Here is a 288358-nt window from a genome sequence, read left to right on the forward strand (position 1 = left end):
TGTGTGTATGTGTGTGTGAGTAAATGTGTGTGTGTATATCGCCTTTTGGGATGCGTTCCTGCCTTGCGTCTTGCGGCTCTGGACCCACCGCAACCCTGAACTTGATAAGCAATTGCAGATAATGAATAAATGATGAATGAATAATTCAATAATTAAGTCAATACTGGCTCCATTTCCTAAAAAAAGTTGAGGAAAATCTGGGATGGTGGCAGGTTTACCAGTGTGTTTCCTTAGTTGTAGTGGACATTTCCTCAGTGTGAGTAAGTGTGAGTGTGTCCGTAGGTGTGAGTGTGTGAGTGAATGTGTGTGTGTCTGTGTTGCCCTGTGAAGGACTGGCGCCCCCTCCAGGGTGAATTCCCACCTTGCGCCCAATGATTCCAGGTAGGCTCTGGACCCACCGTGACCCTGAACTGGATAAGCGGTTACAGATAATGAATGAATGAATATATATATATATAAAGCTGGAATAGGTAATTTTATAGAAACCAGTTAGTATAAGCCAGATTTTGAAAGACGAATAAAGACAAAGAAACAAACAACCAAACAATCAATGAAGTCCCATCTTTACTGACTGCAATCAGAACACAGAGTAGTTTATTAAATATAACAAAAACTGTTTTTAAGTCAGTTCACTCACTTCAGCTTTAAGTAAAGAATACAACACTGCCAGTAAAAAAAAAAAAAAAATAAAAAAAAGCAAACAGGAGCAACAACTGTAATGCACAGACTGGAAAATTAAACACAAGTCCCAAGCTTCCTCACTAATTAAGACAAATGATATCATTGCACCAAGTGTTGCTATGCTTTTTAGTTGCTGAAGACATCTCATGTTATCTGGCTTTTCCTGTCAGTGCTAAGAGAGATGGATGGCTGAAGGGTTAAACAGAATATAGTGCTCTGCTCATTCTGCCATAATTACTATGTAATCAATAACTAAAATTGCATCAATTAAAAGTTTAGTGTGGGTTGAAACATATTATTGCCCATGATTTTTCATTCTGTGTAAAAAATTCAGAATCATGTATTCATAACACATTGTTTAAACTTGCATTTATAAGGCAGTATATATCATCATAACTAGTATAGTGTAGTATGTACTTTGCTTTTGGTTGTTAGAATTACATGCCTGATACGTTTTCAAACTTGACTGGTCAGGTTTAAAAACATTATAGGTTACAGACAGAGAATAAAATCTCTTGCGTAACTACTTAAAGGCGACATTCATGATTTTAATCAAAACACTTTTTATAAAATTCAGAGAATGAATTTTTTTTTTTTGCTGCTCTCTGTGTTTTATCTTTGCGTGTTTAAGAAGCCAAATTCAGGAGTGTGGTAACTGCATGAATGTAAACAGAACAAAAACTAAACAACTCAAGTTACAAATGATATTCTATAGTAATTTAAATAGCAAATATAAAGTTACAGACAAGTTAAACTTCAACCACGTACAAACAAACACGTCGTTTCCTTCCTCAAACACACCACTCCAGCTTAAAAGATATGGAGGTTCTGAACGTAAAGTAACCAGAATGAACAACACTTCCCCACAAGTGTAGACATTCATTTTAAGAGCAGTTATACCAAGCATTATCTGGTATCCAATGTGATATATGCATCATACATTAATTTATATAAATGTATAATTGCATGATCTATGGAAAGAATTTTAAAACTACTATGTACCAATAAATACTTGATTAAATAAATAACTGCTTGATTCTATTATTACAGATCTTATTTGCTAGCAACAATCAATGGGTGTTCAGCATCATTTTACCACAAACCCTTTGGAATCTTCAAGCATGAGTGATCCACATTAAACAAGAGAGAGTGCATGTAGTTATTTAGCCTTCTAGTATCTTTCTGTGGAAGTAAATGTGATCATTTTCTCTAGTCACTCGTTACCCTGCCTGTTCCACTCATGTCCTTAGGAAAATAACCACATCTAAATAAACAAAAAGACAAAGTGAAAGACTCCCCTTTCCAATTTTGCTATTCATTGGCTTGGGAAAATCTGATATGTGAAGAAACGTATGTATGTGTGTGTGTGTGTAAGCATGCTCCTTTCATGCTGAGGTTGTGGAGTGTTGAGCTGAATGGGCGATGGAGTGGTGTCAGAGAGTTACTTGTTCCATATCTGAGCGATGTGAGCGATTATGACACATTTTTGTGTGACACTCCTGTTCTCCATCACAGAATACAACCTGCTGATTCACACCTTCATTATGGTGTTGAATCCTCTGCAGTCAGCCCTATTGTTCTGTCCTGAATCTTATTGTCCATGCCTCTGTAGAGCACGTCTTTGAAGACAAATCCCAAATGAAATGCAAATTGCAAAAAAAAAGCATGTAAATAAATCTAGATTTTAAGAGGGTCCCCAGAAGCATGTCATTTTTGTCCTCTTTTCAGAAACTGTTGAACTGATATTCAATAACAGTGGTTTGAGTTTGAAGAGGAAATTCTGAAACCAAACACAAGTCCTTAGAGACAAAAACTGCAAAAGGTTATCAGCTGATAAAGCAATATTACAGCATTGTGTTCACACTCTTAAAAATACATGTAGAAAAGAAGTCTCTTTAAAATAATGTAATTGAGAAATGACTGTTAAGGCACATCTATTTTATTATGTAAAGAAACTCACATAATTTAAAGGTATACCAGGGATTTGCAACCATTTCAAGTCCAAAAATGACAACAATATACAAACAAACAAATTACAAGTCCAGTGTCTAGTTTAAAATTTGTTTTAATAAAGAACACAATGTATTTCAGAAATATATATTTAAAAGAAAAGCAAAAAAAAAAAAAAAAAAAAAAAAAAAACAATACTTTGTGCACATCTACATTAACTTTCTTGAGAGCTAAATAAAAAATTCTGACCTGTGGATGTGTGTGTGTGTTCATTTAATAATACAGCTATTTAATTACAGTGACTACAATTTAGTGGATTAATTTTTGTTAGTGGGAGCAATTTATATGTAGGATTTCACTAATTTAACACCATTATTTAGTGCACATATTGATTTCTGGGCGTTGGCAGCTAATTAAACTAACATGTAGTTTGCTCACATTTAAAAATACTTGATTAGTGACTGAGAAATATAATTAGAAAATGTCTCTACCAGTTCTTTTGTTAAATGCAGGAATACTGAAATGCCTGGCCTTAAAAACTTCATGCATCATTGTAACCTATTGAGTCCCTGAAGAAGAATGAGTATTTTCTTTAAGGTTTAGATACTCATTAGGATCCTGATCATTACTCTGAGATCGATCCAAGAACCATCATTTCCATCTGAGTGCTAAGAGAAGCACACAGGTTACTCAAATACACACGTTAAATCCTTGCTTCAATGGGCATATTATACTTTTAAAAATCGATTGGTGGGTATTCAGCCGCAAAATGAAGCCAATAGTCTTTCCATTACATGTAGGTAACCTGGGATAGCCTCTGTATCAGCAGCTGAAAAAGTGTCTTGTTGCAGCGACGGAGTTCATTAAGATGAAATGTTTCATTGTCATAGTGCTCTTTGAGCTCAGCTCACTTTTAAATGTCTAGTAGGCTCTGGGGTAGCAGCATGCAGATTAAATGAGGATGATGGCCTTCATTAGGCATTAATGCCAGGCCAGAAGTAAAGCTGAAATTCATCATTGTACAGGTGATGAAATATTGTGACTGCAGAGAACTCTCTCAGAGTTTCCAATGTCTGTTGTTCTAGTTTCTCTTTATTACCAGGTAAAAGAAAAAAAAAGCCCACCCACTCTACCAACACAGATTAAAGAAATACAAAAGAAATTTTTTTTAGAGGAATCTCTCACAGATACTGGGAGAAGCCATCTAACTCTACACAGAGGGGACTGAACCCAGGTTCCCAAGACTTTTGGGCTTCTTAAAAGTGACACAATCTGTTGTTCAACTCTGTTGTGGTTATCTGGTGAGATCTTTCATTTTAAATTTTTTATTATTCTGTATGAACAGCTACAGTAAAAATAGTCTGGATAAACTACAAAAGAATGTTATATTTTTTGTTGAACTGTACATGTGGGTGGATGACCTTTCAGTCTGGGATATCTGGGACCAGTGCAGCCAAATCAATTATAAATAAATACATATATAATAAATGATCTTGTTTGAGCCAGTCAACTTTACAAGTTTCAGAGCAGAAGCTCCTCTAATGAAAATAATCCAGACTGAAAAGTAATTTAGTCCACAATCATTGGAAGAGTGCCTCTCCTGATACTGTTAAGTTCTCTAGTTTCATAGTTCCATGATTTGTGACCCTAGTGTTATACATGCTCAGTAAAACTGAGCCACCACTGGTTGGTACCACTTTAAGGGGACATTTATTCTTGTACCTGCCACTTTTTTTTGAAAAATGCTGTTATGCAGAATTCATGGCAGTAAGCTTAAAATTTTAGGCTATCAGCTATATTTTTGCTGTGCCTGATGGGTGATCATGTGATCTACCGCAGTACTGGGAAATAGATATGGAAAATAATTCAGTGCATGGCATTTCAATACACAAAGCACCACAGATTGGGGAATTCTACTTAATGTATAGTTGTTCAGTGCTGAAGAGGAGGAGGGACTTAAGGGATGGGTTTTTAATTTGTTCAGGCCCCAGGGTGTGTTTGATGCGTACATTATGGGAATCATTCATAGCATGGCCCTGGTGACCAAAATAAAACTGACTGCAGGAAGAGGAGGATTCACACCCCGCTGGCTGGGCTCAAACGCCATCTCACTGTGGAGGGAGATGATCACTCCATTGAGCTCAAAGGACAGCCAACAAGGCATTGAGAAATGTGCCCTGAAGCCCTGAACACTGTGGAAGTTGAATGGGCTGAGGGAAAGTCATCACATTTCACACCGAGTCAAACACACTCACTGTTTTAGACACAGGTTTGCTCTCTGAGCTCCATAAGAGCTTTACTTGTCTGCCATTTTCAATATCATGCCCTAAGGCTATCCTGATACTGTGAAATGTGCTGTGAAAGAGATGGAGAATCCCCCTGCTCCTTTATTCAGTGCAACTCCCCTGTAGATATCTAAACTGAGCTAAATCTTCGGAGTAAGAATGAGCTCTGACAAATATGCAAGTGCATAATTATGAAAATGCAGTGGAGACATTAGAGATGGCATTTCTAATTAATCTTTTATAGTTTCCTGCACACTGCTATACTCAACTGATGGAAATCGTTCCTCTTAAAATTCCCCTTATGTCTGAAACCCGTTTTTAGATTAAGTCGACACATCTTCCAATGAGGGATGCACTTCATTGACTGCGGTATTATCCAATAGAAACACTGTAGTAGATAACTAGAGGGGAATATTCGTAATCCGTACAAATCCTTACTGTTGCAGAGATCATATTCATACTATGAATTTAACTCTCTTACAAATGTATAAGCCAATAAATAAGATGATTGTAAAAATAGCCACAAAGGAAAACAACCCCATTTTCATTTTTGTGTAAGAGACAACACAAATGCTTTCAAAAGAGATTAAATAAACTCCCACAGTTTAAACGAGCCTGTTCTGGCACAAGTGGACTCAAATGAACCCTGCGGGAATCCATTTAACACTGCTGGGGTTTATTTAACACTGGGGACTTAATGTTCACCGAGTCATTTGTGCTGAAATTGAGCTGCTTTACAGTGGTATCCCTGTGTTGACCAAAACAATCAAGACTGAATACTCAAGAGAAAAGACTTAGATCAGATCTATAGTCCTTTCCAGGTCTATCACTTTGGACTGTGACACAGACATTTTGGTCAGAAGCCTTCAACAATGTGCAGCCAAGTGGAACTGAACAAACCCAGGCTATGGACTGTCCATGTCCCTAAGAGCTGACCTTTTCCATGCTTTGACCACAAATCCTATCCTACTGTAGTGACCACTGCAAGGTTTATAGAATATTTGGACAGTCCCTAACATATCTAATGAGATTCTGTTGTAATCTTTGTTTAGAGCAGATGTATATGATGTATATAACATTAACTGGCACTACCAAGCATAATGCCAGTTCGATACAAGTATTGTTACTATATATAACAAATAATAAGCACAACTGAATGAGCCCTCTGACAAAAAATTTATATTATCACATCTGTAGATTCCAAAACGTAGTATATTTATCACATATTCCTACTCTCTTTCGCGGTGTGTACGTTGTGTCTTGCTTGGTGAAGATCTGATATTCACAAAATTTGTGATTACAATTTAATATTAGTCGGCAATGACAACAAGAGCATTTTCCACATCATTTTGACTTGTACATTTGCATGATAACCTAAATATATGGGCTAAATTTATCTGATATGAATCTACCAATCACAACTTTATAACATTTACTGCCAATCTCGAACCCAAAACTGGAAGAGCCCCTCTCCTGTCATTGTACATTTGGAGTTTTGCCTAGTCCCATGTGTTGTGACCTTAGTGTTATAAAATCTGTGTGGAGTAGGGGTGGAGGGTGGCACTTCTTTCTCATGAGGTTGGTACCCCTTAAAGGTGACATCTGTACTGCTTGTACCTTTGGTTAAGAGAAAAACATCTGCACAGCATTTCAACATTCCCCCCCAAAAAATGCAGTTATGAAAAATTCATGGCAGTCAGCTTAAATTTTTAGGACATCAGCTATTTTTAGCTATGCTTGATGAGTAGTGTGATCATGTGAGGGATCTACTGAACCACTGGGAGATAGACACAGAAAACATTCATAGTGTGCCGTTCCAATACACAAAGCATCATAGATTGGGGAATTCTACTTAATGTATAGTTGTTCAGTGCCGAAGAGGAGACTTAAGGGATGGGTTTTCAATTTGTTCAGGCCCCAGGGTGTGTTTGATGCGTACATTATGGGATCCTTTCATTGCATGATTCTGGTGACCAAAATAAAACTGACTGCAGGAAGAAGAGGATTCACACCCTGCTGGCTGGGCTCAAACGCCATCTCACTGTGGAGGCAGATGATCACTCCATTGAGCTCTGAGGACAGCCAACAAGGCACTGAGAAATGTGCCCTGAAGCCCTGTCATCACATTTCACACAGAGTCAAACACAATCAACACTGAATACTCAAGAGAAAGGTTTGAGATCAGATCTATAGTCTTTCCCAGGTCTGTTACTGTGGACTGTGGCAAAGACATATTGGTCAGAAGACTTCAGCAGTGTGCAGCCAAGTGGAACTGAAGTTCTTAGGGACTGTCCCTGTCCCCAGGAACTGACCTCTCCATGCTTTGACCACAAATGCAGTACGTTTTATCAACCATTGCCAGGTTCAGCAAGACTTACAGGATCTTGTATTGTTGGTCAAAGCCACTTACAATCGGAAAGCATTCTGATGTGATATTTGATTGGAGTAGCTATTATATTATATAACATTTGCTACATAATGCTTAAATACTTCACATATTAAAATACATACAAATCTGCAGCCCGAGACTTAGTACGCAGAGTTAAATCTGCCCATATTATCCCATCCTTCAGCAGCTACATTGGCTTCCAAGCTCTGAACATGTCTGTAACAAAATGTATGGCCTCTCACCTACTTACCTCTCTGACTTATTACTCCCCCAGGCTCCATTGCACCAGATAAGGTCCTCAGATTCTGGTCTTCTAGTTGTTCTTACTGATTGATTGACCAATGTTTATTATAGAAAATGCAAAGAAAACTTTCAAAGAGGTTAAGCTATTTATGTGCACTTTCGAGCTTAAAAACACCTATACTACCATGTGCTCAGCAGACCAACCAAAGAATAAAAAATACATATTTAATTGCCTTTTGAAAGCAAATATAACTAAGTTAATTACAACACTTATACTTTTCTCTTGAAAGCACCCATAATGTATCCTATTTTTCTGTGTTCAAAATGGCAATTAGAGAGAGAGAGAGAGAGAGAGAGAAAATAGTTTCTAGCCAGAGACATTTATTAACCTAGTGGAAAGTACCAAGACTGTCCAGTCCAAATGATGATGAATCTGGGACAGTTAAATTATTTGAACCTTGCAACAGTTTAAATGACACATTTTTGAGCAGATTCTGGAAATATCTATGCTCTGTGCAACACTGATCTATGATTTATGTTGAAGATAAATGCTAATGGCACCTAAATTGTCTTGCTTTGGATCATAAAATTTTAATTTTTCTTTACTCAAAATCAAAACATAATTTCAAATGAATATGAACACTTCATGCAGTTAAATATTTGAGACTAATTAAAGACCATAGATCATTCAATGTGCATCAGTAGCTTGGATCAAGTCTCCTAAAAAGACAAAATATCTTGTTTTTCATCTTACAGTTTTCATTCACACCTTCTGCCAAATCCAGAAACTCATCACTTACAGAAGAGCAGTCTCTGGCTTATGCATTGTAATGGAATGGGCTGCATGAGATCATAGAGGTCCGATTGGCATTCATAAAATCTGTTGTAGTTTGTGCTTCCTTACAGAAACTGTAAAAGTTATTTATTACTCTGATCTCTTTTGCATTGTGACTGTTGAGACCTTTAGCAAATAAAGTATAAATAAGGAAAGCTGCATGATTCTGAATATTATTTGAATAGAAGCAGGAAACAATTGCATTTCAATCCATAGCTTTGCATCTCATGCTTAAATAAACAGATTCAAACTCAGCAGCTGAGACTGTGCTTCACTGTAAAAGTGAGGAGGTAATTGGTTTGTTTACTAACTCTATTGTCAGTGTAGTGTACTGTAAAAAGCCAGTGAGATGATGGCTGGGGGGGTCAAAGAAAATAAGTCAAGGAAACGACCAGCGTCCAGTTTCCACTGACTAAGCTGCTCAGAGGGCACTATTTTCAAATGAAATATATGTGGCCAGTGTTGCTTGTTTCAATCTTTAGTGAAGCTCCTTGTGTTGTGAATTTCTACTTCATCCCCTCAGAGGACACAAATGAAGAGAAGGACAGTACAATTACAGCACTATCCAATACGAATCTGTACATGAGTGGAAAGATAATGAAAAATTTCATCCTCAGATAACGAGAAGGCATTTCTATCACTTTGACCCTCAGTAAATGTGCCAAAACCCTTGAGGAGATTGATTTGTAGCCTCATACCCAATACAAGAGACAAACAGACAAATATGTGAAAGAGGTCATTGTGGACCACTTTTATATCCTGAGTCAAAAAACTATTACACACAGCATGTTTTTGAACTGCTAGAATGTGGACACTGACTTTGTAGGGGTGTGCCCCTAGTTGCGTTAGTTAGTTAGCTAGTGTTGGAATAATGCTAATTAGGTTATAAGATCAAATATGTCAATTTCACCAATGTTTACACTGACGTTCTGTTCATTTTTGCATTGGCTAAGCCATGACTGAGAAATAGAGAGATAGATATATACTTTATTGATTCCGATTGAAATTTATCAGCAAATAGCAATAAACAAATAGAACACAGCACACTTCATAGTTGAGAATGTATTACCATTTATAGGACATGATGAGGCAGATCAAGCTATAAAAGCATACAAATGTAAAATAAAATAAAATTTAAGGGAACATATAAATGAAAGGGCAAAAAGTAAAATATGAATATATGGGAAACTATAGAAGCAAGTGCAAAGAACAGTGCAACTGTTACTGGAACTGTGCAAGAAGGTGCATACTTAAGGAGGATACTTAAAGTGTGAAAAATGTGCAGTGTAAACAATATTAAGAAGTTAAGGTAAAAAGTCTGACTGATTCCTTAGGGAAAGGGTGTTAGAAGTGTTCACAAAAGTTGCATTTGCAATAACTGAACAGACATATGCATAGTGTATGTGACTCAGTCAGTCCTCCTGCCTCTTCCAAACCCCCTTGGGCAATGTTGATGAGCCTGATGGCTCTGGGGACAAAGGATCTCCTGAGTCTGTCTGTAGAGCAGGTTTGTGACAGCAACGTACCACTGGAATTGCTCGTTCTTTCCAGTGATGATGGTGCATGGTGAATTACCATCATCCTCCATGACGGAGAGCAGTCTGTACAATAGAAACTGTAATTTGTTGCTCTTCCCTGTTTCTAAGACACATGTATGCAGCAACAAAAAGTGTCTGTAATTTATAAAACATTAAAATATAATTTACCATGACTGAACTTAGACTGAACTACCATGACTGAACATAGGGTGGCACAGTGGTGCAGCAGGTAGTGTCGTAGTCACACAGCTGCAGGGACCTGGAGGTTGTGGGTTCGATTCCTGCTCCGGGTGACTGTCTGTGAGGAGTTTGGCGTGTTCTCCTTGTGTCCACGTGGGTTTCCTCTGGGTGCTCCGGTTTACTCCCAAAGTCCAAAAACACACGTTGGTAGGTGGATTGGCGACTCAAAAGTGTCTGCAGGTGTGAGTGAATGTGCGAATGTGTGTGTTGCTCTGTGAAGGACTGGCGCCCCCTCCAGGGTGTATTCCTGCCTTTCGCCCAATGATTCTAGGTAGGCTCTGGACCCACCGCGACCCTAAACTGGATAAGTGGTTACAGATAATGAATGAACTTAACATTATACTCTAAAGAAGAGGATTGCTCCTTTGTGTTTTAACATCCTTTAAAATAATTACAAATATTGAATGTTTGGAATTACTTTATTTCTCTGTTTATTATTATTATTATTATTATTTATAATTATTATTTTAAATTATTATTCGTTTAATGTATATAGCACAATGAGTCATGATACTTGGACAGTATATGACACTTTGTGTGAGATGTCATCCTCTGAATTACCTGCTAGATAAAGATGAAAAATACTTTATACAACATTTGTTCACTTCTCAGAAAACCTGTTACTGTAGTGGTACCCTCAAGGGTACATATTAAGTTAGGGAGCATAATTGTACCACCTTCTGGAACAAATGAAGATTTTTCAGTTGCGTTGATTTTCTACACTCAATTTTCTCTTCAGGACTTACATTTTATTACTTTATTTTACACAGCTCTTAATTGAAAGCTTACACATTTTCATCTCTCCTTATGTAGAAGAAAACGTAATGTAACTTTAGAGAACACGACTTTACTTTTAAAACCCTTAAAGGTACATTTAAATTGTTTGTACCTTTAGTGACAATAATTTAGTTGTACAGTACCTATTTTCTGACAGTCTAAAGGCCTTTTCAGGTGTTTTTGTAAGACACTAACATTTTTCATCAGCTCTTTCTACTGAGCTTCCTCCATGGTATATGCAAGGGTTAGGAAATTCAATATGAGATCAAAGAAAAAGGAAGGTTATTTGTGGTGGGACTAAATCCTGTGACAATATTGGCTTTAAAGGAGGAGGATTGCCTGGATTTTCCAATATCATACCATGGAGTGATTTAATACCCATTTGGGTAATTGTCTTGAAATAAATATATTTGTTTACACAATTTGCAACAGGCACATTAGTGTTTGTAGGGAATAAATGTTTAGCAGTGTTCCACATTTACACATTTTGTTTACATAATTTTCAGACTTTTAATTAGTATGCATTAACATTTCCTCAGAAGACACGCTGAAATTAAATGTCCTAAATATCTATTTTTATCCGTCTAAAAATTTCAGCCTACCCTAAAAATATATCTCTTCAGAAGACACCAATGCATTCCAAGGTATTCATTTGAAATTTAGCAATCCTGTGTGAGATCTTTAATACACTAAGGAGCATTATTAATCACAGACTAGATCCTGCAAGAATATTGGCTTTACAGGAGGAGGTGCATGGATTTTCCTGTATCTTACCTAGAAACTTTCAAGTCCAATGTCTATTTAGAAGGGTTTTCTGCATTCAAATGAAATTATCTTTTGGGTTGAAGCTGCATCAAACCCTCACACAAAACATTCTTAGAATGAACAACATTCTAATGGTTTCTTTGACACTAACAGAGGTCTTATGTGGCATGGGAGCAGTATGCTTAAACAATATTCATTGTAGCAAAGCAGGTCACACAGTCAAGAAAAATCCATCACACATCATCACAATGAACATCTGACAAAGCCGCTTTGGGTAGGCCACAACAAACGTTTGCTCACTAAGAAGAAGCACATCCAGCTGAGGCTGTAAACACACTCAACCCCAGTTCACAATAGAAGTCCCAAATTGACTCAGAACAGCAATTCCCCCGATGCTGGCTACATAACAAGGGGAGGGAGAGCCATCATTAATTCATGAGAGAGGCTAGCTCACAGGAGCAATGCCAGCCCTTTGAGGACTGTAATTAAATGGATGGAGCTGTATTTCCCCCAGTAGAAATGTCTGGGAAAGAGAGTTTGTGGATATTTGCTGAGGTGAAGGCCTAATGCACCTCACAAGCCGTGGGCTAAAGCATTGTTATCAGTGTGACTTTCAGGGGAACAGTCTAGGTCAAAAAAGCAGTCGGAGCTGCCTAGAGTGAATGAAGTGAGAACAGGTCTTTTCCTCCTATGTCTATTGCTCTGGGCCAAACTGAATTTCATCCCAAAACCTGTGCATCTGTTTTGCATTTGTTGACTTCATGTGCACTGAAGAGTGGGTTGTCAAAAGCATGTGGAATAGCTTGCAAACTTGTACATAATCAAGTCTCTTTTTCTTCTTTTTGCCTTACTCTCTCTCTCTCTCTCTCTCTCTCTCTCTCTCCTCATAAATGATTGCTTTATTCTGTAGTGGGTGGTAACACTGAATGTTGGTGACTAAGAGCCTACTGTATGAAACTGTCAAAGCAAATTTCAATATCCAACATTGAGAATATTTTCTAGTAAAAGACACACAGAAACTTGTGAAAGCAGAAACTTGTGAAAGTTTCTGAAAGTTATCTCTGAACATGTGATGTGGCAAAGTTCAAGCACTTCAGCTAGACAGAATCTTCAGTGTATTTTCAGCAGACAGTACACAGCAGGTGGTATCCGAATTTTTATCCCTGTTGTTTCCATCCAGCATTACTGCATGCCCATAAAAATAAAAGTGCTAAAAATGGTTCCTTATGCAATATCATAGTGTAACTATTTTTTAATGGCAGCTAAAGGTAGTCATTGTAAGACTGCAACAAATAATTAAAATATATGCTATTGTCTTTAATAAATGTTGTGGTGTGTATAAATAAAAAATGCTTAAATGGATCACTGTTAGTTTAGCATTACTAGATTCATACAGGAGTAAGCACAATATCACATATTTATTATTAGTTTCTGTTTAAACATTTATACCACAAACAGGCAGACTAGCTCCCCAGCAAAATATATTTACTCACATCACATACTGTTTAATTTTTATTTGTTTAATTTCGTTTTAAACTGGCAATAATGTATGATAAATATAAAACAAAAAAAGTGAAATGAAAACAACATATTAAAAAATATATACATTAGTATTAAACATAATTTTAAAATCCCGTCTCATCAATTTAGAAATGTTGAAATTACTGCAATATTATATACTTCATAGACTGAGATTTGAATTCCTGATTTCACAGAAAAAAAAAAAACACTGTTTAGCAAGTTGTTTGTTGTTCAAATGAATTCAAATGAACCATATTATGCAATGTGATGTTACTGCTGTAATAGTGAAACACCCAGCATTTTGTTGATAAGTACATCTGGGAGAAGTTGGAGTTTAGTGAAGAAAAAAAAAGGGCACCCAAGGGAGGTGAAACTAGGGTTGAGACTACGATGTTTCCAGGAGTTACAGCAAAAGACTGGGAGAAAGCGGAACGTGATAATTGTTGAGTAGCTTCTGGTTTTGCTGTACAGTAATCATGGGGCACACATTTGCTTTCAGATTACAGTAGATTACATTTGGCCAACACTGATTGGCTGTCTTTTAAATGCCTCTTTAATTAACCAAGATTGTCTCACCAGTAGTATTCAGAGGTCATGGTTTTTCCCCTTTATCATTGCACACACAGATTTTATCCCATTTTTTTCCAGCCAGATTTGGTTGTACATTTCACTAGACTTGGGTCATTTTTTAATGTGCAGGGTGTGGGCAAGAAATTGTCTGATGTAAGGTCCACACAAGCTTTGTTTAAGCAAATGAATGTATTTATTGTAGTTTTGTTTGATTTCCTGAAGTTTTGTTTGATTTTCTACACGCAAAGCACACAGAAAAACACAAACATTGCCAATGATCACTGGAGCACTTCATAGCTCTACAATTACCAGTGGTCAATCACCTGTTTCTGTGCATACATTCTTATCCCCATTTCACCATGCTCTTAAATGGTCAGGACCCCCACAAGACCACCAGAGAGCAGGTAAGATTTGACACAATATGACACAAACTGTAAAAAACATATACAATATGAAACAAAGTGTGCAGCAACAGATTCGTTACTGTCTCTGGCTTTACATGTACAAGGCTTAATAATGAGGTAAGCTTGTCTATTCTGTTAAACACACTTACCTCATGATTCAACCTTATAGATGTTTTAAACACTCCAAAGGCACTGCTGTGTTTGATCCACCCATACTAGTTCAACACACATCAATACATTACCACTATGTCAGTGTCACTGTAGTCCTGAGAATGATCTACCATCCAAATCATACCTGTTCTGTGGTGGTCATGTGGGGAATTCTGAACATATCAAAGGGGGAAATATACAGAGCAACAAATAGATTATAGTTTGTAATTAAAAAACTAAAAGTGCTATAAAACTAAGTGCTCCTGTATGGTCAGTGGAGAATGGCAAATGACCAGGAATAGAGCAACGTCCTCCTCTTAGTTCAAGCTTTTCAAGGTTTGGCGGTCTCTTCCTTGTCTAAATTCCGCCAAAACTCCTCACTGCCATGAGCAGAGAGAGAGAGAGAGAGAGAGAGAGAGAGAGAGAGAGAGTGTAAGAGAGACAGAAAAAGGCTGGCGTACCAGACAAAGCGTGCAAATTATACACAATTTCAAACTAGCAGATTGTGAAGAAACCTCTTCTGAAAGTGTTTTTGATTACAATCATGATTGTAGCCTTTAACAAAAACACTGATACATGATTCCTTTGTGGAGGTGAGTGTGTGTAGGTGGGGCAGGGTCATGCATATGAGTACAAAACCCCTTAAAGGAACAAAATGTACAAAATATCATGCTGTATACCTGCCTTTAATCAACTGAAATCTACCCTCAGATTTGAACATTATGCCTGCCTATGTTTTATGCCAGTATTATGCCAGCAGCTAAATTTGGAAGTAAGAAGGAAGGCAGACATTCTCTCAAACTTATGAGTCATTACACAGTAATATCACCGTAACTGTAGACCAATAATCAACACCCACATATAACAGATAGACTACATTTTAGAGAAGTGTTTTTATAGACAGCTGTACTAACTTTGACTTGAATGTCTCTCTTAATGTTTGTCATTTTTCTCTTTTGCCTGAACAGCATGTGCTTTTTGTCCTCTAAGTGGGATGATACTCAAGGTTGACTTTTGCTTTCAGAGTTTGCATCACCATCTCAAGACAGGGGAAAAAGCAATTTATGGGCTTCTTTAGTTCAACAGAGTGCAAAATCTAAAAAAAAACCTTTTGCAAAATGAGCTCTAATTGGACCTTCAGGGTTAGTTCCATCTTTAACTGTTAATTAGTTCAGTTATTCACCAAGCAAATTTTGTACTGGTTACATCATGTAATTTACATGATGGTGAACAATATGACAGACACACATTTGTGCACAGAACCAGTTTAGAGATTCATTCCCCCTGTCTTAAACCCATCTAAAAAACCTCTGGACCTTTCCAATTAGGGATATATCTAAAAGGTGCAATGAACCACAAGTATGCTAAAATGATGCTCCATAGCTATTTGTGCGAATATAACGGAACATGTGACAGAAATATATAGGTGTCATAACCCAGTTAAAATCTTCAGTGAGTGAGCATAATTAATTAATTAATTCAATCAATCTGGGTCATGATGTGTGCCTATTGGTGCAGAGCAAGGACGCACCCTGGACAGGATGCCTGTCTATTACAGTGCATCACACCCACACAGTACATTTACACACTCACACAAGTGGGTAGTTTCAAACAGCCAATCAACCTTCTTACATATCGTCACTGTGCAATTCAAAATAGTACTTTTAAGGAATAACCTTCTTAACTTTCAATTTAACTGAATATAAAAAGATTTTATTCCAAGCACTTTTGGAACATTTCTATTGGTTAATTCATTATAAAATTTTCATACAATGTGAAAGACAGCTGCTGTGTTCAAACAATGTAGTAAACTTAAAACCAACAACAATGGAGATACCAGAGCCCCTGAAAGAAAACCATGCAGACACTGGCAGAACACACCAACAGTAATCTAGGGCAGAGATTGAATACAGGATTCCAAGGTTCTAAGTTTGTGTGGCAGGGACACTACCTGCAGCACCACTGTAACCTAATTCATGATTCCATTAATATGAAGAATGTAGCAGCCAGTGAGTGTATTTATTAAAGTGCTTTCTGGTTCTAATAAATTTTTCTTTATTTCTTTTATTTAACACAGTCTCATATTAGATTTAGTAGGAAAACAATTAAAATTAAATGCCAGAGGGTGATCATAGACCAGTTCTCCCAAGCTGAAGAGAAAAAGTTGGACGGAATGTACTTGGTTTTTCAGATCGAAGTGAGAGTATTCTGTTAAAAAGCTGTCAGTATAGCATGTCTACCTTCACACTGTAAAGAAGGCCATGCATTTGAGTGTCACTTACAAAGGCATCTTAATGCAGGCCTATTAAATAAATAAAGCTCTGAAGTGGTGAGTAACTTTTGCGAGTTTAGCTCTTTTCTCTTGTTCGCTTAATCTTCTTTGAGAGGTGAGAGCTGAATGCTTAGAAACACGAAGAAGGCGGCATTAAGGGGCATTAGCAGGCTTTTAATCTAACTTCCCGCTGATGGGCTGTCAAGCCCAAAGGCTCGAATGGATTTCACCTGAGAGCTGAGTCAAGACCCGCAGCAGACGTGACCTTGAGAAATGACTCTGGATTTGAGCTGATCTTAGAGGGAGAATGTGCGATTTTGCTGAAATGTGAGGTGGACACTAATGTCACTGGGCACATGTGTCCAGGAGGTAATTGTGGAAAACTTTCAAAAGTCTTGAACTTCTATGAAAGTAGAAATATCCTTGGCAAAATATGTCTATTTAAAATGGTCATCCTTTATTGAAAAAGGTTCATGACGTAAAAAAATCTTGTGTCCTTGTACTAATGACATGTATTGTAACTTTTAAAAATGCACTACATTGTCAGAAGTATTTGCTTGTTTGCCTTTGCATGTATATGAACTTGAGTGTCTTTGCATTATTAATCCATAAGGTTTAATATGATGTTGGCTCACCCTCTGCAACTAAAACAGCTTCAGCTCTTCTGGGAAGGCTTTCCACAAGGTTTAGGAATGTGTTTATAGAACTTTTGATCATTCTTCCTGAAGCACGTTTGTGAGGTCAGACAATGATGCTGGCTCAGAGTTTACGCTGTAATTCATCTCAAAGGTGTTCTATCGGTCGGATTGAAGTCAGGATTCAAAACTGTGCAGGCCAGTCAAGTTCGTCTACACCAAACTCACTTATCCATTTCTTTATAGACCTTGCTTTGTGCACTGGTGTCCAGTCATGTTTTAACAGCAAGGGGCCATCCCCAAACTATTTTCCACAAAGTTGGGAGCATGAAAATATCCAAAAACACTTCGTATGTTGAAGCATTAAAAGTTTCTTTCACTGGAACTAAAGTGTCAGAGCCATACTTCTGATAAACAGCCCCATACCATAATCCCCCCTCCACAGAAAATATTTCCCCCCTTTACCAGACGGAGAAGCGTGATTCATCACTCCAGAGAACATGTCTCCACTGCTCTAGAGACCAGTGGCGGCATGCTTTACACCACTGCATCTAACACTTTGCATTGCACTTGATGATGTAAGGCTTGGATGCAGCTGCTTGGCCATGTAAACCCATTCCAAGCTCCCTATGCACTGTTCTTGAGCTAATCTGAAGGTCACATGAACTTTGGAGATTTGTAGCAATTGACTTTGCAGAAAGTTGGCTGCAGAAAGAAACCATCCACTGAACATCATTTTACATTCATTTTACATGACCTACAACTTTGTGGCTGAATTGCTGTCATTCCCAATCGCTTCCACTTTGTTATAATACCACTATCAGTTTGTGTACTCCCATTATATGACATGACAGGTTCTCATGACTTGCCACCTGAGGGCTCAAAGCACTTCAACAGTATTGCCCTACATAGACAAATTTCCAAACTACCTCAACAATTTACATTATTATGTACAGTAGATGATGAAATAAAGTGAAATATTGCACTGATCAGTTCAAATATTGACTGAAAATACATAAATTTGGCACAAAGTGTGAGCCTTTGCTGAAAGCTTTATTTATACCATGATATCTTTACTCACTAATGCACCTGTTTACTTTTTGTTTTCCTTTTTTGTAATTACATTACTATTAAATGGGAACTCTGTTTGGTCAATTGTATTGTGACAACTACACATTACAACTACAGGAGCTTCTATGATATTCATTCATTGTCTGTAACCGATTATCTAGTTCAGGGTGGTTTTGGGTCTGGACCCAACCCAGAATCACTGGGTGCAAGCCTGGAACACACCCTGGAGGAGGCGTCAGTCCACAGGGTGACACACACTCACAAGTAGGGACAGTTGTGACAGACCGTGAGAGGAAACCAGAAACCCACGCAGACACAGGGAGAATACTGGCTGCTGTGAAGGACACATAAATGTGCAGTGTATAGTTTGTCTTTTTATTTGTATTGTTTTATTTTTCTTTGTTGTATTGTTTAAGTTTACTTCTTAAAGGGGTTCTTCAAAGGTTAAATTCTGAACTAATTTTAAATGACCCAGTCACAAATGTTAAATCCCTAATGTGATACTGAAGCTTTCTTATATTAATGCTCTGTTCTAACCATGAGTACAGATTCCTGTAGTCTCCTGTATCCCTTCTAAACACCCCTTCATAATTCACAGATGAGCCCCTATCCTTAGACTAAGAAACATTCATTATTAATAACATGACATGTTGCATCATTGACTTCTGAAGAAAATCCCTGCCTTTTTTAACATTAATATATATATATATTGATAAATAACAAAATCAAAAGATTTTATGTCCAATATCATGCAGCCCTAACGGTATGGGTGCCTTGAATATGCAAAAGGTTTCCTTTTATGTGGAGGAAAACATTAGGCTTTTAGACAGACACATGCTGCCATATTTTTTTTCCTTGGATGTTCTTGGTTTTTTCAGCAAAACAATGCCAGGTCTCATTCTGTATGTACTAACACATCCGGATCTGTCACCAGTGGTGCATCATGGAAAGGAAAATCTGATAAAAATTACCACAGACCGTAAGCTAATATCTTGTATCATGTTAGAATGGGCAAAAATTCCACTTTCAAAAAAGGATAAAACAGTTATGAAATGGAAAGATGATGTAACTCAGTGGTAAACATGATTCTGTCTCCAAATTGTTTGAGTGTGAAGCAGGCATTGATTTAAAAAAATAACTGCATTTAAAAATGTAATCAATCTGTTCAGTGAAAAAAATATATTTGCATATTATAATAAATAATACTAATAATTATTATAAATTAAATTTTATCATTACACATTTTAAGAACCCAAAGATGCTTACAGGTTACAGTTAGTATGGATGTTTTTTTTTTTTCTTAAATGGGGAGGTTGAAAGTGAGGGAAAAACTATTTTTGTGCCAAGATATGAAAGAAAACAAACTGTTTGACTGCTGGATTTGTGGGGGAAGAGAGTTCCAGAGAGAGGAAGCAACTCTGCAGAAATCACAGTCACCTATGCTATGAATGTTAGAAGAGGGAAAGGAAAGCCAGCCAGCAGAAGATCTAGGGGTGCAGGGGTTTCTGTAAAGCTGAAGAAGATCTGAACGGTGGAAAGGGACGAGTTTATTAAGGACCTGGATGTGAGTAAAAGAACTGGGTGTGTTATCTTACAGAGAGTCAGTGGAGGTTATGAAGGACTGCATGAATGTGGCGATGCGGCTGGGTGTATGTAAGGAGGTGGGCTGCTGAGTTTTGGACCATCTGGGGTTTTTACGGAGAGAAGAAGAATTCATATAGAGGAAAGTGGTTAGTTATTCTAACGGAGATGATCTAGGTAAATGCATGAATGAGATTTTGAGCAGACAGAGAAAGAGAGTGAGACAGAGACAGACAGAGAGAGGAGAGATTATCTGATTTTCTGCAATGTTTTTAAAAAGAAAAAGTAAGATTTAATGAGCATGTTACCATGCAGAATGAGTTTGAGAGTGAAATCAAAGGTAACCCCTAGTTGAGTGTTACATTGAAAGCAGCCACAACAACAACACCAAAAGAGAAATATAAAGGAACTGATTCTATGGAGGCCTTTGAACCAATGGAAATACATTCAGTTTCATCACTGTTTAACATTTAATGAGTTAATATTCTTCTTATTATTGCACTTTACACAATATCCCAACATTCCTGGAGCTTTGTAGCCACCCAGCCAGAAACTGGTAAAATAAACTGATGGTTTATGTATAATAAGATATTGTTATTTTGCAGACACACCGTAAGAGCTATAAACAAAAAAAATAAACCTTTATCCCATCCATCCATTATCTGTAACCGCTTATCCAATTTAGGGTCGCGGGGGGTCCAGAGCCTACCTGGAATCATCGGGCGCAAGGCGGGAATACACCCTGGAGGGGACGCCAGTCCTTCACAGGGCAACACAGACACACACACATTCACTCACACCTACGGACACTTTTGAGTCGCCAATCCACCTGCAACGTGTGTTTTTGGACTGTGGGAGGAAACCGGAGCACCCGGAGGAAACCCACGCGGACACGGGGAGAACACACCAACTCCTCACAGACAGTCACCCGGAGCGGGAATCGAACCCACAACCTCCAGGTCCCTGGAGCTGTGTGACTGCGACACTACCTGCTGCGCCACCGTGCCGCCCAACCTTTATCCCATGAATTGAAAACAGATTGGAGAGTCTTCTATACAAATGACAATACAAGTTTTCTTTTACTGTAGTAAGAAAAAACATCTCACTTAAGAAATACACAGCGACCCTGAAATGGAAAAGCGGAAAAGATGATGTTGATGATAATGATGATGACATAAGAAATCCAATTATTCACAGAGAATGTGAGAGCATTTCGCTTACATTGAATAATATGCTAAGTTGCATGACATTTCACATAATAGTAACATAGATAGTAACATGCAAAATCTGGAGTTAAGTGGTCAAACATCTACAACTGTAGTTTTCTCAGAAGTATAGCACTTCTTTCCTATTAGTTACAATTAATGTATTGGCAGACAAACAGCATATCAAGGAGACTTATGCCATGGTGGATTTCAAACATGATCAAATGCTTGTAACGGGGAAAAACAAATAAATGAAAGGAACATAAAAATACATTGTTCCCACACTTGCTATGGGCTCAATTAGCAGCTCTTCTCTCCCACTAACTTCTCACCATGTCTCCTACCTTCTATCATGTTGGAGCCAACTGTACATAAACTCTGTGGAACTAATGCACTTATTAAGCACCAGTCCCAATACACTGTGAAGTGTATAAAAACGTAATAGTACTTCAGGTACATTATTGGTCAGTAAAAGGTACAAACAATGTAAATGTACCTTTAAAAGGCACAGCAGTGATGTTAAAGTCTAGGTGTGTTCTAAAGGTAGATTACATTTTCTTCTCCAGAAAGACGTAATTATAGAACTGTGTAAAATAAAATAATGTAGGTTCTCGAGATTAAATGACTCATATGTAATCAACACAATTATATATTCACAATTTTATCTACAATAGCACTAGAGTAAGGTAAAATTATGTTCCCTTACTGAAGGTAATGTATCCATGAGTGTTCCACCATAGTGAAAGCAAAAGTTTGCTTTCACTATATTCACTACATTTACAGTATTTCTAACAGTGTAGTTTACATACTTCACACATGTAAAGCAGTACTAAACAGTGCAAATTTGGTGCCACATAAGGTTTGCTCTTCCCCAGGTCACTTTTGTATCTATTACAAAACTTCAGTATTTTTTTCATTAGCATCTCTAATTCTGTTAAAAATCTGCTACAAAAGGTCTAGTGAATGGTTTTCTGGTGTAAAAAGCTTGTTTTTTTTTAATGCAGTATAAATTCATAAAACAAATATCTGTTATAAAACTCAGTTACCAGATAATTTCAATAAAAGACCATTACAAAGGTTTATGAGACCAATAAGGTAAAAAAAAAAAAAAAACAGATCTGAAAACTTTTTTGACTAAAGTAAAAGAAAAAAGCCTTTGATACTCTGAATATCTGAGCAAAATGATTCAAGCATTTGGGCCATGAATGCTAAACACTTTAAGCTTCCTAAATGTCCAACAATTCATTCCATTGTGAGAAATAAGCTGAAATCATCAAGGCCAAAGCTGGAGGAAAGAACAACACAACTGACTTGGAAATTAATACTTGCCTTTATGACAATTATAAAATCATTTTTTTTGAAAAGCTGATCACATATTTTTAATGGCCCTTCATATATATATATATAGTATTTGGAATCAGTCATTATGGTTTTAATGAGAGCCACACTCACAAAGACTAAGTAGCAGAATTACTGAGGTTTATGATTACTATTTTTTAAATGAAATATACCAATGTGAAAATTATGAACATCTACCTGATAATATCATTCTCTGTAGTTAACAATATAATTGCATTTTTGTTTATTATATGTGTATAAATAAATAAATGCTGCGCTTTAAATGTGTTATTTAAATAATCATATAAATAAATGCAATATCAAATAAACAAACATTACTCCCCACTGACCCTAAATGTGTCAGTCAGAAAGCAGAAAGGGCATTTGTTGTTTTCATAAGAGCCATGAAGTTTCAGTAAATGAGTTTATATATATATAAAATGTTTGTGTATTTGATATTGCAGTTATTTATATGATTTTAAAGGGCAGCATTTATTTATTTATAGATGTGCCTGTCAGTTGGTTGTAAGCTACCAAGTATCAGCAGATAAGTATCTATAATCAAATTTGCCCACTTTAGGTTTGTAATTTAATATTCACATATAATAAACAAAAATGCAATTACGTTGTTAACTACAAAGAATGATATTATCAGGTAGATGTTCATAATTGTCACATTTGTATATTTCATTTAAAAAATAGTAATCATAAACCTCAGAAATTCTGCTATTTAGTCTTTGTGAGTGTGGCTCTCATTAAAACTGTGCAGAAGACGACAATGACTGATTCTAAATACCAAAGTTTACACAACATAAGAAGACTAGAGAGGAGCAGAGAGAGAGAGAGCAAGGCCGCTGACAAAGAGCATGTTTAATGAAACCTCAGATATTAAAACATTCTGAAAGAGCATCATTGATAAGAGGAGGCTTTTCTGTGTCTATCCAGTAATTGCTGAGAAGCATCGCAATATTCATTGAATGAACAGACCACAAGAATGTGTTGATAACTCCTTTGACTCTTTTTAGGAATGACACTTAATAGCTGACATGTAAAATAAACATCCAAAATTAAGTTTAAAATACATACATGCATCACTCTCTTATCTAAAATATCACAGTTATGCACTGATCTTCTGGGGTATGGTCACATGACATTTTCACATAAAAGTCTCTATTTTTTGTTTGTGTGCTTTTTTTGTTTTGTTTCTAAAAACATGTTAAAAAGATAAATTAATATTTTAATTAATATTTATTCCAACGACCCTTTTTCAAGATCTGAAACTGGCTATAATATCTGAAATTGTCATGCCTTGGTCCTGTCCTGTGACTGTTTTTCCCACCATGTGCTCTAGCACATGGCCCCGTTTGTTATTGTTCCTGTCTCCGCCCTTGTCCCGCATTAGCTCCACCCTCTCATTGTGCCACCTTTGTAGTCCTGCCCTCTCGCTATCTGTCCCAGGTGTTCCTTGTCTGTGGTGTGTATTTAAGTTCCCTTGTCTTAGTGCCCCTTTTTTGGACATTCCTCATTCGCTTGTTTCACTCTCTCTAGTCTGTCTGTCTTGTCTCAGCTGTTCCTTGATTCGCTTCTCTTCCTTTGTTTGTCAGTATGGTATGTCTGTTCCTTCCTTGTGTTTCTCTCATTGTCTGTTAGTACCATTTAGTCTATTTAGCTCTCTGTGTTCAGGATTAGTCTGTTTAACACCCTTTGTCTAGGTCTCAGGTTAGTTCCCCCTGTCTAAGTCTCTGTTAGCTCCCTGTGTATTGTCTTTCTGTTGAAGTATCTATTTTGTTATCTTTTGTTTCTATTAATAAAGTCACTGTTCTAGTGTGTGCACCCGCCCGGTCCTGACATATCTAGTGGCCTGGAAATATCAGGTACTAAACCTATTTTAAACATGGCCACAAACATGGAGGTGCATGATTTGTTCCATTCAGTGAATACAAAGTTCTTATGCTTAAATATCAAATGAGTTGCACTCAAAGCAGGTGAATATAAAATAAAGGATAAATAAGGCATTTGCAAATGCTCAGTCTTTGCCAGCATATACAGGTCACTGCTCAACACTTTTCAATGCAAGATTGCAGATATTTCCCCATTGTGTTTTTATCATGTAACATACTCAACATTGTATAAGATTCAGAAAATCCAGGAAATACCTTCTGATGCAGCGTGAGCTGCACCAGTGTTGCGGAAGCCTGGGCTTTGAGTCCTCAGATGGCATTACTTACTGTCGTTCTGCAGTGATAAAAAGTCAAAAGACTGCTGTCACTCAGTAGTACCTGCCACTTTAAGAAATGCAACCTGAAAGTCTATCATGCAAGAAGAAAGCTATTCATTAATTCTATGAGGAAACGGAAAACAATTATCTGGGCTCAAGCTCATCTCTGATGGTCCACAGAGCAGCAGAATTATGCAAAGTGGTCAAGTGTTAATGCATTTTCCTAACGTGCCTGCTTAAAAACATTAAACAATATATACATTATATATGACATCCACTGTTGGTTATGAACAAATTTTCCAGTTACCATGGAATATTCAAGTTTTCATATTATTTTCTGAGAATATACATTTTAAAAATTGGTTTCTTTTTGCATATAGCTCAAAAAAGCCATTTTAATTGGTGTTAAATTTTTATTAGACATCAGCTGTTTATTATGAATGCAAACATTTTATGACAAACCGACAGGCTAGTTAGATTTTAGATAATTTCATATATCATCAGGTATTAATTATATCCTCTTATTACATGATCTAACTGACAGTAGATCTAAAGTGACATAATACTGTTCATTCCAAGGGTGTGTAATGAAGGGAAGTAGTGTAACAAGCTGTTGATTAAAGCTTAACAAGCTTTACAGATACTGACACTCTCCTGATCCTCATGTTGAAAGGCAACACACACCAAATAATATCATTTGATTTAGAATTAATTTTAGATCTTTTACTCTCTTGTAGGCTTCTTGGACTAAACATGACACAGACAGCCCAGAAGCTCCTTGTCCAATTGTTTGAAAGATCATTTAATGATTTATCATTTAATAACAGGGAACTATGGATTCCTCTAATATTATTGGCTATTCTATTTTTTATAACATTTACTGCAGTTTCAATCAATCTGGTTTGTTTTTGAGATGAACCTCAGTAAATATGTAATTCAGTTTTAGAATCCCAATATTTTGGAGATTCTGCCCCTTTCAGCACGAACATATGTTTGGTATATTCTCCCTGTGTCCACATGGGTTTCCTCCAGGTGCTCCGGTTTTCTCTTACAGTCCAAAAGCACACGTTTGTAGGTGGATTGGCTACTCAAAAATGTCCATAGGTGTGTGTGTCAGAGTGAATGTGTGAGTGTGTGTATGAAGGACTGGCAGATAAGCACTTACAGACAATGAATGAATGAATGAATGAATGAATGAATCTTTGGTATTTTTATAATCATAATTGTTAAGCAGTTGAACGTCTTACAATCCTGAAAAGCAGGGGATGCTGCAGCACCCTCAGTGCCATTTCCCATGTCCCTGTGTACAGCACTTATATAATTCATAATATCCTCGATGTTCAAAGTAAAACGTTTTTGTTGTCAATTTTTGTTGATTTTTGTTTACTACATCATTTGAACACAGCGGCTGTCCTTCAATTTTAATGATGAATGGACCAATGGAAATGTTCCATAATTACTTGGAATAAAATCTTTTTTACATTGACATTCAGTGAATGTTAAAAAGCTTTGGTTCTTCTCCAGTAAAGTTAAGATTTTGGAGATACAGTTTTTTCCTTTGAACAGTGATGCTATGTTAATTAAACTCAGATTAAGCAGTGATTTAGCACTCAGTCTTCCTCAGTGTGCTCATGGTATTCATACCACCAATACACTATATAGTTTGCAATATTATTTACACCCCATCAATTGCACTTTATAGCGGGTTGATGGTTAAAATACTCTGAGCACCCTGGGGAATGTGCAAGTGTTTAAACATCCGTGTTTAATATATAAATCTTATAATCATATTAATTATGAGTGCTGTCCAATATTTAGATTTTATATTTGGTTCTTACAGATACAGCACATTACAATTATTACTCTTAACACTGCAGCATATTTGTTTGTTTATGTACAACTGTGTAGTTATACAGAAATCTCAAAACAAATATTGACAAATGGAATTACAGATGCACAGACTATGCTAGTCTGTCTGCAACAGTGAGTACATCACTATCAGCTGCTACATCTTTTGTGAATGTGTAACTAAACATTTAGTAGAGACAAAAAATCGGATAGGCCTTCCGAAAATATGTTGGCCTACCACTTACTGCAGTGATTCTTCAATATCAGAATAACACCCCCTCACCCCAAAATGAAAACATCCTATAGTGTTTACATTTATTGAGCAAGACGAATTAAACCTGTAAATATCTGCTCAGAAACTGCTTGTTTGCTGAGGAGAACACACACTGGGAAACATGGGTTTAATTATGAGTCTGGGGCTGGATTTCTTTGAATGCATTACTGGTCCATCCTTAAATGGATGTAAAGCTCCTGACGAAAAGGCACAAATCTGTATGGGATTTGACTAAGGAATAAAAAAGATTTAAAAAAAAAGCCTAATTTAGTCTTCTTAGTATGGAGAAGCCCCAACATTTTACTGTAAATCACACATCCCTCCTTACTAACAAGATCAGGGTCATGCTTGGAGAAATTGCCTTCCTTAAGCCACTTTCACAGCAACATAACATTTTAGCGATTCTTTTCAACTTGCAACATACACAGTATAATAATTAATGAACTGGTAACTGGATATTATTATCTCTCTTGTTAAGCATTAAAATAGATTGTAATCAGTTTTAATATGTTGATGTTGTTGATAAATACAAATAGAACAGAAAAAAATACCAGTATTACCAGTAATAAATTTGACATTGTCATATAATAATAATAATAATAATAATAATAATAATAATAGTAACAACATCAGAATAATTGCATCTATCCATTACAAGCTTTACTTTAGGAACCAAATGGGTCCAGTAATGGCAGGACTCCAAAGAACTCACTTGAAGAGTGTTAAGATGTTGTCCCAGGGCAGCAGTTAATTTAAGCACTTTTTAATGAAAGACTCTTGGCATTCCTGTTCAAGGATTACTATTTGATTTGCACCTAGGAGCCTTACCTGTTCATTTTCCCCTATTTCATGGAATGTCATTCACCTTTTCACTAGCTTTTCATGATGTCTGAAAGTATACTTAATTATTGACTACATTCTTCATTCATTGCCTGGTTGTGTGATGCTTACCACTGTTTTTACTCAATGGCGTCTACATCTTAACAATGGTTTATACATAGGGATATGTGAACAACATTTAAAATCAAAGGAGCACTAAGCCATTTTCTCCAATGATGATTCTTCATGTTGTGGAACAGACATTATTATGACAAGTAGTGGCCTTTATCAGAGATTCTGTATTTTTAATATGGCAGTTCCAAAGTGGGGGACCTATTCCAAGTAAAATAAATTAGAGGAAGTTGTCTTGCTTTAGTCACAACGTTAAAATACTACATTGTTACTTTTGGTGGTTACAAATGCTGTTTTTTTCCCATCAGACCTAAAGCTTTTGAAAACGTTGTACATAGTGTACAGGCACAGATGGTGTCTCTGTCAAAGCCTCTCAGAGTGTTCACGCTCACAATAACCTTTGATGCAGCTGTGGCCCATATTTAGTGCTCAATAACTGTGTACTTCTCCACCTGTGCCTCACTAGCTCCCTTTGACCCTTACGTGGCTTCAAAGAGGCTGAAAGTGTGGTTCATTCCACTATAACCTTACCTCTTCACTATTGAAGATTTGGTTTCCTTCAGAATCATAGGTTAAACACTGCAGACATAAACCTAGCCACAATCATCATATATGAGGTGAGGCTGGGGGTGATTTTATGTGTGTGTGTGTGTGTGTATGTATATAGGTGATTTTGGGGGAAGAGAAATATGAAAGGGTAATCTTCAGTATACCACATATTCAGTAATCCAAACTGTGCAAAGCATGCTTCAATATAGCCTGGCATCAAACAAAATCACTTGATACACATGAATAAAAAATGACTTCAGATAGGCATCATCAAATATCTACTTAGAGAGTAAAATGCCTGCATCACTACACCAGTGGCTTATTTCTTTTAAGAAGATAATGTGCTATGCTTGGCAGATGGGACAAACTGACTAAAGAAGAGTTGGACAGAAGTCAAATATGTAGATTTTTACAGCAAAAACCAGGACAGTTAACCTCACTTAAATAATACTACCAAAACATTTCATACATATTTCCAAAACACTTGCAACTGCCAGAAATAGTCATGTGTTTTTTGAAAAGTAAACAATCAGAATAAACAACTATTGTAGGATAATAAATCTTCAACACAACATGTCCAAATATTTTAATTTTTCTCATAAAATTGTTACTGATTTCAAGGTAAAACCACAGTTTAGAACAGAATTACCATAGAATTTCTGATCCATTTATTTTTCCACATAAAAACAATAACAATAACCTGAGCTGTCTGTGACTGGTCAGGAAAAAGAAACATAAGTTTTCAGGGTTGTTGTGGGTGATAATCCTCTCAGAGGTATGTTCTACAGATACATCAGAGGCTCAATGCAAGAACTACAGCAGAACACAAAACCATAAAATAGGACATTCTGTCCTTACACTTATCCTTACATAATGCTGGGAACTGGGACAAGGCCAAAGTGCAATCAGCAAACAGAGAACTATATTTGTACACCTACAGGACAAGATGCAGCAATCCAGGCTATGTCTAACATACTTTCCCTTAGGAAAGAATAAATAAGAGCAAGATCTCAATATTTCTGTGCTTTCTTTTAGGCAACAACATCAGGTGGGAGAAAACTTGAGACAAGCTGAAGTCTCCCGCTGCTCAGATATAACTCCTGACAAAATGAGTCCATGAATGTCATGTGTCTCCTCTCTGGTTTTAATGGAGACCTCAATAAAGTCTCACACTGGGTCAGATTTACTGAGATAGTAACACTGAGGTTTGTTTTCGCTGCTGAACTAAAAACAAGAATTCAACCACCTCTCATCCAAGACTAAGAACTACCTCAGGTTTTATGCTGCAAATAAAGATTGTCATTTTTATCGGGGCCAGAAGTACCTTTGTCCAATGATAGTCTTCCTATGCAATTTTAACAGGAAACACCACAGACTCTCCTGAGCCATCAGTGAGCATTTTTTTTTCAGAAATGTACAATTCCTGCTGGTTTGATTCCCTGTCTATTCTCACTGTGAAGACTACTTCGTCAGTTCTACACAGCAGTCTTTATATCTAGAGAATAATATCTAGAGAAAAGACCATTTATTCTAATCATTCGCCCACTCGTCTTGATTTTTTTTTAACCACAAGTGCAAAGAAACAAGCTGAGAAAATCATTGTTGACCTTCACTTGATTCACTCCCTGGTCATCACTTAAATTCCTGTCCTCTAACAAACACAGTCTTATGAGGAATAAAGCTACAGACAATGATAAAATGTCTTTCCTCACACCATTACACTCATAAATACTTAATACACACAAGATTGGTCTTTCTGTACTGCCACAATGCAATACGGCTTTTGCTTTTAATATTAAATATGTGTTATTATCTGGCTGCTGGATACAATTCAAAATTCAGGTCTATGTACAGGCTTATAGTGGGGCATTGCATTGTGGGGGAAAAAGTGCAACACCAACACAAATTAAATTGCAAATAGTTTTAACAAGATAGACAGTATAATGTTTTAATAAAAAACAAGTGAGTGAATAATACTGGCAGTAATACCTGAGCAGGGACTTAAACCTTATTCTCAAGGGTTGTACATGCTTTAACTACTTTATTAACCACCATCAACCAGTGAACTATACCTCTACAAAACTTTAGCAACTCTTTCTATAAAATGATGCTCATCAAAAAAAGTAATTATGAATTTTAGTGTCCATAGTCATTAAAACACATACTCAGACTTCTTTGTCACACAGGTGGTTTTAACAGATGAATTTTTTGGCTGCCAATGATTGCTGGCATCATAACAAATAATAATTGTGTGGCATGAAATGTGTCGGCTTTGGCACAATTCCCCAGGCAGCACAGGTTTTTCCCAAGCCTTTTCACAATTATTGTCACAGAAAAATCCATGTGTCATATTGTTTTCCTTTAAATGAAGCTGCTTATTCTTTAAGAAGTTGCTGCAAATTTGTCACTCAGGTTAAAAACCTTCTGCAATGTCTGCAAACTTTTGATGTGCTGAGTATCTGACAGAAAAGTAAAGCTTGTTAAACTAGTGGAAATGACTAGCTTCACTGGCCAAAGGCTATTTACTTTTGTTTTTAATTCAAAAGCTCTTCAACTCATTGAAAAGCTCCTCTCCTTGTATGTACATACATTTGTATATAGCATTGTGCACAAAGTTGGAGCAATGTCTTTTATTGTTAGAAAAACAACACATTAACTGATACCATAAAAAAGGTAAATGAAAAATTAGTTTTATAAATGAACATTTAGAAAGCATAACATAAATAATGAAAATGGATCTACCATTAACAGAAAAATGCACATTTACAATTATTCCCTATAGAATTTGTCAAAATATTTTACATAAAACTGTGTGTGTGTATGTGCGTGTGTATTATTTTTAGAATTAATATGTTCCAATGTATTTTCAAAGCCCTATGAACTCTGAAAAAAAATCTGCTTAAATTCTTTCAAATAACTGAGGCTTACTTGTACTTTTATCTGGAAAGTTGTGGTCATGTACGTTTTGTCCAGTTAATTCCCCGGCACTGTCCTGGCGGCAAAGAATATTTTCTTCCCTGGAGTGTTTGCACAGTGTTTGCCCTCATTATTGGAGTGTTTTTCTTGGTAATAGTTCTGTATTTGAGAATGTGCTCTGAATTTTAAATGCTCTGTGGCAGAATATTTTTTTTTCTTTTTTTCTGAAAGCAGCACTGAGGCGTTTGAACTGAACACTGAAAATATTCATCATATTATTAGGCAGTGCTTTTCTGAAATGCTAATTAAAGATCAAAACACATAAAAAAAAACAGATGGTCTGATTCATTTAAGTGAATTAAAACTCTTTTTTCCAGAAGTGCGCGCCTTGGTCATTTAGATGTTTAGATGATTTTGTGAGTCTAGAAATCAGAGTTCCTTTGTGATGACCTTTAAAACATGTCTTTCAATTAATTTATTCAGTTAATCTCTCAGCCTTTACATAGATGGATCATTATTGTTTTTACAAGTCTAATACTGTTAAACAAATGATCTGAGGGGAGATTAGAAACAGACATTTGAATGATGCAACTCTGAAGCTCCTGTTTTTATATCCTGGCTTGTCTGTTTTAACCGTGCATAGCAGAAGATAGAAGCCAAAATATTTATTCTGATAATACTTCTGAAATCAAGATTATTAATAGGGATTGCTAAAGTAACAGCCTCTACTCTTCTTGACATAACATTATAGGTCAACGCATTTCTGTGAGGATTTAATTGAACTCATTATATTAATTGAGCCACATAAATATAAGTAATATAAATTTTGCTCTTAAGTTCTGGATCACAAACTTTCCACCAACCCATCCCAGGTATTGGATAGTTCTCCATCACTGTCCAGTGCTTCAGGACTTTATATACCTCTAGCCCCCACTGCTTGCGTTTTACTTTCTCTTTATCTGGAGACTATACAAGTGCTGTGTTCACAGTACAGTAGCTGAATTTACTAATTACAAGTGGGGTCTAAAAATATTTGGACATGAGGTGTATGAAACCTTGCTTGGGTCACTGGTTTGGCGCATGACACGTGTAATGCAAGTGAAATTCAGTTTAATCATTCAAAACATTCATCTTCATCTTCAGGCTTGGAGTCTGAAACAGTGAGCATCAAGACCGCACAGTTGCATCATGATACGCCCACTGTACTCGGATCAGTTCAGAAATGCTCTGCACTTCACCTGCCAGCCACTGTATTCTTGAGGGGAAAAAAAGAGCGCATGAAGCGCACTCGTCCATTCCTGCCAAACGTAAATGGAGGAAATGATGCAATCATGCCGACACATGCATTGAGCGCTGTACAAGTCTGGAGGGCACTCTGGCTTTTTTTCATGCCTTACAGCATCTCCTCCGTTAACGTGGTGGATTCTGACACCAGCTTTGAAGCCTGCTTTGAATGAAAATGAATATGAAAAGGAATCTGAGATGAGGCTCCACTGCATGTAAGAGATGGGGAACTGAACAGGAGAGACCCCTTGCATCAGAATTTAATTAAAGGTAGATGCTTGGCAGCAGACCAGCTCCTTTGAGGAATAGTCAGTGACCCCAGAGGTCAACAGACAGACTGAGCCTGGAAAGGACACTAGAGCAAACTCCACAGAGGTCAAGGCCATTTCAGGTTTTCCACAATCAGGGGAATGGTTCAGGTACACAACTGCCATATCAAAATTAACACTGCAATTTGTGGGCAGAGGGAAATTGTACTACTACAGAGAGTGGATTGCTATAGCCAATATTTATCTGTAAAAAATACCCATTGTTTTCTTTTTTTATTTAACAAAAACCAGCCTGTATCCTGGGATATTTACAGCAGATAAATACCAAACATCTCATTATAAAAAGGCTTTTCAAAAGGACCCTTTCTAAGAGGTCAAATTCATTTAAATTCAATGGATGCCGCAGCCTATTTATATTTCGTTTCTTGCAAACACCATGAATCCACTGAGCATTTGGATAGGGTGACCCTGGAACCTTTCCATTGCTTGTTTTTCAAATAACAATGGAACGTGCCACAAAATCATGGTGATTATCTTAATTAGTACACCTCTAATTGCATATTAATTATATAAAACGCCATAGTAATTCTTAGATTCTCTTGTATTTTGACCCAGAGTGATGTGGTGGAATATTAAACTTAGGATCCACATTATGAATATATACAGGGATGTCCACAGAGAATATGCTTAGGCCATAATTATTAAGGCCTATCACAGTGCTGCAGAGTGAGTGTAAATTAGCGAATAACTGCATAGAAGATTTATCCCAGTATTCACCCACTGTAGATCCAAGGCCAGTAGCAATGTATCTGCATCAGTAACGCGCCCTATTAGCCCATACACTGAGGAAGAGACCTGAGATTCTTTTTAACTCTCAAAATTAACATTGCATTGCACTGCACATTATATTTTTCCAGAGGTTAAACAGAATAGAGTATTCAGCTGAAAAATGCAAAGCTGTCATCACAGTCAACATGGCGTTGTGGTCCTTGCAGCAAGGACGGGATTTATCGAGTGAAGGTTGTGCACGTTGTCGAGCTCTTGTTTCCATGGAGATGAGAGAAGTTGGGAGCAAGTGCTTGACTTTTAAAGTTAGTTCAAGATGTCAAACGTTGTGGAGGAAGGCAGATTTACAGGTAATGACCTTATCATTTCCCAACAATATTTTATGACCTCGTCTCATTCCTCGCAGGACATGGAGCTCTGCATCACTATTTGGAATTAATTTTTTTGTTCCATATTCATCAATCAGTGTCCCACATTATTCAATGTTGCTGGAAAATATCATTCTTAGGAATTTTCCGCTTGTCTGTTCAGGCATGAATAAAACCAGACTTGACATTCACATGAGTCAGTGAGTGACTGCAAATAAAAGTTACAGCAATGTCATTGTTGTTTTCAGTTCATTCCTTTTGATTATACGTGAGTTTGGTTAATGTGTTCATAAAGTACTGTGTAAAAAAAAAAGATAGATTGATTAAAATGATGATGAAATTTCCCAATAAGTACAATTATTCATTATTTAGTAGTGTTTCTGTCCAGACAGGTCTCATCAATGTCGCATCAACCCTGGCTGAAGTCTGGCGAACATGGATCCACAGGACGAGAGAAGTCAAAAAATATGAACTCCTCTTTTTCATATTATAGAGACTGCAGAGAGCAGCAAATTCATGGCAAGAGATCCTCAGATACTGGTTTGGGCATCACGGAATGAATGAACATGTGGAACAAGAGAAAAATATGGACACCTCTGATTTATGGGGGAAAAAAACCTCTACGAGGAGCAGGAACCCGTGGTTTTGCAGTGTATTTGCTGAAGGATGCAGACACCATCACACAAGTACAAATGCACACAATGATGTAGGGCACAAGCACAGGCTACGAGGTAGGCTCCACGTAGAGTAAATTCAGAAGCCAAACATCAGCCCTTACTTGGGAAAAGAAACTGGCAAATGAAAGAAGTAATCTGCTGCTCTTCTGACTGCAGCGCACCGACAGCCCAGGGTTACCTGGATCATGAGAAGCAGAAAAGGAAAACAAATATAAAACAACTTCTAAGATTGAAACCCAGGAGATTTGTTTAACAAAGGCATTACTTAGGCGCACTTTAAACTATTTTTATTACTTTAAGGACATGAAAATGAACAGCCTTCAAGACGCTGAATGGAACAACCCAAAAGTTAGTATATATATATATATATATATATATATATATATATATATATATATCAGTGGCGGATGCTGGTCTTTCAACGAGGGGAAGCTCAATTTCGGCCTACATCATAAAATGTGTCAGTTTATTTATACGTAAATTCTAGCCTCCGTTCCTTTTAAAGAAAATGATCTGTGACCCTGTCGTACCAACAAGGCGTCTTTTCCAGGGACTGGACTAGTGTCCTCTCAATGGCCAGAAGAGCTAGGCTGCTTAAACGGCCTTGGCCCATGTGAAGTGTGTCCGCCTGTGAGTGCTTTGTGACGGTGGAGGGGCTCAGTAGCACCCGCTAGAAACTGCGATAGAAGTCAGAAAGAGTGATAGAAGTCAATCTTCAAACATAAGCAGCTACAAAAAACCACACCAGAAATAGAAGCTCGATTTGTCACTAGTCGTTTTTAACAAAGAAAATGCCGGAGGTTTAAGAAACTCTGGTTCAACGCAGAACAGAATGAAAATGTAATGCTCCCACGGATCTTTTCACCAAATCAAATTTTTTTCAAAATCACCAATCAAAAAGGGATTCAGCCTCAGACAGATCATCCAATCATCATTCAGAAGCTGAGCGTCCGGGCCAGCAGAGGCCAGCCCACTGCCCCATAGACCCCCAGAGACACCGAGCATCCGATGGGCGGGACAAAGCCCAGCATTTATCCAATCACTCGTCTCGTTTCGCTGCACTTCACTGCTTCGCTATTGAACTCGGTGGACGCTCAGCGTCCTCACTGTTTAAATCACTGTGAATCTGCGCGAATGATTGAGAGGAAGGCCGTGTCTTTACCAGTGATAAGAAGCTGATTCTGAACAAAAGTTGAGCGCGTTGTAGTGCATATTTATTCAATGACATGTACACACAACAGTATATCTTTGATCACTTATTTTTTGACATTTTACGGGAAGCTGAGCTTCCCTTGCAGTCTTAGAGCAATCGCCACTGATATATATAATCACATTACACATACAGGGTTACCTGGATCATGAGAAGCAGAAAAGGAAAACAAATATAAAACAACTTCTAAGATTGAAACCCAGGAGATTTGTTTAACAAAGGCATTACTTAGGCGCACTTTAAACTATTTTTATTACTTTAAGGACATGAAAATGAACAGCCTTCAAGACGCTGAATGGAACAACCCAAAAGTTAGTATATATATATATATATATATATATATATATATATATATATATATATATATATATATATATATATATATATATATATCAGTGGCGGATGCTGGTCTTTCAACGAGGGGAAGCTCAATTTCGGCCTACATCATAAAATGTGTCAGTTTATTTATACGTAAATTCTAGCCTCCGTTCCTTTTAAAGAAAATGATCTGTGACCCTGTCGTACCAACAAGGCGTCTTTTCCAGGGACTGGACTAGTGTCCTCTCAATGGCCAGAAGAGCTAGGCTGCTTAAACGGCCTTGGCCCATGTGAAGTGTGTCCGCCTGTGAGTGCTTTGTGACGGTGGAGGGGCTCAGTAGCACCCGCTAGAAACTGCGATAGAAGTCAGAAAGAGTGATAGAAGTCAATCTTCAAACACAAGCAGCTACAAAAAACCACACCAGAAATAGAAGCTCGATTTGTCACTAGTCGTTTTTAACAAAGAAAATGCCGGAGGTTTAAGAAACTCTGGTTCAACGCAGAACAGAATGAAAATGTAATGCTCCCACGGATCTTTTCACCAAATCAAATTTTTTTCAAAATCACCAATCAAAAAGGGATTCAGCCTCAGACAGATCATCCAATCATCATTCAGAAGCTGAGCGTCCGGGCCAGCAGAGGCCAGCCCACTGCCCCATAGACCCCCAGAGACACCGAGCATCCGATGGGCGGGACAAAGCCCAGCATTTATCCAATCACTCGTCTCGTTTCGCTGCACTTCACTGCTTCGCTATTGAACTCCGTGGACGCTCAGCGTCCTCACTGTTTAAATCACTGTGAATCTGCGCGAATGATTGAGAGGAAAGCCGTGTCTTTACCAGTGATAAGAAGCTGATTCTGAACAAAAGTTGAGCGTGTTGTAGTGCATATTTATTCAATGACATGTACACACAACAGTATATCTTTGATCACTTATTTTTTGACATTTTACGGGAAGCTGAGCTTCCCTTGCAGTCTTAGAGCAATCGCCACTGATATATATAATCACATTACACATTTGGACTACTGTAGTGATAGGGGTCTTGCTCAAGGGCAATGTTGTGTAGAAGGCAATGGTGTTTCCCACCACAGTTACTTACTGCTATAAAACCAGTAGCACAGTACAAACTTACAGAAAAAAAGCCATCTCTAACTCTGCAGAATCAGTGCCCTCCTCTCACACTGTCCTGGACCTTTTGGCAGAGTGTCAAAGGCCAAAGTAACACTAAAGCCGACAGAGAGAACACGAGGATCAATAAACTCACACATACACACACCAATATGCTGGTCATCCGCCTCAAACACGGCATGATGATAAGAGGCCAGTGATGTAATCTGTTGCAATGTTTCTCTCTCTACAAAAACCCTCATGGCACAGAGGATGTGGATACATATGGATAGCAAACATAACTAAAGAATATTTTTTTTAGCAATGAAGAAAAAGAATGGATTTTTTTTTTTGCTTGTTTGTTTTCTTCTTTTTCCTCTGCCAATTCTATTACATTCCTCTCATATTGGTCCACACAGTCCCCGACACAGGCAAGCAGCAAAATGAAATAATCAACCTATCCTGCACAAACTCCTGACAGAAATCTATGAGCCTGGAATAGTGTGCAGAAAAAAAAAGCTTTACACATTTATTTTAGAAACTTGATAGTAACTAAATAATTCATAGTAAAAAAAAATGAACGAAAACACACACTCATCCCTAGTTTGAATTCTCTAATTTTAGGCCTACCCTTAAAAAAAATACATTTGGTGAATTTTCACACACACTTTTTATAAATGCCATAGAAAAGCATGAAACCTAAATGGGCACTCAGAAGAAGATTAACTTGATCCATTTTCAAGTCACCATTTCAGTATGAGCTACAAGGGTATAAAGCCCCCCAGCAACTTCTAAATATGAGATTTGGAGAAAAGCTGGAAAGGATGGACCATGGTACACAGTAAGTGTTAAATATTTTGAGGCTACATTGAGCTGTTGACATAAAAAAAAAAAAAAAAAAAAAAAAAAAAAAAAAAAACATTTATAAATTCTTAAAAATGTTCTTGTTTTCTTACATTTTTATTAGTGGCGACTGTGAGAATTAGAAGTATACCCAAGTTTCAGGCTAGAAATATCAAAAACAAAGAAGATTTGATTACTTAATCAACCATGACTCATCATTTATAAAGTAAGCTCAAGGAAAATATGTTAAAAGATGAGAACGAAGAATGAGAATGAAACTACATTTTTCATGTGTGGGTTAGAGTGAAATAGCACATAATAGGGCTGTCGCGGTGAAAAAATTTCCCACGTACTGTTTTAACAGGGTTCAACACTGATGTACAGTATAACTGCCCCAAAATACTTAATTTATCCTAATTCTAGGACTGCCATCTAGGTTTGCTGCCATAGTGTCCATTTTATAAAAGAAAGATTTGGCACTTTAGCTGCAGCAGTTCAAATGGTAACAGTCGGGAAAAACAGTTTTTTAATTTTTTTAAACAAATTTTTGTAATATTCATTAAATGTTAAAGTGTAAAATATTGTGGTAGTGATGACTTGCCATATCTTGCAGTTGGCTGGTCAATAGAGCAGTATTACAGTATTGCAGTTATCGCGACAGCCCTAACATATATAGCAATCCTTAGCCTAAATGCAGAAACCCATTAATTTGCTGATTAAATCCATATTAAGGATTTAATATATTGTTGCCAGCAAAAGTTAAACAATAAAATATAAGTAGTGCTTCAGTCACTAAAGAGTCTCATTTGAGCTTCTCTGAAACTCCAGAAAATTTTAAAGTTACTCACTGGTATAAGAAATGTGTGTCCATTATTTCATGTTATTGCATGGATTATTACTTAGTAGAAACATATTAGGAAGTAAATTAATGTAGTTACACAGTAATATGTCTTGGGAAACCAGGAATACTCATAATCCAGTTGGTGTGTGGGTATGGTGGTCAATGTGCAGGTAATCCAACTTTTATAAAACAACAAACATATTTTTTGGTAATGCTTAAACCCAAAATATTTTTTGAGGACATTTATGCATTGCATCACATTTGTAATGTCATGAAATGTTATGGACCAGCCACAAAAGAATAACTGTGCTGAGCCCAGTCCTCTCAATGGAGGTTATAATTCCCCAAATGACTCTATTGACAAGAAATTTAATTCAACACTTATCAATAAAATACTATATGACAAAGAGGGTAAAACAACTGAGCAGCTCTCCTGCTGCCCCCACTTGGTCTCATTATAATGGAATGGAAATCCCTATTTCTGAAACTGTAAAAAGCCCTGGGGAATATAGCCATGGGAAACACATATAGAGACAGCCGCTGGCCTGCAGAGCTCTGAGCTACTGTACATCATCCACCAGCACTCACAATTCAAATACAGCAACTTTCGAACACATGTAGTCTTGTATTTTCATAAATACAACTTAATTATTCATTACAAACAATTAAAAGTTAAAGAGCTTTCAGAGCTTATTTGGAGCATATATGTTTTAATGGTGAGTTGGTGTCATAACTGAGCAACTATTGCTTCAGGGTAAATGATAATAACTAAGATCAGATTTTACCATATGTAGCTTGGGCTTTCAGTGAAAGCTCTGTGTTAGCAAAGAACATCAACAAGGAAAGGGCTTTCATGGACTTTTCAGGGAAAATGATATAATTTGAAAATATTATGTAATATAGTACGGTGCCAGCTGAACATTCATGCTGCTAATGAACATGATTTTTACACATTTCATCATATAATGTTCCTCTGTTATATTTTAAAGGGTGTGATGTTAACACAAAATATCACTTATGTACAAAACATCATATAGTACACTTGAAGTGGATGCATCCTACAAAATGTATTTAATGTATCACACTTCACACAAACCATGCTTTATGCTCGAATGTATTATTAATTAATGTATCAGGTGGAAAAAAATGTGGTCTGAATAAAAAAGAAGACAAAATCCTCCTGCTCTGAGGATTGAAAATGTCAGCCATGACATCTGTAGCTTGATAAACATGAAATGAAACAAGATATGTTTCATAAAAGAAGAGAGGTATACAAGTTATTAAGGTTATTTCACTGACACACAGAATGATAGATATCAGAATGTGTTTTTTAAAAAACCTCCCTCAAAAACACAAACAAAAAAAACAACCTGACTGACACTGACAATAGTTCCAAAAGGCTTACTGTTGACAGGGGAGCAGGCAACAGCTAAAAAGAATTTATCCCCCCATGCCATTAAATTCTCCCTTATCATGCCATGCAATCTAGCTTGGAGAGTGAAGGCCTACACAGGCTTCCTCCAAGAAGCTGCACCTTTCTGATACTAACTGCCACCAGCATACATCACGCAACAGTGCAACACACTTGGAGAGCAACAGATCTTGGTATTTTGGTAGATTTGTCCAGACAACCATGGAGTCAGATGAAAGGGCAAAGGAGACTTTAGCTCAAATTTCTTTCTGCTTAGATATTTCTTCTGAGACAAGGAGTCAAGCAATTTCATCTGAGACTAAAATCCTTTTCAGAATAAAGTTGTAGTTAATTAGAATTAACTCCCATGTAAAGGCCTATGCTTAGAGAGTAACACAAAAGTCATTTTTTTATGACTCCGGTTATTACACATTTTTTACAGTGTTTCAGCTACATTAATTTTGTGTCAGTGGCCTGCTGCTCCAAAAGTATTGCTGCTGCTGTTTCCGATACCTAGAAGTTTATGAAAGGAAACCTTGAAAGGGGGCTTTTAATTTGAAACCAAGGATATGACTGAACTGAACTACATCCAAACATTCGACACCATTGCTTCTAAAAGAGGCAGCACACCGGACGTGCACAACTGCAAACACTTTTTAGTTCCTCTGTGCCATCACCTACATTTTTATTAAAAATTGTAATTATGTAAATTTCACAGTACCTGTAACAGATTATATTTACATTTATTTTGTAATTTAATCACATAACTTCATTACATGTAACCAGTCCCCAATCCTGTGTATTAGCTTTGTAATAAAATACTCCTGATTGAAGTATTAGATGAATGTGTTAAAATGTACCCAAGAAGAGGAAGATGCCGGATGAAGAAGACATCTTAAGAAGGTAACCTTATCTATGAATGGGTTTTAGCTATGCCCTGAAGTTTTGAAGTGAAAGAAATGCATATCTATAATGTTAATCATTTTCAAATATAACAGACAGGTAATACAAGAAAATCAGCAGGAACAGTGGAGCGAACCTGTGAAAGAGTGGCAATGTTTCCCTTTGAGAACCCTAGAGCTCTCAACAAAAAATCATTACATACTGATGTAAGCTGGCCCAACACATCACCATTTCTCTAAAACGCAGACACTTCCTTCAAAAGACTTAAAATGAACAAATATGAATTTGAAACTGATACTTAACTATGTCCTTTTAGGAGTGGCACCCAGCTTTTATAGTCTTGAGTGGACTGGGTAAATTGCTGGTGCGGGGGGATCTGTACAGATTGAACCTGTAAAAGAAAAACACTGATTGATACATTTTGATATATAATTAAATGACTATACTTTAACTATAACATCTGGGAATGCATGCATGCTACAGAATCTAAACAGTTATATAAGTATTTGACAGTGTTTATATTTTAACATTTGTTTCTAGGATCACACCAAGCGGTATATCCTCAAATTGGTTTAGTGCAGGGTGGGCTAATTGGGTTTAAAAGGAGGTAGAACGGGAGAAAGGAGACCGGGAGGAAAAGGCTTTGTTTGCTGAGAGACTGCATGATGAGAAACTTTGTTACTGACAAGCTATTCAGTATAACGAGTGGTAGCTGCAACCCAATACATTTAGCTTTTCTCCTTTCATAAGTGTAAATAGTGTATATATTTTGTAAATATTGTTAGTTTTCAATTATTTTAATTTTATTTCTTTAGTATTTTAGTCATAACAATAAAAGACTCACTTTTGGGGAACTTAATTCCTGACTATATAGTACCTCAATCCACCAACAAAATGCTTCACAAAAAGGTACCTTCAGACCACCCAATCACACCTTAAAATAAAGTAAAATTAGTAAAAGTGCTCTCTAATAAAATTAGGTGCTCTAAGAAAGGCTGCAAGTTTTGTCAATGGGTATAATACTGAAACCTGCCATATGTATAAAAGGATTTAAATAAATTGTTCAAAGTTCATATTTCACTGCATTTCATGTCTTTAATTTATCTATTTTTTTTATATGAACATGCCAACACCAAACGTGTGTGTGTGTGTGTGTGTGTGTGTGTGTATATATATACTATGTTGCCAAAAGTATTCGCTTGTCTGCCTTTGCACACATATGCACTTGAGTGACATCCGATTCTTAATCCGTAGGGTTTAATATGATGTTGGCTCACCCTTTGCAGCTATAACAGCTTCAACTCTTCTGGGAAGGCTTTCAAAAAAGTTAAGGAGTGTGTTTATTGGAATTATGATCATTCTTCCAGAAGCTCATTTGTGAGGTCAGACACTGATGCTGGAAAGAAGGCCTGGCTCACAGTCTCCGCTGTAATTCATCCCAAACGTGTTCTATCAGGTTGAGGTCAGAACGCTGTGCAGGCCAGTCAAGTTCGTCCACACCAAACACGCTCAGCCATTTCCCATCCATCCCCAAACTGTTATCCACAATATTGGTAGTCCAAAGTCACTTGTAATGCTGAAGCATTAAGAACTGGGACTAAGCGTCCAAGCCCAACTTCTGATAAACAGCCCAACATCATAACCCTTCAACCAAACTTTATACTTGGCACAATGCAGTCAGATAATTACCATTCTCTTGGCAATCATCAAATCCAGGTTCATCCATCGGATTACCAGACGGAGAAGTGTGATTCATCACTCCAGAGAACACGTCCCATTGCTCTACAGACCAGTGGCAGCATGCTTTACACCACTGCATCCAACGTTTGCATTGCACTTGATGATGTAAGGCTTGGATACAGTTGCTCGGCCATGTAAACCCATTCCATGAAGCTCTCTACGGACTAATCTGAATAACACATACAGTTTGGAAGTCTGTAGTGATTGACTCTGCAGAAGGTTGACTGCAGAAACAAAGCATCTGCTGTCATCTTATGTGACCTACCATTTTGTGGCTGGCTATCTTTCCCATTCACTTCCACTTTATTATAATACCACTGACAATTAACTGTACAGTATTTAATAGTAAGGATATTTTACACAGTGTGTGTCGCCCTGTGAAGGACTGGCGCCCCCTCCAGGGTATAATTCTGCCTTGCGCCCAGTGATTCCAGGTAGGCTCTGGACCCACCGTGACCCTGAATTGGATAAGCGGTTACAGATAATGGATGGATGGATGGATGATGGATGGATATTTTACACTTGGGCTTTTATGCCTGCACAGGTGGCATCCTATCACGGTATAACACTGGAATTCACTGAGCTCCTGATAATGACCCAATCTTTCACAAAAGCAGTCTGCATGTCTAGGCTTGAATTTATAAATCAGTGGACATGGAAGTGAATGGAATGCCTAAATATAATGATTTGGATGGGTGAGTGAATACTTTTGTCAATATTGTGTATCTAAATAAACATTATTTGAAATAAACATACATTGAAAAAGTCTCTTTTTCAATATATTTTTCCCTCTGATAAAATCCCCCAACATCAGTGTCCTTCTCAGTTTTCATACTATTTGTGCCATTGTTAGAATTTTAGCAGCCTACAGCACATGCTTGTTACTGCAGTGTAGATGAAGCACACAAACAGCTTTCATCCATCATTTAAAGTTCACCTGTAGATCATTTAAATGTTTAATCACCGTATTGTCAAACGTATTTAATTGTTATTTATTTATTTATTTATTTATTTTTGCTGTTCAATTATGAACACATGCAAGCAAACAGCAGTGATATATTGTATACAAAAGGCTGTAAGCACACTCAAGGTTGCAGGTTATAGCTGCAAATAAATGTTGTTTGGATAGAAGCAATTTTTTTTTTATTTCCTTCTCCAAGAAACATAAACGTGGCAGTAGGGTGGAAAGCAGTCATATATTTAGAGAAGTCATTTTGAAGCACACCTGAGCCAAGACATGAAAGAATAATCAGTCAACATCTGAAAAGAAATAATTAAATATATAAGAAATAGTGCTACAGGGAGTCCATCAAAGAAAATCACTGACCACTCAAATCAATACTGGGAACAAAACCACAAAGAGGAAATTCCAGGGATCGAAATAAAATAAAAAGTAAATACACCACTTTAGTCATTATATAAAACCTATATATTTTTTAAAGTTTCTTTTTTTCTATACACAACTTTCCGACAAAGGGAAATAGGAAGGAATAAGTTTTAGTTGCTAAATATAAATACATATTAAATATATATTAATCTAAATATAAATTTCAGTTGCTAAAGCAAAAAAATTCTCATAAAAAATCAATTTAAAAAGAACCTAAAACAAAGACTTAATCAAGTAAAGATTTCCTCTAAGAAAAATGATATATTTAAATGAATCTGTGGGGTTTATGCTATGTATCATTAAAAAAATAAAATAATAATAAAAAATTAAAAAAATAAAAACAATACTCAGCTCCATGGCTGTATTTTTGCTTTGAAATGGCAATATCCCAAAGACTCGGAAAATAGCAGATTCAAACAGCCATGGTTTCTTACAACATAAATGTAAGAAACTTGTGTGGTGGGACTTTCAATATGAACACATTCTGCAGGCAAGGTGTGTGTGTGTGAAGAAGAAGTATGTAAAACGCTGATCAAATATTAAGACATATATATATATATATATATAGGAGCACTTCTTTAGGCCCATTCATCATGTCACTGTCACTCAGTGTAAGGATTTTTAGATTCTTTTAGATCTTTTTTTTTTTTTAGATATTTTTAGATTATGCAAAGAAAGGATAACTTACAAAAATGGACATGGTTTTCTTTGCACAGTGACAAACTGTTTAGTGCAATGTTATTAAACTTCAGTAAGGACCATTTTCATTTTTCAGTTTGGATTTTCAGTTGTCATCCATCAATTTGTTTCCTCTGTATCTCCGAGATTCCTTCTCATTTGTAATATATGCCCCTCTGAAAAGTGTTTTCATCACCCAAACTGATGTCTTTACTCACAGTCGAAAATACACAATATCTACATCCAAAGAGGGGGGGGGGGGGCATTTTTCCTCGTCTCAGTTCATATAGTTTGCCATTAGGGAGAAAAGAGATTTAATACGGTACTGTCCCCCAGTGCTTATTAAATCAACCCAGCTGGAGATAACAGCTAGCAGCAGCTCCAGCAATCTCCTCCTGGATTAGGTTTTTTGCCACCATCTTTATTATCACATGATTCAGACCTAGAGAGAGAAGAGGTTTTCTTCCAATTCATTGCAAGCTGATCATATTAATTAAGACTCATCCATTCTGGGAAGATGCTCAGAGAGTGGCAGAAGTGCTGATGATGTGGGAAATGCAGCAGCAATGTGTGAAAATGTGTCTGAACTGCACTGTGGCCAGCAGTCAATAGTTTCTGGACAGCCCTCGGCCCAGGAGAGAGCTCCAGCCTTGCATTTCATCGAAACTCGAAAATGATGTTTAATGGATGGCTGTCAGCTCCCATGTCTCCAGGGATTTGCACAGACAGCTAAGTGTCAACTTCAAAGCAATCGGCTGTTTAGCAGCAGGGTGCGTGTTCTGTGTTAATCCACCGACTGTTTCACACTTCTCGTCACTTCAGGCAACTTCATATAGCTGAGACACAGAAAAATCAAAGCACTTTAAACTCCCAAAATCTGCCCCCTCCATTTAAAGAGAAATGAATTAAAGAGTTCTGGTCAAAATAAAACACTTAACCATCACATTTTTTTTCTGTAAATATGCTTACTTTCATTCTGCAGAGCTGCTGTGGTATTACCCTATGGAGATCTCCTGGTTTAAAGGATTCCCTCATTTTGATTCTGTACCTTAAAAGTGGGTGTTGTATTCGTTTATTAATATTTTGGAAAAAGGTGGATGGGGTGTGCTCTGTCCCAGCTCTGTCCCGGTTTCCTCCCATGGTCCAAAAACACATATCAGTGGTGTTCCTGCCTGTTTCGGGTAAGCTCTAGACCCACCACAATTCTGAACTGGATAACCGGTTACAGACAATGAACGAATGAAAAGGAATGAATAGCCTTGCTAATTGTTTCATGCTTTATGATCATTGTACAAAAATATAATGAAATTTGACCTCTGCAGTTAACACACATATTCACATTAAATAACACTAGTGTTTGGGCTTGTTCACCCAATGTGTGATGTGTGTGTGGGGGAATGAGGCTCACCTCACCCTTGCTGCACACACCAACCTCTCATGCCCTTGTTCATATATAAGGACATAATAAAGAGCACCCTTGAGCAATAATGGCTGTGTCTCCAGACTCCTTATTTGACACTTAGGCGATAATATTACTTGTCTGATGAAGAAGACAGAGTAAAAGACCAATGCAACAGGGCCTGCTAAATTTCTTCACTGGTTTGTTCACCAACTTAGCAAAAAGTAACACGAATGCTAGCTTATAGATGTTTAAATGTTCAGAGTAGTAGTCAGGATTGAAAGGAATTAGTTATTCCCAAAATCTTTGCACTGTAGGGCTGCCCACTTGGAGATATGGAGTGACGCAGAGTCCAATAAAATTTAACATGCCTGTGTTTGTATTTCTTTTCTTGTTCCTACAAATACAACCACAAGCAAGCATGTTATATTGTTACAATAATATAACTTGGGTTTACAACCAAACACTTGACTGCATATTTTAAATTGGGTCATGCAGCTGGAGGCTAAATATGTTATATTAGATAATGTTATATTAGAAGTATATGGCACAGCTTCATTGTTGACACAGTTATGTCCCTATTAAATAGTGCACTAGAGGGAACATATGGAAATTTGTAATTTCATTAAATTATTATAATTTGGAGAAAGGAACTGACAATGTCAAATCCTTTTATTTAATTATTTCTTACTTTATTTCCCAAACTGTTGTATGAAAGCAATTATAATACCTGAGGTCCTGTGTTATCATGAAATAACTGTTCTCTCTCTCACTTATCTCTTTATGGCCTGGTCTGGAGCCAGTAACACTGAGTCTTGTCCACAGACACACATTCTGCGCACATTACACAAACAGGGTTTGAAGCAGGCAACTTCATTTCAGCAAAGTACAATGAGTGGTACCTCTCTTTGTTGACAGCCAATCAGACATACAAACTACCTACTATGAACCAATCAGCAACCTGCTCACTGTCTATTCAAATACTTGGATCTATAAACAAGCTTGATGCAGTTAGATTGAATTCCATTATTTGCAGGAGAAAATACACATTTTGTGGAAGAGTGTGAGATCAGACCGAATTACATGATTCTCCCAGCCAACGGCATAAAAGTTTGAGGCCTAAGGCTTGCGCTTTTTTTGACCGTGTTTTCTCTGGAGACATGCCATTGTATAATTCACAATCTATTGTGAGTAAAAGGAAGCTATACTTAGCAGTACACTATGAGGGGCATATACTGTATAAATAAATGAACATATCGGCTGTTTATATTAGCACTGTTGACATCACTTTAGTAAACAATTCTACATCTCCACAGGTCAAAGCTGGAGAGCTTTATACCCCAACAACGCTTGGCTTTAAGGCATCGTGACTCAAGGTTTTATTTTTAATTTTTATGGAGATATGTCATTGTATAATTTGCAGTCTGTTGCCATTAAATGGAGCTAGAAACTAATTAGCTGGCAGCCCATGTGGCCCTAGCCGAGAACATATCAACTGTCCAGCTGTTCATTAGCTTTATTTAGAGTGATCTAAAAGGGGCAGATTCTATATAAATGTATGCAATTTCCCTTGGAGATATATATATATATATATATATATATATATATATATGTATGTATGAGATGTTTTGAACAGTAAACTGGTGAAAATAGCCAAAGTCTAGGGTAATTGAGTAAGATAAGGAGGTAAGTAGACATGTCTAGTAGCACTGGTTAATGAATAGGCAGCAGGGTGTTAAAGCAGGAGGAGGGAGGGGCAGTGCGGTAATTAGTGTGAGAGCGTTTAATTAGCTGCTGGGCTCAGATTGTGCTGAGTGCTATTTAGATGGATTATGCTGTTGACCTTTAGTTCCATCAGAGCTTAGCCAATTGACTCCAGACATAACTTGAAAAGCTCTGCTCACTACAAGCTCATGATAAACGAGCGTAGTAAAGTGACAATGTTGAAGTGAAGAGTTATCTACAAACTAAACATTATGCAGTGTGCCTCCACGTACTTATGTTTCCATTATATAACGTGTGCTTCACCTTTCCAATATTACTGTTTATAAACTTTATCACTGGCCAGGCTTCATATTTGAAGCCATATTTGAACACAAATAGTGCCATGTCAGTATTTTAATATCCAGAGTAGAGATGAGATAAGACAGCAGATGAAAGTTGAGTCACTGTATTTTTCATTGGCTTTTTGCTAAAGCTCACAGCTGTTCCCTCACAAATCTGTCCCTGCTCTGAAATTCTTGAAGGTTTATGACACACTTTTGGTGTTTGTGTGTCACTGTGTGGGTTTGCATGTCTGTGTGTGCGTGGCTCTGTGATAATGTGTGTGTGTGTGTGTGTGTGTGTGTCTGTCCGTGAGAGTGAGATAGGTACAAATGACTGATTCAGATACAAAACTGCCGATAACGACAAAGATTCTGATACAAAAGGCTGTTGGTTGCCCAAAATACATCCCTTTGTCATTGTAAGGTCTGGAGAAGCTTTGGTGCTTCAACGTCTTTGTTCACATTGGTTTTTATTATGTGATTGTGTTGTATGGAAAATATTGAGGGCAGCACTAATAAACACAAAAAAACTAAAAAAGGAGCACAGTTTTGTTCATATGTTCATGTTCATGTATAGCACCCATATCAGTGTTTTTCTTGTTAATTTTATTTAAAAATAAATACTAGATCACCTACCACCAAAGAACAAAAGACCACCAAGAACATTTTAGGAATTACAATTAAGTATTTATTCAATATCAATTGTTAGAGTAAATCACGTGAAGATTAATGTGGCTGTGTTTATAAACTCACTAATGCCACAAAATGTCTCCCCACCACAAAGAGGCACACTCACGCGAATTCTTGAGCTATTTCTTGAGTTATTAAACCTTGGTCAAGTCCATGGTTCGTGCTGAAAATCCTACTCTAATTTGATTCCAGCTGAGAACAAATTTTTGTGGTTCACGAGCTGGTTTATGTTGGTGGAAACACACCAAACGATTCCAAATTTACTTCACGAACTGGAATCGTTCCAGTTTCTAGTTGGTGGGAAAGCACTATAAAATGAACTAACAACAGATTGTATAGTAGCGCCACCTTGTAAAATATGGCTGAACTAAGAGCAGAAGGTGAAATAACCTTCCTACTGGCGCATGCGCCTTTCAACATTAGTCAGTCAGTCAGTAAGTGAAAAATGACTCTCTGGCAAAAAAAAGTTACTCGGCTGCTTCTGTCATTCTCCTACACATCAACACACTACCTGCAAGGTAAAACCCCTAGAAACCTGCCTATATTGGACTTTGCTCTTTTTTTTGTTCCTTCAGTGCCTCTCAGTTGCATGTGACATAGACATATTCAGTATGTTGTTGTCTTTTCTAAAGACGCTTGGCTACTCAAATATGTAATCACTTGAGGTTTAATGCTAAGTGGTATTTGATATTTTCTTAAAATTGGCCATGTTTTGACCAAGATTTTATCAAGTGCCTTTGTGGTTTTTTTTTTTTTTTGTTTTTTTTTTTACATACAGGGGTTGGACAATGAAACTGAAACACCTGGTTTTAGACCACAATAATTTATTAGTATGGTGTAGGGCCTCCTTTTGGGGCCAATACAGCATCAATTCATCTTTGGAATGACATAAACAAGTCCTGCACAGTGGTCAGATGGATTTTAAGCCATTCTTCTTGCAGGATAGTGGCCAGGTCACTACGTGATGCTGGTGGAGGAAAATGTTTCCAGACTCGCTCCTCAAAAAATACCCCAAAGTGGCTCAATAATATTTAGATCTGGTGACTGTGCAGGCCATGGGAGATGTTCATCTTCACTTTCATGTTCATCAAACCAATCTCTCACCAGTCTTGCAGTGTGTATTGGTGCATTGTCATTCTGATACACGGAACCGCCTTCAGAATATAATGTTTGCACCATTTGATGCACATGGTCCTCCAGAATGGTTCGGTAGTCCTTGGCAGTGACGCACCCATTTAGCACAAGTATTGGGCCAAGGGAATGCCATGATATGGCAGCCCAAACCATCACTGATCCACCCCCATGCTACACTCTGGCATGCAACAGTCTGGGTGGTACGCTTCTTTGGGGCTTCTCCACACCGTAACTCTCCCGGATGTGGGGAATACTGTAAATGTGGACTCATCAGAGTGTGGTGTCAGTTACATGTTTCACATTGTCCACAGCCCAAGATTTGCGCTTCTTGAATCATTGAAACCGACGTTTGGCAATGGCATGAGTGACCAAAGGTTTGGCTATAGCAGCCCGGCCGTGTATATTGACCCTGTGGAGCTCCCGACGGACAGTTCTGGTGGAAACAGGAGAGTTGAGGTGCACATTTAATTCTGCCGTGATTTGGACAGCCGTATGTTTTTTGGATACAATCCAGGTCAGCACCCGAACATCCCTTTCAGACAGCTTCCTCTTGCGTCCACAGTTAATCCTGTTGGATGCGTTTTTGTCCTTCTTGGTGGTATGCTGACATTACCCTGGATACCGTGGCTCTTGATACATTACAAAGACTTGATGTCTTGGTCACAGATGCACCAGCAAGACGTGCACCAACAATTTGTCCTCTTTTGAACTCTGGTATGTCACCCATAATATCTCAACAAATAAAAACGTTTTGGTTCATTGGCAATTTACTCAGCTGCTTGTAATAGTAACAATTCTTCTTCTTCTTCTTCTTCTTCTTATTATTATTATTATATCATACCTGAACATAATCTAGCCTAAGCTAGTGCATAATCAACAGCTAACATTTTGTGCTCATTCAGGTCCCATCCTTATGTATGTGGAGATTTTTAAAAACATCATTAAAATCATGAAAATGTTGACAAAATGTCAACAAGCGTTTTTAAAAACATCCATATCTCCACGAGAAATAAAGAGGATTCAACAACTTTTTTTTAATTTTATATTACTTAGTTGTTCTCCATTTTACTTTGTTTCTCGAATGCTTATCAAAATGCTCCACAAAATTAAGTGCCCTGCACTAACGGCTTTGTATTCTTATTTTACAAACTAAGAATACACATTCTTAGAAATGCTGGGATATTGTGAATACACTTGAACTCATTTTGTAACTGATAAACGTACAAAGATTACATTCTTGTATTTATACTCGACAATTTGATTACATTTGATTTATACAGTACAAAAGAATTTGATGCCTGCAGCCCAAATCAAAAAGCTGGGACGGAGGCAAAATAAGACTGAATAAGAGTTACACTATTTTGAAACATCCCACTCAACAGATGAATATTAAAAATATAAAAGGAGTCTCAGGGGGCATGAGGTTACAAGATTTTAAACTGTAAAAACACTCTGGAGTTAGATAAAACACTGTGGGTGTCCCTGTCCTGCTGGTCCTTGGTGATTCATTTTTCACCCACTGGACTCCACACTGAGAATATTTAGAGACAGTTTCACAGTCCATGTGACATTAGGAACTGACATGCAACACAGTCTTTGCTGTTAATAACACATGACAGCAGTAACTGTGGGTTTGTTCTCACATGCTCTGGGTTTATCTGGGCTTACAGGGATATTCAGGTGTGTTTTTTTTCCATGTTGTTTTGCTTTGATAGAGGAAAAAAAAGGAAAAAAATCTCCAAGATTTCAATTATTGCCAATTCATGGAGAGGGGTGTTGATCTGTGCTAGGGATAGAGGGGTGCGTGGGTTTAACATTGACACACAAGGGGGCACATGCCTAAAAATGCTGAAAACCCCTGCACTAAAAAGGTCAGGTTTGTCACAAAACAGAGAACCACAACCCATCTATGATTGCAACCTTCAAGAGAGGATTGTCAGATGTATGGAATCAGATTTGTGCCAAAAAGAATCGCACAAAAAATGTATCTCAAACGTAAAACTTATAGCTTGCAAACAAAATATCCAGCTCTGACCTTTGTGCTCCATGACTTTTGTGTGTGAGCTCTGAGTTCTGCGTGTGCTCTCTGAGTTTTGTGCACTTGATCCCTGAGTTTTGCCAGCAGTTTTGGCACAAAGCTCTTGCGTGGGCGGGACTACTCAGGAGTTTTTGAGTGACAACTCAGTGACCTGAACGTTGTTCACGACTCTGAATGCAGCAAGCGTGTGTATTCGGCTTTGGGACTTCGTTTTACAGAATATAACACATATGAACATTTACGCTGCTGAACAGCTCTGATAATTAATTTCCTCTTTCATAATATTTAAACAGATAGTTCTTTTTGCTTGAACGGTATACTGTTACAACATTTTGACTTTTTGTTTATTAAAATTAATATTCATTGTTATTATTAATAATTCATTATTGTTAATAATGATTAATGATTTATTAATCATTCACATTCCCTCTCAAAATCCAAAAATGACAGTGGACTTTGCAGAAGTTTGATACAACTTTATTAAATTTGTATTCATTAAAGGAGCAGGAACACTCTTGTCTGTGATGTTTCTCTTTTCTTCTGTAACAAAATGCACATCAGGCATTTGTTAAAAACAGATTAACTGTGATCTTCAAAATAAAATTTGGGCATTTAAATCATCTAACAGCGATAATGGAAAAGGGAAGCCCCACTACTTTAGTACATGATAGGTTTTCTGAACAGAAGCTCAAGCACTCATGAATAATATTTTACAAATAAACAAATAAACGTTCATTTATTCTGTTTCATCCTGAGTGAACAGACATCGGTGTGCATTTACCTGAGATCAGCATCTGGTAAAAAGAGACAAACAGGTTTTTATTCACAGTAAAATCTTTAATGTTTTGACTGATTGTCTGAGTTTGCAGGTATTTCATCTTTTAAAACAGTAAAGTACAAAAAAACTCTTTGTGTAAAATTACTCTCTTTAAATGTTTAAATATTTCCCCTCTCTCCGCTGCTGAGCTGCAATAAATGACTTGAGCACTGAGTTGTCACTCAAAAACTCTTTAGCCAATGGGAAAGCACCCCTGAGAAGTCCCGCCCATGTGAGAGCTTTGTGCCAATACTGCTCGCAAAACTTACAGAGCCCCTAAAGGGACTGGAGGGGAAAAAAAAAAAAAAGACTTTTGCGTTCCCTCGCAAACACAATTGCGTTCCCTCGCAAATAATTTGGGCTCCGTATTACTGTGCTTGCTGTTGATTATGTGTTTGCTGTGCGTGTCAGGTGAACTATGGAGCAGCTCGTTGAAATTTACTTTGATCTTGGACTGAAATATAAAGACAGAGCATCTCTTCTCAGCAGAAAACATGGATATGTTACTGGGGAGCGCCAACTGAAATGTTTGTTGCTGTGTTGTTAATTGCTATGAAATGAGGAGGAGAGAATTTAAAGTGCAAGCGAATGGACAAAGGTTACGTGAACAGTACAGAGACACAGACAATGAACACAGTTTCCAAACAGTGGGAGCGAATGGAGAGTGAACACCTGAATAAATGTGTAGCTATTGGTAGTGTATTGGAGTCAGGTTTATGTGTGTGTAAAAGTCAGTTCTGGCAGACAATGGTATCCTGTTTTTACTGTAGCTTTTAAAAAAACAGAATTCCCAGATAAAACAAAATGCATGGTGTAGCGACCGGCTCGCGAGCTCCACAGCTGTGTCCGGAGTCAGCGCGCTGAACCACGTCTCTGTAAAAATCAGTCCGAAACGTGCCCTGAGGTCTGTGTGTTGAGCCACTGCCTTACACTCTCCACCTTGTTATTGAATGACCGGATTTTTGTGAGAGACTTTGCTTGGTAAAGGTTTTTCGTTAAGATTCTTAGCTTGACCCCTACCCCAGTGCGCCGTCTACACTTTTACTTTCTTTCACAAAGCCGCCTACGTCTCATACACCTGTTAGTATGGTGATACGTGGAGCTACGGCGTCCTGACTAGCACTTTCAGGATGCTACCGAACATATATAAATGTGCTGCTCACAACTTCCTCTGATGTTAGGCAGTTCCTTACGGATGTTTGAACGATTCACACTGGCAACTACACTGTGTGTCAGTAGAGATAAATAAATACATATATAATATCTGTTTCAAGTGGCTGGATTTCCCTGGAAACTGCAGTGTCCTGATGTGTTGACTGAGCCCCATAGACAATTGTGTATCATTAAACATTTGCAAAGGATTCGCAATGTATTTGCGAGGGAACGCAATTGTGTTTGCGTGGGAACACAAAATCAATCCCCCCAGAGTCCCTTTAGGGGCTCCTTGCAAAACTCAGGTATTGGGCGCACAGAACACATGCAGCTGGCGCACAAAACTCAGAGAGCATGCCCAGAACTCATAGCTCACGCGCTAAAGCCATGGAACACAAAGGTCAGCGCTGAATGTTTTGTTTGCAAATTAGAAGTTTTACATTTGAGATTTTTGTGCGATTCTTTTTGGCACAAATCTGATTCCATACAGATAGGACACAAAGAATATTTCTCAGTACATTTGCAAGGTTTAGCAGACCCTTATATACAGAGGAAGAACAACATTGTTCCATATTTAATATTCTGAAAAGCTTCAGAAAATCCAGAAAAATAGTTCATCTACAGCTAAGCTAGAAACCACTGGTGAATGATTAAAACCATTGTCACTTAACACCGTCTGCTACAATACCACAAAACCCAAACTAAAACTGTATTATGCTAATTGAATGTCACACATTAGGCAAATTTGGTGCAGAAAAACTGCAGTCTGGGCCCCAGCTCTTAAAAACACTGGAAAAGTGTACTGCATCCGATCTGTTCATGTTTCAGCTTGTTGTCAGGAAAAACAGATGTCGAGTTCTCTGTGCCAAAAAAAAGGGGTACGATCCAGGCTGTTAACAGTGAAAGGTGCAAAAGCCAACATCTGTCATGGTATGTGGGTTCATCAGTGCCCATGGCATGGGAGACTGGCACATGTGTGAAGGAACCACTGACACAGAAGTCCATTGTTACTTCAGCAAGAAAACACAAATAATCATTTTGCACATGGTACAACAGCTTGGCTCAGTAGCCAGACAACAGCAACCACAAACTATTGAGCAGCTGAAATGTTGTATTGAGCAAAAGTGAGCAAATTTTCCACATGCAAAAAGTGAGATTTGGTTTAGCAAAGCAGGTGAAGATACACAGCTGAAGGAATTAAAATGTTTGCCAGAGACACATTTAATGGACCATTTCATTCACAGCAACTCAAGACTTTCTCTCTCTCACACAGAGATGCCATCAGAGCGAGAGAGATCAGATGGGATGAAATAATAAAACTGGAGGTTTGAATGCACCCAGGAACATCTCACTAATGAACCAGTGTTCAGAGGAGTGCCTTCTGAGAAATGTTTTCTTACGCAAGACCAAGGAATGGTAAAGAGCTTGCATCATGGAAAATAACAGTGTGCAGAGTTTTTAAATTTAGAGTTTAAGTGTAGCATGTAAGTACTGTACAGTTTCATACAAATTTCTCATCTAGGTTCAGCCGTTTATATTCACCATTTGCACTGAATTTATAAACAGCATATTGGCTTTGTACTGATCTTTGAATGAGGCTCAATACAGTATTCCCAATCAAAAATTGACTTAATTTACATACATCAGCCGTACAAAGCTCAGTAACAGGATTAATCTATTTAACTGTAAAGGATAAATCTGTTGTGAAATGACTGGATTAACTCTGTGGCTGATGAAATATTGGAACGATTGTATGAGAATTTGATTGTATTCAACCACATGAACAGTAATGAAGTCAGGGACTGACAGTGGATTATTAACTCTGGATCATAAACTCCAGTTCATTCCAAATGTACTGGAGCAATGCTACTACACTCCAGAACACACAAACAAAACAGTTTTTTTAGGTTACGTTCCACTACCACTCAACAGCAAATACTTCTCCTGTCACTCACAATGCCACCAACATGGAAGGGTGTAAGCAAGAACGTGCTTCATCAGAGACATGCAAAGTCTTTTCAAACTGCAGCAACACAGTGCTGAAGCATATTCTGTACCACATGAGAGCCCCAACCATGGTGACCTTAGGCTCATTATTAACTCTGCACCTTAGTCCATTCTTTCAGTCTGTCCTTTTCTAGGGAGATTTTATAAAAACTGTACAGTAAAATTTTTGAGTGTAGCTACCTTAAAGTAGTGGAAATTGCTCATTAGAACATTAATTATTAAATTTCCTTCAGTCCCAGTGCCACACGTAACAACTAACAATGCAGATGTGTACAGTGCGTAAAGGTTGGCATCTTTCTGCTGCCTCAACAGCTGCAGAGCTCCAAACCACCTCTGGCAGTAACATTGGTACAAAACTGTGTGCAGGGTTCCTCACAGCATGGGGTTCCATCTCCTAGCCACTGCATGCAAGCCTTACATCACCAAACACAATGACAAATATTGGATAGGGTGTTGTAAAGCAACCCGCCACTGGACTCTTTGAAGAGACGAGTCATGCTTCCATACCTGCCATTGCAATGGATGAGTCTGGGTTTGGTGAATGCCAGGAGAATGTTACCTGCCTGACCGCATTTTACCAACTGTAAAGTTTGGTAGAGGAGAGATAATGCTATGGAGTAGTTTTTCAGGGCTTAGCCTAGTCCCCTTAGTTTCAGTGAAAAGAAATCTACCTGCTGGGAGTATTCCCAGAAGAGTCTAAGCTGCTATGGATTAGGTTTAAAATATTCTTTAAGACGTTCAACTTTTTGAGACATACTATAAGTGATATTTTGAGCAGCATGTGAATGAAAGGTCATTTAACTTGTAAAATACACAAAAGTGTAACACTCTGCTTCTCAATCACTCATTAGGCCTGCAACAAGTACACAATAAAATCGACAGTGGGCACACAATGTTGATGTGACGTCTTTTTTTGGTTGGATTCAGGCCGCAACATCACATAAGCCAAACAAAACCAATTTTCAACATTTAAATCTTATGCGAGATTTTGGTTGTGAATACAGCTGTTGAATTTGAAGTGACTTGAATTTGTAGACATTTTAAGCACTGTGTTGAATTTTGGTTGGGGTTGCAACTACAATTTTGCTAAAAGATTGAATCCAGTTCTTATCTAAAGCATTTCCATTAACATATTCCTAAACATTTCATGTCTTTGCTATCGACATTTTATGTATAGTCTGCCATTTAAATTAAGCTTCTCAAATGCCTCACTTAAAACCAATTCGGCAGATCTCCTGATCTGTAAATCAGACACAGCCACAACAGTGAGGTAAAACTGGTTGGAGATCAGCGGCTCACGAGGCCGTTCATATCAAAACACTGGAGAGTTCTAAACCGTTCATTTCACTCCAGACCCTGTTCAAAGCTGTCGTGCTCAAACATTTTCTGTTTAATCTTATCTGGTAAGAAAACGTGTATAATATATAATAAACGTACAATATTATATAATGCCTGGTGAGTAAAATGCTTATTATACAATTAAAATTATAATGTTTTCAAGGAAACTCATGGTTTGCTCCAGAGAGATGCATTAATCTGCTTTAATCTGTGTTGTGTGTGTGTGCTGCACTTTCACGTATTTGCTATGATTATGACTGGGTAGGTACTTTATTAAACTTTTTTTTTTTTGGGTCTTATATGTTTGACATTCTCTATGTTTACCTGTGATATCGTGAATACAGACTTTTGGTGTGAAACGTTATCATATAAAGCATGGATAAAAAAAAAAAACATTATTAAAATGACATAAATAAGACATCACAACGACCTAAAATTAACTTGGCAAACAACTGTGCGAACGTAACATGGACATCATGAAAAAAACGTCTAAAATACTTACAAATCCATATTTCAACCGTCAGCTGACGTCAGGGAAAGACGTCGTCTCAACGTCTTTTTTACTAGTACTAATTATATTTGACGTCGACGCGTCATTAAATCAATTTGCACAGAAGCGCCCTCTATTCAAAAATAATTATGTAATAGGGCCATATGTTATTATCACAAAGTCAACAACACGAACTCCCATTGTTCAGAACTAATTACCTGCATGCAGATGGTCAGCCGTCGGTACTCAGCCGTTCTCTGGAAACACCAAACCAAACACACCCTATTCTGTTCTGGAACACACCGCCCTTTAAAACTCCAGATTTTAAACCAAACGTGTAAAAATATCAAAACGTCCGTAAACCTTCGTAGTTACTCGCTCACCATGCCCCAGTGAACATTATTTCCTGCGTAACGGTAACGCAACATTCCAGAGCTTCTTGCGCCCAGACAATTGATTATTTTGACGAAAGGTCTTCGTGAATTCACCGCAAACTACGGTTTCATCCTTAAAAACCACGGTTGTTTGGACCAATGAGCGCCGCTGACTTTGCGCGCGTCCTATAACACGGAAGAAGGCGGGGCCTTACAGCTCTTACCTCGCAGGTTAGAATGATTGACACTTCTGTAAACCAATAATAGGGTCTCAGAAGAAGACAGACGGCGGTTTGCGGTGAGTGGTCATATGACTCACTTCCCGGTTCCACATTAAAGTTGCTGCAGCTCGCCTCCTCTTCACACTTCATATTAGAACATTGCTGTGAAGGTTTAATTGCATTCAGCCACATAAAGCATAGTGAGGTTGGGTTCTGATGGTGAATTAATTGCTCTGGAAGACAAGTAATTCTTCAAAATATTTCAGTACCACTGGATAGAGTTACATTACCCCAGAGGACACAGTTCCAATGCTCCATATCCCAGTGGTGGGAGCCTATTCTTCCTTTAGCCCACACTTGACATCATGCTCTTGTGTGGCAGTTCCAGTGTCCTGTTCAATAGGAAGTGCTTTTCCATAAAAATTGGACAATCTGTTTCAGCAATGGGTCCACTGTTGAGTACCTGAAATGACTCACTAGAACAGGTATCCAGAGATATTAGGAGTAGTACCGATAATGCCAGCCAAAGGGGACTTAAAAGAGGGCAAAAATACAAGAACGCAAGCCTCTTTGAGGGTCTAGCAATGCAAAAACCTGTTTGTACAGAGTCCTTTGCTTGAGGACTGTTTCCCCTTCATCCACTCCAGCAATCAGCAGGACAGGTTTTTACAACTGTTTTTGTTTAATACACTGTATACACTACATATATGCAAGGGTACGCTATCTCTGTTTTATAAATGTTAGTTGTTTTTTTTTTTTCTTTTTCTGCACAGCACTAGAGTGTGTACTGTTTGTAGAGGGCTGTCTAAGTGGGTCATGGAGGCTTTTAATCACCATCAACAGTGTTAATCAACTCTGTACACTTTGAGTACAAAAGACTTGAGTAATTACTCTGATGCAAAATGAATGCCGTTTGGAGCTCACAGGGTGCAGGGTAGAAACACTTGACTTTAGAAAGTTTTTGACACATCCACCTCTCTTCCCAGTGTAAATTAAATCATGAGGCGTTTTTTTTTTTTTAGAGTCTCTGGCATTAATATGTTTTTGATCACGCCTCATTTTTATTCATGAGATTTTTGTGTAAGCGAGGATTCCAGATAAGTCTGGCACTTATTTTTGCAGTATGTGTGGAGACAGAGATGCTTCAGGTAAATTGCCTGTTCCCAAGCTGCAGAATGACTTTGTCTCATGCAGCCTTGGCTCTACAAGGCAGCAACTGGAGAGGGTTATTAGGTGAGAGAGCAGTGGATCAAAGAAAGAGCTGATGGGTACTTCGGTCCAAATTTTATTTAATACAGGTGTTTTTAGGGATTCCTCAAGAAAATCTCCTCAGTGTTGACATGGTAAAGAACCCTTAGCTATATTCATAAAGTATAGCAGTGCAAATGATCTGCAATTACTGTGTTTGGGTTTGACACACGTTTCAGAACATTCTCACAATGGAAATGCTCTTTACCCAGAAATGCCTGTCACTTATTGACAGAGAAATTCAGAGCTTTCTTCATTAGTGCTACTTCTGCATTTACTCCAGACCATAACTGTGTATATAACACCAGGTCATGGAGGTGCAGTGCTGTTAGTGTGAAGTCTTAGAAAAGCTGCTCATTATTTTCATCCATACTTCCATTGTCTCATTAAGGTGTCTCCGGCAAAGCCATACCTTGGTGATTTTTGAAGGAGAAACTTCAAAACTTCTGCACATCTGAAGTTCAATGTTCACAAAAAGCAGCACGAGCAACCTGCTCATAGCATTATGACAAGACCCCCCCACCGCTGATGCCGTTTGCTATGAAGAGATTTGTGTAATTGGCATTGTGCTATGACATCTGCATAATGAATTCCCCACAGTCACCAAAGAGGCTAATGAAGGGAAGGGCAGTTTGATCAGAAGGAGGAATATAGAGGGACATGCAGGAACAGTGATGAGACTCACTCTCTTTGTTTTCTCCACAAATAACCATTTATTCTTCACACATTTAGCGAAAATCACGGTTTATTGAAAGGACACAAGAAAGTAGAGAAACTGAGACATGTAGCAGTAGATTAAGTACTCAGTGCATGGCACATCATTCTCAGGGAGACGACTCACTGTGAGTCGGGTTTTTCTCTTGAACTCTGGCACTGAAAAGCTTCGAAATATTCAATGGTGAACGTTGGCCAGCCAACTTGAGTTACTAATACCTCAGAATCATGGAGGGAGAGTAAATTAACCCTTGCTACACTGCACTAGGAACCAAACCTTCACCACTTCACTCGCTGATAATAGTTCTTGCTCAGTTTAACAAGACGTTTTAGCACTCAAATTTCTGGGCCTGCATTCACAAAGCCACTGAATCCAGAAGCATGATGTAGTCTTGTTTTTCCTGCTTCATTTACTGACCTTCACTAACAGTGAAACAGAGTGAGAAGCAGTGCTCCTGAACTGGAGGGCTTTGTGAATACACCTCAGGCCTTACGGTGCCAGTCCAGAAAGTTTTCTCAACTACAAACATCACAAACCAAAGAAAGGCTGTGTCCTCAATTTTGGAATGAAACCAAAAAACAGATAACAAAGAAAGTAACAGTTATAAAAAGAAATGACCAGTACCTTTTTTAAAAATCAAACCCTAAAAGTCTATAGTGCATGCCATTGTACTATGCTGTTGGATTCATTGAGAAAAGTTCAAAATTGTACGTAGGGGATTCCTTTTTCTACAATAGCAGTGTTACATACAGCAAGTATGTGTGTGTGTGTATATGTGTGTTTTTTGTCTGTTGTTCATGATTGCACTGATATAAATAGTACTTAAGATTTAACTCTTAAATCTGTACTTGGGCCACCTACAGTTCTTGGCCAGACTCATTCTTTCTTTTCTTGTAACTTCAGTAGAAATAGCCATTACATTCGTGATATTTGTTTTTTCAGTGTCAGGAAATGTTGACAAATCTTTACTGCGGCAACTGTAACTCTTCTATCTTTCCAATATTGGAACTAACTCTTTACAGCTATGCCCTCCAAAAGGTTGTTCCACACTTCCAATATGAGAAGATAATTCAGCTAAACTTTGTGAGTCTGAAACAATGTGTAGCAGTCATGAACCCTTCGGTGAGGAAAGGAAACAGAAAAAGAACACTACAGCACACACTGGACATTGGAAAAGACATCTATGGACTCCTGAGTCTAAATCTTTTAATTTGAAATTCTTGGGCTGCAAGAAGCAGGACATGCAACCATTGTATAAACATTTGTGGTGTTAAAAAATATTCCTGGAGAATTCTTTAAAAAACACAAAAACCAAAAAATATTATGTATTTAGTTGTTGAGTTTACTATCATGTTTTGTTCTGTCTTTTTTCCTGACACTGAAAAATGAATAACTCACCGTTTCTACTTTGAGTTTAATACATGGATGATCTCTGACTTTGGCAGAGTACTGCATGAATAAAACATGTTACATAAACACAAGTATTGTCAAAAGAAGTCAATGGAAAGACAGTGATTGTGTTTCTGTAATATATTTTATTCATGTGCAATCAATTGATGCATTTGAATCAATTAAATTCAAAGTGCTATTCTTTTCAGTGCATGCTTCTTTTGTGTGTGTGTGTGTGTGTGTGTGTGTGTGTGTTGTATGCTCTGTGCGTGAGAGAGAGGGGGGGTTTAAACTGATCTGACTTCATCTTTGCCACGCAGAAAATCTGCTAGCTCATTGTCTCTTAGTTGTGTTTGTCCAAGTGTGTTTTTTTGTCTGGGGCGCCGTCTGTCTTGCTGCTGTCTGCTGGTGTCCGTCCATTGCTGTGTCCACTGCTCTCTGGGCTCCTGGGCTACAGGAAAGAAAGAATGAGACACAAGCACAGTGTCCATTAGTGAAGCGAGGGAGGCAGATGAAATATGAGAGGTTTTCAAAAGACAGCTGTAAAGAGTGCACACAGTCCAAGCTAAACGAGTGCAGACAGGGAAGCAGCTATTCCCTTGTTTCTAAGGTGTCGGTTCATTTTGAACTCTTTTCTTTTCTTTTGCTATGAGCCTGTCACCAGCACATATAGCACTGTCACTGCAGGGGCCAGGTATTGATTGGAACCAAAAGGAGTGCGATAGAGGCAGCTCCCAGCTTAGAAAAGACCTGACATTTCATTCAGTCAAACGGCACTGGAGAATGATATGAATTTCATTAAAGTATAGACACCCAATTATCTCCACTTATAACTCTTAGAAATAAGTAGAGTGCTTCAGCGGACAGGAAGTTTAGAAAGTGTTAAACTGTTCAACAAGTTTGTGTTTATCATGGTTTCAATGGGATGAAAAGTTACTTTTAGATTCAATAGTTGCAGTGCTTCAAATCAAAGTTTACACAGACAATTTGTTTTGACTAATATCCCCATAACTTAACTCTGTAAGTTACTCTTGTGTATGAATTCTGTTGAGAAAAATTATTTTTCTGTTTTGCTTGGTTTGCTTCGTTGACATTGAAACAAGTAAAAAGAAAAATGAATATGTCCATACAGATTGTAATTTAAATGCAAATAAATCCTCCAATTCCAGTGTAATTAAACATAACCATACCATAACTAGTCCACTGTATTTAAAAAAACACAACTCTAGACTTTGTCACTGGTATTGTGTGAGCTGAATGTGTGAGGCAATGTGATTTGTTGGGATTTAACCAGATTTGACACATCTATGTAATTTCTCAAATTACACAACAGTAAAAAGGTCATGGCATGAAAGTTCATGTCAGCATTGCACTGCGCTCAGTAGAAACAATGACAGAGCCCTTATGTTACCATGAATTAGAAATGCTCTGTTATTTCTCTGTTAACTCCCATTTCAGCCAGGTACAGAAGGCCATGGTCAGTGCAGTTATTAACGACAGAATGTATAAACTACAGGTATTGTACATTTTAACCCCAGATTTTTGCTTACATCACACTAGCTCCTTAGATAAAAAATAATCCAAACAAAATTGCAATTTTGATAACCATCAGTAGATATTTTTAATGGATGTTCTTCATGTGAAACCAACCAATGAGTTCAATATGGCTTGAAGGTTAATGGCATGATGCTCACCTGATTGTGGCCAATCTTTTTTATCTCCACAGATGTTCTCTCAGTCTGATTCTGGAAGCATTCTGCGCCCACCTGAGCAGAGAAAATTACTTTAGAAAAGGCAAAAAAAAGGTTTTTTACATTTACCTTATACACAGTTTTGTTTTTAGAAATACTGTCTGAATACACTGACTACATTATATACAACTTTTGTAGGTTGAGAGTTACCCCTTGGTTGCAGGATTTATCTGTTGATGCAATTTTGCTATTAGACATTGACTAGACTTCGAGTAGTGGTCAGTTAAAGACCAAAAAATGGCAGCCATTTTCAAGTTAATTTCCATTGAATTAAGGCAGGGGTCACCAATCTTATGCACAAAGGGCCAGTGTAGCTGCAGGTTTTTATTCCAATTAATTCAGGATGACACCTGATTCTACTTGTTTAATCAACAGTCTCTGTGTTCCTGTTTGGTTTGAATGAAAGCCTACAGCCACATCGGCCCATTTCGGATACAATTTTTGACCCATGAATTAAGGGAATCAGCTGTGCATATTAATATTTTAAAAGCATAAACACATACAGTCAATGTAAGTATTTTCAGGTGTATGTAACAGTTATATTTGCACACGAATAAGTGTTAAATATCAAGAATGTACAATTACAGGATTATTATATTATTAGCAAACTCTAGATTCCTTGTACAGCAGAATGTTTGTAGATTTTTACAGTTACCTTTTTTTAAAAAAATGATAAATATGATGCGTAACAATATGGGACTACCTTTTAAAAAACAAACATTTTCTACCATGTGGATGTTTTTGGTTGATAGTATATCCTCTACCTAACAGTGATATAGATGTGAGTAAAAGTCCAGAAATACTACTATTCCTGTGGCACTCAAACCAGCACAAGACACACTAACACGCAGATGTCACTGCTGTGAGGTGCTGAGAGTGGTCCACTATTCATCAAATACCTGGCCAGCAGTGGTCTTTAAATGTTTCCTTTTGATGGATGGTGTGTGTGTGTTGGTTAACTGTAAAAGTGTAAAGTCAGTTATTGCAATTATAGTCCAATAATTGTAATCCTGTGACATGAAGGGTGGTTCTGATAGAAAAAAAAGGCCCATGAAAGTAGACATACAGTATGTGTCTGTATCAGTAAAAATGAAATGAAATGGGACACTTTGGAACAGATGAACCACAACCCAAAGATCATCATAAGAAATGTGTAGGCAAGAGGGGCATAAAATCCCCCAGCACTGGACTTTGGAGCAATGGACACAATGTTATCCATTGTGTACTAGGCTAGATATTTGTAGTTAAGTGGACACTCAGACCCTGTTCACACGGGTTTTTGTCTGTGTTTTGGCTTCCTGTTCTCTCACGCATTATGATGTTTTGACACTCCCCTTTAAGAGGTATTGTGGCCCCCTACTGGACTGGCATCATAATGTATCCGTTTTCATATTCATCTGGGTGGGGATATTTTTAAAAATAAACAGATCAATGTGGATGGGGCCTCTAGTGTGATGATAGATGTGTGTATGTGTGTGGGTGTATTGTTTGCTGAGATATGTGGACAATGTTATCCTTTCTGATACATTCATTCAGTTCAGTTTAATTCAATTTTATTTGTATAGGTCTTTTTATATCCAGCACTGTGACAAAGCAGCTTTACTACAGACATTTGTACTACGTTCGGTATATATTAAATTATTGTGTGTGTGTGTGTTTTAAAACCACAGCATCTTTTGTGTGAACCCATGTAAGGCACAGTAAATCAGCACTGCTGAATACAGCTGTTTGCTGTTTACTCCCCAAAAGCCTGGCCGGGCTCCGGTGATTATGAAGCTTTGCATATAAACAGATTAATCACAACGCTCAAGGGACGGCATGTTTTAAGGAAATGTTTCATATTCATGCATTACCATGTTCCCCAACAAGCTGCCAAGATTTCCATCACGCAATTTAGAGCATAATATGCTCTTAAGTGTGATTAAAGTATTTTGTTTTAAAAGTTTATAGCTAAAGGAGTGTAATATGTGATGCTTTCTTACTCACAACACATACACACACACACACACACACACACACACATTTATTTTCATTAATTATTCTGCCATTATCTAGCCTTCCATTCAATTTTGTGGAGACTTATTACCACCCTAACCCTAACCCTAAAGTAACCCTTCCCTTAAATGAACTCTAGTCTTAAAACGTTTTCACATTAAAATGTAATGATTCCAATAAATGTAATACCACGACCCTGAAATAGATTAAGTGGCACAGAAGAAGATTATGATGCTGATGAATAAATGTAATGAGTGTTTAAAAAGGATGGGTCCCCACAATGAGGTATAGTCATTGCACACAAACACCACAAACATACACACACACACACACACACACACACACGCACACGAACACACACACACCTCTCTGGAAGAATGAGTAAGTGGGAAAAAAAATGCCGATTGGTGACTGCCAAAAAAAAGCCCAATATATCCTTAGCCATAAAAGAGTCAAGAGGAAGAAATCAAGGCCTTATATACTTTTCCTTCTGCCTCTCTCATTCTCCCTGGTACACTGCACTGACTCTGTCCACTTTCTGTCCAAGGAGTTTTCTCTCCTTTCAGGATGGATGTGGATAAAATGCCAAAGTCAGCACTGATCATAAATGATAAAGCAGCACTGATGCAAAAACCTTCCGTTCACTTTCTGGTACTTTTAGCGCTCTCTCTCTCTCTCTCTCTCTCTCTCTCTCTCTCTCTCTCACACACACACACACACACAAACACTGTCTCTCATTCATTCTCTCCTTCCTTCTGCCCAGCTCTGTCTCATTGTCACTTTTACCTCCCTCACTCCTTTCCTCCCTCCCTCCCTCCCTCCCTCCCTCGCTCCTTTCCTCCCTTCCTCCCTCCCTCCCTCGCTCCTTTCCTCCCTCATTCACTCACTATTTTTGTACTCATCACTGACAAGCTCCCCCTTCTGCCCCTTCTAAGAGTTCTTTTAGCAATCTTGCTTCCTTTCATCTTTCACTTTCTGTCTTTTTAACGTCTTCCTTCTCTTTCTTGAATTTTCACCACATTTCTCTCTCTCATCTTCTTTCTCTGGTTCATTCACCCTTTCCTTCTTTGCAACTCCTTCACTTTCTCTTACTTCTCACATTTCTCTTACTTCTCACATCTCTCTCTCTCTCTCTCTCTCTCTCTCTCTCTCTCTCTCTCTCTCTCTCTCTCTCTCTCTCTCTCTCTCCCCTTCTCTCTCCTTTTTTGTGTTACAGGACTAGAGGACTCCACCCTGCTGTGGTCGTGCCACAGTGATTTTCATCAATAACATCAACGGGATGGGTGCTTTTTCATTAGAAGGCAATCTTCATGACAGGTCATCCAGGCAGGGCCATCTTCCTCGTGCTGAAGGAGAGTCGTCTGGATTAGAGGGAGGACGTGCTTATTCTCGGTTTTCTGTCTTTCACTATCTCTTCTCTCTCTCTATGTCAATTTTCTGGCTTTATTTCTCTCTCTCTCTCTCTCTCTCTCTCGCTTTCATATTTTCTCCCACTCCCACACGATCACATAGAAATGCTCTTATGAGTACACATGCGTGCATGCACACACACACACACACACACACACACACACTCACAGGCGCACACATAGACAGACACAATCCTGTCACCATGGTTGATAACCACATGTCAGTAGTCAGTGAGATTAATCTCCTCTGGGCTACAGTCCTCCTCTCTACTCTTCTCTTGCTATCTGTACTTTGACACATTGTTACAGGTTCTCAACATCTTCCCCAGACTTGTTTCAAACCCTCTTCCAACAAGGGAATCACACACACTGTGTCAGGCTGATATGCAGGATATTTGTCAACATGATGACAAATCAGGGTCATAAAAAAGCATGTGCATGCTTGACTATCCATTAGAGACGAATGTCTTCTTAAACAAAGGTTCAGCATAAGGGGAGCTTTTGGCCAACATCCATCATCTCCTCCTGCACAGACATGTAGCCAGTTCTGAAAGTCCTGTTAAAAAGAACTTTATACCCCAAACAACTCTTTTAGAAAAGAACTGTGTTTAGGCTTAAATGCTGAGTCACCATGAGATAAACAATTTAACACTGTGAATGTGCAGAAACTGTAAAATAACATCTGATTGTGCATGAAATGATGTGCCATTTGCTATCAATAGAATTATGTCATGAAAACATAAGCAAACTAATTCCAGAGATAATTTCTAAAATCAATCATTTAAAAACTACACTGACACACAATATTATTTTAAAATTAATTTACTATTTCTCTCTCTGTCAAAATGTGCTCACTTTCAGTTGTTTGCCATCGACAAATCACTAAGAACTGGGAGCCCACCACAACCAATATAACACAAAATGTACCTTTAATGGTTATTTCAATCTCAGAATTATTCATTCCCTTCACAACAAGTGTCTTCAGCACATTGTAGAGCACACATGAACTGCTGCAAGCTTGATGCCTCGACAGACCCCAGCTTCTGGCAGCATTCTAGAGGAACCTTGGCCCATTCCTCAGGGACAATGGCCTACAGTTCACTAATATACTCAGGTTTGCATGCTGCAACTACCTTCTTCAAATCCCACCAAAGATTTCCTTTGGGGTTCAAGTCAGGTGACGATTTTGTGATACTCGATTGAATTCTTCTTGCCCAGCTTAAGGGTTTTTGACCACGTGTCTTTTCAGGAACCTGGTGGCAGCTGGTGATAGTGTCCTCTTTCTGCCAGGGAGTATAGCCACTGTTGCTTTAACTTTGCACTTGTAAACTATGCTTCCAGCTTTATCTCTACAAACAGTCAATGCTTTTGCTTTCTGTTTGTATCATTTTCATTAATTGTACAAAGCAATGATCACTTTTCTGAACATTCTGGGTAACTCCCTTGAATGAAGGTGTGCTTCAGACAGCAAATGTGCTCTTATAAGAGATTATAGTCAGGGTCTTTTTATATAACAATAGTATTCATTAATTCATTATTTCTCCTAAAACAGTCTTATAGGAATGCACTGAAATATGTAAATAAACTTTTAACCAGACAAACCCTCTACATGTCACATTTTTGAGCTACAAGCAGTTAATCCGTCACAATCCTAAAACCAGTTTAGTGACTTATGATTTTTATAAAATGATCCTATATTTTTTCCCATAGGAATGAATGCTGTTATATTCAGGAAAATCAGACTGATTTCACAGTGAGCAGCTCTCCCACTCAGCAGCTGGGGGAATGCAAGTGACCCCTGTCTCTCCATCTCACTCTTTCTGTGCATGGAGGGGCTTCTGGACCACCCATATTTGTGCAAAATGTTGGCACTCCATATTTTTGTTTTGACTGCTATACACTCAATGTTACTGCAGAACTGGACTCTTTAGTTATAATAGCTATGCTTAATTTGCAATAGGGCTGAATAAGGATAGTTTGTGTGTGTGTGTGTGTGTGTGTGTGTGTGTGTGTTAAAAACCGTGCCCAATCAATATCCATTCTATTAGACACACAAAATTTGTTGGTCCACTGTGTAGATGTAAAGTCAAAGAATGTGCTCTAGTGAGTCGCTAGGGTGTGTGTGTGTGTGTATTTCTTGAGCTACTGTTGGTTAATTAGAAAACCATTATGCTGAGAGCATCTACAGACACCATTAGTACTGCTCTGCTCATACTGAAAGTGCCTAGTTTCAATGAATGCTTCACCAAGCCAAAGCCTGAAAAGAAAGGCGATGACATTCAGAGCAAAGCTGCAAACGGTTTGTAGTGACAAAAGATACTGCGGGACCCAATGAACATATTAGCTGCTCCATTTGGGCCAGAGGGTCAAGAAAGGGCCATTACAGTGCAATGGCAGTAGAGATTTACCTTTACCATCTGGCAGTCCTTTCCTCCTGAAGCATCTCTCCTCATTACCTCCGCATTCACAGGCAATTTACTTGTTGTGATTCTGGGGACTTTTGGGATGTCCTTAAAGCAAAGAACAAAAAGAAATGTGATGTAATGCAATACAGTCAGGATGAGAGGCAGAAAGGAAGTATAACTCAGCATTGTGCTACAGTTTGCCTTAAAGCCTTTCAATGTTTAACTATACATCTGAAACCAACACAGCTTTTCCATTTGGTTCTGATGTGTTGTGCTGGAATGAGACTGCTTTATTCCATCAAAGTGACATGTGTGCCTCTTGTAGCCCAGAAGGAAATACTAGAAACAAACCTTAAAAAAATAAAAAATAAATAAAAGTTCTGAAATTGGCATCAAGAAAAGAATTGGCATAAGAAAAATGTATATTGGCAAGAAAGTCCTGGATTTATGTGTTAAATTTTCATAAAACACACACACACACACACACACACACACACACACACACACATATATATATATACATATATCAATTGAGATTTATGTCTTTTATTTAGACACAAATGACAATGCATATTACATTAACATGTGAAATAACTAAATTCACATTCTAATGTCTCAGCTTATTCTTTACCTCAACATTTTAAGTTGGTTCTGATACTTTCACTATTAGATGAAAAGGAGGTCACTAGTTCCCTTTTTTAATCTCTGTGTTAGAAATGATAATTAACAGCCTTTAAGGTATTTACAACCTAAAGATTTCTAAACCATTTATAAACATCTGTAAGTATAGCCTTATTTTATATATCTTAATGTATCCATCCATCCATCCATCCATTATCCAACCGCTTATCCAATTCAGTGTCACAGTGGGTCTTGAGCCTACCTGGAATCATTGGGCACAAGGCGGGAATACACCCTGGAGGGGGCGCCAGTCCTTCACAGGGCAACACACACACTCACACATTCACTCACACCTACGGACACTTTTGAGTCACCAATCAACCTACCAACATGTGTTTTTGGACTGTGGGAGGAAACCGGAGCACCCGGAACCCACGCGGACACAGGGAGAACACACCAAACTCCTCATACCCGCAGCCAGAATTGAACCCACAACCTCCAGGTCCCTGGAGCTGTGTGACTGCGACACTACCTGCTGCGCCACCGTGCTGCCCTGTTAATGTATTATTTTCATCAAATAAATGTTTAAATCTACATTTATTTTCTTGATATATATGATGTTACTAAGTGCTACAAAAATATTTCTGACTTCAGTGGTATCTTGCTGTTTCAGAATCACAGCACTTCTTAGGGTCTTAAGGCTTAAAACACTATTGTATTATAAGTAAAAATAACAAAAACAAAATATAAAGCCATTCCAGAAATCCACAGGAGGGAGGAAGAAACAGTGAGAATATAGCAAAACAGTGCATTAATTCTAGGAAGGAAATTGCCAACCTTTTTCACAGGAATGTTCACCATTTATTCCTGGACCTCACATCATATCTCTGCCTACCCATTCAATCTATATGCATGCCTCTTAGCCTCCTGTGGAGGCTCTCTCTCACATAAGGACACTTGTAGCTATTCTTCATACAGGCTGGATAAGACTCTTTTAACAGATTTTATTCCACAAATGCCTGACAGGCCTTCTGGAGATGTGAGGTGTGAAGTAACACCTCCTCTTTTTTTCTCCACTACACAAACCTACTGGACCTATTCACCTTACGCATAGAAAGTATACTTGAAACATTTTAACATGAACTTGTCTGAACTTCAGCAGCTGCTACAAACCTTACATAATATAAATATGTCTCACCACCAAATTCCTCACTATACATTTACAGCAGCAAAGAAAACCAAGCCACATTTGTTTCAGTTTCATGTACCCACAATCCAGGTAACACTGTTTCTTATAAATGGCTGAATAGCTGAACTACAGAAATAGAGAAAGTTGTAATTAATGCAATAAATATTTCGTACCCCAAGATGTCCATTTAGTTTAGAGTACGCTATTGTTTTTCTAATTAACTATGTATCACTGAAGGAGAAAGACACTTTCAGCTGCTCATCATTGTGCACAGTATTTATGTCATGAATGTTTACAATGCTTTCCATATAATATGGAGACATCATAACATGGTAGTTTAATGCAAGTTGTTTTGCATATCATATTGCATCAATAGCAATAATGCTCATATGATATAATAGTATCTCAGTGCATCAAGCTAACAGTACTACCGAACACATCAACAACAATACTACTACTACTACAACCCCAATTCCAATGAAGCTGGGAAATTGTGTAAAACACATATAAAAACAGAATACGATGATTTGCAAATACTTTTCAAACTATATTCAATAGAATACACTACAAAGACTTGAGATTTAATGTTCAAACGGATAAAACGTTTTGTTGTTGTTTTTTTTTGCAAATATTAACTCATTTTGAATTTGCCACGCTGTTGTAACATGCAGAATGGCTCTCGCTTTGCATGGTAAAGTTTTAACTTGCACTTGTAGATGGAGCGACGAACTGTGTTCACTGACAATGGTTTTCTGAAGTGTTCCTGAGCCCATGTGATATTATCTGTTATAAAATGATGTCGGTTTTTAACGCAGTGGGATTGAAGGTCCCGGGCATTCAACGTTGGTTTTCAGCCTTGCCGCTTACTTGCAGAGATTTCTCCAGATTCTCTGAATCTTTTGATTATATTATGGACTGTAGATGATGAAATCCCTAAATTTCTTGCAACTTTACGTTGAGAAACATTGTTATTATACAGTTGGATGATTTGCTAACGCACTTGTTCACAAAGTGGTGAACCTCGCCCCATCCTTGCTTGTGAACAACTGAGCCCTTCGGGGATGCTCCCTTTATACCCAATCATGACACTCACCTGTTTCCAATTAACATGTTCACCTGTGGAATGTTCTAAACTAAAAGTTTAAGCATTCTAAAAGTTGAGCATTCCTCAACTGTTGTTGCCCCTGTCCCAATTGTTTTGTAACATGTTGTAGGCAATTCAAAATGAGCCAATATTTGCAAAGGAACTATAAAGTTTATCCATTTAAACATTAACTATCTTGTCTTTGTAGTATATTCAATTGAATATAAGTTGAAAAGAATTTGCAAATCATGGTATTCTGTTTTTATTTATGTTTTACAGAATGTCCCAACTTCACTGGGATTGGGGTTGTACTAATATCTCCCAAAAAAGGCATTACAGATGGAGGATAAAACATTCAACCTTCAATATCCACTGATCATTTGTGCTTGTTTGCTATTAAGGTTGGACAGACTTTTAAATAGCTGGCAATCACTAAAAAAACAAAAAGATTCAAAGTTCAAAGATAAATATGGAACATTGAAGTTTTGACAGTCCCTCAGTTTAAGCAAATTTACTTCATCTAACAATAGACAACAAAATAACAACAAAACCTGGTGGTCAGTGTAAACAGCAAAAACATTCTGTTTATGGAACACTTGTTGTAAAGGAATGGTGGTCTTAAATAAGTTCCAGTCCTTTGAAGTGACTGTGTGTCATGTATTTAACAACAGCTTTGAATCATATTGTAGTGCTATAACTACCCATCGTATGTGGCTCAGTCTGATTTTTTTGTGATAAAGCTTTTATGACAGAGGTGTCATAGTTATCCATTCACACATTCTACCACTCCTCTGTTCCAAAACACAGGATATTCATTTAAAGAGATTTAAAATGTGTCCAGACTGTCTTAACTGCAGCCTCAGGGGGAGCAGTACTACAGCAGTAATCCAGTTAGCTCCACATAGTGAATAAAGTGAAATGCAGTGTTCTTATCACTTTCCCATTATAAGCAACGTGATATCCATCACAAGACTAGAGTCTGCTTCTACTACACTGCATGTCCAAAAGTGTGTGTTTGTCTGCCGTTTCTTCAAAATGAAGGGTATCAGTGGAGTGTCTATTTTGTCTATGCTGGAGCCTCTACTCTTCTGCAAACTATATGTTATTGAGATATTGCAGTGAGGATTTGATGATATTTAACGACATGCCACAGGATTGTTGGTGAGGCCAGGTACTGATGCTGGATGATTTATTCTAAATCACAAACGGCCCATTTCACATAAGTTTGTGACTTTTTTTTAATGTGTTGTTACATACAGAACTTTGGTTTTAAATGTGTTTTATAAATAATGTGCTTATTTGCTTACTTGGATAATGACATTGAGAAACCAACATCTAAATACTGAATTCTAGAGCAAGTATTTTTTATGAAAACTGAGGCTGTAATAAAGGTAAATAAATGGAAACACTTAAATTTGGATTTATAAATTGTCCCTGAAGCGGACATGAATGTATAATTATGAATCAATGTATTAATTTGTAATTAATGGCTGTAATAAATGAAATGAATAAAGCTTGGTCCTTGACTTTCACACAGTACTGTTTCCACATAAAAGAAATGTCACTGCTATATTATGATTAATACCACATTTAGCAGAGAGACTATATGTGATAATGTCTGTATTAATTATGGATATACCTTTTTAAAATGTAACTCTTTACAAATGTGGAACACACATTTAAATTGCATAATCCCTTGGGAGGCTGAAGTACAGGGCCAGTGTGATGCTGCTGCCTGCCAGCTTTGTGGGAGTGTTTTATCCATATCTCAGGTATTTGTTCCAAACTCCTGATTTAACTAATTAGCTTAGCTCCTTGGTTCAAGACACAAGCTAATTAGCACACGTTGGGAACAAATACCTGCAGGGCATGTTGAAGTATGATTACTTTGATTCTCTATACATTTTAATTGCAGGTCAAACGATCGCTAAATAGGATTTAACATAGTTTAACTCAATTAAACAGGAAAAAGCAGAAGTTTTAAAATGCTAGTTCCATCACAGGGAAAGTTTAATAAGAATGTTAACAAGCATATTTCCAATCACAGCCCACCTGGAATCATCAGATGGCCCTGGAATTGCTGGAGATACAGAGGTCATCTAAAGCCATTACTTTAGACATGCACAAGAGATGTGCTCTGAGAACACTCAGGAAATTGCTGCTGGAGTTCTGGGTGCAATGTCATGCCATAAAGCTGCCATTCCTATGTATATAAATATTCTACAACTGGAACAAATGCAAGAACAAACCCCCAAAAGTATTGATAAAAGTTACATGGTATAGTAACAGGCCACAGGAGCTGGCTCCTCTCAAGGCTTGTTAAATATGAAATAACCTCCGCTTCAAACTCACCATTCCCTAAAAAAAACTCTGCTTATGAATGTTTCACTAGCAGGAGATTTTGTGCTCAGACTAAGAGTGGAAGTTTATCATTGCTGGTTGCTAGAGCTTAGGCCTCATTACACTCTCACTGGAGGACTTTAGGGCAATGTAAGTCACCGTTGGAACACTAAACATTGATGCTTATCCACTTTAACATACATAAAAACTGAAAATAAGAGCCAACCTTAAGCATTTGTTTCCCTGGTAACAGGTTACTAAAACTGAACTATATAGCACTCATAAAAATATCTTTATGACCGTTTTCATGACAGAATGTATCCAGTAACATAAGAGTGTCAGGTTACCATTACCTTGATAGATGGCTTGATGATTAATCTAATGTTATCATTATGATGCCATGACACAATCACACGATATACACTGCTTATCATAAACTGTAATGCAAGAAAAAGGGAGAGTATCTTTTATTTCAGAATAAAGGCTATTCTTAGGGTACGCTATCATGACAGTGATAAGCTTATGGATGATTACCTGCCAAGATCCTCCAAGAACTAAAATATTCCAGTTGCATTAATATGAATGTTTTTATGAGTTTACTGAAACAGCTGATGTTTTGATAATGTGAAAGCTTATAGTGCAATTAATTCAAGACCTTTATTGACATGAAGTAATTAACATCGTATAAGAAACATTCATTCTTTGTTGAGTAGTAATTATAACCCTACTCTCTCACATCTTCCAGCAGAGACATTTCAGCACAGAGGCCTATTTTAAATGTCAGAAATGTGTTGTCTGTTCAGGCCATTTCAAAATGGAATATTTGATTGTCTGAACTGGATTTGCGGCCATGAACATCATCTGATGGTCTGAGCTGATTTTTTTTTCTGATACTGTTCTGAAGAGATGGCTGGGTTATGGACAGGGCCACTGAAGCGCTGTTAAAAGAAACTGCAGTGTCCTATGGGTAACATCAGGCTTCTCAGCAGGACTTTGTACAAAGGCAGAAGAGATTCTGACTGCATCACAGGGAGCATGCTGCCAGTCACACTCCCTCGCACTGACACAGTAAGCACAAACTCAACTCTGCATGACTGGCATTGTCTTGATCTTAATCACTGCACCGTACAGACATATCCCTTGTGCCATTTTTAAACTGTGGCTTATATAATGAATTAGAAAAGTGTAAAGTTAGGGTGTTTTTGAAAGTTTTCTGTTTTTTTTTCCATCCAAACTATCATTTTGTGTTATGTTAAGTCAGTAAAAAAATCAACCAGTAATTTTCATTCCTTTTTCACAGTAAAATCAGCAGCAATACCTAGTGGCCTGAATACTGCAGTGATTCTGTACTAAACCTATTTTAACAAGGCCACTTCCATGTGGGGGGCCAGCTCTGTAGAGCATAAAACAATTCATTAAAGGCCTACAAAGCAATTTAATTCTACATCTCATTTGATTTGCAATTTATAGGATCAAAAAAAGAACTTAATGTAATTTTGAAACTTTTTGGTGGTTCCTTAGCTGAGGCATTATATATATATGTATATATATATATATATATATATATATATATATATAATTTTTTTTTATTTAATTACCAAGCTCTCATAAACCTCTTGGTTTTACTGAAATTACAGTTTCCTATGATTTTTTTCTAAGACTTTAATGACTAAAGAAGGCCTTTCTGGACAAAAAATGGAAAGTTCTTTTCCTTAGTGTATGAGCATCTTTCAGAATGCTGAATTTAATGTACCTTTGCGTGTGGCTGCTGGAAGGTGACTCTGGAGTTGTTGACGAGGGGTGAGTATCTCATCAGGTGAGTGGGCGTGGCTGGGAGTCTGTGTAAATTGACTGTCTGGCTGTGGAGGACGGATGAAAAGCAGATATGGACTGTGTCCTTCAGTGCCTTCAGCTGTGACTCCTAAATTGAGTTAAAACAGAAAAGTACAGGTGAGAAACACGGGCTGTCAAATAGAACAAACATTCTCTCCTAATTTCCTCTTTGGAATTAACTTTAGACCTTGTTTCATTAATTATTTCACCTGTCCTTTCCTTTCAGAGCGAAGAAATCTATGATGTGAAAAGATAATAGAGTTCTATCCTCTGAGCTGAACATTGTAGTGAGTTGAAAGACTGGGGAGGACATCTGAGGACAGACTGACCCTGAAGATGGACTGCTATAGTTAAAAGAGTTATAATCTTATCAGGTCCTTTCTCACCTTGTCCAGCGCTGCTTTCTCCAGTTCCTCTTTGGCAACTCTCAGCTTGTTCTCCAAATCCATCAGCTGCTGACCCTTAACACAAAATAGATCATGTTATTCATGTCTCTAATCAACATGATCAAAATGTTACATGGACAAGGCCAACCTTATCTTCTTTTAAGTCTCTATCTCAGAAAGGTTTGTTTTGATACAGCAGTATCTTACATGGATGATTAGCAGACACTCCAGTCCAGACTGATCTTGAATTCTCCATTATGTTACAGTTTTTGATGAATGTAGGATTAAGAACCTTGCCCAAGGACTCTCACTGGTGTACACTTGTGTGCTTGCCCAAGCATGGAATTGAACCACATTCTGCTGTAGTGGTACCCACTATACCGTACCATGCCATGTGCTGCTGGCATTTTTCCAAATATGCTAGCCTGAACATCATTGTACAGGCTTCAATTATTCATTCTCAGATTATTATTACATACCTACCAGCAGCAAATTAGAAGTTAAAGAGGAAATCTTTAAAATATTTGTTTAGTGATGTTTTCATATTCAGTTTAGATGGTTTACTGAATGTATAGCCATGTTCTTATTTCACATTTTCCAAGTCTAAAGAGTTGACAAATTATAAAGCTGTATTCATTCATTGATTCATTGTCTGTAACCGCTTATCCAGTCCATGGTTGCGGTGCTACCCGAGCCTGCCCGTAATCATTGGCCACAAGGCAGAACACACTCTGAAGTGGTCGACTGTGCTTTGCAGGGCGAAATTACAAAGCTTCCAAAAACTGAATAAATAAAGACATTTTAGCACAATGAACATGTGTCAATAAAGTATGTCTATAATTCAGGATGTATTTTGGTCCATTTCTTTTCCTATTTTTGGTCTATAGATTTTATAGAGATGCTCAGGACAAGGAATTAACATTGAGAATTATTATTCACACACATTGCTACAAATCAGAATTAATTTGGATGACACTTGCTGGTCACCCACTGAAAAAGAATGTCTTGCATTTCTCTTCTCATTAGCACACAGTCCAAACGCTGAAAGGTCACAAAGGGGCCACAGAAAACTTGGATGCTTAAATCAGCAACAAATTTAAGTGCCCTTATTAGGTTTAATTTATTGTCAAGGATACAGGGACTGGATGCATTTTAAAAAGACATTGTTGTTGTCAAAAAAAAAAAAAAAAAAGAAAGAAAATCATGCTAACCATTACTAGAGTAACTGCTCAAACATTTCTCTGAAGATTAAAAAGCTATTCAGCCACAAGAACATTAGTGAGGCTAGGTAGTGATGTTGGATGATTAGTTCTGGACCACAAACATCACACCCAGACATCCCAAAGATATTGGATTTTGCTCCATCAGACCAGAGAATAGTTTCAGTGCTCCAAAACCCAGTGTGGGGTGGCTTTATACCCCTCTATCACACACTTAGCTTTGGTATTGTGATATTAGGCTCATGTGTGGCTGTGCCAGAGTGACCAAATCTGTTTGGCAAAGTTTTCTATGGTTTATTCAAATTGTGTGGGTACAGTGGAAACATCTTAGTAGCTGAATACAGAAGTAAAAAGTAAAGAAAAACTGTTTTGTTCAAATGATGCAGAAAAATAAAAATAAAAATAAAAAATATATAAATAATTGGGGCCTTTAAAGCTGTGAATAAATATATATTTCTATTCTGTTTTCAGATCTAAGCTTGTATGTTTTCCTGTTACATATCTGTGTGCTAAGTTTAAGCTTGGTTCAGCTTCAATTTTGCACAGTTGTAAGACGGGTTCCTTAGCTGCAGTCAACATGCTCTCTCAGGGAAAATACAGACTAACTACAAGCCAAGAAATAAACAACCAAACTATTTTGTTCTGGTTCTGCAAACACCAAATAATAAATGACCGCCACATGATTTCACACACATGGGGAAAGAAATTCTAATAATTGTACATAATTACATTCACCATCAATTGTCTCTCATTTCCACTTATCATAAAGGCATCCAAATGTAGTTCTTCAAATACAGAGTGTGGCTCTGCATACTTTCTTAGCCCACTGTTACCCTATTTTCAATGGTCAGAAACCCCACAGCAAAAGTAGTTTGGATCATGGATCATATTCAGTGCTGCAGTGATACCGAGGTGGTTGTGGAATTTTTTGTGTGTGTTGTGTTGGTACCAGTGAATCAGACACAGCAGTCCAGGTTTTAGGGCGGAAGAGAGGAGCAAAGGTGAAGCCAGAAAACATGAATATCCTAAAATGCACCCTCCTACAATGCACTACAGATTTTTGCACCAATGGCCAAGCTCTGACTTACCTTTTCACTTCCTGAGTCAATATTTACTTCCTGTCTGTATTAGGCTTGCCTTCAGGGATATTTTTCCAAACTTCTAAAGTTCCGTCTTAAAAGTTGTTTGCTTCTCATTGTCTATGTCACAAACTCAATTTACAATTAACGATCATGTACTTTTTTTAATACAGGAAATCAAACAAATAAAAGGCTTTTGTCTGCACAGCACTGTACACTTGCTAGAATAGGTTTTTATAGATATGCTTTGTCATATGTAATGTGTCATGAAATATTCATGTAGATGTTAAAATGTTGTGGTTATTTTTGGACAGATGAACAAACTGAAGAACTGAGTGATTACCACAGTCCACCAGGCTCCAGATTTAGAAAAATAACCTTCTTGAAATCAGTGCAAATATCTCTTTTGAACTACTTAATTACAATCAGCACCCACATTTCTGTAAAATGAAATTTCAGTGGGGACTGATGGGTATCAAATCTAAAACAGACTCTGTCTTAAATTTAAAATCCCACAAATGTAACACACTTACAGAATCAGTAAGCAATGTCCTACAGATCAGCCATTATACTAAGATCTAGTGGCCTGGATATGTCTGAGATTTCACACTGAAGTTATTTTAAGAAAAGACCTCACCCATGTTGCAGACCCAGTCTATGGAACATAATCTGGTTCATTCAGGAACTACACCTTCATCGAATGTAAGCTGTACTTTATAGAAAAACACTATTAAATATAAATAAACAATCACTTTCATAAATATTTTCTGACACTTACTCATGGTAAAAATGACTTATAGCTCCTTTAAGTCCTCTCACCACCTAAACATAGAGCATTTTTCAGGGAGCCGCCACTGTTTCACCCCTGCATAATTACGCTAATCTCCATTCAAGCGGCTCACACATAATCAGCTTATATCCAGGAGTATTATGACAAATGACCATGGTGTGGCATTCTGACCCTAATAGTGGATTCACAGAGTCGCAGGATCAGAGGGGAACAGATAATAGAAAATCCAACACACCCTAGAAGACCCCTTAGAATAATCATATTAAATATGTCCTGTGTTGGTCACTGGGATAGTAATGCCCTGCCGTGCTCTAGTCTTTGGCTGTATTTCTTTCGTTTTCCACCCTTATTCTTTGGGTCAATTGTCCTTGCTGCTCCCATGCCCTGCCCTTGTCATGTCTTGAATCTGGGAGTGGTCCGTTGCCATGATTCTCAGTTGTCCCCAAGTGTGTTCACCCTATCAGTGAATATATGCCACTTGACTTGTGCATGGCTTGGTATTGTGTTCTTGTTTGTGTGCTGAGTTCAGTTCTTGTTTTTGACATTTGTTCTTAATATTAGCCTTGTCCTATGCCTTCTTGTTTTGATTTGTTTTATGATTTGTTAGTCTTGTTTTATTTATTTTTTTATTATGGTTTTTGTCAACGCTGTAAAGCCCTTAATAAAACAAACACTTGCACTTGTATTTTGCCTCCAAATCTCCAGTGCTACAGGAGCTGAGTGGCATTAGTAAAATCAGTACTCAGTATTGCACAAGCTGTTGTTGTTCAGACCTGGCTGGCCCGGATGCTAACATACTGATACAACTATGCTCTACAGTGTGTGTGATTGAGTGTAAGAGCTTTGATTAAAAGCTCTGCACTGGGAAAGAGACTGGCTGAGCTACTGGCCAGGCAAGAGCAAAATTTTTTTTTTAAAACCTGTTCACGCCCCACTCTCCAGCCAAAGGAAAATCAATAGAGAAGTCATAACAAATCAAAGAAAATTCAAACATCAAAATCTTATTACACTGTCACTCTCTGTAGCATTGACTGCTAAATGTATTAACACAGTCCCATATGTGTGTGTGTGTTGTGTGTGCATGTATTCTCTCTCTCTCTCTCTCTGTCTTTCTTGGCTATGGCAATAACTTTACCAAGACCTGGGTGCCCCAGGAGGCTGCCAAAATTTGGCCTACCGCAACTTTAAATGAGCTGCAGGCATATCTGGCAAATAACTGTTTTGTAATACACATTACAACAGTCTGATGAGAGCAAGGTTGAACATATTTCAGAAGGACTGTTTGGTGCAAAAAACAACATGGAATATCAACAAAAGTACTCCATACCCAAAGTGAAGCATGGTTATGGCAGCATTATGCATTTGGGATATTTTTCATCAGCTGGAACTGGGGCTGTAATCAAGGTGGAGGAAATAACAGTTCCAAATATCAGTCAATTTTGGCAAAAAATCTTCTTCCAACTGAAAATCTGTGGGAAGACCTGAAGATGTCCTTGCAATCTGACAGATTTGGAAGGAAGCGTGGGCAAAAATTGTCATGTCAAAGTGTGCCATGCTGATAAACTCCTACAACGAGCATTGAATGCTGTCAAACAATCAAAATCTGCATATTTATAAAACAAAACTATTGAACATTTTATGTTGATCTTTTCTAGGAAAAGATTTCAGTTTGTTTTACAACTGAATTGTACAGATTGCATCTTGTTCCACTTTTTTATACATCACAAAATACCTGGGAGAAGGGAGGAGGGTATACTTTTTATACCCACGGAAGTATTATACAACTACACTCACTGGTTCTATACTTTTCTTTGAATCAAGCATAGACACAGGGTCCAAAGTTCTACCATCTTCTGCTCTCTGAACACCCCCCACACCCATATGCGTACTTTTTATTAGGGAACATAATTGTACCTTATTTTATAATTGTAGATATTAAAGTTTTTTTTTTATTTCATATATTACTTTTCATTCACAGGACTTATCATGTTAATTTATTTTACACATTTCTATAATTAAATATTACAAATATTTACCTCTCCTTCTGGAGAAGAGAATGTGATGTACTTTTAGGGAACAAAACTGGACTGGACAATAATGTATTCTACTTTACTTTTTTTTCCTACAATAATAATCTTTATAATAATACATTATAAATATCACAGTTTTAGATGATTAATCTAAAACTAAAATGATTTAATGACTAGTTAAAAATAGCAAACATATTTTCCAATATAAACACATGACGTTAATCTCTTAAAAATATTGTTCTGACAGTAAAAAAAAAAAACTACTACTGTTAAATTTATTAACACCTGCGCTCATAAACATGTTCAATATCCCAAGGTTTTCCATATTGTCACAGATGCTGTGTTACAAAGTGGCTGTTCTGAAAGATGTGCATCCCTGTAAGAGACTTAATTAGTCTGGTTTGTTTGCAATCAATACAATATTACTATAATTACTGCAGAACATGAGACAGCTCTAATTGCACATTAGCAGTGTCATTTCACAGGAGCTTTGCTTTTAAAAAGCAAATCATGCCCAAAACAAACCCCTGACCCATAACCATTCATGTTCATATCTTTATCCTTTCTTCAGCTACAAATTTCACACCCACCTCACCACACCCCAATGTAATGCTTATTAATGTGTACTGTAGATCAAAGCTTTTTTTATAGTGCATTATAATATTTAGAAATATTCACATTTTTTTTATGATCCCTGATATTAAGTTATATATTCTTTTTTTTTAAAGTATGCAATTATGTGTAATTACATATAAGTAACTCTACCAGCATTTGCCATAACTTGTACATGACATGAGGTATGTACTGGCCCCAATCATATCATAAAAAAACCTTCTCCCTTTGGCTCTGTGCACCGGTGTGCAGTGAAATGTACGATGAATGTAATGTTATCTGTTAGGATCTCCTGAGATGGAGAGAAAACGCAAAGGATGCGGAAACAAACTGCAAAAAAAAAAAAAAGAAACTTGCTCTTCAAACAAGTTTGGCACTTCCAAATGTGTCAAACTTACAGACATATTTGCCACAGTAGGGCCTGATGACAGCCATGGGAGCTGATGACAATGGTGGTGGTGACGGCAGAACTGCCAGTGGCACTCACTGTGAACAGGAACATGTAGTAGAACCTGCGGTACGCTGGACTGCTTTCAGAACACTATGTAATGAGTAGGTTAAAAAAACCCAGCCCTTTGGTAAATCTGATAAAATGATAAAACATCTATAAAATAATTTTGGCTAATGTTCTATGGCCAAGTTAGTTTGTATTGTAAATGCTGGTGAAATAAGCTAATAATGTCCTTAACACTAGCGGCTATTTATAAGACATTGTGTGGAGTGTACATTTTTTGTAGTGTTAATAAATGACAATTTTGGCCATATTTAAGGTGTCCACTCTCACTGATTCCCGTTAACTCATTGCATGGCTTAAGGTTTTAAAGAGTTGCATTGTTGGTATATACATTCAAAAGACTGAAAAGACAGAAAAGGTTATCGATTGCGGGGGGCCCATCTGGTCCAAAATGCCTGGGGTGATTTTTTGTCCCAGCCTGCCCCTGCTTATAAGATATTATATATGCCATATTATAGTTAATAGACATACTTCTCAGAGGACATTTTTGAAGTGCTAATAAAAGCGATTACTTATATCATATTATAAGCAATTATAAAAGAAATTACTTATATCACTGAGCCTCTAAGTCTTTATTCTCTCTAAAACGTATATTTGCTGTCCTCTGCAGAGTGAATGGGAGATTATTTGTGACGATTTTGTCACAGAAAAATGTGTGGTTTGAGATCTACTGTGAGAAAGAAAGGGACTAATACCATAATTATACTACATGATTATTCGGGATAGGAGCGTTTTGTGCTGGAAACTCTGCAGATATTTGGTAAGCAGAGCACAAACTGCTTACTGTTTGCTGAGCTGGTTCTCATGAGGCCAATCTTCACAGCTGGAAAATTGTACTCACGCCACAAAATATAAAGCAATTTACTTTTTTCCTGAGATAATTTTGCGGATCAATGCATCCATGCTTAAAACCAGCAGGTTCCTCTACAGTTTAGGAGAGATCAGGAGGCACATTAGTACTCTTTTAATGAATATTTAATGCGAATATTATGACATGTTTGAGGGAATGCTTATGAATATGTACCATGTTTTCATGGGCTGAGATTCTGGGGCTTGATCATCCTAAGCTAATGACAATGGCAGTGTGTGTTCTGAAAATAAATGCCTCTTGAAAAGTAAAGCAATTTATAATACATTCATTTATTCCCTAAATGTAATATAAAATCTTATTATATTGATGTTACAATAATTAAATATAAACATAAAAATCATATAATTCTAAGAGAATATTCATTCAATATCTGTAACCGCTTATCCAATTCAGGGTCGCCTTAGGTGGGTCCAGAGCCCACCTGGAATCATTGGGCACAAGGCAGGGAATACACCCTGGAGGGGGCGCCAGTCCTTCAAAGGGCAACACACACACACATTTTGGAGTCACCCGGAGGAAACCCACGCGGACACAGGGAGAACACACCAACTCCTCACAGACAGTCACCCGGAGTGGGAATCAAATCCACAACCTCCAGGTCCCTGGAGCTGTGTGACTGCGACACTACCTGCTGCACCACCGTGCCACCTCTAAGAGAATAATTTGTTTTTAAAAACACATATTTGTGTCCTGACATTTCACTTAAATCAAGCAATTGCAAAAACATACATACATATAGTAATTAGCTCAGATGCAAGTTTTTCAATTTTAGTGTCAATAAGTAAAGCAGAAAACAAATTTAACTGAAACATATACAGAAGCCACAACAAAAAAAGCACATGTTTTTAGGTTCTCTATCCAAGAAATAACGTTTGCTTAGCAAATATAGATATCATTTTAGGCTCATAGTGCTCAGTATTCTTCTCATATTAGAAAGGTGGACTTGTGGATATTTTTTTTTTATCTGAAGCAAGTGTGCAAATTTATCTTATCTAATAGAGACAATACCACAGATACATGGTTGTTAATAGTGTCACTTTTACTAAATATTGTATTTCTTTTAATTAATTACTTTGACGTTTTCCTTCCTTCTACAATCAAACTTATATTTAATTTCCTCATAAATATGTCCTAAAAATTACTTATTAAAAACCCATTTTGACTGTAAGTAACTTAAATGAAGGAAAGTCCCTTGCACCGTATAGTGTAATGTGGTACTCGAAGAAGAAATAAAAGAAATTTGAAAAGTGCTCTACTATGCATTCCCTCTCCACTCTTAGCCCTGAGAGCAGTGATGCTAGGCGATTTTCAGCTCCAGATTAGTCTTCCATTGCCACAGAGGACATTTTCAAACAATGCCTCTTCAAAACTGCCACAAACCCTTCGTAAAATGGCAACTGTATGCTATAATCTCTCAGTAGAACTTCTTTAATCATGAATATAAAAGGAAGAAGGGTAATCTTCCAACATCAATTTCAAATAGAGAAGTGGGAATAGATCTGCCGCCCCTCTGATAAAAATACATTAGAGCATAGAGAGCTGAAATTGGATATTGCTTTTCCAAAGACTATTATTCCTAACAAAAAGGGATGCCTCCATTGCAAAACTGTATTCGATAAGCTTTAAGTCCCATGGAATGATGCGTCTTTACATCAAATCGGTTCCCATAAAAAGAATTTGGTTACATGACCTGGGGAAAGATTTTTTTTTAGAATTTTCGATCACATACATCTTAATTGTTCAGAAAGATCTTGTTTGATTGTGCTTTTTGTAGTATAGTGGGTAACACCTCTGACAAAAATAGGTGTTCTATTCACTGCTTAGATAAGCAATCCAAGCTACGCAATAAGAGTCCTTGAGCAGGACTCCTAACACTGCATTTGCTTACATCTGTAGGATGATTAAACTGCAAGTCACTTTGTATAAGAGTGTCTGCCAAATGCCATAAATATTTTGCAGTTAATATAATTGTGAAGGGGTCAAACTGATGCATTTGATGGTGCAAATTTTATACTCATAAAATGATGCCAAAGGGCAATGAGAGGAAAAAGGAATTATCAACTGACATTTTGCCTCCTAGCAGTGCAAACAAGTGAGGAAAGGTCAACCTATGTGGCAGGAAATGCCACTGATCTTTACATGAGTCTTCACACATAAGCTGCCATACAACCTCCAATCAAAAGGTCAGGCCCTTCAGTTAGAACCCCTTCATTACACCTGATTACACACTCTGCTGTCAGCTGTTATTGTTCTGTTGATGATGGTGCTGTTGGTTGCATTGTTGTTAATGCTGTAATAATTTGGGCTGACAAAATTTACCCACTTGAAAAACAACTGAATCAATATTTCAATACAAACCCCTTTGACAGAAAGGTTGAGACATTTTGTAAAAAAGCAATAAAAATGAGAAATATATATATATAATATATATATATATATATATATATATATATATATATATATATATATATATATATATATATATATATATATATATATATATATAGAACAGACAGTATAAAGAAAATATTTCCATTGTTCACACTTACCAACTTGTGACAGTGCTTTGAAAATATAAACACTATTTTATTTGATGCCTGCAACACTCCAGAAATGTTGGGACAGGGGCAAAAAACGAGTGAAATTTTCATGGAAAATTCATGCCACACTGTTCTGAAGCAGCACTATATAATAAAAATAAATAAATACAAAAAGGAGTACAAATCATTCATCAAAAGCTCTTTGCCAGCAAGAACGTTATTCCTCATTCCACTTTATGCCAAACTTCATGAGAGAATTGTAAAATAGTTCAAACATAATATTTTCCTGTGCAAAACAGCAAAGAATTTAGGTGTTTTATCATTTAATATACTTAGTATTGTTAAACGATTCAGGAAATCTGGGGAAATACCAGTCCATGTAGGAAAGGCTGGACACCGATGTTAAAAGATTGTGACCTTCAGGTCCTCAGATGGCACTGCATAAGATGCCATGAAGCCACAGTAATAAATATTTTATTACCACATTGCCTTGTGACTACTTCACAAAACTCTCACCTCTTAACAGAGTTCACCACTTCATCATGAAATGCAACTTAAAATGCTATTATGCAAGGATAAGCCATCAATTCTGGTGGAACCACTAACAAGTCCTCTGGGCCCAAGCTCATCTATTGTCAGAGGAAGCCATATTTCAGCTTGTTTTCATGAAAAATGAATGTTGTGTTTTCTGTGCTAATGATGAAAAGAACCAACCAGACACTTATCAGTAAGAGGCGCCAAAGCCAATATTTCTCATGGTATGGTGGGTCCATTGGTGACCATAGCACGGGTCACTCGCATATGTGGGGAGTTTTTTTTTTAGAGAGACATATGCTGCTGTCAATATTGCATCTTATCCTGGGGAGTATTTGCTCTTTTTTTTCAGTAGGACAATGACAGGGCTCATTCTCTATGTACTAGAAAAAACATGGCTTCATAGATATAGAGTGTGTGTGCTTGACTGGCCTGCAGTTCAGATCTGTCTACAGTGATGCATCATGTAGTAGACAATCAGGCAAGAGTGACTATGGACTCGTGAGCAGCTGAAGTCTAGTATCAAGCCAGAAAGGGCAAAAAAACTCAGTTCCCATATGGTGTAATTAAGAGGAAAAGTGATGTAACACAGTGTTAATCATGCCTCTGTCCCAATTTTAGGCATACATTTCTAAATGTGTTTATATACAGTCAAGCTGTTCAGTAAAAACACAGGCATTCTTTCCTTTCTGCTTGTAGTAGGTTAATAAAACTTAAAAACAATAAACAAATCACAGATTCTTGTTTTTAATGCATTTTACAAAATGTTCCACCTTTCTGGAAATGGAGTTTGTAAAAGAATATGTCCTGATTGGTCTATATTAGTCAAAAACAATGTAATGTCACATCTTACCTAAACATTTTCAGGCAGATAGCTGAATTTCTCTTAAAGTAAAATTACCCTAACCCTAACCCTAACCCTATCTTCAATTCATTCTGTATATCTGGCTAAACGTAATTTACTCTCATGTTTAAATCTTAACTTATTAACACTTTATTACCTTAGTGTACTTGCGTTAACTAAGATTAACAGAACACTATATGCTCAAACATTTTTAGACACCCCTTCTAATGAGTTGAACTCATACTTTGGATGGACATATAATGTACTTTACATGTAATTCAAACATTTTGATCACAGTCAAATCTGAATATTCCATTTTTCTGGCTCATGTTATGGGGTTATAAAACCTCCTTTTACTATATGATCTGATGAATGTAAATTTTTTCTGTTCTGACAAGATCTCTATACTGACCCAAAGAAATGCAATATTGCTGATATTAATATTAATCGGTTAATGTCACAGAACTCTGATTATGATACGTTTGTAAAAAAACAAACAAACAAGCAAACAAAAAAACAAGGTTGGCATGAACATGAGAGATTTTTCTTAGCAGTGCTCATCTTCTGAGTAGATGGTGTTCAAAGATGTCTCAGTACGAAAGCTGCTGAATGAATACTGCTCTGGAGAGGAAACCATTGAAAAGCCTTAGTGCAGTGAAAGTCCTATAGCAATAACAGCCTTCCTGACTTCAATGGAACGTCTCCAGAGCCTCTCTGTTTAGTTTCCTCAACAGGAGAAAGGGAGGGTCTCTGGGGAAGGCCATTTTAAACTGCATGAAAAAAAATCCATCAGAAGCCTTGTATGTGGTAAACATCTAGACGTGCAGTGGCCCTCATTAAAGTGGCCTTCCCTCTCAAAAGCAGTGGGCTTGTTTTTGAGTCTCAATTAAACCTTGAGCTCAGGTGAAATCACCTTTCTCAAGGTGGGTCTGTAGAACCTGGGCCATTCTGCTTGTATACAATTATGACAGAGCATCTTTGTTTGGCACTTACCTTGAAAATTAAATCCTTCTTGCCATACCTCAGCTCTTTCAGTTGGGCCTGGATTTTTTTGGACTGCAAAATGGAGATAAGGAGGAAAGGGAGTTTATTCAAACAGTAAAATTGGTTTTAGATCATGTAGCACGGATTTTTCATCTGTAGCGGATAAATTCTTTTTGAGCACTTGCTGGGCAAAGCTCCAACCCAAAAGAGAAGACCTTCACAGTGCAGGGAAGTATAAAAAATTTCCCTTCAGTGAACCGTGTGACCCACTCAATGAGGCAAATACACTCATGGTACACACATTCTTGCATAAATGTTCAGCAGTTGAATCTGGATGTGTAAACATATGCCCAACTTACCCATGGCTACTTCCCATGGTTTTATATCAACATATATATATATATGCACAGTGATTTCATTACAAATGTATACACACAGTAAAAAGCAGTCAGGGAATCTTTATTAGCAGTTTATACAAGTAATAGTGTATGATGTTTTAAAAAGTAAATAATTTTGTATTAACATTAATGAAATCGAAGCTGAAGTGATGGATATTTGCTTCGTTTGTAATACTGTTATTAGGAAACATTTTAAAGTAATGGAATTTAGTGATTTTACCTGATTCCACAATTATAATTAAAACACATAACGATTATTTACAGAATTAAACCTTACATGAGGTTTAATAACAATTATTTACAGAATTAAATTTTGCTTTATAAGCTTTATACAGATCTGTTAAATATATCTATGATATATTTTTTTCCTCCCAGATATGAGTGTACCTTCTAGGATACATCAATTGCGCTTGTTGAGAGACCTGCTATTGGGTTGCTGTTTGGTGGCTGGAAAAAATTGGGGCTGTATTAAGGTATGATTCCAATAACAACAAAATGACCTGGGCTCTGGCTGGGCTCTGCTTTTCTTCTTTAAAACCTATTTTAGGCCTCCTGGGGATTATACTGTATAACAACACCTAGCTACAAATAACCTCTGAACTTGGTAAAGCTCCATTTCAGAGCAGCCTTTACTGTCAAGCTGAGCTGCAGGAGGAAGGAAATTTTTTGTGGCAGTGTGTGTATGTGTGTGTGTTTGTCTGCGTGTGATATTCCTGAATGAGACATACCTCTTCTGCATGAATGTCACAGAGTTTGTTCCCAGATAGAAGCTTGTTCTTCAAGCTTTTGTTCTGCAAAGAAATAAAAGTCAGAGCTTAACATTAGTCCTGAATGTAGACACTGCATAATAGTTTCCATCAGTTTAAGAAAACATTAGTGTTTAGTCAAATGTCATATGATTAGAGGTATTGTGGTGGTAGCACAGATTTTTTTTTTTTTTGGCTAAATCCCACAAGCGATATTGCTTTTCTTTTTTACACATCTCCACCATTTTGTTGGACTATTATATCATTCATTTATTAACATTAGGCCTTGAATCTTATTCTAAATGTAGTTATAATAAATATAGTTAATTAACAAACAAACAATGTATATAATATAGAAAAGGAATGTTTTTTGACCAAAGGCAAATGATGTTTTTTTTTTTTAAGTGATGCAGTACTGTGAGAGGTAAGAGATAAAGAGGCAAACGAGGTAAAGAGGAAAGGTGTGAGAAAGAAAGAGTGAAAGATCGAGAGAAAGAAGGAGCAAAGGGTGGGGAATGGGGGGTGTTAGAGTTAATGAAGCAGAATAGCGCTGCAATGTGATTCAATGAGGTGGAATTGGCTGAGAATCAAGTCCATGCACTTGCATGCCCACCACCGGCAGAATATAGGCCATGAGCCGGGCCTTGTTGGAGCAATGGCAGCTGTCATTAAAAGTGACATGTGGCTGCCTTGCTACAGGCCACAGTGACACTGGGATCCACCCAGGCAAATAAAGTATTGCACTGTGACTATTATTCAGCCAGAGGAGAGAAGGGAAAAAAGAGAACAATGAAGAACTGGAGCCAGGAAATGGCACAATTTCTGAAACGGGATGGACAATATTTCACATACCCAGCATGATTCAAGCTTGATTGATACCGTTGAATCTTTCTTATATTGGCCTAGTGCCCTCAATTTATCTGCATGCCAAAGAAATGGATACTATCTATGTATCAAACCATTTACAATCGTTAGATCATGGGTTCTCTTACTGGGCCTGAGTGACTAGGTTATGATTAACAGAGCGGGCATTTACAGTTTAATGTTTAATTAAAATGACTTACTCTACACCTTATTAGGGATAGATTACACCAGAATATACTGCTGGACATTTCATAAATCTCTTGTCAGAATAAAAAGCAATATATTTTTTATTTCACTTTACAGCCCAAGACAAACTACCCATAAAGAACGGCCAGTGATGGCTTGAGATAATTGTCATACTTAAAGACAGTGATTTACATGAGAGCATAAATTAATTTCCTCATTACAAATCCCTCCTCAAAAGACATATGCTATATTTAAAAAACCCTTTGACAATAAAAAAAAAATGTTTGCTTCAAGGTGATAAATGCATCACTCTTTTTGTTTCTCTAGATAAAAGCGTTTGCTGTGTTCATAATAATAAATACAGTACTGTGCAAAAGTTTTAGGCACCAGAGATTATGAGATAAAAAGAGATAAAAAGCTATTTATCTGAACAGTATGTGTTTATTTGCTAAAAATCAAACAAACAAACAAAGAAATAACTCCCAACATTAGAATAAAACCAAATAACATTATTCCAGTAAGTGTGATATTCTGTGTGTGAATGTGTTGGTTTAACTTTTTCCAAATCTCTCCGCGATGGAGTTTGAGGTTATTATCTAATATCTAGTGTTACCGGTTAATAAATAATGGTTTTATATAATGTTGATTTATTAAATTCATGCGATCAAGGAGAATCTGAACAAGACATCATTCTTCAAACTCCTTCACACCTAGTGCTTTATAAAACAATATTATCTTATATTTTTTTTTGGTTTTATATATAAATTTATACAAGCACCACACTTACTGAGAAGGCATTAGTTTAAATATATATACTTATGCACATTACTGTATTTGCAGAGAATATATTAACAATATTGCAAGAATAAAATCAAAGAAAAATTCTGAAACTAAAGTCGGAATAATTCTGAAAATATGCCTGAATATTTTGAGAAACACTGGATTATGAGATTTATATAAATATTTCAATAACTATTAGACTCCCCATCTGTGCACCAGTTAAGAGTGTGTTGTGAAAGAAGCAGTTAGTGAAGAGCCATTGAACAGACGTTATTTGTTTTACGCTTCCATCCATATGACGTGACGACTAAAACCCATCAATGCAACCATAGACTGCAATGCTATATGGCTTTAGTTTATTATACGAGTCTATAACGTGTCTGGACCTCGGCTGCTTTACTGATGCCGGGCACCCAGTGTTCTGCTCATTCTGGGTCAATAATTTTCATGATCATTCTTATTACTGCCTGGGAAACTTTATGTCCTCTTTTAAATAAATGTAGTTTCTTGCCCAACCATTTCAGAATTCAAATACTAATAACTCTGGTTCTGATGTGGTAGAGGACTGAGTGTTCTTTATTTGTGAAACTCAAAGGACAGTATAGCTTAACCAAATCCACATAATTACTAATTGCCACTGCAAATGACTGTGTCTGCCCTATTATACTTGCGGCAAAATTATTGACTCTTGCTCTCTGAATTATTCTCACTTTATTCTCAGATTTTTTTTTTTAATGCAGTGGACCTACAACACCATTGTATAATTCATATGAATTAGCCACATCCTTCAAAATGTGTGGAATCAACATTTTTTGTAAAAAGTCTGAAGGGCTTTTCAGTCATTTACACAGTATTGGAGTGTAATATTTGCACATTATAATGCACAACAGAGTCTATGCTCTCCATGTAACTGCCTGCCTTTGGATCAGAAGGACCTGGGTTTGAACCAATGTTTGTAAAAACCTTCTTTTATATTATTTATAAAGTTCAGGTTAAATATTAAGAACAAAGAAAACTGTCAAAAAACCTCATCAGAGGTCCTTGATCCCCCTTCAAGTACAAGTCTGTTTGGTCTGTTTAAAAAATTCCATTCGGCTTGAAAGCTAGCCGGCCAAGTCGTCGAGCCTTTACTGAAGAAAAGCTTTAAAATACTATGCTCTGTAGCCTGCTGAATTATCAACTTGAAAAATCTTCTTACTATCCAAAAGAGTTACCAAACTTTCTGTACAGACCTGCTCATTGACTGCTGAGGTAATGCAATAATGGTACTTTACATGAGTGGGGAATTTTGGTTGTTTTCTTCAAGCACTCATATCTGTAATTTGAACATCATTAGACATGTCCAGCATCATCTCTTTGTAGAATGCTGATCTGTGTTTCATCTCTGAATATCACTTTCATCCAATTATCCTCACACCACGATTGCTCCTTCTTAGCCCACTTTAACCCTTTTTTCTTCTGTTAAAGTGTTTTTTTGTTATTTTTCTAAAGGTAAATCCCATTTCATTCATCCAATTTCTTATAGTTGTGCCACAAACACTGACTCCTGCTTCAGTCCATTTGATTTTTTGCATATTGTTGTGTTTTGTGTCCTGAGACTTTGATGTCTTCCTGAGTCTACAAATATATTTAACATTAATACAATTCCAATTTAGATTATACTTGAACCAAATTTTAAGCACAGCGGACTGAGTTTCCAGGAAGTGTAGCCATTAAAGAAAAAGACTTTTGTGTCATGTCTGTGATTTGTTAATTTGCTTTGTAGTAAAAAATAAAATATGATGAGAATTACTTTTGCTAGGGGCTGCATCCTCATCAAATTATATTCAAAAATACAACAAAATAATTATCTTTTTTTTCATCTCTTTCATACCTCCTGCTGAAGGTCTTTGATGATTTTGGTCTTTTTCTCCATCTCCATCTTCAGAAACTTAATCTGGAAAGAAAACAGAACATTACTGAGCACAATTGTCTGCAGTGCATTTGTTGTATTGTTTTTGTGATTTAGCCATTGCTGCCTGTCATAAATATGGATGCTCTTCCATGAGACACTCTGTTTCATTGCAATTGCAAATGCAGAGCTCTACAAGATCATGCTCTGATGGAAATGCATCAGAACACAAGCAAATGAAATTACAGCTAAGAACACTGCATGTAGAGGTCATGAGGTCATTGGCAAAAGAAAAGAGGCAGCCGTTTCTGCTCTGCTTACCTGGGGCTCCCTCTGTATCTATGCCAGAATATGCGGTTAAAAAAATTGGCAATGGAAAAGCATGTGGCAATATGTATGTATGAATGTTTGTATGAATGATGAGGCTCAGATTGAAAGCTTCCCCAAATAATCTACAGTGTGTTTTCTGAAAGGCAGAGAGGAAGCACGAGTGTTTACAGCCCTGAGGGGTGGAATGCAACACCAATCAAACACTATTGCTCCTCATTCCAAATTCACCCAACACAGCCCTGACTTTCTCAGACTTCTCCATCCTCCAGCCTCAGTGGGTGGTGTGAGAGACATGAACGCACCTAAATACTGATCCACAGCAAGCTTGCTGCCAAAATCCCACTGTATACACTTCTTAATTCATTCCCACTTCCACCTTTTACTGACTTTTGTATGAGTTCACGAGTCAACACGCTACAGGCAATGCATAAACATGTTTTTATTTATATACTAAGATATGTCTGAAAGATGGTATGCCATATTCTCACACTCCCATTTCCATTTTCACTAGGTCTCAGTCTGCATACACTCATGAGGGGAAAAAAACAGGATGTCTCTCCAAACATAATCGAAAATTCCCAAGTGTTTATTGCAGTAAAGTGGTAATGAAGCATTTAAAATGTATGTCCGATTCAGTAGAGTAGAACTGAGCATACACCCTCCAAAGAATGTACAGTATTTACCCTTCAAACATACAGTTTGCTGCCAAATAAACCATGCATCTCATTACAGAGGTAATGATACAAAGATTTTATGGTATACTGTATGCATGGAGGGTTCTGCACCACAATACATTATGTCATAAATTACTTACATGAGTTTTAGCTCATGGAGGAGATTTGGTTAAAAGGAAAAAAAGTGAAGACTAGGATTGCAACAGACCACACAGCATGTGTTATTTACACTTAAAATGTGGCACAAAACAGGGACTCTGCCATACAGCTAGACTGTCTAAGCATGTTTTATCCTGTACATATGCTGTGTGGTCTGTGCTTATTTGTGTGTGGTATGTACAGCAAAACTCATACCTTCAAAATAATTTTACTTGATATACTTATGAATTTGCTGTATTTATGATGTGACATATATATTATAGATTTAAATCTAGTTATAGTGTATGTCATTGACAGTATTTACAAATCTTCTAATATGAATACAATCTCCCTTTTCTATGACACTATTGCTGATAACCTGCTCTCAGTCTCAATAACCAATGGGTTGCCATAGTAAATCCAGTTGTTTCTTGATCTAACTGTACAACCAACATCTTTATTTGGTGTGCCTTCCTATGATGATGAAGCCATTGTTAGATTAAGCTAATTAAATCAGGTTTAATTCCAAATTTGGGGGTAAAATAACATTATTATTTCTTAGGTTCACAACTGCAACTCTGGTGATATGATAATTTATATAGCAACAGAGATGTTATCTTTGCTGATCACTAACAAAGGCTTAGTCAAAATGACTTTCAGTCTACAGCACTGTTCAAATGGGGTGATTTTTACATCAGGAGGAGGGGTAATGTAATTTCACTCCATGACAAGAGTTGCACAGTGACACAGCAACAAAATTTATGTACTGCCCTCACTCCAAAAAAGCTCTATAAACAATCATTTTCTGCTGGCCTGTCTTAAGTGAAAGCAAACTTTCATTAGCATTGTCATTAGTTTGGAAAAATTACAGCCAAAAGTCCACATTGCCACATATTATTTCACATGCTGGGTTGTATACTTGAGGCAGAGTGATACACATTGGCATAAGTTTGTCCAGAACACCAACTGAAATTCTTTCTTACTGTATCCATTTGGAAACTTTATACCAGTATGCCACAAAATATATGCAGATAACACAAAGTACAAAGAGTGCCAAACAGCATTAAGATTAGCCTGTTTAACTGACTTGCTGAGTCAGGGATGTTTTAGACCCGGACTTGTATCAAGTGAAAATGAAAATGCAGTCTTTTGTCTTCCTCTGTTAAGTCAGCTACAGTCTGCGGTCCAGTTTGAAATGCTGAGGGAGCAGATATATATGAAGATATATGAAGGAGGATGATACAAAATGGTCAGTTTACCCCAGAGTAACTATTAAGTGATCATGCTCTGCATTATGGTTATGGTTAGAAAGTTAATATCTATAAATTGTTAATTTATTTTTTACTGCATTGTACAATAAAAATATTCTAGTTTTGCATTAGTTGTATTATCAAAAGTATTACCATCAACTATATAATTAATTTAGTTATACGTTTATATAACAATTTTCCCATTGCCATCTTCTAATTCAAGTGTTACACAGTTGTGAAGCCTACTGCAAACTTTGATAAAACAGTCAAACCAGAATCGATCAGCTATTCAATCAGTCAATTAACAATTAAAAAATCAATGAACAAGTGTCAGGCATTAGGTAAACTGTGGGTCATAAAGACATTTAAATCACTATAAGCCTACCACTCCTTGACGTGTTTTAACAGCAGTGTAAAATGTTAATGCCTGGGTAAATGGAATAAGATCTTTGTGGTAAATGCTGAGTGTAAACAGGTCTAAGGTGCTGAGGTTGCTGTGCTGTGTGTAATTAGTGTCAATCGGTGTCGAAGCATTCATGGAAAGGAAAGAATAGGTCTGGGTTGGTGAAATGGTAATTCTCCTTGGTGATTCATTCTCATTCTGCACACGAGTGCCAGAGCCTCTCTCCCCTGCAGCCCTGCTCACATGCGCGCGCACACACACACACACACACACTCTTTCTCTCTCACACACACACAGACGAAGAGAGAAAAGTTCCAGCATGCAGATAACAGCGTGTCCCCTCAAGAGCTGAGAAGGTTCCTCCTACGGCTTTTCATAATTAACATACTCCATACACCTAAAAGCAGATGCCCAAAAATAGCCATGGCTCTATTTCACCTCTCTACGGCACGTCCCAGCCACTGTAATGAGGATTCCAGTGTTGATTCCCGATAATTAGTTTTGCAGTGGCAAGGAGGTTGGGGGATGTGGGGCGGGGGTGCAGTAATGACACGGCCAAATGAAAAATTGCTTCTCTGCTATGTCACGTCTATCAGTCCAACTATAGCTTATTAGCAATAACAAATCTACTCCCTCTCTCCCATTGATCTCAATATTGATTATACTTGTTTTGTCATCATCAGATGGCTGATGAATGACTCTAAAATCGTGTATCATTTTTCACTTCTGTATATGTTTAAGAGTCACACCGTGGCTTGCTGTTTCTCGGTTCTTTCAGCTGCTTCGTCTAGTTGCTTCTGAAGAGCTGCCTGGAGTCCCTTCATCTCCTCCCTGAGAATGAAGAGAGAGAGAGAGAGAGAGAGAGAGAGAGAGAGAGGGAGAGAGAGAGAGAGAGAGAGAGAGAGAGAGAGAGAGAGAGAGAGAGAGAGAGAGAAAAGACAGGGTAAGTGAGAGAATGAGCAGTGTAATTTGTGCCAGCGTAAGATCATAATGGAGGTCATTTTCATTACATGGAAGAGGACTGATTGAGTATGTAATGAATTGGTCATGGTTAACTAAGTAAGAAGTGCGAACATGTTGGTTATATGCACATGTATTTAGGTACAAAAAAGAGACACTTAACTAACATAGGAAATGGTGCGGAAAATATAGTGAGCACATTCCACTTGTATTTATTTGTTTACTCTTCAATACATTTAATTTCTTAATTAGTCTTGCACTCTTCTTCAAAAATGTAATCTTTCAGGTTGATGTCACAAATTCATTGTCTGAAACTGCTTATCCAGTTCAGGGCTGCGGTGGGTCTGGAACCTACCTAGAATCAGTGGGCGCAAGGCATGAAACCCCCTGAAGGGGGTGCTAGTCCTTCACAGGGTGACACACACTCACACATTTACACCTATAGACACTTTTGACATTTCGGGAGGAAAATGGAGCACATGGAGAAAACCCACCCAGACACAAGGAGAACACACCAGACTCCTCATAGACAGTCACCCGGAGAGGGACTCGGACCTTGTGTGACTGCCACCCTAATGTAATTATTGTCACATCATTTTTACAGACAATGCATTTGAATATAATTCACACAATAGTAACAAGTTACTATTGTTGCTAATTTTCTACATTATTGTTAAACAGTGATAACAACATAGTAATATGACTACATAGCATCCAACAATAAAATTAGGATCATGTATCATTCTTCATTTTTATCGCCTAGTCATTGTAAACAAAGCACTCAGAAAGCTCCAGTTCTACATGATGACACATTTTTCTGTGGGCAACATAATGAGTTACAAAGGACAAAGCCAAAGTCATTAAATCTATCATTGTTGAGACATCAGATCAAAGACGTAATAGGAGAAGACATTTCACTTGTTGGAAAATTAATGGAATATCTTGTAACACTTAACATTATAGTTGTACTATTATGTTAAAGTGGCAATTGCACTGTTGATGGTATAATTTTTGGTATATATTTCATTTTCAGGTATTAATGTGTCTCCCAATTTACAGATCCATTCTCAGTCTTTTAGAACTGGAAAAAACTGGATGGGCTGGTTAACATTATGGCCACTGAGTGAACAGAATCTCCTATATGAATTCACAAACTGTTATTTGCCTGCTTTTCACTCTGCAAATGGGAATACCACAGCAACACCCTGAAAGATGTTTTGAAGATTTTGTGAAATTTGAAATTTCTGGGATATTTCCATTTTTTCCTCCTATTAATTCCTCTAATGAACATATTGCAATTTCATGGAGAAAGTATGTATGTGTTGTTCACCAGTGATGTGAACATTAGCATGCAGATTGCATTAGATGCACACCTGCTGCTGTTTAACACAATTATGTTTCTCAACCTTGTTCTCCTGTTTGATTGTACTATTGACCTTAAAATAACAGGGCTCAAGAGAGGGCTTGAGACATGAACCGACTTAAGGTTTTGGTCTGGCCCATGCTGGACTGACACTGAAAAATGACATCATAAATCCCCTCTGCCTGTACGGGCTTCAGGCTTGTTAGAACTTTCATGACAAAATGGCCAGTGCTGAAAAATGACAAATGGGCCAGTGTAAGTTGCCTAGTGGACATAAATTTCCTTCAAATGACTCTAATTCATTCTCACTAAAAAAAGCCATATTATCTTAATTTTAGCCTGAGGAGAAAATGTGGGTACACACTATAATAATAATAATAATAATAATAATAATAATAATAATAATAATAATAATAATATTTGATGCTCTGACAAGCAGGCTATTTAAGAGTGTATCATTTGGTAAAAAAAAAAGATAAACAGCTTTTAGACATATGAAAAAAATATTAAATGTTCTAAATGTATGCCTATGCCTTCATAACCATCTTACTTAACACTAATTCATAATACTTACATGGGTGAAACAACCTCTTTCTCTTTCTGTTGTGTATTTGAATGACAGCTGAATTAAAACACGCCCTGTGGACAAGGTGCTTGGTGTCAGCTCTCAGAGCTAAGCTACCTGTTGATTCAGTGTCTGTTGCCTATACACTGTCTTTGAATTGTATTTCTGTCTGTGGTGCTGCCAATCCATTTCCTTTGAACTGTGTAAAATGTGCCTTTCTGGTTAATGTTTGTTGTTCATTATGACTTTCAAGAATGCTTTTCTCTCTGATGCATGATACTACACTGCTACAGATTGGATGTAGTTATTGCTCATGTTGCCTGTTTTTACTGTTGGCCAGCCATGTCTATCCAATGTATACTTTAATGTGCAATTCTGTTCCAGACAAAGAAAAATCTCATTGTTTCATCTCTGAATCACACATATTCCCCATTTGAGGACTGCAATGAATGCAATTTATTGACTTTTGTAAAAACAAAATCAACAAAGTTGGTACAAAGGCATGTTCACCTTTTCTTTTAATTTTACTTTTTAATCATTTGGAGACTGATTATACTATTTTTTAAAGCTTCGTAAGTAGATGCTTTGCCTGTTCTGGCTTGATAGGAGTCTTAAGCTGCTCAGCATTTCGTGGCCATCAAATCAAGTCAAAATTTATTTTGCAGTTTTTTTTCTACTTGTTCTGTTAGCTTCCCAGTATAAGACACCTTCAAATATAATTTAATAATTTAAAAATATACTTTATTATATATTATATTATATATATATATATATATATATATATATCCCCAAAAAATTTATTTTCATGAAAAAAATCTGTAAGCACTCCCATGTTTATTTATCACTGTAGCATGACAGTTTCTTATGTAGTGCCATCTAAGTGTTCAAAGGTCATGTCCTGCTCATTTAACATTGGTGTCCATCCCTACCGTACATTGAATGGTGTTTCTCTATATTTCCTGAATCATTTCATAGTATTAAATATGGTAGATAATAAAATACCTGCATTTCCTGCAGTCTTGCATTGAACAATGTTCTGTTTGAACATTTCACAATTCTCTCATGAAGTTTGGCATAACGTGATGAGTAATGACCTATTTTTTACTTGTGAATACCTTTCATATTCATCTACTTATAGTGTAATGCTTCAAAACAGTGTGTGATAAATTTTCTATTGCATTTGCACACTTATTTAGCTCCTGTACCAATGTTCAGATTCTAAATTTATGTTTACAAAACATACAAACAAAAGTTGGTCAGTTAAAACATTGCAAATATTTCTTTGTACTTTCAGAAATAAAAATAATAATAAAAAAACAATATCAAATATATGTTTATATTGCATTCTACAAATATCCCCACTTCCTCCTCTGTGATTTTTTTTTATGTTTATTACTCTATTTTTTAGGAGTAACATCCAGAAATCAGATTATTCTGGTAAACACCTCTAAAGTTTAGTCTTAAAAGGTTGCATTTTCTGCTTCATACTTTCCAAAGAACTTCCAAATGTTCTTTGCTTTATCTCCAAATTTTCTTCTTCATTGCCTATTTCCTATTCTCAGTAACAGCTATACATCTTTTTAAACACAATGTTAAACTGTCTTCCCAAAGACAGACAGAAACACCAAAAGGAAAGCTCAATTTTTTACTGTTCCTCAAATTTTAAAAAGTAAATAGTATTTATCTGATAAAGGCAATTTTAGGAGTTGACCAGGTTTTATACTTTGTGTATAACACTAATTATGAATTTTCCTGTTCTTATACCAGTGGACAATCTATATATCTGATATTCTCTGAATGATATACTGAAGATGAAATAGGACATAATAAGCGTTTTAACTTGACTTTTGAAAAGTCCACTATATATTCAAGTCATCTGCAAACAAGTGTTTCAATTTATCATGTTATCATTTTAAATGTGATTAAACATAGCAGCCTGCATCTGGCTTAATGACTTAATTAAGTGCATGGATTTATTTGACTGTTTTTGTAGCACTCTGTTCCTTAGTTTTGGCATCATTATGATATCAAAATATCTTCAGCTAAACAAGTCACACTAAAGCTTTTAAACTATAGTTTAAATAAATAAACTAGCAAATTAAACAATAACTGTTCCAACAGTGATGCCACCCCTCAGACATCTAGAACCCTTTCAGTTCTTTTTAACTGTACGCTGGAAATAGATGCCTGCTGCTTATAAAAATCGTATGCCAGACAGAACAAAGTTTTTTTGCAGAAGACAAGAGAAACTGTACGCTGGGAAACATATTACTGCCAATGCCAATGTCATTCAATCAAATCTGCAAACGTTCTTCTGCAACTACAAACAACTCAAAGCCTTTTGATCTTTTGTATTAACGTAATGTTTGTAGTCCCAGAACAACTTGGTCTCTAGCTTTTGGCTGGCTTCTCTTTTTCACCTGCACATATTGTTACGTTTCCCTTACTACTACCACCCTAGACCCTGAGGCCCAATAGTAGGGGCGTAACACTACCTAACACCACTAACCAATTTGGCAACATTGAATAGCAGAGTAGAAAACACCACTGCTCTCCACATGACAGATTTCGGTAACACTCTCTGTGAAGCCCATATCTATAAGTCTTTATATGTGCAGTTACAATTCTTTGCAGTTTGGTAATAATGCTTTGGAAGTAAACATTAAAAAAACAAATAATGCCTCAAAAGGCTCTCATAATGAGCTATAATTAATTATTTTGTAATATGTAAACATATAGTTATATAAGTGTCACTATTCATTACAATAAAATTTAAATGGATAATGGCCTGTGCATAATTATAAAGCACATATAATACATAAATGTAAAAGTTATTCCTCATTAATATACATAATAAATAGTAATTCAAACTGTCTGTCACTTTACTTGAAGAGTAAGGGGTTAAGGGGTTTTAAACATTTATGATCTATTTACAATAGTATTATAGGTGTTTTATATATGCTCAAGTCATTATCCATTTAAAATGCTTAATCATGAATATTGACACTTGTGCATAAGCTAAAAATATTTAATCAGAGCTCATTAAAGGCATTATTACAGGTAATAAGCATGCTTACAAAACATTATTACCAAGTTACAAAAATGTATAAACACATATATAAAGACTTATAAATATGGGCTTCAGAGAAAATGTTACCCAGATTTGAAGCTAATATGAGAATGTGGCTGTGCTAGTATGAATCTTTAGGCCAGACTTTTAACTCGGTATTAGCCTACCTCTGTAACATGATTAAAATTGTATGTCACTCTGAATAAGAGCATCTGCCAAATGCCATATATGTCAGTGTAAATGAACTGATGAATTTTGTCGGTGAACATTATTAGCTCACATGTAAACACTGTGTAACTGTGTTTTAGCAGAATAATTCTATCAAATCTAACAACAATTATTTTGCAAAACAATTGGCTGAATATGATAGTAAAAGAATATCTAGAATATGAATAATTTAGCAATTTAGCCAGCACTAATTTCCAAATTTGTAAAAACGATTTACATGGATTTATTTTAGGATTCAAAAATGAGTCGCTGTTTATCCATCAGCATGACGGATCACACTGCATAGTTAAAAGTATTTCCCATTTTTTAAATTCAACTCTTTTATTTACAGTCTCTTCATTTTTAAAAACAACTGGCATCGCCACAATGCAGCTTTACAAAATTACAGGTCCTAGCAGAGATGAGTGTCACTGTGGCAAGAAAAAGCACCATCAAAACATCAAAAGATATCTCAAGGGGAACCAAGACGCAAAAGGAGGACCCATCCTCCTCTGGAAAACAATGAAGATGATAGCAATTTCCATAATATTATGGTTTTTCATTCACACACCACCATTTCAGTGCACCATGAATCAATGTTATCCCTTGCAATACTCAAGGGAAAAAAAGCCCAGTATACTGGTTAGCCTCATTACTTTAAATACATTGAATATAAAAATTCACAAACTATTTAATGCCAGGTGGTTGTAGTAAAACAAAATTGACCACCATGAATCATTTCAGGTATTTTAAATCTTTAAAGAAAACTATGCAATATCTTACATATATTACAGCTTCAATATCATTGCGATGCTTCACTGAACTGCAATAGGGAGAATAGGGCATCTTCCATTGCTACTTTGGGCTCAATACTAGTGAAACTGCACTATGTAACTTCCGAGGAGGGTAGGATAGCAGTCACATTCAAATTCATGTTGAATAGTAGTCAGTACCTACATTCCATCAATTAAAAGAGTATGACTTTCCATGGGCAGCCATTTCTTAATGGTTAGAGAAGAGAGCTCAGGACTGAAAGGTATTCGGTTCGATTCACAAGACTGACAGGAAAATTGGCAGCGGTGGGAGTGAATGAACAGCACTGTCCTCCTCCCTTAATCCACAGCTGAGGGGGCCTTGAGCAAGGCACCAAACCCACAACTGCTCCCCGGGTGCCAGATGTGTGCGTGTTCACAGCCACAGTTGGGTTAAAATCGGAAGAACATTTCATTGTACGTTATGCAATGACAAATAATTCTCAATTTTTATTTTTTTATTTCATATCCTGATATTTACTTTATTGCATCTAACCATAAAAATGCAAAGATCTTACAACATATCCCATTCTTGATAATTATCAGTCAGGAGAAGGGTAAAAAATTTCCAAGACATTAGATTTACTATGAAACACAATGAAGATGGTCATAAACAAGTGGATAAAATATGGCAGATCAGTGAATTTACCTGTTGCCTTTCTGAGATGTCCGGTGAGGGAAGGCTGTGCTCACCTGAGCTGCCAATCCTCACTGGAATTTCAGACTTAATTTTTCGTTTTTGTGCTTTGCTAGTCTAAGAAACTTGGATATTTAAAAGGCACTATAAAATACTGACTCATTAAAAAACATCCTTAATAGATGAAAACACAAGAAATAAACTCTGTTTTCTTGTGTGCCATAAGTCAGACGTCATAAAACCAGCTCAGAGATTCTTTAGAAGTTTCAGTCTCTGAGTTTCAAACCAATAAAAGCTACCATTGTTCATATAGTTTGATAATATTATATATTAAATAAAGAAAAAGGAAAAAAATATTCTATTTACAATTTATAGTTTATTGTAATGCACTGTTAATTGCATTCGTAGCCATTCTGGAGTTATCTGCCCTTCAGAATAAAGTGGAAGTGAAAATGAATGAATTTTAATAAAAATGAGTGTTCAAAAACTAAAGAGAAGCCACTCAATCTTTAATACCCTGAAGCGTGGTGATAAACTTGGTATGTTGAGTGGGAAAGCTGTAGGAATATTTGCTGTTCAGAAATTGAAGTATATTAATTTATAAAACTATGTTGGCTCATAAACCTATTTTCAGTGGCAACACACTGACATTTCACCAAATAGTGACATTTCATTAAATCTATAATCTATTCATTTTCCCCCTAAAGTAGGCCTATTGCTAGCTGGATTCAGACAGAGTGAGTCTCCCAGGCCTTGGCACATGTAGCCTGTTTTTCACTGTCTATTCTCTGTTGATTGGAAGCAAAAATAGAAACCATTACACACCTGACACTGGGGGAAATTGAATTCTGTCACTGACTAACTTGCTTCAGCTTACATGGCTGACCCTTAATGGATCTAATCTGTTGCCATGATGCCAGAAAGAAGAACCTGTTCCATGATTCGGAGTTCTTTAACACCACTGGAGGGCAATTTGATGTGATGTACACCAGAAGTGTACACTCTATAAGTCTGATAATGTGCCATGGTTACAACTTAAAGGCCGTATGACATGTAAATAAGCCTTGTCACTCACACAATAGCATTATGTTTGTCATCCTGGCTGCATACAAACAGCTGTTAACTCTGTCCAATTACAGCTGTGCATATGTGAGTGCTGGGTCATTCACTAAAATGAGTAAGTGTTCTCAGCTTTTGCTACAGCTCAAACCATCGGAATAAAACCACCATATGTGCACTCACTGTTATTTTTCAACTGTAATTACAATTAATATGGCTTGGAATGATACATTCTTGGGAATAAGGTGTTGTACTCTTTTAATATTTTAAAAGTAACATTCTACTTTTATAGAATTTGGCAGACACTCTTTAACCAGAGCAAATGACAAACTTTAATCATGTTACAGACGTAGGCAAATGCAGCCTTAGGGGTCTTGTCCAATGACTCCTATAGGTATAGCATGGTTTTCTTGCCATAGACATCTGTCTTCAGACTACTCTGCTGAAGGTAGTGGTGTTACCCAGGAAGCTATTGCAGCCACCACTAGTATCTTATTTAAACTCAAAAAGACAGGTTTCCCAGACATGGATTGATCCTAGTCTTAGACTAATTTGCAGTGGCAGTGGGGAATGACAATAGGGAATTTTGTGTATAGGCTTAAACCTAATCTAAGGGTAGTGATCTAGCCTTAAAGCTATGTTTGTGACTTCACACTCTGATTCCTCACTCTCTTAAATGCATATTTGTTTCAAAGCAGCAATCCGATATATTTAAGTGTATTTCCACAGGTGGCACATTGACGCAGCAGGAAGTGTCACTGTCACACAGCGTCAGGGTCCTGGGGTTGTGGGTTTGAGCGTTGTGCCTTGGTTGACAGTCTGTGAGGAATTTGGTGTGTTCTCCCTGTGTCTGCATGGGTTTCCTCCCACAGTCCAAAAACACACTGGCAGGTGTGAGTGTATGAGAATGTGATGCCCAGTGGTGGACTTGTGCCTGTCTGGACATATCACAACCCTGAACTGGACTATAAAGAATGTAAAATAATTAATGTATTCTCACAAATGATGCTTGCTTATAGCAAACTATTATTAAATGCATAGATTTATACAACTGCCTTGATCCTAATAACATGATACTTCATAGCTTCCTTTTGCTTTATGTCTTAAGGTAAAAAATAGGGAACAAAGCCATGTTTGTCACAAAAAATAAATAAATAAAATCAAACTATTTATTTACTATTTTTGCTTCTTTTCTCCAAAGCTAAACTCAACTGAAATCAAGCTGCTTTGTAGTTCCTGAATGAAACAGTTAATGTTCCATGGAGAGGGTCAATCAGGGGCTATCCCTAGTATTGTGTTTGATGTATCCAGGCCACTAGGTGTCAGTAAAATGCGAGTATGAAATTTTAATAACATGAAGAAGGACTACTGCAAAAAAATGACTGATTGCAACTTTAAGCGTGCCTCTGTGATGGAATGTAAAGATGACCATAATAAAGAGATCTACGACACAATTCCTGATTTTTACCTCTGCTTGTGGCTGAGTTCCAGAATCCTCTGCACGTCCTTTTTGGGTACGGAGTCATCATTCTTCAGAGACTGAAAAGGAAGAGTAAAGAACTTTATGTGGAGGATGCTTTATGATGGGGAACATTGGTGATGTTTGCTGTTCATTTTTGGTCCTGGCTGACAGCTGCAGATAACACATTCAGATTTGATGTTTAAGAATCTGGCTCTCATTTCTAAAGCTGGCTGATTCTACCGAAGCACTGAGAAATAGTGCCTCCCGGGTAGGACAAAAGAATAAGTCACTCCCTCTTTGTCATCGATCAAAAAACACAGTGATTCATTGTCTCCCTTTGTCATCTGAAAGGAAATGATGAAAGCTGTGATAAATTCAGCATTTACACACACTGAGTGATGAGCAAAGGCTTTCAGAACACAAAAGAATCATCCATTTTTCTAAATAATCTATTCAGCTTACAAACAACTCTTACTAATTAAACTAAAGCATCTGCTGATACCCCATTCTTTTCGGATATGTAGAAAAAAAAAAACAAACAAACAAAAAAAAAACCTAAATAAATAAATATACACATGCAAGGCCAATATTGAAACATCCTTCACAAATAAAGCAAATCTATTTTGGACTGAGGGAGGAAAACAGAGCAAACCCACGTGGACACAGGGAGAACACACCAAACTCTTCACAGATGCATCAAATTGTATTTCAAAGATTTTCTTTCACCCTCATGTACTGTTTGTTTCTTACTGTTCTTAAACCCTAATTTACATCAATGATCTCTGTTCTGATTGGTTGCTATGTGTCAAATGAGTGGACAAGGCTAATCTAATTGGATGAAAAGTTTGGAGACTTTCTTCTGAACTGTAGGGCATCAATAGATAGTTTGCCAATTCTTGGCTTTGAGCATGTTGACAATGATGACCTTTATAGCGTCACATATCACTTTAGGCTTTTCTGTGGTGCTTACATAATTGCACATCTGGTTCCACAATGAGTGCATCTTAAAAGACACTGAATTCACTCATTATAAGGAGTGTCTTCAGTGTATTTTAAAAGTCAACATCCCTTTAAAAGCTATATTAATTTTACAGGTGGAAAATAGTAAAATTCCCTTCAAAAGGCGGTGATGGGTAGAAAAGTCGGATTCACTTGGCAGATAAATGCAGTGCTGCCCCATAGCCTTGGCCTTCCTTATCAATCAGTCTCTGCCTCACTGAGCTGACCGTGCTGGGAGTGTGGAGTAAAAGCAGAGGAGGTTTGTCTCTAGTGGACCATCTGTGAACGTGTTGAGCTGGATTGAGACTGGCGTTCCAGCGTCTGTTCACGGTGAGTTGGCGGGAGTCCAGTTCCAGGAGCCTTCAGAACCCCACCTCACAGCCCAATGCCAAGATTACAGGCCTCATCAGGCAAAGTTTAATGATGATGAGCTCAACTCAGGGGAGATCTCGTTATAAAAATAAACAGGACAGCGTGGAAAGCTGCTCCAAAAAAGGTCACATATACATAATTGATCAGTATAAAAAGGTTACTGTTGATTGTGGTTTTACAGCAAATCCACTGCTAAGGGGATTCTCCAGCTCGGACTTTGGGGAATGCAGAAGCTTGGCTGTGGTCCCAGGAGAAAAGGCATCAGACCCAGCCTCAGAGCTAATGTCCAACACAATGCCCGTAGAGACCCTTCCACACAGCCAACATCCCCAGCTATCGTGTCATAACACAATCAGCCCACTTGACAAAATATTACTATGCAGTCTCATGCAAACAATGCCTGCAGTGACCCTTTTAATCCCTCTCACCACTGCCAACTCCAGCACAGAAACACAGCAGCACATGTAACTAAACACATTATACTCTCACTGTTCAATAAAATGTTACATTTACAGAAGACAAAAAGTTCTAAAAGCAGAAATGAGTTATTATTTCCCCATAGGTTGTTCTCCATGTTACAGAAAGTGATCATAAAGTGGTTCATTCAGGGCCTACACCAAGCCATTTGATTCTTGTTCACTGTATTTAGTTTGACTATATAAAATGTACAAATAATAAATAATCTGTTATTGTTATGTCACTTTTTTTAATCCTTTAAATTTTAACACAAACGGTCTTACTTTAAACAGTTTTGGAGGATTTTCATTGGTCCATCTAACACAAAATATCCTGTGTTTAAATCAGCTTATGCACACAAATCACATCAAAAGCTGTAAAAAAAAAAAGATACTGAACAGCCACATTATTCCAAATTTTATTCTAAACATTCCGTTCTGAATGTCCCTGCACTATTGGCCGAGGTTGCTGCCCTCCTCTCACATATTCAAAGCTATTATTTACATTCCGAGTGACATTAGGCAGTAAATCGTGAATCAAAGTCAGAGAAAGGTCAGTGCGTGAGTAATGGGAATAAGTGACAGGCCATGCTTTCACCAAGCCTCAGTTGTAAAGCATTTGTGACCTGGATAAAAAAGTGCTTCCATCTCAGTGATGCAATGAAAAGGTCACTGGCACATTGCCTACCCATTACAGCAAAACAAGTTCAAAATTAGGCCTGTGTGTCCAGGGGCATGTAAAACCTCTCAGACACTGCAAACACAAAGACTGCAGGACTGTCACAAAAATTACACTAATAATTCTATTGTCGCTGACAGAACAAAAACTTTTATCTCCATTATTAATATTTACATTTTTTTTTTATTTAATGTTTTTACGGACTTTAAATTATCATGTGTAATATGGGGGGGCTCAATGTCACACAGCTCCAGGTTCCTGGGGTTGTGGGCTTGAGTCCTGCTCCAGGTGACTGTCTTTGAGGAGTTTGGTGTGTTCTCCCAGTGTTTGTGTGAGTTTCCTCCGGATGCTCCGGTTTCCTCCCACAGTTCAAAATACATACATTGGTATGTGGATTGGCGACTCAAAAATGTCCATACGTGTGTATGTGTGAGTGTGTGGGAACTGGCGCCCTTTCCAGGGTGTTTTCCCGCCTTGCACACAGTGTTTATGAGTAGGATTTGGACCCACCATGACCCTGAACTGTATAAGCAGTTACAATGAATGAATTAATTGACCTTTCGTGATAATCCAATATTGCTGTTTTTGAAATTCTCTCATAACACATAAATGATCTGTTAAATTCTTTGAAGACTATTTACGTAATAGACTTATAATAGACTAAGTTATAGAAAAAATATTAAATATATAAATATTATTTAAACACATATGTTGTATTATAAGGCCCAGTCTCCTTTCTTATTTTTACCACTACCTCTGATTTTAGAGTGTTGCCTTGCCCCTTGGAATTGAGTTACAAAATGTAGCAGTTAAAATCGTCCCTTGTGGAATGGGAAAACCCTTAAAGATTTGATACGTCAGCAGCAAATTCTGCCCGTCTGCAGTAATATCAGACGAGTGGTACAGAGCTGCAGACTTGCTGCTGGACTTTTGTTAAATTAAGGGCATCTGATGCCTTTAGAAGTGTTCGACAATCACATATTATCAACTATTCCAAAATGCTTCTCATTCTGCAGCTTGTAGTTTCAAACTTCTAGTTCCATTTTAAAGCATCCGGCACCTGAATGTAACTGCTTCACAATTTAATCTGTAACTGGAAGTTTAAGAGCTAACTAGTGAGATATCAGCATACAACTAGCAATGCTTTAAGTTTGTAATGGGGCAAAGGGGCATAATACATTGAAACGGCATTAAATTAAGATAATACAAAAATATATAATTTTTAAAGGAGAAAATACTGACATATGTGGCATTATTTATTGACTTGCATGTGGAAAACACGTCAAATTAATAACAGACATTGACCTGAGACGAGGCTCTAACCCATGACCATTGGACCCTTGAACGTTTGGCACTGACACTACTTACAGCTCGACTATATACAGTGTATACAGTGCATTACTATGTCTATTCTCAACAGGGTTAAGAGCTGAGGGGTAGAAAGCTCCCAAACATTGTGCTGTAGAACAGTGGAACTGTGTTCTCCAGAGTGATATAAAATTATTAAAAAGAAAACCATAAAATCCACAACCAAGGGGACTAACTCCCTGTTAATATTCTTCATTTCCAAAGAAAGGTTGGATGAGCATGTGTCCACAAACATAGGGCCATTCAGCATTTTAAAAAAATCCTTGGGGATTCCTGAGAGTTCAGATTATGGGGCTTTAGCATTGCAGGCTTCTTCATCAATGTGCTAAATATAAAATTTTTTCATACACCATAAGTCACTTGCTTAATGATGGCAATAAAGAATCATTTTATACTCAGGCAGGCTCAGGTAAGCCTAAAAAATAGCTCTGAACTAAGACACAAATTTTCTCAATATTATTTGCTTTCCATTCCAAGTATAAAAAGTCTGGATCAACTGGCCAGCTGCACCCTCAGGAACTTCACCTGTTCTAAGATTGTATTCTTACCTGCAGGTTGCCCTTAATGCTGTCCAGCTCCTTTGATGTTTTTGAGAGTTGTCGCAAAATCCCTGTCCTCTCTGTGAACACCTCCTTCAGCTTCTTTTCCAGCACTTCATAGCTACAAGAAGAGAAAGGAAACAGAAAGATTAGTTCTTTTAAGTCTGTGGTTTCCCCTGCAAATCAATTTGGCGTGTCAAGTTATGGGTTCTCTGCCTTGAGATGCTACAGCCACCAAGAGACGGAATGAGCCATACACTGTCAAGTCGTTCTCCTGTATAATATTTTTTGTGGGGGTTTGGTTATTCAGAGCTTTGAGTGAAAGGAGAAATAGAAACACTCAATCCATATTTCAAGTTATTTTTCCCCCCAGTTATTAATCACCAGACCCATGGTTTAACTGCCAATCTTAAACAGCAGGAGAATCACTAATGGAAAGGAGGCATGCAGCCGTTATGGTTTATTTTATATTGATAGCTAGACATCAGTACAGGATTTAATGGCAGTTTGTGGCATGACACATGAATACAAACAAACAAACAAACAAACAAAACACACACACACACACACACATACTGTCAGAACATCAAGCATCTGTTCATTGTAAAAAAAAGCAAGAAAAAACCATAACCAGTCACTCAGAACTCCATAGAGTATATAAAAAAAGGATAAAAAAAAATCCCCAAAACAAAACATTAGAACATGTCATGTTTTCTCTTTGTCATTGTGCCGAATACAGTTCATAAATAAGTTATGAAGGGTTCTGTCAAATCATCAATGATAGGCTCATCTCCAGTCCTATCATCCTGTGCTTTTTTTTTCATGAGAGCATCATGTCAGAAGCCGCATCAGCAGCGACAGCCATGGCACATACAGTAAATCAGTGATAGAAAGGCAACACCTGGGAGGTGAATAAATCATACAGTATAAATTCGCCTCGTAAACTTCACACGCCATTGCAGCAGAGAGAGAGAGAGAGAGAGAGAGAGAGAGAGAGAGTGAGAGAGAGTGAGAGAGAGAGAGAGAGAGAGAGTGAGAGAGAGTGAGAGAGAGAGAGAGAGAGAGAGAGAGAGAGAGAGAGAGTGAGAGAGAGAGAGAAAACCACACCTTGTCTGTCTACTTTACATATTCATTACCCACAGGATCCAAATGGCCCAATCTAGATTTGAAAATTAAATTTAGTGCAAAAGTTTGAATACTTCTGTTCATCTTGTTTATTTGCTAAGTGGAAATTAGTGAATATGTCCTCTACAGGGAAAACGTTAACGTACAGGAGTCACCTCACACGTTTATCTCTATAAAATGTATTTTCTACACCTTTTTCTACACTATATGTGCAAAATGTACGGAGAGTGTTCTATTGTGAACAGACATTTTCAGTGTAAAAATCTCAGCAGAAATGCGTGAACTGAGGGAAAAAAAGTGTCACAGGTCTGTGTCTCAAAATTCTAAAAGACATGCCCATTTCAATACATATCCGCTACATGGAACCCCCGCTGTTGATGATGATGCACAGTGAAGTAAGATTAATAGTTTATTACCTCACATGTAGATTGAAATTTTGTTTAAATATATTGTTACAATCTGCTTTAACATGGTTTTGGTTTTTCAGACATTTCCCTGCGTTAAAACAGAGGATCGCTTCATCCAAAAACATCCTTGGGGTGGCAGAGTGGTGCAGAAAAGAGACCACTCCAGAGAGGGTAGCTGTGCCACCAGTCATATTCATGGATGGGGAAAAGCGATTAAAAGTTTCAAAGAAACTTAATCAAAGGGATTATACAGGAATTGATGAAGATTTTTTATGTTACAGTCTGACTTTAACACATTTTTAGACACATATATTTTCATGAAAAAATACTCTACAGTCATGTGAAAACATTAGCACACCCCATGATAATCTTTGTCTTTTTGAAAATATTTAAACATATAAACATTTGAGCTTCATTACTGAGAGATGGAGCTTATATAACTAAAGAAATGAAACTGAAGAAATTATTTATAAACATAAGTTGCAAAATGTAATGAACAAAAATGTACATTTCTTTTGAGGAAATAGTTAGGACACCCTATGCCCTAATAGCTGGTATTTCCCCACTTGGCTGAAATAACCTCATTTAGAAGTTTCCCGTAACCATCTACCAGGCTCCGACATCGACTGTGAGGTGTTTTTTTTCCATTCCTCCATGCTGATATTTGAGGGGTTTCTTGATTGCACAGATCACCCCATAGCATCTCAGTAGGATTAAGATCCGGGCTCTGATTTGGCCATTCCAGAACTCTCCATTTCTTACTTTTGAGCCATTGCTTGTGGATTTACTGGAATATTCTGGTTCATGGTTATGTTGCATGGTCCACGTCCACTTCAGCTTCAGTTTTTGGAAAGATAGTCTCACATTTTCCTCAAGCAACCTCTGAGACAGTGAGGGATTCATAATAGATTCTATGATTGGAAGCTTACCAGGCCCTGCTGCAGCAAAGTAGCCCCAAACCATGACGTTTCCCCCTCCTTGCTTCACGGTTGGTAAGGGGTTCTTGTGCTCGAATGCTGAGCTGCTCGTCTTCTGTTACTGTGCCCACATAATTCAGCTTTGGATTCATCTGTCCAAAGCACATTGTTCCAGAAGTCCTGGTCTTTTCTATGTGCTTTCTGGCAAACTTTAGTCTTGCCCTGATGTCTTTTTGACAGCAGTTGTTTCCTAATGGTAGACGCATGTACCTTGACTGTGGCAAAAGCCACTTGTAGGTCCTGTGATGACATTTTAGGATTGTTGGAGACTTCTTTATGCATCTTGCGGTCTGCTCTTGGACTGAACCATGTTGGTTGGCCATGTTGGCAGGTGGTTTAAATGTTCTCCACCTAGAAATCAGCCATACTACAGTACGGAAAATAATTTACTATTGTTTTAAGATCTTTTTTACATTCATTCCCAGAATCATACACATCTATATCATTCTTTCTGAAGGCCTCAGAGATTTCAAAGTGGCAAGGTGATACCACTCACTTCAGCAACCAAGCGCAAATCAAACTAATGTCTGAGGTTTAAGTTAGACAGCCTCCTCTAGTGTCCTCTTTAATGATGGTCTAATCATTTGCAGCTCATATGGTGCATCTGATTCTAAATATAGGCATTTTAAACAGTAATAAATGTAGGGGACATATTAGGACATATTTTCCTCACAAGAAATGTACAATTTTGTTCATTAAATTTTATAACTTATGTTTAAAAATAATTTGAGTTTTGTTTGTTTAGTTATATAAGGGCCATCTCTCAATACCATTCAAATGAGGCTCATATGTACATATGTTTAAAAATGTTCAAAAAGACAAAGGTTTTCATGGGGTTTCCTAACTTTTTCACATGGCTGTATATTGGTGTGTTTTAAAGAAATGAAAGAAACTTTGTGAGTATGATAGAGCACCACTGACCTGCTGTCCTCCCACTGTGGGTGTGCGTTTGTGTTCATTGGTTTGATACATTGTAACCGCTTATTTAGGTTTGATTCATTGTATCTGCTTATTTAGTTTAGAGGCACAGTGGATCTGTAGCCTACATGGAATCATTGGACACAATGCAGAAAAACACCCTCAGTCCACCATAGGGCACCACACACTCAAATGCTCATTCATGCACTCACACATATGAACTCTTTAGCAGGGCCAATCCACACACCAAAGTGGTTTTGGACAGTGGGAGCAAACATGAGCACCCAGAGGAAAGCCACATACACAGGAGTGATGCCTCACAGTCACTTGAGGTGGGGTTTAATCCCACAAACCAAGGACTCTGGATCTGTGACAGTGCCACTATCTGTTGTGCCTTGACTGACTTTGTAGTTTTATTTTTAATGATCCTTTACAGATTTTTAATAACTTGAATAATGAATATTCAAATCTTTGCTGAAATTAAGTTATAGTGTATTAAGCCAATAGTGGTATATATATATATATATATATATATGTTTTTTTATATTATTGTTTTATATTACATACATGGCATGAAGAAAGATATCAAACACTGTAAAAACTGAACCAAAGATAATTGTAAAGCAAGAAGTTCATAAGAAGTTCAGATCCTCATAGAAATTTTCCAAAGACAGCCTTTCCAGAAGAATACAAGCCATTGCTGCAGGAAAAGTGGAACCAAATCCCTATGAACACGCTTCATTTTAGAAGAAAAGGCGAATAAGCATGGGTCCACATCCACAACTCTCTAGTCAGTGGTCAGTGGTGTGTGTGTGTGTGTGTGTGAGAGAGAGAGAGAGACTGCTGAGCTGTTCAATTTTCAAATACAACATAATTCTGGAATTCTAATGTAATATAAATTCATAACCAAAATACAATATCACAGTAAAAAAAATCCTAACAGGCTAACTTGCTGCTAATGATGTTAACATCAGAAAACATGCTCTGGCATCAGTAAATATATATGCAAGTTGGGGGCTGTGAATGTGTGTGCATTTGTGTGTGCTGTATCGGACACATGATAATAAAGTCACTATATGGACGGTAATAATGTACTGAATATGGGCAGAGTAGTATTCCATATATAGGAAGTGTTTGAAAATCAAAAAGCTGTCATTTCAGCAGAGGTGCACAAACTTTTGCACTAGACTATAAACAGCTCTATCTCAGGGTTATAGAGAGCTCATAGTACCTGCTGTGTTGTGGTGGATATGATATAAATTGGTCATTACTGTGGCTGGTATATAATTGTGTTCTGACCTCTGGTGACTCTGCTGCTGAGGCAGGGCCGAGGAACATCACTGTAAAGCACGGTAATGAGAAGCTGTCAGACAAACAGCTTATGATCACATCCTGCCAGCAGCGCTCCATCTACGCTGTGGATCGCATAATTCTGATTAGAGTCGCATTGTTTGAAGGCCATTAGGGTGCCACAGGGCCTGGGTTATGAGGCCTCTCTGATCAACTGAGCCAACTCAACTGAGACAGGAGGGTTAAATGATAGTGACGCCTTCCCCATAAGAGTAACGACACACACAAACTAAAATACACCTCTGTCCACCATCCCCCTTTCACTCCTCACACACCCTTGAGGATAACAATACTAATCAAATACGCAGGTCAATAAAGGTATAACATTTTGGTAACACATAAGAATCCTGTATTTATAATGCATTATATGGCAATCATAATAGCGTATAATCCCTGCTTTAAGCCTGTATAAATATGTATAAATTGATGTAGCTACATTCACAATACTTTATAAGGCACGAGTGTGTGACTTTATAAGGGCAGGTATTTTACTGCACTATAATAAACATTCATGCGGACATTGTACTTACTGTATCAGCATGGCCTCCCACGTACCTTTTTTTAGGGGTTGTTTTGTATTTTTGTGTCTTTGTTTTGTGTTGTGTGGGTGGAGGTTGTCGTTTTGTGCATTGGGGGCTGTTTGTATACATGCGCCGTGTGTGTGAGGATTGATGTCGGCAGAGCATTATGCACCATCTGGGAGACTCATGTGGCAGTAGATAAGGCTCATCGTAACCAAAGAGATGGGTATTGAGACAAGGCCATTCTGCTAGTAACTGTCTTTTATTGCCCTAATGAGGCAATAGGGGACAAGGGAATAAGACAGTATTTGGGCTTGGTGTATGATGATCAGTGGCAAAGGCTCATCCACCACCAGAAACGTCTCCCAGGTGGTAGATGTTGCTCTGCCCCCACCAACTGTCATACACCAGACACACACACACAAACAAACAATCATAAACAAACAAAACAATATCCCCCACGTAAATAACACACACCAACAACACAAAACCCCAAAACAATGAATGGGGGAGGCCGCAGTTCATCCCAGGAACTCCCCTATGAGACCACACCCCTGTCCAGATTTCAGCACTGCTACAGTATGTTCTTATAATTGGATATTATACTGCATGAGAACACCTGACTTTACAAAGTCACACACTCATACCTTATTAAGTGTTATGTATGTAGTTATATCTATTTATGAATGATTATACAGATTACAAATATATTATAAATGGCATATAATGCATTATACATGCATTTAAAATACATTATAAATACAGAATATCTTCATATATATATGAAATTAAAAAAAGATTCCTTACAAATATAATAAATACGATTGCCCTTTTTGCTGTTTGTTCAGTGCAACCTCAGTTATTGTTTTATGATTGTTTTAGGTAAGGTAAGAGTGAGGGCTTGCTAACACCGTGCCATTGCCCTAGCCTTGCCTCCCTGGTGAAGTAACAAGCAAAAACCTTCATAAACTTTGACCTGGGAGACCTAGTTTGCTGCACTCAAGAGAAAGACCTGGCTGAGATGTGTTAACATTGTTCTGTCCAAAGAAAAACATTTATTTAAAAAATAGAAACTTTTCAGAGACAGAAAAAAAACCTTTTTAACTTTCAGTGGAAGTCACTGTAAGAGGATTTACTTCCAAGTAAGTTTGGATAATTTTTACTGATCCATTCATCCTGAAATCTTCACACAGTTTGAAGAATATCTGCTGTGTTCAAATGATGTAGTAACCTGAAAATGGACAAAAATGGAGATACGTGTTTTTCTTTGGACAGAGATGATATATGTAAAGTGCCAAAGAGAGCTGAGAGGTTTTTTTATGTACTGAGCTAAAAAAATAGCTGCTTTTTTAAAATCACTTTATTAACCTGTGTGTGATTGTGTGAGTATGTGATGCCCTGTGATAGGCTGGGATTGTTACCTTGTGCCTAGTGATTCTGGGTAGGTTCCAGAACCACCACAACCCTGAATAGGATTAAGAGGTCACAGAAAAATGAATGTACTTGACACAGACATCCAAATGACAAACACATCTATATTTGTATTGTGTACTCATATAAAATCACTACGAATGACTATGTTTACATCTCAACAGCTGAATTATACAGACATTTTGGAGTTCCCCTTTAAAGTAGTTTCCAGCTGCCAACAAGTGTTCAGCATATGTGGAAGACTTTAAGTCTGTTGGTAAAGATTCCCAGGTGGCTCCTCATGAAGCTGTTTGAGAGAATGCCAGGAGTGTGTGGAGCTGCATCAAGGCAAAGGGGCTACTTTGAAGAATGTATAACAGGAGGCAGTTATGATTTGCTTGAACTTTTTTTTTCATCCCTGCATAATTTCCTAGCTTTGATGTCTTCACTACTTTAAAAAAGTGTACAATAATGATAACAAAATTAATACTATGGGCAGGAATATCCAGATATTATACTGGTACTGTATACAGAAGTAATCCTCTCTAAAATGCAAGAAGTGCTGAGCTCTGGTCTTAAATCAGAAAGTGCTGAGTTTTATAAGCCCAGCACAGCCACGGAGCTACAGCTCAATACAGACGGACAAGGCTGAGGCAAAAGAGCAGATCGAGTGCGACTGGGCTTCAGCCAACAGGCTAATGCCAATGACTTCTCATCCAGAGCACCATTACATCCTTCTGGTCTTAGCTGACTGTGAAGTGCTGCTATATCAACTATAAAACCATACAGCCACTATTCTCTCTGATTCTATTTCTACTACAAAACACTACAACTATAACAATAAGTTCCATGATCTCATCGTTATAAAACCCCATTGTGTTTTCTTAATGTGAACTATTCACCGACATCAAATAATATGTGATTTGTTGGAAAAATAGAAAAACAAGCTAAATTATCTTAAAAGGTGTCCGTACATTTAATAAGACCACTGTATGAATATTCCATATTTAAGATTATTCAATCTGTATCTCTGTCTGAATCTGTAACTCTGTCTGAAACTTATCTAGTGAAATATAATGAAAATAAAACATATTTTTTATTTAATGTAATTTATTTTTTTAATGAGGAAACAATGCTCAAAACAAGAAAAAGATCAGCCACTAAAATGAACTGAATCTTTTTTCTGAATAGCATCAAAAGTAAAACTGTGTAGAAATATGTTAAATATTCTTATGCTTTTCTCACTCTTGATGAGAAGACTAGATCTAATACGTTTTCACTTAATAATAAGACATTTCATTTAGTGTCATTTATTGCAGGTTTTTTCACTAACTAGATTCTTAAAAAGAGAGGTTTTGTAATGGTACTTGTATTCAGATTTAGAAAGAAGATCATGAAGGAAATAAAAGAGTAAGTTAATAAAAGGGGGTCCTGTTAAGATAGATAAATGCATCCTGTGCAAAAAAAGTGTGAGCGCTAAGCAGCTGCTGTCAGAACTCATAACATCTCCTAATTGTTGGAGACAATGCCTTTAGTGCAAAGAAGAAGGCTCCAGTGACGTCAATCATTAGTTAAGGGTGGGCAATAAAGAGAGACCGGAAAGGATGAGGGGAGAGTGGTGCAGTGCACTTGATGAAAACGCCAATACTTCACTACTTCTGCAAATAAAAGCTCGGCAATGCTGGCAGAGAGGCTGGATTGCGCTTGTGGCTCTGCGCGTGTCTCTTGCCGCTGAGTGTTATGAGCAAAGCAGCATGTGGTCTTGTTTACATCAAGCCCTCGTATCCCGGCCTTCCTCAGGACTGATAGATTTTCCAGCGGGGAGCTGGCAGCTCGCTAGCATCCAGCCTTTCCTCTCATGGTCAAAGTGATGAACGAATGACTCTAGCAATGCTAATGAAAACAAATTGTGGTGCAATCTACACTTATAAACCACAATCCATAACAGTTTGTCTACTCAAGCCCCTCCCGTCCTCTTATCTAATTAGATAAAGGTTTTGGCATTTAACCTTGGCTTTTCCTTTTGTAGTTGGAGTTCATTGTATACATCTTAAAGCACAGCCTTAAAGCCTTTTACATCATTCTTCTGTTAATGCCATTTCTTAATTCTAAATATAAGCGCTTCTAACACTGTATGCTTCTTCCACTTATAAACATCCCGTCTGCATGAAAACAGCACGGGGGCTGATGCAGGATAATGATATTCTGGACAAACAATGCCTGATCCAACTCACGCAAGCTTTTAAAGAGACAATGCTGGCACAGTAATTTTCATGCACAAAGCGATCAATATGGAATGTGTAAATTGGACTTAAAGGAAGAGTAAGAGTACATTGCTTTGCCAATAAATAAACAAATAAATAAATAAATAAATAGTGCCTCAATAACAAATTTCTTTTATCCACAGTTTTTATAATTTGCATTTCATTTCCCATAATACAACCTCACTGTAATTCAGGTAACTGCTTCTTCAACTCAATTAAAAAAATACAAAAAAAAACAAACAAAAAAAACAAAAACAAATGCACATTAAATAGCAACCCATTATGGTCCCGAACAAGAGTGAGTATATGCATGAGTGAATGAGTGAGTTACAAATAAAAAAAAAATAGTTTTTCTACCAGTATTAGACAACTGCCTCTTCTGTTTTTGCACTTGAAAATAAAATGTAGAGCCAGCTCTGCTTGCTACTCCTTGCATTATCTCTCACTGTAGGTTTTAACAGTGCCACTCAAAACTAGTTTCAGGGGATTTTTCAAAGAGATTATAACATCTATCTACAGGGATGAGTGGTTGTAGCAAAAAATACAACTCTTCATACATCAAGAAAATTCCACAATGTATAACAGGAATCACAATATGTAAATGGCATTTCAACTGTTTGAAATTACGTTATTCCTATTTTACTGTGCTTGTTTATATTAGAATCCATTATATAGATATGTTATATGCTTATTGTTATGCTATGTGTTCGAGGCCTAAACATATGTGTAACACTATTCTTGTTCTACTATTTAATACTCTGTACAGTTTGATCTGCTAAGGTTTAAACATGTTTGTTTTATGTTCTGTCTTGGTAGCAGTGTACCATTCGTATTTGTTACCTTTTCCCCAACCTGGCTAGGCCACATATAGGTCAGAAAAAAGAAAGAAAAATCAAATATTGATATCTGTATTGATGTGCCCGGTTTGTGAAAGGTCACCAAACAAACACAAAAACAAAAAATCTGTTACAAGCTAGAACTGTGTAGACATTAGAAACAGGAGTAGGGCGAGTGAGCTAAGGGTGGTATCAGGTAAATTGAAGTGGTGCAAGAACATAGTCATGCCTTTGGGGAATAGCAGTGTGAGTTAATTCAGTTTAGTTACAACAACACTAAATGATACTCTCTTTTCAACAACTGCTGGATTTTTCATAGTGATTTAAAGCCCAAGCTCAAGTAGACATATAATTGCTTACAATGTGTGTTGTACAAAACTACAGTTAGCATCAAACTAGCTGAATTTCCACAGAATTAGTCCTCAGCATAGACCATAAAATTATATTGCTTTTACTTAAATATCACCAGTGATATGAAAGCAAACATTTTCAGCGCAAAGAGAGCAGTAAACATGAATTTATGGCTGCGAATGTGCAGCATCTGACAACCTGATCTTCCCTCAGCCATTACATGCATTTTGGCCTGGTTTCAGTGCAGACATGTGACACTATCCATCCAGCTGAGGCCTCGTGTGATGAGCTGATGGTTTATTAATACAGCCAGGAGTGGCTAGACTTGCCAGCATTAAAATATGACTGCAGAGGCTATGGCTGAAAGGAATAGTTTTTTGTTTTTTTTTGTTTTAGATTAATTTAATGCCTGGAATGCATTGTATCCCTCTCTGCATGCCATCTAATAAATGTGGTCAGTTAAGTGCAAGCTGCTTAGCTTTTTGTATCCTGATTTATAGCTGATAAATAATGCTCTTCTGTGTTAGACAGCCACTCTCTGATTCATGCTTTATCACACTGTTAATATTCTTATATCTTTTGTCTTACGTTGCACTGGAAAAGAATTAAAGACTGAATGTAAGATTACAGAATTTGGCAAAAGGCACAAAGCTCAGAGATGATGACAGGACCTTTTTATGTTTCAACCTCATGACTGAATATAATGCTGCTCAGTTAACTTCTTTGTTCTTGGAACTAGTTTGTGTCTTTGTAAAAGAATAAGAAATATTTTATGAGACAAATTCACATGAAATGCCAGTGTCTCTGTCCAAGCCCAATATTCAAGGATGCTGCAATATATAACAGACATTCAGTATAGCCGGGGCTTGTCAAAACAGCCTAAAGTTATGCATATAAACTCTCAGAAATCAAGATGCTGCAGGACAGCCCTTATAATAAATTAACTCCTTTAATAGGCACCCACTGGATATATTACACAGACAGTCCACAAAACAAAATGGGAGCAACTGCATATAAGCTTAATGCCCTATGCCAAGTGTTGCCTACAGGGACACCACCCCAGAACTGAGCTGTTGAGTGGTAGAACTGTGTTTCCCAATTAGTTAGAATTGTGAAAGAGAAGAAATGTTGGAAGAGCAGGCAGTTTGGTTTATGTGCGTAAGAATCTTTTAAAAGTTTAAATATTCCATACATGGACGCTGACTTGGGTTCAACATTAATGGGGGAACACGAGAATGGTGGATGAATATATAAAAATGGTTTCATTTTCATTACACATACACATTTGTAATTATGTTGAGTCTATTATAAGTCAGAGAGTGGTGTCTGACTCCTTTCCACAACCTCACTATTCTCCATCTTGGCTACAAAAGGAACTTTAAGCTTCATCAGCATTATGGCCTTCTACAGTGACCAGAAGAAATCTCATTATCACCATAGCTGAGAAATTCAAAACTAGAACATATAATTGAGTGATTCAAAGTAAATCTCCATCAAGTTTGATTCCTTTATGTAATTTACTATGGGTGCTTAAAACCAGCAGGTAAAGCTGATAAGGATATTGCTCTGCTCTACAGTCTTTTTATGAGCAGATTATAAAGCAGGAAATGGAGGAATTGATTAAAACAAACATGTGGCCTTGAAAATAAGTTCTAAACCAATCTGAAAAAAGTGTCAATAAAAAAAAAAATACACTCACGAAATGTCCACAGAAGAACAGTGTACCACAAACCAGTGGTTAAGGGTCAACGGGAGAAAGAAGCAGTGAATCAGGTATGTGCATTCTGATAAAAAATATCTTTTCTTTTTTTCCTGGTTGCCATAGCAACCTTGCACTTAAAATCTCTACTGTTTTCTTAAGCTTATATACACATAGGCCATAGCAAAAACTCAGGATGTAAAATTCTTGTTTTGTGTGTACTGTTACCTTTCTTATCACTGTAAAAACAATGTCACCAACATGGGTCTACTGATTAACTCTTTGTCTAAACGTTTGCAGATAACACTTATGATGATTTCAGCTGTGCACAAACAACTTGTATATTCTACTCATAAGAGCACTGACTAATATACTGACTGCTGTACATAAACTGTATAGAGGGATCATAAATAGCCCCATCACTGGGCTGAGATACAGAAAAAATAAGTCAATATCATTAGCTGAATACACTAATGTCTTTAATTAGTTTAATGCAAGCAAACTCTAACAGCATTTCAATATATAGAGTAAATCATTCCCAGAAGTGAAAAGGTCATTAATGCTCTAAAAGGCCAGTAAACTAGTTCCATATTTTCTTGATTTCTAAAGAAACATTTGGCAAGCATGTGTTTGCCAACATTTCTCCTTAGCTCCAACCTGCATCTAATGTGCCTCACCAACTTTACCTAACACTAATGATTCTGATCCAACCATTTAAGTCTTCTGTAGAAGTTAATTAGCTGGAGCAGGTAATGTGATTTGAAGGCAGATTGTGGGTAGAATTACACTTTGTAAAAGATAAATCTCCAGGGTAAATGTTTTTGTGTAAGCTAGAAAGGGATAAACATTAAACATTTTTTTGTTTGTTTGTTTCTCACAGATTCACCACCTACTGAAAGTTTTTAGGGAAATAACAATGTTTTTCTAAGGCACTTCTTAGTTAAAAGACTGGCACGTTTATATCAATAGCTGAACGGTAAAGGCCACACTGAAAAATGTTATGGCCCTAACAAAAGCCTCCTTTTGAAAGCATGGATAGCAGGGAAGGTTATACTCTTAATTCCCTCTCTGTGTAACTAGTGCTAAGAGTCTGTTTTATCAGGATAGAGTTATAACAAAAAGCTTCTCCAGCCTCATCTCTGCATTTTGTAAATATAAACCACAGCAAATTCCAAATAATCTGCTTATGAATATCACAGTGAGCCTTAAACATGGGAAGTGGGAGTAAATACAGGCTTTAAATAATCTAATCCTTTGAAACTGCATCATATTGCTGAGAAGCATCAAGAAGCATAATCCAGGGGCCAGCAAGCTGTGCTTACACAAGCTTTTGTGGCAAGGTAATCAATCGGTGGGAAAAAGCGATTGACTGACGTCTAGATAGCACCCACTAGGGTAGAAATCTGAATGCAGTACAGCGTGTGGACTACTCTACCCAAGCTAATGTCTTCAAACAAATTCTCGGCTCAATATGCCGGAATGATCGGTAATAAGAGATCTACTAATTGACACACAGGAACATATTTCTTTCTCGTTTTTGCACTGTAATATTGCCTAATTTGCCCTGCGAGTATTAATCAAGCGAGATATTGTATCATCTAGAATTACAGCGTTTTATTTCAATTAATCTGTGCTACAGTGACCACGCTACTTGATATCACAGACGCGTTCTTTTAATTATGTCACATGGATTCCCAATATGGTGCGAGGAGTCTTTGTTTCATTCCAAAGGGCAGGGAAACATTAAAAATCAATCCCGTTCCATTACCCAGAGATACCTGTATTGACTGGGGCTTGGCTCTGCACTGATAAAACATATGAGAAAGGACAGCAATCTGACAGACCCCTGCCAGACAAAAGAATGACCTTTTGGGCTTGGGCTTTTCGAGGAAGGGTAAAGAGTCGCCGTGGGATGGTGCAGGGCACCTCGGCTCCAAAGGCAATTTTCAGAAACACTGGGATACACCCGTGTCCACTGGAGCGTTCACAGGGCACAAGCCCAACAGACTGCCCTGTCATGCTAATCACTCCAGCCTATTTCCTCATTAAAGCCAAAGAAAAGACATTTAGAAATGTCAGCCTCCCTCATGCCAAACGAGAGCACACAAAGTGGCAAGGACTTTACAAAGTTGATTGAGGTTTAATGTCACAAAGCTAACAAATGCAGCATGATTCTTCTAAACACAACCAAGCAGAAGCAAACAGAATATGCTTCAATGACTTTCTAAGACCCACATTGTACATTCGTCTTGTATTTTATTCTTCTTTTGAGTTTGACATACTGAAAACAGACTCATTTTCATACGATCACTGTCCAAACTCATTAATCAACAGGAAGCTTAGACGTTAGGCATGAGACACCGGCAATATTTTCACTATACCTCAATTTTTTTTTTTTATACAGTGAGTTTTCCCTTTAAAAGTGTTTGTAAAATGCCCTAAAACATGTATCAGTTACAAGGGAAGGGCACATAATGTCTTTTTCATTCTCTGATCACAGATAAATGAATAAATGTAAGTAGAACTAAACTCAATTTATATCCCAGGGTGACACCCACACCTGAGTATTTACTTTTCCATTTTAGAGCTCTGTTTGTATCTCCAGCAGACCCAACATCAGCTAGTGTTCATTCCAATAACATATATTAGATTTAAATGAAAGGGATAAGATGACTCAGTTAGACAATGTCCTGGAGGATTTGTCAGTTTAATCCACCATTAAATATAGTATCATTCTGAAATAATACACAATCTCAGTTAAAGGATGAAACTGATTAAACCAGCACAAGTAATATTTGTGGACATAGGTCTTTATACATTTTCATGTAGGTTTATGTCATTTCTCACGAATTGTTTATATATGTTATATTGCCTTCATCTTCTTTTCTGCTTGTTCATTTCAGGGTCACGGTTATGAATGATGTATTAAAGTAAAATATCATGATGATCAATGCCCTATGTGATGGTCCTACAAATGGAATAATATAAATATCATAAGTTGGAAAATAATGACATTTAGGAAAACTGTAGTCTAATTATTATCACTGCTTATGAATCAGAGCCAGGGATATCTTGCAAAGAGAGAAAGCTATATTCAGTCTTCCTGCTCAGTACTTGCATCTTAATGGGGAGAAATGTGGGAACTGAAGATTTGGGCCAGTTTCACTCTGAGATCAAATAACTTCTTAGACTTAATATTGGCTTAGAAAAGTTGGCCTATGATTAGTAGTGTACATCTGGACTGTGTTTGTGTACAAAAATAATTAATTATCAAGGACTGAATTATCCATTTTATCTTTCTACAAACCAGACATATTGACATACACTGACATGGACAAATGTTGACAAATGTATCCTTTTCCAAATCACATCAACAAGGGCAACTCTTCAGCTGTAAGGATGCCCTCTGCCAGGGACACGTTCTCTGTCTGTGAACTGCAGAAATCTCCTTGGGCACTGGTTTTGGAGGGTTATGCTCCTTGCCACTGAGCTCTGCCAAACACACCATCCGTCAGAGCTGGCAATCGTTGTTATATTTCGCAGAATGAAACCATTCCAAATGTTCATCCTATCCTAATCATGTTGTGATTTATAAAGCATCTCTGGGGTCTGATCTGCTTCAGTAAGAGTGTGTGCTTATTGATAGAAAAGAAAATGGCAAAGCATTCTTTAAAGCAATGTCTTGGAACAACTACTCTTCTAGGGGTGAGTGATATGATCATGTATCACAATATTTTACATTGAAACTCTAACTCAATACAAAAACTCAACCTCTAATCCAGAATCTGGGATATATATTTTTTTTTATTCTTTTGAAATATTATTAACTAAAAATACTACAAAGTAATATGACTATGTTTTGGCTGACCAAGTTTTAAAGTTATGTAATAACATAATTTTGGGAGTAGGACCACGCCCAAACTCCTCACCTCATTTCCATGTTGGACAAACTGGTGGCAGCTAATAATCCACTGCCTACTGGCACCATGATCTTAGCTGTCTCAAGATCAACTCCGATGACTCTATTGTATTGCACAACTACTACCCCTTTATTACTGTGGCATTTTGAGGACTGGAATCATGTGATAGCGTCATATCATAATAAATAATAGATATTCAATTTACTCAACCTAATACTATTCTTCTACCTTCTCACAAGGTGCTCAGTCATACACCAGTTTATTGTTTGTTCATGGACTCACTAAACTCTTTTCACTCACCTACTCACCAACCAAACCCTCCAGGACACCAACCAAACCCTCGACCAATCTACCTCTCAACCTGACCATTCTGTAGCACTCAGTTTTGGGGTACCATTTTGGGCCACCATGGCCCTGAGAATCAATAAATCATAGACAGTTGTTTTTATTGCATTTTACAAAATATCCAAAATGTTTGTGAAGTAACTTTACATGAGAAGGACAAAATATTTTGAGCCTAGGTCACAATATTTGGATACATTTTTGATTTTGATATTGTGATATCCTCAGGAAAGAATTTTCAGAGCTCCCAAGAGGCATAGTGTTCTAAGCAATGGCCCCAACATCAGGTGATAGCAGACTCAATCCCTGGTGATGCTTTAGCCATCTGAGGCCAGGAGTCCAACAGAGCACAAGCAGCACAGTTCTAGCATCTGTCAGCTGATATAACAGATCTAGCTCTCCAGTGGTGTTACATTAGCAGCAGCTCTAAAAGATAAAGTGGCTGGCATGACATGTCTTGGAGAAAGCATGTGCTCGTTTTCACCACGCCTGACTTGGTGTCTTTTTTTGTGATTGGGGTTGTCCTAGTCCTAGAACTTAAAGGTGCACTATCCGAGATTTGAAACATTAATATAGCAGCAAATGACTCATTTCAATGTAAGTTTTCCTGGAGTTAATGTGTCATGTGCAGAGAAAGAAGCCAGACACTGTGGAAACTTGGGCCTTCTCCACGTTTGTTTTGCCCTCCCCAACAAGACTGACACTGCCCAAAATTTTCTATAAGCAAGATGGTGGACTTCACTACAAAACATTCACTACAACACAATCATCCACATTAATCCTCCACTGAGAAAAACATATTCTTCAGCAAAAACAGCCTCTAACAAATAAAAAAAAGGGAAGAATCAACACTGGGCTGACTTTTCCAATATGGAGAACACTGTGGTCTGCTAAAAGGCTCTAACAGGATTCACGGTTATTCTCCTAGAAGCACTCTCCTGGGTCAGTCTCAGCCACAGTGCTCCACCCACAATTAGAGCCTGATACTTTCAGTCCATTATTCTGGCTTCACTGTCAGGAATGTGCCAGTTGCATTCTGATTGACTGCCTGTACCTCTGTGTATATGCACTTCAGTGTATTGTTTTGTACTGTCTCTGGTACACATCCACATGTCATGCCAAAATAGAAGACTTGTGATTGGTCCTTTTGTTTGTCAGTCAAATTTCTTTTCCTGCAGGTGTAGGCCGTTCGTGGCCATGTTAAGTGGCAATAGGTACTAGACTCTCCCTAGAATGTCTGGCATTGTCAGACTTTCATGTAAATTCCTTATTCACTTGCTGCTGTGTGGTATCTGACTGTCTGGGACATTTTTTATTCAGATTTCCCCTTTCCACCTTAAAATGTGCCCTAAATTAAACATTGTACAATTGATCTGTATTGTCCATTTACCACTCAGGCCATTTACACAGCATTTTATCTACTCAAGCCTTTCTCTGCGTTAAAAGAAATGTGTGAGATGTCCCATTCGATCATAAAAGCTGTTCAAAATTAAACTTGTGCAGTTATTGTCATACAATGTTGTTTCTTTTCCATTCAGAATTTTCCACAGGGCTTTATTTATTCATATCAGTGTTAAAAACAATGTTCATTTGCACCATTTAAGGTGGAATGAGAAATTTGAAATACTGCAAAGACGGAGAGCCTGAGTTCACTGCCACTCAGCTTGCCATGGCACATTCAGTCATGGGTTTTACTGAAATAATGAATTTGTTGTGAATGTTATAAGCTCAGCTGGAATGAGTCAGTGTGACTTTTTCAATGTTTGCTCTCAGCTATGACAAGATGGTTTTTAAGACGAGAGAAGAGGCTAGGCTGAAGGGAAGCTGTTGCTGAATTATGATATGCAACATAATTTCCAGTTTCAAATACAAAGAAACCAGGCTACATCTTGTCATGTAAAAAACAATGATGGCATCGGCCTCTGCTAACATTAGCTCAACTATTCATTCATTCATTATCTGTAACTGCTTATCCAGTTCAGGGTCGTGGTGGGTCCAGAGCCTAGCTGGAATCATTGGGCGCAAGGTGGGAATACACCCTGGAGGGGGCACCAGTCTTTCACAGCTGTGAAGCTGTGTGACTGCGACACTACCTGCTGCTCCACCATGCTGCCCATTAGCTCAACTACATTATTAAATTTGATGTAAGTATTTAAGTATACTTCTATGTATTTTGCAAGTAGTTCGTAGGCTACAATCTTTGATTAAGTTGAAAGGGAGTTTTTTAAGGAGAACATTGCAAAAGTAAAATATCTAAAATTACCTGTAAATTTAGATTTTACTTATAAAGTGTTTATGTGATAAAGTCTTCATTCTGCTTGTTGTTTTATTGCTTTCCAGCAGTGGATTGAAACCGATTTATTAGTCATTTCCATTATAAAGAAACGATGGATCATTAAATTAATCTCTTTATGGAAAACAGAATTAATTCTTCTAAGGTGGATTACAGGAAAAAAGAAGCTTAATGTAAAATCAGAAACTGAGTGTGAGCAATGATTAGAGGGACACTGACAGAAGTATTATGTACTTACATGTCTTATGAGACATGAACAGGCAGTTATACGAGGCAAATGAATGAATAAGGCATGTTTAAGCAGTTCTGTTAACACTTTGTTGGCGTGGGGAGGCTCAATACATTTTTATCGAAAAAAGTCGGGCAAATGTATGTTTGTATATGCACTGTTCACATCTTCAGCTGTACATACTGTACTATATTTGCATACCTCAGTTAAACAGCTAAAATGATTTAATCTTTTTTTTTCCTTTGACCTTTATGGAGTGCTGAGCTAGAGAGCAGAATCCTTTTCCAACACAGCTGAGATGGAAACACAGACAAGGATGCCATCTGCCTCAGTGCCTCAATGCCTCAATGCCTCTGTGCCTAATGCTCCCCAAACTGGCACTGAACTACAGCCTGACCAATACATCACCTGGCCAGTAATATCCGCCAATGTTGAGACCTTACAGATTTATTGGTACTGGTGATAAAACACAGATGTCTAGTGGTTTGTTTTATATTGCAACAAACCATGGTATGGGAAGCTTTCCCAAAGACACCTAAGATGAGTCACCACTAGCTCACTTTTGTAACTGAAGCGAAGACTGAACTGGTCAACATTATCTTCAAACAAATCACACAAATGCACCCTGTGTGCACCTGATCAACTACACCCTGTGTACTGCATGATTATACTATTTGAAATTAAATTTTGTTTATTTTAGGAAATTTGATAATTAAGAACTAGCACTCTCACAGCCGACCGAAAATCAGTAAAGCATTGCCTGTAGAATCTATATCACAGAGAACTGATATTCTGTCACCTAAAAACAACAACAAAAGCTCCCAAAGTTTACAAATTAAAATGCTACAGATACACTACACATATCACAGTCCATATATGGAATCTAAGCTGCAAAAGCCACCTGTCTTTAAATTAACAGTTTTTGTTTTGTTTTCTTTTCTTTTATCCCTTGTCACGAATATAAGCATATTTACATATGTCAATCCATTCAACCTAAAGTAAGTTAGACCTATCACACATTTAACAATGTTTTAGGAGAATGACACCCATTCAGTATTAATGTAAGGATTTAAATGATCAGACAAAGTAGGGAGTGAATCAAAATGGGTATCTGTCATATTTAGAATTTTATTAAATGGTCTGCTTGTATCATAAGTTTTCAGGGGTTTGTTGGGGTTAGTTTCTTAAAATCAGACAACCTGGTCTCACACCTACTCGTGATATAGTCACATGTATAGGAGACTGCAATTGGTGACATAGTCGCATACGTTTGACATTTTATGCGACAATTTCACAATTATAAGTGTATGGGTAATTACCATATAAACCCTCATATCTGTGCCCTGTGTTATGCAACAGTAACATGAAATCTCTTATTACAGGCGTCATTACCATCCGTTAATACCACATATTTTTATTTACGGAAAATATAACCTTACTAATTCATTATTTGCTAAAATATTGAAGCAAATAATGGCTATAATGGTGCCCTTTTCAGTATTAACCTTTTGAAAATTTGTCAAAATATCATTAAGTTAAAGAAATGTTCTTGTTAGAGTTAAAGCTAGAGTAGGACACCAATAATAAACATTGCTTAGGAGAAATATAATAAAATACTTTATACCTTTGTTGGAATAACAACCTATGTTATGTAATTCGCATTATGCCTTTTTCTAATTTATATGAGTAATGACCCCTGTAATAAGGAAGAGTTTTCGTGTTACTGTTGCATAGTGTTTGTATGGTAATTACCCGTACACTTATGATTGTGATATTGTCGCATATAATGTCAAAAATATATAACTATGTCACAAATTGCAGTCTCCCATATGTGACTATATCACAAGTAAGCGTGAGAATGGGTTGAATCAGAAACAGTATTCTCACAGTCTTATGAGACTTGACCTAAAAGGACTTCATCACCAGTTGCAGACCCTCTTATGTGCCACTATTTATTTATTTATTTATTTATTTATTTATTTTCTTTAATAGAAAAAATTTTGATGCCAGTGCTGGGAGTATTACCTTTCCTTGGCATATGTGTGTCATATTTACAGTAATCACAATAATCTTTCTGGCTTAATACTATTTTTGCTTGGCAGTGTAAAAAAACCTTTATCCACAATCACTAGAGTGGAAGCAAATTGATAAGCAACCTAAATTAGATGGTAATTTTCACAGGAATGTGTGAGCGAAAAATAATGCTCCAAATCTAAGTATAGCACACATTAATGCAACCAGACTCAAAGTCACTAATATTCTACACCATTAACTAATAGCCTGCCATTACGTGGCTCAACAGCTACCAAGGGATGGGGTATAGAAGCCTAAAATGTTCTGAAAAACACTGCACTACTGCCGCAGAACAGTTCAGCAAGGTATTAACAGTAGAAATCCTTTAGAATGTTCTGTATTTATGTAAGGGCGGCACAGTGGTGCAACAGACAGTGTCGCTGTACCACAGCTCCAGGGTCCTTGGTTTGTGGTTTCAAGCCTTGCTCCTGTTGATTCTGTGAGGTGTTTGGTGTGTTGTCCACGTAGGTTTCCTCTGGGTGTTCCGGTTTCCTCCCACAGTCCAAAAATGTGTTAATTCTCTTGAACAATTATTTTACTGAAATTTAACTAATGATTTTTTTCCCAGTTTGACTGGGTTTGCTAAATACAAATCAATAGCAAAATTGGTGCCTGTGTCACACTCCAAAAAAAGGTTAGGAAAAGGGTAAAATAAAGACCACATTGAAACATTCTGAATATAAAGTGAATATAAAACATAACAAAAAAACATTCACAAAAAAAGGTTCAACATTTTGTGCAAGGCTTTGACAGATTATTTCATATTCAAGCAGTTCTTATTTCCCAATGCAAACTGCAAGGAGTATAGGTTTTTCAGCATATTGGGAAAAGCTTCAAGAAATCTGAAGGAATCTCATTTTGTGACCAGAAACTACTGCTGAATAAGTGAGACCTTTGAGCCCTCAGACTGAAATTAATGAGAAACTGTTGCTAATGTATTAAATATAGCTACAGTAATCTAAATAATCTAAGTAGATTGTATATATTCCCAAGCTTTTGTAATAATGATGAAATGCTGAAATAGATGGTAGTACCATGGCAGTTTGATTAAAGTGCCCTTGACTGAGCTCCAAACTTCACAAAGCTGTTATTTGCAGAGCATCTTCAGTGAAGCACGCACTGAAGTGGCCAACATGGTGTCAGGAGCAAGAGAGCAGAGGAAGAAGAGCTAATGGTTTCACTAATCTTGTGCTAGACATCCCATTACAGGTGCAGGGACAAGCTGTCAAAGGAACAATCAATGGCCACTTACAGCGCTGCAAAAGCACATGCTGGAGCTCTTTCACATGTAGAAATAAGAATATCTCCTCAGGTAATCCAGAGGTGTCAGAGTGAGAAGGCTGCTGTCAGACTGGAAATCAAGCACAGCTAATGCTGGAACCCTCCGCTTTCCAGCCAAGCTACTTCCTGACATTCCAGCTCTTACACATGGAATTGCTTCTGCCTCTTTGCCTATGATTGTGTTGCCCTTTAAAAGATGGGGTGATTTCTATCAAGTTGCCTTTAGGAAAGAAATAATTCAAAACACCCAGGTAAAAAAGAATCAAAACAGAACCACACATTGGCTTTCAACTCATTGGGATTTGCTGGAAAGTGATCAGATAATGAAATTATTTTCATTATTGGACAAACCAGGAGTGTAACAGTGTGACTGGAGTTTCCAAAATTCACAGCTTCATTTATGCACTCAATAAGAAAGGTTATAAACAGAGGTGGGGAGTTATATTTATTCAAATGCATGTAAAATGTGAATTGGTTTGTACTTTCTTGATTTTGTTGAAGCATAACACTTACCCCTATTCAAATATATCAGTGAATGGACTACTACTTTTTTTTTTATCTACTTACTCATTTCCATTTCAGCTTTTCATATTCAGTTACAAAGTACATTTTATTTCGCATGTAATATGAGTCTTATTTATATGTGACAGTGTTTGTACCACTTTATGATTCATCACATCATTGACACTGGAGAATTATCTAAAAACCTATATACTTCAGTGCCTGTTTTTTTATTTATTATTTAAGGTATAAATACATTTTTTAATTATTATTTTTTCCAATTCATGTTTAAAATGCAATTTTACAATATCCATCTACTGGAACACCCCCTGCCCCTGTAAATATATCCAAGTACTACTTTCTTTAAACTGTAAAATCTCATACTAAAACCAAGAGCAGCATTGCTGAGGCAAGTGGCCATATTTACATCAACAGATGCAGCAATGGCTTTTTAAATGTGTTAATGCAATTACTCCCCCACTGCCTCCCAAAGTCATTTTGGATTTTTCTAATGATCTTGAAATTTTTACACACAGAAAATACAGTGCTCCTAACCTTTTCAAATAGTGCAAAGCAATAAATGACCTATAAATTAAGTTCTAATGTTTCCTAAGACTGCAATGATACGTGAGGATATGTAAGGAACTTATGCATGTCTGGGTTGTTGAAAAAAACTCTGACAGCAGATTCAGAGATATGACTTATTTATAAATAACAAAGGCATTATTATTTTATTGGTAGATGTTCCAATCCTATGTGGATGTGTGTGCTGTAGGGCTAGATCTGATTAGAACACGACGGTGGACAGGCTCAAACATTGATTGAACAGCAGCGCGTGTGTGGGCTGAGACATAAGAGAAAAACTGATCCTCTATGTAAGCAAAACTGAAGAACACTTCATTGGCATAATCATATTCAATATGCCTCGGCACTTCACTGCTATATAACAAGAAGGAAAGATCAATATAAGGGATCAGTGGATTTTAGAATCCTCCTGCATCAGCACATTCATAAGGACATTTAGAGTGTGATTTAGAAAGAAGAAAAAACTTGACCATATAACCATAATGCTAACAAATTCTCTTTAAAGTGTAGCCTGTAGGCTACTTAAATCCTGCATTTTAAGACCCCTCAGTGGGCGAGATAAAAGCATCTGTAGGTTGGTGGGAAGGCTTTGTTGTGTCTGGAGGGCAAGGAATAATAAAAAAAAACACTACATTTCTTTCTACTTTTCCTAGAATCTGTTTACCATGGACCCAGAAGTTGTTTTTAAAGATAGTAATTGGAGATTTTTTCATTACTCCCTGGAGCTAAAAACAGGCACATTTCCACTTTGAAATGCCCTCATTTTGCATTAAACCTACAGGATTCTTATGAGCGTCCACAAGAAAGTCTACAGCTATGCAGCTGTCGAAGAAAACTGACTATTTAATAATGTGGAGAGATTCCACATTATTAAACTTTTTGTGTGTTAGTATGGCGTCAAAATAAGTTCAAAGTTCTGAGAACCAAACAACAGAATCCAGAACCAATAGATGTAATTTTATAATTGAGAAAACCCTAAAACATTAATTTTGAGAGTTATAAAAACAGGTTTGTAAACAGAATATTTCTGTATGTAATAGTCTAATTTTTAGTGTAATATTCTTGAAGAATCCGTTTTCGCTTTCATTCCGCCTTTTCTCAGTTGCACTTCTCTCAGTCTGGCTTTTGCCTCCAGAAGTTTCTTGCTTTTGACGGGGGTCTGGATCTAGACAGTCAATGGCTGCTGAAATTAAGCTCCACCCATCCAGTCGATTCTATGTCAGCGAGAGTGCGCCAATCACAGGTAAGTCATATCAACTATTTTTAACGATTATGTCTTTTAGTAATGCACACTTCGTCATAGAGGCTTAGAGTCATTTTCCAATCAGGGTTAGGTTGTGCAGAATGGGCTGGGTGAGTGGGGCTTAACTTCAGCAGCCAATGACTGTCTAGAGCCTGACACCATCAAAAGTCAAAAGCAAGAAACTTCTGGAGGCAAAAGCAAAACTTAGAGAAGTGCAACTCAGAAAAAGCAGAATGAAAGCAAAAACAGAAACAGGTAATTTCTCAAATACAAAATGTAATTTATTGGTTATGGATTTTGTTTTTTGGTTCTCAGAACTTAGGACCTATTTTAACGCCATATGTTAGCTATGAATCTCTGGATGCCAGTAGTGGTTCTGGGTGAAAAATGATGCCAATGACCAATGGATTCTGCTGCCATCCAACACCTAAAAGTAGCCTTTCTGTCATTTGAACATAAGAAAGGGTTCACCACTTTGGAGAGTGTATTTATTAGGATTTTGGGCTGCCACGGTGCTTCATGCTGCTTCTTTATTTCAAATGGTCCAAAAATTCTGCCAAAGCAGCTACTTACCATAAGCTGTGCAGGGGGACTGCAGGACTTGGCCTGAAAACAGACCACACACATACACATACACATACACACACACACACACACACACACACACACACACTTTGCCTTCATAAACCAAGGCAAGCGTGAGCTCCCAACATTGCTGTCCAGCTGTTTGGGCCTGAGAACTAGGGGTGTGCATCAGTAGTGACTTAAGACTAGCTTCTCTTATTAGATTAGACAGAGACTGGTTTAAAGTCATGCTAGCTTAGGCGCTGGAGTGACACATTTGTCTCCTTTCATTAAGTTCAGTTGGATTCTTTGGTTTGCTGCTATAGGCTTACTTGCACTGCTTTGACAAGCATGCTTTGATAGGAATTCTCTATATTTGACTGTCTCAGTGGCTGGAAATCAAAGTGTGTATCCAAAACACACACACACACACACACACACACACGCGTCACAATTGTGTGTGTGTGTGTTTTTTTTTTTCTCGCATTTTTTTTTTTTCATCTGTGAATCAAGCGTTCTTACCCATATTTTGTTGACAGATATTTTTTTTCCACCAAATAAAAATTGACAGTACTGTGTGGAAACTATCATTATGTTTCTTTTCAAAGAAACATAGATGTGCTTTGCATGTTTAGTTGGCTGAAGAAGTTCTTTCACAGGAAATGAAATGTAAGATGTTCTATTTGCATAAGGATAGTTAATGTTAAAAGACAATAAGCCTTAAATGAACACTATGTAATATTTGTACCTTGCAATTACAGCTTCAAACTCATTATAATGCTCTACTGAGCTGTAACAGGGAAAATAAAACCTCTGTTGTTGCCACTCTGGGCTCAGCACTGCAGAAACTGCACTATGCAAGTTTTGGAGGAGTGTAAGAAACCAGCCCCTCCCTCCCCATCCCCAATGGTTTCAGTGCAGTGCTGTAAAAATGAATAACACTGTGGGAGCACCAGGAGAAAACATACCAGATCTTACCTTGCGTTCCTTTAATCTCTCAAAGTGGTAGTATGAGAGGAGTCTGGAGGACAAGAGAGAACACTGAGAATTTATACTAGAGCATGTAAAATTTCCTTGAGCTAGAAGGCACCACCCTTTTTGTAGGTGAATGACAGAATTGAGGACCAATGTGTTGGTAAGGTAAAATTTAGTGATGATAAACATAGGATAGAGATTGGAAATTGCACAGTGTAAGACTGGTAGATGGGTGGAGCCAGATATGGCCCTCCCACAAATAGTTATTCCAAAAAAACAGATATATGTCTCCGTAAGAACCTGTCAAAATGTATCATTTACAAAGATCTTAAATCTTTGATACTTGTGACAAACAAAAATATCTAGCTCTTTTTGTGTCCATCCTTCCACTGTGCAAAGACAAGTCAACACTAAGGGACTGAAACCAGGCAAGAAGTTGTTACTAAGAAAAGGAAATGGAAAAATACACTAGAACAAGTACTGATGAGATTTACAAAAGGCTGTATCAATGTTGCTGAAGCAAATAAAGATGTATAACTAGTCGAAAGATCAGACACTTGTCAGATGCTGCTAATAACAATGGCCCAAAAGCCCATATCTCTGCATCATCACGTGTTTAGGAATATTTGAAATGTTATATAATAAAAGACAACCCACTTTTAAGTGAACTTCCTTCTACAAAAAAGTGGAAGCTAAAATAAAAAAAGGCAAAGGGCACATACTTCTGAAAAAATGGATGTTATCTTTAGTTGCTTAAGACTCTGTATAATTTTCCTACCCACCTATACGCACAAACACAATGTTCCCTACACACATGCCCTATTCTTCTACCAATTCACTAACACTCAAGTGCAGGAGCATGCACATGCCCACACACACACACACACACACACACTCACACACAAACTCTCACTTTCCCTTCCTTCCATTTAGTTCAGCTAGATTAGTATGACCTTTCAAGCTTCCAGTTTGAAGTACTGCACCAAGCAGAAGTCCACACTCACAAATTACTCAAACGTGAGCTTTTAATCGCAGCTTTACAATGACATTTACAGGATCATCAAGGTGGAATGATGTAAATTAAGTTTAATGAACTGACTAGAACAGGAAGTAGTAATGACCTGCACACACCGATGGCAAAAATAAAAAACAACAAAAACAACAGACAACAGTTTATATCACAAGCTACGTTCAGATGGTTTTGCATGTTCATTTAAAAGATGATGTACCCCAGCACCATGAGGAAATACCTCTGTCTTTTATAAGATTGCCATTATTAAATGTTTTTAATGCATAGAGAGAATGGGCAACATTGACTTATTTTTGTTTGCTGCTATTGTTGTTGCTGTTATTGTTGGTTTTTTTGTTGTTGTTTGTTAGTTTTGCCAAGTAGTGAACCCACATCCAAGATCTTGTTGGACACTAACTTTACTTTAAGATAATTTTGCCCTTTTTTATCTATATTTTACAATTAATTAATAATGCTTTTTAAGGGTGCTTACAACTAAATTAATAGCCATTAAACAAACAAATTTTAAGCAACATAGAAGCCTTTGAAATATAGTCTTATCGATTATCAAAATAATCATTAGTTGCAGCCCTACTTATTTTAAAATGTTGCCATTTATCTTATATTTGTTTAATATATTTTTTTCACCCTATTTGTCCGTATTTTTTAATAAGTAATTTGAAGTAATAAACAAACAACAACAACAAAATTGACAACACGCATGCAGTTGCACAACTACAGCAGTAAGGCAAGTTGTAGTGAATTGTTGACTGTAAATATTGGTGTTTAAACAATGCAAATGCATGAAATATTTAATAGAATGTAATTTATGATCCATTATCATGGTTTTGAATTTTGATGTCTGGATATTATTGTTACATCCATGGAAAATACTTCCTGACAAGGATATAATATTTTCATATGTAATGGGACCAGGAGTCTCTAAACCTTTGCATATAATGGCATTTAGGAGTTTTGCTTTTTTTGCAGCAAGCTAGGGCTATAGGGCTCTTTAAAGCACATTTACCACAAAAAGACAGCCGCGCTCAGGGAGTGTCCATCACAATCTGAGAAATGCTTGCAAGGACAAAGTATTGGCGGTGTCCTCATGAAAGTCAGCTCTGGACATTGCTGAGTGGCAGGATACACCTTACGGTTGAGTCTGGATCACTGTGTGTCCACACCACCCTTCGGTCATTGACTCTGAGCTAAAGCTCATTATGTAAAACACTGTCCAGTGTCCTGCTGTCCAAACTCACATTTACCATGCACTGCAGGCTTTGAAAAGCCTATTTTAAGCTGACAGCTTCTCCTGTCGTCCGCTGAGGACAGCTACAGAAATCTCCACTGACATTGAGTCACTCCTTCTCTGCTCATACTGTGTGTGTTTGTGTGTGTGTGTGTGTGTGAGAGACACTCTTCAGCAAAGGTAGCGCACCAATCACTAACTATCTCTATAGGGAAGAGACAGACAAGGATATACAGATGAACCCTGCAGCTGTAAATAAAAGATGTTTTATTCAATAGCTCTGATGCTAATTATGGATCTAGGTTCATCTGCACACTGAGCAACTTGAAATGTCATTCTGTTAAAGCTATATCTCTAATACACACAATGTACATAGCTAATAAACTATTTTCTTGCACATGTCTATGCATATGCTCAGCTTCCTTCACACATTTCAGAGCATGCAAATGCATTAGCGGGAGTTTTATCTCACATAAAAGTTCTTTATAATTATAAGGGCACACATTTGCAAATCAGATGTTGTTTCAACACCGCGACCCTGAAATGGAAAAGGGGAAAAGAAGATGATGATTTTGTTTCAAGCACAACTAATGTGATGAATCAAGTTGCAACAGGTGTGCTTGAAATAAAACATAGCGTAAACATGGTCTGTCTAGGTGTGTTCTGACTGTGGTGTTTGATTTCATGTTAGAAATATGCTTAGTCAAGATAATTGCCCAAATAAAAAGACAAGTGCACAAACAAGCAAAAGGAAATAAAATATACCAAAGCACTGAATATTCATACTGAGACTGTTGAAAGCATAGTTTGCAAGTTCAAAATTACACTACCTGGACGTGGCAGAAAGAAGATGCTATCACCAGCTGCCAGCAGATTCCTCAGGAGTCACATGTCATTGCTCATGAGGAATGAGCCAAGATTTCTCAGGAATACTGCCAGAAGCTGGTGTCTGGCTATACATCACATTTGCAGCAGGTCGTAACTACAAAGGGTGTTCTACTAAGTACTAAAAACACTTGTCATCAAAGGCATGAATAATTCTGAGACTGCAGTAGTCAATAAAAAGTAGGATTTTGTGTTGAATTTGAAGAATTTGAAGAAGTTTCCTCCGGGTGCTCCGGTTTCCTCCCACAGTCCAAAAACACACGTTGGTAGGGGGATTGACGACTCAAAAGTGTCCGTAGGTGTGAATGTGTGAGTGTTTCCCTTTAAAGGACTTGTGCCCCCTTCAGGGTGCATTCCCGCCTTGCGCCCAAGTAGGCTCTGGACCCAACCATGATCCTGAACTGCATAAGCGGTTACAGATAATGATTGCATGTTTGTTTGTTTTATTGCAAACAGCTAAAAGTATGAAAATGACGCTGATAAACCTAACTTGCAATGAAGGTTGAATTATTTTGATTGAAACTCTGTATGCTGTTAATATCTGGTATATGAATGCCAACCATAACTAGAGCTAGACTTTTGGTTTGAATCATGAATGCCAACGTGAAAAACATGAGGGAAAAAGATGACAGCATTAATTTCAAATGCATTCCTGTAGATAATCGAATAGAGCTGTAATATTAAATGTTGTGTACATGAATAATTGCTATTATAGGTTAAAAACACAGACAACTGAAGCATGTAAAAACATTTCATTGTTAGACTAACTGAGTTCAAATTCATTGGCCTATCGGTGGCTTATTTAAGGCCTAGGGTATTTTTTCTGTTTATTTTATTTCTTTTTGTAAAACGTCAAAGGATGGAAATTTGCATAACTACTGTAACTGTCAAAGTGCTATTCTATACAAGCTACAACAGACTATATACAAGATAAATTCATGCATAAATCAAAAAGACCTTCCATAGAATCAGGAAGCTCATTTCACACCATTATTTAAGGTATGTTCTTTGAACTGTACTACAGACTACTGAAAATGCACAAATTATTTATAGCTGGAATCGCCGGACGCTCATCTGACCTGCTTTCTACAGGGAGACATTTGTGCCATTTCTGTCACTGTTAATTACTGGCCTCTGTGGATTTATTTTAAATGCACTGACCCAGGGTTACATTCTGAACAACAGTATGTTTGTACAATTACATCGTACACCTGTGCCTGATTCTATTGCGTGGCAGTTTGTGTGGTCCCTGCAGAGCTATACATGACAAGATGACAAGATTATCTTCCCTTCCTCTGTCATGAGCAAGCAAAAGAGTCTCAACACATTAACTCACTTTGCATACAGAGCTCCTGTTCTCTGAGTTTAGCCAAGGTGTAACTGAAGTTTTGCAGATTGTATCAGTGATAATAAATTCTACCATCCTCTACAAATCTTCCAGTGTAGCTGTACGATAAATTCCATTCCAGTGTATGTGTTAACCTTATTAAAAATCATCAAAATTGCTCTGCATAATCTAAATCGCCAGATGTTTGTGCTGTTCAGCCAATAATTCTTCTAAAGTTAAGGACATATTAAGGGCATTAATATGTAGCTTGTTGGATAATGAGCTATAGATCACAGTGCCATTCCTACTCATCTTAAAAGGTATATGTTTATGCTCCATCACTGTAGAGAATGCAGTTCCACTGCTACAAAGCTTTACACCCTTTTAGCTAACACCTGGCATAGAGCATATTAACCAGAAGCTCATTTGCAGCTGCTCCAGAGCATCTGATTTCATTTTAAGCTTTTCTGTGGATATTATAAAAGTCATGTGTGCACAACTGGACATCTGTGACTTAAAAAAGAAGCATATCATTAATTATGAGGGGTGTCTGTTAAAGTTTGGGAGAACAGTGTACCTCGACCAGGGAGCCCAAACTTTTGCAGACATCTGTTAATGTACACAGAGCATTAGCTCCGTGTAGAAGTTCACTGTATCAGCCCCAGCCCTCAGTGTCTGGCTTGCCCTCTATCAGCCCCCACTGTGAGGTGTGTTTGCTGAAGGTCCATCATTAATGGCTATCCCTCACAGTGGTCCTCCATCTCAGGCGGCCTGACACCCACCAGGATCGATCCCTCAAAGTGATTTGCTATTAACCTTGCTGTGGTGATGGACTTCTATGGCTACTGGTTTTAGCCCAGCGATTTTTCCTGCTCAAGTTTGATAGGAAAATAATGATTGGAATCCCCATTGTAATCTTTAAACGTGGGAAGCACAATCCAGAGAATCCACATTGACTGGATTGCTTTATGGCACTGGTCCTGGCTAAAGGTATCATGTACCCTCTAAATAGACAGGCATTTTCATCACTTATGAAAATGTTTTTTTTATATTATTTTAGGCTACCAGAATTGTTAAAAAATTATTGTAAGATATTTCATATTCATCACTAATGCCTTCATACGTCTACTGTTTTGCCAAAATGCAAAATACCAAAATTCATTTCAAATTAAAGGTATTATTACATAGTTTGTCACCACTTTGCTGTAGGAATGTCAGGGAAATAAAGTATTGGATTGAGTGCCATAACTCAAAAAAGCATAGTTATACTCACAGCATATTCCTGGGGCTTTATACTACACTGCCCAAGATTTGGCACTGGGCCTGATGACACAGGATTATACATTTATGCTTGTGTATTGTCATTGGATTTCATGCTTTTCTATGGAAAGCTGTGCAAACACAACTGAATATCTGTGTCCAAAATGGGGTCTAAATGGTGGCCAAATTTCCTACCTATAAGAAGTGTCCAAATATTTGGTCATACAAGGTTCCTTGCCTCAAACTGCATGTAAATCCCAGCCTCCAGAAAATAATCAAATATCATTCATTAGGAAATACTTAACTGTAAAGTTATGACACATTTCACTCAACACAAATGTGGCTGAAGGACGTATTTACTCAGTAGTAGAATAGAGATAATAAAAACAAGCGGAATTGCGCTCTGCCTCTGACTAACTCGTTTTGTCACACTAGATCTGCTCTTTTCCCATCAGTCTCACCTGTGTGTTTTAACTGAGCTCACTGTCTCAGCAATTCCTTGTTCCCTGTCTGTGTATATATTGCTTTTCATGTTCTCTCTTGCCTTGCTGTAATTGTTGATTGAACCATTTGTTCTCCAATTGTTCATATGGAGGTTCTTTGCCAGTACATTCTTGCTGTTTATTGTCAGTTGTTTAGTATTTGTGAGTAATTGCTAGTATTTGGAGGTTGTGTATAGCAGTTTATGTTAATGATTTCAATCTGATCTATCTATCTATCTATCTATCTATCTATCTATCTATCTATCTACTCATAGTGTGCCATGCTGTTCTGACCAGCAGTTACTTCCTTTCAGTTTCTTTAGGTTTTGATTTTCATAGACATCCTCACCTTTTTGTTTTTGCTGACTAGTTTATCGACTCCATAAACTTAGTCTGAAAAGATTACACACTTTACTGAACATTATAATCTGTTATAAAATATAATAATTGATTCTAGCATTCCAAAATCAATGAAGCTTATTATGCACTCCCAGATCAATGAATCAAGATGCATCCTTGCATTTATATTCAGCTACTACAAGGTAATGACCCTTATAAACAGTACATGTGTAATAACAGCATCAGATTTACACACATTTAGGTCAATAATTTAACATGAGTAAATAATTTCAGCATTAAAACGTCTCAGCAGATGCATAGAACATGTCTGCAGCATTTGAATTTTGAAAGTCCCCATAAAAAGGATTGCCTAGGGAAATAAAATCACTAACAATTTAGTTGGTGCAGTCTAAAAGATCTCACTTCAAGGTCAACAAATAAAGGAGAAGCTCAACCGACTTCCAGTGAATAAGCATTCATATCCCCAAGAGCCCATCGATTAGCAGTGTGGAGGTGTACTCTACCGCTGGGGTCCAGCAGTGCAGTCCACAGAGCTTTTATTGGAAATCAAGTACGGTGGTCTACACAGCTAAACATACAGCTAAGTGTTCCCCCTCCTGTGTGCTCTTAGGTGATCAATGATGGTTTCGTATAGATCAGAGGAGCGCTAGCAGCTATTTACCATTGCAGACTCACAGAATTTCAGAACAGTGAAAAGTAAAAACCAAAAAAACATGACCACGACTGAGCAATAAGGTAAACAAGACCAATCAAACACTTATGGCTTGTTTCAGAAAGTTGATCAACTTGCTACATTTCAATAGATTATATAGCAAGTAAATTATTTATAAAGCTAAAATGCAATGCTATTACAAATGCCAATGTGGAGTAGTAATGGTGTTATATTCTGAGTTTATTCTGAGTATATATGAGTTGTTTCTATTTAATCCTCTACGTAAAAGTGATATTTTTCATTATCACTGACATCACAGATTTGATAATAGCAAGATAAAATAAAATGAATCAAAGAGGCCCAGAGCAACATCAAGGGCAGTTTCACTTGACATTCACTTGGATTATTGTTAAATTCAATTCAATATCAATATATTGAACAAATCTCGCAAAAATTCAAAAATAACCTTGGACCCCATGGCCCATTGTCCTTCATCTCCTCAGCAAAAACATGTGGTGCATTAAATATACTGGAAGACAAGGACAGCTACATAAAATCATGACCTGAAAAAGCTGCAGGTCCACTCCCAAAGTGAGACTTCCTTGGGATTAGGAGCTAGATCTACGCACATTCCAATCTCCAACACAGTTATATTTGTACATTCATAGCATTCTGATATTTGAGGCATTTTAATGTTTTACAGTATACAGAGCTTAAATGCGTAGAACACATTTGCAATCAAAACAATAATTTTTATAAAATTCTGATGTTTCCTCACTGTTTGCTAGCTCTCCAGTCTGTGTGCATGCTCGAAACTGGTCTAATGTGTTCACGAAGCCCCAGTGGCTGTAAATGACAAAACATACTGGCTCTGTCCTTATACTCTGCTTTCTTTCTCTCTTTTTGCTCAGAGCAGAGGAATCGGGAGTTATTTTAGACAACAGAGAGAACTCCAAACATTGAAAAGCACAAACTGAAAAGAGCATTGCTATATTCCTGCTCCATAGGTGGGTAATATTGCCTTATATTTGCAGGTCACTTAATGTGGAAAATCTCCAATTTCTTAAGATGGCTAACTGCATTACCAAAGTGCCACAAAACTAAACAACTCGAATTACAAATGAGTTTCTGTGGTAATTCAAACAGTGAATAAAAACATACAAGTAAAACTTCAGCCACGTACAAACAACTGTCTTTTTCCTGAAATATATTGTTCCATCTTAAAAGATATGAACATTAGAGATGTGTCTCCCCACAGCCATAGATATTCCCTTTAAGCCGTGATCATACTAGGTGTTGTCCACAAATATTTGCGTTTGAAAATTTGTTCATTTCAATGAGATTTGCAGTGACAGGCAAATGTCACTGCAAATACAACACAGGGGAGAGTAAAAGTAGCACTAACAAAACTCTTCTCTGAGACATTCTTATTCTTGCTGCTGTTGCTAGAATAATTTCAGTTGTGAAATTGCTGAACAAAAATGGAGGACACTTTACAGTGCTTATTTCAAGCCCCGCCCGGAGTCATGTCTATTTCGCCAGGGGCAAAATACAAAAACCCAATGTGACCAGGGCTTAAGGCCATATCTGGTCCCTGAAGCATGTCAGAACTGACCAAGAGCTGTTTATGATACCACAACCCAAATTTTACCTGCCATGGATTAGCTCAGGCAATTAACGTGATATAATTTATTTAACATGTACTGGGTACACTAGGGATTCATAGGGATGAAGTGCTTTTGATACAAGAAAGCAAAAACCGTTTTAATAAGTAATTTTCAAATGAAATTTTACTGAAAACATTTCACCATGATTATATCCAGCTCAGGTGTAAGCTCCTGGAGGTAAAAGCATAAATGGTATGCACATGTCATTATATATATATATATATATATATATATATATATATATATATATATATATATATATATATATAACTATAAAATTATCCTGTAGTTTCCAGCATCCACTGTGCCACCATCACATTGAAAATGTGTTTCAAATTCATAACATGCAGGATGTTGATAAACTTGTAAAGTAGATAAACCTACAGTATTGTAGTTAATGATCCGTGAGCAGCACGTCGTTAGTGCCTCCCTTACACTGTAACTTCCACAAATCATATTAAATCTGTCAATAAGTCCTTAGCCACCTTGTAGGTCAGAGAGGAATACTGTATCTTCCCTATCACCTGACAGGCAGTCTGGATAGCGCCGAACCTCTTTGATCAAATATTAATGCTTCCTCTTAAATCTCAAAACATTTTACTCTTTTCCATCTCTCCTCCCGCAGGCACAAACCCATGCTTGTAAATTTCACTTTGGCAAAGTGGAATCAATTAACACCTCTAGAATGAAGTTTTTTAACCAGTTTCGCCACAGGTTTAGAAGGTTGTTTCTTTTAACTTCTAGTGTGTAGTAGTTCTGAAGAAGGAACATAGTATTATGACTAATTGTGGCTTTTATCTATACCTTACAAATGGTTCTTCAATTGTTCTTTAGTAAAGATAATCATTTATTATAGAACCATGAACATTCAGAGAACTAACTGATTGATGTAATGGTCCCTTGCCTTAAATATGTGGCCCTTCTTTATTACGGAAACCCCTGTTTTAAATGTTTCTTTATATTGTTATGAGTCCAAGAACCATTTTTCAAAATTATATAGAGCCATTTCGGTTGAAAAATCCAGTCTAAATGCTATTAAGCAAATTAAATTACATTTTTTAAGAATTTAGCAGGTGATTTTCTTCAAATCCTTATTGAATTTATGTCATTTAAGGCTAAAACTGTGTCTATCTTTATTAAAATCATCATTTGAAGGGTGCTGAGTTGCAAAGTATAAATAAAGCAAAGTAACTGCAATGAAAATCTTTAAATAGAAGAATTACAATTAGATGAGCAGGTTCGTGAGTAGATATTCAGTCACACCATTCTGTACTAGCCCACCTGAATCCCCTGAGACCTGGGCCTGTTTTCCAGTGCGTCTAGAGAAAATGTCACACTATCCTTGCGTGTGCTGCTGTGTCGTATTGAACATGAAGTGCCTCAGGAGAAGTTCTGTCACTATCGATCTAAGAATCTTTTCCTCACGCTGATGTCCTATTCTCTCTGAAAGGCAGTTTTAGCACTGTTTTATCAGTGTGCTCTTTGGTCATTCTTCTGAGGAGGACCCCCTGAGGAGAGCGTGTCAAGACGCATCTGTAAAACCAGCAGCCACAAGTGCTGCACCAAAGTCTGTCCCACTGTCCATCAAATATCCACCGTGTAACCTCATTGCAATATGCTAATCATAGTGCAGCTATGTGCAGCTAAAGTGTTCCAAAAGTTACATGGCTTTAATACTTGAGTTTTCTCCCACTCAGAGAAATTAGGAGCTCTGTAATTATAAAAAGCAGTGTATAATACGGTTCAAATGGTCTTAATTCAAATGAGAATTGAAATTAGCTCCCATTATTAGGACTGTTCAATGCTCTCGCTCTAACATTTATGAGACCAAGCTGCATTGCCACCCAAAGCTGGAAAAGACACAAATGAAGAGATTTAGATTTCATATTACAGCAATTTGTACAATTTATTTATTTTTTTATCATGGATACAAATATATAAAACTGTTTAAGCCATATTTCGTAGATCCATATACTCCTGTGGGTAGTACCCTATATGGAAACCTCTGGGAATGTCTGCACCTATATGGGAAGTGGAGATTACAAAATTTATATTGAATAAACAAGAAGGTGGCTTTAATGTTATGGTTAAGATGTATATCACTGCTGTCAAAACAAAATCTTATATCTCCATTTTTTCATTATATTTTACATTAACATTTTCAACCTCACTTTATCCTTTATCTTTTACAATTACACTTTTAATTTTCTTAACTCTACCTTTATCATTGGTATATGTAAATGAGTTATGTTCTGATTGGATATTCTAAATTGTGCCTTGTTCAAAAAGCAGTCTAAGCTGAAACACTTCTTATTACTTCAGTGTAAATGTGCAGTGTTTGCTAGCAGTGATGATTATTTTATTAGGCACAATTTTAAAAAAATGCAATGATTTACAAAAAAATGCATTTTATTAAGCAATGTGTGGGTTATGGATTGTCAATATATTAACATTAAGCACCAAGTAAACCCAGAATGTCACTTTAACACTGTACAGAAAGAGGTGTAAAAGCTCTGATTTGTACAGGATACCTCCTGCTATGCTCCAGTTTGTTTGATAGACATCCTCTTTGTTTCACAGACTTCACATTTGTCATTTTCTATCACCACATGCAATGATCCGACTGCATGATAACCATCATCCTCCCTGTCCCTCCTGTCACTCCCACCACCATGACACAGAATATATTACTGCATATGAAACTTCTCCGCCAGCTTTATTGCTCCTCCCTCAGTACACAATCCCTCCCCCAACAATAGACTCTGATTACTTTCCTCCTGACGAATTGATGGTCTCTGTTGATGACCATAATTATTAACACATGTGCTCATTCAAAATGTTTTCACAGAAATATGCCTGATGTATTAAGACCATGGATTGTATTGGAAAGTGTGAGGAAGAGGTCATCTCCAACAAAGATGTATGACAGAAATATCTGAACAACCATACATTGTACAAAAAAGGCACATTTTATTCAAAGGTACAGTGCAAACACTGCAAATGTACTTACAAAAAGTTACAACAGTGGTCTTACTACTTTGTGGGTTTTTTTTTTGTTTGTTCTTGAAACATTTTTATTTAACATGATTTTATTAGCCTCAACATTTTTTCTGACTTAATCATACTCATATATTGTTTTGGTCTGTTGATGGATTGAAGAGAAATGCTGACAAATAAATGTGCAGCACATTCCTGTCTCGTGATTCAAGACTATTTTAATAGCCTCTTCAATAGCAGGATTCTTGAATAGCAGCTGAGGAGCCATGAAAATTTGTTACAACAGAAAACTGTCAACTCGTGTCATCAGATAGTTATTTGAAAATTAATGGTGTAATAGGTAATGTGTTGCCGCTTTTTCCACAGCAACAGCTTCTACTCTTATGGGAAAGTACTTCAGAAAATAGAAAAATAGTTTGAGGATTTTATTGTATTCAGCCACAGGAGCATTATTATGGTCAGGACCCTGAAGATTATATGCTGCTACTGCAGAAAATTGCTTGTACACTGTTGCAGAATGATTAGTTCTGGATCACAGACACTCTCTCTATTCATCCCAATGGTATTACAAAGTGTATTGTTACTCTGGAACTTTTTACTACAATCCGACTCTTGGCACAGGGCATGGTTTCCACAGGGGGGTGTACAGTTGGATCTTATCCATTACATTCTTTTTCAGGAAAACTTACTGTTTGGGTCAGTTGTTGTATTGGAATGTGCAATGGACAAACACATTTTAAGTAATTTTTTTAAATTGATATATTAAGAAAATATAACTGTTTTACTAATATGAAGTGGACATATGATGAAAAAAATCATTTGTTTTTTTTGCATTAGCATACTAAATGTTAAATGTAGAGCTACTTCCAATCCACAACCTGTAAAATTAAACAATCCAGTTTTATGTCTGATTCTGATAACATGAGATAAAACGACTCGTTCTGATTTCGGCTGCATCTTACACAGATGGAAGACACTGGAAACAAATGTACTGATTAAATGAGGCAAAAACTAGAACAGAGAAGTAAAAGAAGCAAGCAAATAAAGCAGAGTTTCTGCCCCTTCCTCCTCACTCCTGCGTGCTGAATTCAGATGTAGCTCATTCTAATTTAAAGGAACAGACACTGAAACCGGTCACTCTGAACAGGGCTGTTTAGACAGGGTGAGACTGTGTAGTTTAATCCTAGATATACTAAAGCATGTAACATTTAAGACACCCATGAAACAGGGTTACATTGTGGAAAAAGTGTCACACTTAAAATACTTAAAGTCTTTTGCTTAGAAACACTGTCAACCCAATGTTCAAAGTAATTAACTGTATTGAGTGATTCTAACCTAAAACATATAGAAAAGTTTCACTCAATTAAACAATTCAATTCATTTCAACAATTTCTTCTTTCTGAGTTTGTGAAACTGTAAAATTTTGATTTAGCAGAGTCCCGTTTGTGGGTTCAAGTAAAAATAGCTGGATATGAGAGATTTAACTGAACTTAAATGTTATGAGTTTATGCAGCATAGCGTCTGAGATCACAGATATGGGACCAGCAATTTTCAGCTGAGCTGGCGGATGGTCTGGGTTTCACTGTTTGTAGTGAATTTGGACAGGTTCATGTGTTTGTTTCAGGGCGAGGGGCAGTGGTGCAACAGGTAGAATCACTAACACATAGCTTCAGAATCCTTGGGTCATGGGTTCGAGCCCCGCATCAGGTCACTGCCCTGAGGAGTTTGGTGTGTTCCCCCACAGTGCAAAAACACACGTTGTTAGGTGGACTGGCCATGTAAGAGTGTACAAGAGTGTGTGGTGCCCTGTGATGAATTGGAACCTTGGTTACAAAAAATGAATGAAATTATGGTTAAATTAGTTAATAGTTCTTAATAGTAATGAGCACTATATATGCATACTTATTTGTTGTATTAAGCATTAAATGAAGTTGCAGACACTTAAAGTGAATGTGCATGCATACTTCTGACATTGGAGTTTATGAACTTAAAAATGTTATGGCAACTATTTGCCTTAATTTTTTGAGTTCTGCAAACTTTTTAAGGTTTACAGTGTACTTCTACTTGAACCATTAAGAATGCTATCATGTTATTTCATCATTTTATCTTAATCTTATCATTTTATTCTTTACCCACCTCTAGGTTATATATTGCTTTGATAACCACAAGGTACTGATATTCTCTACACAAGCCCATACAGATCAATGTACACTTCACAGCTGAGCAAATTCAGAAGGGCACTAAAGAAACAGACGTGTCCTGCATACTTCACAGTGATTAAGGATGGTGTGTTTCATGATGATTTGGCTTGAATTAAGCCCATTTGCTGGTTCATCATGATGTGAAAAGAGGGCACAGAAATTCTCAGCGGTCTCACCCATCTGAGGACATCTGCCTTCACTGCTTCGGAATCCATTTACCATTCACAGTTTGCAGTAATTACAGTAATTAGGGACAATCCTGCCTGAAGGTGTGGCTGCCTGGTGCCTGGGCTGGCTTTATAGCCCAGGTTTTGGTTAATCGATGTGTGCAAATGTGTTTCCTAATGCAGTCATTGATGTTACATTTTTTCAGTGTAAAAGACCCAACTCAAAACAGCCTGGTGATTCCATTCATTCATTTGTTCATTCATTTTATGAAACCACTTTATCCTGGTCAGGGTCATGGTGGACCTGGAGCTTAATCACTGAGCACTAAGCATGAACCCTGGACAGGACACCAGTCCATTCACCTGTGGGCAATCGTGAACAGCCAATACACCTACAAGTATGTATGTCTTTATTTATTTATTTATTTATGAACGAATGAACGAATGAATGAATGAATGAATGAATGTGAGAGAAAGCCAGAACACTTGCAGGAAATCCACAAAGACACAGGAAAAGCACACCAAACTCCTCATAGACAGTGACTTGAGGCTAGGTTTGGCAACCCCAAGACCCTGGAGCAGTGTGATATTGACACTACTTGTTGTATCACCATGGTGCCCCCAGTCATTCAAAACCATGTTAAACCATGCATTCATCAAAACATCTGGATCAGAGTGTAGACACATGGCTTCCTTTCATCAAAAAACAAATACATTTCAGACACAGGCCTCCAGGGAAACAACATACTCAGAAATGTCATCAAGAAAAGGATTTGCATAAACTATATTACCAAAATATATATAGGATTCCTTCATTCAACATTTCTTCTCAAATGAAGGGTGTATAGCAGTAGTCCCCTTGACTGCAGTGACAGTCTCTACTCTTCTGGGAAGGTTTTATGCCTAAATATTTCTGTTGGGATTTTCAGGAAAATATTTTTAAAAAATCACCATATTGCCCACTTCTAGAGAAATGACATATTAACAGACCTTCATTAGCTGGTTCTCTGTTTTAAATGGAGATTCAAGATCATGATCTTCATAAACATAAATATTCTAGACCAATTATTGAAATGAACCATATAACCAAGACTCAATAAGGAACAGTTATGTCTAAGAATGTAAGTAAGCCTTTTTAACCAGAGACTCTTTCCGTGTTTGTGGCTTGATGAATGCTGGAGTGGGCACAGAGACCCTAACCATCTCCAGACAAGCTGCAGTTACCCTGCCAACACTGAGCCAGAGAGTAATTAAATCCGCATCCCAATTAAAGACGAGAAAACCGCCGAGAACGCTGGGGAACAGGACAAGTACAACGTTGTAAGCACTACAAAAACAGGGGAATAGCACAGGATACATTCTAAAAGCCTGCAAACGAGTGGAGCATAAAACACACTAAATAACACCATGCAGAGAAAGCCTAGAGGTGGCACAAATAAAAGCGTATGATGGGTATAAAAGCCTCTACATAACGACCGTCATGAATTTATATCTCTCCTCCACACACACAGAGCATTCTGTAAACACTTTCCTTCACTGCAGTGGAGTGAATATATAAGGATACATATGGCATCAGTGAGATTTTGCTATTATGCCTTATAAAATAAAGGACAGCAATAATAATAACAGTATCTTGTTCAAAAGACCCATATCATTGGCAAACATATTCCTCTCATTCATTCATTCATTCATTCATTCATTCATTCATTCATTCATTCATTCATTGTCTTATCGAGTCCTGAACAGGATCACAGAATGGAGGGGGATCCAGTCCTTCACAGGGTGAAACATTCACTCACACATTCACTCACACACTCACACCTGTGGACACTTTTATGCCAATCCACCTATCAACACGTGTTTTTGGACCATGGGAGGAAACTGGAGCAACACACCAAACTCCTCACAGACGGTTACTCGGAACGGAACTTGAACCCACAATCTCCAGGTCCCCAGAATATTTTTGGCACATAACCCATGCAAAGTCTAAATCTGATCTTCAGGAAGAAACAGGCTAAAACAGACTTTAATGTTTTTGTGGTCACAACCAGAACTATGGCTCTTACTGCCACGCTGGGCATATTAAAGATTTGCTTTGATTTGATTATGGTAAATACTGGGCTACACCTACTGTTTGGCTTCATAAGTGAGGGGGTGTGTTGAAAGCTGTGGAACAGACAAGACAGAAAAATCAATGATCATCAATACTTAAGCATGTTCACAAAGAACATCTCTATTGGCAATAATGCTTTGTTTTTGCAGGTAGATTACTTATTGCAGACTAACAGTTTTACTGGTCCTATGTTTTCTTTTATTGTTTCTACATGCTCATGTATTATTTGATTAGCCTTTGGCTATATACCGCATTGACTGGAGTGTTCAAGCATGGTTTTAAGGTGCTAATAGAAAAATGAAAATCACCAACTACAGTATACCACTGTGGAATAATGGATTATCTATTAATTATAAAAGTAATTCCAAAGAGAATTCGCAAAATCAATATTATATATATAATACCAAAGGAAGGTGAAGGCTATATATAGTATGCCATTATGAATTCTACTGTCATGCATTTTGTAATATTTATTGAGGCAGGTCTTTGGGGTGTGGTACTTTATTAGGATTGATGTCAAGATCTTGATTTAGCTACGAAGCATTACATTTTTTTCCCCCCATCTGCTATGTAAAGCAATCTCCTGTTATTTCTGTATCCCCTCTGTGGCCCTTATGACCCTCAAGCCATACTTCTTTTGTTGAGAATTTAATAGGTAACAACTCTGCTCTAATTAACTAGATTAATGACTATAGGCAGTAGAGGGGCGATTCCAGAGAAAAGCAAGGAGAATAACACTTGCTTGCACTTCAGCAGGACAAGAGATTTTCACAGCTATGTACCTTTTCACATATTCAGAAATATTTTTAAAAATGATCCCAAATTCATGCAGTAAATGTTCTTTTGAATGTGGATCAAACTCTATCCGTCACCTTATCTATTAATAGCCTCATAATGCCACTGAAAAGTTATCAGAGTGGAACGAACTCAGGTACAGTTAGAATGATTTATCTTTGCAAGGCTGAATCCAAATGAGTGGGAGATAATTTACTACAAAAGATTTTCGCTGTAATATTCTAGATGGTTAAAAACTGAAAATGTAATATACTAGACCACAAAGCACAAAGAAAAAAAAAACAATTATAATGGATGCTGTGAAATGTTATCAAACCCTGAATAGGTTTGAGTTATTCACATCCTCCTTCCTGGGGAAGGGGACTATAGTGCTGGTACAGGGTGCTCTGCCCGGGTTTGTAGAATAGCGTTCATTCAAGAATGCTTACGCAACAGCAGTAGAACTGGTGTTTGATTCACCCATGACATGCCTCAGTGCATTCAGTGCATTCTTTCTAGGAGAAGAAAGGCATTTCATTGTGGTAATACTACCTTTAACCTGAGTATTCACAGAGCCAAAAGCATGTTTTGATTCTGGAGCCACAGTGCTTCTTCGCTACAGAAAGCCGGACTGAGGTAACAAATCTTGCGTTTACTTATTCATTGCTCAATGCACTGTCAATCTCTTGAAGGGCCTGGTTTGTAATGTAGCAGAGGCTAGAATACCCACACCAAAACCCAATCTTATAGTAGCCATGGACTGCAGCTGCCATGTCTCAGCGTAGGGTAAATGGCTGAAAAGCATGAGTGGTAAACCTCACAGAAGAATGAAAGTTTTAAAAGAAGAAGAAGGAAAAAAATTAGGAACAATATGGAACATAACAAAAAGGCTTTCCTATTTCCAGTTTAATTATAATTACGTGAAATGTTTTGTCTGCCTCATCGTCTCTGTTGTGTTTTCATTTTAGAGCTGCACACAGTTCATTACGAGCATGAGGGAAGAAAGCACCTGCACTCCCTCTATCATTCAAATCACTGTTCATCATCACCGCCTCAGCGCAAAGCCAAACAGTCACGGTGCAACAGATGACATTTGCTGGCAGCTGTCTTTAAAGATTTTCATGAATGCTAAGCCCCGTCTTTCTTTGAAATATGATCATAGTTGTAGATCAGTCCAATTAACTGTAATGAATTGTAGCTTCTCCAAGTTTTGACTTGGTTCCACTTCAAGCTTATGTTTTAGCTCTTAAAATCAAATTGTTTATTACTGTCACAATGCAGTCTCACAGAAATCTGTGTCCTGGTCCAAAGTGAGCAAGGCGAGGGCATCAGTGGCAAGAACACCTCGTTCAGAACAAGAAGAAAGCTTAAATGGAATAATTCCTTTGGACAAGAGAATGAAACCTTGAGAGGCACAAAGACAAAAGTGCAATCTGTCCTTTTCCGATTAACACTAGATAGCAAAACCATGTTGCAACGAGAGTAAAATTAATAAAACCCATATTATATTACATATTATATTAGTGTGGGTGTGTAAATAACAAGCCCACATGACTGGTTTTTATCAAAGCTGGCAAAGGTTGGTATTGGGATCTATCGAGATTCATAGTTAATTCATTTTAATAACAGAATAACTTTTACAGGTACAGACTTAATACTAATCATCTTGGCTGGTTTATGCAATCAGGGAAATCTTCATTATGTGTGATAAATTTCCTCTCTACATAGTATCCATGCCTCTCCTTGTAGGGTGTGTGTGTGTCACCTGCAACAGCTAATTGGGCATCACTGATTATGAATGTAAAACACAGAGCACTGGGCAGGAAGCATGAACCAACTCAATTAACACTCTTTCACAGAACGTAATCATGCTACATTCATGTGAAATCATGTGAAATTGAGAGCGTTTTATGGAGTAAAATACTTTCATTATGTTTTACAAGAGGTAATTATTAATTTGTAATCAAATACTTCTTTTGAGAATCCACCCCAGCTTTGTGGGAGTTACAGTTTTAAATGTCAATACATTTCTGTAATGTTTTTGTGTAATTTTACATGTTATACGGAAACTGTACTAACATCCTGAGGTTATGTACAAAATTTTCCTCCTAAGGCTAATAATAAAGTCAGCTATCGGACTAAAATCCACCTGCAACACTACCTTATTCCTACTTTCTTCTAATATCATCCCTCTTCTTTCACTCCACCAGAGCATCTCAAATCATAATTACGTCTCCACTCAGCCACACATCAGTGTGTGTGTGTGTGTGTGTGTGTGTGTGTGTGAGAGAGAGAGAGAGAGAGAGAGAGAGAGAGAGAGAGAGAGAGAGAGAGAGAGAGAGAGAGAGAGAGAGAGAGAGAGAGAGAAATATCTCTTATGGTTCATTTTCAAATTTCTCTGGGCTCCTCTGCAGTCAATCAAGTCTGAGGATCTACGCTAGATTCTAGCTCCAGGCTGAGCTTCACCTCTGCAGACTGACATTTATGTGTCAGAGACACAGCTGTTAGGGTCATGGAGTAAAGGACTAAGGGGATTTTAAAGACAGACCGCACGTCACTTCTTTTTAAATCTTTGGCATGTTATGAATAAAACTGCAAAGTTTATTCTTAGAGGATATCTCTCACACACATGGGCTTAGCGGCTGCTTTTTTATGCATTTCTATTACCAAAGCTACCTAACTTTGTAACTGTTGTGACTTTTGCATGACTGAATTTTTAAGACGTAAAGAGTCATTCACAAGAGGTTGGTTTTCATTGTCCTGCTAGAAAACTGGCCTTAGTGATCTTGCCAATGAAATTGACATCTAGGAAACATATTACACAATCGTCTCATTACAGTCATCAAAGAAATATTATATTTTCAGATCAACCATTGTCAAGATTATATTAAATCTCAGAGGAAATGTAGGTCTTCTAGTCATCTTTGGATAGAAATAAAATATATTTATACAGCACACTCTGCAACCCCCAGTTCCTATAACTGTTATCAATTAGTCAATAATAAATATTTTCTGCTATGTACCATGACCTCAAAACACTTTGGAAGACCATCTTAATTATTGAACTATGCAGACTATTTTGGATGCACTTCCCTTGAAGTTCAACAAAGGATTTTGCTGTTTGTTCGTTTGTGTAGCAGGTTAGTCATGTGACTTTACTTGTAGGTTATTTAATCATTGCTTATGTATATATCATTTTCTTTCTGGAGTATCTTTCCAAACAAAACAATTAACAGAAAGAAAGAAAGAAAGAAAGAAAGAAAGAAAGAAAGAAAGAAAGAAAGAAAGGAGGAAAGAAAGAATAAAAAGGAAGGTGTGGGCCAGTGTGGGCCAACAAGGCCTATGTAGGTCAGTGAGAGTGGAGGAGTTCCCATGGCGATAGGGCTGTGTAAATTTAGTTGTTTGGCCTATGCGTGCCTCCCTTTCTGTCCCTAAGACAAACTCAATCTGATCTTTCACAAGCACTTTTTTGCTTTTTAGGGCAAAGCAAAATAGGCCCATTATTGTGAATACCCTTGCTGTAATATAAAGACAATGGTTACTGACACATTTTTATCTCGCTGATGGTTGCAACAACAGCCCAGTCAGTAATGCAATATGTTTTTTTGTTCACACACAGGAGGATTTGCTGTGGGAAAAGTTTTTATTCTTTTTTATTTATATTTTCATGGGCAGCAGCAGTCAGTAAATTAGAAATCAATGTAGTTTAAGCTTATACCATGCATGATGAATCTTCTGCTGGAAATCCAGCCAAAAAGAAGTTCACAGTGCAAGGCAGAGGTCTGCAGTGGCGATTTATCATTCAGGAGGAACACTGAGGAAGCTTTCTTGTGATATACGGTCTGTGATAGCACCTTTTTTTTCCTATTAGTTGCAGCACAGCGTATTCCTTAAAAGAGCAGCAGAGAAAAAGCTGAGGGGACAATGGAATTATTCTTGTCAAAATTGGTCCCTTGACTGTTGGAGATTTTTGAAGCAAAGCTGCAGTTGGCTTCTAACCCTGTCCTTTTTCTGGGTCAGTGTGCAGTTGTCAGCACTATAGCTTTGGGACATAGGCATCACAGAGTGGCCAAAATTGGACTCCAACATTCCTCTGATGTGTGGGTAGAGTTTTTTTTTCACTCCCTGCACTAGATGTACATCCAAGTAGTGTCATGAACTCTTAACAGAAAGTGCTCAACACATTACTCAACCACATTCACAGCCCATGGCACTCAGATCTTTGAGTAAATGCAGTCGATATACAGCTGCTATCAAAATGCAGATGTCCAGAGACTGTAAACACTCTGTGGCAATGGTTTAAATGCCAAAAGAATATGTCTTGTCACTTTTCCCTCTTTTCTCCCAGAGGTGCAGTATTTGCTATACTTAAACAGCGTTTTCCATTAGTAAAATTCAAGTCTAGATAATTAAAATTATAAGTATATTAATGGGGTGGTACAGTGGCAAAGCAGGTACTGTCTCTTTCACATAGCCCCAGAGTCCTGGGGTTGAGCCCTGTTCCGGGTGACTGTCTGTGAGGAGCTTGGTGTGTTCTCCCCATGTCCGTGTGGGGTTCCCCCGGGTGCTCCGGTTTCCTCCCACAGTCCAATCAAATATTGGTAGGTGGATTTGCTGCTCAAAAGTGTCCATAGGTGTGAGTGAATCTATGAGTGTTGCCCTGTAAGTGTTTTGCATCCAGTGATTCCGGGTACGCACTGTGACAGTTACAGACAATGAACAAATTAATAAGTACATTAATAGATTGACTCAATTAGCAAGCTTCATACTACTGAGTAATCTCAAAAACAGTACAAGATGGTCTCACAATCATAAATATAGTTTTTCTTTTTTTTAATCTAGTTTCTGTAGCCAATTGCAAATGATCAGTAGTTTCAACAGTCTTTGCAGAAAAATACAGTAAACTTTACAGCAGAAGACAATGGAAAGCTGCTCCACCACTTATCCATTGCCTTCCATTCAATTTCAACAGTTTTTCTTTTTCTGAGTATAAGGAAACACTTTGAAACAACTGTCTCTGGTAATCAACCCCCTGTTACAGAGGCAGCAGATAGAGACTACACCTAAAAATACAAGAATGTTTTTTTTTTTTATAGACTGCTCCGGAACCCTACTAAAGCCTTGAGCATCTGAAAGACACTGAGGTTAAGAGATGGTGAAATTTTCCGTTCTGATGCACCTTATGGCAGCTCGCTGCATGTAGTCACCTTCAAATCTTCCCAGGCCTACAGAAATAAAAAGCTTTGAATCATTTTAAAGCTTAACTTACCTTAAAGCTTAAATGGTTGCAGTGCAACTGAGAGCTGACACAAAAAAGCCCAGTTTCCATTGGCAGAGCTACAGCTACCTGCGAGGATTCACAGATGGGCAGGTATCAAAGTGGATAATCTGCTTAACAAAAGGCAGCAGGACAACTGTTATTTTTGAAGAACGAAAACAAACATCAAGAATAATGGCAAGAACATGTTCTACATAGATGTAGAATGAATAATATTAAATGAAATATTGTCTGGTTTGCTTTGTTCCTGCGTGAGAAATCTTAAGACCTTAGGTAAATGTGATATTTGAACTATTTTCAACAATCAGTGATTATGTGCCTTTACTGTCTTTCTTCAAAACAACACTTTTTAAACTAGTTTGTTGTTTGATTAATTTGAAATTGGTCTTTGAAATAATCTATGGCCTTTGAAGATCAAAAAAAATACTCCATTTATACGCCATGGTCTTCACATATCATGCAATTATTGCAGCCTTGGTGATTCTGACAAACAGCTGAAACTCCGAAAGCCTCTTATCAACACAAAATGTAAAATCCATACACAGACAGAGTGTTGGATGAGGCCTCTGAAATGTGATGGTGATGTAGATCAAAAACATATTTAAAAAACTTTAGAAATCTATTTCCCATTATGTTCTCCATTCTACAGACAAGTGGGTCACTTGTGGATAGGCTCTTTTAGCAGAGAAACTTTTATTAATAACTTAAATTTTTAAGTTATGAGTTGTTGTTGGAAAATATATCACCATTTAAAGAGCTGTTTTTGAAGTTGCTATTGTCTATTGCCTTATCCTTTAATCCTGCCCTATGCATAGAGTGTAGGAAAGTTTTACTACTCTCATAAGTCATAGAGGTCTTTCACCTAAGCCTAGAGATACAATTGCTGTTTGGCCATGAGTTCCTGAAGACAACTTTCTGCATCATGAACTTAACATGTTCATATATGTGCCTATGTGCTACACTTGTAACTGGAGGCTTACACTAGAGGGCAGACCAGAGACTTGGCTCTGACACAGCCTTCTTCAAAACTGTCATCCATTTTGATGCTGTTGATCGCCTGTGTGTACTGTATCTTTTGTTCATATAGTGTTTATTTTTGGAGGAAGCCCACAACCAGCGCACCAAACGCATGCAGGAAACGTGAGGCAGCCAAGGTGTAGTTAACAGCAAGTGTACTTCTACACTGGACACATTATCAGTGTGATTCCATGTTAATCATCAGAGTCTCATACCCATAGGTGAGATTCAGAGAGATCATCCAGTGCCCAGAGCAGACTGGCTTTCATCGTCATCCAGGCTTTCATGACTACATCCAAGGAGAAGTTGCCTTCTTGAAATATAAATATGTACTCTGTGCCCCTTAAGGGTCAATGGAATCAATGAGCTCCTGGGAGCTAGCTGTCACATTAAATGCCTGAGCAGGTCTCACAGAGAGGAGAAGTGAAAAGGAAGAGCGTAGATTAGTTTGACTGGACTTCAGCTCCACCCCCACCACCACCCCAGGGGGGCAGAGCCGACAGCCACTCAAACACTCAGTTACAGCCCTGTCCATCATTACAAACTAACTAAGAAACAAGTCACACATCATAATACAATGCAATGACACTTGAAAGAGAACAGAAAAGGACAGAGGAAAATATAAAATGTACATAATCACACTTAATAAACTCTTGGTCATTGTATATGAAATGGTGCAGCAGGTACTGTCACTTTCACACAGCTCCATGGACCTGGAGGTTGTGGGTTCAAGACCTTCTCCGGGTGACTATGAGGAGTTTGGTGTGTTTTCTCAGCTTCCGCATGGGTTTGCTCTGGGTGCTCCGGTTTGCTCTCACGACCCAAAAACACACATTCGTAGGTGGACTGGCAACTCCAAAGTGCCTATAGGTGTGAGTGTGTGTTGCGCTGCTAAGGACTAGCGCCCCCTCAAGGGTGTGTTCCTGCCTTGCGCCCAGTGATTCCGGGTAGGCTCTGGACCCAACACAACACTGAGCTGGATAAGTGGTTACAGACAAAGAATGATGCTAAATGTTAAGGCATTAAAGATAATAATAATGACATTGTTATGTTCCCAGAACAGTTTTTGTGCAACAAATTTTTCTGTGTTGTTCTATTTTTCTTGCAGAAATTGTTACAGTGCCTTAATTAAATATGATTAATGCTTCTTGCTGAGACATTTAGCTTGACACAATGCATTATTTAGCTACTTTGTAAAAAAATTGATTAGTAAGGTAAGGCATAGATAGACATTATACAAAATCACTGTACCAAGCTTTTTCATTGCCTCTGAATTGCAATCACCTCTATTATTCTATTTGAGATTATAATTGTGTCTGGCCTTCCTGGGAAGAGCCATAAGCTGGCACTGTTTGTGGCCTAAAAAGAGAGGGACCCCCATGGACCGCAGCTCACATCAGAGCTGATTGCGGCTCTCGCTGCTTCCTGATTACTCTCCCATTGGCTGTCAGTGGCACGGCGTTTCCTGCGGCTGCTTTTTCTTTGGGCAGCACCTGAGAAGTTTCCCCCACTGAGGCAGAAAACTGGCGAGCATCAACCTTTCCGCATCCCCGCCAAGGAACACATATGTCTGCCTGTTTATTCTCCAGCCAGAGCTAGGGGCAACGACCTAGGCAGCAGCATGGTGTTGCAGCTTCCGAGTTGCTTCTTTTCCTTTATAAGCATACTTCAGCAAAGCACACACACACACACACACACACACACACACACACACACACACACACACACACACACACACAACACACACACACAGGCACACACACAAATCAACCAATGGCCCATATAACTCCCAGTGTGATGTGTCAAGCAAAGTATAGAGCTTCATCTTCCCACATGGAGCACTGTCAGCCTCCAGTAATACATATCCTTATAAAAATGCTGTTCACTTGGAATGCAGTTCAGCCTGGGATAAACGGCCAAGGTTGTGTAAAGTTCACCCGCTCCAAATGCTATCCTTCCATATACAAGCTTGCATAACTACATTAAATGAGAAATACAGAGATGCAGACGAATCTATATTTATTCAGTCTCTAGTAACAACATAAACTGACTCTAACTACTTTTGCAGGAGATAATTATGAGTACATTAAACATATTAACCTAGACACATAAGGGCAAGGCCTAGCAAACCACTAAAACAGTCACCATCGGACACATTTGCCCTGAAATTTCCATCTCTGAGCTTCAGATAAAAACAAGCTGGGTTTTTTTGCATCAGATATAAAAACCCATTCATTCAGGCTCACGGTGGGTGCAGAGCCTACCCAGAATCACTGAGGACAAGGCAGGAATACACCCTGGATGGGGCACCAGACCATCGCAGTGTAACACACGCTCACACATTCACTCACACATTCACACCTGTGCACAATTTGAGTAGTCAATTCACCTACCAATGTGTGTTTTTGGACTGGGAGATTAAACAAGAGCACTCAGAACAAACCCACATACACACGGGGAGAGCACACCAAACTCCTCACAGACAGTTACCCAGATCAGGGCTGAACCCACAAACCCAGGACCCTGGAGATGTGTGACAGTGACACTACTTGTTGCACCACCATACCATCCTAAGTCATATTTTCTGAAACATTACACTATAAACAGGTGAAAATAAAAATATGATAGGAGTATACACCAAACCTTTGCCAGCAAAAGTAGGTAGTTACTCATCATTTTATGCCAAATTTCATGAGAAACGTGTTCAACCATTAGAATAGAGAAATAGAAAAATTTTCAGAGCATTATTGCAAAGAATTTAGGTATTGTATTTTCTACCGTACTTATTATTTTAAAATTACTCTGAAGATTTGGAGAAATCCCAGTTCATATAGGGTAAAACTGGACATGAATGTTGAGTGTGTGTGACCTTCAAGCTCTCAGATGGCACTGCACAATAAACTATGAAATACAATAAGTGATAAGTATAGCTAACATACATAGGCTTTGAACAACTTTGAAAAACTGTTGACACTTAACAGATTCTGCCACTACGCCACTGTCAAAAAATGCAACCTGACATTCTAATATGCAAGGACAAATCATACAGCAGGTCTATTCGAGTCCATTTTTTTCTAATGACAAAAGGGACCATAGAAAATGTTATCAGCATTAGGTGGACAAAACAACATCTCTCATTGATGGGGCTGCATCAGTAACCATGGCTTGGTAACTGTGGAAGCTAACATTGAGTTTTTAGTGAGACACATGCCTTCACCAAGACAACGTCTTGCCTGGAAAGTCAATTTTTATTTCCATGTCAGGCCTCATTCTGTTCATGATACAAAAATACGTTTTTGTGGATACAGAATGCATGCGCTTGACTGGCCAGCATGCAGTTCAGACCTCTCTTATATGGCGCATCATGAAGTGGAGAATCAGGCAATGGTGAACACAGGCTGTTAAGCAGCTGAAGTATTTTATCTAGACCGAATGTGCAAACATTTTATTTGCCACTTTAACAATTAGTGTCCTCAGTTCCCAAATTATTAAACAATGTATAAATTAAAGGGAAAGCTCATGTAACAGCGGAAAACATGCTTCTGTCCCAAATTATTTGGATTGTATTTCAATCATCAAATTCTAAATACGCTTATTTTTTTACAAAATACAATCAAGTTGTTTAGTGAAAATGCTGAAATTACACTTCGTACCAGACCATTTATATCTAATATATAATGTATTTTTCAAAAAAACAATAACTGATTTTTACTGGAAATTAAATGAAAGACATATATATTGAAACTCCACTGCTATATGCTATAAAATATTCAAAGGGAATGGAGTACATCAATAAATCAACGTCTTTCTTCAGGTTAACATACCATACAAGTAGCAAAGATAACACAGAGTGCTCTCAAAATGTCATTTGAACATGGTGCAGATAAGAAAAAAAAAGCTATCTTGCTTGGCCTGTAAGATTTGTAATGGTCCAACCTTCATAAACAGTGCTGCTAACCCTTCATGAGCTATTCAGGGGGTGTAATGGACCCCCTACACACACACACACATAAAACCCAGCGCTATGCAGTATTATATCTTTAAAATGAAATGCTGGCATAAAATATGTGTCACTTCCAAAGTAGGAGAGTGTACCTTGGGCCTGCAGATAGATAGCTAAGCAGTGGCCAAGTGGACTCTTGACATTTCGTGTATCAAGGGACAATGTCTTGCAGCTCATTTTTGTTTCTGGGATTGGGTAGCAGAGGTCCATTTCACTTGATAGAGCACCAAGGTTTGTTCATAGCGTGCTTGTTGTTATTGCAATAAGGATATAACTTATGGGCCAATTAGAAGCTAGAGAGACCACAATGCAACAGTAAACATGCAGCAAATCCGTCCTGGATCCATTGCCGACCACATAGTAGCCACTTCCCTCATGGCTTGTGTCAGGAAGGTTTTGTGTCGTAAGCGTAAACAAGCTCTTAGGAGCACATCATTTCCTTTTAATCTTTAATGACATGCTTAATGTCTCCTCCAGCCACAGCCCGATGGAGAGGCAAGTAAAGTTGCTTAAAGAGTTTTGCTGCACATGGCACTAGCTTGGACAGGCATTTGCGCCAATCCCTGCAAATGCACAATCGTTGCTAATCTGGTCTACGAGGAGGTAATGCTTTATTATTAGAGCTATCCATTAGGTTAATGGGATCCAGGTTGTTCTGTTAGCAGGCTTTACCCCAAGAGCCTAATGTCTGCCCTCAGAGGTATTTGGGGGCGATATAGGTTGTATAATATATTACTCAAGTTCTCTGTTGCTTAATGGAATAACAGCTTCTGGATATAGACACCCACCGCAAGGCTGTGAAAGATCATTTAATTAAGCAAAATGAAAACAGATTTAAAGATTACCACATTTAAGGCTATGCATGAGACTTGATTAGATTAAATTGAAATGAGACAATGTGACATTCAACCCACTAAATGTGTGTGTATGTGTGTGTGTGCACACGCATGTATTCCAGCTGTGTTATGGCTTTGATCGTTGACTGCCTATTAGTGTATGCACTTGAGTCTAGATATACAGTACTGTGCAAAAGTCAAAGACCACCTTTAATCAAATGTAACAGAAAATTACATTAAAGCCTTACAACACCAAATATAACATAGTTACCTAAATACATTCATTCATTCATTCATTCATTCATTCATTCATTATCTGTAACAGAATCACTGGGCACAAGGTGGGATCACACCCTGGAGGGGGCATCAGTCCTTCACAGGGCAACACACACTTACACATTCACTCACACGCTCACACCTAGGTACACTTCAGAGTCGCAAATTCACCAATCAACGTGTGTGTTTGGAAACTGGAGCACCCGGAGAGAACCCATGCGGACACGGGGAGAACACACCAAACTCCTCACAGACGGAGCATGGCTTAAACCACAACCTCCAGGTCCCTGAAGCTGTGTGACTGCGACACTACCGGCTGCACCACCATGCCCCCTACCTAAATACAGTTACCTGTTAAATTAACAAAAGCTGCCCCCAAACCAGTCGCTGATATCGTCCAGCCTTAAAATGACACTAAAATTCAAAAAACAACTACCAATGCAGGAGCGGCTGGTCAACAGAGTGCGCAAGGGTGCAGTTACCTAATGAAAGAAATGTTTATGTAAAATCATTAATTGTTTATTTGAGGTATGAGTATGTTACAAATGTAAAATAATATGTATTATTAAAAATATTTATTGTTTACAGTATGTTGCTAGTGGGCAGTGTGTCCAAGTCTGCTCTGCATGTACAGAGCAAAATTAGTAGCACCCAATCAAAAACTTTTGCTGAGGGAAGATACGCACATAGTGATATAAACTTAGCCAATCGAGGTCCCTGAATCTGACCTCTCTACCAGAGCTTTGGGGCTCATTATTTCTCGCCCCAAGCAGAGTCAGCTCACGGTTGACAGTTATTGGTGATTAATCACGGCACAGGATTCCTGCTGCCTCCAGATTCAGCAAGATCTCTCGCCTCTCCAAAAATGTCTGAGAGGAGAAGAATCTACAGGTTAGAAGACCCTGTCAAAATCCACACAGACACATGCATGTATGCACACACATGCGCAAGACGACCTAATGTTGTGGATCTGGTAGCTGTTACTCTGAAAGAAAACAGACAAAACAACAACAACAAAGCTAAAAGAACAACAGCTAAAAACAACAGCAGAAAACACTAAAACTGTACAAATGTACCTGTATTCTCATAAAATCTTTTGAAAATTTAATGTAAAATTCCAGGGGAAACAAGGAAGCCACAATAAAGGCAAATACTATACATATATCCTACAGTATAATAATGGCATTTACCGTATTTAGTGGTGCTACTATATGCATACCATTTCAAGTAGCTGAGGTTTCTATGTATATAAATACAGATTTTTAATTCTGCATTTGCAGATGCTCAAAAGTTTTGTACTCAAAGTTTTGAGAATATGACAATGACAATGAAACTGAAGACTGACTGACTTTTGCACACTATGCTGTGAACAAAAAAAAAATGTGTGATTTGAGTATTGAGTGATTCTAACTTAAAATATATTGAAATTTTGGACTCAATTTAACATTTCAATTATCTTCAAAAATCTCTTCTTTTTGAGTTTGTGAAACTGTAACGTTATGATTTAGCAGAGTCCAGTTTGTGGTTTCAAGTCAGAATAGCTGTATATGATGGATTTAACTGAACTTCAATAAGTTTATGCGGCATTGCGTCTGAAGGCATAGACATAGAATCAGTGCACAGCAACTTTCAGCCGTAAACTTTCAGCTGGCAGATGACCTGGGGTTCACTGCTTTAAGTGAATAGTGAATAGTGTTGACAGATTCATGTGTTTTTCGCGGTGTGAGTGGCGGTGGTGCAACAGGTAGCATCACAGTCACACAGCTCCAAACTCCTGGGGTTGTGGGCTTAAGACCCATATCGGGTCACTGCTTTGAGAAGACCGATGTGTTCTCTCACAGTCCAAAAACTGGTAGGTGGACTGGCTGTGCAAATGTACAAGTGTGTAGTGCCCAGGTTACAGACACTGAATGAGTGAATCAATTTATGGTTAGGTTAGAAGACCTTAATAGTATTGAGTACCAGAAATATATATATTTTCTGAGTTTTATCAAGCGCATTATATGACGTAATAGATGCTTAAAGTAAATATGTATGCATACTTCTGACATTTGAGATTCTAAACTTAATATAAACTAAAATATTAAGGCAACATATTCAGGTTTACACTGTACTTTTAAAGCGGGTATTATAGTAAGTTCCTTAGATGAAATTCCTTAGATGATACAATTAACAATTTGTCTGTCGGGTTGCACGGTGGCGCAACAGGTAGTATTGTCGGACACATAGCTCCAGAGTCCTGGGCTTATGGGTTAGAGTAGGGCTTCAGGTGACTACGAGGAGTTTGGTGTTTTCCCTGTGTCCACATGGGTGCTCCGGTTTCCCCCATGATCCAAAAACAAATATTGGTAGGTGAATGGGCTACTGTAGTGTCCCTATAGTGAGTAAGTGAGTGTGAGTGTGTGTCACCCTGTAAAGGACTGGCGCCCAGGGTTTGTTCCCGCCCTGCACCCAAAAATATTTGGGTTGAAACTATAATGTTTTAAAATGTTGTGAGTTTGTTGTGAGCCTTGCAGTTTGGGCAAATACACCTTTTCTGGAATAATGCTATCAATGTGCATGTTTTATTGGCTGTAAACATGTATCAGAGCAGCTCCTGAAAGTTCATATAAATGACACAAGTACAACTGCTTTCAGCACAGCTTCACATTCAGTGGTTTTATTCAGCTTAAATGCTATTTTCAGAACCGCTGCATTTAAAACGGTTTGTAGGCTAAAATGCCCTTTCCCCAAAATACTGTGGCTATCCACCCAGCACCGGCCACAGTAAATGATGTCCTGCTCTGAAGGCTGCACACATACAGAGGTCCCAGAGCGGCACATTGTAAATCAGTGGAAAACCCACTCCGAGAGGCAACAATGAAAAGTGACACTTCACCAGATAACACCTTACGCCAGGCCTAATTTAATTTTATTACATTTCTGTCTAACAGAGGTATCTTTCAATTTTAATCAGAAAGCCTGATTTTCTGAATCAAAAGAATCTCATTTTGGGGGGACGGTGAGATTATAAAGAGGCCTGCAGCCATCCTGCCCTTCTATCAGCGCTGGAGAAAAAAAGTAAAATAGAGGAGTGGCTGCAGAAATAGTCCTTCATTGCGCACTCCCTTGCTCCATCACCGGCTTTTTCCAAATTATCATTTCTGTTTCAAAGCATTAAAGTCCCCTATTTGCTCTCATTTTAATTACCTTCTCTCTCCACTCCTTGTTTCCTGTCACCAGCAATGAAGAGAAATTATGCTGACTTTAATGCAGTGGAAATCCATTTGTCCCCCAATGGACAGACCACTCAAACAAATCTGCTGTTTTCCCTTTGCAACCATCCACACAGCTATTAACAGAACAAAAGAGAGGTGGAGAGACTCTATGCTGAATGCCACATGCTCATGTTTGCCCAGCATTGTTTTTTTACTGGAGCTTAAATAAATAAACACAAACAAGCTTTACCCCAATATGCCAGTTCCTCTGTGAGACTGAAGTGCTGTTACATGTCATTGCATTCGTAACTAAAACACAAGTGCATTAATTCTGTTTGTAGTTATTTATTTTTTTCCCAACATTTTAAAGTGCCAGCTGCTCTTATTTGTGTGAGCAAATATAAACAATCTCAATTTAGAACTTTAATAAATGAGTCAAATACAATCTTTCACTATATGGAGCAGAGCTTGTACACACCTGCTCACCCACTCTGAAATCAAGGGTAACAATATGGAGATAGTTCCCCAGTCCTGCACTTACAGCCTCTGCTATTCTAGGACGGCTCTATGCACCAGATACTGGGACATTACTGTAAGTATTTGCTGGCAGTAGTTCAACCACATAAACAGTAGTGATGTTGGATACTGATGTTTTATGGTTAGCTCAGTATCACAAACTTAAATAGTCAAATAGTCAATTCCAAGTCAAGCCATTGTGTTGTGCACCATCACCCCAAAGAATACAGTCCCACAGGTCCACATCCTAATTCTAGGGAGTTATGTCTAGCTAACTGAAGCTTGACAGAACACAGATGCTCCAGATATTTAGCAGATTTAACCAAAAGAGAAAAACTTTTTTTCTTGTGTTGCCCCCATTCGGGTACTCCAGTTCCATCCCAGATATGTAGAACATGACACAGAAAAATATCCATGGTTTTAAATAATGTTAATATAAATTTTTAAATATATAAATTGTCCTGATGTATTGCTTATTGCTTCAGTCCAAACATTAAATAGGTCAATGTTCTAGAAATAACACAGAGAAGTAGAGATGTTTAAGAACACGGCACACAGTGGTTACCGTGGTGTTTGAATAACAAGCAAGTTTTACGCTATTTTCTGAATACTTTCCCTGAAACTCAAGGTTTTCTCCTCTCGAGCTGACACAAATGCATGAAAGTGCTTTTACTCGCCTTGTCACTTGTCATTCAAATGCTATAAAGGCTGCAGTTGGTTACGTGGGTGGTGTGTGTCATCCCTCCTTATATAAAAAGGAAAACTATACAAAAGAATTGGAGCTATAATGTTGTTCTAGCAAAATGACAGCCAGTGCTTAAGCCTCCATGCTGCGCTTTGTTTGATGTGCTTCATTCCTACATGATGAATATTAATGAGAAAAGAAATCCTTAAACAAACGTACTAGTTACTGGCCCAAACTTTTTCCCCACTTTTCCCCCCCATTTTTCTTCAATGGCTAAAACTGTCGACAGTAATTTTCAGCTTTCCTAACTCTTGACAAGGGCATATGTAAATGCAGTGAGAACTGTATTAGAATGGTAATAGTAATGTGCCAGATTTATTTTAGATACATTGACAGCATATGACCAAATCCAATAACGGGATTTAACGTGACTTTATTTAAATGCAAAGCTTCCTATTCTCAACATCAGATTCTAACAGCCCCCTGTAGAGATGCCCTTGTAGCCAATGACAGTTTAAATGGTGGGCCGCTTGTCTGATCATCCGAGGGTAAGATAAGACCACCAAGGTCACAGCCAGCACATCTGTTGTGTCATTCACCTTTGCTCCAACAATCGAAAGGTCTCTGTCTATTCAATGCTAACTCTTGAAGCTGTCTAATCTGTTTTGGTCACATTTCAAAACAGAGGGCACAGGAACAAGCTGGGCTTTTATGCACTGGAAGAAAACTCAAAGGCAGAAAAGATAACACAAATGCGTAATTAAGGTGTTCGTTCTGGAGCAACCCACAAAACATTAGTAAATATTTAAGAGATAAAATTAATACTTATCAAAAATTTTTAATTAGCCCTTTTTTTACTTTAATTTGAAGTTACTCTCCTGCACTTATTTGTTTAAAAAATGACTGATTAAATTATATTAAATATAAATACATAAATAAATAAGAACATTTCTCCAGTTATTATTATTTAAACTAGGATGTTTGTTTTGGTCACAGCAGCAGTCATTTACATTGTGTGAGAATTTTATAACGAATAAAATAAAAATGTGCAAAATGCAAAAGCTCTGCCAGGAAAGATCCAATAATTATTTGATGAAGTCACTTTACATTTGGATAATGACAATATATAGTTATCATGTAAAAATGGGCTTGAAAGCCACTTTATTCTGTGAAAGAACAAAAAAAGCAACAGCACTCAAAAAGTGTGTGGATTGAGCATTTATACTCGGATGGAAGCTTAGTGAAATGAACTGAAGTGAGAAAAGCTCAGTGCAGCGTTTCCACTGCAGCAGCACCATCACGGAGAGGCGCTCAATCTAATTGTGCCTGGTAACTAGGAAAGACGATAAAAACAGAAGCTCTGACAGTACATTACTGACAGTTTTAGTGTGCTTGAGGGAAAAAACAATTTGTGTGGGGGGGAAAATGTCATGATATTCCAGGGTCTGATAAAGACGCAGAGTACCCAAGGCTTCGATTCTTTTTTTTTTGTTTTGTTTTTCCCAGACATTTGCATTATTGTGATTGCCTGTTCAAATGCTCAGATGATATCCAGAAACTTACAGCCAGAGCAAACAAATCCGATGCCAAGGTTTGGGGGTGGGGGAGTGGGTGTTCAAATATAACAGGGGTCAACAAATGAATAACTGTTTTACACAACACGAGCCCTCACATCCACAGGGACTAAACATGGCATAAAGAGGCATGCTTGAGATAACTGGAAATACAACCTCTTTTGAGTGATAGAGAGAGAGAGCAAGAGAGACAGAGAGAGAGAGAGAGAGCGAGAGAGAGAGCGAGAGAGAGAGAGAGAGAGAGACAGAGAGAGAGAGAGAGAGAGAGAGAGAGAGAGAGAGAGAGATCCTTTCATATCCCTTATTTAAATCTGCGTATTTTGGGCAAATTGCTTCATCAAGACTGATTAATCCATCACAAATGCATGCCATGAATAGTGTAAAATCTGCAATCTGCTCCACACATTTTATTTTGATCTACTCTTTTGGTAGCTTTAAAATGTCCACTTTCTGCTTCACTCATGAAGTGCATTGTTGATGAGATTTTTCTCTGATGGGTCTTGGATCAGTTTGTGATTGCTAGATTAGTCAACCACTTGCACCATGGAAATTATGCAATTTCCAATTGGGTTCATGTAAATATGGTTATTCTGATTAGGCGCACACTCGTTCATTCTGACAGGATATGTTTGATATTTTCAGAAACTTGAGGTTGATGCATATTTATTTTTGTGGGCTTTTTAGTTCCTACAAGGTTTTTTTTTTTTTAACTGTGCCTCTTTGAAGCTTATCACTCTGTTGAGAACACCTTGATGCTTCCTCTAAAAAGCAGAGGAAGTCCTATTAACACAAAATCATCACTGATATGGATAATTATTACAGACACTGCTGTTCCATGTAGATGAGATTAGTGCCTTTCTAAAATTTGCTGGGTTTGAATGACTCTAGAATGCAAGTGTCACTGAAGCTGTCTGTTAAATGTAGCATAACATCCATTTGTGAAGCTATATGCACATCATTTAGATCCTAATAAGCATCATACGTCAGTGAAAATTACAGAGGTTGCTTTCTGCATTAGAACATCAGTAAGCTGACATGTAACTTGCTGCTTGCTCAGTAATATTTAGCAAGGACACCAGTAAAACCTACTAAATTTTGTATGTCCACAAGCCCAACAGCTCAGACTGACCACATTAATGACCACAGCAATTTTAATCTTGTGTGGTAAGCCCTTAAGCAGTTTGTCTTCCTAATGTGCATCAATTCCCTCACAGGAAAATGAGCAAGGTTTGGAATTGCCTCCAGGCCCTTTGCAAGCTTTATATAAAGGTGCCAAAAATGGGCTTCTTGGAGCAATTAAATAGATCATTTTCTAATCCTGGATTCTGTAATCACTGGTAAGTATGACACTAAGCATTAAATCCGTTACATCAGCAGTGATTACAAAATCCAGGAACAGATACCAGATTCAAAAGACCTCCTGAACAAATATATTCCTTTTGGATTTTTATTTTTATTCTCTGGTCTTTGAAGCCTAAGAAAGATTTAAACTTTTGTTTTATCCATCTATGTTTGGAGTTACGAATGGGACATGGTTGGAGTCCTGAAGATTGGGTTTTAGACAAAAGCCCTAAAGAAACTTTCAATTAATAATAATAATAATCATCATCATCATCATCATCATCATTCAACTTAAGTGTTTAACTTCAGTAACTTTATAAATATCTGAAATAGAAAAACAAACAAACAAACCTCACTGAAATTCACATAGGTGAAGTTTTCTAACAATAGGTCATATTCCAGGATGGGTCACTACACCTGCAGAGTCATCTATCTGTGTTGCTTGTCCATACTGAGGATATATAGATGCTCCTTGTGGGGTTATGTTCCAATAAACCCATCATAAGGTTACTGTATCACAAACCAATACAAGATATAAATAGAAAGATAGATAGAGAGGGAGAGAAAGGGAGAGAGAGAGAAATGGTGAGAGAGAAAAATGAGAAATAAGGAGAGAGCAAAAGTCAATACAAAGAGAATGAAAAGTGTGAGAGTGAGGGAGAGAGAGAGAAGAGAAGGAAAGAGAAAGAAACACAGGGACAGAAAATGAGAAAAATTTGTTTTTTAGTCTTTTTGCAGATCCATTTGAACATGGATATTTTTAAAAATGCTGTTGGTGTATGATTTTTTTATTTATTTTTTTTTTTTAAATGCAAATGGATGTGTGGACAAGGTCTGAAGGTACTGCTGTTCAGCTCAGTCAGCTGGTTACTGCCCAGGATCTGGGGGAAATTATTTTACGGTGTATCACTTCCCCAGGGATAAATCAAAATTCAAAGTTCAGAATAAGGTTTCTGCTGAATGTGCATTTATGTGTATGATCAGATTCCCATTGTAAATTTGAAATGCTGTAAACCGATCCACCGTAATCTGAGGAGAGTGTCTGTGTAGTGCAGTACAAAGAGAACTTATTTCTCTGTCTGTACCGTACTGTACTGCACAGACACCCCTCAGATTACAATGGATGTGTTCTGTGTTGTTATATAGCTGTGTATATTCACAGTACATTCCTACACATAACACTTGTAAAATAATAATTGAATAAATATTCAAATTGATAAAACTGCTAGTTGTATTAGTCATCCAATAATTTCTAAAGGCTTATAAGCACATGCTGGCAGATTACAGAAAACCTATAAAAGTGATTCAGGGGATTAACAGAAACAGAATGTGGAAACTGTTTAAAGCAGAAATAACAAGAGACACTAAATAGATTTCCCCCAACCTTGTTAAATCTTTACCCACAATTTTACACCTGGTAAGTATCCAGCAGCTTAACTATCAGTGACCAAAATGGTGCAGAGTTTACACCATTATTGCAAATTCAGTATTCATGTGTTCTCTGTTTGAATTTTCACGTTAGAGTATCTTAACCTTGCTGAAAGTACACAAAGCAAGCAACAACATCAGTCTATTGCTTGGCAACCATCTGTTCTTTCACAGGCGCCATGGTCTTATGTGGGTGTCCTGGCAATAAATGGTGCAAGTTCCACAATGAAATGGTGCGGGCATTGTGGTTAAGGACTCATACAACTGAATCTGGCAAGAAATATGTTTTTATGTTTTATATAGAGCCATCTGGCTTGGCAAAACCCTATATGGAGTGTAGAAAAAGTTATGCATAAGAAATACATAGACACTGCAGGGAATATGGTCTCAGGATGTGTGTGGCATGTGGATATAGTGTCTAAATTTAAAGGTTGTTTAATAAACATTCCACAAATAGATTCCCTCCTATTACTGTTCATTATAAGAAAAAACGGTGTCAGGATAACATCAAGATACAGGAAAAGTGAACACACTAAATTACAAAATGCTTTCATAAGATAAAGGAGTGTGTTGAAAATGCAAATAAATGATTGAACGACTGAATGAATGAATGGCTGAATGAGTGCAAAACCTTGTATGGAAATTTCTGACAGGTTTCTATGGACTTCTGCACTTCTGGAGCTGAAACAGGCACGGGAACATCTGGTGTTCTGCTCCTGTGCATGTAAATTACATTTCCGTCACGGTTAATCAAGATGTTAACACTTTACTCTCAGCTTCCTGCACAAGGCCAGCTTTTCCTGGAAAATATACATCCGAGAGGTGTTATAATAATCTGTGATTTATTATGGTTTCGTGTACAGGTTAAATTCTTATTTAGGCTCTGATTTATCAAAAAAAAAAAAAAAAAAAAAAAAAAAAAGTAGAGTAAATGTAATAAATAAGTATTATGTACAAATATACATTTATATACATACAGACACACACACACATGCACACACACTATATAAATACAGACAAGCAATAAAATTTCCACATAAATAAATTTAAAAATAAATAAATAAATACACGCCCTAGTTTCTACATTCAATGTTTATATTATCCGCTCCAGTTTTCTTACAGGTGCATTTCATAGCTCTACAACTACAAAATAGTAGTGGCATGTTAGTATATGCTGCACACTCACTCACCATTCCTCTCCATTCTATTAGACAACCACTACTTTGTTGGCCCATCTTGTACATTCAGAAGTGTTGTTAGTGTGTTTATAATCCTCTAATCCATCTTTAGTGGTCACAGGACACTGCCCACAGGATGCTGTTGACTGGATTTGTGTTGGGTTTTGTTAGTGGACTATTCTCAGTCCAGCAGTTGACACTGAGGCATCTAAAGAACCTGATGTGTCTGTAATTGTAGAACCACAAAGTGCACATATGGACAATGAGTGTAAACACAAAGATATTACTGATTGGTGTATGAACATTTATGTATATATCTATTCCTTCAATACAAGGTACAAAAATGATAGTGGTATATACAGATGTTCTTTTTTATGACACCAACATGTTCCACATCAAGGATGCACTGACACTACCCAGTACATGGTCAGAAATAATTGATCACAATATCGAAAGTATACTGTCACCTCACCCACCATTAGTGCAGAGGTTCTGAGCTTTTATTGAAGAACAAAGACACTGTCATGTCTCCTGTATTAGAACATTACACAGCTGCTGTGGCCTTGAGAATCCTGCCACAGGCCACAATCTACACCCGGGGAAAAGCTATTGAAATCTAGCGGTGCAGAGCAAGACCCTCCACAGTTTACTGCAAGCAAGACCATGAGAGATAGAGAGAGGGACCATGAAAGGAAGGGAGAAATAGAAAGAGCAAGAGAGGGTAAGAGAGCGAGAAAACAGAAACAGACAGAGGGTAAGCAAGAGAGACAGAGATAAAAGGACAGAGAGAGGGGATGGAGAGAGAGAGAGAGAAGGAGGAGCAGAAGAGTTAGAGTGAAATAAGGAGTGAAAGAGATGAGGACAGAGAGGTGAGAGAGAGAGAGAGAGAGAGAGAGAGAGAGAGAGAGAGAGAGAGAGAGAGAGAGAGAAGTGTATATGAGAGAAAAGGAGAGAATAATAACAAGAGGGGGAATAAGAGAGGGGCAATAAGAGACAGTGAGCGATAGAAAGGCAGAGAGAGTGAGAGAGAGAGAGAGAGAGAGAGAGAGAGAGAGAGAGAGAGAGAGAGAGAGAGAGAGAGAGAGAGAGAGGCTGTGAAAGAAAATAGAAACAGTCAGAGGTTGAGAAAGACAGGCAGGAATAAAATAACAGACAGGATATAGAGGTAAAGAGAGGTGAATGTACAGAGGGTGAGAGGGTGGGGCAAAAGAGAAACAGAGAGAAAGGGAGAGGTGTATATGAGAGGTAAGGAGGAAGTAACAGACAGAGAGCATGAGAGAGAGAGCGAGAGAGAGAGAGAGAAAGAGAGAGAGAGAGAGATCCGATGTGACGTGTGTGATTGGGCGGATGCACACAAGCACAGCAGAAAGCTCTGCACCCGGACTGGCATGAATTGTAATGAGATGTGAACATCACAGCCCAGTAAAGCACAGGGATGTGAGCAGGCCTGACCTGCCAAGAGCTGTGCCACATACTAATGCAGTCATGTGCTGATAGACTGGTCATGACCGAATGACTGGACACGTGCTTGTGCTTCAGAAAGAGAGACGCAAGGGCCTAAGACTATTATTACTGATAGTGTTGGAAATGCACTCATTTACAATATCTGCCCATGTTGATATCAATGCAGACATATAAACATTTATAAAACACTGAAATTGAAACTAGATCTACTTAAATCAAAGAAAAAAAAAAAAACAATTAGGCATCACTTGGATTCTTTGTTGTTCCTGTCAATACAATCATATCCTCACAAAGAATCTGTTACTCAAAATCAGAAGAAATATCAGGCTGATCAGGTGCCCACAATCAGGCCATACAGTGTATCTATGCGCATGTTTGTTCATGTGCATCTGTATGTACGATGATGTAGTCTTCCTGCCATTGTGAATGCATGTGTGTTTGGTGAGTGGGTGTGTATTGGTCATTTTCACTGAAGCATGCAATGGAATACCGTGGTTCAGGCTGAGCGTATTCGGTCCCCTGGTACTAGGGCTTGGCAGCAGAGATCACCTGAAGCACCTGCAGGCACTCTGCTGCTGACAGACTAACAAGGACACAGCCACACACTGCCTCAGATCTCCATGGCTGTCTATCAATTACTTGTAAAAACGCTGCAACTTAGCTTGGCACAGCCAGACCCAGCCACTCCACAAATTACTGTCTGATAAGGCTTGCCAGGAAAACAGCATTAGCCAGGTTCTGTAAATCTGCCCAATAATGTCACTATTAAAGACTTCAGATTTACCTGAAGGCAAGTAGGACCTTTTTTTAGGTAGCTGACCTTTGAAGAACAAAATAAAAAACCTAAAAAATGTTTTTTTTTTGTTTGTTTTTAAATGGTTTCACCACTTCATATGTGATCAATTTTATAGCCATTTTATAGTGGTATGTTACAAAAGAATCATAGCAAGTGTGAGAGCATTTAGGCCTTGAACTTCCACAAGCCCAACAGGTCAGGAATACACTTTCATTGCTTAGGCACCTTAACCTTGCAGATCCAAACTCTAACTAAAGAAGCAGATGGTTTTTGGTGCAGAGGTTACTCACTTTTGTTCAGGAGACTAGCGCTCAGTTCCCTGCTCAATTAAGCACACCTCATTAAACCACTTTTAAACAGTAAAAGTCCCTGAGCAAGATTACAAATACTACAGCTGCCAATGTCTATAAAATACTTAAAATTGCACACTGCTGTGGATAAGTGTGTGTCAAAAGATATCAATATAAACAAGACACAAAACACATATTTGGCTCCACTGCATTAGTAATAAAATGTATAAAAGTGTTACAAATGCAAAGATGAATAAAATCACTGTTTGAAACAGTGAAACGCAACCTTACACAGCTTTACACAACCTCATATGGCCTTACATAAACTTCCAAAGCTTTAACCAAACTTACACACCTTTCACACAAGTTTGCATTAACTTACTCAGCTTTACACAACCTAATACACACTTACACAGGCCTTTTCCTTTTTTCTTTGGGAATCTCTGTTCATGCTGAGAATAAAGAGGAGCTTCAGCAACAAAACACTCCCTACAGTAGGTTGGATACCACTTGAAATTTTGACATCCTGCTGGGAAAACTGTGAAACCATCTGTACCTACAATTCTTCACGAAATAAATTGCAGAGTACAAAGCAGAATAAAAATTGTTATGTCACTGCCTTGAAAATTTTTAATTCATTGGATTTTTCCTTCATATATTTTAATTAGCCGTCAGCTTTTTCAGGTTTCATTTTTGATTTTGTTTGGGTTTTTTTGTTTGTTTGTTTTTGTTTTTAGGTTTTTGCCTTTAATTTTAGCTTCAGATTTGGCCATGTTTTCATTCGGATGCATCACTAAAAATGACAGTGATAATAATGAAAACAATTCTTCATCATTCCATGTGGTGTGTCTTGCTCAACAAACATTTGAAAACAAGCTCTACTGCTGAAGATAGGGAATCTATGAGAATGCAAATGTGACACTGCTTCTTTATAGCTCAGGGGAAGCTCTGTGGGTGTGTTTGTGTGGATGCATATGTGTGTGTGTGTGTCTTCTGCATTGCCATTCAGTGTGTTACGCCTTGCTGTCATGCTGTCAGCACTCAGCCAGCCGAGCTCTCAGACAGACAGGCCAGGCAAATGGGCACTGTGGACTTCAGCAACATAACAACTGCCTCACACTACTGCCCTGACACACACACACACACACAAAAACACACACAGAGCAAGCACCATGCCAGGCCTTCACTGAGGAAACCACAGACCCTCACCCCCCTCAGGGCATGCACTGTCACAAACAGATACACACACAGACACACACATACAAACACACGTAGACACTACATTCAGAAACACACTAAGCCCGGCCAGCACACAGGCTACAACACACAATAAATGGTCTTACACTAGAGCCCAAACGTATTTTGGCTGATAAGACTGGTAGATATTACCATTCCTTTGGATTATTTGTATCAAGTCTATGTGTTCTCGCTTGTGTAAATAAAAATACGTAAGCCTCAAAAACTCCAGAGATCCAGACAAGTCACCCTCCAATTCACATACCAAAACAACACACTTTTAAACTGTTATGACCTTAAAGCGCATCATAGGCACCGAATTACCTACCATCGAGGACATCTACCACAAACGCTGCCTGGGCAGGGCAAGAAACATCATCAAGGACGTCACCCACCCAAGTCATGGACTTTTCAGCCTTTTACCATCTGGCAGACGTTACAGGAGCCTTCGTTCCCGCACTAACAGGCTCCGTAACAGGTTTTTTTCCTGAGGCTGTTATCCGGATGGAACACTATTCAGGCACTTTAAACAAACATTGCACAATCACTACATTGCACCTTCTGTAAAGTTGTATTTAATTTATCCCTCAGTACTTAATGCATCACCTACACAATGTTACTTTGTTTACATTTTTTATATTTTAATATGTATATGTGGTTACTTAACTTCCATAATCACAATGTCATATCACAACTGCACTTTAATCACAATCCATAATCATAATGTCATTTCACAACTGCACTTTATGTAAATAATCACAACTGCACTTTATGTAAATTATGTAAATAATGTTATATATTGCACTTCTGGTTAGATGCTAACTACATTTCATTGGCCCTGTACTTGTACTCTGCAAAATGACAATAAAGTTGAATCTAATCTAATCTAATCTAAAGGCCTAGACGTTGTAGAGTGGCTCCTGTACTGCACTAATAGAGCTTGGATTACGGGTCAGAAAATATTAACCAATATTACTGGTTGCAGTGGCATATTTTTTTTAAATAATGCCTGCTTCTAATATAATAAAACAAATCCCAAGGACCAAAGAACATGAGTACGAACAGCTACTACGTGTACTCACTCACAGTCTCAGACACGCACTCCACCAAAGTGTTGGTGAGCACACACACTTGTGTACGCACAGTGCGGAAGAGTTTGATATTTTCCCATTTCTTTCTAAGTGCAAGCTGTTTTCTGGCCAGCCGCACAGTGCACAAGGTGGAGATAATGCCAGAGATAAGGCCATTACCAAAAGCAGGCACGGCTCAATGCTTTTCTATTACCTACCGCCATGCTCTTCTTCAGCCTCCAAATTCAATCAAAATGCAAGAAAAAAAAGTAAGATACTCAGCGCTACCTTGAGCTGGGGGTTAGACTTCAGAGAACTACCTGTTGTGCAAAAGGCAGAACGAGGGACTCCTGAGAGCTACAGACTGAGAGAGAGAGAGAGCGAGAGAGAGAGAACCTTCGAAAGACAGGAATGAACAGTGACAGCAAGCGAGAGGCAATAACACTAGCTCAAATGTCTCACTCACTCTAATGACTCTAACCTGCTTTGCTCTCGGAAAATATTAGGCGAGTGCGAGCGGCAGAGGAGCACAGAAGAGAGAAGGGAGAAGGGAAAGAAGCCATTGGGTATTCCATCTCTTTCTTTACCGCTGTGAAGATGCATGGCCCAATGTGAGACGCACTGGTGGTGACACACTGATTCAAATATTACATTTACTCTGAACATGAGGAGACACTCTTTCCCTCAGCACGTGGGGGGTCCACCATTCTCTTCTAAACAATGCTTTTTGGAGCAAGCTAGATTTGCTGCTCTGCTTGGCACAATTTTTCTCGTCCCATCCAGCACTTTACTTACTGAGAACAAACCCAATGAAGCTGCTTTGAAGCAAACAACCTGCCTGCTGTGGAGCTAACCGATCTGTAGGTCCACTGAGGGGAAAAAAACAAAAACAAAACAAAAAATAAATAAAAAAATAAACAACACCAAAAGCCTTCAGAAATGAAAAATCAGCCCCAAAGATAAACTATCGCTGCAGCATAACTGGCCTGGGCCCTTTTTTCCTTAAATTAATTTTTGCTCGAGAGGAATCAGTCGCAATGCGCTCCCTCACTGCATGCACACATTTGAGCACACACACAAAAACACACACACATACACACAACGCTGGATGTTATCATAGAGAGGTGTGAGGGCAAACTAGTGCACACTGGCAGAGAGATATACGCTTCTAATGCAAGCCGGAGACGGAGGGAGACGCGGAATACACTCAAGGGAAAGAGATTAGATAAAAATAACGGAATAACGGCCAACGTCCATGTGCCTCACTGCCGTACCGATAACGGATTCACATTCACGGGATAAATTCATGTCGGAGAGTGGTAGAGGCAGCAGATATGACATTTTCTCAAATGAAAGACTGTGAAGGAAATTTTCCCAGAGGACATCAAGAGGGTTAACATGAGCCCCAGGACAAGTCCACTCGAGGGGGTCCATATAATGCCTGACACCTAAATCAATTTAGCCCTTCTCCTTACTTCTCACACTTCATGAGAAGTGAAAAAAGACACAGCATCCAGTTGCCAAGAGCTATCCATCACAAGCTGTGCAATGGATTTACAAGTGCACCTATTGTGTCTAAACAGGTTATGGGATTGTAAAAGACATTCAGATATCACCAAGATCCCCAATAACTTTAGCCTTTAGAACCGTATAGTAGTTTTGGGCCTTATAGCGAAGTATGAATTATTTACAGATTACTGTGTCAATGCCAATGGGTCTGTAGAGTTGACAAATCAAAATGAAAAACTTTTCTCAAAAAGTCTATCTTTCCTCAAAAAGATGTCAAAACATAGCCAAGACATGGTGTCATCTTCAGTTTGTTTCTTTTGTTATCCATGATAGATACAAGACTGATTAATTGAATAAAACTGCAGACAAAATTCTGATGTCAAGATGGCTGTATTTAATGCAGTGGGTGCCTAACTTTTAAATGTCTCTGTGACACGTTGCCTATTTGGGGAACGACTGGCCTAATATAATTTATTTTTCAGGCCCAATATTTTGACTGCAACATAAACTGTAATTGTTGTCTTTAAATTAATTAGTCAGCATCATATCCATTTTTCTGGCTTCCAGCTCAAGTGCTAAATGCAATATGCAAGATGGCACTTTAGTTGTGGTTATAGCTATTTGGATTAAATTTAATTAGCCTCATTTATATACAGATCATAAGTTCAATGTTATTATGTAAAACTTTCCACATCAATATGTATAGGCTATAATTCAAATCAGGTTTTTTTCAAATTGGGTCTTTGATGTAAAAATCTTCACAAATCCTCCATCTCTAGTCATACAGTGTCAGAGATCATGTGAGCGAGTTGGAATTGGAATTGAGAGGCAAGAGTGTAATGATTTCGACTTGCAGTGTGCACAGTGTTTATGAACGGGACATTTTCCAGTACTTGGTAGCTACTTCAGTCTATAGAACCAACACAAATCTAACTTCTTACATTTACATTGAGAAGTCTGAAAATTACATGGCAAATTTTTATATTCAATCTTATGAACCTGACACAAAATGGTACAAGAGAAGATAACGCAGCAACATATAGTTAAAGTGATACATTAGATGTGTTGGCTAGCAGTGTTTGAATAATTGGAGCATATACATAAATCACTGGTGTCTTCTGAAACTCAGTATTATCACTATCAGTATTGGAAGAGAAGTGGCATAATGCCATCTTTAGATAACACATAATGTTCTTTAAAACTTGTGCCCATACACAGGCCTAAACTTCCTGAAGTTAACAATGTTCTTAACATTCACCTACTATTGGATCACGTTATATGAATCATACTATATGAATCGATACAGTTTGTCCCGCTCCTGTATCAGTCTACATGTCAGAGGTCAAAGCACCAAAAATCTATGTCTGGCCCAAAGCCCAACTTGAACACACACACACACACACCCACCCACACACACACACACACACACCTCCAGCTGTATGATGTGAGCCATAGAGTTATTTCTGCACTTTGCCTTTGTTCAGGGCTGACCTGGTCTCCCCCTGCAGTCTTTAATCTCCCTAATCACTGGTGAGTTACGCCTCTCCACGCTTTCGCCTCCATTCCATGGGGGACCAATTACAGGCCATTAGAGAGAGAGCAAGACAAAGGCTGGCCAAAGCAGAGAGAGACACGATGGTGATTTAGATAGGAAACGTCAGCAGAGAGACAGCTGCTTCAGCTGCTTCACAAACGCCAGGACGCACTCTCCGCCATCCACCATCTCTCCCCTATTCCACTATACACAGCTTCACTCAGAGAGCCAAAATGAAGCACTGATGTCCAATGACATACACTGGTTGTGATAGTTTAACCCTTAGAACTGGTGAGAACAAAAGCGAGCTAGAATTTTAAATCAGGTATTTCATTCGTAGCTATTAAAGAAGCAGAGTAACTGAGCTGAAAGTGCAGTGAATGGGTGAAATAAAATGTTGTAGGCTGAATAGACAAGTGATTGTTTCACAAAAAAAGCCAGTTTAAAGGAGACTGTTCTTGCAGCTGAGTTTAAAGATATGGACCAGGGAGTGAATGGTAAACCTTGAAATGCAAAAACTGTTCAGTTAAACGTGAATAATATTTAATAATAGTTCATTTGCATGTTGAGTCAGTCATCTGAGTCATTTTTAAGACGTTAAACCTACCAGTAAACATTTCAGGATTCTGGTGATCATTCCGTACTGCGCTCACAAATTGTTATTTCTTTGTAGAAATATGTATCATTAGATGATTATGTATGAAAAATATATGACAGGACATCATACTTGTATTACAGGTGCATTCAAATGGAGGGGTCAAAGCTGCTTTGTTATTGACCAACCGTGTTAAAAACAAAACCACACAAACATCTATTAAACCTACAAAGTGGGTTTAAATGTGCTACAGAGACATTAAACCTTTTTTTCTGGTGGATACCAAATATGGTACACTTAATAAAGGCACAGCATCCTAGCATCGGTTTAATCTTTCAATCTTCCAGGGTTCAATATATATGTCATTGTATAATGGTTTGAAATATTGGTCATATAACATCTGCCCAATATGGAGCATTTTTTCTGAAATTCATATGCTGCCAATGTTCCTAAATGTTATTCATCTTTATACTCATCTACACCACATTGTGTGTGTGTGTGTGTGTGTGTGTGTGTGTGTATAAAAGATTATTTGTCATGCATTCTCAAAGCAAAACTGAGCAGCCTCCCTCAAAACAACACTCTTGTCATTGTCAATGTCATTAGGTGTCACACACAATTCGCCAAAAAAGAGACTCCTCCGCACTCTCAGCTCTGATCAAGGCTGATGGCATGATTGATGGAGGTGTAAAAATAACTTACGGCCACAGCATGTAGCCACAATCTTCCAATCCCTCTAAATCCCCAAACACATCCACACACACTCACACACACATACACATACTCCTTTTGGCCTTGTCCTGCCAAACGTCAGCTTGCAAAGACTGCTGGGAGACACAGGTCTGACTGACAGGCAGTCATTTTTCTCTCAGAGGAGAGTCAAGGTTACTTTCCTTTTTTATGGCAACCGACAATATGCATTCCAATATATAAAAGTCCCTACAACATCCCTGCAACCATATCATCACACCTTTATTGGTGTTTACACTCAGAAAGGCTGCTGAAAGTGATGTGCTACTGTACACTGTAGAATTTATTTCATGTCAGATTCATCCACAGAATTACACTGCTTGCACCTATGGTGTTTCACTGAGGCACCTCAGTGAAACATCAGACTGGACAAGGTTCACCATAAAAAAAAGATTGTTTAAAAAAAAGGCACTTAAATCATAGCCTGCTCTCAATACGCTATCATTTTGTGGGCTTTCAATCCAAGTGGTTCTACAAGTGGTTTGTTTTTCATGTCAAAGGCAACACTTTGAGCCAAACAGCTTCAATTATTTTGCTCTCAGGAACACAGAATTTCAGAGATTGCGCTCAGATATGATCGTTCAGATAATAACTTTAATGCTTAATAAATTATGTGAAACAATATTGACTGTTGTGTAGTGGCTCAGATGTCATTAAAGTCAACACTAATTGTAAATAGCAACCAACAGCGATTTAAATTAAGTTTCGCAGCTTAATTTTTTTAATGTTTGCCATTAAATGAGCAGAACACCTCTTACTCTATCAAGTTATTACATTGATTTTAAAGTTTCCACATCTTTTACCTTTTTCTTGTAGCTTTAAATTTCAAACCCTGGCTTTCTTCACAGTGACCGCAGGGCTGAATTAGCAATCACTGCTTCTGACTGAACAAAACACAACAACAAACCTGACAGGAAACAAATGAAACGTCATTATTTTAAAAATGCATCTTAAAATATTCTTTGGGTAAGATTATGACAGGCAGCAAACCAGGGATTTACACCTGAACAGAACAATACAAAAGAACATACCGATATCATGATTACCTAGGGGTTCTTATTGTTCCCAATAATCAGTTATGAGGTCTACTTTTAAATTAGCTAATTGAAACTGACTGTCTACACAGTGAAAATAAAGAATTACTTTTAAACTTGGCTTGACACCCTAGGATGTTTGATTTTAAGGCTCAATATTCCATGAATTACTGAGTCATTCTAATGATGCACCTCTTTTGTAAACATATACACGTTGTAACCTTTTAGATTTTAGAGGCAACAACAGAAAGTTGAAATATAGAGGCACCTTTCACTAGAAAGAGGTTTTGATGAGGATGTTATGGAGATCAACACCGCTTGCACATGGATGTACTTTGAACAGAAAGAATGCTGAGTGCTGTTTCTCACTCTTTTGAGAGAGCTGTGGGGATTCCAGGGGTTTTTCATGTGCTCTAAAAGCCAGGACAAGAAATTCTTTGACGGTTCAATTTGCTTGTGGGTGCTGACAGGATCCCGGAGCCGTAAAGCATGTTTTAAACCTCATGCCTCAATGGCTGAGTAACATAAATACTGCACACATCTTGAACCCCCTTTTTTTACACCGCTCTCTCCTTGGGAGCATTAACTTTAAGCAAAGCCTTGAGTGAGCCGGGCCAGGGTGTATGCAGTTTCCCCTCACTCGCTCACTCACTCACTCACTAGCTCACTCTCTCTCTTTCCCCCTCATTCTCTCTCTGTACCGAAGCTCATTTGATGTGGAGCTCCAAAACTTCCAAAGCCGAGGAGGCAAATCTCCTTCCGCCACAAATCCCCTGTGTCCCTTCCCTTGCTTTCCTTTTCAGAAGCAGTCCCTGTGGGCTATTTATTTATATTTTCCTTGAAATCCTATTATACAGTCTTTATTATACAGAGCAGCAAACAGAACACAATCCCTACACCATAATGTATATTGATCTGGCTTTATGGCTCCTGCTATAAATATGAGCAGCGCTTCTGCATAGCGTTTCTCATTCATATTTCAGCAGAGTCGCGCACTAGTCGACATTATCAACATGAGCCAAGTGAAAAATGAGAGTGGCTCAGTGTGTGAACTGCGCTCTACTTCAGAAGTTTACCGCAGTCGTCAATGAGCACCGCGTTGTAAGCCGCACCCAAAGTTTAGTTAATTAAAAGGACCAGTGGAAATATTGACATTTACCACAGATGGCAGCACATTAGCAGAGCCCAGGCTGTTATTGTCATCACAGACAGTGCGGCCCTTTAATTAGTTTCATATTTGTCGTGGCAACCCAAGGTTCTGTTTGTTGTGAATTCACTACATGATTGCACAGCGGTCAGTGGTGTTGCCATGGTCCTCTAATTACAGTGCGCCCTTAGAATTTCAATTATCGCCCACAATCAGCCCATGAGGGCAGAAAAACCCTCCGCTAAGTCCAAACCTTATATTCAAATCTATCGTTATATTGCGTCTCTCATCGTAGTAGGTCTTCCATCAGAGTCTCTGACCCTCTCTTCTTAACATGATTGTGGCACAAGCATGCCAGACCAAAATTCATATTGCATATAGAATATCTCATTACTTATTAATGCCGTCAATGTAGGCCAATCTAAACGAATTCCCCTTTTCTCTCCCCTTACGAGAAATTTATTCAAATTCAATCCGGATGTAATATTAAACACTCTGTTTTGATATATGTTCAACATGCTCAATATGAAATGCATGGCATTTACTCTGCTTGTTAATGTATGAATTGAATTACCCTAAAAACAAATCATGTAGGGTCAAATACTATAACATGTTAATGCCATTTAAAACCTCCCATTGTCTTTCCTCTTTGCCCAGACTGCACAGCTGTTGAACGAGATGAGGGAAAGCAGCATAAAATGAATAATGCTGGCCCTGGTTTACTCACTGCCCGCCATGCCAAGCATTCTGGTTGAGTCTATGCTTGGGCACCTCTGGATCTGCCTGTGGCTCACATCCATTTTCCCTGTGTCTGCACAGTGAAACATCCAGACTTGAGATAGAACCGTGACAGTTTCACACACTCCCAATCTGTTTGTAACACACTGTGTGAAGCTGTCAGATTATAACAAAGAAGACGTTTTGGGGACAATTTAAGATTTTAGCAGTTTAACCCCCAGGATGCAGCTGAGCTCAGATGGAAAAATACTTTCCTTAGCATTTGCCACAATAGAACAAAAAATAAATCACTATAAGAAACCTCAATATCAATTTGAGAGTAGATCACCAAGGAAACATATCCAGCCAAACTCCAGAGAAAAGCCTAGTATTTAACACAAAATCTCACATGGAATCTGCAAGTGTATGCCAAGAAGGTTTCTAATAATGAGGCCAGTAAGTGTACACAGTGTGCTACAACACTGTGATTGACACAGTCATACCAGCGTCATGCAAGCTAGTATTCCACCTCCATGTCAGTGTCACTACGGTGCTGAGAATGGTCCACCATTCAAATAATATCTGGTCAGCAGTGGTCCTGTGCTGGTCGCTTTCACTGATGTATGATATAGTGGGAGGCTGATAAATAGTGCAGTAGCAGCCGTCAGTGGCTGTAAACTTACAAAGTGCACTTACATAATATGGCACGCAGAGACAATAAAACAAAGCTAAAAAATATGTGTATTTATCCCTGATAGAGAACACTATCACAACCTTACAATAAACACATCATGTGCTCCTAGAACCTGTCGTCATATATTTTAGTCAGAAATAAAGCCACTTCCAGTACCTGATGCAAACAAAGTCCTTATTTGTATTATCATAAAAACTTGTGTCAAATGCTCTAGTTTCTCATCACAACGTTATGTCTTGACTATCCATGGAAATGACACTGTTTTACTACTAGACATGATCTGTTGTATCAAGTCACGACAGAATTTGACATTGGGCATGATGTGTTTACTGATACAGTAAATTAATTGTTTTACACTAGTTCGTGTTTTAAAAAACCAAGCTAAAGTTACAGATAACTGGTAAATTATATGCTGATGGCAACATCATACAGTGGTACAGTGGATCCCAAACCTTTTCAGCAGTGGCTCCCTATTGTGAATGAGAATATTTTGCACTAGCCAACGGAACTAATAAAGTAGCCGAGTTCCCAAGAAACTGTGTTATCTCTTCAGCAACTATATACAGCAAGTGTAAAAATGTGCAGTAATTACTCACAAGTACATGTAGTATACGAAAACAAGGTAAAACATTACAAATGCCCAAAATGTGTTTTATTGTGAACTGGGTATTCATGTGCTTCCCTTATTTGCCTCATTATGTACTGACACCTCACGTTACGAGAGTTGGGGTAGGTCCTGTTTCCAGGATCCAGGTTCAAACCCTAATCATGTATCATATGCTCTCCATGCGAGTGTGGTTATAATGGAGAAGTAATAGAGATGCGCCATCTATTATTGCTAAGCAACGCGGCAGCCAATCAGCCATCTGCATGGTGATGGCAGAACAGAATATTTAGAGTTTTCTTCTGAATACACTTTGGTCTGAATACAGTGCTGTTTGGCTTGTGCTGCAGCTGAAAAGATGTGATGCATGCTGCATTCATATCAGTACAGCAGCCTCCACTGGGCATCTGAGTAAGAGGGGACCTACTCTACATTCCCAGCTGATCTCTAATCTCTATGCAACTCCACTAAGTCCTTTTCACCATGCACTGGAAAACACCTTGGCAACTCCACTGCTGCCTTGCTCCAAGACACTTCTTTCTCCACTTATTTTGAACACTCAGTGGCAACATGAAACATGGTAAAGGCCCAGGCTCAGGTTTTCACACAGCTGACGTAAGACTCTACACCTCTTTGTAGGCCTGTGATATTAAGACTTGAAACTAGTATAACCAGTAGGTGATAAAAGGGGCCTGAACACTCTTCACTTTAAGTGCTATATCAAAGTTTTCAAATATCTAAAGGTTGAATCATTACCAGTAAAATTCTAACTGATTTGCTGTAAAGGTTTGAGATGTACACATGCCTTTGTGAGCATATGAATGATGATCCACATTTAAGCAGCCACCATACATGTAAGATATAAAAAATATTGATTATGATATATTGACATATTTGGTTGTTTACCCCTTAAATGCTTAATACTAATTTCTGTTTTCTTTTTCTTAAATAAGAAAGCCACTGATGTTTAATTTTTTCTTTGTCCTTATTTATTTATTTATTTTGACTAACAATTGAGTTTTAGATTTCAGAGATTCTTTCCTTCTGTGTTCCACGACCAAAGCCAATAAAGTAGGTTTTCCAAAGATCAAATTGGCTCAAAGATCAATACATCAGTATAACATAACAATCTATATACCATGGTAATTAAATGTTATTCCCATCATGTTGTAAGTGGCTAAGATCAAAGAAGTTCTGTCAGTGTAAACTTGTTTTGAGCCATTCTGTTATTCCACTGTTTTCTAAGTCAAAAAGGTTTCATTTTTTCTCTATGTTTCTCTATGTTTAGTGACAGATCTAAACTGTTTTTGCTGTTTTAACATATTACATGTTTTTAATTCATCATCTGTGACAGTGAACAATCGTTTATTTATGCAGTATTTATAAAATCAGTAATCCTGCACTTATTTAAATTAACTGAATTATCAAATATATCGGATTGCATGAATATCTTTGTCTTTCTCAGGTAGCAGCCCTCACTGTTGTACTTTATTTTGTATTTCCCTCTTTTATAGTATCATTTTTGACTCCTGTGGGGGGTGGGCTATAAAAACATATTTGTTATATTTAATATATTTGATATACATATTTGATTAATGCCACCTTTATTAGTGAAATAAAAAATTGTATTTTACATAATATATAATTGCCCGGTGAAGGACTGGCGCCCCCTCCAGGGTTTATTCCCGCCTTGCGCCCAATGATTCCAGGTAGGCTCTGGACCCACCGCGACCCTGAATTGGATAAGTGGTTACAGATAATGAATGAATGAATGAATGAATGAATTATATGTAATTCTTTCCAAATATGTATTTTTTGTATCTCTGACAGTTTAAGTGGTAATACTGCATTTCAGAAACAAAACTATTTATTTATTTTTGATAAAAAGGCTGATTACATGACCAAATGTAAATGCCCTTAAAAGAGCACTGGCAGATCCCAGTGGCTCCTCATTACAAGACAGGATGTGTTAGCAAAGCTGAAACTGGCAAAACATTCTGGGCAAGACCACACAAGCTGGCTTGGAAGATACAATGGCATCCAATAGAAGCTTCAAATCGCCAAGATCATGATGGAAACACATGGTCATTTTGAATGCTGCATGCACCATTTTGAATACAACTTCAAACAATTTTGATCCACTCCAAAAAAAAACTTCAAAAAAAAAAAATCCACATGCCAAATTACAAATCAACATCAAGGAAAAGTGTATGGAACAGTGTACAAGCTGTCACCCACAGCTTCAATCTTAGGCATATTTTTCAGATTGAATAGCGTAATTTACATTGCAGATGTCAAAGGCAATTCCCATGAATCTCTATTAATTCAGTTTTGAGGACACAGTTCTTAGGATATAACTAGGAAACACCCCATAATCAAGAGGCAATAATGACAAAGGAAACTAAAAGAAAAATGTGAATTTCCCAAAAATTCTAAAAAATACAGGACTTAACAACGGAAGACCTGGTATATAACTATAACGGATACTGTCAAATAAATAGCAGTTAAAATGGCTTTGAGAATCAGGAGAACATCAAGCTCCACTGTTCTCAGAACAATAGACTTGCCACTATTCAAGCACTGCTAGTGTTCGCAATTACTTGCATTGTGAGAAGCAGAAACTCTAACCAATTAAGATTGAATGCTCTAGGTGTGGAACAAATATATTTCTGACTTCTTTAAAAAATGAAAAGGCAATAATGGAAGTCTAAGAGTGGACACAGTATGTACTGAAAATAAAATCATAATATACTTCTCTTCTGTTATAACAATTCATTATAGTGATTTGCTGGAAATTCTAGCATGTCAGACATTGTTTAAATAACGGCTCACCCACCCCCCCTTCCTAGACTTCGCCCCCAACCCAAATTGAATACACCACATTCGGCTAATGCAGACCTCCTGAAGGCAATAATTAGATGGATCAATCTGTAGGAAAGTCTGGAAGAAAATAAATCTGCTAGAGCAAGTTGGGTGACCACTGCTTTAGAGAAAGGGATTAGTTTTTGTCTTGATCCGATTGTCCCAGTGACTTCTGTATTTCCCACGGCCAGTGTTGTTCTTTAACGTCTTTGAGCTTTGAGACAGGGAGTAAAGACTTACCTGCATGTAATGGCTTTTAGCTGTGAAAATAATAAGGGAAGAAAAACAGTGGCAGCCAGGTTCATTAAACCTCATCAAAAAACCTCAAAATAAACTCAAGTCTGAAAAGGCATTTGTTTAAATTAAGCCTCATAGGAGCTCCAAAGGAGAGATACAGTCAGGTCTTAATGATAATGGAGATGTTCAAATGTTTTTGCTTAGAGGTAGGCAGGCTCAAAAATCGCAAACTCTCCAACTATAGTATCCTCCCTGAAAAACAGTCATTCCTATCAAGTGAATACATGTAGTTGCCATGACAACAATAAAACATTGCTCCAAGGTCATTATTCAAGCAAAGCCAGAGGAGAAAATCACATTCCAGAAGCCTTAGCGCATATGTATTATTGTCAGTGTCAAAGCTATTAAGACAGAAGATTTACTGTTAATCGCTGAGGCCATAAAGCTCTGACCTGTGAGACATATGACCTGCTCCACTGACCACAGCAGCATCGATCACTGCAACAATGAGTGTCATATCTGCCAATCCTTAGTACCCCATTAATGCCTACAGGATATATTGGACAAACTCACATGTACTGCACTTACACTGTGAAGAGTAGCAGACTGAAGCATGTTGACCTTACACTTGACTCATCTTGAGGTTTTGTGTCCATTACACAGTATGTGTGACTAACACACTTAACAATAAAGGTTCTGTAAAGTAATGCCATAAAAGAATACATTTTGATTCAATAAACACATTTTAAATATATATAAATTCTAAAGAACAATTTATGCAAATGAGATAGAGGTCTGAAGAAGCTTACATACCTGTACATACCTTACATACCTACATACCTTCATTACACTAATTAAGGATGCAGCAATATGGGAATTTTGGGCCAAGGCTGATATCTAAGTTTATATATAATTATATATATTTTGTATCCAAAACTGACACTAATGCTGATATATAAACCTTTATGAACTGTTGAAACTGGGGCTAGATCAACCTTGAATAGTATTTCAGAATAACACAACATTTCAATCAAAGTTCAAAGCTTAAAAAAATAATAGAATATGCACAATTTACCTCAGTAGCTAAGCGCTATTTCAGAGTTCAATAAATACATCACTGTTTCTAATATTCAACCTGTATTCATGTCTTAGAATTAGAAACCGCCAAATGACCTGTATTGTGTCTGGCTGCATTACGCCTTTATCATAACTCAGTCCAAGCTGAAACACTCCATGTAACTTCAGTATGACTCAGTGGAAGTAAACTGTTGTAAACCTAATATGGCCTGGAGTATGGTATGATTCATGCTCTAACTGTGCATTGTTAAGGCCAATTATGGCTTTGCATTAGGCTGGGAATCATGTATATGAAGCTTTACTTCCAAAAGCTCCAGCACCAGTATTTTCATGTAGATCTCTCTAGTTTTCAGACTTCTTCATCTATATCCCTTCAGATTCTTTTCTGACAGTTACTCCAGTGAAGGTGGGCTTGCCAGAGGAGGCTGCCACGCTTCCCCTACATCAAAGAAGGAGCCATCAGAGGGAGTTTGGGATCCCATGGGAGACGCTGTGCGCGTGCAAGTGGAAATGAAAAGGAGTGACAGTTGTATATGGTGAACCGAAGCCACTTGATCTAAAGGCCACAGTCCCAAATCTTAAAAACATATTATACACAGATAAAATATATCTGCACTGCTCCTTATATGGGTCATGAAGGCGGTACCTCATCTAGATGCAAACTTAAACCAAGGTTTTGGAGCTTTCTGTCTGTACATTAGCATTTTCGATTCTAAGTGTGTTGATACATATATCCTACCCATATTGCTTATGTAGTGTAAGAAATACATGACCTTTCATGAAAGCTCATTCATATGAGCAATACTCTCACAAAACACAATTTGTGTCTGCCAGCAGTTATCTATGTGAGTGGTGGGTCAATGAGAGATTTCATGTCATGGTTTAGGGCTCTTTTATGGGGTCACGGATTGCATTTCAAATGGAGTAGCCTATTAACACCAAAGCTAGCTATCAAGCATTATCTCTCTAAGCCAAATGCATAGCTCATTCATCAAGCAGCTCACTGCATGGTCAGGGAGGGGTTCTGTGCTAGGACTGCATTATTCTCACTAACCAGCATGCTTTGCCATCCCTCACTTACTACCTTGGAATACAAAGAACAAAAGGTTGCATGAAGGCATTGGCTTAATTGGGTTTTATATGCATTCAGTGGACAGCCAGCAATTTTTAGACAGATAAAGATAATTAATGAAAATGCAAACTATGGCAGCTTCCCAGTGGCCACCAGAAATAAATGTTTTGAAATGAAATGCCAGTTTAAAAAGTAAAGAGGCTACACTGCTGAATATAACAACATCTCAACATATGAATATGTATGTAACTACTACTCTGCAGATTTGAGGGTTATACTGCTTTAAATAAGATGACTTTGTTGTACCTTAGCTGTGGGTTTTCATTATTTCAGTAATAAGTAAATACATCTAATTATACAGTTTTTAAAAATAATTTGGTTTGGAATATTTAAGTATTATATTAAGTATATTAAACATCAACAATCTGAATAATTTCCATTAAAAAAAACTTACGGACCCAATTTCCAAAGTGGTCATTGGATATTTAATGTGTCTGAGAACTAATAAATAATTTTAAACTCAGTGTGCTTAGATTGCAAAAGCAACGGATGCACTGTGATTTTGCTGAAGTGAAAATACTGGCATTAGAAGGATCTTTCACTTTTATTCTGTAAGAGCAGACTTCAGAGGACATTGGGCTGCTCTGTAAATATATAATATTTGCATTGTATTGACCCTGCAGCCTGTAATCTGTAATAATAGTATAAAAACATAAATGTCCTCTGTAACACTAATCCAATAGACTGACTTCAACAAGGACACAAAGTGTTGTTGGGGCAAAGCACAATAGCACCCCCTTGAAAAGCAGATAAAAAATACATCTACAACTTTTTAAATGTTTATGTATCGGATCTGGCAAGTACGGATATGAAAACACACTTAGCACTGCTTCCGTACTTCCAGTCTTATTGTATTTTAATGGAGTGAGACTAACTTATTTTAATTCAAAGAGGCCAGTTCAAGTATTCCACGATCTGGAGCTCATTGTCAATTTGCACTTTAAAAAAAGCCCTTCTCGACTATTCCTGTAATAATTCACAGAGCCAAATTCATCAGAGACAAGGACGTTAGTCCTTTGCCTTTTAGATAGGAATGCATGATGATATAATATCAAAAGAATATAAGGTATCTGGGTTTGGCTGATATTTCAGATAATTTCTTAATGAAAAACACATCTGAGAGCATTTATTTGGGCTACTGTGCCGTATTGTCTTCAATTACCATGCATATATCACTATATATAAATATAATGTAACCAATTTTATATAAGACTACACCATTAAAAATAATAGGTTATTTATAACCTGCTCATTAATGTTTATGTTGTGACCACATTAAAAGTCACTATTAATTATTTAAAACTAATTTGCAAAATAGTGTTTTCCCTGTGTCTGCGTGGGTTTCCTCCCAGTTCTCCGGTTTCCTCCCATGGTCCAAAAACACACGTTGGTAGGTGGATTGGCGACTCAAAGTGTCTGTAGGTTTGAGTGTGTGAGTAAATGTGTGTGTGTGTGTCACCCTGTGAAGGACTGGCGCCCCCTCCAAGGTGTGTCCCTGTCTTGTGCCCAGTAATTATGGGTAGGCTCTGGACCCACCACATTCCTGAATTGGAAAAGCAGTTACAGATAATGAATTAATAATTTGCCAAATAGTGAACCCACAGCCATCTACACTGTTAAACCTCAGGTCTTGCCAGAAACTGACATTACGTTGTCTTCTCCATCAGTCAACATTAACCCTGTCAGCTTCAGCACGTATTTGTTAACACGTTTAAACATTTTACCACAAGGTTTAATCAATTAACCACTGATACAATGTCTTTTTAGACACTGATTTTAATGTAGTGTCTACCTTAACATATGAAATGACTAAATTCACATTCTCAAATTTCAACTTCTATTTTATCTTGACATTTTCAGTACGTTATCTGACACTTCAGGATTAGACACAAAGAGGTCATTGTTGCTCTTTCTAGCTCTGTGTTAAAAAAATTACCATTTTAGTCATTTACCTTTAAGTTGTTTACAACCTAGTTATTTTAGAGCATTTATAAACTTTTAAAAGTGTAGTCTTATTTTAAAGTGGTGCTGAAATGACATCAATGCCTATCCAATTGGATATAATCCCAAAATCAAACTTTTATACCTTTTAATCAAGCCGCTTTGTTGTAAAACTCCCTAACCGTTTCACTCCTACACCTGGATGTATCCAAAGAAATGGTGAACTATGCCCCTCTAGATGTTTAGTTTGTTCTGTGATAAACTACCCTCATCTGCCTAATTAGTGAACTTTCCAATGAAATGGCATCTTTCGCCTCAGCAACTGTGAGCATAGAAGAGAGGAAGGCATGATTTTTATCAATGGTTTAATTAACCATTAATCCCTGAAAATCCCCTCCCCTACATGCAAGACTCCTCCTATGCCCTCCTCTCTCTGTATAAATCTCCTTCTCCCTCCCTCCATCTCTTTCTGGTCTTTTCGCTTTCTTCTGAGTCCCCTGCGCCACATCCATACTCACACTCACTCTCTTACACAGACACACACACACAGAGAGAAAGAGAGAGAGAGAGACTGGCACTGCAACACACAGACAGCCAGCCGCTTCAGCAGACAGAGAACTCCCCCTATCTCTCTCTCTCCTCTCTCTCTAGACCTGCAGCAGTTTCCCCCTCGAGCCAAACGCCACATTTCAATCACTCTGAGCGCCAGAAAGAAGAAGGGAAAAAAGACAAGAGCATGTCTCTTTCCTTCAGTGCCTCTGGCACCAGACTAAGGGTGGGTGATGTTACTGTGTTCTATCATTATCTTGATAAATAAAGTCAGAATATAAGCTTCTCTTATTGTGGAGGACATTGTGTGTATCACTGTTTTTTAATGAAGGAAAAAGCACAATGTTTGAGAGATTAAAGTGCACTGAACTCAGTTTTACTTTGTTGTCAGTTCTAACTTATCAAACCTCAATAAAGTTAAATGAAATATGTACATGTTGTTTAAGTTCCAGATGGAGGTTGATGTAGCATACTGAATGGTGCCCAAAACTGTATTTCGTTTTCTTATCTGGGCTGTGAAGAGCAGCAGTGTTAGCCACTTTGCTACACCAGCTTCTGATAAATATCATGAAACCATTCCTGAGTATCGCGATATTATATATTTTTCCGTATCGCCCACCACCAACACAGACACAGCCCTAGAGCAGGGCTGGAGAAAAGTTGAGCTGATAAGCCTCTTTCACCTCTTCCTCTAGGTCTCTCCCTTTCTCTTTCCAAACGACCCGCATGGACAATACGCACAAATACAGCACAGAGCACTGCTGCTCTCCACAGAGGAGAATCAGAGGAATATCAATAGGCATCAGCACTACAGTGAAGCCCCCTAAAGAAATGGGAGGGGGGGTGAAAAACAAAGGAGGAGTGAAGATGGAAAGAGAAGCTTTTTAGCGCGTCTCACGCCTTACCTGCTGTTGAAGCTTAACGCAGGGAGCAGGAGGAGGACGTAAACGGCGCCGACGAATTTCATCGCTTCTGTCTCCCTCTCTTTTCTTCTGTCGTTTCTCGAACACTCGCGCTCTTCCTTCTCCCTTTCTCCTCTCCTCTCTCCTCCTCTCTCCTCTCCTCTGCTCTGCTCGGCTCGCCTCTGTCTCTTTCTCTGGCGCACACGCGCGGTTAACGCGAGCAGCGCACACACACAGACGCGCGCGCACACACACACACTCAGCTGCAGCTGTGAGAGCGTGAGCGAGCGAGAGTGACCGTCTGCACGCGCGAGTGAGAGAGAGAGGGAGAGAGAGAGAGCGCAAGACCGATGGGCTCCTTTTGGCCTTAAATATCACGGGACGGGGAGATGGACAGATTTATTAATGGTTATGAACAGGTGGGGGGAGCGCGTTGGGGCGGGAGGCGGGGGGTGATGCACGAGCACGATTTGAGGTGGTGAAGTGATGTCAGCACAGATGCAGCCAGTGTACTGTTTCCCTGTCTCTTACGAATTCCTTACGATCTTTTTTATTCATAAAAACAATACTAATACTAATAATAATGATATTAAAAATAAACTAATAATAATAATAATACAAACACACTCCTAATAGAACACAGAGCAGCAGATAGCAGAGCGTTCACAGAGGGGGGGAGGGGGGGTCCTAAAATGTTTGATTCACAGTATATGCCAAAAACTTGATCATTCATTTTATCATTTTATTCATCTTCTACAAGAACTTCATCCTGATCAGGGTCATGTGGGTCCACCACCTCTCTGGAATCTCTGCATGCAAAACAGGATCGCACCCTGAAAAGGACTCCAGTCCATTAGAGGTATCCACACTCACACATGAACTCACACACTCGCGCATATGGACACTTCTACACGACATTCCTCCAGTGAACGTGTTTTTGGGCTGTCGACCAACGCAGACGCAGGAAGAACACACCAATTAGACCGTGAACAGGCTGTGACCCGAGGTGAAGATTAAACTGAGGAGGACCCCTGTGTGACAGAGACACTACCTGCGGCAGGGCTGGGCAATACAGGCAATATGACTGCAAATCAGTTTCACGATTAACTGAATTTTTACCTCGATGACGATTAATTACGATTACGATTTTTTTTTGCATTGACAAGACTTTGTAAATACACACAAGCATTAAAGCTGGGATTTTGTTTATTTATTTAATTTTGGTCAGTCTGTTTTTTTTTTAGCAATGTGCTGTTCAAAGTTGATGTGCTTGTGCTTCAAGTGTTGAAACAGACGTGATATTAACTGGTTGCTCTTTGTTTTTTATTCTCAGTGTTTTCATTGGACTTCTTTATCTTCAGTGCCATCTTCACTAAAGTAAAAACATGTCCAAACGACAGACTAAGTGTTTGACTAAGTTGCGTATTCTGGCTAAAGAGTTCATTTAAAAGAGCCACAGGGAGGGGGCGCTGTGGGAGCTCTCTGACTTCTGATGTAACACATTGAAAACGGGTGGAGAAAAACACATCCCTGTAGCCCATCGCAGTTGTGGCTTTAGTGCCGAGTTTGGGTTAAAGGAGAGAGGACGGAAGCTGAAAACAGACAAAATACCCAAGAAGACCCTTCACTCGACTTAGTGCGCACAGGTATGAGGCTTTATCCTCTAAATATGTGTGATTTGAGCTGGAGTTCACTGGTAAACCACCTGCTGTGAAGTGCTAAACAAGAAGTGCCAACAAATGCTTCTAAACAGTGTAGAACCCGCCTTATTTCACTTATTTAATGTGAAAAACATTTTTTTATGAAAAATGTGGATGCCATCACTCTGTAGAACAGGCACAGCATTTTTTTCTTTGGCAAAAGCTGCTCAAGTTGCTCGGTTGGCTCAGGTGTTTAAGTTCTCCTCCATGTAGCTTGTGTGGCAGGGTGGATGTGACATGAACACACTGTAGGGTATTAAGTATTAAGAGAATTCACAAATTAAAAGTGAACAGAATTAAAAGAAAAATCCATATAATTAATAAATGCAAGATTCTGTCGATTCGAAATTCTGAATGTCAATTTCGATCCATTCACTCTACCCCGCCCTACTGCAGCAGTACTGTACCTCCCTGGCCTCAGGTTAAAAGTGTCATAAAGGGAAAGAGCTGAGAGACATTTATAGTGGACAGTCCTGAACTCTGGGCTTAAGTTATCTAGCTAACTCATAAATCCTGCTTTGTGGAACAGCGCCCAGAGCTCAAGAGTAGATAACAAAGAAAGGACACATTCCAGACTGATACATGACTGTATCAGAGCAGGTCGGGTTGAGTGTATATCTCATACTTCACTGAGTTGGTGACATTCTAGTTTCAGAAACACTGAGGTAGAAGGTTAATACTGTAAGAATAATGGTAACTGCATGTCTTACAAAATAAGTGATATCTATCCCCAAGTCTTGATCTTGAAGAGCACTTACACCCTTGTGATAAAATTGGGACTACTTCAGTGTACACTTAAATCTGCACAAAATTCACAAATAAAGGCAAACTTTGCAAGTATGGACTTTGGGACAGACCCACCCTAAATTTGGTGTAGGTTATAAGCAAAGAATGCTTCTTCTTTTCTCTCCTATGATATCAATCTGTCTGCAGTATTACTGGCAAGCCCCTAAACTCCCTCCCCTCCCCTCCTACCCTTGGGAGAGGCCAGTGCCATTATCTGGGCGTGAGCCACTCCGGGGGTCAGTCTGCAAACACGGAATCAATCAGCACGGGCTCTGTGGGGAGAGGTTCATTTGTTTGACATTTTATTTTCTGTTGCCCATCAGCTGGTAATTGATGGGACGTTTCTCTTGCTCTTATTGTGCGATTAGGCTGGTAGAAACCCATAATGATGCATTTAACAGTCATCACTTGTGTTCGTGTTATCTTTCTCTCTTCACTAATAGCTATACACCACCACTGCAGGGACAAAATCTTGTGTCCCCAAAATTGGGACTTTACATTAGTGGGCTATTAAGCAGAGGAACTGTTTTCCTGAGTAATGAAGTTTCATCCAACACCTTTCCATGAGGGTTTGATAGTATCGAACCATGAGAACGTTAGTGATTCTCATGCATCCGCTTGGCTTAAAAATAGGCACATTTCTGTCAGATGAGGATTAAACAAGTCTCTTGAGTTCTCTTCCATTCTAGTCCACACTTCCATTAACTTGGGTTTGTGTGGTTATTTCAGGGTTACATTTACTTTTCCAAATTGAGCACTGACTTTGAGGTCTGGTGATTTTGCGGCTCAATCACTCTGTCCCAATGTTCCATCAAGTCTGTAATTCACACAGAGAAAACCTACATTTCTCATCCTGGAATGAGGGAACATCAGTGTTGGATTCCACTTGGACATGAAGCAAAAAGGCGTAGAGGTAGAGTGGGCATAAATTTACTGAACACAAGGAAGAATCTCAATCTCAGTTGTTTCCTGATTGGACTGGTAGCATCATGCATGATAGTAGTAGAGAAGAAATGATGAATATTACTAATTTTATGCCCATGGAGCTTATGACTGGTAATGAATCAAGGATCTTGTAAGACCCCTGGGCACAAAAGTCTTTGGATGCCCCCACTGTTCACTAGTAAGATGTAAAGAAAAAGAAGGAAAAAAATCTTTAAAAATCAACATTGGATGCTTTGAGCACTACACGAATATTTGTTTGTTTGTTTGTTTGTACATATCCAAGGGTTATTCCTTCATCTGTTTATTGTAGTGACTCATCCCACAGATTTGGGCCAGTTGGTGCGTAAAGCCCAATTTATAATTCTGTGTGGACCCTATGCCGTAGGGAACGTTTCGACGCGAACCCCACAACGTAGACTACGATGTATCCTGACGCGCACCTCTCCAGATATGAAACTAAGCGTCACGTCGACGCAGACCACAACAACTGTAATTGGTCAGTCAGACGGACATGGTTTATGCTGAACCGAAGAAGTACAGGAACATGAACTTCTTCCTCCACACACAGAGACGCAGACAGCAGCACATTCATAGTGAGAGATTTCCTCAGACATGCTGTGGACTTCAGAAATGAACATAAACGCTGAAAAAGGAAAAAAAATGGAGGTCTCAGGAAAGAAAATATAATTTAACATGGGGAAAACGTGCCCTAGTGGTGTTTTGCGAAATAACTGCAGAGAGACTCCAACTCATAAGTATAAGCGCTCGCAATGGTGTAGGGCTCTTGTGTAGAGCTGGGAAATAATTTAGGCTGTGCGTCAAGTCAATGCAGATGTATACTTCGGATTTAAGGCCTCCTCAAGGCCCTTGGGCACTGTCCTTAATGGTCTGGGCTGCAGACCATTCATGGGAGTAGGGATACCCACTGCTGTTGTCCACACAGAAGACGTTTGGATTCTTTTTGTAACACAGTGCTATGGCATGACCCCTTGGGCAAAGCTCCCAATTCTGCTTTAGCCTTCCTTTGTAATAATGCTGTATAATAAATGCTCTCTCATAGTATGTACTCTATATAATATAATGTTTAAAACGTAATTTACCTAAATCATCTTTTAGTTATATTATCCTGTTCAAATGGGCAGAAGACAATAATGTTAACGAATGATATGATGTTTTACCTCCTGCTTCAGTCAGACTTGCTTATCAGCAAGCACACATGCTCAACTAGCTCAAAGACTCCCCCTGACAGTGTTTCACTCTGAAATACCTAAAGGTACAGAGGTACTGACTTGATCTAATATTTCTCACTGAAAATAAAACCCAATATTAAATATTTGACTCTAAATCTGAGATTAATTTTGAACTGCCAAACCTAACCACTAATGTTTAGTGTTCTTTAGTAATTTCAAGGTTCACTGTGGCTTCACCTATGACAAGCAGAAAAAGAATCTAATTTTAAGAGCAGTGAAACAGTACACTGAGTCTTAGAACACAAATGCATCAAATCATGATTACGCTGGGCCACATACATTTGCACACAAGCAGATTTTCTAACAGCACTATTTTCAGCCAGGCGTTTCCCATTGATTCTGCCAAGACATCCATTCTCAGCTGTATAAAAGAGCAATTTTCCTTCTGTTCAGCAGTCTCCCGGCTGTTGTAGAAAACGTCTGTTTCTGAACGCTTATGCATTGTTAATAATGTTGCAAGGTTCTTATTATGGTTGCCCCCCCCTTTTTTTCCCCTTGGGAAGTAGAACAAACCCAGAGTCAACAGATTAACAGATGCCTAAACATCGCAGAAGGCCATTTTTTTCTGAATGCCCATCCCTTTTTCCTCCTGTCTCTCACCCACTCTCTTCTTCTACAAAGGGAATAAAAGATCTAGGGGGAGAGCGGGTTCTTTCTGACACGGGAAGCTCACTGCCGTATGATCAGAAAAGTGAAAATGAAGGAAGAATGTGTGCGTGAAAAGGTGTTGGTGTAATAAAAGCATAATGAATGCTTTCCATTACAACCATTAACAGAATTTGGAGTCCACTCTCTCACCGTTCTGCTCCGGAGCCTGTAGGTCTTGTGGCCTTTTGCTTCTATTTTTAGGCCAGGTTCTGGACACATGGCTGCTGTGGGTGTGGGTGAGGTCTGTTCTGGCCCATGGCGAGTGTCTTCTACAGCCTGGAGTCATCTGTCTCAATCAAACCTCAAACCAGCCAGAGAACAGGCTCCCGCACTGAGGCCAGAGAGCACAGGAAATCATCTTGGATCAGCTTTCAGTAGAGGTGAAGTACAGACTATCTGCAAGAGATGAAAAATAAAGATGGAAAAAGCATTCTTTGGAGTGATGCCACAGAACAGCGGTTGTCAATCCTGGTTTCCTGTTGCTCCCAACGCATATAATGAGCTAATTAATGAGCCCTTGCTGAGGTAAACTGGGTGTGTAAGAGCAGGAAATGTGGCATGCAGGAGATGGTTTTGCAGGACTGAGAACCATTACTCAACCATTACTTGCTGGAGTATTCAGATAAAAGCATGTTCTGTGATTTGTAACACTTGATTGTACTAACTTCACCTTTAGGGCGGGGAACTAGGAAGCTCCAGGCCTAGAGGTTACGTGGTGTGTAGTAAGCCGCTAGCATTTAGCACTCAGGACATACTCAGGAGTGGGCTACACAAGGTCTAGTTTATTTACTACACGGACCATATAAAGCCAGGTCACACGGCTGCTACTCATTCTGTTCATACATAAAGGAAAAGTACAGTGGAGAGCTTCTTAATAGTGTTACTGGATTTAATAGAGAGGCTACACTAAAATGGAGGGGTGCAGCCTAAAGCTGCTGTACCAGCTTACCTTCTTCTCCCAGGGGTCACTCTATTACTAACTCTCTCATGGGAGAGACCGCTATATACATACACCCATATAAAAATAAAAAAGAGTTCCCCTCTCTTAAAGACACAGCATAGCTGTGACTTTTGACTTACCGTGTATATACTGGATTGTACAAAGAGGTACAGTGTATATCCAAACAGTACACAAATTATTTTACTATAAGCAAAATTAAAAACATAGCCCAAATTATTTCCCAGCTACTAAAAATATGTTCTCAGAACATTCCCCTAACCTTCGATTTTGGTTGTGGGAAGGATGAACTGGAATCTTCCCTCACCGTGAATTTGTCCAGTCTTTTTAACATTCTCAGAACAAGTTAAAATATGTTCTGGGAACATTGCCTCAAACTTATTTACACCAATAATATAATTTTCTAGGAAAGTTTTCTTGGAACCTTTTTAGAAGATTGCAAAATTATGTTCTTAGAATTTTCCCATAATGTTCTATTTTGGTTGTTGGGAACGTAGCACTGGAATGTTCCCTCAATATGAATTTGTCCAGGTGTGGGCAAATTCACGTGTGACTTTTCACCGTTTCCGTGTCCAATCGCACCTAAGGTCCCTTATCATACATTCATAAGACCTGTGTTTACTATTTGAATAAAGCTGAATGTCTCAATCAATTCTATGACCTTTGTTCGGGACTTCAGAAAAGGTGTAAATTAAAGGTAAACAGAAGCAAACGTGTGTCTTTTGCTGGACAATTTGTACATTCGCAGCTCATTCTGATGTGTTTGAGCTGCCATGTGGACTGACAGGGCTGCTCCATCTCTGGGAGCACAGGAGCCGCGAAGAGAGCCGTTTCTCCTGCTTCCGGTCAGAACAGGTGTTTTGTAAGGAGTTGTGCTTCCGGAAGTAATCTACTATAAGAAGTAGCTAAGATTTGTACAGAATGTCAATAGATTTGGTGCTAGACTGTTTCTTTTTTTTTTTAATATCTCAGCAGAAGGTCTGAAAAGTCGCTAAACTTACCGGCAAAATCACTAAGTTGGCCATAGTGAGTAGTAATTTGGACCCGGATGTGATGTTTCACAACTCTGAAACGTCACGACTTAACAAGAGGATAACCTCAACTTTATTTTCACCAGTAATTTAGTATTCTAGGAATGTTGTCTTAAAAAGTTCTTAGAATGTTGCAAAATTATGTTGTTAGAAAATTCCTATACTGTTCTATTTTGGATGTTGGGAACATTGCTTTGGAATGTTCCCTCAAGAGTAATTCACCAATAATAAGTCTTTGAATGTTCTGATTATGTACAATGTAAAAACATTCTCTTAACAATGTATTACAGTTGTGGAAATGTTGCTTTGGAAATATTCCCCGAAAGTGAAAAAAAGTCAAATTTTCTTCTTCTTTATTCTTCATGTTTCCAGAACATCTTTTCCCTGAATGCTGCTTCAACATTATTTACACTGACAATTTAATGTTCTTTGAAAGTTTATAGTTCCAATGTATACACTTAAACATCTTTTGTTCACTGCACTGGAGCATTTATTTTGTTGTTTTGATTTCTGCACCTTGGGTTAGACATGGGGAACAGCAGTGCTGTGTCAAAAGTTGAGATTTTTTCAAATATGGTCCTTTTAACATTCCATTATCTTTTCTCAGATATGGTTATGTTAATCCCACTTAGGAGGGCTCAAACATTCCCATTTGTTAAAAAATAAATAACCTTTCTCCCAAACACTTGCTTTGGTATGGTGGTCTAATTAAATAATGATAGAACACAACTGCTATGATAATGAAATACTGAGGCAAAATCAGTGCAGGCTTAATTCATTCATTTAAAAATGTTTATTATTATTAATATCATCATCATCATGAATATCACATTTAAATTCATTTTTAGGGGGTCTCTGTATGCCTCACCTGCAAAAGTTTTAAGTTTTCATTGTATTTATTAGTTCATATAAAGCATTGTTCCAGTCTACCCAAGCCATCCGGGGCAGCTAAAACACAAAGCTTCCTTGAGGTTATATTGCAGTTTATGACTTACAAGTAGTCAGTGTGCAAGGGGTGCCTGTGGCTTCTTATACCTTCTTTATTCATGACTAAATTACTTGCTTGTGATAAGGTTGCACTGTACAGCAGAAGTTTAAAGAGGAATATGGCAAGGTATATATTAAAAACAAAAAAAAACTTATTTATCAAGAGAAATTATTGGAAAAAAAAAAAAAAAATATATATATATATATATATATATATATATATCCTATATATATATATATATATATAATTTCTACCTCTGCACAATCCAAATTAGGTCTAAAACAACTTAAGAACGTGACGACCTGGCCAGGTGATGACCTCATGAAGCTGATTGAGAGAACGCCAAGAGTATGCAAAGCTGTCATCAAAGCAAAAGGTGACTACTTTGAAGAATCTAAAGTATAAAACATATTCTGATTTATTTTTACACTTTTTTGTTTACATAATTTCATATGTGTTTATTCATAGTTTTAAGTGATGTGTCATTTACCATGTAGAAAATCATTTAAAAAAAAAAGAATGAGAAGATACTGGTCCTGTTACTGTACGTTCAGAATATGTGGAAAATGGCCCAAAACAAAGGAAACTCTCCCTGAGTGAATGTGTCCAAACCTTTGACTGGTACTGTATATATAATAGCAAATTAAATGAAAAGCAGAGACTTAAAGTTTTAATTTGGTACTCTGACTGTCTATAAAGGACCTGTAATACTTATGGATATAATTATGATGGATATAATGCAGAGTTAGCTAGCGTCAACTAAAAGGTACTAAATCCATGGGATGTATTTATATATTGCTCTGCAAACCTCGCATAAACCTTATAAAACAGGCAATAATATAAAAAAAACATAATTTTATTCCTCACATCTTACCTGGTCAGAATAAACCAGACAAAACTGGCTCCATCCAGATTAAACCGTTCCTCTAACTGCCAGATCTCTGTAACCTTGGCAACAGTACACAAAATGGGCTGCACTGTGGAAAACGTGTTATTTCTCCTAACAGCAGTTTTTCTTGCAAATTTCAAGTTTTTAATGAAATTTCATTTTGAAAAAGTAATAGATTATTATAAATATATAAAATTGAATTAAATAAAATAAGACAATTTAAAAAAGTTATATTAGTCAAACACAATTAATGGATCCCCATCTTTCAATGGTGTACCTTATCTCAAACTTTGATGTAAAACTCTTTCCTAATATATGTATAGAGTATACCACACATACACCTTTAGACTGTTTAAATTTAAAAAAATGTTAAAAAAGGGGCGGCACGGTAATGTCGCAGTCACACAGCTCCAGGGACCTGGAGGTTGTGGGTTCGATTCCCGCTCCGGGTGACTGTCTGTGAGGAGTTGGTGTGTTCTCCCCGTGTCCGCGTGGGTTTCCTCCGGGTGCTCCGGTTTCCTCCCACAGTCCAAAAACACACGTTGGTACGTGGATTGGCGACAAAAATGTCCGTAGGTGTGAATGTGTGTGTCTGTGTTGCCCTGTGAAGGACTGGCACCCCCTCCAGGGTGTATTCCTGCCTTGCGCCCAATGATTCCAGGTAGGCTCTGGACCCACTGTGACCCTATTACAGATAATGTATGAATGAAAATGTTAAAAGAATTTTCATGTAATGTTCACATGGAATGTTTCAGACTAACACTAGGAGAACTTTTATCAAAGTAATGATTATGGAACATTCCATTGATGTTACTGTAAGAATGTTTGCTTCTAACATTAAGAGAACCTTTACATAACATTAGCCAAAGTTGTGGGAATGTTTCCTGTTAGCTGGGTTTTTGTTATAGTACAGTAGTGATTTATTGTTCCCCATAATTTACTTTCAAATTGTTTTCACAACAAAAAAGCTGGAAAAACTAATCAGTTTAACTGCAGGTGTACTGCTGATTGTAATAGCTCTGAATCTCCTCCCTGTGAGACTTTTGCTGGGTTTGTGGAGACTTTCTGTACAGACAGGTCATCAGTATTAGACTCAGATAGTTAACTGTGTGCTAAAATTCTGCTGCGTGCTTAACCCAAATTGTGTCACTGAGGACAAACGATGGGGAAATCTGTGAAACGCAAAATTGCTTCCTGATTTATTCATGGTGTTTTTTGTTTGTTTCCAGGGATACTTCATTTGCTCATCAGCTTTCGCCCGATGCTCACTTCCTGAGAGGACACAAAGGCAGCAGTAAGATACAGCTGTTTGTTTTCTTCTACCACAGATCTGGGTTAATGTCACATGGGTCCTATATTCTGTATCATTTTTTTTTTTTTCTTAAGGGGGCTTAATTATATTTTTGTGCATTTATGCTATAAACAAAATAGTCTTCATTTATATTTAACTGACATCGTTTTCCCTAAATGAAACTGACTGATTTGGTAGAGTGACAAAAGCTTAAAACATGGAATTTTCAGCATTTAATGTTTCTACCCTATGCCTTTAGCACAGTTTCCATTGTTTCGAGGAAACAGTTAAATACGGGGGGATATTCAAAGCATGGCCAAACCTGTTTGCATAATTTGCTTCATACAGTAATGCCTAGCACGTTGTTCTGAGAACACAAGAAGATATTTTTATTTACTTAAATGACCAGATTTCTAACTGTTTCTTGACAGTTATATATATTTTTATATCAGTTAGGTTGTCGAGTTGTCTCAAAGATTTTTCAAATCTGAAACAAGAGTTGAGCTTTCTAGGTCTGGCACGATTGTTAGGAGTCCCCCGACCTTTATTTCTTTTTTTTTTTTTTTTCACTCATATTCCACAGACTTTCATTTTCCTTCATGCATGTAAATTCTTATATCTGATTTCCTCAGAAAGAGCACCTGAAAAAAAGCATAAGTTTTGCTGTGAAATGTGTGAAAATTAGTCCAACTTTTGTACTGTACAGTAGATAAACAATTAGCAAAAACTAATTATTAGGATCATAAATAAATAATAATAACAGAAGGTTGAATTTCAATGCAGTAGTTCTATTGTGAAATTTAAGCCATGCTACATGACAGGTAATGGCAGCAAAAAAATATATAGATATACAAACACTGCAAAGTATGAGTATTCCATCTGTGTTCTCTTGTGGCTCTGATATCCGGAGTATCAGCAATAGAACATAAAAAAACCACACAGGAAGAATGAGTGACAGAACACTTACATTGCACTTTCTGACACTGAAAGCTCCTGTGTCAGAGTCCCCCTGACCTCACCCTGTTCAAGGTCCATCTTCCAGGCTGGAAGTGTCAGAATTCATCTGACGTGGGCAGGATTTGCGGTCACTCCCAACAAAAAAGATGATGTCCAAAACCGAACACGTCCTGAGGGGACACAGCTTTGAGAGAGAGAGAGAGAGAGAGAGAGAGAGAGAGAGAGAGAGAGAGAGAGAGAGAGAGAGAGAGAGAGAGAGAGAGAGAGAGAGAGAGAGAGAGAGAGAGACGACTGAAAAAACCCTTCAAAGTAAAGTGCTGAAAACAGCTTGGGTCAGTAAAAAACTGCAAACGCTGTCAAAACAAGGAAACAAAATGAAAACAGCAGCAGTTAGAACACAAGTTCTTGCACTTCAGTCAGCATCTAAGTGAAGGCTTCAAAGTAAATATGTTAGTAAGTAAATACCAAAAAAAAAAAAATAATAAACAAACAACAAAATCAATAAAAAATTAAATAAGCATAAACTTCCCAAATGTCCCATATCCCCATTATATTAATTAGGGAAACAAGCAGCAATTAGGGACCTATTACTCTTCTTGGTGCAGAATCTCACTTTTATTGCTCACTACTGGGCTGTAAAATTCCTTGCCTGATGTAAGATTAATAAATTATTACTAAGAAAGGAATCAATGACCCATGCACATGGAATTCAAATGAAATTATTAACACTGCTGCTGCTAAGAGGGACGTTAAACTACTAACATTTATTGATAACTTGTTCATTGTTTTTCTGTATATAAAAAAATAATAATATAAAACAAAACAATAACAGCAATGAGCCAGTAATCTAAGACGCTGGAAATAAGAGTTTTCTAATAGTGTATGCTCTTCATCCCAAAGATTCTGTATCACGGCCCCACTCTGTAATATAGATTGCTTGAATCTACAATAAGCTCCAGGCCGCCGGCCGAACCAATAGCATCGCTCTTGCTGGAGCTGCTCACTCGACAGAGGGCAGCTTCCTCTCTCCACAATTACTCATACTCCCCTCACAACCCTCAGAGGCAGTCTGCCGACAGCAACCATTCATTTTGGCAGGAGAAAACAAGAAGTGTGCAGTTTTGCCATGTGCAGATGCTGTGGATCGCAGCGTCTACTGCTTCAGCTGGCTACTGTACTCATTTGACACTGGAGCCCAAGACATAATAATAATTATAATAATAATAATAATAATAATAACAATAAAAGCACATTATGTTAAATGTGCTATTATAAGACGCAGCCCAATAAAAGAGGCCAGTTAATGTTTACTCTCCAAGACACTTATCTGTGGACTGACAAAGTGGAGCAGATAAAAGGAACTCATTATTACAGCTGATTACTATCACACCATAGCCAAAATAAATAAATAAATAAATAATAACCAAACGAGCACACGCTATGTGGTGCAAACGGAGCAAAACAGAAAATGTCAGAGGTGCAAGGTATCTGTCAGGATTTGTGTCTATTTAAGTGAGCCTCGTCCTCCTCAGAGTTCAAAACAGGAGGAATTGGCCTGTAACCTTGAATATAAATTTCAAGTCCTCCTAATAGCATGTGCTTCTGCCCTTTTCATTCTGCCACTAACTCACTGCAGCAACATGACACAGCAGCCAGAAATAACCTCCTTCATGCTCTTTGTGTGACGCAGGGCTCAGCGTGCCCGACATGATTAAAGCGACCGAGTCATTAGTGCAATAACAATGAGCACATATTAAAAAAACATGCAGATTAATTATGGATTTAATGTCAGCTAAGGGGGCATTTTGGAGTGTGGGGTTGAGCAAGAGCTCAGTGTTTTCTCTAACTATGACATTAAAGTCGAGATTACATTACACAAGTTCTATACTGATTAGAGCCAAAATCCTCAGGCGGGCACAGTGTGCAGTGGTCAGTGATAGACCCTTTAAAACAAAGCAGCTAAAAAGGCTTCTTTGAAGTGATGCTAAAGAAGAACTACTTTGCACTGAATGGTTACATAGCCTCTTTCTGCAGGCCGCCGAAAATAAAATATTTTTTTATTGCACAGTTCTTCTGTCTGTTTAACTAGGACACGTTACTTTTTGTGCGATAACTGTGGTAACTGTTATGACTCTGTTGAGCTGCTAGTCAGAAATATGAGGTGAGAAAATACTTTGCTGAGACAAAGTGGACTGCATAACTGTAGCTTCATTGTTATCAAACATTGAGTATATTTTCATGACAAAAAAAGAGCACATGCACGAAATAACTTTTAAAAAATGTTGATTTCACACCTACAAGTCAAATTCCAGTCTTTTCTATTGTACAGTCACATTCTATTAAAAGTTGTACAAAAAAATAAATAAATAATACACAGTGAAGATGAAAGTACTCTAACAGAGAATGTGCATTTTATGAATAAGAATCATCTTTATAATTGAGTTGGATGAATTTTATTAGAAAATCTCCACATAAAAAAAGATTGAAAGTTTATGAGTCAGTGTCTAAGCCAGCAATCCAGTGGGAAGTTGTATTTTGAAGTAGCTATGGAGAGTCAGATGCATGGCTTTAGTAAAATAAAAATCAAGGATTATGTCAGGAACAGTGTTGAGACGTGAGATGTGTCTAATGGAATCTGGTTGAAATGTAGTGAAAAGTGGCTGGTGACCCACATCTTAATGGATTCTATTTAGGCTACTTTCACATTACCAGGGTGAAATGGCTCGAATCTGATATTTTTTTGCCTTAATGTGATGTTATGTTAATATGAGGGCAGCACGGTAGCGCAGCAAGTAGTGTCGCAGTCACACAGCTCCAGGGGCCTGGAGGTTGTGGGTTCGATTCCCGCTCCGGGTGACTGTCTGTGAGGAGTTGGTGTGTTCTGTGGGTTTCCTCCGGGTGGGTTCCTCCGGGTGCTCCGGTTTCCTCCCACATTCCAAAAACACACGTTGCAGGTGGATTGGCGACTCAAAAGTGTCCGTAGGTGTGAGTGAATGTGTGTGTGTCTGTGTTGCCCTGTGAAGGACTGGCGTCCCCTCCAGGGTGTATTCCCGCCTTGCGCCCGATGATTCCAGGTAGGCTCTGGACCCCCTGCGACCCTAAATTGGATAAGTGGTTACAGATAATGGATGGATGGATGGATGTTAATATGAAAATGTAAATCAGAACTTTAGGATTAAAAGATGTCTGATGAAAATGTCATGACAAGGAACCACCCCAGTGACCCATTACATAAGCTTGCACGACCTTAAAATGAACAGGAACCTTCCTCCAGGTGGTCCACTCTATTTTCTCCAAGCGTTGACATTTTATTGAGCTTTTTGGGAATGCATGAGGTCACCACGGGCCATAGAGTCACCTGAAGTGCGGTCACACTGGCTGGTCTCTCAGAGCCCAGTCCCTTACTATCAAAGCCATCTGCCACTTGGGAAGGTGGTCTCTATGAGACCTCGAACAAGGTCACTCATTCCAGACCCATCATTTTTCTCTCAAATGTAGGAACTCTGTTATGCTTGTATCACATTCTTGAAAAAAAGGGACCACTTGATGTTTTCTGTCTTTCGATAAAAAGTAACATGTCTTAGAAATGCTCAGAGATGGTTCATGATGTTTACGTTGCTTCGTATCCATTTCAAGTAAATGGCTTTATCAGGAGGATGAATGCACATACTTTTGAGCGCTAAAATGCTGCCTTGTTGTATCTTTCCTATTTGTGCAGTCAGCTGCCACTGACTGATATGGCGACACACGGTGGATTCCATCCGAACACATACATCAACACGACCACACAATTCTACCCAGACACCCATATAAATGAAAACAATCCATTCCATACAAACAGCCTCAGCGACTGTCAGAGGGAGATGTCACCCTCCCTGAGCGGGACTTGAAATGTTGTCTTCATCAAGCCTTATTCATATTACAGAGATAAAGAGAATAGAGGTAGACTTAGCCACCACTCTGCTATGATTTTTCTTCTAATTAGATTTTTTTCCCATAAAATTCCATATATAATTCCATATATTTTGAGCTGTGTTATGGATGTAGGCGAATGTGACATTAGAAGTCATGTCTGAGTGTACTGGTGCACTGGTGAAGTCTGCTTTCCTGAGCAGGGAGATGGGCCATATTTGATGCTTTTTCAATGTGTTACACCCAGCAAATAAACAGTAATTCTCCATTAAAAATGTGCCGAAGTGGGTTCTCTGGAAGGGACCTTTTTTTTTGTTTGCACTTAGAAATTCAATTAAACATGTTATTGTCCCAGGGGCTTGCAAAGTTTAAAAACAACCGTATACACCCCAAAAAACAAAGAAGCACCAAATTACAACTAAATATTAGGTTACAAAATGTTTATTGGGAGTGGGGTGGCAATTTTCTGTGGCAAATCCTCTGTGTAAAAGCCTGTTTAAAACAATGTTGTCTCTTCAACACAGACAGCATATCACAAACCCCCTGCAGAGGTCCCCACACATTTTTATAGGCTGAGAGAAAGCTGTAACTGCCTATCATTCCATTAACAGCAGAGAGAGAGAGAGAGAGAGAGAGAGAGAGAACAAAGCCCTAGCAGCAAAGCCCACAGTGAAAGACATTTAGCTATAGATTGTGTGGGAGCTATTAAAACATGTTTAACGACAGGTCTGTTTCACAACAATTTGTTTCATTAGTGCAGAAATAGATTAGTCGCACGAAACAGAAGAAGAAGGTTTTGATAAAGCCATTTTCACGTTGAAAGGAGTTCGGTTTTAATCAAACAGAGGAATATTCACATTGATTTTCCTTACGCAGACGCCCAGAGTCGCAGGCTGCTAATGTATATAAACGGCTCAGTTCCATCAGGCTGCTTGGAAAGATCCCGAATGAAGGTTTGTGTTCATGAACCACACACTAAAATTAAGATAATGGCTGGTTAATTGACTATTCTTCTGACAAATAAGTCAAAATGGTGTGACTAAAATCAACTCTTACACACCAGGCCACAGTTTTCATTTCTACTCTGAGGAATGAATGGGACCCCCAGACATTAATGATCCCTGAAAGTGATGGGGGCTGTAATCTGTCATGACAGATTTGTATACTGTAAATCTAGGCACAGACCTAAAATGTCTTAGACTCTGTTATTTTAGCACTGGGTTTCACAATATCCAGAAAAAAATGTGCAGCCTTGTGGGTAAGGTCTCAGTGGTCTTACTTGACATCTTAATGCAGGAACACTGCAATTTTCCCTCTTTAAGTGATTTGTCATACCCTATATGAGATATTAATAGAAGAGAGTTATTATACCAGTCTTTTTTCATCGTGTGTGATTTTTCATTACAGCTGAGTATGTAGCACTGCATCCTGAGTTACCAGGTTATTAACCTGCAGTATATACCCACAGTGCCTAAACATTATGACCCACTGTTTATGGGGGAAGTGTAACACTTGGGGGGCTAATGTTCTGCTGAGAAACTCTGGTATTTTGTATTTTTCTCCTTGCACACAGCTTGTGTTTAATGTCATGCACAATTTGTATTTATTTTTTTAACATGTGGGCTGAATGCTGCCAATTCATGGCTGAAATTGATGCAGACAGCTCATATATATCAAGCCTACAGTGTCACTGATGCAAACCACTGCTCTTATGAACCACAAAAACGCTGCTCTGTGGCTCTGAGTATCCACCTGCAAAATGTAACTGAGTGTTTGAGTGGATTAGTGAGATACAATAGGTCCACAAAGTGCTTTTGCATCTTAATATGTGAACTATAATATAAAAGTCCACACCTACAAGATGTTCCAAAAAGAAAAAAAGAAAAATAAACAGCTGTGATTAATACCTGTGGTGCCCACCCTGACTTGCCACTACAATGTCAGTAACACTGCTGTGCTGAGAATGACCTACCACCCAAATAATACCAGCTCAGTGGTGGTCCTGTGGAGGTCATTCTTCCATTGATGGAAGAGGTAGATAAACAGCAGCAGACAGGCAACAGTCAGCAAGTGCACTTGGGGGGAAAAAATACTTACCTACACTAACTGTAGATATTGTAGGTAAGTATCTCATAAACCTGTGACTCACTGTATATTGCTTTCAGGCGGTCAGGTCTGTGATAACACATGGGCAGGGCCCTAAGAGCAGCACGGCTTGAAATGCTATCATACGGACATCAGCAGGCACCTGATGTCCCCAACCTTTAATTTACACAATGATGACTAATGAATCATTAAGCAAATCTGTCACCTTGCAGTTTAAGCATTTTTTTAACTTTATTTTTTTTTCAAAGTAACAGCAAAGTAATGTCTTTGGCTCTCTGTGCAGAGGCAGCAGAATGTTAAGTATTCAGACAGGGCAGCTGGTGGAGGAAGAGGAGCAGGGTGTCCCTGAGAGAGAGGTGAATAAGCAAGGCAACCAAACAGCTTGGGCCACATAATGGATGACACACAGTGAAGTGACATTTCACAATAAAGAAGATGCCAAAGTAGGCACTGAAAACAGTGTGCCGTAGGTTATATTTAATGATCAACTTAGGAATTGGTGTCCTTTCACTGATAATTGCTTGGATTTAAAATCTAAGTTATACTGCAATTTTATGCTATAATTTGTAGGCACCTACTCAAATCAACGTTTATAGAAAGGGTTATAACACAGAGTAACCAAGTCACGTTAACCCATAGGAATATTATATATGAATATTTAAATTCCAAAACATTTCTTTACAACAGAAATGAAAAATTTGAGTTCTGTTGCCGACTTAATATTTAGGGACCTTATTTGTGAGTAAGTAAAATTAAAGTAAATGCGAGAATGACTGCGACTGCTTAGTGTTCTGTGGAGTTGTGGTGTTATAATTATAGAAATTATATCATAATTTTAACTGCTGTAATTGCTAATCATAAAAAAGCTTCAATTAATGCATTAGCACATTCTTTTTCCAGCCTACCTACTGTGCCCAAATCAAGCATTTGCCATTAGAAACTGCGCGCTTCAGGAAATGTGCACTCTAAGAATTCAAGGGTTTTTTTTTTTTGGTTTTTTTTTTGCACTGAAGCTTCTGTGAGTGCTTGTACACATCAGAGGCTTCTACATGGCCTTACAACTCCCAGACATTTCTCAAGTGTGCACTATGAATATGCATCAAAATGTATGATCTGTGCTGCTCTTAATTAATGATCACATCAGTAAAATAATCAGAGTCGTCATTGACATAATCAGGCAGTCAGACTCCCAGGAGCAGGTCAAGGTGCTGTGGGCTTCTTCAGGAATCTCATCAAGCCTTGCCTAATTCAGCGCTAAGCAAGACATTGCATTAAGTGTGGGAGGTGACACTAAAATGTCACCCCCCCAATCTGTAATAAACAATAAGATGCTATGTGTAGGAAGGGAAAGCAAGTCATAGCAGTTTGGATGGCCAGAGAAATGCAGGCGGAATAGGTCAGGGAAACAGATGGTCAGTGCTTTAGAGAGCAGGAGGAGGAGAAGGAGGAGGAGGAGGAGGGCTTGGCCGGGCCCTGGTCTAATGTCGCGCACTGAAGAGCGGAGGCACGTCAATGATTTAATGAAGTCCTCTCCTCACCTCCTCTGGAGGGGCGCTTTAATCTAAAGCCTCTGCTACACCACTCCTCTCTGACAAGCGCAGGAAATGCAATCAGAATTGCACACCACCCCTGAGAGTGTTTCACCAAAGTAAACACATGAATTAAAACTGCTTCCAGTGTTACCATTTAAAGCCTCTCCCAAAACCAAACACACACCATCGTGTTCTCACCCTAGCTGCACAGAGTACACCATGCAGCAAAGGCATATTAAATGAAAAAACAGCCTATTATTTTCAGCATTCCTCAAGACTTGAGAGAACAGAAAGAGGAACAATGTTCTGGATTCAAATTTTGATGTGCCCTGCAGGCTTTCGGGACACCATCCGAGCAAAGAAGTGTTTGCTCTCAGACTGTTCATTTATTCTTTGTTCGGCAACAAGAGTAGTTAGAGTTTAGTGCTTAGAAATGCACTCTATAAAATGCTGTACAGCCTCAGTAAACAATACAAATACAAAAAGAAGTCATAATGAACCGACAAATTCAAAAATACATAAAATGCATACTGGGTTGGGTAGAAAGCAAAGCTATGTAACTTGGCCCACTCATGTGTTTTTTGTGCACTAGAGTGCTCGAACATAGAAGAATCACTGAATTTTTAAAGGACTTGTATTCTGCACCTTCCCCCTGAAGTCTAGCATTTTCACTTGTTTATTTATTTATTTTTTGGACTTATGCATGCAAAACAATCCTCTTTCATTTTACATGACCATTTTCCAGCCTGTCAGTTTAGTTATTGTGACTTTAAAGCAGAAATATGTAAATGAGCTTTGATATGATCAGCTACCTGATGTAGAACTAGCGGTCTGTTCTGAAGCACTGCTTACAGTTTCAGTGTAAATAAGGAATTTAAATGCTGTAAACAGAATTACTGGTTATTTGTAAATGTGTTCATATTTGAGATATGATAAAAATGGCAAATTGAAAAAGAGTTGTATTTGGACCTTAATTTTCATAAATGTGTGATTTAAATTGGAGATTGAACAATATAGTTTGAAACTTGGACAATGCTTATGTAACATATTTTATTAACAAATAGGAAAATGCCTTTGCCTTTAAAGGGATGTTAGGTATATCTCAGGAACATTCCTCAACTCTGCAAAAGCTGCATGATGTTAGCTCTGAAAAAGTGCAAAAATATAGCAGTGGAACTGTAAAGCCAATGGCCCACATCCTAACCTCAGAAAGTTGTGCCAGACATTCACGCATGTTTCCTCCTGCTTTAAATGCTCTGATATGCATGAAATCAGGCTTGTGTGAAGTCAGGCTTTCACACAAACCATATCTATCTAGGCCACCTGAAAGGCAGGACCATTCAATTGAGCACTTTTTGGGAGATAGAAAGGGGGATAAAAGATTGTGGAGGTAGAACAAATCTCTGCAAAATTGCATGGCTATTATAAAGGAAGGGCAAAGGAAGAGCAAAATCAGTAACCTGTAATTTATCCAGGGAAGGAGCTTTAACGGCACTTAATAAACCTTTTTACTTGGTAAATGGCAGAGCTTTCAAATATGCTTGAGCTTGAAGAGGGTAAAGGGAGAGACACATCTGCACCCAGGGTTAACCAGCCTGTCTCCTAATAGCTGTATCTGTGTTATGTTGTTCAGAAGGATATATTCATTTTCCTAAAGTATAAAAAAGTAGCTGAAAAGAAAACAACTTGGAATACACTGTCCATGCTTTCATTTTTTATTTCAAAATGGAAACAAAGTACATTTTTAAATATAAAATCATTAAAAATATAGTTATTTTATACAGGGTGGCACAGTGGCGCAGCGCCGGGATCCTGGCGTTGTGGGTTCAAGTCCCGCTCCGGGTGACTTTCTGTGAAGAGTTGGTGTGTTTTCCCCGTGTCTGGGTGGGTTTCCACTGGGTTCTCCGGTTTCCTCCCATAGTCCTAAAAAGGATAAGCAGTTACAGACAATGAATGAATGATATTATTCATTCATTCATTCATTATCTGTAACTGCTTATCCAGTTCAGGGTTATAGTGGGTCCAGAGCCTACCTGGAATCATTGGGTGCAAGGCAGGAATACACCCTGGAGGGAGTGCCAGTCCTTCACAGGGCAACACACACACACACACAGACACACCTACGGACACTTTTGAGTCGCCGATCCACCTACCAACATGTGTTTTAGGACCATGGGAGGAAACCGGAGCACCCGGAGGAAACCCACACGGACACGGGGAGAACACACCAACTCCTCACAGACAGTCACCCGGAGCGGGAATCAAACCCACAACCTCCAGATCCCTGGAGTTGTGTGACTGCAACACTACCTGCTGCACCACCGTGCCGCCCCATGATATTATACATCATTAAATAATATTAATAAAAAAAAACATTTAACAGAAAAAAAAACAAATTAATATCTGCTCCAGTTCTACATATGGACTTTATCAGTTTGCATTTTGTCCACTCTCTGTGCACCCAAGTGCCACCTGAACTCTTCCATTCTTCAACTCTTAAAACCAGTAAGTTACAGTTGACTGCTCAACACAAGATGTTCCCAAAGGTGTCACTGAGAGTGTTAATGTGCTAGTGCTACGCACCAACAAGACCTATTCTACTCACACACTCACCTAGCAAGGTTTTTACACTTTCCATTATTGGAACATTGCTGTGAGGATTGGATTGTAATCAGCCATGAAAGCATGAATTATATCTGGATAAGTACTGATGGCTAATTGGTTCTGGATTACAAATTCTTCTCATACTCATCCCAAAAGTATTGGATGGACAGTCATCATTCCAGAACACAGCTTCACATCTCAGGCTTAATAACCCTCTTTCCTCCGCTTAGCATTTGAGTATGTGACTTTAGGCTCATGTGTAGATACTTCAGACCAGTCTATTTTAGAACGCGTTTCTATGGATGTAATACAAACCTGGTGTGTGTGTGTGTGTGTGTGTGTGTATTCGCACCATAAATGGGTACCGTTTAAGAAGCTAAATTCTCTTATCAGTGTTAAACATGTCCAAAAACATTTGGAAATATGGTCTTCTGTTTGTGCTATTGTCCTGATGTTGAAAAAAAGGAACTTAAAAGGAACGTCTACGATTGTAGGGAAACGCAATTCTTAGCTAAGAGCCTTTTAAGGTGGAACAGTAAGTTTGAGGTAAAAAAAACACTGTTGTTTGTACGTGGCTGAATTTTTCCCTCGTGACATGGTGGCACAGCACGTAGTGTCGCAGTCACACAGCTCCAGGGACCTGGATGTTGTGAGTTCAAGTCCTGCTCCGGGTGACTGTGAGGAGTTTGGTGTGTTCTCACCGTGTCTGCGTGGGCTTCCTCAGGGTGCACCAGTTTCCACCCATGGTCCAAAAATACACGTTGGTAGGTGGATTGGTGACTCTAAAGTGTCTGTGTGTAGGTGTGTGTCACCCCCTCTAGGGTGTGTTCCCCTCTTGTGCCTAGAAATTTCGGGTAGGCTCCAGACCCACTGCGACCCCGAACTGTATAAGAGGTTCCAAATAATGAAGGAATGATTCAATTTGAACTTGTCTGTAAGTTTTTATTCGCTGTCTGAATTACCACAGAAACTCATTTGTAGCTTGAGTTGTTTAGTTTTGTAGCACTTTCAGTAATGCAGTTAGCTATCTCCTGAGTTTGGAGACATTTCCACCTTAAGTGACCCAAAACTAAGCAAAAATAATTAAATATTACCCACCTATGGAGCAAGAACGGAGCTATATCCTCATTTCAGTTCATGCCTGTGCCATGAGTAGAGAGAGAGAGGTGTACCAGACTGAGAAAGTTTTTTTTTTTTGTTATTTTTTGTTTTTACACATTTACAGAAACTGGGGCTTTGTAAACACATTAGACCGGTTTCGAGCACGCAAACAGACTGGAGAACTAGCATATGGTGTGGAAACATCTTCTGAGTTTTATAAAAAGTGTTTTTGATTACAATCGTGATCTTCACCTCTAAAATAATATAAGAATGGACTCTGAAATTTGCAGAGCACCCTACTGTATCAACAAAAATCTGGTGCTTGAATAAAAAATGAGCACAGATAAAAGGAACACTTTGGTTAAATTCACATAGATTGTGTACATAATTTCCACATGAATAATACATGTCTAACGAAAACATTACCAAATAAACTAAACTGAAAGACGGTTGTGCTGATGTAATGTATTTCATTCTAGATTATGCACACACCTTAATTAGTATGGGAACTTAAAATACTTCTTAAATGATCTAGGGGTTAGAACTAACTTTTACAGACTATTACATTACTCAATAAGATTTCACATTTTCCAACTTTAAAATATTCAATTTCCTACTTAATTACAATCAGTTTTCAGGATGCATCTATTGTCCATGCACATATTAAGAACACAGGACTTATTAACAGAGATTAGGAATAATAAAATAAAGTTTTTAGAAAAGTTCAGTTTCTAAAGGCTGGCATTAGGGGTTCAGAGATGGAATGTCCATTTAAATGTGGGAGCTTGGCTGTGGTTGACTGTGCAGAGCCCAATGCAGTGCTGCACTCCTTGTGCCATGTCAGCTTTGAGGTAGAGGTTTAATTACACCCCTGAGGAATACTTGTGTCACCTGGAACACTGCGAAGAACAGCAGGTCTCTTTGTAGGTTCTACTGATCATGTTCCACTACATTACAGGAGAAAAAAGCTTTCCATTACAAACCTTAGAGCAGAGCTAAAGGGATGTATTTATGTTTACACTAGTGAATGGTTTCGTAAAAGTACTCTGGGCAGAGGGTCTATTTGTAGGGTTCTGTGCTGTTCTAGCAGAGCAAGGAGAAAAAGGATGTTTCTTGGCAATGTATATATTTATATGCCAGCAAAACTTTAGAAATGGCACTGAGCAGGTGGAGTGATCTGACTAACTGACCCTGATCAGTCACCTGAACACGTAATAAACATTACATAATATTCCTTTGAATATACCAACAAAAATAGTTATGAATGTTCCTTACGTGCGATTTTACAAATATAGCAACCTTGTGAGCTTGTTGTATAATCTGTGAGCCATATCCTGGCTCTCTAAAAACCTCAGACATTTACTCATTTTCTAAACTACAACTTTTGCCATTGTTCTTGTATAAGACATTAAGACAAAAAATAAAATAAAATAAAACATTGTATCACACATAAATACTGTAACTGTTGTGAAACCTTTATGCAAATGATTAAAATGAGAAGCACAGATAACTGTATTTTCCACAGAAAGGCCTGGAGAAATATTAAAACTGGCAGCTGACTGGGAATTGTTTGACAACTCAGTCTGTACATTACAAACATTATATTCATTATAAACACTATAAACATTGCATGGGATCTTTATTTGTGAGTGTTCAGCAAGTAGTTCCTGTCTCTGTAACCCACTGCGCACGAGTGGTACTCTTCTGAAAACCTGACTGTAATTAAACAAGGTGGGTCCTCCGGAGCTCTGTCTTTTCAAGGCTTCTTATTTGTATAGTGCAATGCAAAATGGAACAGTCTACCAAGGTCACACTGTCACATTCTGATGAAGAAATACCACCGAGGTAAATGATATTAAGCTTCCCAGCAAAATATTCATTGCAAAACATTTATTTAATGCTATCTTGAGGCTAAAGACTGTTCATCTCACTGAAAACTGTTGCATTTCACACCCTGCATACTGTGAATTTTTACAGTACATTTGACTGGCTTTTTAATCAACTGACTGAGAAGGAAGCTGCAGTAGCATCCTCAGAAATTGTCAGAGCATTGTAGGCATTTCTATGCCATGCTCAAAAGGATCCTTCTCATTGGAATCACCTTCGATGACAGAGGTCTAGAAACAGCTCACAAAGCCTGCAGCCTAGCTTTCAGAATCAGGCAACAGACTGTATAGCTTTTTAACTCTTTCCTAGATTGGCTTTGCCTACATAACGTTTAATTGTAAGAGAATAAACATCTTTAGAAATATTGGAAGGCCTCAGATGACTTCAGAGCTAGAAATTAACCTGATACTGATATTGATGGCTGGTAAATTTTCAGTGAAGTGTTCCATCTCTCAATCTGCTGGTGTCTTGTTTACATATCAGTTTCATCCCTTTTCATTTTGCACCTGTACTTTGAATCCCCACCTTGTCAGCCAACTCCCCCACATTAGTTGGAGAAGTGTTGTTTATCAGAAGTCACAGGATCTAAAAGAATATATTGCCAGTGGTAATCAAACAGCCTGAGAGGCAGAGACTTTGTGACACGTAGACATAGACCTGTCATCCATCACAGCGCGAGTCCCCATTGCTCTGTTCTTCAAAAGGATCACAGAATACTGCGCATGATCAGCTCCTGAATGCTGCACAGAGGAAAAGGTCTGTTGAGTAAAATAACAGTAAAGAGACTTGTGCACCTTTCACACAGTTTAATTAGCTCAATCAGTGCCAGTTACTTAGCAATTAGTACAATAGAACTACGCTTCAGTCAAACACAACCCACACAGTGGTCCAAGCTGAACAGAAACTGTTACCCAATTCTAAATAACTCATTTATTTGTGTGGAGAAACAAGCACCAAAGCCATAAATCGTTGCTTTCTGCCAGACCGCCTACCGGGCCTGCCTAGAAGAGGCATTTTCGCTTAGCGTCTGACTGACTCCTAATGTTGAAATGTGCATGCACGAGTAGAGTGAGTCCAGCCATATTTCACAGAGACAACTTAAGGTGGTGCTACTACACCCAATGTTGTTAGTTCAGCTATATTTCACATTCCAGTCCATAATTGTGAAAATTAATTCCCAGCTGGATAAAAGACAATAAGACAAGAACACGCTCTGTTTGTGTGTGTTTCTGGGGCTGTGTTTGACACGACGCCGTGCGTAGGCCAGAGCCTCATCTCGGCATTGGTTAGTTCACAAGCTCAGCAAAACTTTGTGCTCCTTTTTTATTTCTGCATTTAGTCCTACCCTCCATATTTTCTATACAACACAATCACATAATAAAAACCATATGTAAACAAAGACATTGATATGAAACACCAAAGCTTTTCCAGACCTTCCAATGACAAGGGTGTGTATTTTGGGCTGTTTTTAAAATACCAGGAACACCTCTGTGACTGTGTCTGGCTATAAGGCTATATAGCTAATAGCGGTCTGGCAAATCTAGGCTTGCCTAGTTTCTCTTTATCTCTTACTGACATAATTTCCAAATCAACTTTAGTGTCCCAATCTTACAACAGCATTGGAATCCTTAATCCATTTAAAACCTTGAGTATGTTTTGCTATCTGAAATAATTTGACTAACTGACCCCGACAGCCATCAATCATCTGACCACCACTGCATCAGTTATAACATCTTCCTCATGTTAGTAAAAATACCTCTCTTATCCTCTTTAAAAAAAAAGTTGTATAATGTGTGAACTATGCGGTTCTCCAGGCCCTCTGAGAAAATCAGCACAAATATGTTGTTTTTTAAAGCTTTAAGCTCCATAATCCCAAAGCAAACCTCTTTTAAACAAAGCAAACTGCAGCTCTGCTTTCAGCTTTTTTTTTTTCTTTTTCTTCTTTTTCTGTGTGCTTTCTCCCAGTGCTGCCTCTTACTCAGGAGATCCTGCTATTCCCTGCACTTTTCAAAACAGATGGTACGAACGAGAGATGGATACGTTCATGCAGATTGATTCATCATGGATAAAATTCATCTTAATTGTCCAATTAGTAGGCTAAGTGGAGACTCCCTGAAAAGTTAACTAATATTAATTTTGCTGTGAATACAAGCACACACTGGCTTGTGTGTAGGTATCATAAACAAAAGGTTTAGCACAAATTCAACGAGGGAGAACAGATTATTGATTACTCCCGCTCAGCCATTATGCGACAAGTGGATATTTATATCCTCCCTCAACTCTTCACTGTAAAAGTGGCCTTGTGTTTTCAGGCCCCCTTCCTTTGCCAGTTTTTCTCCCAATTTGTCCTGCATGCAGCCCATAGGGGAGTAACCTCCTGCTGCCTCCACTCGCCTGCCACTTCTGCTGTTTCTCTCCAAGCCATAAATGGCAATCACTCAAGGATAGAGCTTCAGCCAGAACTGGCTTGATATGTTTAAGTATGATGTTCTTACAACATTTCTGTGGCAAAACTGTTTAATATATTGTAATATACCTTATAATAACAATGTTCTTTAAATTTTCTTCATAATACAATTCTTCAGATTATAATAACAGACTATAGTCCATTTGTTGTTATGTATAAATTGTTTGCACCCTTTCACCCTGTTCTTCTATGGTCAGGACCCCCACACAGAGTAGCTGGTGTTTGGGCCTGGGCACTGGTTTGGGTTTTGGCAAAGCCAGTACACAGATGTCGGTGGGGGAGGGGTCTTTATTGTCATCACAGATGCATTAGGGGAGAACGAAATGTAGTTTCTCCATGACACTGTGCTAACATAAGTTTTATCTAAAAGCAGAGCTGTAAGTTCCCAGTCTTTTAGCACGGACCTGCTGCTCTCAGTGCTGCCACTGTAAATGATGGACAGCAAACTCTGGCTGCTCATTGGCTTAATAAAAGTGATGCCCAATGAGAAGAGCATTCTCTGATTCGCAGTCGTGCTGAGGGTGAGCTGCGCGGAGCTAGTCTGTGTCAAACAAGTCATCTTTTTTAACAGTCTAACCTAAAAATACAGAATAAAACACGTCCCTTATGAGTTTAAAATGGAATATTGCTTTTAGTGGAATGAAACGGAACACAGCAGTTTCTTAACACGGTGTCTACTCATTGTCCACTCTAATACACACACCTGCTTCATTGGTCCACCTTAAAGTCAGAGACAGTAGCTGCCACAGGAAACAGGATGCTGCCCACAGGATGTTGTTGGCTGAAATTTTTTTAAACATTTGAACATGGTTCAGTCAATCAATCACAAAGAAGGTTCAAAGGGCAAATTCTTTAAGGTTCTTTTAGAAGTGTTCTAATCCCATATGCATCATATAACCCATGAATGTTGAGTCTTCTTAGTAAAAAATATTGCAGATTTACACAGTGGAAATTAATTGGAGAACATATTTGATGAAGCTAATTTATTTTATTTGGGCTTACAATATCCCACTTTTCACCCCAAAGGCATGCACTAATTTGTAGGTCATGATGCCTTTGAGACTGTGATGGTCCAGGCAGTTGCTCTATTGTGGCCTGCAGTATTATAAAACCAGGTTGCAGAAAAAAATAACATTAATAAAAATGTACTTATAGATATAAATGAATAAATATCTGAAACTGAATCTATTCTTGTCGCTCAAAATCTGTGCAAATGGTCAGCTGAAAAGCCAGGCAGCCACAACTCAGCTTTGCTTGGCCCTGCCCTGCTGGCTATGTGTGTGTGGTAAGGGAAAGTCCAGAACATGGCCCTCCATTTATGAAGCCTGACCCTGTTTTGTAAGCTATCTGCCTGGCTGGGTTTTCAGGGACTGATAGGAGGTCAGTGGGCATTTTTTTTTCTTTTTTGCGGAATAATAATGAGAAGTGTGACAGGCACCACTGCCACTGAATCTGTTTTTCAGCACAGGGGGAAGAGTTCAAAGGGACAGAACATAATTCCCTATTTCTGAGGCAGAACCCAATATTGCCAGGAAGCTGACCGACCCTGCACATAGCCTTAGCCCCTGGCAAACACTTCAGGTCAGTTTTACTAATGTGTGGAATAATCATGATTCAGGCTGTGACAGACTGTAGCCTGTTGGTTCCTCGGCCAGAGATGAACAACGTCTAAACACTGGAATTAAAGCTATGCACTACCCCACCCACCAGCAGAAACAGCACAAGCTGTTCCCAAAGCCACTAATTGTCCCTCACTAGTCAACACAATTACACAATTCTTAACTCAAAAACAAGCCACTCAGGAGTTCAAATTTGTCACAAATTGGTTTGTGCAACTTGAAGTAACTTGCTCAGTTGTGTGCAGTGTTAATTATTCCAAGAAAGGCAAGAAATTGCCTTCATTTTTCTCTCCTGATGCCTACAAGTGCCTAGTTTAATTAACACTTTCAAAATATCTTAAATGTTACCACTAGTCTTTGTATATGCTTCTAAGAAGCTGACTGAATCATTGAGTTCATTAGTTTCATTGTGGAGTAGAGAAAATAAAATTCAGGAACACAGTCTAAAATGTTCAGAATAATTAAAAGATTCTAATAATTAGTTTCATATTTAATAAACAATCCAGAAAACAGTTTGTAATGAATCTGAATGATTGACAACACACATCTAGCTGCACAACTGAAACAGAATTAAGTCCAGAAATAAGTCCTTCGCAAGGCAACATACACACATTCACTCACACCTGCGGACACTTTTTGAGTGTTACTCCACCTACCAACATATGTTCATGGACCATAGGAGGAAACCCATGTGGACACAGGGAGAACACACCAAACTCCTCACAGACAGTCACCTGGAGCAGGACTCAAACCCACAACCTCCAAGTCCCTGGAGCTGTGTGACTGCGACACTACCTGCTGCGCCACGGTGCCGTGCATCTTAAAGGCAACATATGAAAATATATTTTTTGTGGTTGCACATCTGTAACACCCACCAACCCACAAAGCATGAAATTTTCAAAAATAAAATGCAGTAACAAAAATATATTAAATACAGTGACTTTTGCGTAGACAGCTAAAGTCTGAAAACGGGGTAAAACAAGTCATTCTGATTTTGTGCTGCATATTACGTAGAATGCAGACACATAAGAGCCTCCTGATCTGAGCCTCTCCTATCACACAACTGGACCCACATTCATTTGATAGCAGAAGGTCAAAGTAAAATGTAACAAAACAAACAGTGTGTACAGGGACATATGTGTACTGATTAAATATAGCAAAAACAAGAACAAAGGGAGGGGGGGGGGCAAGAACTCAGAGACTGAAGACATTGAAACAGGGCTTTTTGCACAGTGGGGAATAACGCTGGGTTTCTTGATTCTTGTGGTATTTTGAGCAAAAGCATGTCACGTTTCTTTAAGAACTGTGTTACACCTGGATTAAGCGATTTTTCTTATTTTTCTTTTTGTTATTCTTTCATTCATTGTCTGTAACCATTTAACCAGTTCAGGGTCGCTGTGGGACAATCACTGAGCACAAGGTGGGAACACACCCTGGATGGGGGCCAGCCTTTTTCAGGGTGACACACACTCACACATTCACTAACAAACACCTATGGACATTTTTGAGTAGCCAACTGAGCTACCAGTGTGTGTTTTTGGACCATGAGAGGGAACTGGAGGAAACCCACACAGACACAGGGAGAACACATCAAACTCCTCAGAGACAGTCACCCGGAGCGGGGCTTAAATCCAAAACCCCAGGACCCCAGAGCTGTGTGACAGTGACACTTCCTGTTGCACCACTGTGCCGCCCAGTTCATGTTATATTTCTCAACATACTGTTTACATCCTGATAGCAATCAGTAAATCAAAAGTTCTCAAAATAGGCCAAAAGACTGCGTAAACCCCATCCAATCATTACAATCAGACTGCAGAACATTAATGGATGACATATAGAGGTGAAGCACTATTAAACAATGAAAACAAGGATGGAGTTAGAAAAGGTTTCCAACAGATAGAGCCTGTTTTTAGAGAGAGGGACTTTGCTGGTTGAATTTTTTCAAAAACAGACTTACACTTATAGGTTTTTGAAAATCCAACTTGTGAAAATAGATGTAATTTGTCCCCTTTAAGGGAGGCTGATTGTGCACAAGGAAATGCCAGTTGAACAAAAAGAAACACAAATGAGAACTAGGCAGATAAACGTAATCCTTATAAACTCAAATATGTTCACAAAGTTAGCATTTACAGCTTTACAGTGAGGTTAAGAGCAGTAGCATTTTCGAGGCCAAGGAAAAGTTAATTAATCATAGGACTGACTTTATGCATCTACAGTTGTGTACAAAAGTTTACATAGTCAAAATAAATTTGAATATTATATATCCACTATAAATGTGTCAGGGATCATGGAGCAGACTGACAGAGGCGGACGCACTTGCTAAAACACCTATTACTTTATTTACACAAAAGATAACAAAACAAAGACAGGCAGACTTGGACAGAGAAACACACACAACAACACGACTTGACTTGGGAAATGAAATGAGTAAGAGGACGAGTACGAAGACAAATGACCGACAAAAGGAAGTGAAGGAAGGGGACTTAAATACAAATACAAAACACCTGAGACAGATAACGAGGGGGCAGGGTAACAAATGAGACAAACGAGGAGGCGGAACAAAGGTGGGACTAGAACAACAACAAAACAGAGCCATGCGCTGAGAGAGCACATGACCAAGAAAACAGACATGACAGGATGAGGGCGTGACAATATGATAGACTTAAATACACCATAATGCTCAATTCCTGTTTACATACTTGGGGGAAATCATTAGCAATGACTTGTTTTGTTAATTTAATTTGTTCAATTTCTTGAATATTTAACTGAAGAAAAGCAAAAGAACAAAAATCTGTGTTTTCAATGAGCAATTGGCAATTTGGATGAATATAAAAGGGTAAAAAAGAGCTTTCAACAGAAAAGTATTGTCATTTTGTGACAAACGTCCTTAGAGAGCTGTCAGACAATTCAAATAGAATATTTCTCAAAGCAAGCAACATTGTGAAAAGTTTCAGGGAACCCAGATAAATCTTAGCCCATGTGGCATGAGGCCAACTTACTACTGTTGGATGTGTGTGAATTGGTGAGAAAGTGTCACACTACAGCCATGAATATAACCACTTTGACTTGGTAGTATGGCAGCTGTTACTTAATACATCACACCGCAGAATTAGGAAATGCAACTTGATGGTGCTTTTCCACTGCATGGCACCTACACGACTCGACACGGCTCTTTTGCTTTTCCACTAGCCAAATCCTATACATCAAATGGTGATGTATAAACCCTGCAGAGCACTGATTGGCCAGAGCCATAACTTTACCGCCACTGTTGTGGTTTCCAAAGCCAGTGATTCCTGTTAGAGACAAGGTTTTGAGACGTCATCGGGGGAACCCTGCCAGTGGAAAAGTGATAAGCTTTAAACGAGCCTAGCCAAACCGCGTCGAGTCGAGCTGTATAGAGCCGGACGCATGCGGTGGAAAAGCAACATTAGAATTTCAGATAGACATAGTCTTCAGAAACAGTGTTTGCCTTGCCTGCCCACAGTCCGGTTCTGTCTCTCATGCATGTTGGTTATTTTCTGTTCTTAAATCATTTAAAAGAAAGGTGATATAACATGAGCATAAACATGGTTATATATATATATATATGAAGTAAATTGTTCAGTGAAAATATATTACAAAAATTGTCAGTTAAATTAAGGTTCAAGAGTAAACAATAAAAAAATAAATAAAATAACAAAGATACTGAAATTTGCACATGCGCAATGTACATGTACATTCACATAGAGCATGTTAAATGTGATGTAAAAACAAACAAACAAACAAAAGGCATAATGTATCATCTGACCAAGGGTGTCCAAATGTTCCCATACACATATAAAGGCATTTTGTGTCCCCACAAGTTCAAAATTAACATAAAACATGGATCAGTTGTCCATGGGGCTTTAAAAGCAACAGAAACGAGTACCATATCTAGTTTTGCACATGGCTGGAATGTTTTTGAGGTGATGGCAGTTGAAGCTCAGTGAGGGATACCCTAGCCTCCTTTTCTGTCTGACCTGCTTTGAGAGTGTTCCTCCAGAAACGCTCTGCTCCATTCTTCCCAGAGGTAATCCCACTCAAAGTCAGGCTAACTCTGTGTTGGACAGCTACGCTCCCTGCTTTGGTGTCTGATTCTTATGGATCTATGGGAGCATTCCTCACTCCCCCACCCTCTCTTTCATTTCCCTTTCTCTCTGTCTGTCTGTCTGCCTGTCTGTGTATGTCTATCTCCCTCTCATTCTCGTCTTGCTTTTTGCTTGGTGCTGACAGCGCTGTGTCTAATGTAGCATGAGTCAAACTTTACAGACCTCCAGGGCACAGCAGAGCCGGCCCATTGAGTCACCAGAGACGCACACATCAGGGTGTGCGTCTTAAAGGAGTAATGGGCAGCAGACATTTTGTCAGAGGCAAAGTAATAAACAATAAATAAGTAGAAACAATGCTCCTGTGGCTTACCATTTAAAATCAGCAGCAGAGCATTACTGGGAGGATTTTTGGTGTTACATAGGGCCAAAACACCTACACTGTAACAGAATAGTAAAAGAGAGGGCTATTAACAAACACACTGATACACACACACACACACACACACACACAAAGGTCTGTTTTCATAACATGTTAGGACATAAAGTAAAAAAAACCAAACAGTACTGTAAGTTTCGCAGACTCATAATCAATCATTCTAAAATTATTTAAATATTTTAGTACTATTCTAATTTCACTCAAGCTTTAATTGGAACATCATGTTACATTTTTTTTATACATTGTGTGATTTGGGTAGATATGGCTGAACTCTCGCTATAGTTAGGCCTTCAGGAGGTGGGCTGATAGCCTTATATTAGATTAACCACTAATAGTGATAGTGAAATCACATTTTAATTCCTAATTGAAGAACCATGAGATGATAAAAAGAAAAATGTTATTTTAAATCTTCTGAAAAAAATTGTAGATATGTCACAGACTTTAATCTGTTGTTAGAAATGAAAAAGCGTAGCAGCAGCTTTGTGCAAGGATTCATTAATAAAATAAGACATTGTCTGTTTCAAGCTTCATATAAAATATGGAATCTCCAATGATTTTATTATAGATTGCATTTATTGTGTTTTAATTTGGTTGTTTACTTATTTGTTTCTTGTTTTATTCATTTATTGTTTTGCAGTCTTAAGAGTGATGGCCCACTCTGAAGGCTGTACTCTAATAGTTACATTTTCTGATACATTAAACTTATATGATATTAAATAATATGTTTTATTTGTTTAATTGCTCAAACATTAAAAGCTTTTAATCTTTTCTTTATTCTTCTTTTCAGGTTTTATTTGAAAATGCAAGTCCTGATAAATACAGATTTATGACATCATTAATTATATGCCAAAGAACAGTGAGGAAACACTTTTCAATCTCTAAAGTTACAATTTCACCATATAACTGCCTATATGTAATAAGACACAGACACACAAACACACACACACACACACACACACACACACACACACACACACACACACACAGAGGGATGCACTTTAATTATAACTCTACCAATTTCCGGTGTGTTTTGCTCTGGTGATGTTTAAATGGTAGAAGAAGGCCATGGCTCAGACAGAGTTCCTGAAGCAGCCTGACTCAGTCATTTAGCTTAATTAGACAGTCTGGACAGCAATTAGTTTCAGTGGGCTGAAACAATGGCTGTAGAATTTCTGCATTTTAATGCACTTACAAGCCTTCAAATCATTTTAGAAGGTTATTTTAATGAGCTCCACATAATGTACAGTGAGTTTCTGTTGATGATGGGGAAATAAAACATATTTTCTGGGAAACAACAAAACACTCTTATGTAATATCTAAATGTAGGCCGGAACAAAGTAATCAGTGGGGTATTAAGAGGTAGAAAGAGGTATGTTTAAACTTTTGGTGTCTTTACTCTTGATTCTCCCATAAATGAAGACCCATATTAACAGAAAATCAACAAAACCTACTCATTTAAAAAATCTCTTAAACTCTCTCTTCCCCTCTATATAGTGCACCCACAAAATGCAGCCAATAAAAAGTGATACAATAAAACCCTTCTGTTTTAATGAATATTCTTTAACTTGAAGAACACACCATTTACTTGCACTTTGCTTTTATCTTTTGCTATAGATGCATGCACAAAATAAATAGGGAATGACAACTTTTCCATTAAATTAACTCATGTGAATACTGATATTTTAATAAATATAAAATATTAATGATATCTACAGTTAAATGTAGCAAACTTAAGAATCAGTTTCTATGTTCAAACTCTCTAGGCCTAAATCATTATTTAGTGTAATAATGTGCTACTTAAAAATACTGGGTAAATTAAAAGATCTCATTCATTCATTATCTGTAACTGCTTATCAAGTTCAGGGTGGGATCAGAGCCTACCCGGAATCATTGGGCGCAAGGCAGGAATAAACCCTGGAGGGGGCGCCAGTCCTTCACAGGGCAAAACACACACACTCACACCTACAGACACTTCTGAGTCGCCAATCCACCTACCAACGTATATTTTAGGACCGCGGGAGGAAACCAAAGCACACAGAGGAAACTCACATGGACACGGGGAGAACACACCAAACTCTCCACAGACAGTCACTCGGAGTGGGACTCGAACCCATAACCTCCAGGTCCCTAGAGTTGTGTGGCTGTGCCACAATGCCGCCCAATTAAATGAACTGGTTTTAAATAATTAGAGCAAATTAAAATTAGGACAATTTTATCCCACTGCTGTCTTGTCTCATGCTTCCATTGCTCAAATTCACAAGGTTAAAGCTCATGTAGATGAAGCGAAATTATCCCCTGAGAGAAATAATTTTTTTATTATGGGTTCCATCCTCCTTTCCCAGTGTATTTTTCTTGTGCATATGATATTAGCATTCATTCTTGACTATGCACACACAGCATCAATGATTTTACATCAGCTGCTGATTTGACTGCAGGTATAAGCATCTATAATCCAATCAATTACCTTCAATTAGTCAATTACATGTTGACAGGCAACAAGAAAACGACCCCACTCTGAGTTCTGTTCTATTGAGTTTGGCGGTGCCTTTCAGTTTGAGGCACTGGGCACTGCCCAGAAGGCTGAGTTTGGAGCGTCTGCTTTAAACCCTTTAAAACCCACCAGACAGAACAGCTAATGCATGATGGGAAAGATAAACACTGGCCCACACAAAGGGAGTTCATTAAAGGCAGGGTTTAGCTAGTCAGGAAGCAGAGATGCTAGCAGGGTGTATGTTGCTGCTGTGTGTCATTGCATCAGAGCAAGAAGGCTGATGCCTTAATTAATATCTCAGTATACGAAATGATGAGACAAGGAGGTAAAAAAAAAGATGCAAATTGCCTATCTCTAACTAGTGCATTGAATGTACACACACCCAGAAACTTACACACATAAACAACCTCCCACACAGCCTCCCACACAGCACCGCACAAGAACACACACGCTCAGCCCTTCTTTTCATCTCAGTAGGGAAGGCTCGGAGGAGAAAATACTCAAGTCCATGGAAATCAAGTCCGAATCCATAAATCTCCCCCACCTTCACATGCTTATCGCTTACAGCAGTGATGTAGGTGAGATTTCATTTTAAACATGTGTGGTTACAGTTTGAGGAGGCCAGATAGAAAACATTATGTCCCACAGACCTCACTATAGTAAAGATACCAGCTATGAAATTTTATTCGATTTTCAGCAAGACTGCTGACCTTGCGCTTAACTGTCTGTGTTACTATAACAACTGACAGAATACCATGGTAAGGGCTAATTATCTAAAGCCCTACATTTTGCAGCACTAGGAAGAGACATCTTAAGCAAATGGTTGAAGAGTGCAATTTCTTCTTGTTTTTCAGCAGTACTGTTTTCTTCACAACTTCATTACTTACCTAGTTCTGTAGCTAGGGGACTAGACTTCAATGAGAAATACCACAGCTCAGCACTTTAAAAAATAAATAAAGAAAGAAAGAAAAATATCACTAGAGCATGTAAAGTTTGTGGTATTGTAGAAAGATGTGCCATTCTGTTCTTCATGCCCAACGATAACATTAATGGACCAGTCAAAGCATGCAACATTACTATGGCGTTAGCTGCTGCCAAAACTTGTTTACAGTTGCGGAAGTGTCTGTGCAGTTATTTTAATTTAATTGAACGCAATAAGTAGTACAAAGATGCATTTATTTGGATACAGGGAAACCTGACGTTCCCCACGCAGGCCCTTCTGTTGCTACCCCATGGTTTAAACACAGGTAAAATACGTACACATGCACTTTTGAGCATACACAAACCCAGCATAACCCTAACACGCACACTCACATTCTCTAGTCAGCGCCTATAAATCATAGTGCAGAGCCTCTTGGCCTCCCAGCCCTGTCAGCACTTCACACACTTCACTCCTCCACCCCAACTCCACCACACACACCCCACATGTATATATTCATTCCAATCACAAACGCTTATGCCTTATTTATGGGGCTGCGCAGTAGGCACCTTTGGCATCTGTGTGGGATGTTCGGTGGTAAATTGCTACAGCACTGACATCGCCGGGACTGCCTGTTTATGGAAATTAAGCTTGATGCTTTCACCTCCAAGCACACTTATTATCACTTCACTGGAAGATGCCACCCTCATGTGCCTTTTTTGAGGCTGCAAAATTAATATGTCATTTAAACAGCCCATAATATTCATAAACAAATATTCCTTGATTTTTAAACAGTTAAGACCCTGACAGTGGTCATTCAAAGCAGGCATAATCTCATATAAAGTATGCACACATCGAAATGGTTGGAGCTGGACGTAACCCCATACAAGTGTGTATCCCCTCATTAAGCCAATCCCAAAATCATCTAGACCATGCCTGTTTAACATCCAGAAAAAAATGACTTAAAATATACAAGCTTCAATAAGATAAGACTAGTATTTGAATATTAACAAATTATTAGCTCTAACATTTTTACCATTGCTGGTGTAGATTTTGAGTAGAATTTGAATTTATCCTCAAACCCGATAGTTGGCTTTACAAATGCATACACTAATTGCATAAATAAACACCAATACTAAATACACACCAATTGCAGGACAGATGCACGGTACACTCTTAAAAACAAAGATGCTTCAAAGGGTTCTTTGAGCAATACCAAAGAACCACTTATGGTTCCATAAAGAACCATGTTGGTTTAAGAGATTTATGTGTGTGTGTGTGAAGAACCTTTCAAATGTTCAAAAATCCAATGCTTTATCTTAAGGTTCTTTACCCATTAAACAATGGGTATGGGTAGCAAAAATGGTTCTTTATGGAACCAGTTGTGGTTCTTCTATGGCATCGCTCAAAGAACCTTTCGTAGCACCTTTACTTTGAAGATTGTATCCTAATGCTGAGTAGTGTGCTGAGGAGCTCACTGAAAAACTGATCCGTGCTAGAGGCTGTAGAGGCCAGTTGACACCAAATACTGATAGTGGCATATGCACTTTAATTATAAGCAATAGTTTTGGAATTAGGGGGAATCAGCTTGCAACACACTGCTCATTTCACAATTCATTGTAATTGTGATGTCACAAAAGCAAATGTATTTGCATACATCTGTCTGTTCAGCCTACAGCAGTTTGCCTGGTTCAGTCTGGACTGCATGGTGAATAAGGCACAATTAAAGGAAGAATGTATTTGCATATATCAATTTTAATGTAAACAGTAGCCTGTTCTATCCTAAGAGATAAACAGAGGCTGGAAAGCGGTGAAATATGACTGCTGTGCTACATTAATCACCTAACTAACTTCATTACTAACATCCAATGTGGATTTCAGAAAAAAAATAAATAAATAAACACATTAGTGTCACTCATCAAATAATATTCAATTTCTTTTGAAACATGGTTTGGACATTCGTTTAAAGCACACTTCAGCCACGACATTTAATGTCATATAATTGCCTTTAATGTACTGATAGTGGGTTATGTACAAGTCACATATATCTCCTTTTAACCACAACCATAATTGAAAATGGATCTTTCACACCAAATCATATTTAATAATAACTGTTCAAATGTAGTGTTGTTGCAAAAAAAAGAAAAGAAAGGAAATGTCACTGTAATCAATTTTGAACTTTTATAAACACAAAACATATTTATGAGTCCACGAATAATACGTGTAATTTACGCCCCATTTCAGACATTTGCAGTATTGTGCAGTTGATGATCTAAATCAGTGGCAGTGAAGTTTCAGCAGCAGCTTTACATGCAAGCTCTCTACTCAGACTATTGAAAGGTAGTGCTAAGCCACAAAGGCAGTGATAATTATTCTATGTCTGTGGGCGAAAACTTGTTCTGCCACTGTGATCAGTATGCTTTCAAAGCACTTGCTTCTTAAAAAGAGCACACATTGCCTGTATGATATTCTTATTTTGTGTTTTCTAGAGTACACCATGAAGCTCTGTTCTTGCATATTATATGTGCACTTGGGGTCAGTGGCTGAGAGATGCTGGAGACTGAAACACTGTCCAGATTTCACAGGATCATTGTCCACAGAAAAAAGTAATGGAATTCATTGGAGAACGTGTATATCTTTTTAGAATTACAATACCAGTCAAAAGTTGGGACACATCTTCTCATTAGTCATTGGTGGAAGAGGGCTAGTCTCTGTATAGAACTGTGTACCAGCCCCTACCTCTGCACAACCCAAGTTATGGTTTAAAACACATTAAGGGGGCGAGCGGTTCTACAAATTAACTCTTGCCAAGGCCACAGCTGTTCCATGAAAACCATTCCAGGTGACGACCTCATGAAGCTAATTGAGAGAACGCCAAGAGTGTGCAAAGCTGTCATCAAAGCAAAAGGTGGCTACTTTGAAGAATCTAAAATATAAAACATTCTGGTTTATTTAACACTTTTTTATTTACTACATAATTCCATATGTGTTCCTTCATAGTTTTAATGTCTCACACATTCATTTACAATGTAGAAAACAATAAAACAACAAAGAAAACCATTTAATGAGAACATGTCCAAACTTTTGACTGGTACTGTAGCTTCACAATATGTGGAAAATGGCCCAAAACAAAGGAAACCCTCCCCGAGTAGTGTGCCCAAACACTTGACTGGTACTGTATATACCCACAATACAGTGGCTGTAAAATTAACCTTCAATCTCCGAAATGGTCAATTTACTGGTGAAGTAAATCATATTTAACTTAGGATCTACACTGATCAACCATAACATTATGACCACCTCCTTGTTTCTACACTGTTTCACTGTTCATTCTCTCAGCTCCACTGTACATTGTAGTCCAATTGTATGCTTTGTATACTACCCCTTTCACCCTGTTCTTCAGGATAAACCACCCCCACAGGACCAGCACAGAGCAGGTATGTGTTGGATGGTAGATCATTCTCACTGCTGCAGTGACACTGACGTGGTGGTGATGTGATAATGTATGTGTTGTGCTGGTACAAGTGGTTCAGACACAGCACCTGTTTACTGACACTAGGGCTTTGTAAACACCTCAGACCTGTTTCCAGTCCACAAACAGACTGGAGAGCTAGCAAATGGTAAAGAAACAAAGAAAGTTTTTGTTACAAATTGTGAATATTGGTGGATCAGACACAGCAGTGCTGCTGGAGAGTTTGAACTATCCACTCTATTAAAACACACACCTTTTTGGTCCGCCATATATGTCATCCATAAGTCTCGTCAGTGGTGACAAGACACTGCCCACAAAATGCTGCTGGCTGGATATTTTGGGTTGGTGGACTATTCTCAGTCCAGCAGTGACACTGAGTGTGATTAAAAAATCCAGCAACACAGCTGTGTTTCACAGGGAGCTGAGGGCTGGACCATCGATTTTAGCCTTCACTCTTATTATTCATTCATTCATTGTCTGTAACCGCTTGTCCCAGAATGGGAACTCACGCTGGATGGAGCCATCGCTCTAATTAGCTTGTGCTAAACATTAACAGCTGAGATAAAGTCTGGTGCAGTGTAGGCCTGACTTCTTGTTCCTCCTTCTCCAGATTTGGAAACAGAGGGCCCCTCAGACAATGGGGCCTGGCTCCGACAGCAGGTAGAAAATGGGGCCAGTAAATGGAATGCACACGGAGCCAGTTAAGTTATTTTTCTTGTTGATAACATGGTGCTTATTAAAAATATGTATAATAAGAATTAACACAAAAACAGTAAATATATGTTTATCTCTGAGAAGTAGTAGATGTGCTGTGAGCTAATGTGAGGAACAAAATATGTTTGGAATTTTTATAAAGATAATGATAGTGTGCAATGATTTGTCAATGTAAAATGTACCACAAAATGTGTCTTCCACATTTAACCAATCTGTGGCAGTGAACACACACACACTAGTGCACTAGGGGCTATGAACACACACTCAGAACAGGGGGCAGCAGGGAGCAGTTGTGGGTTTAGTGCCTTGCTCAAGGGCACTTCAGCCGTGGATATTTGTGCCGACCTTGGGGATTGAGCTCGCAACCTTCCGGTACCAAGCCCTTTCTCTAATTATTAGGCCTCGGCTGTGCAATTGATTAATGAAATATTGATAAACCAAAATAGGTATTGGAGAATAACCTCAACTTATTCACTGGACTGGACAGAGAGAAATGGGATGAGTTAAACCAACACATTCACATACAGAAAATCACTATGTACTGTATACATTTCATTTGATTTTGTTGTATTTTTTTTGTTTTTTTCTGAGCCAGTGGTTACAGCCCAGATACATTTCTTTTTAAATCTAATTTCTTCTGGTGCCTAAACCATTTACACAATCCAGCATTATGTGTTATTATCAGCCAGTATCTAGTTTGGTTAATCAGTACTTCATTATGCAAAATCAAGTGTGCTGTACAATCAAGGAGAAAATCTGAGAGCAAACTTTCTTCTGCACACTAGCTCCCGACACATGTACTACGTATAAAAAAAGAGGAGTGTACATTTTTACTGTATGTATATTTTTGTATTTATTCTAATTATACATAACATACTTTATACAGGAACCACACATATCGCTTTAAATAAATCACTTTATTATAAATAATAAACATGGTGTCTAATTGAAAAAGCACCACATATTTTTGACAGTGGTTAAAAACTATTGAATTTAGGCATGGCATAGACATGGGAAAGGATATATCACTTTATAATCACTTTATTAAAATTGCACATTTTGGTTAAGTGTAACACTAGCACCAAAAACAAACCTTTGCTCACAAGTCTGAATATGCTTATACCAGCTTGACTTTTGTGTGTACTTTGACAACACTTTTCAACTCCTCTTTTATATTTAAATGTATTTTTTATATTTAAGTCTTAATAAATAAATCTTTGCATCTGTGTCCCATGGGTGTTTGTTTCTGTGACGTTGCTTTGTGACTACATCAGTTGTAAAAACCCTATACAAATAAATTTGATTTAACCCTTGTATTGTCTTCACTTTTGGGACCCTCTTGGGTCAAATTGACCAGGGACATATTTGGGGACTTCTGATATAAAATTTTACTTCATAAACAATTAATATACATTTATTCATCTGAAATTTTAAACAATAAAGATGACATATATGTTCAATGCATATATTTTTAGAATTACAATACTAATGACTATGACTATGTCAAAAGTTTGGACACACCTTGTCATTAGTCATTGATGGAATAGGGCTGTATAGAACTGTGTACCAGCCCCTACCTCTGCACAACCCAAGTTATGGTCTTAAACACATTAAGAAGGCAATCACAAATTAACTCTTGATGAGGCCACAGCTGTTCACTGAAAACCATTCCAGGTGACGACCTCATGAAGCTGATTGAGAGAACGGCGAGAGTGTGCAAAGCTCTCATCAAAGCAAAAGGTTGCTACTTTGAAGAATCTAAAATATAAAACATATTCCGGTATATTTAACCCTTTTTAATTTACTACATAATTCTATGTGTGTTTCTTCATAGTTTTAATGTCTCACATACATTTAAAATGTAGACAATAATAAAAAAACATTGAATGAGAAGATGTGTCTAAATTTTAATTGGCACTGTACATTCACAATATGTGGAAAATGGCCCAAAACAAAGGAAACCCTCCCTGAGTGGGTGTATCCAAACATTTGACTGGTACTATATATATATATATATATATATAAGTGTTCTTTTAAGAGTTCTCAAAAACTGGCAAGACGGCCTCAGGAGGAAAAGTTTGAATACCTCTGGGCTAGAGGGTTATAAATCTCCCCAGCGTGGCGTGTAGAGAATTGGAACTGTGTTCTCTGAAGTGATGGAACTTCATCCACCTTAGAATGAGTTGGAGTGGAGTTTGTGATCCAGAACAAACATCATCCAAAATCAGACTCAAAGCTCACTTAGGTTCTCATGGCTGAACACAGTTAAAACCTCACAGCAATTTATGCCCCTCTACTTAGCACTGGGCATGGGGCATTTCTAGATCAAGTTCAAAATGTATTACTGCAAAGCATTTGCACACATGAGGAAAAGGCAAACAGACAGTTACACACACAACAGCACTACATTCAACATCCAACACAATATTATACTAAATGGCAATGTTTTAGGAAATACAAAAGCTAAAGTCCTTCATTAACAGAAGCATGGTGCCAACTTTGGTAATTCAGTGTAGAGGCTACCCACATATGAGTTTAATTTTACCTGAATATATGAAAGTATCTGAATTAATTTACTATAAATAGTGTCTACACACATTTGGATATATGTTGTACCTCCCTGTGAGTGGCATTTACAATCCAATTCCAAAACCGGAATCTCTGATGTGTTCATTTTTTGACATGTTAAAAATATACTAAATAATTTTTTCTAGTGTTTTCACTGACCATCTGAATTTTATGTTGTAAATATAAACAAATACAGAATGTTGTATGTCTTTTGCTGGGTTCTCTTGCCTGGCCTGTGGATGCTTATTTTTTGCAGGGCAACTTTGCCCTGCTTTACAATGAATCTACTAACCCCTTTATTTTTCCACCTTGTCGTGTTAACTTTCTCCTGTCTCTCTCATGCTTCAAGACGCCCTGTTCCTGCTGATCTCCTGATGTTGCCCTGATCCAGCCCGCGCCCCCTATGCATCCTGTACAAGAGCTTTGCCCTGTCTCTTTACAGCATTGTGTGGTTATGCAAGGATGCTGTTTTATCCCAAATTAACTCTGCACCTGCTTTTACCCTGCCACAGAGTCATTGACCACCTCCTCCTTCCTCATACTCATATATCAGTAATATATTACCTTCACATTACAACTCATTTATCTCTATCAGTTCACTTTTACTTCTGAGGGGGAAGGGATCCCTGTATGAGTCTTGGTTCCTTCCAATCCTTCCACGCTTAGGGCGTTTTTTCGAATTTTAAAGCATTCCATCATTTTAAACCCCATTTTAAAAACCCCACCAAAGGCTCACCACTTTGTGACAAAATATTGTAAAAAAAAATCTTAGGAGTGTAGAAAAACTGTAAGAGCATATCTGTTTAAGTGCATGAACTTTGAGTTTTCAGATGAAATGGCACAAGAAACTTTCATACAACCGTGACAAATTTAGTCAAATGGGATTAGGAGCACTTTGAAAAACCCTCATCATGTCAAAACTCTAACAAGATGAAACCACACATCAATTCTATGTGGAAATGCTAATGAGTTCTCTGGGACCAAGCTCGATTCTAAAACGAGTGTTAGGTTTTCTATGTTAATAACGAAAAAGATAGGAGCAAAACGTTTCTCAAGATATGGGCGGTGCATCATTGACCATGGCATGGGTGATTTGCATATCATCACTGTCCAGTGACAAAACTGCATCTCCATTTCTTCTGAACACAGCAGCTGTCCTTCACATTGTGTACAAAGTTCATGAGGAATGGACCAATAGAAATGTTTCAGAATAAAATACTTTTACTTTGACTTCCACTGAAAGTTCCAAAGGTATTTCATTGAGCAGCAATGATGTGGGAGACGTTTCCATTGATGTGGAGGCAAATATTGGGTGTTCACAGAGACATAGGCTGCCATCAGGATGATGTCTTATCCTGGGAGGTCCATATTTATTTCAGCAAGGCAACGCCAGGCCTAATGCTGTGCTACAACAACATGGCTTCATAACTACAGACTGCTTGTGCTTGACTGTAGTCCATATCTGTCTCCTGTGAAACATCATTAAGAGGACAATCAGGCAACAGCAACTGGTGAGTAGCTGAAATCTTGTATCGAACAAGAATGCATAAAAATTTGACTTGCAAAACAAATGGTATCCTCTGTTCCTAAATTCTTATTCCTTTTAAAAACATTTTAAAATGAATAAAAGGAAAAGTGATGCAACACTAATAAACATGCTTCTGTCCTTGCTCTTTTGGAGTGTTTCAGGTTGTTAATACAATTAAGTTGTTTAGTGAAATCATTGGTTAGTTATTCTTTGTTTTTAGAAGCTTAATAAAGATACATTATAATTAACAAATCATAGATCCTTGTTTCTATGGCATTTAAAAATATTTTATAAATTCTCTTTAAACAGGATTTGTAAATGGCAGGTCAGCCTTTAAGAGCATTTAACCCTTTGATATTAGTTATCAGTCTCGGTCTATTAAGATTCATCAATAATAGAGAGTCTAAAGCTATGATTTATATTTTGTAATCTATCAACTACTCAAGGAAGAGGATCCTTTTGAGTGAATTAGTGCTCAGCTGCAGCAGTGAATACAGAGCTAAAGGTTTTTAAGCGCTGTTAAAATCCTAAGGTGGAAATTTAGTGCCATCTTGTGGCAGAATGCAGAAGTTACAGTCATTTCCCTAACGAAAATGTATCTCTACTTTAAGGTTAAAGACTACATTTGTATTTAACAGAGTGCTATCTTCTGTGTAACGATAGTATAAGCTATATGGCATTGAGGGCAGGCAGAATATTGTGTACAGAGTCAAACCATTATGATTTCCAAAGAACTGCACATTCAGCTGGCAAATGTTATTCTTCTGTGCTGTAATATGAGGAATGGAGGGTAGGCGAGCTGTTTGAACTGATGAGTCATCATCACAGATTATGTTGGGTTTGTTTTTTTCCTCTTTACAGGAATTTCAGAGGCATGCTCAGTGTTTATAAGCTTTTGGGTGCTGCTGTTATTTCGTTCCTTCCAAACAGGAAGCTGAAATCTTTTAATGAACTTTAAAATTGCTGTATCAGATATGATCTGTGATCTTGTCTTCACATATACTGTTATAATTGGTCCCAAATGGAATATAGTTCCAGTTTCCCAATGAGGAAAAAAAGGCAGAAGGGGTGTTTAAACAGATAATGGTTACTATATATATATATTTATCTGTAACCGCTTATCCAGTTCAGGAATACCAAGGGCTTATCCTGGAATCATTGGGCGCAAGGCGGGAATACACCCTGGAGGGGGAGTCAGTTCTTCACAGGGCAACACACACACTCACACATTCACTCACACACTCACACCTACAGACACTTTTGAGTCACCAATCCACCTACCAGCATGTGTTTTTGGACTGTGGCCCCTGGAGCTGTGTGACTGAAACACTACCTGCTGCGCAACCGTGCCGCCGAATGCATACGTGTGTGTGTGTGTGTGTGTATGTGTGTGTGTGTGTGTGTGTTTCACATCATAATGCTCAATAAACATATATTAGGGTGAATAAACAGAACAAGGTACCAGTATGCATTACGTACAATACAGAGTATTATTTCAATGACCCAGCTTAAAAGAATGTAGGGCACAAGAATACATTACAGATTGTACGCCCTGTATTGAGACACATACAAAAGGCAGTGTGGGGTAAAATACACCTTTTGTTATAAACGGGCAAAGCTATACTGCTGTAGGCCTAGTATTTAACAGTTCTATGACATGATAAAACATTGAATTTAAAAGCATTTTTCCAAAATATGGATTGTACTATATATATATATATATTTAAATTCTGATTAAAAAAAACTGAGAAAATCACTATCTAATATATCAACATAAAAATGGCACTACCTGTAATTTTTGAATAAAATCTCTAATCTATTCCTTAACCTCCTTCTTGGCACAGGGCTGGGCAAGTCTGACAATTTCTAATTTAATACCTGCCTACTTTGCATTAGAAACATGGCACACTGATATTTAATAGCACTGGCCTCTAACAGCTTTGGTATATCAGTGAGAAATACTTTTGCTTTGCTGCCAGTTATTGCGCTGCTTTTAGCCTCCTCTGACCCGAGACCACTGCTCTCTCCATTCGCATGCCTTTTAGAATTCTTTGTGCAATTAACATAAACATATGTCACATTTTCTAACAGGAAATATTTGTGGCCTTTGTCTCCCACAAATCCCACACTTAAGGCTGATATGTTCAGAATACTGGACTTTACGCAAGAATATTTTCATCTTCATATACCAATAAACATTCAAATATAAGGTTGGTCTGTGTGTGAAGGAGTGTCCTCTTTAGACAGTACTGAAGAGTGAAAATAGAAATTGGCCACAAAGAATGAGTTCTGTGAAAGAAGGAAGAGAAATAAACCCTGACATATTAGTAATAGTATTATGGTATTTTACTGGAAACAGGCTGCATATTAAGTGGTCATTACTGTTATTCCTCAATATACTTTATAACTTGTATTTAAAAGAACAAAATACTGTTCCTCCCGCTCATATTACAAAAACAGGACAGCAGCATATTGAACAGGAACTAGATAAAGAGGAGAACAATATGAGGAACGCAATAAATACACTGACCAAGCAGAACAACAAAATATTATAGAGATGAGCACATACACAGTGTAAGAGTTAAAATAGCATATCACTAAGGGAAGTACTGTAACCCATTATCAGTTAGAAATTTACAAAGGAGTTAGATTAAAATTAATATTGTTTACGCAAAAGGGAACATTTGAAATATTAGATTACATTTAATCAATTTTGTATTTGTAACATCATGGTAAACCTGCTGGCTTTATTTTAAATTTAACAAGTTCACAGTAATAATAATAATAATAATAATAATAATAATAAAAATAATAATAATAATAATAATGAGCTGATGTTATGTGCCTACATTTGTGCTGAACCACTTATATGAAAATGTTTCTGACCCATAATTTACAAACACAGCGGTTTGGCCTGATTCCAGCTCATCTCCAGTGACTCCTCCCTCTCTGATCATAGGAAAGTTTGACAGTTGTAATAAAGTCTAGGGGTGAATCCCATTTTACCCCTTAGCCCTATCACAAATGTCAGTATATTCTCTTTTACAAATGATGATAGCCATTTTATTATCATAGTTTCATGTAGTTTCAGGGCTTTGTCCCTCTACTTCATTACAAGCATAAGTATCACTAGTATTTTGCTGATTTCTCTGAATTTCCAGTTCCACTTTAAATGCTGAAGTAATTACATTCCAGTGCCTGTGGCTTCTGCAGCATTTAAGGTGGAACTGAAAGTCTCGAACAAACAACAGGCACCAAATAAGCAGCTGAATTCAGCTTCAAACCACAGAGAGTTAGGGGTGGGTGATGATACAGGATTGTGGAATGCTTTTGAAGGCATAATGCCCTAAATTTATCTTATAATCTCATATGTCAGAAGCTCTGATTTCACTGCAGACTGACAGCAGAGCACTGTTGTGGAGCTGTACTTTGTTTGTGTTCTGCTGACGTATCAGGTGTGAGAGTGTGAGTGTGTGTGTAGACCTGCAAAGGACTGGCACCCCCTCCAGGTGATTTACAGCTGCATATGTGTGTGTGTGTGTGTGTGTGTGTGTGTGAGAGAGAGAGAGAGAGAGAGAGAGAGAGAGAGAGAGAGAGAGAGAGTTTATCATTAAAACCAGAGAGTCTAGTCATGACCAATGTAAATGTCCTTAGGTTTAGAAGCTCTCTCTCTCTCTCTCTCTCTCTCTCTCTCTCTCTCTCTCTCTCTCTCCAGCTCTGTGAGTGATAAACACACTGTGATCAAGGTGAACTGTTAAGCAACCTAACCATTAATGTTTGCAAAAAGAAAGGAAAAGGTTTTTCCATTACATTTTGTACATTATGGCCTTTTAAGCAGGTTTTTATTCCAATAAGGCTGAAGCATGCATATTCTTCTTGTACAGTCAGTCTTGGTTTTTTAACAGCTGTTTAGCTACACAGAGTTTGCTCCTGCTTGGTTATAAACAGAAGAAGGAAAGTTACTGTCTCAGCTCATGCTAAAGAGCCCATGGTGCTGACTGCATCACTCTAAACTAAACATGTTGGATTGTATGTGTTTGTAAACACATGTTGGGGTTCTTTTTAAAGAATATACAGGGGTTGGACAATGAAACTGAAACCTGTCATTTTAGTGTGGGAGGTTTCATGGCTAAATTGGACCAGACTGGTGGCCAATCTTCATTAATTTCACATTGCACCAGTAAGAGTAGAGTGTGCGGGGTTAATAAGCAGAGGGTAAGAGCACAGTTTTACTCAAAATATTGCAATGCACACAACATTATGGGTGACATACCAGAGTTCAAAAGAGGACAAATTGTTGGTGCACGTCTTGCTGGCGCATCTGTGACCAAGACCGCAAGTCTTTGTGATGTATCAAGAGCCACGGTATCCAGGGTAATGTCAGCATACCACCAAGAAGGACAAAACACTTCCAACAGGATCAACTGTGGAGGATTAACGCAAGAGGAAGCTGTCTGAAAGAGATGTTCGGGTGCTGACCTGGATTGTATCCAAAAAACATAAAACTACGGCTGCCCAAATCATGGCAGAATTAAATGTGCACCTCAACTCCTGTTTCCACCAGAACTGTCCGTCAGGAGCTCCACAGGGTCAATATACACGGCCGGGCTGCTATAGCCAAACATTTCGTCACTCATGCCAAGGCCAAACGTCGGTTTAAATGGTGCAAAGAGCGCAAATCTCGGGCTGTGGGAGAAGCCCCAAAGAAGCGTACCACCCAGACTGTTACATGCCCAGAGTGAAGCATGGGGTGGATCAGTGATAGTTTGGGCTGCCATATCATGGCATTCCCTTGGTCCAATACATGTGCTAGATGGGCGCGTCACTGCCAAGGACTACCGAACCATTCTGGAGGACCATGTGCATCCAATGGTTCAAACATTGTATCCTGAAGGCGGTTCCGTGTATTAGGACGACAATGCACCAATACACACAGTAAGACTGGTGAAAGATTAGTTTGATGAACATTAAAGAAAAGATGAACATCTCCCATGGCCTGCACAGTCACCAGATCTAAATATTATTGAGCCGTTTTGGAGGAGAGAATCAGGAAACATTTTCCTCCACCAGCATCACGTAGCGACCTGGCCACTATCCTGCAAGAAGGACGGCTTAAAATCCCTCTGAACACTGTGCAGGACTTGTATATGTCATTCCCAAGATGCAAAAGGAGGCCCTACACCATACTAATAAATTATTGTGGTCTAAAACCAGGTGTTTCAGTTTCATTGTCCAACCCCTGTATGTACATGAATTAATTAATGAAAAAATTATTTATGTAGTGTCTTTTTCAAACGTTTGAGCACTTGAATCTTTTACATGTTTTGTGGATCAATGGAATAAATCTATACATTTTTGCACAATTACTATCTTATCCATTACAGATGTAGGTCAATTTCGGCACATGCTGCACTTCAATTTGTTAAATTCTGAAAATACATAACAATATGTCAATAATTTTTGGAGAGAGATTGTACTTATTTTTGTCTCTGTTGAAGCGAACCAGAGTCATGTTTAAACGTGATTATAAACAGTAGGCCTTGTACACTATTTTGGCCAGGGGCGGAGCGTCTGTGGCTGAGACCGGTGTCCACGCTCTCACCACCCGCTGCATGTACGGCTTCCAGTGCAGTGATAAGTACTCCCGAGCCACAGGAGGCGCTGGGCTGCTGATCTGCTGCGGTTTTGTTTTTCTTACTGCTGGACTCCACTGTATATCCATGGTCGTCCACAGCAGCTAAGCTAACTAAACAAGGAGATTATTAAGTTATTGTTCATTTTAAGGGTGTTCGCAGGGTAACATTGAACGCCATGTCGTATAACTACGTGGTGACAGCGCAGAAGCCAACCGCGGTGAACGCCTGTATCACCGGTGAGTTACTGCGCTTCCCGCCTTCGTCTGCACTCGGCCTTGTGTTTCTCTCTGAACCCTGTTTCTTATCGGAATCGTTCGTTCCACCTTAAATGGTGCAGCATCTACATTCTTGTACTCAAGCACAATTTAAGGTAGAACGGAGCCTTCGAATAAGAGGCTAAAGATCGTACATCATTACAGAGGCTTATATAAATTGCATAATATAATGTGGAACAGAACATTTTAATATGAAGCTGAACGGCAAATTTCGTTACAGACTTCTGCGTCATTTAAGGTAGCAGTGAAACTTTTAGTATTAAATTGGACACTAAAATGATTAAGTGCTCCAGGAATGAATGTGTAAATTAAAGTTTACAATAACATAGAGGTCAAATAGGGTTTAAAGCCTCATATACTAGTTACCGTATAATCTGAAGTTGAAAAATGGCGAATAAGTCAAGTTCAGCCTCGTGTTGCGTGTTGGAAAATTAATTTACTCTGCTTTGTTCCTCTAGAGTGCTTTTAGAGTTTGAAGCAGACTGGTCTTAAAAATATGGCTACGAATTGGTTAAAGTAGCTAATGTTGTTATGTAGCTAATGGTTGACATGTTACTAACAAGAGCCATATACATGCGAGTTAACGGATATAACACTAGATGTGTTGGAATAATGAGCGTTTTAGCATTTTTTTCTGATTAAAAATGCTTTGATATACTTCGTCAAGCATGTGATTGACTTAATGTGCTTCGTCAGGCGTGCGACTGGATGGTGTAAAATTAGCAGTCCCTTCTTTAGATTTTGGTTTCTGCCTTGTGTGTGCACTCCAGTGTTTGCCCGAAAAAAGACATTTTTAATCACATGTTAAATATTCATTACCTGTAACGGAGTACTAATGTACACAAGTTAGACAGTCATCTTTTATTAATCGAATAAACCTGTACAATCTCATGTGTTCATCAGAATTATAGCTGTGTAGATATAGAAAATAATTCCAAGAAAATAATCCTCAATTCCTTACAGTGGGATTCAGTTTAACTCGACACCTACACTTTCCTCAGTACATGCATTCACTGACCACCACCTTTTTTCTACACTGTCCATTCTCTCAGTTTCACTGACCATATAGGGGCATGATGTAGTTCTACATTTACAGACTGTAGTCCATTTGTTGCTCTGCACACTTTTTCCCCCTTTCATCCTGTTCTTCAATGGTCAGGACCACTGCAGAGCAGGTATGATTTGGGTGGTGGATAATTCTTAGAGCTGAAGTCACATTGACATGGTGGTGGTCTGTTTTTGTATGTTCTGATGGTATGAGTGGATCGCAAACTGCAGTGCTGCTGGAGTTGTTAAAAACCTCAGTGTCACTGCTTGACTGAGAATAGTGCACCAACCAGAAATATCCAGTCAACAGTGCCCTGTGGGCAGCATCCATTGACTACTGATGAAAGAGTAGAGAACGACCAAAAGATGAGCTACTGTCTCTGACTTTACATCTACTAGGTTTACCAACTAGATAGGTGCGTCTAACTGAGTAGATGGTGTTTAAAAACTCTGGCAGCACTGCTGTGTCTGATCCAATGGCATCAGAACAACAAACACTATCGCACAACCATCATGTCAGAATGACACACCACCCAAGTCATATCTGCTCAGCTGGGGTCCTGACCGTTTAAGAACAGAGTGAATCTGGGCAAATAACTTATTTGGAGGAACAAGCTGACTACAGTCTTTAACTGTAGAACTAGAAAGTGCTCCTGTATGGTCAGTGGAGCTGAGAGAATGAAGTGTATCATCAAAGGGGTGGTCATAATGTTATGGTAGATCTGTGCCCATACAAATAGTCACTGTCCAATTTAAAACGTGTCTCCCAACATAGTAACTTTTACAGGAGAAGGAATGTAATCCTCCGTAACTTTAAATTGAAATGAATGGTTTGTTTTTCTCACACCCAGCGCATATCCAATATCCAAGCGCACCAAAGCATGTCACTACAAACAATGTGAGAATTTTCTCAATGCTGATTGGTCAGACCTGAGGCAGGCCAAGAATGTAAACACAAGAAGAACGTCCTGTGTTTTGGACTAGTGTGGTTCTCGGTGCAGTTGTTTTGGTCCCCATCCGAGTGCGATTACTTCTTTCGCACCTGCCCCAACTGCACCAAGAGTGAAAACAAACCAGAGTTGGATTTAACTGACTAAAAATTGCAGGTGTGTAAACACCTTAACTCACTGGTCGGAATTGAGTCTGAGTGCAGAGTGGGAACACACCCTGAAGAGGGTGTCATCAAGTTTTTTCATAAGTAAACAATGCATCAATAGATTGTCCATTCACAAATGTATAAATAATACATAATCCATTGTGATTAATAGCAATCCTTATCTATTTTTTACTCCCAACAGGACACTTCACTTCTGCAGAGGACCTAAACTTGCTTATTGCGAAAAACACACGACTGGAGATCTATGTGGTCACTGCAGAGGGCTTGCGGCCCGTTAAGGAGGTTGGGATGTACGGGAAGATTGCTGTTATGGAGCTGTTCAGGCCCAAAGTAATTATAGTTTTTGCTATATATGTGTCTATTTTTCCGAGTTACTTCACTTATACCTTTATAATACTTATTATAATAACATTTTTTAAAATATTATCTTTGCAGGGAGAGAGTAAAGACCTCCTGTTCATTTTGACTGCCAAATACAATGCATGCATCTTGGAGTACAAACAGAATGGAGACAGCATTGACATCATCACTCGTGCCCATGGAAATGTCCAGGTATTAACAAAACCTATAGCTCAGGGGTCAGGCTCTTTTTAAACAGATTTTGCTCAAAATAATATTCATATTGTGATATTCATAATTTCTGTTGTCATTAAAGGATCGGATCGGACGTCCATCAGAGACAGGCATCATTGGCATTGTGGACCCTGAGTGTCGTATGATTGGCTTACGTCTCTATGATGGTCTCTTTAAAGTCATCCCATTGGATCGCGACAACCGTGAACTTAAGGCCTTTAACATTCGACTGGAGGAGCTGCAGGTTATAGATGTGCACTTCCTTTATGGCTGTCAGGCCCCCACAGTCTGTTTTATATATCAGGTACAGTAAGTCGATTTCATATTTAAAACATTTGTTTGTTGATTTATGTACAGCGTGTTATAAGATGTTAAAAAGTTTACTGTACAAATTTCCTTTTCTTACAGGGGACATGTTGTTTAATAAAATCACTTTTTCCATAAATTAGCTTATTAAGTGGGGTGTGGAGGGATGGGATGGTTATTGGGTAAATGCTTATCAACCCAGAAGCTATGAAATGATACAAAAATCTGTGCTGCAGACTGCTTAATTCAGAAATCATGGGGAAAAACTGAGATTATCTGATTTTGTTTGCAGATTACATAAAGTGTAGACACTTTAGAATTATCATACCCCTTCACCTGAGTATTTCCAGTCACAGCTTTAGACCTATGTATTTGTGAGAGTGCAAAAATTAGGTTAAACAGAGAAAATCAAACACAGTAAGCACAGAGTACAGATTGGATATGGTAAAATAGTAACAGTTAAGCAGGAGAACCAAGTGAAAATGACTTTAAAAAAAGAGAGAAATAGAGCGTCTCATTCCTGGGCTCGCGAACTGAACTGAGCGCTGGCTCATTGTCATTTAAAGAAACAGATCCTTTCTGAGCAGGACTGTTTAAATCCTTTATAGTTTTTGTGGTATTTGGACAAATGCTTGTCATGGATGGTTTGTTAAGGCCCCAGGGAACTGTTAACTTGTGGAAAATGTGTGTAATGACTCCATTACTGTATATTCCTCAACAGTTATATAATATATGGCTACATTTATATCTGAGAACAGTCAGGTAGGGGAGTAAGATTGAGCAGAAACAACCACTGTGATTTTGCCCCCCAGTCGTTTTTTTTTGTCATGCACAATGTTCAGTGCTGTGCTAAACAACCTTTTACTTTTAACACTGGTTGAAGGGGTACTGAGGAATGTTGGTGCAGGGGCAGAAATGAAAGGAAGGTGAGCATGTTTGCTCCCAATATTGGAAAATGCTGTTACTACGGAGAATCATTAATTCTTTTAAATACTTTTGCATTTGGATAACAGCAGTCTTGGTACTCCCTGATTCAGGTTCTTGGTGCTTCTCCAGAATATTATCATATAGACATGTCAGGCTGTTTGGCTTCTGCTTGGATCAGCTGCTCCCATGTGTGGCACCTTTTCTGCTGACTCTGATGTCAGTTAAGATGATTTTTTTGGATGAAACCCTGTTTAGTGTTTTTTCCATCTCATGTCTCTTGTCAGAGCTGTCTTGCCATGCTTGGCAATGCCTTCACCTGGGAAGTATTTGAGACACAAATAAGACAGGTTGAATACAAGGCAGTCCAGCACTACTTAGTTGGTGTTCAAATGATTTTTTCAAGCAAAAATAGGTTTAAAAAAATTATTTCTCATTTTATTAATAAGCCATTCATATGAGCATAGTTATCAATATACTGTATATTAAATAACAATTGACTGTCCTTTCAAATGACATAATACTAATAAGTTATTTATTAAATATAAATAATGATGGATAAATGCAAATACTAGATGGATTGAGGCCAAAGACAAACGTCTCCAAATTATTGCATATTTACATATTTAAAATTTCTGGCTAGACATGTAGTTTGGTTTTGCAAGATTTCACTTATACCATTTATAATATAGCCAGCAGCTATGTCATTATTTTTATTTTTGCTTTCTCAGTAAAACTAAGATTTACATGCCCCATATATTGAGGGAACAGAGAAATGGCTACTGAATAGCTTGAATGGCATCTTCAGTGCTGCTGAATTTTCTGAAGCAGTTTGCAGGGATGTTGTTTTCATTGTTTTTATGCTGTTGTCAATACTGCTCTTCTTGGAAAGTAGGGCTGGCCCCAAATATCCAAATATTTGTTCGTTGGGTAGGTATTCAGCTAATAATTTTAAGATTCGGATATTTGTTTTTCTGTATAAATGTGACGATAAAGGCAACCTCCACTCCACATGTATTCAGCCTTGTCAACATAAAAGTCTTGAACAAAGCCTAAAACAGCCTAGCATGCTACAGCAACCATTTATTCCATTTAAAGTGGGCGCTGAGCACTGACTTTCTGAACAATAGGGCTGGACCCAAGTATTCGGGTATTCAGATTTTTGCTCACTGGGTATGTATTTGGTTTCTAATTTTAAGATTTGTATATTTTTGGATAAATGTGATTATCAATAAAGGCAGCACGCCGCCATATTCAGGCTCCAGAAGTGAAAACATTACTCTCCCCACCCCACCCTTATTCAGGCTCATCAACATTGCAAAAGTCTTTGTGCAAATTAGGCCCAAAACTCTAACATGCTAAAACACACTTACAACGAAGCGAGGCAAGGCAACATCTCATAGTATTCGAATATTCGCCGAATATCTCGGCCAAAGCCCAAAAAATGGTATTTGGGACAGCCCTATTGGAAAGTAGAAGTTTTAAGACAGTCATGGCTGGGATTACATCTGCTGTAGTGGAGTTCGATGAGCCTATGTTCCAGGTTAACTACTCAAAGGGTTCCAGTGCACCTCAGTTTTTTCTTCCCCCCAGTAACACCCACTCATTGGCTGACAGCATTAGAGACAGGCTGTGATCAACAGCATAGGTGAAGAGGGCTTGCTTCCGTTCAAATTGACTTTAAATATAGAAAGAACTGTTCCACCTTGTCTGAATATGTTAATGTAGAAGGTTTCTGGGCATTTTCAGTTCTGTTTGGATGTCTTCCAAGCGAGACTGCACAAGTGGAACGTTTAACATGTCCCATGAGCTTTCTCGCACAATCGCAACCTTTCTTGTTATGGTGTTGCTTACACTGTTGAGAATTAAGACCTTTGTTCACAACAACAGCTTTGTGATTTCTTCCATAAACCTCTTCATATTACTTGCATTGCCTTGCAGAATCACATGTGCTTTAGCAAGTGGGATCTTTCTGTCACTAAATACATTTGTAATTGAGGCTGCAATTGACCTGCAGGTGTGCAACCCCCAGTACATTTTCACCTGATGCACCACCCTCTGCAGCATATATTTCCAAGTTTACTGAATGTACACTGAGTCTTACTGGATCACTGGGTTCACGTTACAGGTCCAAATTGCAGCTTTGAATCACAAAGCCCCAGGTGAGCAAGCCAAAGGCATCAGTGACAAGGGAAATCTCCCTCAAAGCTGGTGGAAGAAACCTTGGGAGGAACTCAGACTCACAAGGGGACCCATTCTCCTCTGAGCAAGCTACTAATAGAAATTAATAGTATCACCAGTTAACTCTCTCATTATGCTACGTTGTAGTGGTGTAAGAATGATGGAAGTAATAGAGGTTATGGCAAGAATAATAATACTGTTTTGCTTGTTCTGATTTCTAATTCTGTAAAGCTGGTTTGCAACATCATCTGTTATAAAAAGTGTTATACATTTTCACTTCAGTTGAAGCTCATGACTTTAACAGCTTCTAAATGCACCACTAACTGTGATGACACCCGTTTGTACATTTTGATTATAACAGTCTCTGAAATGAATTTCCTGGATGGCAGATTATTCCTGGGCTCTGAGTGCCCCAACAGGCTTCTTAATCCATCATTTTCCACTATAGATAGTGGTTTGTCAACGAGTGTAATTAAGTTCAGCAACTTCTCTGTAATCCCTTTAGCCTTTGGGTTGTTTGCTGGAAGTTTCTTGTAAGTCTGCTCCTTGGTGGTGCCTTTCTGTCAGTTAGCTAACATCTCCTGTTACTCATTCACGTGAAACATCTGCAGCAGCTTGATTTAATTGGTTGTTCTGTACAATGCAAGACTACTTCCACCCTTTGGCATGCTGGCTTGCACAACTTGCATGTAGACGTGCTATTTCCAGACTAAAATATCTCAAAATGAACAACATTTTAGTCAAACACATGGCTAATAATATTTGTTCACTTAGTTAAAGACTCCATTTGTCACAGATTCATGTAGAAATGGTATCTAGGACTGTGATAGGTCTTGTTATTTTATGTTATGTTGGATTTATGGTTCAGTGCAAGCTGCAAAATGGAAACTGAATTGACAATTTAATCAGCTCTGTCTGTCTTAAATATCTGATACTGGTATAGTTCGGATTGGACCAGCCTCTAGTTCATCTTTAATTTTGTACTCGGTATCTTTTATGTCAAAATAGCAACTGTTGCATCTTTTGCCATTTGGTCTCTGTAAAGCATTTTAGTTGATTTCTTCGGTGTCTCTCTTTATTAGGACCCTCAAGGCCGGCATGTTAAGACATATGAGGTCTCTCTGAAAGAGAAGGAGTTCAATAAAGGCCCTTGGAAACAAGAGAATGTTGAGGCTGAGGCCTCAATGGTTATCCCAGGTGAGCAGAAGAAAACTCCTAAGATGGGACAAATGGTGAGAAAATGGTTAAGTAGATATTCAGTTTTAAACTATCCATTTGTGCCTTTGTTTAAGTTCCTGAGCCGTTTGGTGGTGCCATAATCATTGGTCAGGAGTCCATTACTTACCACAATGGAGACAAATACCTTGCAATTGCACCCCCAACAATTAAGGTATTTTTCCAACATTTTGAACAGTTCTACCTAAGGTTATGCTGATTTTGTGCATTGCTTATGTATTATATCTTCTCATTTAAAAATGTGTAGCAAAGCACAATTGTGTGTCATAACCGTGTGGACCCGAATGGCTCTCGGTATCTGCTGGGTGATATGGATGGAAGGCTTTTCATGCTGCTACTAGAGAAAGAGGAACTTATGGATGGATCCATGGTGCTCAAAGACTTGAGAGTGGAACTGCTGGGAGAGGTCTAAGTATTTTTTATGACATACAAGATATAAACATTTGCTTTGATATATGCTGATCTGAGTATGTGTACCTATTCTATTCAGACCTCCATTGCTGAGTGTCTTACATACCTGGATAATGGAGTGGTATTTGTTGGTTCAAGACTTGGAGATTCTCAACTTGTCAAGGTCAGTTACAGTTTCTAGTTCTGTACCTTCATTCTGCCATTTTATTTATTTATTCATTCATTCATTCATTCATTCTGAGTAATAGTAGTGTGTCTCCTTTTCTTTGTTTCTCTCTTTAGCTGAATGTGGACAGCAATGACCAGGGCTCATATGTAGCTGTTATGGAGACTTTCACTAATTTGGGCCCCATAGTGGACATGTGTGTTGTGGATCTGGAAAGACAAGGCCAAGGCCAGGTGAGACAACAGTTGTACTAGAAACTCTGTGTGATGAGGATGCTACATTCATTTGAATTTCAAACCATTAGTATATGGTTTGAGTGTATATTAGTAGAGTGTATTTATGTATGTGAGTTAGCATTATACAATGCTAAAAAATACATTTTAAGAAATATTGAGGAAAAATGGCATACTTTTTAATATTTGAAATATAGAAGTATCTCAAAAACGTGCACTTCACTGTAAGCAGCTGTGTTTCACCACAGAGCGGAATGTCCTTCATGTTCAATAGGCTGTACTATATTTTGTGTTGTAATTTATTTCAATCACTGAATGGTGCATTCTGACAGTAAAGGCCAAGTAGCTGAGATTTTTGCCAAAACTCTCTGACTTTTGTATTCACGTAGCTCCCATTGTTCATAGAAATAGCTTTTAATTAATGACTTTCCAGCCGTTGACTGATACGGGAATATGTGCTAAATTCACAAGGTCCACTCTGTGTTTTAAAAGCTGGGTTTAACAAAATTAAGCAGAAATATTTTGTACTTTTTAAACTTTTTGAATGCATGTTTTTGATATTGACTACTTTTTCTTGATGTAGTTGGTGACTTGCTCTGGAGCCTTCAAGGAGGGTTCTTTACGGATAATTCGCAATGGAATAGGAATCCATGAGCATGCCAGTATCGACCTGCCTGGCATCAAAGGTAAATTACACTTTTCAGGTCATAACTATCATTTTGAATCTTGCTGTACATGCAAAATTTGAAATGTTTTTTTTTTTAAATCTTGGAAATTTCCATCCATTCTTGTATTCGTTTTGTTGCTTATTCTTGTGGATGGCATAACTGTCAATAAATGTGACAGAAAAACATTCAGACTATTAGGTTTAATAATCATATTTGGAACTTGTCTTTTAACAGTTCAATGTTTTGTATTTGAATTAAATAAACTTTTTTCATTCATTGTGTCTTTAGGACTGTGGCCTCTTCGTTCTGAGGCTGGCAGAGAGACAGATGACATGCTGGTGCTTTCTTTCGTTGGCCAGACCAGGTTACACTCTTTCTAAGACAAGTGTCATTGTAGAGAGTGTATCTAAAATCATATTTCTCAATCATTTTTAAGCTTGTTTATGGTGTATGGTGGGTTTTGTACTACTTAGGGTGCTGATGTTGAGTGGAGAGGAGGTGGAGGAGACTGAACTTCCAGGCTTTGTGGATAATCAGCAGACTTTCTTCTGTGGAAATGTGGCTCACCATCAACTAATTCAGGTGTTTGTAAATGTACACTTATTGTGGTTAGGCCTTATAGTATTTTTCAGTGGAACATTTGAATCTGAATTTGCTGTAATTTGAAAAGTAAAAGGAGATATTTGGTTTAGCATATTTAAATGGTTGATGTTTAATTTTCTTTTCTGTGCAGATAACATCAGGTTCAGTGCGACTAGTGACTCAGGACAGTAAGGCTCTTGTCAGTGAATGGAAGGAGCCTCAGGGTAGGAACATCAGTGTGGCTGCCTGTAATTCCACTCAGGTGGTTCTGGCTGTTGGCAGGGTGCTGTACTACTTGCAGATTCTCGGTGGAGAGCTCAAACAGATTAGGTATGCATAGATACAGAAGTGGTGGGTTCTTTTGGACTTCACAGTCCATCTTCAAATTTTGCAAAATCACACAATAAAAGGGTCTAGCTCAGTCACAACTCAGAGTTATGTGTAGCTTTATATCATGTAAACTAAAGATTTATCAATCCATATAATATATTTTTTATATATATATATATATATATATATATATATAATGCATTCAGCTGCAATAAATCTGTTTTTGACTGTGTACAGTTCAACAGAGATGGAGCATGAAGTGGCCTGTCTGGACATCACTCCACTTGGTGAGAATGGTGGCGAGTCCAGCCTCTGTGCTGTAGGCTTGTGGACAGATATCTCAGCTCGAGTCCTACGCCTGCCTTGCTTCAGTCCCCTGCATAAAGAGATGCTGGGAGGAGGTAAGAGGGAAAGAACAAGATGTGGGAACTGAAAAGATAAAATTTAATTAAATCATTTCTCAGTTATACATTTTTATTGTTCACAAGCATAAAGATGTATAATACTCTTTGCTGTATTTACCACTCTGAGGATGAATTCCTGTAGGAACCATGCAAAAACGATTAGTTTTTTCGTAGGAATTTTCAGAGGTACACATTTTATAATGAACTGTAGTCATGTTCAAGATTTCCTAAGCTAATCAGAGAAGTGTAGTTAGTGATTTGTGTAGAAACTGGAATAACGCTTCTTAACTGGAGTCCATTCAAATCTGCCAAGACAATATAGTATTGGATGTTGTTGTGTTTTCTAAGAGAACATCCCAGGAGTAAAAGTGTAAATAAATGTAAGAAATTTAGTCTATCATCTCTCATGCTCTCTCCTTCAGAAATTATTCCACGTTCAATCCTGATGACTACTTTTGAAGGCAGTCATTATTTGCTGTGTGCTCTGGGAGACGGCGCTCTCTTCTACTTTGGACTTGACTTGCAGACAGGTTTGAGAAATGTGAAATTCATACTTCAGCTACTCATCATGCGCAACTTGAGCATTGCATGGAATTCTGGAGTATGTTTGGCTTCGACATTCAGTTTATTTTCACTTCATCTTGTGGGCAGCAATTTTTGTTTGTGTTGTACTAAAACATGTTGGCAAATATCAAAAAGTAAAACCAAAAAAAAAAAAAAAATCGGTAGACAGTTTGACAGTTTTGGGAACTGATTAAGGAGTCATTGATCCCAGTAATCTGGGCTTACACACAATAGTGTGCAGAGGGGCACAAAGGATTTATTTACACAGAAACATCTTGTCAACTTAATTAAAAACATTTAAACCAATATATTCTTCAAAAAGTGATTCAGACATTCTATAAACACCTGTTAGAAATTTTAAAAAATGGTGATACTAATGTAAAGAAAGGGGGGAAAATGTTTTGTTAAGCAATCAGACCAGAGTTTGATATTCTTCAAGATAAAATCGCACACACATTTACAAAAAAATTGAGGAATACCTTTATCATAAATAGATGGCAAGAAAATATAATCCTTTATTTCTAACCACATCCCGAAATGGAAATATGCTTATAGCCTAGATAAATATTTATAAGAGTGGAAACATCAGGTTGTAGGCTGCATTCAAGCAGATGGTTTTCAATGACACAAACAAATGTGATATTTACACAGCATAGTTAAATCTGGCAGGTATGTGTATTTTGTTTCTCTTCCCCAAGAAGCACTGTTTATTCAAGCTTATCTTTCCTGGATTTCCAAATGTTTCTGTTTTCTCTGCAGGTGTTCTGAGTGAGCGAAAGAAGGTAACACTTGGTACTCAGCCCACAGTGCTGCGGACCTTCCGCTCTCTTTCCACCTCCAATGTGTTTGCCTGCTCAGACAGACCCACTGTCATCTACTCCAGCAACCACAAACTGGTCTTCTCCAATGTCAACCTTAAAGAGGTCAACTACATGTGCCCTCTCAACTCTGAAGGATACCCTGACAGGTGTGTGTGTGTGGGTGGGTGCAAGACCGAATGCGAACAATGTAAAAATATTGAGAATGATGACTAGGAGTAGGCAATATGAAATATTTATATAATTCACATAATCTGTTGAGCTAAATTCATTTAAACATGACCCACTATGCTCTCTTTGTAATACAACATGCAGTGTCTCTGTTTAAGTGCCGGTAATATGCATGAAATGCTCAGAAAAGCATATTTTGGCTTAACAAGACATAGGCTGTCATGATACACCGTCACATTAACTATCACTGAAGACCTTATTAGAATGCCTGGAATAAAGTAGCAAACCCAGTAAAACAATTAGTCCCCACAAAGTAGTGTAATGTATTTAACCACTGTAGAGTATGTTTTTTTTTTTTTTTTTTAATGTTTTTTTTTTCCCTTTGCATCTCTCTTGCAGCTTGGCTTTGGCGAATAACAGCACTCTTACCATTGGGACTATCGATGAAATCCAAAAACTCCACATTCGCACTGTCCCACTATATGAATCACCAAAGTGAGTCTGCAGAACAGAATTGTTAATAGGTGTATTGGTATAAATTGCTTCATTTCAGTATCTGAAACTGCAGCAGTGTTTCATTTAGGCTTTATGTGTGAAATTTTGAAAGAATTTTTTAAGAAAATCAAGTTTAACTCAGTTGGTCATTGCTCAGAGATGCACTTGATTTGACTTGTACCCTCACATTTCTTTTTCTTCTCCCTCTCTTCTCAGGAGGATCTGCTATCAGGAGGTGTCTCAATGCTTTGGGGTGCTGTCCAGCAGAGTGGAAATGCAGGATGCTAACGGTACTACAGCTCCAGTGCGCCCCAGTGCTAGCACTCAGGTACTAGAGCTTTTCCCTTTTTATTGCAAACACTTGCTCAGCAGAACCTAATATGCAAGTTGATCTCTCTTCTGACACAAAGCACCTGTGGTAGGAGAGTAAACCATTGACTAACACATTGAATTGCTTTTGAATTTTTCTCTTTTAAAACTGGATGCAAAATATGACTAGAGAAAGGGTACATAGTAATTGAATATAAACATATTTCAACATTGGGGCTAAAAAACGGAGCAAATATCATCGCTGTCCGATTAAAAAAAAATGTATCTCCATTTTTAGCATTCTTTGTCTGTTCATAGCAGCTAATATCAAAATGACCAATAAAAAGCTGAAAAATCAGTTACTTTAACAAGTATCTCCATTGGCTGCTAGACCTGTCCATCAAAACAGTATATCTCCCCCTGTATGGTTTGAGTGTCCGTGCTAAAGTTAACAACTGACATCACTTGCATGAAATATTAACCCAGCGTGGCTATAATTAATTGCAATAAGAATTAAATATGCTTCCTCCGGGTGCTCCGGTTTCCTCCCACAGTCCTAAAACACATGTTGGTAGGTGGATTGATGACTCAAGTGTCTGTAGGTGTGTGTGTGTGTGTTGCCCTGTGAAGGACTGGCGCCCCCTCCAGGGTGTATTCCCGCCTTGTGCCCAATGATTCCAGTTAGACTCTGGATATTCATTACAGATAATGAATTAATTAAATATGCTGAATTGAATCAAGTATAGTAATGATAGACACTGCTTTTGCTAAAACACAGATTTATAGCGGCTGTGGTTTAGGAGGATACGCTGACTGCAGGGAGTTGGACATGACTTGTTGAAATCCACTTAAAGAAATCCATGTTTGTCAATATTTTCTGTCTACAATACACGCAAGTCCATTTTATAAATTAAACTTTTGAGCCATATTGGAGGGTTTTGGGCAGCACAGTGGCGCAGCAGGTAGTGTCGCAGTTGCACAGCTCCAGGGACCTGGAGGTTGTGGGTTCGAGTCCCGCTCCGGGTGACTGTCTGTGAGGAGTCGGTGTGTCCTCCTGGTGTCCTTGTGGGTTTCCTCCGGGTGCTCCGGCTTCCTCCCACAGTCCAAAAACACACGTTGGTAGGTGGATTAGCAACTCAAGTGTCTGTAGGGGTGTGTGTGTGTTGCCCTGTGAAGCACTGGCGCCCTTCCAGGGTGTATTGCCGCCTTGCGCCCAATGGTTCCAGGTAGGCTGTGGACCCACCGCGAACCTGAACTGGATAAGCGCTTACAGATAATGAATGAGTGAATGGAGGGCGTTGACAGTGAATTCATTTTTTCGTTTCCTTAAAACTTTATGGAGGTACGTGTTTTTAATTGGACAGTGACAATATATTCATGGCTAACGTGCTTGAATCATCACCTTCATTCTTAAACCCGAATCAAAAACTTCATTAGTGTTATTTGAAATTATAAGGTTGTTACTGCATTTATTTATTTTTTTATATTTTTATTCTCCACAGGCTCTGTCCAGCAGTGTGAGTTCCAGTAAACTGTTCCCTAGCAGCACTTCCCCCCATGAAACCTCTTTTGGTGAGGAAGTGGAGGTGCACAGCCTGCTCGTGGTTGATCAGCACACTTTTGAAGGTGATTTCTGTGTGTCCAGACTTGGTCATACTCACTCTTGAGTGATCTTATGCTATCAGGCTTATGGACAGAAAAGCAGATAAATAACTTTTCCTTACTGTCCCCTTCTAGTGCTACATGCTCATCAGTTTCTGCCCAGTGAGTATGCTCTAAGCCTGGTGTCCTGTAAGTTGGGCAAAGATCCTGCAGTCTATTTTATCGTTGGCACGGCCATGGTCTACCCCGAGGAGGCTGAGCCTAAGCAAGGCCGCATCATTGTCTTCCATTACACGGATGGTAAATATGAGTTATATTATATATATTAGCTGAGTGGTGATGTATGATGTATGATACAATATTATATAAGTTGTAAAAAATCTTTTATGAACATTTTATTAACAGAACATTCAGTTGTATGTGTTCTCAACCTCATCTCTCAATATTCAAATGAAAATCAAATGTCCATGTATGTTTAAGACAAAGGTTTTCATTGGGTGTCTTAATCTTTTTCAATGTACAATTATGGGAAAAATTGAAGTTGTAAAGCAAACCTAAATGAGAAATCAGAAAAACATTTTTATTTATCAAAATAAAGACTAAAGTACATGACAAATGACTTTATTAACTTACAGACCTACCGTTTCTGTAGTAAAATGCTTTGTAGAACAGTGAAAAAGCTTTGGTTGTGTGGTTTTCTGGGAAATAGCTCATGAGACATGCACTTTTAATCTCCTGATCTTCAATAAAATGGATGGTCACACTCAAATATGGCGACTTGACCATATGTCTGTCGCCAAGGCAAAATATTTTACTCTCACAAGCCAGTTGAAAAGGGTCAGTCAGGCTTAAATGTACATTAGGCAGCGCTTCTCGTGAAAAGAAATTGTGACTGGGCAATTGGTACGGTGGGTCAGGAGTTTTAATCAGCCTTTTGAAGCCCTCTTGCTCCACTGTTGTGGGGGGAGCATTCCCTTTGCTATGTAGTAAACTACTGCCTTAGTAATACCATGCCGCTTTTCTTTTCATGAGGCCCAGCACTAGCCAATGAAGCTTGCAATGCTGTCTGAACTGGTTTAGGGGTACGGGGACGAGAATACTTCAAAACAGTAGTAGCCGCACCTCAGCGTTTAACAGCTTCGTACAAAACTTTGTGCTGCTGTTGTATGTGGTGAAATAGGTTGGTAGTACTACCTCCTTTTGGCATTCCCTGAAGATAGTCCTTTACTGCACCTCTTCTGACCATAAAATCAAAACTATTTCCCTATAACCATACCGCTTTTCATTTTATAGACTACCTCCTCGTGTGTGTGTGTAAAAAAGAGAGAATGCTGGTCTGTGAGCAGTACGAAACAGACAAGCTGAGTGGGCCACAGACTCAGTGAGAGAACAGAATGGCTCTGTACAAGGATTAGACTTAGAACAGTTTAAAAACTTCAAATATCGATATAAATTATATAGCCTTACTCCATATCCCACTCTGTTCTATCCCGTTATGTTTTAATATATCGATATACCACCCAGCCCTAGAACACACTAGGTTTCATTGCTTGCTTGTTTGTTTCATTTCTCCAATGTAGGTAAACTGCAAACAGTAGCTGAAAAGGAGGTTAAAGGAGCTGTCTACTCCATGGTGGAGTTCAATGGAAAATTGTTGGCTAGTATCAACAGCACAGTGAGTAGCGTTTTATATATTTTGAAGAATTCTGTCAGTTTCAAACAATAGTTTGTATTTTGGATCAGGGTGTAATTAAGTTACTTATTGTTATGTCCATATCTAGTTTTTGTATGATGCTATGGATTAAACTTAATAGTTATATTTTATTTAATTGTTATAGTTTAAGTAACTCTTAGCATTCAAATAGGATGCTTCAATATTTTGAGTGGTAGAACATTTTGATTAGTATCATTCAACTGCAATTCGTAGTTGGTGCTGACAGATATGCAAACTAAAAATCAACAGCCATATTCTCTGAGAGTGTAGTGTAATGCAAGCTTGTACAAAAAGAGACATATGTGATGTATGACAATTTGTATTTCATCTTTGGTGGGTATTTAGGTACGTCTGTATGAATGGACTGCAGAGAAAGAGCTAAGGACTGAGTGTAATCACTATAACAATATCATGGCTCTGTATCTGAAGACTAAAGGAGACTTCATACTGGTGGGAGACCTCATGAGGTCTGTGCTTTTGCTAGCATATAAACCCATGGAGGGTAACTTTGAAGAGGTGAGTTATTCAGAGTTCAGTGTGTTCCTTCTCTGTAGCTTAGAACAAAATTGAACGTGCAAGAGAGGAGTTGGTGTATATTTTAATAATTTTGACCATGAGACACAATTTTAAATTTGTTTAGGGCTAGCCCTTGTTCGTTGGGTAGTAATTCGTTTGATAATTTTGAGATTCAGATATTTGTGTGGGTTTTTTTTTTTTTGGACAAATGTTGAGATAAAGGCAGCCCTCCACTCCACATGTATTCAGCCTTGTCAACATAAGTCTTGAACGAAGCCTAAAACAGCAACATATTTACAACGATGCATGTCAAAGCTACAGTTTGTTTTGTCAGCTTTACACCTCAAATTAGAACACCTCCACAAAGATCTGGTTTATTCTTGTACACTCTTCGCTCGCTGAGTCACTTGCACAGTGCAGCCATAATTTTAAAGTGGGTGCTTATTTTCTGAACAATAGGGCTGGCCCTCAGTATTCGTGTATTCAGATATTTGTTCGTTGGGTATGTATTCGGTTTCTAATTTTGAAATACGGATATTCAGTTTTTTGGATGAATGTGGTTATCAATAAAAGCTCCACTCCACCCACATTCAGGCTCCAGCAGTAAAAACATTGCTCTCCCCACTCCACCCGTATTATGGCTCATAAACATAAGTCTTTGTGCAAATGAAGCCTAAAACAGAGTCATATTAAACATCCTAACATGCTAAAACAACACCCTTACAACAAAGCGAGATGACATTTTGTTAGAGCACCTCCGCTCAAACTGGTAAAATTGTGTATACTCTGTGCCCTTAGTTAGCTAGTTAGCAAGCGTAGGCTCCAAGCAAAGCCTGGGGAGAGTGATATTAAAGCAGGGGTCGTAAGCAGATTTTGTTTATGACAACAATATATACCACCCCACTCCATGAATATTTGAGAATTCACAGAAGCTTCGAAGCCCTAAAAATGGTATTCGAGCCCTAGGTGTTTTTTGTGTGTGCCTAATACCTTTTTGTTTATTATTGTTTTTTATTTATTTATTTAATCAGATTGCTCGGGATTTCAATCCTAACTGGATGAGTGCTGTGGAGATTTTGGATGACGATAACTTCCTTGGAGCAGAAAATGCTTTTAATCTTTTTGTCTGCCAGAAAGACAGGTAAAAATAATTCTTGCAAAGTACATGGCTGAATGATTTGCCCTGTTTTAATAGATGTGGAGCAGCGTATGGAGGATGTTTAAATGTACTTAACTTGGGCATTATAACGAGAGAACAGTTCAGCCACACTAATGGCACATTGTAGTTAAGTGTTGAGCGTTTAGAAACATCTCCTATGCTGGTGTTTGGCCACTGAAACATTTAAAAGTGTGTCTTGTAAATATATAGATAGTTAATAATTTCCATACCCTTGAAGTAAAGCTCTGTGCACTTGCTCCCAGTTGAGAGGCAGGCATTAACACAGAAGTTACAAACATTAATGGTGCTGTGGTTTTGCAGGAGATTGTGGGATGGTCAAGCAAACCACTTTGGCTAAATAGACCCTTTATCATTTGAGCAAAAACCAGCAAATGTCAGTGTAATTAGCTTTCTTCTATTCTAGCTTTGTTCTAGATTAATACATGCCCATTGACAAGGTTGAAAAGCTGTGGTCTAATGTGTAACAGGTTATAATTGTACATTTTCTCTTTTTCTCTATTTCTCAGTGCTGCCACAACAGATGAGGAGAGGCAGCATTTGCAGGAGGTGGGTGTGTTCCATTTGGGCGAGTTTGTGAATGTGTTCTGTCACGGTTCTCTTGTTCTGCAGAACCTTGGCGAGAGTTCTACTCCTACCCAGGGTTCTGTGCTCTTTGGCACGGTTAATGGAATGATCGGTGAGAAAACTTCTCCTTAACGCTTTGCTGTTAGAGATGCTTGATAACACATATATGTTTTTAGAATCTCAAAGGGATGCCACGTTTATAGAAGGGACATGATAATATTCAATGTATTTCATGAGTTTATCTGCCAGTGCAATACCTTGCATTAATAATTATATTATAATTGTCAGTTGTTGTGTAATGAACTGTTCGCAATTACTTTGCATTCCCTATGAACAAGTTTGAGTGCAGGGTTTATTAGTTTTTTGTTTTGTTTCTCTTCCCTGTTACTGTTGTTTAAATATTTAACACATTTTTATTACAAAGACAGAAGGTAGTTTCTTTTCTCAAAGAAAGCCTCTGTGCACAATGCATAACATTTTCATTGAAGCGCAAAATGATAAATGGTAAAAAGGAACATATTGTGGGGGATGCACTTCAGAAATGCAGAAGTCAGTATTTTTCTGTCTGTCTAAAGAGATGGTAATTACTTGGTGAATGTTGCTTCGTTATGTTTGGGGGAAAATAATGCTCACTGTTGTGTGGGTTTGTGTTTTTCAGGATTAGTGACATCTCTGTCAGAGGGCTGGTACAGTTTGCTTATGGATTTGCAGAATAGACTCAACAAGGTCATTAAGAGTGTGGGCAAGATTGAGCACAGCTTATATCCTTCTGTCAGAGAATATATTTATTTGTTTGTCTGTTTCTGTGCATGTTGATGAAAGAGATTTTGTTTATGAATGTGGCTTTCTTTAACTTTGAACACTTGGAGGTCATTTAATACGGAGCGGAAGACAGAGCAAGCCACAGGTTTCATTGATGGGGACCTGATTGAGAGTTTTTTGGATTTGGGACGTGCCAAAATGCAGGAGGTGGTTAGCACACTACAGGTATTAATACAGCTCTTCTTTTGATAATATCTCTTATTATAATTGTTGAAATCCCTGTTAGTGTTTCCCACACTGCAGTATATAAATAAATATGGCAAAAACACCATAGTGCTTGTACTCTGTGCACAAAATGGATTTCGGTTTTCTCATGGATAGTGGACCTGGGTATTGATGATTTATTTTTAAAATATACCAGATAGACTTGGACAAGCACATTGCAACTTTGACTAACAGTGAATCATTGTCAGATTATTCACATTCACACATACATATAAGAAGACTTGGAAAATGTTTCAAGTGGGGTTTCTGTAATTTTATTTTTGGTCTACCTGCTGAGCGCCTGCGTGTTATGTCCTGTCTGTTTGTTTTAGATTGATGATGGCAGTGGGATGAAGCGAGAGGCCACGGTGGATGAAGTTATTAAAATTGTGGAGGAGCTCACCAGGATCCACTAACCCTGTTGGTCAAAACAACGCTTTTGTACATAGATATAAATAAACCAACAGGTGTGTGTGTGTGTGTGTTTTGTATGTGTGTGTTTCACTCCTAAAGTCTGAGAGCTCCATCTCCTCTCCAGAGTCTCCTGCCCTAAAAATCCACACAAGCTTTCACATATTTGCAGAACAGAACCCTATGAGGATTATACTCTGTATTGGGGCTTGACAGTATGACTGAAAGTGTGATTTGAATTTTGAGTGTGCGTGTGTGTGTGGAGAGAATGCTGAAATTGAAATGTGACTTCTGCTTTAGTAAACTTACTGCATTTATAGGAGGTAAAACATGGCCAGGATGTTCTGACAGCACTGAATGAGAGGCACAAATATCAGAGGGGTTAAACAGACATTTATTAGTGACATTTTGTCATTGTGACGTTTCCTCAATTTTTGTTTTAATAAAGCTTGCTTCAGTACCATGTTCTGACTCTAGTCTTTATATGACTTATTTTTTAGGCTTTAAGCATGCTTTAAAAAGTGCAATCCTAAAGTTGGACTTGGTTTCAATTTATCTGGTGTTCTGGAAATTTAGGAAGAAATTTTCCAGTCGGTGAAAATACTTGGAAAATTACAGGAAATATTGAGGAAAGTTTCAAGCTGCTGAATTTTCATATTTTTTAACATTTACATATTTTAGGTTATTGTAACTGGTTAAAGCTATTTATATGTCCATTTGGTAAAGCTGTATTGGAACCCTACAAAATAACATTGACGACCTGGCTATAAACATGCTGTGGCTCTGCTGTCATTGCCATGTTTTAATGAAATATGTCTAGTAATGTAACTAGTAGTGAATTAGACCTCCACAGTAAATAAGGATTATTTGGAAACAGGTTTTTTATTTTTTCACAAATGGGAATGTTTGAGCCCTCAATGGGGATTAATATAACTACATACTGAGGAAAATTAATGGAATGTTAAAAGGAGCACTTTTAAAAATCTCACGTTTTGACACTGCACTGCTGACTATTCCTTGTATGACACAAGGAGCAAAAAACATTCCAATGCAGTGCACAAAGTAACTTGCGGGGAGTGAATAAGAAAGAACATGAAAACTGGAACTATAAACCTTCAAAGAACATTAAATTGTCAGTGGAAATAATGTTGTTTTTACATTGCACATAATCAGAACATTCAAAGACAATGTTCCTAGAATGTTAAATTGTCAGTGCTAATGAGGTTGAGGTCATTATCTGGGAATGTCGCAACTTCAATATTAAGCAAACTGGACAGATTATTGTTAAGGAAACATTCCAAACCAATGTCCCTAGCAACCAAAATAGAACATTATGGGAATGTTCTAAGAACGTAAAGGTTGAGGTATCATTCCCAGGTGGTTGTTGTAACTTAAGAAAAACGTTCTGAGAATGTTTAAAAATAAAAAAATAAAAACCTGGACAAATTCATATTGAAGGAACATTCCAGTGCAATTTTCCCACAACCAAAATAGAATGTTAGGGGAACGTTTTGAGAATGTAATTTTGTTAACCGGGCTGCTAACAATGTATAAATCAAAGTAACAATTTCTGCTTATGATAGTCACCATATGATCTAAAATTGGAACTCTTATTGTTCATGTTCCAATGCTTTTTTTGTTTCCACTGATTGTTAAAATGTATGTAAAGCATCTGAGTATCCTGAAATAATAATGTTAATAATAAATTGGGATGTATTAAACATGTGTTTTGGTATAGTACCCTCAAAAATCTCAAAACAACGTCTCAGGCAGAGCATTTGATATAAAAGCAGATATTTTTCTGGTTCCTGTCAGCACCACTGAACTCAGTGTAGAACATTTTACATTCACTGGCTCTGAAATATAGCTGTTCTTATTCATCTTAAGTTCAACCAATGGAATTCCAAAAATCAGTCAAGTTTCTCTTTAAAAAGGTTGGATTTTACATTTCCGAGCGAGCTCTGAAGTCTAAACACTGCCCTGTGGAAGACCCTGTTCCAGGCCTCAAGTGGCTCTTAGCTTGTGGAGTGGAGTTACAGTAAGTGACATTGGTTTAGATAAGGCAGCAAACACTGATAATGCTCACAATAACGAAAGCATTTTATGAGCTGAAGGAACAAGCCTGGCAGCACAGACCAGCTCATTGCTTCACCATAATGGTCTGTGTGTGTTTGAAGACTTAGAAGTTTGTTTTAATGGTTTAGTCTGTTTAGTAGCTTTAATGAGTGCGAAGGCTTGGACAGAAATGATGCGGTGAGGAGCACCTCCCAGACACTCCATGTGGATGCAACTTTTCTTATCTCCAAGTACAAATAGAATGTCAAAACAACCTGGAAAACAGAATTCATGAACAAAGTAATATTTCAAATGCAGTCTGGCTACCTGAACACTTCAGCAGTAAACAAGGCATATCATTGGTTTCATTACTTTGACATGGTGTATAATTTCTGAAGATTAAATTGTAGTGTCCTTAATAAGGAGATTCTAATGCATTTGAACACATTAGCTTCCAATATCTGTTCATTTACCCGGTGTCCACTGAGCCTTGATGTTTCAGGGTTAATTAAGGTTGTTAATTATACTTTTACTTAACATGTCGGCTCAAATTGTCTCATTTAAACAAACACTTTTTTCCCCCTACAGTTACTGAGTATAATTCACATTTACAGCATTTTCATGACATCAAGTCAGGTCCCATTCATTACATTTTACAACTTATGTTTATAAACAATTTCTTCAGGTTTATTTCTTTAGTTATATAAGCTCCATCTCTCAGTACTGTTCAAATGAATCTCAGATGTTTATATGTTTAAATATGTTCAAAAAGAAGATTATCAGGGGTGTTCTAACGTTTTCTAACGTTTTCTGTGTTCTAACGAATGACTGTACATTTTAATATTTAATTACATTTAATTAAAGTTTAGACATTTCAAGTGACAGTCTTTCGTCTTTATACACTTTACATGCATTTTCAGGAGCAAACTCTCCATTCTGTTAGTTAGCATACAGGAAACAAATCTGATGAGTTTGCAAAATCCTGTGTCAGTAAACAGATTAGAAGCAAAAACCACACACTTTCACCTTATGCTGTGCTGTGCCAAATTAAGATAAACAAAACACTTTGACATCTCCCTATGATCTGGCAGTAAGGTCCGTGCCCATGTCCTCTGACACTGATCCGGCACAATATTGCACAGTGCAACACTGTTCCGTGGCTGCTACCATGAAGGCTGCTGTGCAGATCTCCTACAGATAACACTGCACATTTGTGTCTGCTTTTTGTTGTACTCTCTGCTTTTGTGCACTTGTGTTTCTGTCTGCACTTGTGTTTTGTGTTGCACCATGGTCCTGGAGGAATGTTATTTCATCACACTGTGTACTCTATATAGTTGAAATGACAATACAGACTTGAATCTTGGACTCCATTCAATTGAATGAACTGGGCCTCCACCTCCGGACCAGCAGGTCAGAACAACCCATGGCTGGACTCTTCCCTGTCCCTGACACTTTGGTCCTCTTGTTGGTTAGCAGAGAGGCAGCCAACCCTAACTCAGAACAGCAATATCTATCCCAGAGACGATCATGGCTCAGTGGCCAGAAGATGTGATGAAGATGAATCCACTGTTGTGCACAACTGATTCTAAACTCAAGACGTCATTACATTTTCTGCCAAAAGAACTTCATACACAACTATTGACAGTTGACAATCTCAACCAATTAATCACTTCAGTTAATTGACAGTTAAAACCAGTCTTTACTATTCCCAAAAGCATAATTTCCACCCCAAAATATGTTTAACTAAAGCAATAAGATATTGTCTTGAGTGGCTTATTGATATTATAAACCCATGGCCAACATATAATACACCAATATACGTATTTACAAAAATCATTCACAATAAACTACTCTTCCACCACACAATATAGACCTTTTGTTTCAAGTTTCCAATTTATTTGTCATTTGCACAAGATTTCAGGATATTTAGGCATTGAAATGCACGTGGTGAGGCACAGGTAATCACTCTCCAGTAGCACTAATATATTTACTAAATAACCTCAAATATATTAAATGTACACAAAATATACACAGATCATACAGAGAGTGGGTAGGCTCTCCTACTATGTACAAGAGAAAAATAGAATACATTTAAAATGTAGATAAAAGTGACTGAACTATAAATTGAATTAGTGATATTGTACATTGATATATATATATATATATATATACGGTGGATCATTTATATCAAATACATAAAGTAGCAGCATGAAGAAGCATTGGGGGGAGGTACTAACAGTTTCTCAACTTGTTTGGACAGCTTTTTACACACTATCATAGAGACTTTAAATCTGTTTATATGTCCCCGGTTCAATTAAAATAGCCCTTTATGTCGTTGTCCCCAATTGAACTGGGGACAGAGCTATTAATGAGCTCATTGCTTAGGTGTTGCCCTGGGGAACCTTTTACAGAGGACATCAGGACTAATGATTTCGCTGCTGCTCTTCCTGTCTGTGAGAAATATACCAGTGGCCCAGGCTGCTGTTTTTGTTTTGTATTTTTTGCCTTATTCCCAGCCCTGATTGGAGCATGTTTGCTCCACAGCACAGATAAGAAAAGAGAAACATGACAATTCCACATGCTCACGACCAAAACAACATTGCATTTCCTAAGAGACGGTTTTCACATGAACCATCATTTGAACACCTGGAGTCTGTAATTGGTTGTTGTTTGTGAGTATTAGGGTAAATTTACCCATTAAGCCTATGTGCTTGGGCCGTAATATTTAGTAAATATTCGAATATTCAGGGAGTGTGGTAGTGTATAGTGCACAGATCTGATTGGCTGAGTAGCCTCATGTGTGAGATGCAGAAACGCATGCGATTAGTCTGTGAGTTTCCTGGAGTGCTAAAACTGAACTTTATTTTCTAGAAGAGTCCCACCATTTAAAACAAACACTCTGTTAGTTACCTCTGTTAAACTCTCTTAATAATTTATCAGTTACAGGTCCAGGTCCAGGTCCTGAGAGGACAGCAACTGTTTCCGGACCTAGACCATGGTCCGCCTATTCGTGACCCCCGTCTTAGAGCAAACACAATCTGAATTTAGGGACAGACAGAAGACCAGTCTCAGAGGACACAGGTGTTTGAGTAGGGCCACAGGGGTTCCGTTAAATATGGGGAAGCTAAACCATGTAAGGATTTGTATGTTAACAGGACAAGTTTAAACTAAATACGTTTTCGGACAGGTAGCGAATGTCACTGTTCCAGGACTGGTGTGATGTTAGTAGGGGTGGGCAATACAGCCCAAAATATCATGACATTTCAATGTATTTTGGCGATAACAAAATTCTTGGCAGTATGAAAAAACTGAAAATAATTTTATTAATTTCAAGAACACACTACTGCCACATAATATATTTTATTAATATTAATTATATTTAAACAAATAAATGTGTAAACATCTGCTTATTATGTAAACAACTGTAACTTACCAAGATTCTGACATTGTATTAATAATAATTAAAATATTGATATTTTATGTCCAAACCACCTCCACACAACTGAAGTCAATCTCTTTTGGAGCAAATTTTTGAACGAAGAGCAAATTTCCACCATACCCCTCTCTGTGCCTTAATGACTCATGTAATGAATGTACACCATAGTATGTGTAACTGCATGATGTCATTACGTATACATGTCAGAATATCACAATTATCACAATATTGACTCTTTTTTATTGTTTAAAAAACCTTTTGCAATATTGCACACAATACGCTATGGCACAGCCCTAGATGTTAGCGGATTATTTGGAGTAAGACAGTAGCAGCTGAATATTGAACATACTGAAGAGGGCTGATGATTTAATCTGGGATGCCAATGAGAAGGGTGTTGCAATAGACCAGCTGTCATGATGAAAATGGGGTGAAGGCAAGCACTGTCAAAGCTGGAAGAAAGCCGTTTAGACTAAGGTGTTTACTTTGAATAACCTCAAAAAACTAAAATCTTTTTAAACACACACACACACACACACACACACACACACACACACACACACACACAAAAACAAAAAAAAACTAAAAAATCTAAAGACATAAGGCCTCAGCAAACTTCTAGTGAAGACGACGTTCGCCTGGCTTCGGCAAAAAATATGACATAATTAAGGAAAAAACTAACAACAGCTTACGTCGTGCAGGGGCTTCACTCACCGTGTCATAAACATGGAAGCTGGGCAAACTCCGTGGTATAAATGTCATGCGTTTTTCATTGGTCACTACAAAAGAGGCGTGTCACAACACAAACATGGATGACTTTGAGGAGTAATTCTCAGAGCATCTGCAGTAGAGGAAAATACGTGACAGGCAAAGCGAAACCACAGAAATGATGCGACCTTGTAAAGATCGTGAATGTGCTCTCAGTTCGTCCAGCCCTCATGAATTTCATTTAGAGAGAAGTATACTGTGGCCTTTAGGGGACACAAACGTTGGTTATTCATTGACATTACAGCAAGGACCTTTTCAGCACTATTTTTATTGAGACATTAAATATTAATTTGAATGCTTTTAATAATGAAAAAACATACACATCTGATATACTAGAAAACCCATTAACTAACATCGGGGAAGCACAAATTCTAGAGATTGTGATTCAAAAGGCCACAGCCAGGAGAGAATTACTGTTTATTCTACTCTTCAACAATAATACAATAGAAGACATGTAGACAACTGAGCCAGAAGACCAGGTGGATTACATTTAACTTGAGAAGACAAAACAAAACCATTCCCCTGCGTGATTTAAAGGCCACTTGCTCCTTACCATCCTGTGATCCTGCCAATACAAGCAGTAATATAATCCTGTTTTCATATTTTAAACTTGGATATGTCCTCATATTGCTCATATTGCTGAACATTTTTCCTCTCCAAAATTAAATGTTACAAATCCCTTTTCTTGGGCAAAATGTGCAGTACGTTTTAACTCAATGTCAGTTCCCTTATTTAAAGTGAGGCACTGAAAGAAAAAGAGAGCTAGATTGATTGGGGAATGTGGAGATTGGGGGATGTAATGAGGGCTTCACATCTCCATCATCACAACAGACTGACAACGTGATCAGCTTTTCCCTGCCCATTGGTAAAGTGAAAGAGTATGAATAATGATTCTCTCCAACAGAGAACTTGCATACTCTCACACACACTTCCTTACATCTGGCTGATCAATAAATGATGCCGCCATGACATTCACCCTCTTCACTTCTAATCACAGCAGACCAGCCAAATGAACTTCAGGTCCTACACAACACAGAGGAAACACAACACGCCTAAACACTGTTGAAAGTCCCAAAATATCATGTAAAAATCTGCCTGAGAAAAAAAGATAGACTATCCATGGGTTGCAGCCATGTGATTTTTATTTATTTTTTTCCTTTGGCCTGGGTGACATTTTGGGGACAGACTGTCTAGTTTCAGAGGACAGTACTAGTGTAAACAGATGGGAAAGATGGATAAACAGCTCCTCTCCTTGTGCTGGAGAGAGATTTAAAACACTAAGAAGCACAGACACACCAACTCTTTGCATTAGGGGCATAAAAGAAAGAATCAGAACTTAGAAAATGTCTATTAGATTTATTATTTTTGATGTGCATTATGTAGGGAATATGGTGATACTTTGAGACACTGCTGGAGTTCCTCTGGCTGGAACAGGGCTGTTTACAAACATGACATGAATACTCCATACTTAATTTTCTCATTTTAACATCTTTAAAGTATGGCGCTAAACCAGTGACATAAGTATTTATTTTTAGTATTTTTGAATATTTGAACTATATTTGGCATTTGACAAACATATGAGCTGGTAAAATATTCAAATTTGAAAAATTCTGATAAAAAAAAATTAGACCCATAAATTAAAGTTTCTAAATAAAAGTAAACTTCAACAGAGACGAAACATAGCATTAACCAATCACAGCACCCTCTTCTCACAGCAGCCAATCAGAGCTGTCTTGCCCTGTCCAAATTCTAGCCCTGAGCCCTAGCCTTCCTTGAAGTGTGCACTTTAATTATGTTGTGTAAGTGTGAGCAAACAGGGCACAAGTGTTCTAGTGATGAAGGGGTCTGAGATCAGAACTGGGACACAGTCCACTTCGTTTCTTTGCGTCTATCACTACGGCTTAAACACTGTTTATTTCTGTGTTCTGCTGAGCTCCCCTCAACACTAGCGTTTTACTAGATGCTCAGACAAAATTATGTTGAGAATTGAGATCCCTTATAATAAGTTTCACTTTCTGACATTTTAAAGTCAGCTTATTTCTTCCATAACACCAAACAAACTTCTCACGTATTGCCTTTCCGATGAGTGCACCACAGCTTTTCTGTTTAACTTTACTTGAAAACAGGGGAAATTTCTGCATTATTAAAGCTATGACTACAGAGAGTGAGTGGTTTGATCAATATTGTAACAGCTGTGGACACTCAACTTGTTTACACTAGAAAATCTATAATCATGAAAGGAAGTATTTTTCAATGGTGACAGTTAATGTTACTAAACAGATACATTCATATATTATTAACCGGTATATAACCTTGATAAATGAACAGGGCATTACTGGGAGCCATTTATGAAGAAAAAAACCTTTCTGTATAAACTTCTGATTATATATCAATGTAAAGGTTACATTCTGTCCTTTTACAGAAGTGCATTATTGCCAGACAGGGTTGGCCTAGAGGCATTTGCGCTTACTGACTGACTGACACTTAATGTTGAAAAGTGCATGCGCGAGTAGGAACTGTTAATTCAGTCATGTTTCACAGAGAGAACTTAAGGGGGCGCTATTACACCGTCAGTGTTAGTTCAGCCATATTTCACATTCCAGTTTGTGAACTAAATTTGGAACCGTTTGGCGGTGACCAGAGGACCTCTTTTCCCTGGACAAGTACTCTTTTTGGGACCTAAAAATTGCATGTTCGAGTGTTCAAGGGGGTCAGAGAGTTGAGAACTGAATTGGGACACACTTGTGCCGCTTCAGTGTTGTAGGTCCACCAAGGTGCAGCTCAGTGTTTTACTGGAGCCTCGAACAGAAATGTGTTGAATGTTGTTGAGGTAATATTTATCATCTCTTCTTTATGTTTGGAGAATGTTTCTGTGACCCAGCCTTTTGTCTTCTACTGTATGTTTAATAAACAGAAATCTTGTCTGTCCCTATAACGACACCAATACACAGACACATCTCACCATTACTGACTTTCTAACAAGTAAATTACATCTGCACATCTTTTTGTTTAACACAAAAATGGGCAAAATCTCAGGATTCTTAAAGCCAGAACACAAAAACGAGGTGTTGCTCAAAATAATGGCTCCGTTTTATCAGTCAGACCCTTATAGAAATGTCAGTACATAAACAGTGATGCCCTGTTCCTTTATCAAGTATAGATTACTTGGTTGATAAAATGTGTGCAAAACTTAAATGTTAAAATGTTATCTTGCTTTCAAATCTTCAGTTTTCTATAGTGGTATGAACAGAAAATAACAGGCTTTCCATCATCATACACACACTATCAGCAACTTACAAGATAAACTTTATTTATAGTTTGTTATTATTTGTTATTATTGTAAACAAGACATTGGTATGAAGCACCAAAGCTTCTCCAGACCTTCCAATGACAAGGAAATGTCTTTTGGAATGCCAGAACACCTCTGTGACAATGGCTATATAGGTTAATGGCGGTCCGGCAAAACTAGGCTTGCCTAGTTTCTCTTTGCTCTTGTTTTTCCTCAGTGGAGGAACGTGTTAATTATTGTGTTGTCCTGAATGTTTGGTAGTGGAATCTAACATAATGCTTAACCCTTTTGTGCATAAACGCCTTCTAGCATGCCCATTGTGTTAATGAAAAATTAATTAGTTCTAAGGAATTAATTTTATCACACAGCCCTCAACAGCCCAGCTAACAGGAAACGTTCCCACAACTTTGGCTAACCTTATGTAAAGGTTCTCCTAATGTTTTTAGAGTAACGTCAATGGAATGTTCCATAAACGTTACTTGGCCTTAATAAAATTTCTCCCAATGTTAGTGTGAAACATTCCAAGTGAATGTTCCATGAACGTTTTTCTAATGTTTTTTATATAGTCTAAAGGGGTATATGTACGGTATTAGACACACATTAGGCAAAAGTCTCCTGTTTTACATCAATGTCTGAGATAAGGTACACCATTGAAAGCTGTGGATCCACTGATTTTGTTCAACTACATGAATATTTTTATTTTATTTTATTTTTGTCTTATATTCAAGATAATAAATTACTTTTTTAACTTTTCCTTACTTCATTTTGTATTTATTCTAACTTTTCCAATATCATAAAAACTTTATGAAAAACTGCTGCAGCCAATTTTGCACTGTTTTGGACTGTTGCGATGGTGAGATTTAGCAGTTAGAGGATTTTTGTAGATTTATCTGTTTATAATCTCCCTTCACAATATGAACTGCTTAGGTATGACCAAGTTTAGTCAAAGAGGCAGAGACACTTTAATACCTTCCAAATATTTTTAACACCATATATTAGCTATCAAGTCTTTCCAAAACTAGCTTTATTGCTAATATAAAACAACGATAATGAGTCTGCATGAACTATTTGGTAAAAAGTAGTTAAAAGCAAGGCTCTGTGGCACAATGGATAGCGCATTGGACCTCTAGATGTAGGTGCGAAGCCATTCAAAGGTTGTGGGTTCGAGTCACAATGAAAAATTAAGCACTTTAATTATGAACTGTGTATTACTTGAGTTTTAATAGCTTTGACTCTGGTCAGTGTTAACCTCCTTTCACAGAAGTCATAAAATTCAGAATTATCCTATTTTGTGTTAAAATAATTTTTAATTTATGGTACAAGCATTAATACATCATTTTCTCTTTCTGTGGGTTATTTTTTAAATACTGTAAGACTTCCCTTACCATCTATGCACTACAGGTGGTCTTGTCATTACAGCAGGTATATGTATACTTTGTGGTTATTTTGTAGACACGCAGTTACTCACTGTAGTCCATCTGTTGCTGCACAATTCATCACTCTATATCATCCTGATAGTGGAAAGAAACCACCATGGGTTTTCCATTCTTATCACAGCAGTGACATTAACAAGCCAGTGTTGATGGTGATTTTGACAGTGTTGTTCATAGTGCGGTTGATATCTGTGTTGATGATGATGTTTGTGATGGTGTTGACCACCAGTAGTGGTGTTAATGTTGGTGTTTAAGAAGGTGTTTCATACCGTGTTAAGAATGGTTTTCATGGTCATGTTGAAGGTTGGTTGAAGGTGGAGTTTATGGTGATGTTCACAGTAGTTTTTATGGTACTGTTAGAAATGTAGTAACACAGTGGTGTTACTGTTGTTTTTACATACATCAATGTCACTGCTGGGTTGAGAGTGTTCCTCCAATCCAGAACATCTGGACAGTAGCAGCTGTGTGATCAGAAACTGATTCTAGGTGACTAGAAGAAGCATCAACAGATAAGCTGTAGTCTCTAACTGTACACCAGAAAAGTGGAGTAAAAAGGGTTTCTGAAATAAAGTGTATGTATACAGTGTCAAAACAGTACTTAGAGAGTTCTTTTACAAACATTAAGATGTTTTGCATCAATATATTTATTCTTCAGACTTTCTTGCTATACTGGAAGAACAGACTGGCACATCTTCAGTGTTAGTTGCCTTATAAAACCATAGTGACTTTTATATATTTATTCACGTTTGTCATTTTTGTAATTGTAATTGGACCAGACAATGGAATGTGGTCTGGACCCCAAGACAAGTTGGTTATTGCCAGTCTTTGTATTTTCTCTAAATATACATGACACTATCAAGACTGTATATGATAAATAAACATTAATGGACATAGACAGCAAGTTAACAGGGCTAAATGTTACTAATAAAGTTATTACAGTCTAAGGGTTGTTCTTTTTTGTTGTTGTAAGTTTTTGTAATGTACTGCTTAAGAGAACTTTTAACTGTAAACACTCTTAATTAACAAATGTTCTCTTTCTCTCTCTTTCTTCTCTTTCTCACCTTGCTGCAGAAGGGTTAAGGGTTGACATTACTTCTCCAATAGAGGGCAAAACTTTTCAATTGCCTGATTTTCTTGAAATGTTAGCACATTACATTTTCCCTTTACATACACATTCATAATGAATGCAACATTATTAGATATAATCTGTTTAAAAAGGCATACTCTAAATCAATGATCAATAAATTCTTCACTCGTAATTTTCATACTACATAATTTTAAATTCAACAGTTAACATAAAATGATGAAAGAACAGTAGAATGTTTGAGTTTTAAATTACAATGATACATTACACCAAAAAGCTTTAAAAACACTAATACATAAAAACATCTAATAAATACATTCTGATGTAGCAGGCAGAATGTAAATAAAATGATAAATATTATGACAATTGTCTCAAAACATTCAAATGGTAATTAAATTAAAATTTCCAGAGTCACTAATGATTTTTAAAATAATTCAAAAATACTATTGCATGCAATTAATTTAAACATTTTATTTGATAATTTTACCATTTATTTTATAGATATCATAATGATTTACCTAAGGGACAAGGCTAGGTATTTTGATCGGAAATGCCGGTGTTCGGTTTCACTCTAACATTACGTTATAATTTTTCTGAGATTCACAGACAAGCGGTCATTGCTCTTGTGTACAGTTATAAACTATCAAAAGAACACAAAATGAACAGATTGTGTTCTTGCTAAATTTTTCAGTAATGTCATATGCACTGCTCTTTAAACTCTGTACAGTACAACCTTATCACAAGCAAGTAATTTAGTCAGGAATAAAGAAGGTATAAGAAGCCACAGGCACCCCTTGCACACTGACTACTTGTAAGTCATAAACTGCAATATAACTTCAAGGAAGCTTTGTGTTTTAGCTGCCCCGGATGGCTTGGGTAGATTGGAACAATGCTTTATATGAACTAATAAATACAATGAAAACTTAATAAACCTGTTTGTTTACTTCGCAGGTGGAGCATACAGAGACCCTCTAAAAAGTTTGGATTTTTCATTCATTATCTGTAACCGCTTATCCAGTTCAGGGTCACGGTGGGTCCAGAGCCTACCTGGAATCATTGGGCACAAGGCGGGAACACACTCTGGAGGGGGCGCCAGTCCTTCACAGGGTAACTCAGACACACAGACACATTCACTCACACTTTTGAGTTGCCAATCCACCTACCAACATGTCTTTTGGACTGTGGGAGGAAACCAGAGCACCCGAGGAAACCCACGCAGACACGGGGAGAACGCACCAACTCCTCACAGACAGTCACCTGGAACGGGAATCAAACCCACAACCTCCAGGTCCCTGGAGCTGTGTGACTGTGACACTACCTGCTGCACCACCGTGCCACCCAGTTTGGATTTTTGACTTCATTTAAATGTGATGATGATGATAATATTTTTAAATAAATTAAGCTTGCACTGATTTTGCCTCAGTATGTCTTTATCATAGCAGTTAAGTGCTATAATTATTGGATTAGAGCACCATAGCCAATGAAAGTGATTTGGAGAATCATTTTTTTAACAAATCGGAATGTTAAAAGGGAGAGTAAAATAACTAAATACTGAGAAAAAATAATGGAATATTAAAAGGACCAGCCTTGCACCCAATTATTCCGGGTAGGCTCCGGACCCACAGCGATCCTGAACTGGATAAGTGGTTACAGACAATGAATGAATGAAAGAATTAAAAGAATCATCATTTGAAAAAATCTCAACTTTTGACACTGCACTGCTGACTGTTCCTTGTATCTGACACAAGGAGCAAAAAAACAAAAGCACAGCTCCATTGCAGTGCATAAAAGATGTTATAGTATATACATTCTACTAACTTGCTATTAGTGAATAAGAAAGAATAAGAGAACTGGAACTTTAAACCTTCAAATTAAATTAAATTGTCAGTGTAATCAATGTTGAGGTAACATTTTTTTTTTACTTTCAGGGAACATTTCCAAAGCAGACTTAAGAAAAAAGTCTGAGAAGGTAAAAAACCGGACAAATTAACCTTGAGGGACATTCCAGTGCAACTTTCCCAACAACCAAAATGGAACATTCAAAGAACATAATTTTGCAACATTCAAAGAATGTTCCAAGATAATGTTCCTAGAATGTTAAATTATTGGTGTAAATAAGGTATTGTTCCTGGAATGTTTTTTTTTATTATTTAAAAAACATCAGAAAAACTGGACAAATTCACATTGTGGGAATATTCCCATGCAATTTTCCCACAACCAAAATGGTGTCTTAGGGGAACGTTCTGAGAACGTACATATGTTAGCTGGGTAAGGCCTTGCACATAGCCACTGGCGTGCCCCGGTATTTCCCAAGGAGAAACTTTATGTTGTTAATTGGTGTTTTGTGTCTTACTTCAGCTTTGGTCAAGTTTGTGTAGCACCGGTACTGAGTGGGACAAACCTGAGGCTATATAAAGCTCTTTATGGTTCATTTTATAAATTCATTTTAGGTGCTAGTTGATGACCTTTCATGAGTAATAGCTGTTGAGTAGATTATGTCCTTGAAAGTCAACATGAATGAACATGTCGAGTAAATACCTATGATGTACATTGTGTATTGGTTTGTGTTTCAAACAATCAGATTTCTATGTGAACTATATTTACTACCAGCAGAGGGAGATAGTGTTTATGTAAATTTTGTGCTATGAATGAGTGAAATTTTCTGTTGATTTGTGCTTTCAGTGAAATGATTCAGTGTTATTGGTTTTATAGCACACTTGTCTTTGTTGTGTTTAGAAACAGTATGCATTGGCCAAAGGAATAGCTGCAGAAAAATATTGTTGAAGTATTCAGTCAGACATGTCTTAGAAAGAAAATAAGTTGTGCTTAAAAGTCGGCAAAGACAGGGCCTGGTTATAGGAGCATCTCAGAGGACCTCAGACATTTTTTGTCTGAAATGTTGCAATTCCGATATAATAAAATTCTCAGGAAAGGTAAACTTCTGTACTTCTTACTACTACTGTAAGTCTGAAATCTTGTTGAAAACATAAAGCTAACACTTTCTCTCAGGAATAGTACATTAATACTTTGCTAAATTGTTTATTCCCTCAGCCAGTGCAGTGTTTTATGTACACAGAATTACCAGAAGAATTTTTTTTTTTTTTAACTTTACCTCATTTAACATTGTTGTAGTGAATGTATTTTGCAAGCACTGTCTGCACAGTAAAGGGATCCCATAAAAAATGTATGTATGTAGTGAGGAGTGATACTGTGGGTGCATTCAGCCGTTTCGTTAAGAACACGGCTCACTGGAGGGCAATGTAATTAGTTTTTCATCTCCAGCTCAAACTGGCAAAGAGAGTCTAATTCCATCGCCAATATCTGTGTAATCTGCTAAATACCTCCAATTAGTGCCTTAGATACCACATAAATAATGTCTTTCGATTTGCTGTCCATTTTATTAGCAGAAATTGAATTACGAGCTGGAAGATGCATTTATTTGTACTTCCCAGTATACAGTGACACAATTTTAAAAGTGTTTGTTGTCAGAATACAACAAACCTCTTTCGAAAAAAGGCAACATTATGTTAAATGCAAAAAAAAAATAAAAAATCTGTAACTTTTTCCATCCATCCATCCATCCATTATCTGTAACCGCTTATCCAGTTCAGGGTCACGGTGGGTCCAGAGCCTACCTGGAATCATTGGGCGCAAATACACCTTGGAGGGGGCGCTAGTCTTTCACAGGGCAACACACACTCACACATTCACTCACATAATCACGCCTACGGACACTTTTGAGTTGCCAATCCACCTACCAACGCGTGTTTTTGGACTGCCACGTGGACACGGGGAGAACACACCAACTCCTCACAGCTGTAATTTTTTTATTTTGTTTTATTTATTATATACAGCACATTCCAAATATAAATGTGCAGAAATTCCATTTGTAAAACTTACCAATGTAAACAATAGATTGGTGATTTTACACATTAGTATAAATACCTCTGTCTCGCCTGTTTGCACTATGCAACAGCCATCAAATTTAAAATGTGTTTAAATTTACATAATGCAATCATGATGTCCAGAGAAACACTGCCATTCTGAAGGTTAACAAATAACACATTTATGTTTTACTGGATTATACAAAATGTTTAAACATTATCAGGAAATGGGTTGTGGAAAGATGTCTTTTTGGTTCTTATTTCAAAACAGTGTCATTTCCTTGTGTGCACACAGCTTACCAAACTTACACCATCTAACCTTAACATTACACATAACACGATTAAAGACAGTGAGTGAAATTATCATACTTGCATGAAAGGGGAAGAAGGGAAGAGAAGTGAATTTTACAATAGGGTGATTTCTCGTGGCAGCCATGTTTGTTGTGGCTTTCCAAACTCAAACTGTGATAACAGTTTTATTTATTTTACATGCTAGCCTCTCAGGAAAAAAGGTACGGTAGAGGTACATTATTGGTCACTAAACGTACAAAGAGTGTAAATGTACCTTTAAAGTGGTGTTAAAGTCCAGTTGTGTTCCCTAAAGGTACATTACATTTTCGTCTTCAGAAGGAGAGGGGGATATCTGTAATCTTTCATTATAGAACTGTGTCAAAGAACATAATATATGTCCTGGAAATGAAATGGGGTGAATGAAATCAACTTTTAAAATCTACAAATAATATATAATATGGTACAATATTATAGGGCTACGTTAACTGAAGGTACAGGAATGTACCCTTGAGGGTACCACCACACTGACAATTTTTCTGACAGTGTGGGAGAAACAGCCCCTTCTGTGCAGCATGAGGGCAGCCTTTTATATGTTCTCACATTTTTTTTCCTTGGGAGTTCTTTTTTTTGGGTAAAACTTCAGAGTTACAGATTCCACAAAAACTCTGAAGTTTGACTCAAAAAAAAGACCTCCCAAGAATTAAAAAATAAAAAAGCACAAGGTGTATGATCTCTATAGAAAACCATTGGTAATAAAATATCAGAAACTCACAGCAGCAACCACACATGAGCCTAAGGTCCCTATGTGCAATGGCAAGTGGTGAATGGAGTTGTATAAATCTCCCAAGCAATGGGCTGTGATGTAGTGTAACTGGATTCTCTGGAGTGATGAAGCGCCATTCAATATCTTTCGATAGTACTGAATGGTGTGTGTGTGTGTTTGTGTGTGTGTGTGTGTGTTTTCACTGCCATGGCTGGGTAAAATGCAGTTTTGCTGTACAATGACAGTAAAAGAAATCAAAATATATGGAGATTATACAAATGTAATCAATGGAACTGATAAACAAAATCGACATTCAGAAGTTCTAATCAACATAATCTTGTCTATATCAATTACATCAGTTATTTTTAACTATTGTTTTTTTTTTTTTTAGTTATTCTGTTATGTCCTCACTGTATGTTCATTTACTGTCCCTTTAAAACTAAGCTACCAAGCTGTAGTCATGTGATTCTGCCCCTATCTGCCACATGGAAGCAACCTAAATGTCGAAGCAGACCAAGCGACTCAAGCCGCTCATACCAAACAAAAACACAGGGTCCGTGGTTTGGACGTGCTGTGTGTTGAGTATAATTAATACAACACTGAACAAAAAGTCAAATGTAAACGTTGAACAAAAACTGAGCGACCAAAGCACAATCATTCACCCAATATAAACAGTGCTCAAAAAACAAGAGGGGAAAAAGCTCCCAGCAACATTAGAAAAAATCTCCCAGCTTTAATACTGGAGCATATTTACAGTACAAACCTCATAACTGAACTATGAGGGTCAAAAATACAAAGACAAAATAATCATTCATTAATCATAATCATGGCAAAATATACAATTATTTTACAATTATGATATTGTTTGTGCTCATATCGCCCAGCACTGGTTCAGATAATGTAGTGTAGTGTTTTTGGAGTGTTTGTTATTGGAATTTGCTCTTGGCTTGATATTTTCAGGGGCAAAGTGATTCTGAGATCCTTCAGAGGTCAGACCCTTTCACGACAATATTATAAAATTAATTCTATCCTAATGATAGTGTTTCTGTGGGATTTTAATATTAATGTAGCAGTCACTAATCACAGTTATTGGCAGCTGTAGATTGAATTCAGACATCTGCAGCTTGTAATGGCCATTCTGTTTTATTCAAAACTTTAAAAGAATTTAACCTCTTGTAGCTGTATTACACCAACAGCCTGCTGTTTTCCATTAATAACAACTGACTGAAACACATTAGTAATGATTTGTTGTTGTATTAAGGACTTCCAGAAGGCCTTGTTTGCTTGGTTGTACAGCATAGCGACCCAAGAGAGGAGAAGAATATTCATGAATTCAACCTTTTTGCTTCCAGCCAAACCCACAAATAAGGCAAGGATATCATTTAATTATTTATATTTTAAATCATTCGTTGTTATCTAGAGGTCTAGACAGCCCTGAGGATGTCCCACCTGAAATGACATGGACTACAAGAAGCCTATCACTATAGAAACATACGTTTCTGATAACGAAACCCCCTCTCCTTTGGACCATGAGGCTGCATGCGATGGGTTAATGAGCAAATGTGGATTTGCAAGCTTGGCCTGCATCTGCCCCCAATGTTTCTTTCCTCTCAGTGGCTCAGCCGGGCCTATCCAGACCTGCCCAGGGGAGGTTTCATTAGCTTAGTGTTCAGGGAAGAGGTGACCTGTGCCTGCCTTCTCTCCTCACACACTCACACTCTCTCACACACACAGATGGGAAGCACAGGTAGTCTATGTTTTATTGATTAAGTGAGGGAAGGAGAGAACAAGGGAGCAATAGGGATGCATTATTGATTGAATGAGTGGAGGATGCAAGGAGTGACAGAGACAGGAAGGGATCAGGGGAAAAAAAAACAAAGAGCAGAAAAGAGAGGGAGAGAAAGAAGTGGAAAATAGTGATAGATGGAAGTATTAAAGAATGGAGTCTGTCTATCCATCTCTGTGGCCATCCTCCCCATCAAATCAGTATTCCTTCAATAAAGCTTCACAGAGCTGGTCGCCACCTCCATCATGAATTTTTCAAATTGGAATGTCACTCTTGCCTTTGATAGGAAAGGACCTGGCCCGTTTCACACAGCACTGTGAGCGTCGCATCCCTCCCTTACTCTCTCTCTCCACAGGAATGAGAAGGAATCAGCCAGGTTCATTTGTCTTTATGCAAATCCACAGGCTTTGAAGTGTTTGTTCAGTATCGTACAGCAGATAATTGCTGTAAGTGCTGAGTGCCATTCGCTCTCCACACAGGCGGCCCACATTCAGAGCCCCGATGACTGGCTGAGGACAGAAGGCTTAGCTCAGGAAAAGCAGCCCGAAATTAATCACAAAAACATCAGGGTGAGCAACTGAAGCCCAATGTAGAAGGGTCTTCTGTTTAAAAGACTTAAGATCTTAGGCCTCAGTAGAAGCTGCACTGTAAGATCTCAGCTACTCACTGACCAGCATTACATACCAGCTCATCAGATTCACTCACCCATTTGTACTTGGTGTCACTTGGCACATTAACAGGGATGTGCAAATAAATGTCTCAGAGTCTGCTAAAATTCAATTTCTACCATAATGCGCAGATGGTTGAGTCTGAAGCTGAAGTAAACAGCATGAATCCATAGACTCAGCCTGCTTTGTGTCAAGAGTTGTAGCTGCTGCTGGTGGTGTAATGGTGTGGATGATGTTTTCTGGATGCACACTGGGCCTCCTAAAGACCAAAGCGTCATATTTTACCACTTTTTGAATGATTACGACCAGCATGCTAATGGGCCTTGTTGCAAAGCGCGACTCTCAAACTGATGCCATGAGTATGACAAAGAGTTTAGTGCATCTCAGTGGTCTCTGCAGTTACCAGATCTGAATCCTGTCGGAATGTGATAGAACAGGAGATTCACAGCATGAACATACAGTTGACAAATCAGTATTAATTATGTCAACATGAACCAGAATATCTAATGTGTTTCCAACATCTTGTTAAATCCCAGCCACAAAGCATCAAGGCTATTCCGAGTGTAAAATAGGGTCCTGCCCAATACTCCTAAGTGACCGGTGAGTGTGTACAGTATATCTCATTTATTATTTACACATCTGACAAGACCTGACTAAATAATGAACGACGTGACTAAAGAGCCCACACAAACATTTACCTGTAAAAGCTTTATTTATGTTTTATGTTTAAGTCTTGTATCAGGACCATGTACAGATATATACACATTTGTTAAATTAGT

At 38.0% G+C, this 288358-nt stretch overlaps 3 protein-coding genes and 2 long non-coding RNA genes across 6 annotated transcripts in view; 1 reads left to right on the top strand and 4 right to left on the bottom strand.

The window, feature by feature from the left end:
• Positions 1–14015: 14015 nt before the first annotated feature.
• Positions 14016–58660, bottom strand: LOC136709994 (uncharacterized). 2 transcript variants are annotated; one of them, XR_010804555.1, is made up of 3 exons: positions 58358–58660; positions 41528–41615; positions 14016–14728 (listed from the first exon to the last, which is right to left on the bottom strand). It is a non-coding gene; the product is annotated as an uncharacterized lncRNA (long non-coding RNA). The 2 variants fall into 2 exon arrangements; XR_010804554.1 differs by lacking the exon at positions 14016–14728 and adding an exon at positions 33226–34768.
• A 2025-nt stretch (positions 58661–60685) lies between these two features.
• Positions 60686–198123, bottom strand: luzp2 (leucine zipper protein 2). The gene is made up of 12 exons (XM_066685156.1): positions 197804–198123; positions 111334–111445; positions 106919–106989; positions 97527–97608; positions 93965–94027; positions 90244–90306; positions 89127–89189; positions 77100–77174; positions 76634–76801; positions 69650–69751; positions 63781–63852; positions 60686–62537 (listed from the first exon to the last, which is right to left on the bottom strand). The coding sequence occupies exons 1-12, from the start codon at positions 197863–197865 to the stop codon at positions 62430–62432; spliced, it is 1041 nt and encodes a 346-aa protein (XP_066541253.1). The 5' UTR covers positions 197866–198123; the 3' UTR covers positions 60686–62429.
• Positions 198124–199664: 1541 nt separating this feature from the next.
• Positions 199665–207057, bottom strand: LOC136709712 (uncharacterized). The gene is made up of 3 exons (XR_010804519.1): positions 206981–207057; positions 203280–203525; positions 199665–199746 (listed from the first exon to the last, which is right to left on the bottom strand). It is a non-coding gene; the product is annotated as an uncharacterized lncRNA (long non-coding RNA).
• A 41255-nt stretch (positions 207058–248312) lies between these two features.
• On the top strand, positions 248313–268582 carry ddb1 (damage-specific DNA binding protein 1). Its single transcript, XM_066684913.1, has 27 exons — positions 248313–248538; positions 250923–251071; positions 251177–251293; positions 251397–251618; positions 255808–255922; positions 256018–256115; positions 256209–256367; positions 256452–256535; positions 256655–256771; positions 257355–257457; positions 257728–257803; positions 257913–258021; positions 258173–258351; positions 258589–258752; positions 259178–259285; positions 260079–260286; positions 260708–260803; positions 261020–261131; positions 262615–262738; positions 262850–263014; positions 264295–264389; positions 264774–264944; positions 265976–266085; positions 266631–266800; positions 267347–267449; positions 267552–267675; positions 268047–268582. The coding sequence occupies exons 1-27, from the start codon at positions 248478–248480 to the stop codon at positions 268128–268130; spliced, it is 3423 nt and encodes a 1140-aa protein (XP_066541010.1). The 5' UTR covers positions 248313–248477; the 3' UTR covers positions 268131–268582.
• A 19701-nt stretch (positions 268583–288283) lies between these two features.
• The window catches only part of tspan4a (tetraspanin 4a), an 82755-nt gene continuing 82680 nt past the window's right edge, over positions 288284–288358 (bottom strand). The window contains 1 exon segment of the mRNA XM_066685112.1: positions 288284–288358. This exon segment is cut by the window's right edge and continues 1070 nt beyond it. The gene's annotated coding sequence lies outside the window, so the exon portion shown is untranslated.

The sequence above is a fragment of the Hoplias malabaricus genome, chromosome 11 (assembly GCF_029633855.1).
Source record: "Hoplias malabaricus isolate fHopMal1 chromosome 11, fHopMal1.hap1, whole genome shotgun sequence".
Classification (NCBI taxonomy): domain Eukaryota; kingdom Metazoa; phylum Chordata; class Actinopteri; order Characiformes; family Erythrinidae; genus Hoplias; species Hoplias malabaricus.

Bases quoted from the DNA above. Each gene is read 5' to 3' on its own strand.
- luzp2 (XM_066685156.1), bottom strand. From the start codon at position 197,865: ATGAAATTCGTCGGCGCCGTTTACGTCCTCCTCCTGCTCCCTGCGTTA. The intron at 111,446-197,803 runs GTAAGGCGTGAG...CTCTTCTTGTAG, and splicing joins GCGTTAAGCTTCAACAGCAG to CTATGAAGTGCTGGAAAAGA. The intron at 62,538-63,780 runs GTGAGCATCATG...TCTTTCCTGTAG, and splicing joins AAAAGATTGGCCACAATCAG to CCCAGGAGCCCAGAGAGCAG.
- ddb1 (XM_066684913.1), top strand. From the start codon at position 248,478: ATGTCGTATAACTACGTGGTGACAGCGCAGAAGCCAACCGCGGTGAAC. The intron at 263,015-264,294 runs GTAAATATGAGT...TCTCCAATGTAG, and splicing joins TGTCTTCCATTACACGGATG to GTAAACTGCAAACAGTAGCT. The intron at 266,086-266,630 runs GTAAAAATAATT...TCTATTTCTCAG, and splicing joins TTTGTCTGCCAGAAAGACAG to TGCTGCCACAACAGATGAGG.